The sequence below is a fragment of the Sinohyriopsis cumingii genome, chromosome 6 (genome assembly GCF_028554795.1).
Source record: "Sinohyriopsis cumingii isolate HCF-2022 chromosome 6, ASM2855479v2, whole genome shotgun sequence".
Taxonomy (NCBI): domain Eukaryota; kingdom Metazoa; phylum Mollusca; class Bivalvia; order Unionida; family Unionidae; genus Sinohyriopsis; species Sinohyriopsis cumingii.
In genome coordinates, this window is record NC_142966.1 from 39,363,527 (window position 1) to 39,651,884 (window position 288,358).

The 288,358-nt window shown below is 36.5% G+C and overlaps 2 protein-coding genes across 8 annotated transcripts; one reads left to right on the forward strand and one right to left on the reverse strand.

Annotated features, from left to right (window-relative positions):
• Positions 1 to 17,257: 17,257 nt before the first annotated feature.
• Positions 17,258 to 179,611, reverse strand: LOC149796752 (uncharacterized). 2 transcript variants are annotated; one of them, XM_089961401.1, is made up of 11 exons: positions 179,469 to 179,611; positions 114,940 to 115,189; positions 109,047 to 109,224; positions 107,717 to 107,867; positions 104,923 to 105,045; positions 77,610 to 77,687; positions 73,730 to 73,814; positions 45,550 to 45,686; positions 43,774 to 43,852; positions 33,045 to 34,756; positions 17,258 to 27,821 (listed from the first exon to the last, which is right to left on the reverse strand). In XM_089961401.1, exons 2-11 carry the CDS (start codon positions 115,052 to 115,054, stop codon positions 27,708 to 27,710), a joined length of 2,772 nt encoding a protein of 923 aa, XP_089817527.1. In that variant the 5' UTR covers positions 115,055 to 115,189; positions 179,469 to 179,611; the 3' UTR covers positions 17,258 to 27,707. The 2 variants fall into 2 exon arrangements, with proteins under 2 accessions (XP_089817527.1, XP_089817528.1); XM_089961402.1 differs by lacking the exon at positions 104,923 to 105,045.
• Positions 179,612 to 196,275: 16,664 nt separating this feature from the next.
• LOC149796753 (UPF0462 protein C4orf33 homolog) lies at positions 196,276 to 252,343 on the forward strand. 6 transcript variants are annotated; one of them, XM_089961404.1, is made up of 7 exons: positions 196,276 to 196,340; positions 199,941 to 199,984; positions 210,858 to 211,045; positions 218,910 to 218,967; positions 223,293 to 223,344; positions 227,266 to 227,456; positions 227,744 to 228,183. In XM_089961404.1, the coding sequence occupies exons 2-7, from the start codon at positions 199,962 to 199,964 to the stop codon at positions 227,835 to 227,837; spliced, it is 606 nt and encodes a 201-aa protein (XP_089817530.1). In that variant the 5' UTR covers positions 196,276 to 196,340; positions 199,941 to 199,961; the 3' UTR covers positions 227,838 to 228,183. The 6 variants fall into 6 exon arrangements, with proteins under 6 accessions (XP_089817530.1, XP_089817533.1, XP_089817534.1 ...); XM_089961403.1 differs by lacking the exon at positions 196,276 to 196,340 and adding an exon at positions 196,381 to 196,481; XM_089961405.1 differs by lacking the exon at positions 196,276 to 196,340 and adding an exon at positions 196,542 to 196,618.
• Positions 252,344 to 288,358: the final 36,015 nt, after the last annotated feature.

Sequence of the window (288,358 nt, forward strand, 5' to 3'; positions counted from 1 at the left end):
ATTAATTACAATTAGTTACACTTAGCAATTGCAACAATAGCGAGACTTGTATGGACTTCAATTCTTTGAAGTTGAAGTGTTAGATGCCACACCTATCAGCCCTCTAATGACTCAACAGCCGTCAGAACATTGAGCTAACCAATCCATGCAATTCGTTTATATACAGGTGTATGAATAAGGAAGAGATACATACGAGTATATAAGTTCATACATAAAATCGGTATTTCTCTGGAATCACAGATAAAAAGAATTCTTTTCATCCAGTAAGGGAGGCCCAGAACTACAAGTCCTTATTACTAGGTTCTCTAATCACCACGGTATGACCTATAATATAAAATGTCGTCTGGGATTGGTCTTACAATTCAGATTAGGAAAAGTACATTCGCAGTATCAGAATAAAAAGTGGAATAAACTAATGAGAAATTGTATGAATTTAGCCTGTGTGATTTCGAGATAATGACTTTCGTTCACTTGCTTTAGTGCGAGCAAATCACCTGCCCGGGGTGGGGTGAGGACTTTATCAAGAATTCTTTATCCGTGGATTTAACCAAGATCATGGTTCTTACAGTGTTAATTCTCTTTATATCGTCACAATACAAATAGGTCCTGTCAGGAAGCTGGCCATTTTTACGGAAGCAAGCTCAGCTGTAGGGGTGTGTGAAAGGTAATAATATATTTTTTCCTGTGTGATCAAATTATTTAACTCTTTAACCCCTGGACATTTTTGTCACTTTTGCCTGAAATGAGAGTATGAGCTACTTCTCAATACATCCAAATACATCTGCTTCCAAGAGATTTTCGTTTAGCCTAGTGCATAGTTGTGTTTGAAACGTCGTTTTTCATAGGCTAATTCGCTCTTGCATGTGCATATCCTCAATGTATGCTACTTCTTGCAGAGATCCACCTGTCTGTGTACAGTTCAGACCAGTCAGCCTTAGATCTCAGGCCAAAAAATTCTAAAATCCGGGCACAAAATATGGCAACAAGCGAATATTTTTGTACCCAAAAATCAAGTCTCCAAAAATACGTTTTCCCTCTTTATTTTGTAATTCGAGTAGAAAGTCTATATTGTTGGATATCATTGTGGAACTACATGTCTATTTTTCAGTAATACCACCCAATTTGGTGTATCTTAAATGACCTTGACGTTACAGAGCTCGGAAGTTAGGTACTACCTTCTGACGCATAAACGTGACGCCACGGGTTAATGAGTTAATACATTGAATGTTCATGAATTTATTCCAAGTTTCAAATTAGTCATTCATATATCACATAACGCCATGATATCAGATAGAATACGGTATGTTCCAAGTTAGATATATTATAGCTGAACAGAAGATCTCAATTTAATTATATGTTGTACGCATTAAATAATGAGAAAGTTGTGAACTTTTGTGATCCAGTGCGCTTATTCTTGCAGGAGAGAGTGTATGAGTTGGGTTATTATGATAATAATATCCTGCAGTCATAATTGTGAAAGAATATGAAAGAATATCATAAGAAATAACTGTGGTGAGTTGTCGCCTATACTTGAATGGTTGTACAATAATATACTTTTAAAAAATGACAAAATGACTGAAAGTATGAGGGAGGGAATGATTACACTAATTTATAAGGGAAAGGGAGACAAGGACGACATAAAAAATTGGAGGCCCATCTCCCTCCTTAATACCGATTATAAAATTCTAAGTAAAATTCTTGCTGAGAGAGTTAAAAAAGATATGGGGAAAACAATAAATCAAAATCAGACATGTGGACCTAAAGGGCGGGATATTCAAAATAATATTCTAAACATAATAACTATTATTGATTATATAAATATCTCAGGTCAGAGTGGTGCCATGGTACTTCTCGACCAGGAAAAAGCATTTGACAGATTAGAACAAAACTATTTACAAAAGGTTCTAGAGAAATTTGGTTTTGGAAAAAATTTCCGAAACTGTACCAAAATCCTGTATAATGGAATAACTTCAACAGTACAGGTAAATGGAACTAACACGGAAAAATTTGAAATAAAAAGATCGGCGAGGCAAGGATGCTCCCTGTCCATGTTATTATACGTGATAGCCATAGAAATGCTAAATTTACGGATAAGGCAAAACTCGGAAATAAAAGGAATCAAAATCCCGAACCTAATAGAAGAAATCAAAATGATACAACATCATGCAGACGATTGTACCAACTTTATAAGGGATGGTTATTCATTCAAACACTTAATGAATGAATTTGACAATTTTGGTAAAGCATCGGGATCCCGAATAAATCATGATAAGACTGAAATTCTAAAATTAGGAAACTGGAGGGGAAACTACTTTGGATTACCCCCAGAACAAATTAAGGGAAGAGTCAAAGCCCTAGGGGTATATTTTGGCTTAAGTGAAGAAAAAGAAAACTATAATCATCTAAAAAATAAAATAGCAGAAAATGTGAAAATCTGGGCACTTACGCCATTATGTCTTATGGAGCGGGCATAGGTAGCCAAAACATATATGTATGCAAATATAAATTATTTAATGAAATCCTTGGATTTTAAAATTGATATTTTAAAAATTATGGATAACTTAATTATTGATTATATCTGGGACTTTAAAACCCACTATATGCGAAAAGAAACAATCTATAAAGCAAGGGAAGGGGGGGGGGGTGTAGCCATTACAAATCCCATAATACTTAAATACACAAATATTACAAACAGGTTTAAGGTTCTAAAATCTGTCCCAGATATGGCATGGGAAGGCCTTTATATATATTGGTTTGGCCTACTGTTAAGGCCGAGAAAAGATATATACACAAATAACAAATTAAGCAGATTACTTGAAACGCGAAGGAAATTTAGGGAAATTAGGGAAATCTTAATTAAAAATAGGGATAAAAACGAACTATGGGATATAGGGAAAAACAAGACATACGTGTGGATCAGGGAAAATGTAACCAGGAAAATTAAAAATCAAGTAGAAATAGAGAACATACATGTGAATTGGAAACAAGCATGGGGAAATTGGATGAAGCTAAGATCTCTAAAAATACAGAGCCTCTGCTTCAAATACATGCATAATGCATGGTTGACAGGAGAGGTTGCCGTGCGGCGGCATATGATCAGAGTATCGCCAAAATGCCCACTGTGTAAAATACATAATTTTAGTAAAATCCATACAATATTACAATGTGGCAAAAGACAGATAACAAGACAAAAAGTAATTGAAAAAATTAGGGAGAAAAATATATACAAAACACAGAACTTACTCTACTTGGACGGAAATTTTGATAAAAAGACTCTATACACAGTGACGGATTACATAGTAGACACTATGATGGCTTGTGGACAAGTTATAAAAATTGGAAAAGACTAGACGGAACTTTATCCCACAAAGTACTCTCCTACACTTTTTGTGGGGGGGGGGGGAGGGACAGGGCCTCTATGGAGGAAGTACTATCAATGAACCACAGGGCTATACCACAAGGCGCCACGCGAAGTGGGCAGGCCTGGGGAAGAGATAGGAAATAATCCATAGAGGAATACACAGGATCACTAGCCAAATATACTAAACTGCTTTCTCTTCTTTCTTTCCTTTTTTCCTTCTTTTTCCTTTAAAAAAAAAATAAATAAATAAAAAAATAAAAATATTTCGACTCTTTGGAAATAAATAATTTAAAAGATAAACTGCCCGAGATGGGAGAAATACATTAAAATAAAATAAGAATGGACCCCACCTCGAGCACAGTTATCTCATTTAGAAATAAACGAGAGCGTTATTATATAGCATACACTCTAAACCATTAGGGTTTTAATTTCATAGCACAAAACGCTAACTCGTCAAAATTAAAAAATAAAGCTCCCAATAAAGGAGCAGATAGAACAACTGGGATTTTCAAATTTGATTAGAGCTGGAGTCCCAACATGAACACAAAATATAGCAAGCACAACAAATAGCACCAACATATATCATACATGGGACATAGGAGACCACTAGCAAGGTCACTAAAGAGAGTTAAGGGAAGGAACTCCGAAAAAAGTGACACAAATCATTTTCGGACGAACAACCCTTTAGATACACTAGGGCCTCTTTAGAAATACCCCAATAAAAATTTCTAAAAATAAAATTTTGATTTAAAATTCTTATGTTAAAAACAACAAATACAACACACCTTTGGGGGAAACAAAAACATATAAACAATTTTTTCTTTGGTTAAATGGGGGGTGGGGGTACCTGTCTGGTGCCCAAATAAAAAAAGAAAAAAAACAAAAAAAAGATATATTATAGCTGAACAGAAAATCTCAGTTTAATTATATGTTGTACGCATTAAATAATGAGAAAGTTGTGAACTTTTGTGATCCAGTGCGCTTATTCTTGCAGGAGAGAGTGCATGAGTTGGGTTATTATGATAATAATATCCTGCAGTCATAATTGTGAAAGAATATGAAAGAATATCATAAGAAATAACTGTGAGTTAGTGGGCACGCATACGTAAGATATATGAACTTTGCGAGATTTGTATCCAACACACTGCTGTAATGGTGATGCTGGTTATAATGCAGATACTGGTTAATTTAGGGTGAGGGTCCAAAGGTTCTGGATCAACGGATCTGCGGGATAGGGAAGTTGTTGAGGAATAATTCAGCAGGCTGAGGAGTGGACCACACGAGGTAATTCCTTAACCATTTGTCAGAAGCTCTGGATCGGAAAGCTTTGTGGTCATCACCTGGATGTCACATCATTTACATATTAATAGAATGTGTGTGTGTGTGTGTGGGTGTGTGTGTGTGGGTGTGTGTGTGTGTGTGTGTGTGTTGAACCTCAAAGTCAATGTCAGTGACAATCTAATTTACCATCATACTTGTTAATGAATAATATATCAATCAATATTTCCTCTTTTCAGAGATAGTGATACAAACATAGGAAAGTGGATACAAGCATAAGAAAGAAACGAAATTAGTTTAGATTATTTGTTGAAAATCCATGGTTTAATTGTATCTGTTGAAGAACGATATCATTTTGTTTCCCGTGGTTCAAATTTGTGCGTATTTGTATGGTAGGGCTTTCATTTGTACTAGTTCGGTTTACTAGAGATAGACGTAAGGGTGTGAGTTAGGATGTCAAAAATACGATCATCATTAATTTGTATTATTACAAAGCATTTCTTTCCCATGATTGTTTCTAGTGTTGTCGCGTGATCCAGTCACAACCCGTTTCATCCTGTTACAATCAGGAGCATAATCAGTTATAGTACCAGGAATCTCAAACTCAAACCACCCTGAGGGCCTCATGAGTGCATTTTTGATGGTTCAAGGGCCGCACCACTTTTGTTATATCTCTCATGACACCTTGTGACCCTAATCGTTTTGCCGGCCATGTGTTTGAGACCCGAGGTTTACAGAAAGACGCATGAGAAAAATATGTTTACAGATGGCATGATTTGGGAGGCTAAAACGTTTTCTAAGAAAGAGGAGTTTATGTGGATAAATCTCGGCCGTTATTCTTAAGAGATTCGCATATATCCGAGCTGGTTTGTTTAATCTCCTTCGCAATAAAACACTTAAGTTTGTTGAGTTCTTATATAAACGTATCTCTTTTGAAGCTGACTCCAAATTTTGCTGCCGCACAGCAGTGTTTGGTTCTCAATTTTCTGGTACATTGTTACTGAGTTTAGGTTGGGAGTGTCAACTCTAAGATCAGGAAGACCCCACGCACACGCACACGCACACACACACACGAGGGGGTTTGCTGTGCTTTGCTACAGTCGTTATAGGTGCCATTAATAGAACGACGTGACCTATCTTGTAATATATCCAAATGACTAACCGAAGCAGTCTCCTGAATGACTATATTACCAAATTTTTCTGATAACATATGGCTTGAAATTCTCCCCTTAACAAATACAACAATGCATGACTCTTCGGTTTATTTCGTAGCTCCATTTTCGTGAGTATTCGGCAATTATCGTATCTTAGATTATCAGCAGATTTTGTAAGACACGTAAGGTCATCTGGAAGTAAAGGATAGGGGCATTGTAAGCTATTAATATCCTACCCCAGGTCACTCTTGACATGAAGATATAATCACTTAGATCTCTAACACCAGGATTAATGTCGATAATCCCTCAGGATGTTGTGTCCCATCAATTTCATGCGGTGAATGTTTTGCAACGTCATATTTTGTATTTTAACTTGCTTATGCCTAACTTTTAGTATTTTTAAAATAATGTGCATTTTGAAGTAATTGTGAGTAATTTCTGTCGCTTAAATCTCCTTTTCTGAATACACACACACACACACACACACACATACATACATACATGGTCACCTTGACGTTTAATCATTTGTTACATAATTTGACACGGATGGTAATATATTTCAATCTTAAATTGAAGAGAGATAAAATAATGATAACGAACAAGGCAACTTCTGATTAGACCCATTTATTTTAATAATTTTTTTCTTCAAATTTTCTGAAATGAAGTTCAGATATTTAAATTTGGCCTGAAATATACAATTGCTATTGTTGATATGCATGAATTTGCAACATAATTTGATATTCGCCCACGTAATCTTGGATAAGCAGAACAACGAGCACCGATTACTTGCGTATTCTACTAGTATCGATAGACTTGTCAAATAAATCAAGGGTGGACATAGGATTCGTGCTGCTAATTATATGGAAGTATGGGAACCAGTCTAGAAATGGGTGAAGATTTAAGAATATGTATGGGGTCAGCTGGTCAGGATTGGTTGATAATGAAAGTAACATTTTAGTATCTTCTGAGAGATCATCCTAGTTGTAACTGAGAAAAATAGACAATGTTTTAGTGATAGAATTTCAGTCCTTTAACACACTCGACTTTGGAAAACTCATTACTGAAATTGAAACACAATTCTTTGTTGCGGAATTGAAAATGCGTGTTTGAAACATGGAAATCCAAAAATGCCGCTGGGCATATTGTTTTCTTCGCACACAAGCTTGCTTCAAGAATGTCTCTATACCGATCAATATAGGTTTGATCATGAGCATCCAGAAATTAAAAGCTAATTAAATTTTAATATTCATGTTATTTTCATAGGTTTGTTACTGGAGCTGAATTAGTACCGTGAAACATAGAAAAAATTGATGTTGCGGTATCATTACATTTAATCGATGGATGCCATATGAAAAATGAAAAAAGAAAAGTAAGTAATCTCTCTCTCTCTCTCTCTCTCTCTCTCTCTCTATATATATATATATATATATATATATATATATATATATATATATATATATATATGTGGGGGTGTAGTGGTTGTCTAGGGGTGGGGTTCTTCTTATAGACTTTAACGAATTATGAGAAGTTCCCCTGGTCCTTATTCAGAAGGTTAATTCTGGACACTATATTATTTATTGACTAAATATATTTATGGCTACGAGCCCCCAGTCAGCAATGCCGACAGTTAAATTAAAAGAAATACAAAGATGAAATTTAAACAATAACAATTTAATAAATGAATTTTAAAAGAATTTAAAGTAATCAATGTCTCTCTTTCACCCAATGATCCCTTTGATCATCATTTGAGTTCACAGTGTGAGGAGATTTTTCCCTTCTTGAGTGCTACTCATCTAAATCTCTTCGTTCCCTTGTCTTTCTCTCCTTTCGTGATCTCCACTTCCGCTTCCTCTTCTATAATCCTTGTTCCTTGCCGTTATCTTGACTTCCGGTTCCTCTTCTAGTATCCGGAACCCTTGACGGTATCCCTTGAGGTCACCCGAAATTCACTCGGTATCTCTCACCGTCACCCGAAATTCTCTGAACTTCTCTCGTCCCCCGAAATTCTCTGAAATTCTTTCGTCCCCCGAAAGCTTCCTGTTGAAAGGTATAATGCATTAGCATAGGGTTATAAAAATCTTCCCTCACACTACGTCACTGAACTGAACCATCAGTTTAAGGCGGGACATTTGGGTCGCGCATGCGCACACATCGAAATTCCCATACACTTCCGCCGCTTACAAAAATGGCGCAATAACACAATCACACAAAGGATTCAAATATCTACATACTGAGCCCTATCAGTATATACATACAAAATATTTCAAATATGATTGTACTAAAATATTACTACGATTAGTAATATGACTATCTATATATTTATATATATTTCCTACACAAGCGTACCAAATCCACAATATTCACATTCAAATGGTGATAAACGGCAATCCGTTACTCAATGGCAAAATCTATCATTACGTAAACAAATTTCTTGTCTACCAAAATATAACTACGCAAAGAATTACAATATTAATTCTTATAGCGGCTAGCGAGCAATACAATTCTTCACAAATACAAATCGTCCTTTCAAAAGGGCGTAAACGTAATAATCCACGAAATAATATGCACACATATTACTAGCGAAAGAAGAGAACATTTTCGCCTCACAAATAAGGTGTACATAGTAACATTATGAATAATGATGCAACGAATCAACATCGTAATCAGTCGTAAACAAAAGTACTAGCTAAAGTCATGAAAAAATTGCAAAATATTAAGGTCATAATTAACTATTCATACTTCAATACAAGTAAAATGTATACATACGACAAATTCTCTTCAATTAACAGCAGTCGTATCAAGCAGAATCAACGTAACCTCAAACTTACCTGATCGAAGCTATTTCATGAATTTCCTAAATTCCGCCAATTTTTACGAATGGCTAACGGAGTGTGTGTCACTGCGACTCTTAAACACCAACTGACGAATTTCAGGCTTGTACAAGTCTTATGCCAGTTTCTCGAATCAAGTCCCACCTACAACGCATCCCGATTGGATGGCGACGGACTCTGGTCATTTGATCGAACTGTCAATCATAAAAATGTCAGTCTGTGTGTCCCCATGTACTGTCCAGCCTACCATTGTCGGCTTCCGGCTCTTTGAAGTTGTCTACGTCACGTGTTCCCATGTACAAAGATTCCCGCCAGATTTCCACTCAAGAGCTCAAACAAAGACTGGGTTACGTAAGAGGATTAGCCAACTTAGGTACTTGGAAAAACAAAGCTTACCTGGCTCCACTTACAGACTTATAAATACATGTATAATACAAGGGGTTGGGGTAAAACATCACAATATATATATATATATATATATATATATATATATATATATATATATATACTCTCATTCTAATTTGGAAAACTTTCATAGCAGGCAATAGTACGATACAGTACAATACTGGGTTCTCAGTTCAAACCAGGTGAATAGTGACTGAGATTTCTAATTCATGATTTTCATCGAAAAATATATTTTCTGTCCTGGAAATATGGCAACTGTCGCTATTACTATTGCAATGATACGCTACAAGGAATATTCTTATGTATTTGCGTGTGGACTGAGTAACTAACCACTCTGACTGGTGTGTGAATTGGATTTTTAACGTAGCTTTTTTTTTTTAAAATCAGCTATATCGCTACGATGTCAGTAGTGTGGCAGTTTATAGTGATGTTTAACACTGTTAATACCATTTTTATAAGTCTTTAGCATGACTCGACCTGGCCGCTCTAACCACTACGCCACCGGATCGGTCTATTCTGATTGGCAAGTGCAAGAGTTAGTGTGTGTGTGTGTGTGTGTTTGATTATCACTGGACAACAAATTTTTACAAAAGTCATGTTACTGAAATAAAATTATTCAATTCTTATCAATTTTTATGTGCTGAACACGAATATGACAGTCAAATTGCAAAATTGGCTCTAGTTTTTTTGTAATCTGCAAGAAATTAATGTTTACATAACGAAATGCATTCCAATAGTAAAAGGTCAACTGTAATAGCCTACCTATAAAAAATCAAGTCATTGACTACATCTTAGATTTCTTCGCCTGTCTCTTGTACAGCTGTTCGGGAGCATCTCTGAGGAGTGTCCAGCAGTAGTCAGCCAGCAGTGTAGTGGACCATTTTCCCTGGTATCTTTGTTCCATTGTTGCGATATCTTGATGAAAACGTTCGCCGTGTTCATCACTAACAATACCACAGTTGCTAGGAAAGAAATCCAAATGGGAATGAAGGAAGTGAATCTTTAGAGACATATTGCAGCCAAGTTTCTTATACTTCATCAACATGTCTTCTACTAGTTCCTTATAGTTTTCTGCCCTAACATTTCCGAGGAAGTTTGTAGAAACTAGGCGAAAAGCATTCCATGCTTGTTTCGCGTCACCTTCCAGCAAGTTGTTGAACCGGTCATCTTTGAAAAGCTCTCGAATCTGAGGACCCACAAAAACTCCCTCTTTAATCTTTGCTTCGCTGAGTCGAGGGAATTTTTCATGCAGGTATCGGAATGCTGGCAAAGTCCGGTCAATGGCTTTCACGAAGTTCTTCATCAAACCTAGTTTGATGTGAAGGGGTGGTAGCAAGATTTTCTGAGCCTCAACCAGAGCTGGGTGTTGGATATTCTTCTCTCCAATGGCTACATTCTGCCTGTGAGTCCATTCCTTCCTCATGTAGTGCATTTCCCTTGCTCGGCTATCCCACTCGCATAAGAAACACATGTATTTTGTATATCCTTGCTGCAGTCCCATTAAAAGGGCAACTACCTTCAAATCACCACAGAGGTGCCAGCTGTACTTGTTATACTCAATGGAATTCAGTAGCTGCCTTAAGTTATCGTATGTCTCTTTCATGTGGACAGCATACGCTACTGGAATAGATGGAAGAATGTTTCCATTGTGCAAAAGCACAGCCTTGAGACTCAGTTTCGAAGAGTCCACAAATAGTCTCCATTCTTGTGGGTCATGAGTGATTTTTAAAGCATTCATGAGGCCCTCAATATCGGAACAGAATATCAGATTACTTTCCTTTCTGAAGAAAGGCTCCAATTGCTGGTGGCGCTTTCGATATGCAGTAATTGTGACATTTTCTTCTAGAAGATTCCATTGTTGGAGTCTTGATCCTAGCAATTCTGCCTTGTTCTTTGATAAGTCCAAATCACGAATCAGGTCATTTAGTTCTTCCTGTGTTATTCTGTGTGGGGTTGATGATGCACCACAGTGAAAATCTGGATCACTGCATGCTGATGGACCAGGAGAAGAACAGGTCGACTCACCTTTGTCTTCGTCAGATGAATCAAGAGAATATTCTGCTGGAGGTTCTGGAATAGGAAGTCCCTCACCATGTGGAACTGGTCTCAATGCAGACGGAATGTTTGGGTAGACTGTTCTCGACTTCTTTCGCTTCGTTATTCCGCCGGAAAGAGGAGGAACCAAGCAGAAGTAACAGTCATTTAGGTGGTTGCTTGGCTCTCTCCACACCATTGGGACTGCAAACGGCATTGATGACCTTTTGCAATTCAACCACTGTGAAAGCTGTGTTGTACATGTAGCACAGCATATATGCGGAGCCCAAGTCTTGGTCACCAACCTTGCATCCGAAGTAAAGATGATATGCCTTCTTCACTTGAGAATTGATACTTTTCTTCTGGTTGGCAAATGTCACTTCCCCACAAATATAGCAAAAATTGTCCGCGGTATTAACACACTTTCGAGGCATTACTGTTCTTTATTGTACGTAAATGGATAAAATAATAAGTTTTATGTAACAGTAGCTTGAACTGTCTCGCACAACGTCTAAAATATTTTAAATGCTGAACCTATCTGATTGGGCTTTATGTAGTACACTGCTTACGTCAGCTTCAGCAGCCGCCTGGCATTAGTATAATAGGCCTACACATGTATAGTACACTGCTGACGTCAACTTACTTCAGCAGCCGCATGGCATTAGTATTGCATTGCATCAGAAAATGATGCAATCAACTGTGGATGATGTGAGCATGATGGTATTATGCAATGTTACATCATTATTCCGGATGTTGCTGCAGTCCTACTGGAGAAATTTACACAGTGAAACATAGAAAATGAGGTATATGAATATCTTCAAAACGAGAGCCAATACAAATTTTTCACGGTTATATACGTGTTCGGCACACCAAAATACTACAGATTAGGGCCTTTTCAAGTCAGTAATGATTTCACTGTTGACCAGTGTTATGATTTAACAATTTTTTAGTCAGTTTGATACGATGTCTGCAGTGTGGCAGTTTATAGTGTTGTCTAGCACTGGGGCATCATGCCGCAGGCATGCAGCATGATGTCCCACCCGTCACATTATCCTGACACCAGGCCGACCAGTCCTAACACTAACATGTTAATGCTGAGCGTCAATAGTCTTTGGTATGACTCGGCCGGGATTCGAACCCACGACCTCCCGCTTCCAAGGCGGACGCTCTAACCACTAGGCCACCGGAGCGGTCGCAAGAGTTTCCATTTGCAATTAAATTGCAATGCTTGATTCAAGTGGAGCTGGTTGACAAAGTTTGAAGAATGCAAGTCTGACATAATATATTTCTGGTTGTTGCAGGCTTTGCTCCAGCTCTTGAGAGGGTTTGGATTTTTTGCCATGTATAGCATGTGTGTCTGGAAAAGTGTTTTCTGTTATAGTGCGTTCCACACAGCATTGTGAATTTTATTCAAGCTCATTAGAGTGTGTGGTCAGTGTCATTAAATGTCATTAAATGTAACTAAAAGTGCTTAATTTGTTTCACACGGAATATTTAAAAAGAATTAGGTACTTTTAGCTACATTTAGTGACGCTGATCTGAAACTTGACGCAGTTACAGATAGGATAAAATTCGCCATGCTGCGTGGAACGAACTATAGTTTCCAGCATAAAACCAAATATCTCGCCTTTTTTGAGTGTCTGTCTCTCTCAAACTGTTTGGTATGGTGTGTTGTCAAACAAATTGTTTGGTATGGTGTGTTGTCAAACAAACTGTTTGGTATGGTGTGTTGTCAAAGTTGGAAAGATCTTAAGTTGCTTTATGAGTGAAGTCCGTTGTTGTTGTTTGATTGAAAGCTTCGTCAGGCACAGCAGAACACAAGTCTTTTTCTTTTTCTTTTAAAAGTAGTTCCTAGCACGTAAACATCATAACTGAAACGAACTGAGACAACCACATTGAGAAAAGAAAAGTAAGGTTAGCAAAACAACTAGATTTCTGTCGCATGCAGGGCCATAGCTACCATATAGCAAGAGTATGCAAAGCGTAGGGGCCTACTAGTACGGGGGTGGGGGTGGCACGAGCCCACCCAAACAAATTAGTTTTGTTTACGCTATAGAAAGAAACAATGAACATGCAGTGTGCCACCCATTCAAATACCGTGATTTTGGACCAGCAAAATTGCTGTTAACATTGGAGGGGTCCATCGGTAAGCTTTGCATACGGGCTCATGCATAGGTACCCAAATATCCTAACAACGCTACTGGTCCGATTGGTGAGAATACTATATATTATCGCCATTTTAACTGGTGTGCTGCTTTTCTCGTCTAGATATGTGACTTTCTTAACTCGACACTCGCTACTAGAAAATTAAAAATAAAACCTCTCTCGTAACAAGGTCATGCACGTGCAAGCTGGTAGATCTAACACTGACGTCATAACATATATATGCACTTCAGACGCGTCACACATGTTCCAGTTTCACACTTACAGCTACGAGATGTTTTATATGGTACATTCCGGTTTACTGTTGGTCTGTTCTCTTCTTAACGTGATCATTTGTGCGTGTGTGCGAAGTAGTGTCTGGTATTATCGAGTTTTGTCCGTGGTCATCCCACCGTACATAGAAGATTTCCTTGCAATTTTGTTTAGAATCAATGTAATAATAATAATAATAATAATAATAATAATGAGGACTTTGTATAGCGCCTAATCTTTAGAAGCTCTAAACGCTTTACAACATTTGACAACACCTATAACATAAAAAACATATGATATGATTACAAAAACGAACACCATGAAATTAGAAAACATGAAAAACATGCTGAAAATATTTAAGGTAGGAAACAGTATTAGGGTTTTAAGTTTGTTCTTGCAGTCGAAATAAGTGGGTTTTAAGAGCACTCTTGAATGGAATCACTTTGTCTTTGTGTCTAAGTTCAGTGGGCAATTCATTCCACATTGCTGGGCCCTGGTATGCAAAAGAACGCTGCCCATATGACTTTGTTTTCATAGTGGGAATAATGAGAATACGATTGTCAGAAGGGGAGCGTAAGTATCTTGCTGGTGTGTACACATGGGTGAGGTCGGATAGGTATGTTGGACTGGAGTCCGTCAGTGAAACGTAGCGCAGAGAACAAATGTTGTGTTTAATTCTGGATCGAATGTATAGCCAGTGTAGGACTTATTCAACTCCAATAGTAAACATATGGAAACACTATCATATTCAAAATTCAATAACTTAAAATTTCTGGGTGCTGATGATGAGACATATAATTCCCCATGCACAACTAACCTTGGTGTAAGCTTATGTGTGGAGAACACCATATGAGCCGCGGCATTTTGCTTATCTACATGTGTATGAAACACATGTTATTGATTATGCACCAAATGAATCAGGTGCTACTTTCATTATTTAGTACTCCTAAGTCAAGCCTGCAAAAATACTAAAATTGCATCAATATAATTTTGTCTATATTTTTTAAAGTACAGATAGGATAAGCTCTTAAAAGATATTTTTACTAACATTTTACTTTTCATTATTAACCAATTATGGACCACCAAACCCGTATATACTCTATTATTTCTTCCCCCATTTATGTCGGGTAAAGATCACCGGGGAGGTTTTCATTTCCTTGTCGCATGAACAAATAGGTGCAGAACCAGACTAACTTTACAGCAGATTGTCATTTCAGAGATATGATGACTCCATTTAGTAACTTCACAGTGTACGTCTACACTTGCATCGTGGATCCTAATATGACAGCGAATACTTTCGTACAAACGTGGAGATATATTAAACTTCCTTTCAGACCAAATTTATAATGCCCTTCTGAGTTTATCAATTTTTAAGGTCAGAAAGCGTTATGATAAGACAACAACAATGTATCATTCCAAATTGACCCCCCCCCCCCGTCACAAAATCAAATATAAAATCCATTTCACAAGATTGCATTGTCAACACATTTTACATAACTGTTTTGATAACTGCGCCGTCAATGTACGTATCTAGCCAACAATAGTATTACTATGAAAAAACTGCATTTTATCTGCAAATATTTTAATATTTCATCGATCATGACAGAGGAACCTCACAGGAAATAAGAGAACAATTACAGATAAACGCCTGTATTCAAAGTCCATTTTAAGAATGAAAACTACATTTTGTATTATGATTGCCGTCGTCATGTGAAATGGTAGTCCGAGTTTCCTCCGACCCTTGCCGCTCCATTTTTGATATTCGGACATTTATTATGGGGTGTAGGGTCAGAGTCCATTCGCTATCGAAAAGTTGGAATTCACCGCCACCATTTGGTGTCGGCATGGAGTAGTCGCTTATTAACCGTCCCAGCAAACTTGAAGTTCAAGTTGAACGACCTTTAATTGAGATATACCTGCATTATATCGATAGGAATACGATTTATTTTCTCAGAAATTGTGGTCATAGCATTTGTTATGTCTTTAATCCGCTGACAGACGAGACGACAGCACATCGTAGCTGAAATTTGACCAGGATCTGATATTAATATTTTACATTTTAAATACTATTTGCGACATGACTGGTTATTTCATCTACAAACATTTTCTAGTTTCAAGTTATGTCACCAGTGAAACCATATCAAAGGGAGATAACTACTATACCTTATATTGTTTTACCTACATATTTTAGTTGCCTCCTTTCAAAATTTACCTGACAGGCATGTGCATCTACGTTTCATTACAATTTAATAAAACCGTGCAGTTTATTATTAGTAGTAGTAATACAAACTATATTTAGAAAAAGAGAATGGACATTATTCCATAAACATGGATTTTAATTTATTATAAACACAAAATGCATCTCAGCAGCAATGGATATAGCAGCTATTTGTACAGCCTTTTATTTGAAGTAAATTTAATCCTTCACCGAATGTTACCTTTGCCCAAATGTTTTAACTTTTTTTCTCCATATTCTCACTAAACTGTGTAACATGTCCATATAATTTTACCTTTTTAAAAAAAAAAAAAAAAATGTAACTTTCCAACTGTTCTCACAACACAGCTGTTTTGGCTGCATGTTTTTCACGAAGTCTTGCTTTTAAACTCCTCAAATAATTGTGTCTCTTTTCATTTATGTAAACGCACCCCAGTTCTCTACTGTAAAGTGTAATGAATAATCTTTCATTGCATGTCTAAGTTCTCCACTTTTACGTTTCTTTTATAATCATGAATTATAATCTGAGCTTTTCTTATCTATTAATTAAACATCTTGTTTGTATTTACCCTTTGCACATTTCCTTGGGCAATTTCATTGGTTGCCTTTGAACTGTTCTATCAAAGGAATATTCTGGTTGTGTACTATATTGTAGATAGTTTTCTGCTGTGCTTTCAACAGGCATTAATATATGTTTCTCAATGTTTATTTAATCCGTAAAGTCATATGTTGCTGTTGAAGTTCTAGATATCGGCGTACAAAATCCTCACCTTTTAATTTGTTAATAAAACTGATCCTCTGATCTTTCTCTTTTGTGCTAGATGTTGCAAGTTTTTTACCACCATTTTTGGCAATCTCCATTTCTTTCCAGGATGCCCTCTACGAGGTCATTTTTGAAACTGCTCAAATTATTTCTTGGTCTAAGAATTTGAAAAAAGCAATTGTTCACAGACAAGGAATTAGACAATTGATTCGGGACCCTAGCATAAGTTCACCTGGATTTGTGGACTAATGGGCTAAAAACAAAACAAACCATATAAAACAAATGACTAGTTACAACTTTTAGCTTTCTGAAGAACAAATTGCTCAAGATATTTTATCTTTCATGGTAACATTCTTTGTAATGCCAGGTAATTAATCCATGGCAATAGCAGAAAAAGCCAAGTACAATAAATTAAACCACTAAAACCCATTTAAATTGAAACACCACTGTGACCTTGAGACTGAATCTTTTTGACATTAAAACCTGCCACTCCACCAGCAGATGCAGTTGCTGTGTGTGAATTGTGATGATTCTCAACTGATGCAAACTAGGGACATACATATCTCAACATTAAACACCAGATGGCTGGACTGATGTATGGACATTATTAACTACTGTCTTTCTTTATGACACTGATCTCTGGCATGACAAAAGATTCAACAATCATGCTAACAAAGACCAATCTGTAAGCAACATTTTGAAAAAATACCATGAAATGCAGTTCACATCAGTTGGAAACAGAAATCAACACTATCCATCATGAACACCCAGTATACTAAAATGAAGAGATGAAAACAGACCTATATGTAATAATTTTGGTTTATTTCTTTCAAGTATACTATAATATGTACAACTGTATGCAATGAATACTGATGATGATAATAATAACTGTTACATATATCCATCAATGTACAATATACACAAATACATTTTCCAGGCTGCATAATGTAAATAATTGATACAAGTAACACGTACATCAACAGGATTAATCCCGAACTGATAATGTTTATAGTGACGGTTGGCAGTGTGCTGTGCTACAATGCTTTATGTCTGTCTGAGTTTCACAATTTAATATATATGTTATTAAACGAGAATGGAGTTTTTGATATTATGACATACTTTCAGTTTGCTGATACAACACCTATGACAATATTGATACAATCATTTTCAAATGAAAACAATCTAAGATTAATGCTGAGCAATAATCAATAGCATGTTGAGCATTTGGTTCAGTATACAAAATTATGTTTCAAATATGTAGTTACAAGCAAGACCGGATTTACTGCTAGAATTTCAAGACAGTGTATTCTAAAATGTAAAAATAATCTTTGACAAAAATTGTCACAACAGATTTTATGTTACACATGCATAGTGCAAACATGTTGATATGACAACAGACACAAAATATATTTATTTACTTGCCACAATCTGCAACTGTAAACAATACTGATTCTGATTCACCACTGCATAATGCACCATCAGATCAGAGCCTATGTTAAAAGTTACCTACAAAACAAACTGTAGACCTGGATGCGATAGTGCATAATGCCATAGCTGCACTGGCTTGGAGATCAGACAATTTAGTTGGAGACCAAGATTGGAACTATCAGCCAATCAGAAATGAGCTTTCAAAAGTAAAATCATTTCTGATTGGTTGAAACAAAATATCAAAGCTCAAACTCAGTTTCAAGAAAAAAATTCTATTTATAGGCCAAATGTACACTGCTAGCAGTTGCATATGCATTAAATAAATACAAATTCTTTAATTTGAACTATAAAATGTTTTTGTCAACCAGTTGTTTCTGATAGTGGCTGATGAACTTGCTAATCAGACCCCAAATGCAATGAATCTACACCAATATTTATTTTCCAAAACAAATTCAAACTCAATTACCTATTATATACTTTACACCAAGTTCCATTAATATTGCATTAAGGTGATCATTCAATATTTTTCTACACTAAGCATTGAGTAGGTCATATAGTAGCCAAACTTTTGCCCGAACCATAGTTAACGATTTGATGCAACTCTTTTGTTTACAGAAAACACAGAGAATAAAACACAGATAACTGGGAAATCAAAATCACATTACATGTATTTAAAATTTTAATAGAAATTTTCAATGTTTTGTTTGCAGGTAAGCGGCCTGCAAACATAGTAGATTGGACAGTATTTATTGATCAATTAAGACTCTCAGTTCAATTTCACTGAAAAGAAAATTAACTTAAAAAAAAAAAATGAAAACAGCTGCCACTTGAATGGACAGACATACAGGCTGTGCAATATAGTAGTGATTTTGTTCCCCAAACTACTGATTCCCCAAAATTAAGGATTCTTGGCTTATAACAAAAACAATTTGAAATGGCCCATAATAACAAGCTAAAATGCTGATGCTTTATAGACAAAATGGAAAAAGAGTGCATATATTTTGTGGCCAAAAATCTTCCCCACAAGAAGTTTTAACAGCTTCATTTATGTTGTCACTACAACACAAAGAACTGCGTGAATTAAATTAAGAATTTATGGCATGTTCTTTCAAACTTTTTGACATTAAGATGAACAAATAAATTGTTAAGTTTCAAATTAATGTTTTGGTTTTTATTTCAATAACGGTGTACAAAATACCCTCTGATTTCTGGTATTTAATAAGGGAAATTAAAAAGAATGTAGTAGACAAAGGAAATTTCAAAGTGCATGCATTGATGTTGCCTCATGTTTGCTAGTCTTCATAATAATTATTAACAAATATTATCAACATGATATGAATAAAAAGTAAAATAATTTGTAACTATAAATATCTTAAAGAAAATGAAAAAATCTAATAAATAAGCACAATTCATACAACCAATGAATGGGACACCTGCCTCTCATTACTTATTTCATGTTTTAATAGTATCTAGGGGGTAAGAACAAACCAAAATGCAACACATTATTTACTGGAATTACAATGCTAATCAAGATACAATTTCTGTTCTACATTGGCTTCATTTAGAAGACAGTACTGGTGTTAATGTGCCTCTCAAGTATTTGATGAAATTTGTCATTTATCTTAAACCTTGATCTTAAATTTCAGTCTGCATCACTCGTTAATAAAAACAAAATCATATAAACAGAAATAATAAAACTGTAAATGTTTACAAGCTTCTCTATCTGTAAATGTGGTTTTAATCTAAATCAAAGTAAAAACTAACACTCTTAAATACCTAATTTACCATGAGACCTAGACAAATTGAAAACTCCCCAACAAATGACGCAAATAAACTAACCATTTAACATTCAGAACCCCAAATAAGAACTCAACAGACTGGATATTTTACACTCAGATTATAAAGTAAGTGTATTCTAGCATATGACTAGGTATCTGCAAACACAGCAAAACATAAATTTATCATGCCAGACTGGAATCATCAAGACATTCATCACACTGCTATTGGTGCCAAGACCAATTCAGGGTGCATTCTATTTTATGGATCTACTCAAGTGAGTACTTTCAAAGTTATCAAATACTATCAAATGTGCCTGAAATATCCAAACTTGTCATGCTAGCCAAGTTCACACTGATCAAATCTGGACTAAATGTTTCAAATGTTTTGCATAATCTGAATGCAATCTGAAAGCTTCATTATATACTTTTTATCAAAATAATGGTGTACAAATACGAAGCTTATCCACAACTCGAAACAATGATGAAGAGTAAATGTAACAAACTGTCAAAAATTTCACACTCGAACAATGAAATTAATCTTTTTGTTCTAAGATAACAATGCATAAATGATCAAAATATTTTATCTAGGCATATACTATAACAGAATTCAAAAATTAACAATTACATTAAGGAATGTCAAGGAAAAGTATAATTTATTACCTCAATATGCCCCAAAGATGCTGTAATTAGCAATAATGTGAATAAATAAATTTTCATGGATATTTCAATGAATGGATTGGTGGTTAGTCTTCTTGTCTTCACAAGTGATTTTTGTTCAATGGGTGTTTTACCTAAGTTGTGGCAAAATGTAACAACCCAAAAATCCATGAAAACTGCTACCCTAAGAAAAACAGTAAAAACACCGTTTTATTTACTGACAATTATGATATTATCTCTGAGGAAAGCTAAATTTAAATACATTTTTGTGAACATGATGTGATACAGTGTTTAATTTATAAAAAAACAAAAACAAAACAACCTGAAATTTCAAAGATGAGAAAAATTCATGCTGGGGTGTTTTGTGACCAAGCTACGATTCAGATTAAACCACCATTCAGATCTGCTGCAACATGGGTTCAGCTGGATTATAATCAAGAATTTGAATCTTTTTATCACCATGGTTACCAACACCATCATAACCATGGTTACTAACATTATTGTCATTTCATTAAAACCAAGGTCACCAAAGTACAATTTAAAGGTGAAGTGATTTTCAGGTAACAATTCCATACACCCTCCTGAATTCTAATGAAGATTCAAAAAGAAGAAAAAAAAATCAACAACTTATGTTATAAAATGCTAGTTCTCAATACAAAAACAGACTCTACAATATATTCTTAATTAGCAAAGTGAATGTTAGAAATTGCACAAAAAAGTGCATAAATGAATGGGTAGGGGAGAGTCAAGATCAAAAGAAGAGATCAAATTAATGTCTCTGAGACTCAAAATCATCTAAACAGAACTCTGGTCAATTTGAAGCAATTAGTTTCATCACATATAATCTTACAACAATTAAAGGATCATGTCTAATCTTACAGTGATTATAGGATATGGTATGCTCAAACATCAGATCTAACATGAGATTTACCCCCCTCCCCACCCGATTTCATACTAGAATTCTTTCTCATATATTCCAGTAAGTGTGTGATCATAGAAAACCTTACATTATTATTATTGTTATAATCGAAAGTCTTTATAGAGTAAACATATTTATAAGATATCCTTTACAGCTATTCTTGGAGACATGTTTGCCATACATCCTTTAGAGCTGTTTTTGGAGACATGTTTCCTAGACAGCCGTTAAAGCTGTTCTTGAAGACATGTTGCTGTTTTTGGAGACATGTTTGCCAGATACTGTTCTTGGAGACATGTTTACCAGACAAAATATCATATTCTAATAATTTGGAGATCTGAATATTTGTTACAAGTAAGACATCTCAAGACTCAATAGAGATAACACAAATGTGATAAAAACTGTTCCCATTTAATGACATCGAGAAACTTCAAGTGTAAAAAAACCCAAACTTTTCCTGTCTATTTTACAGAACTCAAGAACCCAATTAATCAAGTTTTGAACTTAGAGCACCCATGATATAAGATGAGATACTCTGCACACATTCTGAGTGATCAGTCTTTCTGGATGACATAAAAATGCTAAAAATTGATTCTAAGTCTTCTCAATTGTTATTTCATTATAGTTAAACAACAATTCTTATATGAACTACATAATTCACCCATGAGTACTTTAGACACATAGCAATGATGACTAGATCTTATAAAAAGTCACTGAAATTAGTGACAAATGTGCACCCACTAATGGTAGTGTACAGACTGAAGATTAATCCACTCTACCAATTAGTATTACTTAGTGGACAGTCACTTTGCCCCCTACACAGCTGCACCACTTGATAAATTGTTCCAACTCTCTCAATATACACAAATCTCAAAAACTGTATGAAACTCAAATTCTGTAGATATCAACCATAATTTTTATTTACATAAATATAAATCTTTGACGTGCATATTGCTCATTATTTGACACATGAATTACTTTGACACATATTTCTCATTATTGGATGCATAAATTACTTTTGACATGTATTGCTAATTACTGGACACATAGATTATGTGAATGGAAAATTGTTTAAGTGCAAACTTTGGGTGGATGGCATAGTTTAACCTATTGCTATCCATGTCAGCAGCAAATATAACAAATTTAGAAAAAAGAACCACACAAAATTTAAAACAACCTTGTACATTTCAACCAGGAATCTGTATGGTTTATTGTAATTTAACTGGTTTAACCAATCAGTGACCTGATCAACTGTCTGCAAAGCCTCATTTTGAGCATAAGTTAACTGTTTAGATCTTTTCCAGACTTGTGCCTATGGGAGAGAACTCTTGGAGTCACAGGAGAGTCAAGCTGAACAAGACTAATCAATCATAATATCAACTTCTTAACATAAAAAACAAAAATACTTTACACAAAAAAAATGTTCACAAAAACTACAATCACAGCCTTTAAAAATAATGCAAAAGTTCATTTTTCTTTTAACATTACACTATTTTTCTACATGCAAGAGTACAAAGGGGTAGAGGGACAAGTATTGTCATACATATATATATATATATATATATATATATATATATATATATATATATACACACACACACACACACACACACTTACATAATCTGCAAGAGTGAGAAAGGGGTAGGGAACTATTGTTATATTGTATAACCCTATATACTCAGACTAAAGAGCAATATTTATTTTTACAGAATTTCTTTATACATAAATAATCATCTTTTGCAACATTATAAGAAATAGTGTAAATGTTCTAACAGGTATACAAAAGATCAAAGTAGAAACAGGCATTCAATGGAACCCAGTGTCTCACCTGCATCCATATACTTAATGCATTTCTCTGTATCTGACTTTCATAGACTTTAATACTGTTGATCATAATACTTCAACACTTTTGACCATAATGCCTGAGTGTGTGACACAGGCAAGGAATAATCTTCTCACTTATTGGTGTTTAAACTTCAGACCTGTTGCACAATTATTTCAAAATTTCAATTGAATACATCAACTTGGGTTCAAGATATATGACTTTAAAAACAAAAATTTAACACTCTTCACACTGATGAAACACTTTCTGCTTTGGGTGGTCAGACAGGCAAGAAAGCAACTCTTAGGACATCAGTGTATAAACTTCAAACTTATGGTAATAGTACACAAAAGTTAATGATTAACACAGTAACAAATGCAAAAGGTTTAAAAACCTTAACACAAAACTTTAACATTGTTAACAATGATGAACCAAAATTTCTGCTAAAGTAGGCAAGACAATCAAGACAGAAGTCTGAGAATATCAGTGTATAAACCTGAGATCCTTAGTAATGGTATCCTAAAGTTTCTGCTGAATGCAGAAAGTACTGTAGAAAATGTTTGACTTTCAACTTAATGTAAAACTGTCACACTGTTCACCATGATACAAGTTTTCTACTTCAGGTAAGACAATAACTCCTTGCATATCACAACATCAGTACAACAAGAACTAGTACAGATACTACCCCAACCTTAAGACCTATTAAAGAAACTATCCCAACCTTAAGACCTATTACAGAAACTATCCCAATCTTAAGACCTATTACAGACATTATCCCACCCTTAAGACCTATTAAAGAAATTATCCCAACCTTAAGACCTATTAAAGAAATTATCATAACCTTAAGACCTATTAAAGAAATTATCCCAACCTTAAGACCTATTAAACACATTATCCCAACCTTAAGACCTATTAAAGAAATTATCCCAACCTTAAGACCTATTACAGAAATTATCCCACCCTTAAGACCTATTACAGACATTATCATGACAAAAATTACAATGTTGCCAGTGAAAAAGTGACTACTGTGTATCACCATACTTTACGCTGCTGAAACAAAATTCTGACTTTCGTGCCAGGTGATTAAAAAAGCATTACTCTAGAAAAGCAAAACTCAGAACAAACGTGATACTTCTCACTCAGCTAGCAAATATACTAAACCCTTCAAATAACTACAATGCATAAATCTGTTCACAGAAACCTTTCCAAGGCATTGTTTTTGCATGATCATTACATTTCTTAACAAAGAGAAAATAAACAAAATATTTCTGTGCACTGTGAACAAAACCAAAATTGTGTGAAAATTGTGAAACAAATGTTATAATTTTGCTATTATAAATTATTTAACTGAGCTAAAAGGAAAGTACTTAAGTGACATGATATTTCAGAAGTTAAAATAATCAATTTTTCTTAAAGCAATTAACCATTACCTTAAAGCAATAAACCGTTACCTTAAAGCAATCAACCATTACCTTAAAGCAATAAACCAGTTTTTTAATGTAAATCAACAAACCTAGGATTTCTCTAGAAAACTCGCACATATTCACACACATAACAATAAATTCATCCATTTGTGTGACAGTGAAAAGAGACCCCCTTGCTGCATTTCTTTTACATACAAATGATAAGTGCTAACTTAGCTAAAAGTCTGCACTATTGACTTATTACTACTGAAAATGGTACACATAAGCACAATAAATAATGATCTGGGAAACTTGTTCCTGACTCTTCAGTGGCTTTTGCAAATAGCCAATATGGTTGTTGTTGTTGTTGTTCTGGGGTTTAACGCCATTTTCAGCACAAGATAGGCCATATATGGCAGCCAGTATAACTGGTGGAGGAAGAACCCTGGAAAACCCAGGAAAGAACCACCGACCCACGAGAAGCTACTGGCAGGCTCTCCCATGTACCCACGCTAGCCGAGCCTTGGACTCGAACATACGCAGACAGAGGTGAGATGGCAGTGATCCGGAACGGTGAGCACTTTAGACCACTCGGCCACTCGGGGCCCCTAGCCAATATGGGTTGAAAGGAATGTTAAAACATTTATGGCAAGTCCACAACCAATCACATTTATTTTAATTTTTTACAAGATGATTTGAAACAGAAATTGTGAGGCCTATTTTAAATAAAACCTTTGTGGCCTTGATATTTGACCGACTGGTTTTGCCTGCAATAAATGTAACATCTGTAACCATGAATTTTGAGCTTAAGTTATCAAATCAAGAGTGATCTTTCATTTTTCACTGACACTTGAACCCCACAATCCAGTGACACTACACCCACTCTCACAAAGATTTTTTTGTTGACAAAGATAAAAAGCTTTCTAGTTTAGGCCAGACTCCCAACATATGACACACTGAATCCTGTACAAAATTAGGACATATGATGACATGAATCCAGTACAAAATTAGTGCATATATACGACACTTTGAATCCTGTACACAATTAGCACATACATATGACAAATTGAATCCTGTACAAAATTAGCACATGCATACGACAAATTGAATTCTGTACAAAATTAGCGCATATGACAAACTGAATCCTGTACAAAATTAGTGCACACATTTGACAAATTGAATCCTGTACAAAATTAGCGCATACATGAAACTTTCAATCTTGTACAAAATTAGCGCACATGTATGATACTGAATCCTGTACAAAATTAGCGCATACATACAACAAATTTGAATCCTGTACACAATTAGCGCATACATGACATTTTCAATTCTGTACAAAATCAGTGCATACACAAAACACTTTTAATCCTATACAAAATAAGTGCAAACAATAGTTTTAAATATCACTATCATGTCTCACACTGCAATTAAATAAATAAGTCTAATGCCCCATACATCACAACTGTCATAAATACAAGTGATATTTGCATGCGGGTCGAGCTAACCAATGGCTACAAGAACAGGATAAATGTCAGCACATTGCATGGACATGGTAATCTATAAAAATCTGAAGGCATTCAACATTAAATCCTAAAGGAAACAAAATGCTCAAGTGAACAAATTTTCAGTTTCAGCTGGTAAGCATTCTTTGACCATATTTGTAGAAAATCAACTAGCTTCATGTGACCACATTTGAGATGGACCTGTTCTTAACAGATATCAAAATGACAATAAAAGTTCATTTACCTGATTTGAGGCAGAATGCTTTAAACAGTTATTCACTTGCTAACATACTGTGTAACTGTCATTTAAAAGATCCTTGCATCCATTGAGCAGAAAGCGATATTATGGTACATGTAAATATACATGTATGCTGTTTATAAATAGCTGAGCCCAACAGTTTAAACTCTACTTTCACTTCAAAGTTCACCTACAGAATCTTCTTTTCCACATAACAAGAAAATAAATTTGTTCCTGATAGATACAAAGAAAGCACTACCAGAAGAACTTAAGTCCTGTCTTAGTACGCCATATGGATAAGGTGGTAAGACTTGACAATTATAGAACTTATTTACAACTTCAACAAAGTCATACCAAGACTTTATTATCAAATAGGAACTGTATTCACTGCCTATCATTTTGTAAACTGTTTTCTTTCCTCACAAAATAACTCAAGAGGAAGCACAACATGTAAAGGAAACAAAATTAAATGCGACTTGGACTAAACATTAAAGTATGACAAAACCTAAAACATTCCTATATACTTATGTCACTCATTCTTCTTTAAAAAATTATGTGAAATTTTAACATCACTGTTGAAATTTTTGCCTGTTTAGGTTAAAACTTTTGTACAGAAAAATGAAATTACTCTGCATGTTTCCAAAGAATGCTTCCTAAAATAGTATAACATATTAGCTAAGTAACTGATAACCTTTTCTAGTGTGTCATATACAATTTTGTAGTGAAGTAATTAACAGTATGACACATATCCTTTCACAATTTGGAGCCTTAAAATACAGACTCCAGTTCAAATTCAAAAAGTCTGTATATTCTGTAACTTTAAAAAAAAGTTTAAGTCACAGAAACTGCTGTCCCACAAGCAACATTAAAAATTCTGCCTCTAACTATAAATTTCAGTATTTAAGTGAAATTAGGTCTTTTGCTCAGAAGTTTCAAGATTACAGGGCGATGTTGGGTGAAATTGCATTGATATGCAGCTGAGTTCAATTTATTGCCATATACTGAAACACTCTAAGATGGGCAAGAAGTAAACTTTCCCTCAAAACTTTGTGGTCATGCTTCTTTTCATTATATCTAAGGCATTGTTACATTATACAGTATGAAGCCATATGTAAGTCCAACTCTAAAAATCCAACAGACAACGATATTATTATTGGAAGGGGGAAAATAAATATCCTAAGACTTGTAGATTTAATCAAATCAGCTGAGCCATCGACCTATTCCTGTAAAACCAAATAATTCCCAAATCTTGGAATTACATGTTCCCATGGACACTGAAAACAAAGAAATCTATCCACACATTTTTAATGTTTAAATTTGGCCAACATTTTGGGTGGACCTGGACTAGAAAATCCTTAATGCCATAACAAATGTACAATAACAAACTTATAAAATGTGATTTATTATAGAAGTCTATGGGATTTTTAAAATCTGGAAACTTATCTTTAAAAAAGAACTACATAATCTCTTCAAGAATACATGGTACTATCCGGCTGTTTCCTGTAAATTAGCTGACTTTCTGAAAGCTTTTCACCATATCAAGAACTTTGGATTTTCTGTTGCTGCTACTCAGGTCAAACTTTTCCTGTTGTGTTTTCTCACGTATCTGGACTGCTGTTTTCTGCAACAGAAAATGATCCAGTGATGTTACAAACTTTCAATATTACCACATTTGAAATCATATTACCATGGGTTGGACAAGGAGTGATTCAGTCAAAATAATCAAACTCGTCCATAAACTTCACTTACAAACTTCAGAAATGTGATATGTACTTTGTCCTGCCGTGAAATGACACCTACCACAACCCCCTGATATTCTGCATGAGATGGTGATAATGCAGAGTTAAAATCCATTGATATTCTGTCAGAAACAGTGATCTTGCATAGTTACAAGTACCAAGTTTTATTGGTGTAAGATACAAAAGCATACCTTAATATAAATAAACTCTGTGCTAAATTAGAAGCTACCAGTACCCTTAAATACAGTCCAGTCATCTTGTGGTGACCTGAAATATAGTACAGTCATCTTGTGGTGACCTGAAATACAGTCCAGTCATCTTGTGGTGACCTGAAATACAGTCCAGTCATCTTGTGGTGACCTGAAATACATTCCAGTCATCTTGTGGTGACTTGAAATATAGTACAGTCTTCCTTTGGTGCCCTGAAATACAGGAATCATCCTCTGGTGCCCTGAAATACAAGTCATTGTGCAAGTTTAATGAAACAAAAACCAGTGTCAATTTGTTCTCAGAACATGCAGATTGGGCAGTGCAAATATTGAGGATTATAAATGGAAACAGTCACATGGTGTGTTTCAGTACATAAATTTAAGAAGTTGTTCTTGTGGGCTTTAACGCCATTTTTCAGCACATGATAGGCTATACATGGCAGCTAGTATTAATGGTGGAGGAAGAACCCGGGTAAACCCGGAAAGAACCACCGACCCACGAGAAGCTACTGGCAAGCTTTCTCACATACCAACATTGGCCGAATCCAAGACTCAAACCCACGCAGACAGAGGTGAGATGGCAGTGATCTGTAACGGAGAGTGCTTTAGACCACTTGGCCACTTGGGGCCCCAATTTAAGAAGTATGCTGCCAGATCCTGCTTGAAAAGATATATGGAAAGACTCATCTTCTAAAAAGTTGAGTTGTTCACACCTTTTTAGGTAGGCATGTAGGTAGGTTAACATAATGTCATCAAAAAGCTGGCTATTCAGTGCTTCTATAAATGGAACAAGTTTGGTCACATTTTATGTGGCAACTTAGGACTGAATCAGAGCAAATCATTATAGCCAATTTGAGCCAGTCCAATAGAAAGATTTGAACCTGATCCATTCAGTTGCATGCTGGGCATGCCAAATACTAAAAGCCCCTGTCACTCATTAAAGGGAACAAGAGTACAATGAATAGTATCTTATATGCCTGCCCCATTTTAATTGTCCCCTAATGATGATACATCTATTCCATGTTTAGGTGTCCTCTAACAATGATACACTTGCCCCATATTTAATTGTCATCTAATAATTGTATGCCTGCCCTGTGTTTAATTGTCCTCTAATGACTGTAAACCTGTCTGTGTTTAACTGTCCTCTAATGACTGTACACCTGCTGTGTTTCATTGTCCTCTAATGATTGTACACCTGCCTGTGTTTAATTGTCTGCTAATGATTATATGCCTACTCTATGTTTAATAGCTCACTAATGATTGTACACCTGCCTGTGTTTAATTGTCCGCTGATGATTATATGCTTACTCTATGTTTAATTGTTCACTAATGATTATATGCCTTCCCTATACTTAATTGTCCTCTAATGATTATACATGTGCCCTGTGTTTAATTGTCCTCTAATGATTATACATGTGCCCAGTGTTTAACTGTCCTCCAATGATTATAAAGCTGCTCTGTGTTTTATTGTTCTCTACTGATTATATACCTGAGCGTGTTTAATTATCCTCTAATAATTATAGCCTGCTGGTGTTTAATTGTCCTGTAATGATTATACACATGCCTGTATTTAATTGTCCTCAAATGATTATACACTTCCCTATGTTTAATTGTTCACTAATAACTAAACACCTGCCCTTTGTTTAAGATTTTCAAGATGGCGACTGTGGCATCTATATTGAAAATCAGATTAACACAATTTGTATTCAAGACCAACCTATAACAAGTCTTATGATGAAAAACATCATGCTGATATGAATTTATTTTCAGGAGGAGTAAATAACATTTTCAAGATGGCTGGTGTGGTGGCCATATTGGATATCAGATTGGCACAATTTTAATTAACACCAATTAAGATCATAAAAAGGCTTTTAGTGAAAATCCTATACCAATGCGCCGATCCATTCAGGAAAAGTACTGATTACATGATTTTCAAGATGACTGCTGTGATGATCATAATGGATGTCTGGACTTCACCATTTTCACTAAGGAACAACTAGACCATAGGATGAATGTGTATGCAAAGTGTCATGGCAATCTTTCAAGTAGTTTAGGAGGAGTAGCGATAACAATGGATGGATGACTGTTCTATGATGGACAACAGGCTATCCATAATGCTCCCCTTATCAATGCCCTGTAGAGCTAAAAATAGGAAACAAAGCCAAGACCACAGATGAGACTCGCAAAGTTACATTTACTGTATAATGCTGATCATATTTACAGAGCATCAACATGAATTTCAGAAAAAAAGAATGAAAAAGATTACAAACCATAAAAGGAACATTATATATATAACCTCATGTTTAACAGCCTTTCGTATAGCACTTGCATTGTCCAACTTGTTTCAAGGGCCATGACCTTTGTCAATGTTAAGTGGTCTTGAACTAAAAATATGGTGCAGAAACCATTATTACCTTACTGGACTTACCATCACCATTTGTCTCGGACCTTTAGATCCTAAAATCAATCAACCAAATGTGAGCAGGAAACTAACTCAGTCACCAAAATTTTATTCTGCAAATTCCATTTTTATTTCAGCCACAGAGACATTGACCTTTGACCTAATAACCCCAATGTCAATAGGCTTCTTTCAAAATTTAAGTGTAAGCCCTCCTCAAAGTATGGTCAGGGTACATGGTCCAGAAATAAAGTTATCAGTAAAAACTATGTTTCTTTTTTCAAGGTAGTTCCATTTAAAGCCCCAATGGTGTGATAAGTTGCAGAAAATCATATATGCCAAATCACCTTAACAATGCTGAATCTTGAAAGATATTAGTCCTAAACATCATTGGATGCCCTTAAAACATATAATATCGATGATTTATCATATTATGAGCTACGTAATTTTTCCACTGAACTGAGAAATGCAGCTATTTTCCACAAGCGTATGAATTTTTCCAATTTCAGCTAAAAGAGAGAAAACAAGATTTTATAACATCACCTAGGAAACAAGAAGCCAACACCACGCTATGTCGGATACAGTATGTGATCCTTCTGTGATATTATTCCATAATACTTTGTTCCAAATATAAATGAACATGAAAGGAAGGAAACTGGTCAAGCATATTGTTAACATCACCTAGGAAACAAGAAGCCAACATCACGCTGTGTCAGATACAGTATGTAATCCTTATGTGATATTATTCCAGAATACTTTGTTCCAAATATAAATGAACACGAAAGGAAGGAAAATAGTCAAGCATATTGTTTATGAGATGTGTACAAACTTATTTAATTTCAAACTCTTCAGATCCATTTAAAAAGCAGGCCTAAATCTCTTCCTTCCTTCCACCTGAATCAATTTGTCCAACATGTGCAATTGTTGTTGTTATTAGATTATTCACTAGTGGAATTTGTCAAACATAATTACGAGTGACCTAGGTGATGGAATTGACAGGTGGCATCTCATAATTCTAAACTGAATATCCGAATCTTGCTTAAACCTAACATCTTAATTATTTCAAAAAGCAGTTAATGTCAGATAGTTTATTAACAAATCATTTCCTTCCTCGAAACTTTATGTAGATTAAATGAATCATACAATTTATGAAAAATGGTGGCACTGCGGCTTTAAACAGAGGATAACCAGCAAATGCATTTTGAAAGATATGTATGCCGTAGTATTCTGACTGCACCAAGAGTTCACATGAAAACCACAGAAAAAGTAAACTGCATTTATGGTTGACTGCTCAACATCCAAGGTGTCTCCCTAGGGTCCCAGGTATATTTTAATAGAACAGCCCTCAGTCACTGTGATCTTGACATTCAACCTTTTGACACCATAATCAATAGACTTCTGTATCCAAGATGTATATCATCAAAACACTTTTGTAAAGGTATACAGTTGAAAGCTCAACATTTTTGTGGCGATGCCACTTTTCTCCTTTCAAAATGACCTTTTTACTTTCTGTACCCAAAATTAGTAGGCTTCCTCTTTATACCAAGCACAAGCCATCCACAGAGTTAGGTATCTGAAGATTCTGAAGAACTCAAATTAGGTAAAAGAAGATGGTGTAGAACTTAAGTTTGGTAACTGAAGATGGTGCAGAACTCAAGTTTGGTAACTGAAGATGGTGTCGAACTCTAGTTATTGTGCAGAAATTAATTTGGTAACACAAGTACAGATAAAAAATAGAAGGACAAAATCGTAGCATAATAACCTTAGGCAGGTGTACACAAAGTCAAGAAAATTTGCAAGGATCTTGTTTAAATGAGGTCATTTTTTAAAAAAAAGGTAAATACCTGTAGGTAATTTGCAATTTATTTCAAAAGGTAAATACCTGTAGGTAATGTTGCAATTTATTTCAAAAGGTAAATACCTGAAGGTCATGTTGAAATTATTTCAAACGATAAATACCTGTAGGAAATGTTGCAATTTATTTCAAAAGGTAAATGCCTGTAGGTAATGTTGCAATTTATTTCAAAAGATAAATACCTGTAGGTAATGTTGCAATTTATTTCAAAAGGTAAATACCTGAATGTCATGTTGAAATTATTTCAAAAGATAAATACCTGTAGGTAATGTTGCAATTTATTTCAAAAGGTAAATGCCTGTAGGTAATGTTGCAATTTATTTCAAAAGATAAACACCTGAAGGTAATGTTGCAATTTCAAAAGGTAAATACCTGTAGGCAATGTTGCAATGTTTTAAACACTCTCCTCTCACTGTGTATTGAGGGTTTATTCATAACCTTTTTTAAATTTCAACACTTAAACAGGTATTCATCTACTGAAAATAAGCATACTTTTCAAATTGTTAACTCTTAATTTAGCTATGAAGTCCAAAGAATGTACTTTGTAAGTTATAAGCCACTCTCATGCAACAGGAGCTTTTAATAAGCGCTTTCTCATGCAATGACTTATATGACATATTTTTGTTATAAATATTTTCATTACCTCATCTTCTTTCTTTTCCACCTTTGGTGGTGCCTTTTCAATGATTTCTATTTTGACTTTGGAAGCATTTTCTGTACCATTATCCCTCTTCTTTACTGACAAATCTCTCTTCCACTGAGGAACACTTGATCCAACACTTGATCCAAGGTTTACTGATCTCTCAAGACTCTTGCTCTTTCCATTAACCACTTTTGGTGGAACTTTCATTACAACTGGCTCAAAAGTGTTGGTGTCTTTTTTGGAATCAGATGTTACATTTGTGCTTCTTGTTTCTACTGTCACTGGTTTATTAGTAAAGCACTGAGTATCCTTTTTGGGTAAAGTTCCTAAAGGACCCAGTGAAGTATCCTTTTTGGGTAAAGTTCCTAAAGGACCCACTGAAGTATCCTTTCTGGGGCCAGAAACCAAAGTTTGTGTATCAGATGACTCATTCTTCTGAGCTGGAAACTGACATTCTTTAACATCCTTTTTCAGAGGTGCTGTGGAAACAATACTTACAGGTTTAGGTGTAATAGGCGTAGGTTTAGCATCCTTTGGTTCAACATTATCAGGTTTGTTGTCATTATCGGCCTGTTTCTTTTTGGCTAAAGCAACCCATGACGGTTCTGTAGTTGAGTCAACAGAGCTACCGCTTATTCCAACCCAGGATAATCGCTTGACATCCACAGGTTTCAATCCAGCATTGCCAACAACAACATTATCATAGTCATGTCTAACTGATTTCTGCTGCTTTGATGCAGAAAGAGTACTTTCTACTTTTGCATGTACAGATGTATTTTCTGTCTTTGCAGTATCCAATAATTCCTTAGGAACAGTTTGTTCTGGAAGTGTCTTACTCCGTGTCTGACGACGTGCCTTGTATTCTTCTCTTGGAGATGCTAATTTTTCTGGTGAACTAGATGGTACATTTAACGATGATGAACCATCAGATTTTGATGGGCTTTTTTCTCCAATTTTAAACCCTAATTCCTCTCTACTAGGCTTTATCTCAATTTCTGCTGGCTGTCGCTTGAGTGAATCATTTACTTCTGGCACCTGCTTCACTGATTTAGAAATATCTACACTCTCTGACTTTGGCTGAAAATCACTTCTACCCTCAGAAAGCTTAGCACCTGGTTTTAAAGGCTCTTTCTTTAAAATAAAAGTTACAGGGCTTGTTGGAGATAATGGGGACAGATGTTCAACTGGGCCAACTGATGTCTTTTTATCTTCTTTTTTCTCCTCCTTTTTCTCGACAGTTTCTGCAATTTTTTTCTCCTCGACAATTTGAACCACTTTTCTCTCCTCCAATTGGTCCTTAGGGCTAAGTGATGCAGATGGCATGGAATCATGAGATGGGGATTTTACATTCTCCACCTCTGGCTGTCCACCATTTTCCCATTTCAATGAGACCCTTTTAACTCGCTCAAATTTTTTTGAGAGTTCAACATCTTCAGATGTTGAATCTTTACGATTTTCACTACTGTCCAGTTTTATTGGTGCTGGCCTTGATCTCAACTTGACATCCTGTAATGCTGACATAGATATAGGACTGGTCGAAAGTGGGGTCCTTTGTTTAGTGGTTTCAGAATCCTGCCTAGCAGCTGCCCTTGGAATTTCAATTTGGGCTGAACTTTGAGAGTGGACACCAGAGGTGCCTGGGACATTAGGATCAACTTGGATTAATGTCACTAACTTGTCATTATCCTGATTATTTTTGGATTCACTCTTGTCTGAAAAAAAGTAAAAAAATAAATATTAGAAAAATGTTAAAGGTGCAACAATACAAATCCTGAGCATGTACATTTTAAAAGACACAGATTTTCTTATAATGGGCATTTTTAAACACTAATTATTTTACTACAAATTAAGCATTTGATTATTCTGTATGGTCATGGAACTCACTATCAAGCACCTGTATATAACACAATCCATGATAGACAGGTATAGTCATGGGTCTCACTACAAAGCATTACCATATAACACAGTCTGTGATATAACACAAGTAAAGTCACAAATCTCACTATAAATGAACTTCCATATAACATAGTCCCTAATAATAACACAGGTACAGTCATGGATCTCAATATAGAGTTCTTCATTATAACATGGTCCCTGATATAACACAGCCATGGTCATAGATCACACTATGAAGCACCTCCATATAACCCAGTCCCTGATATAACACAGTCATGATCATGGATCACACAATGAAGCACCCCTTGAGTGAAGACACTAAGTATGGGGAATAGCACATTATATGCTTGCCCATACTTAATAGTCCTCTGTGAAGACACTAGGTATGGGGAATAGCACATTATATGCTTGCCCATACTTAATAGTCCTCTGCGAAGACATTAGGTATGGGGAATAGCACATTATATTCTTGCCCATACTTAATAGTCCTCCGTAAAGACACTAGGTATGGGGAATAGCAATTATATGCTTGTCCATACTTAATAGTCCTCCGTGAAGACACTAGGTATGGGGAATAGCACATTATATGCTTGCCATGGTACTTAATAGTCCTCCGTAAAGACACTAGGTATGGGGAATAGCACATTATATACTTGCCCATACTTAATAGTCTTCCGTGAAGACACTAGGTATGGGGAATAGCACATTATATGCTTGCCCATACTTAATAGTCCTCTGTGAAGACACTAGGTATGGGGAATAGCACATTATATGCTTGCCATGATACTTAACAGTCCTCCATAAAGACACTAGGTATGGGGAATATCACATTATATGCTTGCGCATACTCAATAGTCCTCTGTGAAGACACTAGGTATGGGGAATAGCACATTATATGTTTGCCCATACTTAATAGTCCTCTGTGAAGACACTAGGTACAGGGAATAGCACATTATATACTTGCCCATACTCAATAGTCCTCTGTGAAGACACTAGGTATGGGGAATAGCATGTTATATGTTTGCCCATACTCAATAGTCCTCTGTGAAGACACTAGGTATGGGGAATAGCACATTATATGCTTGCCCATACTCAATAGTCCTCTGTGAAGACACCAGGTATGGGGAATAGCATATTATATGTTTGCCCATACTCAACAGTCCTCTGTGAAGACACTAGGTATGGGGAATAGCACATTATATGCTTGCCCATACTTAATAGTCCTCTATGAAGACACTAGGTATCATGAATAGCACATTATATGTTTTCCCATACTTAACAGTCCTCTGTGAAGACACTAGTTATGGGGAATAGCTGAATGTGAAGAGTAATTACTAACTGGTCAGAGTTACTGAACTCAGTTCAAGGTTTTTGCAGTTTTAAATGAAATGTAACTTATCATTCAAAAATAATTTTCTCATCAGATGACTGTGACACTTACATTTTACACCCCTTGAGTCTATAGGTTTCTTTATTACCCAAAGTGAACATGAACAAAGATTGGTCAATGAACAAACTCTAGGCCAAATGATGGTCTGCAAAATGGATTTTTCTTTGAGCCACAATTACCAAAGGAAAATTTTGATCTTTTAATCCCTAAGATCAACAGAACTTTTCCATACTTTAAGTGCAAGCGCACCACAAACTAGTCAATGCATGTGGTCTTCAACTAAAGATATTAAGAAAAAAACATTTTTCTTTGCACCAGTGACCTTGACATTTGACCCTTTTAGCCCTATATCAATAGGCTTCTTCCTAACCCATGTGCAAGCCATCCGTTATGTTTGACTCAAATCTGTGATGTAGAACTAATACATTTTTGCAGAAACCTAGTTCTTCTTTCATAGTTACATTGACCTTTAAACAACTGACCCCAACACTAGCAGCCTACTTCCATACCCCAAATGTAAGCTATTTACAACGTCTGGTAACAGTGGATGGTGCAGAAGTCGTGTTCTTGTACAGGAACAAAATTAAGGAATAGATGGATGTATGAACATTGTAAGATGATACATTCAGTCTGGTATAATGATATCAAATGAATCCACTCCAAAGCATTTCATTGGTTGATACTTTTACAGTGACATTCAAACTGCAATACTGTACCATAATAGGACTTGAACATATAAAACCTGAAGTACAGCTATAGTCCAGCACCCTAAATTTGTATAGTATTCATGCCAGTATCATCTGACTAAACAAGCTTAATGTATATTCTCTGTTGTTATCATGCCCACAGGTGGCACATGAAGCATCTATGTGTTTGCTCAAAATTTAGTGGTCTGCTGCTTGGCTGCCTCCTGTTGTCCACGTCAGACTGATCTGTCCAACCTACTTTTCCAATGAGTGTATCCATATCTCTTTTGGGCATCCTCTTCCCCGCTTCTCCAGTGGTGTACATTTCAGTGCCATTTAGAGCAGACTGCCACCAGTTTATCATTCCGTATCATGTTTGGCCAAAAAATTCTTATTCTCTGAAGGTTCTTGGTGTGGAATGAGTCCAGTTTCTTGCTAATGGCTTAGGTTCTCTTCCAGCATTTGGATCCATATAGCAGAATACTTAGTAAATTTGATATGAAGATTATTAGATTGGAGAGATATTCTGATTTCTGTATTATCAATCTTGATATATCCTCTGCTTCACTTTCATCAGTTGCAACTTTGCTACTAAGGTATGTGAACTCATCTCTTCTGCTTCTGGCTTGTTGATGGTGGTGGTTTGCTTACTGTGTTGTTTTCCTTGAAAGCTTAGGTTTTCCTGTTTTCATACCCACTCTGTCTGTTACTGCTGCCAGCCTGTCTGTCCTTAGTTCAATGTAGTGTCTGTTATTGCTGCCAGCATGTCTGTCCTTAGTTCAATGTACTGTGTCTGCTATTGCTGCCAGCCTGTCTGTCGTAAGTTCATTGTACTGTGTCTGTTATTGCTGCCAGCCTGTCCATCCTAAGTTCAATGTCCTTGTGATGACCAGATAAGAGGATTCAATCATCTGCAATATCCAGATGGTCCAAGAAGGTGGTTAATGACAAATGAATTCCTAGATTCATGTCAATTTTATCAATCAGTCCACTGCAAGATTGAACAGAAGGATACATTCTTGTTTCACTTGGTTCTAATGTAGAGAGATGCTGCCACGATTCAATCTAAAGAGGGGAGTTCCCCCTTGTTCACCAACATGAGCATGTGATTATAAAAAAGGAGGGAGAAAAGCAAATGGCCATAGTTCAATATTTAATAATACTTCAATACCCATCATTCAGTCTTCTTGCTGCACTCTGTTAGAGTTATACTGAAATCAGAATTTTTAAAAAAGATGTTGCCTCTAGTTGGAAAAGCATTAATATATATTGATGGTTTGTGTTTTAAGTCTGTTCCTTATTTGGGTATGAATAGTGTACTGTATTGAGTCTTAGAGGGTTAGTGGAATATGTCATAATTAAATAAGATCAATGGGATAGATATAAATTGTGAAATATTCAAAACCATTTTCATTTTTATGATGATAAACAAATACCAATATCGCTCAATAATAAAACTGAATGTTATGTTTGTCTTTTCTTATCTCTTAACAGAAAATGTATAAAAAGTCATAAATATATTTTAAGCTTTAACCTTTTATAAGCATTTTTTATTTAAAAGACCCTAGACAGAAATCAAATTTCAAAGGAATTAACCACTCTAAGTATAAATATGTCATCATAGGATTAAGATTTGAGTTATGCCCCTTTATGAACATAAACTAAGCAAATTATCTCCCAAATGTCAGCTTTACCTATTTTACTAAAGTCTGATATATATATATATATATATATATATATATATATATATATATATATATATATATATATATATATATATTCTATCCAAAGATAATGGCATAGTTAATATGAGTATACTCTACTGAATGTTGTCCTGGAAGAACATTAAAACCCTGGTTTACGGACGAAGCTACAAATACACCACTCCCTCAATAACTCATGCCCTGATAATTCGCTAACCTGCTTATAACACAGGGTCAGGCATGGATCCCATTTTTTTAAAACCAGAAAATACGCCCAAAATGATCTCTATTTGTTGAACATGAACAAAATCACAATCAAAATGGGTAACTGAAGTGCTGATATATCGCTCATTTTATCATCAAAAGCAGCAGATAAAACCTGGAAATTTTAATAACAATTATGAAATTATCAACTTTTAATAAGGAGTCATATAATTTGTTATATTTTCTTTCCAAAGGACATTCTTAGTACACCGTAAATAATGATATTCAATGAAATATTCTGATCAATGAAAATGTCACTCACGTCAAGCAGTAGCATTACTTAAATACATAAATACCAATGGAATAAATAGTTTCTTATCGTGAAATTTGTGTTTTAGTGTAATCACCATAAATGCAAAGTTTTCTCTTGTATCAAAATGTAGGTGTCAATCTACCATAACATCTATGTCCACAAGTGTTTCTCTGAAAACGTATTAAGTGCTGCTGTGTCTTGATCTCTGACTTGTGGAAGCATTTGTTGTGTTGTTGCAGTGAATTAAAAGCTGACCTTCTTTGTGTTATCATGTTAACTGCATCTTCTGTATTAAATACTAAAGTAGGGGGAGTAAAAGAAAAGTTAAAAGGAATGCAGTGGCACTGGTCGTACGTCAGGTGAACTCATTTCTACTGATCAGTTGAACTCTGTAATAAATATTATTGTGCAAGTAATATAATTAAACTACCCTAAATTGACCTACTCAATCATAAATGTGATCAAAGATAGCAAGGCAACCAAGCGAAATGAATACTTCCTAAAATAATGATCTTTGTTTCACAGATGGAGACCATTGTGGAGAAATGAATTTCAGAGAATTCCTAAATTGACACTTTATCCTCATAGATGATAAGAAGTTTCACAGTTACTTGCAATGAAATCATGGCATCAATATTTACTAACTAAATACAAATACTGATTTCTGACGCAGACAATTATCTCATGAAATAAATCTCATTACATTTGGAAAAAGGAATCTTGTTCAGTAGTGTATCAACTGTTAGTCTGGTTCCCTCATCTGAAGACTCTCTGCTTCAGACTCCACTATTACAAACCACCCAGGGAACCAGACTAAGCAACAAGAACAAAAAGTAGTGATGTAATACACAAATGTTTTTGTGCACAAGTGATGGTTGCTGAAACCAGCTGGAATAACATTAACAATCTTTCAGATGTTGGGCATCTTGAAAATAAATTAAACTTATACAGAATAATGACCAATTTCATTAGAAAAAGTGCTTTACTGACAGTTATTCTCGAAGTGAGTATAAAGCAAGGATTCAGTCATTAAACAGCCCAGTTCCCACTCAACCCATGGTTTTCTTTTTAGGTCCCTATGTAACTCACGTCCTTGCTTACAGTGTGGTCCATGTTTTGGGATCCTGTTGTGCACAAATTATCGAGGGAGAGGTGTAGTTAGGAAGATAAATGCTTCCAAATAAATGTAACCAGGAATAACAACTGGATAAAATAATGTGAAAAGATGTTAAATTTCGTTAATGTAAATAAAATAAAACAAAGCATAAAGGTAACACATAAACCTATATTCCAACTTTACCAAAATCTGATCAGGAAATAAAACTCCAGACTGCAAACATGCTCAGTCAATCAGATGCAAGAAAACCTCATGATCATGTCTGGATCTCACTATGGTGGTGATCTAAGAGCTTGATGATGTAAGCCCACATGCCAAGTTTGATCAAAATAAAATCAGAACTACAAATAGTAGCAAAGTCAGCCAATCAGATGCATGATCACTTCTTTAACATATATCTCGCTCATTATTAACCTGTCTGACATCTTGCAATATGTCCAAAGTTTTTATCAAAACTGAATCAGAAATACAGACTCTAGAATGGTAACAAGCTCAGGCAGGTCAATGTAAAACAACGGGACAGCGTACAAGGAATGACCAATGTGACCGCACACAACTAATGACCACTGGGACAGCATACAACTAATGACCAATGGAACAGCATAAAACTAATGACCAATGGGACAGCACACACCTAATGACCAATGGGACAGCATACAACTAATGACCAATGGGACAGCATAAACCTAATGACCAATGGGACAGCAAAAAACTAATGACCCATGGGACAGCATACAACCAGATCATAGGCATTCAGAACATCGAGATCAGTCCTACTACTTTGAACAAATTCCAATAGCTGCCAACACATAAGCTATTTATGAAACAATGATCAATCAAAAAGTCATTTGCAACTTCTTGGCAAGTACTACAGTCATTTCAGTTGCAGAAGTGTTCTGGCAGTTCTATACGAGATTTTGGTTTATTTTCTGCAAGGAAATTTCCAGCAAAGTGTTTGATTTTCTTCTGTAGATTACTGTACTGACATACATCAGAGATATATTTTTTCTTGCCTGAAGGAGGCAATCAGTGTGTAAAGTCAGAGATGAAAGGCACCAGTACCACATGTTGGTGTGTTGACAAAAGATAAGCATTTGCTAGTCTTGATTCTTTAAGGGTTCAGTCCAGTGATTAGTAGAGTGGACTGAGATTACTTAATGTTTGTTACTGAAAACAATATAAAATTCCATTTTAATTTTGTGCATGATCATATTTCAATAATATTTTATGCTTGTCCAACTGTGCTTTCAGTTTGGCAAAAATTGTTGCCCAATATTAATTTTTGGGCTCCTTGGCACTGAATTTTATTACCAGTCATTACTATGCATGAATCTTGTTCACATTTGTACTAATATCTGAGATATTATCTGTATAAATCGATATTCCAAGTTTGTCAATACTGGATCAAAACCATCACCTCCAGAGTGGGCAAATGCGGATGGATGATGAATGATGGTCACATAACCATAGCACTAAGCATGATGGCCAGGTGAAATAAAAATTGAGAAGTGCCTTTTATCAGAAATACAAACTGTTCTTAGTAACTGAGATTAAACACCATGCCACAGGCTTGGGAGGGATAAATCCCTCCAAGCCCCCAATACTTTATGCAAAAATTTCAACATTTATAGGCCAGGGTCACGCTACCAAGCAAAGTGGGCGAATAAATCTCCTAAAAGATGTAAACTATGCCTTCTCTGTTAGGAAAGCAAAAACAACTTTGTCCTGCGATTGTTTTTGGAGGTACGTTGAGTGATCATAAGTTTTGAGATGCTCCTTGCATTTGCCAGTAGAGTTCCAGTGTTGTGTTGTAGTTCAAGGTGAAATTTAGGTATCAAGCCATCAAATAGCTGGCATTGATATTGTTTACACTGAAAGACTCTGGCACATTCACAGGCATGTGTTTTGAAAGCTGATTGACCATTAATTATTTCCCAAGCAACTATCACTGCCAATTTCTTCAAGTTGTCATTTTATGATAAAACATACAAATTTGTGTCTTGAAACTTAAACAATAGTATGTAAATAGAAATTTATGTTTTAAGAGTAAATAGAAATTTATGCTTTAAGAGTAAACAGAAATTTATGTCTTAAGAGTAAATAGAAATTTATGTTTTAAGAATAGAATCAGTGATCAGAATAATATAACTACCACATATAAATTATTTTCTTGATAAAATCAGTTTGAAGCTTAAATGAACCTGTCATGGGAAAATAATGCGGACAACACTGTACCAGTTTATCAGATTGTCTGTTTTGCAAACTATTGGGCAGATATATTCAGGAAATGCAATACACAATTCACAGAAATCAAAATCTAAATATTGTTTTTAAACATCTAGTTTTAAAATTAAATTATGTAGGTCAGCTATGTATAGGACAATGCTATGTTGTGGCATTTGAGTATCACAAGGTCAAAGTTATTTTCTAACATCACTCATTTTTTTGAAAATATTAAGAAAAAAACAGCAGCAAAGCAAATACTATTTAACCAATGCCTAAAATTGCTACAAGACAAATATTAAAACCTTACATTTGCAATCCTATCAATGGACTGTTGTAACAAAGCTATATTACATTAAGACAAATCTTTCTAAAAATAGCATCAATTCTTGAATAGGCACCCAAGCAACCACTCTTGAATAGGTAACCACATGTTGGCTGTGTCAATTCAGTTGGCAAGAAGGGTTTAGTTCATTCATAAACTGACTTTAATGCTTAGTATGTTGTCTTTGAATAGTTACAGAAATGTTTTACTGGCAGACGCTCTAACTACTAGGTCACTCAAGCGGTACCATTATATAGTGAACTTTCACAATGTAAAAATAACATTCGGGTAGTTGATTTAACATTTTTACTTACTTGCAATTACAATACCGTGATCTAGTTACACAGTTAAAAGTCATTACAATCTATAGCTAATGCTTTTCTCATTTAATGTCATATGGCTACAAAACACTGCATGACTATGGTAATTTTTATAAACAAATAAAATGTGTTTATAACATACGTACAACTCAAATTCTTTTACTTGAAAATAAAATATTACATGTACTTCAAAGATATGTTAAATGCAAATAAAGCATATTGGTAAATAGAGGGCATAATTCAAAATAGAGAATGAAAACACACTCACACACATATACTGTGTTCTTGCTTTGTGCCCACTTCTCCCTGACTGTCCAAAAGGAGAAATCACTTCTCAATAAAATCCAAGTCTAGCTTTACCCCTGAGGGGCACATCTAAGCAACTTGCTTGACATGTGTACTAAGTTTCATTGAATTCCTTGAATGGTATGAGAACTATGCTCTGGAAAGGAAAATGTTTATGGACAGACCGAAAGATTATCATGGACTGAGAGATGGGCATAATAACAGATATATCCAACACTACTGGGTGACTGAAAATACACTATGTACCTGTTCGTGTTTCATCTGTGTAGGATTTGGTTGGAGATTCTTCATTTAGACTTGGAAGTGGAGTTTGTTTCTCACCTTTCTGAAAAGCATAAAAACATCAAATTTTGAAGTCTACTGTGTGCCATATACATATGATTATCATGGATTATCAATGGCTAAGTATGCTGGACTAGTGACTAATAGGTACAGGTTCAAATCCTGCCCAGACATGCTGGGTTGGAAGTCATTTTGTGTCTCGGGGCAAGGTACATAACTTCAGTAGCCATGAATGAACATTCTCGTGTTGATCGTTGTTAAACACAAAGCTGATCTTCAATGGTACCAACTATTGTGGACTTTGCACTTGCTTATATATATATATATATATATATATATATATATATATATATATATATATATATATATATATATATATATATATTAAACTCTTCTTGTTTTTTGTTTGATAATTGAATTTTTTAAATCTTTCTAGTCATAAAAACAAATAAATGAAGTCAGTTTGCAAAAGAAAGTTATACATATTAGTGAAAGCAAAAAGTTATATACCAGATGCTTATAGTCAAATGCAAATTAGTGACAAACAGTAAAAATCAGATTCCAAACAATGAAACTTTATGTGAAGTTAATTAATATTTCATGTGAAATATGATTTAATATTTGAAACATTTATAACTGGAAATTGTTCTGAAATCACAAATGAGGAACCCAGGTGCCTCAAAACTGATGTAAACCATAAAACATAACAGGAAGGATGAATGGAGAGATTGAAAATAGTAAATACTACATGCCACACCCAAATCTAATGTGGAGCATAAAATTAAACAGCTGACAAACACAAAAAAACGAGTCCCAAAAGAATTTTGGTAAGAATTCAAGACCATTTTTTTTCTTTTTAACTGCTGAGCATTGAAACAATCTCAGACATTTTTTAAATCATCACAAGATTTTAAAATTAGCTGTTATGAATCTATGACTGGATCCAAACTAAACGAATAAAAAGTCTTTTGGTTTAAAACTCCATCTCCATGTCACCATCCTGCTAGAAAAAGAAGCAAAAACATGATTTTCAAATTGGTCACTATAGCAGTCATGTTGGCGGTCAGATCGGCATCATTTTAAGTTTGAAAAAAACACAAGATATTGTAAGAAGTCTTCTGGTGAAAACCCTGTCATATGACTTTCCAATGAGGAGTAGCAATAAAACAAATTTCAAGACAACAGTCATTGTGACCAAATTGAATGTCAGATCAGAGGAGTGGCAATAACATTTTCAAGATGGACACTGTGGCAGCCATATGGAAGCATCACTATTTTCATTAAAGCCCACTAAGGGGCCCCGAGTGGCCGAGTGGTCTAAAGCGTTCTCCGTTACAGATCACTGCCATCTGTCTGCGTGGGTTCGAGTCTATGATTCGGCCAATGTGGGTATGTGAGAAAGCTTGCCAGTAGCTTCTCGTGGGTCAGTGGTTCTTCCCGGGGTTTTCCAGGGTTCTTCCTCCACCATTAATACTGGCCGCCATACATAGCCTATCATGTGCTGAAAAATGGTGTTAAACCCCACAACAACAACAACAACAAAGCCCACTAAACCATGCAAAGAATGTTTGTGTAAAGAAGTTTTATGTCAATCCTTCAAGTAGTTTAGGAAGAGTTCAATAACAAATTTGTGCTAATGGACAGATAGACAAGAGACAATGGATGACCGATAACGTACAACAGGCCATCCCAAAAGGCTCTTTACATACACTGACAGTGTTTAAACCAGCAACAACTCACATCACCCTTTCTGTGCATTGATCTTTTTGACGACACACGACGATCTTTTGGTCTGACTGCTATTCGGTGTTTTGCTGCATTGCTGCTCAAAGATTCTGTAGCTTTAACTGGCACCAGGTCAAGGTCCATCTCACCTCCTAAAACAAAAAAAATTATTCATTTATATTTTATGTTGATACAAGTTCTGACAATATGAAGATGAAAGACAAAGCTTCTATGGCTCACTGGCATATCCCCACACATTTTATTACATGCCCTCACATCCAGACCATGACCCAAATTTGTTACATATATTATTAATGCTTCTATAATTGCACAAAGTTTGGTAAAATATATTTTTTTTAATGTCATGGTAATTGCAGTTTCCTAACTCCTACCTATCTGATCTCCTTTCTGAGCAGAGACCCAAATATCATATCCTTCCTAAAGATGGTCACCACCTGGTCAAACTATGCACAAAGTTTGATGAATCTGGACTCCGCAGTTAATAGGTTTGGTTATGGACAGATGGATGGGCAGAAGGACATATGTAAATATCACAATATCCCCTCATTAAAGCATGTGGACAAATAAGTTCTGTTAGTAGCTCTGATGCTGGCATAGTGTGGAAACTTGATAAAACTACCACAGAGATCTTTCTATTTTCTACTTCTGTATGAGGAAATTCCTGATCACATCTTATTCTTGGGTGAAAACAGAAAACCTCAGAAAAACGCATGAATCTTCCTCCCAACTGAATATATATCAGTTAAATATTTTTGTAAAGTGAAGATATAGGTTTTTAGGCATTCAGTTTCAGTAGGATCATCATAAAATTGGATGTATTCTGACGAGAAAAGTGTCACATGACCTTCAAAGTGATGCCTATTCTGTGAGAACCTAATTAAGCACCGGCTTTGTTTTGATGTCTGTCTTACATAATTTTTAGTTGCATCGTTACAATCTATTAAAAATTGACATGTGTCATATTCTCATGTTAATTAGTCTTACATATCAAATCAAGTAATGGGAATAAAACAAAAAAAGTTAAAAGGCATGCAAATCCTATCGGTATAGGAACCAGCAGTCTCAGTCATGTGACCTCATTTCAACTATGAATCAAATGCTGTGAACACTGTAAGTATATGTACATAACTACAGTATTTAACATTAATTAGTGGTTTATTGTACTCATTCACAATGGTGATCAACAATAGCAAAGGAACCAAACAAAAGTATTACTGGTACTAGGTGCATGCTGTAACATATACATGTAATGCACAAGGTTTTTGGTGGTACACATGTGATGTGTGTGTTGAAATTACTTGGGAGTAATGACCATAAGTAATAGAAATGAGTGAAAACCATCAAGTTTTGTAAAATTCAATAAATAATTTAGTTCCCAAGAATAAAAGTGAAAATATAAAAATAATTTATGGTATTGCAAATTAAATCCCATATAATTCTAGAATTATGAACTCGAGTCCTAATGAATAACATTCTGAATAATCTTTAGAGGTATTCCAAATAATTTCACAATGCTGAAGGTGATTGAAATGCCTATTGTAGCTGGTAGTCTCTAATGTCCTAAAGTACCAATGGGCTGAATTGTATTGATGTACCAACAGTCTTTCATTGAAACACAGCAATATAAGCCAAAGTTTCTTTTGTTTGAATTTATTATAATTCCCAGTTTATGTTTCTTTCCAAGAATATAATTGAGAACTTTGTATTTCCAGAGAATAATAAATCATTTCGCCTAAATCAAAATCTGAATATAAAAATAAAAATGATTTCTGCCCAGATGTTATACCACAGGAATGAATAATTTCTAGATAAACAAGATTACATAAAAATTAAGACACAAAAGAGCCAGGATGAAGGACAAAAGTTCATTTCCAGAACCATCGGCCACTAAAATTATAATAAAGAATATGGTAACCACAATGTCCTTGACTCAGACCAAGACAAATATGTTTATTGTATTGATAATGATCCTAATATTAAACCCACACTCACAGAGAAAATATTAGCTATGTATTAGTTTACAGAATAACATAAGAATCAATAATTTTGGGCAGGTAAGCAATGAACTTTATTTTGGACAAGGTCAGCTACATGATAAAATTTTACATAACCCACATCATATAATGAATACAAAATACTAACACACTGGACCCCTACTAACCCTTTATAATACCAACCCAGAGCTGTATCAATATATTGGACCCCTACTAACCCCTTATAATTACAATCTAAAGCTGTATCAACAAAATTCCCTCTTATCACAAGCCAGTTTCAGGGTTTAAATGATTAACTGGCCTGTACTGCTGTCGCAAAATGAAAGACAAATTCGCCGACTATCAACACAGGGGATGCCAAAACATCAAGCTTTCCACTGTGTGCAAAGTTATGATGTTTGTTCAGCTAAAACACAAAACTAAAATTGATTGATGTTGATCTTAGTTGATCTATATGAGAATTTCAGCCTTTACTATTACCACTCTTCGTGAACATGTAAATTAAGATGGTTATGTGCCTTGTACAATTAAATGTTCGTACCTTTTTAAAAATATTACCTCAATTTGTCGGATCGCTTATATCATTGAAAATTAGTAACTTGTGAGCATGTGATTCAACGTAAAGGAAACAGCTATTAAGGATTGGCTGAAATGTTATCTAGAAGAGCGCAATTTGGTCAAAACAATGAATAAAGCAAAATCTGCATCTAATGTGTTTGGGAATAAGTAAGGAATTAAGTGACGTTATGCACGCTTTGCATTGTGTAAGTACTGTACATTATAGTTCAGCATGGTCTCCCTGGTAAACTCAACCGGCCCGCGAATTGTGAAGTTTGTATTACCTTTATTTAACTTTGTGTTGGTGAAATCAGAAAATATGCACATGCAAAATAATAACAAGAGCAACCATAGTATTTTATAAGAGTTTAATAATTGTCGGGTCACTAAAAGTTACTTTGTTTGGTCTATGTCTTAGGACACGGAAAAAATTATTGTTTCATGTCCCAAGATTAACAACCATTACAGCAGTCAACAAAAAGACCTAAAAACTGTCAAGTTTAAACACTGGCCCACAGATAAGCCACCCCACCCATTCTTCCAGGCATTTATTTTTTTCTAATTATTCGGCTTATATGCAAGTATATACGGTAACTCCTAATAACAATAACAAAGAGCTGTATCAACACATTGGACCCCTACTAACCCTTTATAACCACCCATAGCTCTATCAACATACTGGACCCCTACTAATCCCTAATAATAACAACCCAGAGCTATATGAACAAATTGGACCCCTACTAACCCCTTATAATAACACTTCAGAACTGGACCCCTATTAATCCGTTTTAACAACAACCCATATCTGTATCAACATATTTGGCCCCTACTATTCCTAATAATAATAACCCAGAACTGTATCAACATACTGGACCCTTACTAACCACTTATAATAACAACCCAGAACTGTATCAACATACTGGACCCTTACTAACCACTTATAATAATAACCCAGAACTGTATCAACATACTGGACCCTTACTAACCACTTATAATAACAACCCAGAACTGTATCAACATACTGGACCCTTACTAACCACTTATAATAATAACCCAGAACTGTATCAACATACTGGACCCTTACTAACCACTTATAATAATAACCCAGAACTGTATCAACATACTGGACCCTTACTAACCACTTATAATAACAACCCAGAACTGTATCAACATACTGGACCCTTACTAACCACTTATAATAACAACCCAGAACTGTATCAACATACTGGACCCTTACTAATCACTTATAATAATAACCCAGAACTGTATCAACATACTGGACCCTTACTAACCACTTATAATAACAACCCAGAACTGTATCAACATACTGGACCCTTACTAACCACTTATAATAATAACCCAGAACTGTATCAACATACTGGACCCTTACTAACCACTTATAATAATAACCCAGAACTGTATCAACATACTGGACCCTTACTAACCACTTATAATAATAACCCAGAACTGTATCAACATACTGGACCCTTACTAACCACTTATAATAATAACCCAGAACTGTATCAACATACTGGACCCTTACTAACCACTTATAATAATAACCCAGAACTGTATTGACAAAATGGAATAGACTCCTACTAACCTCTTATAATAATAACCCAGAGCTGTATCAACACAGATGACCCCTATTATCCCCTTAATATAACAACCCAGGACCGCTACTTAAACCACAACCTTGAGCTGTATCAACACACTGGACCACTACTAACCGCTTAAAATAATAACCCAGAGCTATATCAATGCACTGGGCCACAATGAACCCATTATATTGTAATAACAACCAAGAGCTGTATCAACACATTGGGCCCGTACTAACCCCTTATAATAACAATCCACACTGTATCAACACATTAGACCGCTACTAACCCCTTATAATAATAACAATGCAGCACTGTATCAACACACTGGACCACTACTAACTCCTTATAATAATAACAACGCAGCACTGTATCAACACACTGGACCACTACTAACTCCTTAAAATAATAACCAAGAGCTACACCAATGCACTGGGCCACAATGAACCCATTATATTGTAATAACAACCAAGAGCTGTATCAACACATTGGGCCCGTACTAACCTCTTATAATAATAACCCAGAGCTGTATCAACACAGATGACCCCTATTATCCCCTTAATATAACAACCCAGGACCGCTACTTAAACCACAACCTTGAGCTGTATCAACACACTGGACCACTACTAACTCCTTAAAATAATAACCAAGAGCTACACCAATGCACTGGGCCACAATGAACTCATTATATTGTAATAACAACCAAGAGCTGTATTAACACATTGGACTCCTACTAATCTCTTACAATAACAACCAAGCACTGTATCAGCATATTGGGCCCTTACTAACCCCTTATAATAACAACCCAGCACTGTATCAACACAATGGATCACTACTAACCCCTTATAATAATAACAATGCAGCACTGTATCAACACACTGGACCATTACTAACCCTTCATAATAACAACCTGACACTGTATCAGCACAATGGACCCCTACTAATCCCATGTAATAACAACCCAGCACTGTATCAACACAATGGACCCCTACTAACCCCTTATACTAATAATACTGAACTGTATCAACACATTGGAACCTAACAAACCCCTTATAATAACAACCAGACACCATATCAACACACTGGACCCCAAACAAACCCCTTATAATAACAACCCAACACAGTATCAACACACTGGACCCCTATAAACCCCATATAATAATAATCCAGAACTGCATCAAAATGATAAATATAAAATTTAGATTTCAGTAACCATAATTCTCTTCACTGATATGAAATAAAATCAACATCTGCATTAAAACAATGGCAGTAAATCAGGCAATCCTTACAAAGATCAAGCCATAAAATAAGAAGCAAGTGAATGAATGAAACCTGACATCAACAACACTGACCGAGTTTAAAAGCCTATTATTCTGCAAGTACATTTAATATCATGGGAGTTCTGACATAATTAGCCTGGTATAATGATTCAGGAAGTGCATGTAACTGAATGTTGAAATCTGCCATAATTAGCCTGGTATAATTTTTCAGGAAGTTTATGTAACAGAATGTTGAAACTTGACATAATTAGCCTGGTATAATTTTTCAGGAAGTGTATGAAACATAATGCTGATGCATGTATGTACACAGTAGTAGTTTATGGCATCTCTGCATAAAAGCAACTATGTAGTGCCAACAAAAGGTTAAGTTAAAAAAAATGTACAACAGAGCTGCACATAAAACCTTCCATAATAAATGTATAATTAAGTACAACAAGGTAAATTATTAAATATAAAAATGTTAAAATTCTGTAAAGTGTATATAAAAAAAGGTAACGGTAACGGTAACACTTGTAAAATCCTTGAAAAGTCCAAGGTTTTTTTGGTGGTTCATCATCATACACTTTCCTCAAGCAGTTCATGTCAAAATAGTTCTGTCACACCATTTCTTCAAACAGTTCATGTCAAAATATTTCTGTCACACCATTTCTTCAAACAGTTCATGTCAAAATATTTCTGTCACACCATTTCTTCAAAGAGTTCATTTCAAAATATTTATGTCACACCATTTCCTCAAACAGTTCATGTCAAAATACTTCTGTCCCACAGGGTGGAAACTGCCACACTCAACAAGACTGCTCCACTGTCAGTGGAAGCTGGCAGGACACACTCCAGTTGAGGTTCAACCTTCAGGAGGTATACAAAAGTCAGGTACGGTTGTATGCATGTCCAATACGCCACTCACCCCATCAATTTGTTGTATTTAACACATTAACCCCTAGTGACGACTTGATGGGGCAGAGGTAGCAGCCTACTGCCGAGCTCTGTAGCATTATGGTCGTGCATGATACACTAAAGACTAAAGTGGGTGGTATTATAGAAAGGTTGTTGTTGTTGTTGTTGTGGGGTTTAACGCCATTTTTCAGCACACGATAGGCTATACATGGCGGCCAGTATTAATGATGGAGGAAGAACCCGGGAAAACCCCGGAAAGAACCACCGACCCACGAGAAGCTACTGGCAAGCTTTCTCACATACCCACATTGGCTGAATCTTAGACTCGAACCGCCGCAGACAGAGGTGAGATGGCAGTGATCCGTAACGAAGAGCGCTTTAGACCACTCGGCCACTCGGGGCCCCGATATAGAAAGGTAGACAGACGTAGCTCTACAATGATACCGAATAATCTGGAATATCTAGTTGTACTACAAAATTCAGATAAAAAAACCTAATTTTTTGGACCTGACTTTTTTCTACTCAAAATACGCCCGTGGTGGGAATCCGATTTTGTGTCCATATTTTAGACTTTTTGGTCTCAAACTGCTATGAACTGCAAACAGACAGATGAGCCTTTGCAAAAAGTATGATAAGATGGGCATTTGGAATAAAGAGTGGTCTCGATACAAAAACAATGGCTCCGTTTAGCAAAAAAAAAAAAAACAAGAAAAAAAAACCTCCAACTTTTACCTATCTGCTCATGCACGAGTCAAATAGCCAATGAAAACACTAGGAAGTATGTTATTGAAAGATCACCAGGGATTTGGTGTTTTCAGATCTATTCAGAAATAGCTTTCAAAATGTGTTTCCTACTCGATTATCAGGTGAAAATGACAAAAACCTCCAGGGGTTAATGTGTTAAGGGATGCCATTCTCCAATAGTGAAATAAGGTTTTTAAGTTTGTGGTATAGCTGATTTAAACAAAATTTGAAGTCTGTAATTTTCCATTCAGAAATGAGTGCATGGCCACTTTATCTCTCATTAAATTACTATTTATGTGGATTTGGCAGCCGACACTATGGAATACTTGTCACTGATTTTGAGAATACCTGTTTCGATAATATCTGGGTCATAAACAAGTTGTCCGATTTAGGATTGTGCAAGGGTTTGAATGTGAAACGGGAATCAAGAAACATGGTGCTGAAAGCTGACATAATTTGCCTTGTGTGATCATGCCTAGTAATGTTCGCATTTATAGGCTATCCCCCTGATTTATTATTTTTAACTCACTAATGGCTTATAATAAGTGTTTTTATTAAAAATGCCTGCCATACAAAAAAGCATGCCATGTCATCCATCTGTCAAACTTGACATACTGGTACCTTTGAGTTAGCCGAGTGGTCTAAAGTGCTCTCCGTTACGGATCATTGCCATCTCACCTCTGTCTGTGGGGGTTCGAGTCTAGGATTCGGCTAACGTGGGTATGTGAGAAAGCTCACCAGTAGCTTCTCGTGGGTCGGTGGTTCTCCCCGGGGTTTTCCCGGGTTCCTCCTCCACCATTAATACTGGCTGCCATGCATAGCCTATCATGTGCTGAAATATGGCATTAAACCCAACAACAACAACAACAACAACAACAACCTTTGAGTTACACTGACAATGTAACTGGAGAACAGTCAGTACAAATGGGGCAAGAAATCTGTTACCCTCATTTGTGCATAAGACCCCCCCCCCCAATATTTTATTTGAACACCAGTTTAGACACCAAGGTTTGGGTATTTTTTAACTCAATCTGGTCCCCAGTTATGACACCAAAGGGAATTTTGACTCAATTTTGCATCCTGAGGGGGTAAAATGGAAATGTCGCTTCACATGATATTCCTTTACCTAAACAATGCCTCCCTCATGAAGCAAAGGTTTAGTTTGCAGTAGATATGCTTCAGTGACCAATGACGGTAGGAAAAAACAATTGTTTTGATAGGAAATACATGAGAGCAGAAAGCAGGTGACTGTAGTCACAATATTTGCAGATGATGTGTGTGTGTGAGTGATTTGGATTTTTAATGTAGCTTTAACAATTTTTCAGTCTTATCGCTACGATGTCTGCAGTGCGGCAGTTTACAGAAATGTCTAGCACTGGGGCATCATGCCACAGACATGTAGCATGATGTCCCACAAAGTCATATTATTCCGAGACCTGAGGCCGACCAGTCCTAACACTAACCCCTTAATGCTTTGCGCCATGCGAGGCAGCTGTTAGTACCATTTCTGTCAGTCTTTGGTATTACTCAGCTGGGGATCTTACCCACGACCTCCCGCATCTGAGGCAGATGCTCTAACCACTAGGCCACCGGAGCCATTGGGGATGGGTGTGTGTGATTTGGATTTTTAACATAGTTTTAACAATTTTTCAGTCATATCGCTACGATGTCTGAAGTGTGACAGTTTATAGTGATGTCTAACACTGGGACATCATGCCACAGACATGTAGCATGATGTCCCACCCAGTCACATTATCCTGACACCAGTCCTAACACTAACCTCTTAATGCTGAGTGCGAAGCGAGGCAGCTTTTAGCACCATTTTTGTAAGTCTTTGGTATGACTCGACCAGGGATCGAACCCACAACCTCCTGCATCTGAGGTGGATGCTCTAACCACTAGGCCACTGGAGCGGTCGTGAGGGGGGGGGCTGGGGAATTAATGATTTAGAAAAAGGGACTGCTATGTCAGTATGTATTATGGATGTATCTGGTCATTTTAAAATACTTCCTATGATCTAATTATTATATTTCTCTTGGTCATTTTAAAATACTTCCTATGATCTAATTATTATATTTCTCTAAGTATACCTTTCTGATTTAAAAAAAAATGTTATTTTAGTTTAAAGAGCAAGGTGACAGGTCACAGGCTGAAACATACAATCTAAAATATTCTATTGAAGTATTACAATTCTTTTCAGGGATGTGAGGACTGAAACATAACATTACAACTGCAATTGGTTTTGACAGGAAATAGGTATAACACACTAACATTTCAGCACAGGTTAAAATTACAGTGGGTGTCTGACATTAAATCATTGTGTATAAAGATTTTTGGTGGATTTGGATAAAACAACACAGAAACTATTAAACATGGGGCAAAGAAATCCTTAACACCAACTAGTGAAATAACAGTATTGAAAACTTTCATTGTTCCAAAGCTGAATTTGTTTATCTCATTACCAAATCCATCACCAAATGTTATTAGGGAATAAAGGTATTTATCACCTATATATGTGTGTCAATCATAAGTGAACACACTAAACAGAGTGGAGTAAAAAGAAAAAATGTACTATATAAACTGCATAAATGAAACTTAAAAATTATTTCTCCAATTTTCATGAACTTGTCACAAAGAACTTAATATGCATTTTTGGTGGGGGGAGTAAAACTTACCTGTCACTATTATTAGAATTACCTTTTTTAAAAATGATTGATGGAAGAAGATATGTGTCCTGAGAGGGGAGAAAGAGTTCTATTAAGTTCAAATGCAAGTTCAAAGTTCAAATGTAAACCCTCCTTCACAATAGCAAAGATCCTCTGATTTTCCATGATGTTCAACCAGGCCTCCAAAAAGAGGGCCAATCAAGCACCTATTTGTATTAAAAGTAAGAAGTATGTGATTCAGGAGAGGTGAGGTGTTCCTTGGGATGACCTGTCTTTCCCCCTTTTGCCACTTTGGAGATGGGGTGGTGGTAAAAGTAGACCACTTTTCCCTGACCTGCTTCTCCACTAATTTCATCATGTTTGTGGAGTGGGCTTATAGGAGTATTGGCTACTTTGTTGTTGTGGTTGTGTACTTGGCTACTTTGTTGTTGTGGTTGCGTACTATGTTTTAGTAGCTTAATCAGGATGTGTGCAGACACTGGCTAGTTTGGATGGGTCAGCTACTGATGCGAAGGACCTATGTTGCTGATCTCTAGTGGACATGAATAAGGTCTCAGAATCCACGTGTGCGGCCCTCAAAAGCAAAAATGTTTTAGAGTCCAATCCTGTATCTATACATAGATGAAAAAGCTCTACTGACAAGGCCATCGGTGTAGACAATGCGTGTCTTGAAGTCTTCACCACAACTTCTAACAGTTGTTGCAAGGCAATGAGTGATAACAATTCTCCCTTGTGTAAAAAAACAGGTCAGCAGGTGAAGCTATAGTCGTTAATGACTTGGCCTTTGACTCTAAAAACCTCCAAGAATTTAAATGAGATGCAAGCAAAAGAACTTGCTGAAATGTGCACTGGGAAGCATCGGCATCCAAGTGAGGGGATGTCAGTGGCCAGGCAGGTGAATCAACCTCATAGTTAGAGGATGATATTAAGAGTCTCAATGTAGCAAAGGGGATAGACAATCCTTTCTTCTGTCTCACCATTTCTTGACCTTTGCTCAGCCATTTTGCAACTTTTCTAAACACTGGAGAGTGAGGAAGTAGCATTAAGTCTGATCTGGTTATAGCTCCTGACAGTTTCTCTAAACAACAGAGAATCTCAGTGTCACTTGAACACTTTGGTTTTTGGGCACATGTCAGGAGAAAGAAGGTGGTAGACTTTATTAAATAGCCATGTCGAATGACCAAAATCTAATCCTTCTCAAAGAGGCAAGATGATTGTGGTGAGGGATTTGGAAAACTTAGAAGGATAGGGTATACCCTCTCTTCTGGAATTTCAGTAAATTTTTGAGAATCTACAAGAACTGACATAGCATCATCCTTCTGTTCCAAAACTCAGTTTGAAAAAATAGAATTTTAGCCTGACTGATCCCTCTGTGGGGAGGGCCAGAAAGGAAGGACATATCAATTATGTGTCAGCATGGGGAGTAACAGAAATGTCCTTAAAGGGTGTTGTGACAGGAGTAAGAATGCTTCTCATCTCTCTTTGGTCTCTAAGTCAGACAGGGGATTAACCCTCACCTCCCTACACAATTGTTGCTGCAGACCTTGTCATTTGTACACGAAGGCAGCCACATAGACAACATCCATGGTAGAGGTAGTTCTCTCCCTTGTTGAGTAAAGATTCACATACCAATAGGCTTGAAAGGGAACATGGGAAAGGAAGGGACATCAGTCCAATTTCCTAGCCCAGTCCATGTGGTCTGACAACGAGGTAATGTAGCAAAAGGGAGGTATTCAAGCCCATCTGTAATGCTAGACTTGGATTCAGCATGTCTTGCAGACCTACACCCAGCATCTGGTCTGTCTGTAACTGGTACTAAGTGGCTGGTCCATGACCTGTCACTTATAGACAATGTTCTGAAACAAGAAACGTCATTTAACAAAATAATAGAGAAAAGAAGATATAAAAACAAGAGTTGCATAAACTTCGTTGTATCTCTTACTGCTGTATTGGAAACAAGAATGTTGGAATTTATTGGGTTTAGTCCATTTACAATTTATAAACACAAGAACATCATTGTGTTGGAGTGATGTTATAAAAACATTATTAAACACTTAAAGGGACCTAGAATCTATTGGAGAGATGTTATAAAAACAATATTAGAACACTTAAAGGGGCTTAGAATCTATTGGGAATAATGTTTAAAAACAATATTAGAACACTTAAATCGGTCTAGAATCTATTGGAGTAATATAAAAACAATATTAGAACACTTAAAGGGGCCTAGTATCTATTGGAGTAATGTTATAAAAACAATATTAGAACACTTAAAGGGGCATAGAATCTATTGGAGTGATGTTATAAAAACAATATTAGAACACTTAAAGGGGGCCTAGAATCTATTTTAGGAATGTTATAAAAACAATATTAGAACACTTAAAGGGGCATAGAATCTATTGGAGTAATGTTATAAAAACAACATCAGAACACTTATCTGTTAATAAACATTTCTACATTCTTTTTCTTTTGTGAGACTCCATGTCTAGACCATGCATTATAAATAATAATCAAAAAATATCTGGACCCCCGTATTGTAAAACTGTTGTTATTGGATAATTTTCATGAACCCAAATTACTGAGTACTATTACTACCAGAATGCCCTTTATGTTGGGAGAAAGGGTGGGTGGCTCATCATGTGAACAATGCATGAATGAAAATTATCAGTGTTAATCTGATCAATTTGACAGATGTAAATATAGAGGTTTTTCATGTTCACTATAAAGAACTAGTAATGACAAGCCCTGGTTATTAGCATGAAACCAATGCACTTGTAGACATTTGCTATTCCGAGAGTTTCTTTGTTCCATGTATTGACTCAATGGTCGTCTGGAAAAGAATAGGATGCTCTATAGGGCACAGATTAGACTGGGTCTATACACTTTTTTAAGAAATCTCTTGAACAGTGCATCTAGGATGGACGAGGTCATTCCATGAAAAAAGGTAAAGCTTAATAATAATCGTTACATGTAAACTATTACTATATTAAAATGCTGGTATTAAGGACACGTACAGGCAAAGGAATAGATAGAACATTCTCTGATTACTGAGGGTCAATTCCTATACTCATTTATATTTGCAATGCACAGTCAATCTGCTGACTGTGATGGTAACCTATCACAATATACAATCTGCTGATGGTAATCTTATCACAATATACTATGTACAGTCAATCTGCTGACAGTAGCCTATCACAATATACAATGCACAGTCAATCTGCTGACAGTAGCCTATCACAATATACAATGCACAGTCAATCTGCTGACAGTAGCCTATCACAATATACAATGCACAGTCAATCTGCTGACAGTAGCCTATCACAATATACAATGCACAGTCAATCTGCTGACAGTAGCCTATCACAATATACAATGCACAGTCAATCTGCTGACAGTAGCCTATCACAATATACAATGCACAGTCAATCTGCTGACAGTAGCCTATCACAATATACAATGTACAGTCAATCTGTTGACGATAACCTATCACAATACAAGTCCTTAATATGGAGGTTTACTACAGAATAAAACACATTCATTCCTACTTCCAACTGTACTTGTCGGATGCATCTATGTCTAACAGGATGTACACAACAGAGCAAAACTTGTTTGGTTATGAGATAAATGTAAAATGTAGATCACATTGACCTTTTTCTGTCATAAAGTTGCTAACAGAGATTCATGCAGTCATCTAGTCTGATGACTATAGCATGAATAAACTTAAAACAAAAACATTATGCAATCAGTTTATTATGAAGTATGTGTCACACTGACCTACTTCATAATGAGGGTGTAGTACTCATCAAGATGCATCCCCACAAAAAGTTTCATGACTTCAGCAATAACAGAATGAAACAATGAAACAATATCATAAACACCTGAGCTAAATATAAAAACACGACAAAGATTGTACAACTGTGTACATTTGTGTACAAAACTGTCCACCTCAGGTACATCCCCAGGGAGTTTGTATTTCAAACTGTTTCATAGGACCTAGAAAGAAACAACAGTTGAATGCTATGCGGCTGAACATAGGTACATGTTTCAATTTGTTGACACTGATGCCTGAGGTTGTACACAACCTCCCCTCTTCTCAGGGCCAGACATTTGTTGGACCCACTTACCCCCATCACTGAAACATGTGCTGATAAGAAAGTAAGAAACTGACTAAATAAAAAGATTTTTATATCAAGATAAAAAAGTTGTTTCTTTCATTTAGGCTCCCTTGTCAAATTTGTGTGCTCCTTTTCTTCTCCAAATATGCACCCCTGAAAATGGCCCCCTATGCAAGTGCACTGCTCCTAGCTTGCACCAGCCTTGCCTCTACTGCAAAAAGGTGAGCAAGAAAAGGAAACTTTGAAACAAACATGACACTTTTGAATATAAAGACAGCCATCAACAGTTCCAAAAAATATTTACCTAGTACATGCAAGAAATCCTGAAACAACTGACTCCTTTCAGTATTATTCCAACTCATGATGGTAAGATGTGAATTCTTAATCACAAATAAAGTTTATAATGCACAATATTGTTATGCCCATATCGGACCATCACATGACAAGAGATGTGAATCCATGTACCTCATAAATAGGTGAATGTCCATGCGGACAAAGGAAACATTAAAGTAAACAGAATACAAAGGGATCAAGACACAACAAGAACAAGATCAGAAGAACTGCCTGATAACAGTGAAATGATAACCTGGTGTAATGATAAAGCTAACCTAGGTAATTTACCATATATGTACCTATATGAGAAGTCAAAATGTTCCATTGTGAGTCATTTTAACTTTACCATGTATGTTTCTCTGTGACCATCTAGGAACTGTGGCATATATGCCTCCAAAGAGAACACATCAGAGTATATTACAGTTGCAAAAATCAGATTATTCTTTGTCAGCCTCTGACCTTATATGCATACAGTAACTGATTATTAATAGTAGATATATTTAAACAAGAAATTCTATACAAGTGGTTTTGCATATGAAGTGATTGTAGTTGATTTTTCTGGGGCTTTCTGTTATCCTTTAAACATCCTAAATTTGATACATATGAGGCTGAAAGCTGACAAAAAATAATGGAACCCATCCAAGCATACTGTAGATGTCTTTGATGGGGAGCATTACTGGAGTAAGCCTGAGACTGTGCATGTACAAATCCTCTCAATGATAATATTTTCCACCCAATGCATTTCTTATTAGACAACAAAAAAACCCCAAAGTTTTAAAATGCAACACGATTGGACAATGGCTCTTTTATAGCCCATGTCACACAATCTTATTGAAAGAGCTCATCTGAAGTAAGTGTTAGCATCAAAATGCATTTAAAGTATGCAAAAATATAACGACTATAAATAATTAATTTACACGTTTACTTGCTCAGCCTTAATAATGGCTCCATCCATCACAAGGGGTAACGGATTACTGCCGTCTCACCTCTGTCTGCGTGGGTTCGAGTCTCGGATTCGGCCAATGTGGGTATGTGAGAAAGCTTGCCAGTAGCTTCTTGAGGGTTGGTGGTTCTTTCTGGGGATTTCCCGGGTTCTTCCTCCACCAATAATACTGGCCGCCATGTATAGCCTATTGTGTGCTGAAAAATGGCGTTAAACCCTACAACAACAACAACCATCCAAAGTATGCTTGGATGGGGTCCATCACTGTGACCACCTAGTGACTGTGATGAGCAGTACCCTAAATGATGATGACACCCATCAGGTTTCATGACTGTAGTACAAGCAACATATGCCAGAAAGAAAGAGCCAAATACAAAACACACTGCTGACATCTACAATGAAAACACCAACTGTATCGGGTGTATTCTTTGCATGTAAAATGAAAATAGAGTCCCAAAAATCTACAATAAGAACAAGAACCACCCTGCATGATTTTAGGTAAAACGATTATACGTCTACAAAGATAAAACCTATATGGGGTCTGTCAACTGTAAATATCTACGTGATGTGCACATGCTTACAATACCTTATCCGTGCCCTGCTTATGTGTGTACAGGCATGAAACAGGGGCTTATTTTCATATACATTATTATACTTATTTAGTATGTAGTACATTGAAAATTAATTCTGGGATGTAATAGAACTGAACTCTTGTTGCATAATGTTTTCACCCTAGGTCCTCTGCTGACAAAACCGTAAACTCACCCATGTTCTAAAACACTGGCTAATCAGATCTATGCAGACCCATTTCAGTAAAACAAGCAACATAGACCTGATCTGTGGTGCATTATGGTACCAAGTAATCAACAGAACAAGCAACAAAGACCTTGATATGTGGTGGATTATGGTAAGAAGTAATTAGTAGAACAATCACAGACCCTGATTTGGGGTGGATTATGGTAAGAAGTAATCAGTAGAACATAGACCCTGATCTGTGTGTATTATGGTAACGAGTAATTAGTAGAACAAACACAGACCCTGATCTATGTGGATTTTGGTAAGGAGTAACCAGTAGAACATAGACCCTGATCTGTGTGGATTATGGTAAGGAGTAATTAGTAGAACACAGACCCTGATCTGTGTGGATTTTGGTAAGGAGTAATCAGTAGAACATAGACCCTGATCTGTGTGGATTATGGTAAGGAGTAATCGGTAGAACATAGACCCTGATCTGTGTGGATTATGGTAAGGAGTAATCAGTAGAACATAGACCCTGATCTGTGTGGATTATGGTAAGGAGTAATCAGTAGAACATAGACCCTGATCTGTGTGGATTATGGTAAGGAGTAATCAATAGAACATAGACCCTGATATGTGTGGATTATGGTAAGGAGTAATTAGTAGAACTTAGACCCTGATCTGTGTGGATTTGGGTAAGGAGTAATCAGTAGAACATAGACCCTGATCTGTGTGGATTATGGTAAGGAGTAATCAGAAGAACACAGAACCTGATCTGTGTGGATAATGTAAGGAGTAATCAGTAGAACATAGACCCTGATCTGTGGATTATGGTAAGGGGTAATCAGTAGAACAATCACAGACTCTGATCTGTGTGGATTATGGTAAGTAGTACTAAGTAGAACAAACACAGACCCTGATCTGTGGTGGATTATGGTAAAGGATTAGTTATCCAAATAATACAAGAAAAACTTTGCATAAGCCATAGATATTTCCTTATTATACTAAAACTAGTTTTATTGCTTTATTTTCTTTTGTTTTGTGTCAACAAATGCATTATTTAAAGTTTAAATCTGAGGAATGGTGTGCAATTTGTATATGTAAAAATATCATGTCTGTTTTAAACCATAGAACAATGACTGGTCAACATACATACTGGTATATCTTCTTATGATGACCATACTATGTATTAATTTCACATCCACTGAAAACTGCAAGAGTATTCTGTTATATATTGTATCCTGCTGAAAATCAAAAAGAGCAATAACTAATGCAACAAGAAGCCCAAGTGGGTTTGATATCACTCACCAGTTTACATAACTTAACAGTTGTCCATTTCATTGAGTAGTCTTATTTAGCATTGAAGGAACACATCCAATGTAAACTTTTGCCTAAACTTTATATCATTTTACCATAGCCTTCCTTTACAATCAAAACCATATTATGTGTGGTCTCTTGCTCATAATCAAAGTCATCCAAGATCCTGTCACAATAAACTCACTTACCGTCCAAGTATTATCGAAATTGTACAAGAAATATACCAGTTTAGTTGTTGTTGTTCATGGGTTTAACGCCATTTTTCAGCACAAGGCTATACATGGCAGCCAGTATAACTGGTGGAGGAAGAACCCTGGAATACCCAGGGAAGAACCACCTACCCACGAGAAGCTACTGGCAGGCTTTCCCACGTACCCACGCTAGCTGAGCCTTGGACTCGAACCCACAAAGACAGAGGTGAGATGGCAGTGATCTGGAATGGTGAGCGCTTTAGACCACTCGACCACTCAGGGCCCCATACCAGTTTAGTAAAATTTATTGAGGTAGTATAGGCATTATAGGCAAAGGCATTTTGCAATGGCTTTCATTTTTTTAGAATCTGATTCTACATACTGCTGAATGGCAATTATTCACTTTATTTGGTTTCTCATTCATTCCTATACCTATTTACACACCTTTAGAAGTATATATATATTGCGCAAAATCAATGTTAAAGTACACTGTCGTTTTTGTACAAGATCAATATCAAAGCGTGATCCAGTACAATTTGGACTGAATGTCACATGCTGTGATGTCACAATGAAAGCTATGCATGCTGATAAACAAATTCATACTACCCTATATTGATACAATCAGACTTGACATGTTCTTTTGCAGACCCTGTTTTGTACTTGGCCACCACTGTAAAAGTCCACAGAGATTAATAATTTTTGTCTGGAAGTTACTTGATGACAGTTAATTTTCTGAGCATTCCATAATCTGGACTCAATAGACTTAGGTTAAACAAAATTATAATTAAATTTTAAAGCAACAATTTATATTTAAGATATGCAAATTTGCATACTAACTTTTACTACAGTCAGATTCAAGATGGCCTCAGTAGTATGTGCAGATCTCACTCATGACCAAACTCGTCAGACATTATGAGTGGTAATGAGCTCAGTCAATCACATGCAAGGTTACCTTATTAATTAGCATGAATCTTGCTCTTATCAATCCCATCCATGAATTTCATGATATATGCCCACATATGTGTACAGGTAAACGATCTGATGTGTCTGATTATCATCTGATAACCGTCTTATTTTGAACAGGGACCGAGTGCCTTTTAATTCTCATTATGATTTACATTTATGCCTAAGTATGTGTACATGTCAAGAACTAGATGTGTTTGAATATCATTGAATAAGAGTTCAGTTTTTAACAGGTCCCAAATGAGTTAGTTTTAATCTTTCCTTTAGTTCCCATCAGGTGCAAAATTTATGCAAATTGTACATTTACTTCTGTAGAGCAGATCAAAGTGGAAAAAAGGACAATGTTCATTTGCAAATAAAAGTACGTTAAATAGACAAAAGACTTCACACACCAAATATTATAATGATGTTGGGAAGTCTAGTTACAGCTTTCATGGTGTGTGTGTGTATGTGTGTGTGTGTGTGTATATATATATATATATATATATATATATATATATATATATAAGCAAGATATTGTCATAGGCTCCATTCAGCTAAGGGCAATAACTCTAACAAATACTGTGCCCGAACAATGATTTGTTGACATGTGCATCAACAGGTAATGACCATAATACTTTCCAAGTTGTGCTCACAAGATTATGTGCTGGCCAATTATCCAGATGTGAAAATTGCTACACAACCCCACTTACCCACATCTTTTATTACACATTCCCCCAACACACAAACACACACCAATGAGCTTGACTCAGTGGTCATATCCAAAACACACACACAATGACCCTGACTCAGTGGTCATATCCAAAAACCCATGACATAATGCGCATCCCCATGCTATAACTGCACACTTTGAAATCTGGTAAAGAATATTAAAATAAATGCAATTTTTTTCAGGTTAGTCACTGACCTCCTCACTGGGATACTAGGGGACAAAACCCAAAGACTATAATTCAATGCTCTAACAGATGCCTATCTCACAAGCAGCCAATATGCAAAGCTTGGTGAATTTCTAACGGCTGGTTTAGGGGATAAAGCTGCATACATACAGATGGACAGACAGATAACTGGATGGTATCGCAATGTTCCCTGCTAATACATGAGAATAATATGAGTGAAAAGATCATAATAACAAATACTGTCCATGTGTGTGTATAAATACAAACACACACATGCATTTTTAAAAAGAATAAATGCTGCAACTTTCAGCAAGTTTATTATAATTTTTGTATCTTATTTGTACATTTACAATGTGAAGGTACTGTGAAAACAGGCTCTCATGCATTCAGATCTAGCCCATTATGACTTGTATATGGTTTATCTGGAGAAATCACTGGGTTCCTGGAGCTGAAAGCTAATCTGGGATATAAACAGAAAAGTGCTATCATAAAATGTCTGTTAAGATGAACCAGAACCAAAATCTCAATGCCCTATTACACCTCAAGCACATGAGAGAACCATTAAGGCTAGATTTTGGGTCAGTTTTATGGTGACTAAAACAATAAAAACCTATGAAGAGTCAAGTTCTATCAAGGGAAGAATATAAAAGTGGCTTTCAATTAAGTTCTCTGATAGACACCATTCACACTGGTGGCAGGTTAATGTTTTGAGATTATAAATTACAAATAAAGTTTACTATACTTTCATTCTTTGCATACATTCCCCCATCCTGTCATTTCCATATTATCCTTATCTTTCCAAATGTTACAAAAGTAATTACTAAGATGTCTCAAAATAAATGTAAATTTATAACGATTCATCGAAAGTATGAAGAAAACTCATGAATGGGTTAAGGAAACATAAGCAAATGAAAAACTTTGTTGAAAATCTTAACACAAATTTTTCTCCAACACTGACTCCTAGGTCATAGGTGCCATTGTTGCATTAATTCTATTTAGCTTCATAATGATTTTTACCATGTGTTAAGATAACCTGTCAAGGAATTTAGGAAATAAAAGTAAACGAAAATCATTATCGAAACCTTAGCGAAAAGTGACTGACATGATTCACTTATAACTACCAGAGAGGTGACATAATGTCAAATCATACTTAGCATCATTTACTAAATAAATTACACAAATATACAGTGCAAACACAATTAAGCTAAGTTTGGAAAATTTTAGAAATTATTCTTCTTTTATCATGAATAAAGATATGGAAAACCAAAACTTTAGAATTTTTAATCAGTGTCCAATCTTTGTGCTCAGACAGTTTCATAGCCATGGGGTCAGGTCCCTTCCCAGGACCCATGTAGTTCAACTTCTGGGACTCCAGTCTTGACAGAAAAGTTATTCCTTGGAAAGCCCCTACTTCATTCCAAATTCCGATGTATTTCTAACTGAAAAAAGTAGGCTTACAATCACAAAACTGTTTTTATTAACATGGGAATTAAATTATAATTACCTAATCAAGAGAAATGGTCACATTTACAATCACAAACTATATTTAAAATCCAGGGTAAACCTATACCAAAAGAAGATGAAAACTACAAGTCTCTGTTTACTACTTATTGATCTCACAGCTGGCAACCAGTTAGAGGAAATCACTAATACAAAAAAAGACTGACAGTATGCCAAAATTGACACCAAAGCACACGATACCATCTAATCAATAAACATTCCCCACAGGTGAGTATCCTGATTCTGTCACCAAATTTCAGACCAATCCTACTGAGAAAAATCTAAACAACTCTTAATCAGGATTAAATTGGTATTGACTTGATGTCCAAATTCCTGACATTTTGCATTTTTCAGTTTCATGTGAACTTCCATAAAATTAAGCAAGACAAAAAATAATGTAAGCAAATTTAGTATACATGATGCAAAAGTGCAATTAAGACTGTCCCATTTATAACCCATTATAACAGACTCTGTCCCATTTATAACCCCTTACAGCAGAGACTGTCCCATGTATAACCCTTATAAAACTGTCCTACTTATAACACCTTACAAGAGAGATGGTCACATCTACAACTCCTTATAAATGAGACTGTCCCATTTGTAACCCCTTCTAAATTAAGAAGCCTAAGAATGTTTAGTAGCCTAGGAGTGATTAGTAGCCTAGGAGTGATTAGTGAATTACCTCCACAAATTAATCCAGTTTCTGTAAATTTCTCAAATTTTGCTTTTAATTCAGGTTTGACATCATCTTGCTTAAAGTACATTTTTGAAAATATTAAACTTGTTTCTGTAGCAGAAATGCATAATGAGGCTTGTTACTTACAAGTTCTAAAGCCCAACAATGATATTTAGTTGTCCAAGCCAGCTTAGTAGAGGGATTGCTAACCTCAGCCTAATTTACACTTACACACACATAGACACAGATATATATATATATATATATATATATATATATATCTATATATCTATGGGGGGAATGTGTTGAGGAATTTCTTAAATGTGAGCAAATCTCAGACTTCCCCATATAGTTAAAACAAGACATATCCCAAATCCCAAATACTCACCCAAGTCAAAGGGGCAAGGAAAGTAGGTCAGGGTGACCTATGTGTTCTAATATGATTAGTCTTAACAGTGAATGCCCTATTTATGTTTCATGCCATATGAGTGAGTGTCAAGAAATGAAGTTTAATGCAAGCATTTTAAAATCACTGTAGCATAAAAAGTATGTCACTGTTACCAGTTTTCTGCCCAAGATGAATATAGCCATCAAGTTTTATCAATGTACATAAGTCTATTAGAGTACAACTATTAGAGGAACGAGTTACATGCCAAATGTTAATCACAACCATGAAAAGGAGGTCACTGTGGCAAATGGTACCTCTCAAGATGAATGCACTCCATGAAGCTTCACAACTGTAAGTGCAACAGTGAAATGGAGATAAATGCAAAAACCTGATGTTTATACCAAAAATGCTGCCAGTGAGGACTACCAGCACAGCGTCTTACCAAGAATTTGCAGGCAAGACAAAATCTTCAATACTGGGAAGAAAATGTGAGATGTTCAGTGAAATGCAGACCAATTTATTTAATTAGATAATACTTATTAAATCTGGCATCTTAAACCAGAAAGCATCTCTTCATTATTATTCATCATTTTCATGATACCTCAGTTTCCATTGATAAGAAAGAGTCTCAAAGGTTTAAACATTATATGGCCTATACTGGGCAATAATAACGGATAAGTAGAAAAACAAGCATACAAATAAAATTTACTATTAATAGTTTTGCTAAGAGATTTTCTGTTACATGCTAGTGATATCAGACTGTTCAGAGACTGTCATTACCAAAAGGGCCAAAAAACAATCTTTCTGAGTAGGAGTCAACAGTTTAGCATCATTCTTTTAAAGCTGTAAAGAACACCGAGTTGGATTTCATTACTAAATAAAAGTAAAGACATAAAAGGTGTTTGAAGAATCAATATGTTTAAGGATAGAGGTGGGGAAATGTATATTTCTTGTTGTAATAATTCCCAAGGTGAACATTTTGAAAAGCCTATCAGTTAATGGATGTCAAAGGCATGTAGGATGGTGGTGGCAAATATGAGCAAATTTAGCAATGATGTGATTCCACCAAAACTCGAAATGTTATTGATCTAGACTGAAGTTACTGAATGTCCATTGATCATATATGAAATCTATGTACTATTCTGATGTAACTAGGAAATTGGACAAACATGAGGGTTTTTCTTTATACACATTTAATTCCTTATGAAACCTTCTAGGATTACATCGTGACTCCTTGATTGCATGACTGGCTGACTGGCTACTTGTGTTAAGGCCACCCTCAGCTTATCAATAGTTCTAGCCAACCTCAGAGAATGCATTCTCAAAACACCTTTCTACACTAATGCTGAACTTATGGACTTTGTGTTAACTGTAGACAGTTACCTAACTCTAGCACACAAACCAAAATGCACAATACCTAAATGTAGACATTTACCTAACTCGAGCACACAAACCGAAATGCACAATACCTAAATGTAGACATTTACCTAACTCGAGCACACAAACCGAAATGCTCAATACCTAAATGTAGACATTTACCTAACTCTAGCACACAAACCGAAATGCACAATACCTAACCTCTATAGCCAAATTAGAGCCAAATTATATCCACTCTCCTTAGTATGATTTTGATGTGTACTGGAATTTTCAAAAATGATATGTTAAGTGGGAAATTACTTGTCAAATATTTCTTTGAGAGTTGATTAATTCTAAATTATTCTGTAACTAATTAACTCTATTTTAAGCACTTTACATCTACTTAAAGAGCTACAAACTTTGCAACAAATGGTCACAAATCTAAATGTTTTGGCTGTAAAGGGACATTCATAACTGATTTATTTTAAGTCTAGAGATACACATTTCCCACCAATAACACGGTCATTTGTTTCAAATGCTTCCAAGTCTGAACTGCTGGATGTAACAAATCCCACTGACAATACCACAATTAGGAGGGACTGCTGTACAAACTTTAACAGTAATTACATGCACTGCTGTAACATAACTAAGAAATTAAATTTATCAAGAGAATTATATAAAAATGTATATTCTCATCTAAGACAGATAATAACTATGACCTGAAATAATATATTTGATAAGTGTTGCTAATGTCCCAAACAAAATAAGCAGAAATAAGAAAATTCACAAAAAGCATGAAGTTATATCACAATGATTTGTTATTGTTAAGAAACATGTTCTTTGCTTTTAATGCAAAGTCACATTATGTTCTTCATACTAGTACTTCATCAGTGTGACTGTCTGAAATCCCTGAATATTAACCATTTCTGTGAAACTTCTTTTCTTATTTCTTGTTATTTTCTTCTTAATTCATCTGTTGTAAAATCAGACATCGAAAGTAAAAAAAAGTTTAACTGACAACCAATCTTAAAGAGCACACTGACAATAAGGCCCAGTACCCAATGAATGTTAGTTTGTGGCAAGTCCTGATAATAGCAAGTGGTTTTCACCACAAATCATGACCTTTTCTGACCATGACTCTTTGCAACATTGCTGTTATTCACAGCCAGCAGTTAGCTAATTTCAGATGTGGACAAATCGAACATGAATTGAGTCATTCATCTGGCTACCTTCACAAATTCCTACAACCTCTTGCTGTACATTGGGCAGTGCATGACAATTAGGTCAAACTGGACACTATAAAATATGTTCAAATTTGCCATGTAATTATTTTGATAAATATGATAGTCTACATGTGGTCAAATAGTGATCAGTATATCAGAATTATATAAGTCTAAGACATAAAATTTTGGATTATGGATATATTGTTGGACTTTATGCCATAAATTGTCATAAACTGTAACAAAAGTCCCTCAAAGGGACTGACACTATACTGACTGAAAAGAATTTTCTGGAATTCAAGATAAGACCATTTTTTCCTTTTATCTGCTGGGTGTAATGATATTCTTCATCAATATAAAAAATTTCAAATTGCTGTGTAGTGAACATATTGGTACTATTTTTATTTAAGACCACAAAGACATCATAGAAATCGTCATATGGAAATCCCATGTTTGAATGGCTTTCCATTTTACAAAAGTAAGGATAACAAGAGGGCAGTCATGGTGGCCATACTGGATGTCAGATCAGCACCATTTCCAATAGTACAAACTAGACATCATAACAAGTCTTTTGCTGAAAGCACAGTATTCATACTAGCTATGAGAGTCACACCATTTCCAATTAGAAACAAATAGATACAAGAAGTCTTCTAAGTAGTTCACAATGCTGATATGACCAGCCATCTAGCAATAACAAGTTTTCCAAGTGGCCATTGTGGCTGCCAAATTGGATGTCAGATTGGAACCATTTTCATTTATGTCAACCAGGCATCTTGGCAAGTTTTTCAGTAAAACCATATGCCAATATGCTCAGTCATTCTGTAAAACCTATGCCAATTAGGTCATTCATTCAGTAAAACCATATGCCAATATAATCATTCATTCAGCAAAACCCTATGCAAATATAATCATTCATTCAGTAAAACCCCTATGCCAATATGATTATTTGTTCAGTAAAACCCCATACCCAATTAGGTCATTCATTCAGTAAAACCATATGTCAATATGATCATTCATTCAGTAAAACGCCTATGCCAACATGATTATTCATTCAGTAAAACCCCTATGCCAATATGATCATTCATTCAGTAAAACCCCATAGCCAATTATGTAATTCATTCAGTAAAACCATATGCCAATATGATCATTCATTCAGTAAAACCCTATGCAAATATAATCATTCATTCAGTAAAACCCCTATGCCAATATGATTATCTGTTCAATAAAACCCTATGCCAATTAGGTCATTCATTCAGTAAAACCCTATGCAAATATAATCATTCATTCAGTAAAACCCCTATGCCAATATGATTATTCGTTCAATAAAACCCTATGCCAATTATGTCATTCATTCAATAAAACCCTATGCCAATATGATCATTCATTCAGTAAAAACCCTATGCCAACATGATCATTCATTCAGTAAAACCCTATGCCAATATGATCATTCATTCAGTAAAACCCCATAGCCAATTAGGTCATTCAATCAGTAAAACCATATGCCAATATGATTATTCATTCAATAAAACCATATGCCAATATGATCATTCATTCAGTAAAACCCCTATGCCAATATGATCATTCGTTTAGGAAAAACTGATAAGATTTTCAAGACGGCCATATTGGCTGTGTGAGTCTTTTTGGTACAAGCTCTTTGTTCATATGACCATCCATTCAAGAGTAGTGATAACAAGATTCTCAAGATGGCATGCAGCCTTCCTACAAATCCGATCAGCTCCATTTTCATTTATGTTTACCTAGACAAAAGTCTTTAAGTGAAACCTCCATCTGATTTGACGCTCTATTCAGGAACAGTGACACAGACAAAAGTTACAATTAATTTAAATTGTTAGTATTTCATACAGAGATACAAGTATAACTGTAACATTTACTAAAAGGTATACATGTATACATGGCTTACAATGACCAAAATAATGTTGTGCACTGCCTATGTTGATGAAATTGCATAGTCCTGGTCCTGTGGTCTATTGTTACTACCAAATTTGTCATCATTATGGTGACATTGAGATAGAACAGATAAACATGTATGTCAACAGTAGCCCAAAGTCCCAAACTGAACAAAATCCTAATCATTTATGTCAACAAGTTATCAGTTCTGACCCATTATTTGTTCTCCAGTTCATTGATTTTGCCACTGCAATATCAAACTGGCATTTGTTTGGTTGTTCAAAGTTGGCCTTTAGCAGTTACTTCAATAACACATGCACCATTCATCAAAACAAGCCCGCTACAATCTTTAATAAAAACAAAGCACCTTTAATCAGAGAAGTCAGCAACAAACTTGAACAAAAGCAAAGGAATTTGATAGAGTAGTGCATTTTCCACAAATGACTGCCACATGTTTATTGTGCCATAAAGTTTCCTTTTTGCAAAAAAAAAGTTTATGCTACTACCAATGGCGGCATAAAATGCAAATTAAATTTCCAATCTTTTGAAACTACAGATATCTGGCTGTCAAGTTATTTGAAGGTGAGACATCTTGGAAGGATGCTTGTAAATATTTATATTTTGTTCATATGTTTTATTTCTCTATGAATAACATCATCTCCTTGGTAGACTCAACAAAATGACAGCTGTCTCAGGCAGACTAAAACCTAGGCCAATTTAAGTATATATACATGTAGCATGTAAAAAAACAACTATACAGCCATGTGCTAATGGTGACAATGAATATCACAGTGAATTGTTTACTGATTTGTTTGTTGACAATGTGATACAGATCAAACAAGGACTACCATTTTTTATACATGTCTTATTTGTAATTTCGAACAGGATATGACTGAAACATGAATTTTCTAACACGTGACCTATACTTGAATTCATTTTCATATATGCACAGTATTTAACACATTATGGATTATGCTACACACAAAAAAGTTATCAGACTAGCTTTGTCTTCATTTAATTGAAATTTAAATTATTTTCTATCAATGTAAAACCTACTCACTGACAACAGGTAACCTTCAAAAATTAACTAATCAAGATATCCGTTAGCAAACTTGTTTCTTATGGTAAATACTGTTGTTTAAACAAATATTTATCAGCATTATTATTAAACTAACCTGATGCATAATGTGCACAACAAAAGATTCTACCAGCTTCTAGTTTTTTTCCCAGCTATGCCCCACTCAATGTGAAAATATCATATTTATACCCTAAGAATTAACATAAAGACCATAATAATCCTAATATTTGCAAATATACATGGAACTATAAGTTTCTGCATTAATGACAGCTACATGCACGTTCATTTACATGCTTACCAATTTTGTAAATGTTTACCAGAAGTATAGTAAACCAAGCTGTTTATAAGTTTAAATGTTGCAGTCTTAGATACAAGAAATATTCAATATTACACATCAGCCAGGGACAGGAAAATCAGTGATGTCATATATCTCTAACATGGTGCATTGTCGTCAGATCTGGCATTAAATTCAGATCGGAGGAAAAAATTACACTATTCCTATCAGTGAGATTTGAGATCCCCTCCCCATTCTGCCACTATCAATCCACTTCCAAGTGACTGCATTCTACAACGCTAATACAGAGTATTTTTACATCTCAACTGGTATGTGTGTCAGGTACATATAGCAACAGTGATAAGAAAGAGATAATGTCACAATGCAACTTTAGGCTCACCATCATCAATATGGGAAATCCCACCCTTTTGGTCATAATTTTTTGGCAGGAGCTCTGCAAAGACTCATATCTGCCTGCAAAATCAAACTCTTGGGTGGAATTTCCCCATCCTACAACATTACAATTGATTCACTTTATTAAACCCACCTGACTGACTTCCACACGAGTCCAGCCTTTTTTCTGTGCTCACTTTTGCAACAGAGGACTTCCAGTTGGTGGCAAAAACATCCTCCTGCAGATAGAAAGACAAAACATATCACTGATAATCTTGACTGCAACTGTTCAAATGAAACAAGGGTACTTATAACACGGGTATAGTCATGGATATTAGAGCATTTAAAGATAGTGTCGTCTTTTATAAAACAACTGTATGGTCATGGACTAAAGAACATTTCAGGATAGCACAGTCCATTCTGTAATGGGGCCCCGAGTGGCCGAGTGGTCTAAAGCGTTCTCCGTTATGGATCACTGCCATCTCACCTCTGTCTGCGTGGGTTCGAGTCTCAGATTCAGCCAATGTGGGTATGTGAGAAAGCTTGCCAGTAGCTTCTCGTGGGTCGGTGGTTCTTTCTGGGGTTTTCCCGGGTTCTTCCTCCACCATTAATACTGGCCACCATGTATAGCCTATCTTGTGCTGAAAAATTGCGTTAATCCCTACAACAACAACAACATTCTGTAACACAGGTGTGGTCACAGACAACAGATTTTATGCAACATACTTGTCAAGTGACACACGTCAGTATACTGCAACCATGCTTATAAAAAGACACACCTCAATAAAAGGCAACCATGCTTACAAAGTGACACACATCAGTAGAAGGCAACCATGCTTATAAAGTGACACACCTCAGTAGAAGGCAACCATGCTTATAAAGTGACACACCTCAGTATAAGTCAAGCATGCTTGTCAAGTGACACCCTCAGTATAAGGCAACCATGCTTGTCAAGTGACACACCTCGATATAAGGCAACCATGCTTGGCAAGTGACACACCTCAGTATAGGACAACAATGCTTGTCAAGTGACACACCTCAGTATAATGCAACCATGCTTGGCAAGTGAGACACCTCGATAGAAGGCAACCATGCTTGGCAAGTGACATTTCAATATAAGGCAACAATGCTTATAAAGTGGCACAAATTTTATGGCTCTCTTAATCAGCGTTATAAATGGAACCATTCTATTTCAATGGGTAAAAATGACTCCATCACAAAACACTCCAATCTGAACCATGGCTATTTAAAATTTGGATCAAACCTGAACAAGATTCCAGTCTCTTCTTGCTCTGGCTTACTTTCTATTTAAAGATATTTACTTTTCTTTACAGTATCAAAATAGCAACATTTTATATCTGCATCATAGAAGGAGTATAATCAAACTCCAGAGGAAATATTCTTGTTGTTAATTAGCTAGCACCTAGTCTGATTTACAGTTAGTTTTTGGAGGGTAAACTAAATCTGATTAAGTAATACTTACCTGCTACTATTGCAAACAGGTATTGTATTATCGCTATTAAAATAAATTGTTCTGAACTCAGAGAAACCCCTTTGACAAGGACTGAATAATCAAATAATCACAAAGTTGTTATACAAGTAACACTATATTTTTCAGTCAATGTCAAAGTGGGGAATACCAATACATGGACTATATAATAATTCCGGCTTAAATTTATACTTCACTATAAAAGACATCTTCACTAGCCAAGGTTCTGATGTGTAAACCCTTTCTACATCTTGGCAGATTGAGCAGATATTTTAGTGCCTTGTCCTAGCAACATCTATTGGATTTCATGAGTAGCCTCCCTTAGTATGTAATGCCAACTAACTAATAGCAAGTAACAGTGGTGCATCATACAAGGGCTGAAAGGGTGGAGGCAACTGACTTCAAAAGAATACTAAGTTTAACACTGAAAGTATGACTTTGTACCAAGGAGAAGCCATTACAAGTCTATTTGAGTGAAAGGTATTTGTACAAACAAGAGCCAGCACTGGAAAATTGCTTACGTACGAGTCCATTCAAGTTATATGCTCCCCCTTGTCTTGATCATGTAGGAACAGTGTTTAAAATTTGAATAACTTAATTTTGATTGGATGCAGTAGCTTGCTGCTGCATTCAATGAATTTCACCAACCCAAAGCATGGAAATATCTGATCAATCCACCATAGTTTATATAGGGTTAACATACTGGAACCTTGGCTAGCGAAGATGAATATAGGATAATTTTCTAAATTCAAGTTCAGTATATACTGGTTCTGCTACACTAAAAATACAAAAGTTTAATTTTTTGATATACCAAGGAAGGTAAATTAACAAGAGTCCCCTGAAGGGACACGATGCTCTACTGGCTGAAAAGAATTTCCAGGAATTCAAGATTAGATTATTTTTAAATGCTAAGTGTTTAAACCATCCCTGACATTCTATAGTGATAACATTTTCAAAAATTAGCAGGCATACTGGATGCGGGATCAGTACTATTTTCACTCAGGACTATGTGGATATCATTAAAGAACTTTTTGTGACAAACCCCATGTTGATACGACCAGTCATTTATGAGAATCTGTGACAAGATTTCCAATATGTTCACTGTGGCAGCCATATCTGATGTCAGGTCAGCACCATTTTCATTCAGGACCAACTATACATTATAATTACCTAATGCTGATATGACTTTCTATTAAGGAGAAGGTTTTCAAGATGACTGCCATGGTGACCATACTGAATAAAAAACCCAATTTTCATATTATTTTCCATCTGGTGGGGTAGCGATATGATTTTCTAGATGGCCACTGTCGTGCCATATTGGACATGACATCAGTGCAATTTTGGTTTAAGATTAACTGGACACCATAAGAAGCCTTCTGGTGAAAACCTTAAACTGGTATAATTTTCCATTTAGATGGAGTAGCATAAAAAGATTGTCAGGATGGCTTTCGTTGTGCCCATACTGGAAGTTAGGTTGAAACCATTTTCATTTAGGACCAACTACACAATGTAAGAAGTCCTAAGCTGATAATACCATCCTCTCTGGTGAAGTAGTTATAAGATTTCCAGGATGACTCCTGTGGTCACCATATTTTATGTCAGAGCATTTAGGTCCAACAAGACATCAGAGAAGTCTTCCAGTGAAAACCCACCATGAAAATGACTTTCTGTTCAGAAGAATTTATAACAAGGTTTTCAAGATGTCTTCCAAGGTTGCCATAATTGATGTCAGATTGGCACCATTTGCATTCAGAACAAAGAAGTCATTCTAAAAACTTCCACATTGAAATGACCATCAACTTTTCAACGAGTTGCAGAAACAAGATTTTCAAGATGGCAACTATTGGAATTCCAAATGGAACCATTTTAATTTAGAACCAACCATTGATCAAAAGACGTTTTCTGGTAAAAAACCACAGTTGATATAACTTTCATTCAGGTGTGGTAGCAAAAACTAGATTTCCAAGAGGTCTACCTATGTAGCCATATTGGAATCAGATCAGCAGCATAAGAAATTTCTTAGTGAATCCCATGATGATACAACCATTCATTCAGGAAGAGTTACAATAAAATTTCCAAGCCTGCACTATTTTTATTTAGGAGCAACTAGATTTGGGATGAAAGTATGTGTAAAAATTGGCAGCATTTCCAAGTTGCTTAGGAGGAGTAGTGATAACAGACTTGTGCTAATGGATGGATGTATGACGAAAAACAGGCTATCTCATAGGCTCTCTTGGTCTATGACCAGCAGAGTAAAAAAAAAAAACTGAATGTATAACAACAGTCTATCTTATGACCAGCAGAGTAAAAAAAAAAAAAACAAAAAAAAAAAAAAAGAATATTGTATAACAACAGTCTATCACATTATGTCATCAAGGCTGACATCTGTATACAGTAAGTACATAAGAATGTGTAACAACAGTGTACCACATTATGTCATCAAGATTGGCACCTGTGTGAATGTATAACAACAGTGTGTAACATGTCATCAAGGTTGACACCTGTGGTGTACAGTACGTGATAGATTAGTGTAACTTTTGAGTACCTCTTCATTTTCAGAGCCATCCACACTTATTAAGCTTTTCTCACTCTCTTGGCTGGTCGACTTGGCCTCTGAATTAGGCTGAAAAGCAAAAGGAAAGAAATGTGAATAATGAAAGAGAAACATCAACTAATACATGGAAAGTTTCAGATTTTGCTGGGATACTTCAGATGTAAATTTTCACTTCCAGCAAAATTTTTCTCTAATAAAAATGAGTGCTTATTGTCTTCAAGTCAACATCATTTGATGTGTGTGTGTGTGTGCATGTGTGTGTGTGTGCGTGCGTGCGTGTGTGTATTACCTATCTAAGCAATTCTAATCTAAACTATTCTAATATTCCAAAAACTTCATAACCCATTACTGGGGCTCCTGTAGTAATCTAGGCAGCTGTATTCATGGAAAAAGGTTTGGTTCAGGTATGTGTCTGAAGAAAGATTGTTATTCCTGTTTAACAGAAACAGAATGGCAAACATTTAATACAAGAAAATAAAGTATGAACTAAATTATGGTAAAGCTTAATAAATGCAGTTAAATGCATAGTTAAATTTACAGATATCTGGCAATTTAATTCTGTCAGCAGGTATCAAGTTCCAGTGGATGATGTTGTTATGGAGGAAACAGTATTTATATTATCTGTACAAGTCTGGATCTTTCTATAGGCAATATGATGGTATTTATAGTATTTGTACAAGTCTGGATCTTTCTATAGGCAATATAATGGTATTTACAGGATCTGTACAAGTCTGGATCTTTCTCTATGAAATATAATGGTATTTACAGTATCTGTACAAGTCTAGATCTTTCTATAGGCAATATGATGGTATTTATAGTATTTGTACAAGTCTGGATCTTTCTCTATGAAATATAATGGTATTTACAGTATCTGTATAAGTCTGGATCTTTTTATAGGCAATATAATGGTATTTACAGTATCTGTACAAGTCTGGATCTTTCTATAGGCCATATGATGGTATTTATAGTATTTGTACAAGTCTGGATCTTTCTCTATGAAATATAATGGTATTTACAGTATCTGTATAAGTCTGGATCTTTCTATAGGCAATATGATAGTATTTATAGTATTTGTACAAGTCTGGATCTTTCTCTATGAAATATAATGGTATTTACAGTATCTGTACAAGTCTGGATCTTTCTATAGGCAATATGATGGTATTTATAGTATTTGTACAAGTCTGGATCTTTCTACAGGCAATATAATGGTATTTACAGTATCTGTACAAGTCTGGATCTTTCTATAGGCAATATGACGGTATTTATAGTATCTGTACAAGTCTGGATCTTTCTACAGGCAATATGATGGTATTTATAGTATCTGTACAAGTCTGGATCTTTATATAGGCAATATAATGGTATTTACAGTATCTGTACAAGTCTGGATCTTTCTATAGGCAATATGATGGTATTTATAGTATTTGTACAAGTCTGGATCTTTCTACAGGCAATATTATGATATTTATATTATCTGTACAAGTCTGGATCTTTCTACAGGCAATATAGTGGTATTTACAATATTTGTACAAGTTTGGACCTTTTTATAGGCAATATTATAGCATTTACAGTACCTGTATAAACCTGGATATTTCTATAGGCAATATTATGGTAATTACAAGCTTGTCTCTTTAATGGAATTAGATGATTTTCTTTTGGGATATCAACAAAGTTCTTTTGTCATTTAATAAATGAGGTTCAGTCTTATTTCTTTTTTTTCGATGGTCAAATCATCCCAAAATTAGTGACTAACATATCTGTAACACTGGATGTAAGTATTCTTGTTTCACCCATCTGGCAGCATATTTTTGGCAGATTCAAGTTGATAGACAAGCTTTCTACTTGAGATACTAAATTATAGAACATGGGTGGGAAAAGTAGGACCAGTGATCTGGTTGTATTCACTAATTTACATTACAAGGGTATGGCTTTATAAATCACTTATCTTGCCTGTGCCCTGCAACAAGTTGCCCATGCCTGATGTAGAGGCATATTCCAGTTGTAGGCAACTGCAAGTCGGTTTCATGATGACATTAATTTAAGGTTAAGTACCACTATGATGTGCTTTCTGGTAAAATGTGACACTTGCGTCTTCCAGGCATTGTTAATTGTGATGTGGATACCAAGGTATTTGTGTCTTCCAGGCATTGCTAATTGTGATGTGGATACCCAAGTATTTGTCTTCCAGGCATTGTTAATTGTGATGTGGATACTCAGGTATTTGTGTCTTCAAGGCATTGTTAATTGTTATGGGGATATCTAGGTATTTGTGTCTTCCAGGCATTGTTAATTGTGATGTGGATACCCAGGTATTTGTGTCTTCCAGGCATGGTTAATTGTGATATGGATACCTAGGTATTTCTGTCTTCTGGGCATGGTTAATTCTGATGTGGATACCTAGGTATTTGGCAGAGAAATGAGCACCATGCATGAAGGAATTACTGTGTTGAGATAGGTTTGCAAGATCTGGAAAAGTGTAAAACTCAAAATTTCAATCAGTTCAATCAAATTCAATCATTTCAAAATTCGGATGATTAAATCTCGTTTCCATTTACCCAATTCTGACTGGTCATTTTGAAGAGTTTGTGATTTTGTGATTTTTTGAAGTGAATGTAAAATAAATGGCCATTTCATATGACAATAACTTCACACACAAATGACAAGTTCAGGCAAGCCACTGATATGGCTTTTAAATAATATGTGTCATATATAAATATAGATACACACTGTCAAACTTCTCAAAACCAAACACCTTTGGGACCCAATTTTTTTATCCTAGGTTTCTAGAAGTTTCCAGTTTACTGAGGCTTTTGCAGATGTGACAAAAATCTCCTTCTGAGCACTTATGTGATGAAAGAGAGAGACATAGACAGAGACACAGAGAGACGGAGGGTGCAGGTATGAAAGCTTCAGTGTCTTTGTGTGAAAATGTGCACAAATTTAAAAAAACTTATTTATTTTACTTTTAAAACATGCATTTAATGAAGAATTAGTTGAACAATATACATTCCAACTGAAAATTATACTCTTTCACATGGATAAATACAGTTGCTCCACATAGAAACACAGTCCTCATCACAAGAAACAGCTCAGGAATGAAATACAGTACTTTTTAACTTAACTGTAAGTCCACTGGAACTATGAAATTACTCCAAAATGTTTAAATGCTCCTTATAATTCCTGATGTTCACATTTCAAGAGCCTGGCATGGAGAAAGTATGGATTATTGTCTGTTGTTTCTTATGTCGTTCTATAACTAATGTAGCAGCTTGTGTTAATGACTCCATTTCTTGTGCCACAGGCAAATAACGGTCATCCTTTGAGATCATGAAAGTTTTTAATTTCTTTATAAACTCTGACATTTTGGAGCATGTCATGGCAACTGAGGGGCAAAGTTCTCTGTCAAACTGGAGCCTAACTGGTGAAAATCAAACCCCACCCAAGTTCTTTTGTCAAAGAATGCCTCATATCAAACTTGATTCCAATCTTTGAAGTTGTTGTGCAGAAATTAAACGGAAGTACAAAGTACCAGCTCAAACATCAGCCATAACTCTGTAACAATAGGCCAAAGTTGGCCTCCGATCATACACCTGGCTGATAGCCAAATGCAAAAGCAGTTGACTGAAAAAGTATGGATGCTTTTGTCAAAATTTCTTCAAATGCTTTTGACTGCACAATGTTATGAAAACTGTTGTTTCAAGGTTTCTCTATTTTGTATCTTCATCCATATTTGATGGCACGTCAAAGTTTGTCAAATTCTGTTCAGCAGTTTCTTGAAGTAAAGTTGCATAAATGTAATTCAACATTTAGTAACAGCAGTCATATTTGATTGCAGAACATCATTTGTACAAATCTGAAAAGTGTTGGACTTGGACAAGTTTTATTTAAATTCAGAATTGCATTACGTAATAAGAAACTTAGCTCACTGGAGCCAATTTACCGCCTTTAAACAATAATAAAACAATTTAATTCAACAATCAGGCATAGAGTACTTAGAAAGTTGTTATTTGTTTGTTTGACTTAATTAGATTATGCTCTCTCTGCAATTACATGCAGTGTTAAAATACACATCCACGATGCTCCCCTTCCCCAATTTATAACATCTCAATGGAGAGAAATCAATTTACACGAATATAACATATTATATGCTTACATACAGTGTTAAAATATTCTGATTAAAATAACGGCTGGCCAATACATCCTTACAATGCCATTTACATACATGACAAGTGTTAATGCATTATATTTTCTTTGCCAATACATCCTTACAATGCCACTGACATACATGACAAGTGTTAATGCATTATACTTTCTTTGCCAATACATCCTTACAATGTCATTTACATACATGACAAGTGCTAATGCATTATATTTTCTTTCAAAATGTTCTTCATGCTCGAATGCTTTCTCTGAAATTTTGTCAAGTTGCCGAGTGGTTACTGAGATGTCATTGAAATGAATTTATATTTTTAGTAACAAAGCCATATCTGATGATGAATCAGCATCATCTGTAAAAGTTTTAAAAACTTTTCTGTCAGGGTGCTTTCTTGAACCTTTGGTCATATTCTGTTGAGCAGGTTTTCAGTTGTCATTTAAGTGTTTTTCTATTTTTAGTTATGTAGTCACATCTGCATCATGTAATACTGAAAAACATGTTTTTAGTTTGCAATACAAGAAAGCACTTCTTGTGTATTCATGTGACCTTCTTGTGTATTCATGTGCCCTTCTTGTGTATTCATGTGCCCTTCTTGTATACTGTATATACTCGCTTATCCAATGTGTGTGTGTGATTTGGATTTTTCACGTAGCTTTAACAATTCTTCAGCCATATCGCTACAATGTCTGCAGTGTGGCAGTTGATAGTGATGTCTAGCACCGGACATCATGCTGCAGACATGTAGCATGATGTCCCACCCAGTCACTTAATCCTGACACCAGTCCGACCAGTCCTAGCACTAACCTATTAATGCTGTGCACCAAGCGAGGCAGCTATTAGTACCATTTTTGTAAGTCTTTGGTATGACTCAGCCAGGGATCGAACCCATGACCTCCCACATCTGAGGCGGACACTCTAACCACTAGGCCACCAAAGCAGTCCGCTTATACAAGGACTCCAACTGTAAACTGCAAAGACCCAGATCTGCCATTGCATAATGTGATGAAGATCTGGGTCTGTTCAGTTTGTAAAGAGTAATCAGTAGAACAAACAACAAAGACACTGATCTGCTGGTGTATTATGCTACTGCAGATCTGGATCGTGGTTTGTATTTTTACTCGACCTTATAAGCTAGTATAATACGGTACTCTTACATTTGCAACCAATAGTTAAATATAATTCTGTTATTTATTTCTGAGATTCATTATTATTTCTTGACTATTTATAATTATACAAATTAAACTTTATATTTTACAGAATTCAATGAAATTCCTAGCTTAAATATCAATTCCACAATATGCATATGTGGCTATCATTAAGTTTCATGATTCATTAAGTCATAAGCTTGAAAACCGATTAAAAATGATGCATTAATGTCCTTTGCTATGGTCATTAATGCATAGTGTGTAATTAATTTTCAAGGTTCACAACTTCATGAATCCAGCAAAATATGAACCAAATTCTTCAAAGATCAATACTAAATGAAAAGAAAGAAAGAAAAAAATGGCAGAATCACACAAGATACAAGTAAATGGACAGTCATACTAATGAATAAAAAATTAACAGAACAACAAAACGAATAGGAAAATTTACATATTGAACTGTAATTTTAACTTTTACGATGCATGCAATTTTAGCCACAAAAATAACATGTACACCTATTATTCATACAGGCCTATTTTTATATGTGTACTTATTATTTTGACTTTACATTAATAGAATCAGTACTGATTTTTATCTACCAGCAAGCTCAGACTATAGATACTGGTCTATAATTTCTTGAGTTTGGTACACGTTGTATCAGGTTAATAACAGAACTCCTACAAAAGGACTTTATGCATGAACAAAGAATATCTACCAAAACTATTTGCTTACAAGTCAAGTCAAACTGTCAACTGAACAGACTCAGCCCTGTCAGCACATAATGCTGTTGTTGTTCTAGGGTTTAACGCCATTTTTCAGCACAAGATAGGCTATACATGGCGGCCAGTATAACTGGTGGAGGAAGAACCCTGGAAAACCCAGGGAAGAACCACTGACCCACGAGAAGCTACTGGCAGGCTTTCCCACATACCCATGCTAGCCGAGCCTTGGACTCGAACCCACACAGACAGAGGTCAGATGGCAGTGATCCGGAACGGTGAGCGCTTTAGACCCCTCGGCCACTCGGGGCCCCAGCACATAATGTACTGATAGGTCTGGGTCAATACAGTCTGTAGGAAACAAACAGGAAAACAAGCAATATAGATCATATAATGTGCCAGCAGATTGGGGTCTATGTTGTTTGCAGCTGGAGTCGAATCAAAAGTATGTATGGCACATTACAACAGCTACTTGTTCATTTAATAAATGAGAAAAATACATCAGAATATTTTCCAAAACATGAGGAACATTTCAAAAAGTTTCATTTAATAAATGAGAAAAATGCATCAGAATATTTTCCAAAAACATGAGGAATATTTCAAAAAGTTTCATCAACAGTACAGGCCTTCCAATCCTATTTTACAAAATTATTGGGGTTGTATAAAGCATTTTATTTAATAAATATCTGGAAAAATGCAGGGAAAATCATAGAAAAATATAGGGATTATATTGAAAATGTATCAATTAAATGCATTTATTTTTAGCCAAGTTCTGCATACACTTGGCTGATGATCGCTTACCTTGTCTTGGGTGCAGTGTCCCCTCAACATTTGACTCAAGAAAATAATACCAGCATTTGTGAAAGAAGATAAAATCTATGGTGATGCCACAGTCAGTAGCATTCTTCATTTGTTCAAGTAAAAAGGTCAATCATTTTTCACTTATAGCTGATGCAGAAAAATGTTGCAGTCTGTTTTGAAAAAGCTGCTGGATACAACTGGACACATGTACAATATGTGCTGTCATAGGGAAAAGGCTCATTCCTGAACACGATAAACAATGGCAAAAATCAATAATCTGCACTTGCCATTTAATATATATATATCAATGTGAATAAAATATTTCCCATAACAAACACCATTCCATGCACTTATTCTGATGACAATGAATCAATTATTCACATCCAATGTGCCTTCCATTATCAATTTAATCTCAATATAAAAAATGTTTTAAAAAAATTCTTGCAGGCAAAATCCACTTTAAAAAAGGGAAGAAAAATTTGCATCTCTTTGCATTAAGATTAATTTCTGTCACAACTGACTTGAATTTAAAATCCACTCTATAACTGTTGATGGTTAAGGCTATTCTACGAAATGATAATTGCATGTGAAGGATGAATCATAACATCCACTAGGTGGTTCATTTGAATCTGACTATCTGCAAGGCTGGGAATTAATACATGCCTGCAGTGGCTTGGTTTATTGATTACTGAGGCAGATCAAGCTTCTGCTAACCAGACTATGATCACCCTGATGCAGTTTTCCCCTTACACCAGCTGGTACAAAATAGGCAAGACAATGTACTACATCAAAATACTGTTTTACTAGTAGCATATAACCGTGTCACTGATTACAGTATACACCCAAATTTACCATCATATAATGATGTTCATTCAACTTCATATAACTGTTAGAGGACAGTACAGACCACGACCTGCTGGTGATACATGTATGTGTAGATGAAGGTATGGCTTTATGATGTTCACAGGGGGTGCAACCATTTACAGGTGAACACGGTATGGAAGTTCGACACCATGACCTGCAGGCACTATGTGTAACTGAAGGTCTGGCTCTATGCTGCTCACAGTGGGTGTAACCATATTTATATGAATATGGTATAGAAGATCTACACCATGACCTACTTACTACATGCACTGGTACTATGTGTAACTGAAGGTGAAACCATATACAAGTGAACATGGTACATGTACTGATTCTAATAAAACCATAATCACAGTCTATTATTATCAGAATTCTTCCTAACATGCTTAAATTAATTTCTAAAATGCTGATTACAGTAACAGGATTACATTCAGTCTGCAGACACAATGCTATATATATATAGGATATTGTGCTAATTGACACACCACATGACTGGGGGGGGGGGGGGGGAAACCACTACTTTAAAACTGTATTGGATGTGACAATTTATAGAAGGGAAGCAGTTGCTATACTTTTTTTTCTTCAAATTATATTTGTGGATATGTAAAGTTACTGTCTTTAATTTAGAAATATACTCTGTACATTTTCCTTAGCAGTAATTTTACTTAAATGTGAAGAACTTTTTGTTTAATATTGCAAGACTGATACTAATGGTGTTTTTCCAAAAAATACATCATGAACAGACTGAATTTTCACGATGGTCTAATGCAAAATCCCACAAAAGCCACATGCTGTTAGCCCTAAAACCAGAAACCCAAAAAAGAATCAATAAAACAGGCCAGGTGGGAGGGAGAAAAAGCAAGATATAGCTGTCTTATTTAGATTAAAAGTGATAAAGTGAAATATAAGAACAAAATGTTTATCAGTGATATGATCCACTATCAACTTGGTACATGAATGTAAGAGGTCTGGTAAACTATAAATCAGGTACTAAACCCAGCAGAGTAAAACCCTTCCAAACGTATTACCATTAAGTACTACATGAAAGGTAATGATAATTACAATTCTGTTAAGTGTATATAAAACTGAAGATAACTGTTAAAAAAAAAACTGTTAACAAACTATTTACAGGTGCATATTTATGAAATGAACCTCATATTATGCAGGATTCATGTATCATGAAGCCTGAAATCGATTACGCACTACATATATATATGAATAGCTGGTGCAGGGACTGACTGTCTGTTCATGTAGTGAATACTCTATTTTCAATCTTTCTTACTTCAAAAATTCTGTAAAATCCTATACAATTATATGCAGCTATAAAAATAATGGTAAATCTTAATAAATAAACAATCATTAATTACAAATGTTGTCAAAACACAAAAATAAATAACTATGATTTTACCAAACATTGCCAAAGCAGATGAATAGACAAGTATGATATTAATGAAACTGGGGTGATGCCATTCTTTTATCTGTACTTGCCCTTTACTCTTTAATACAAGCAGATTACTGTAGCCAAGTAAACATATACTTAATTAGATCACTTACATTAAAGCTTGCTACCACCGAATTACTACCATTAGATGCCTAGGTCAGCTGCCATGTGTGTCCTGCACCAAGTGCCTCAGCATTAAATAACCTGTGTTGCTTTGCCATAAAGCACCAAACCCAATTTCAAAGCATTATTACATGTACTATATAATTTTTTAGTGACATCAAATTTAGTGGTGTGGTACAAAGCATTATTACTTTATCATCTTTCAGGGACATCAAATTTAGTGCCGTGGTACAAAGCATTTTTACTTTATCATCTTTTAGTGACATCAAATTTTTGCCGTGGTACAAAGCATTATTACTTTATCATCTTTTAGGGACATCAAATTTAGTGCCGAGGTACAAAGCATTATTACTTTATCATCTTCTAGGGACATCAAATTTAGTGCCGTGGTACAACGCATTATTTCTTTATCATCTTTTAGGGACATCAAATTTAGTGCATGGTGCAAAGCAGTATTACTTCATAATTTTGTAGGGACATCAAATTTAGTGCCGTGGTACAAAGCATAATTTTTTTATCGTCTTTTAGGGACATCAAATTTAGTGCCGTGGTACAAAGCATTATTTCTTTAGCATCTTTTAGGGTCATCAAATTTAGTGTCATGGTACAAAGCATTATTTCTTTATCATCTTTTAGGGACATCAACTTTAGTGCCATGGTACAAAGCATTATTTCTTTAGCATCTTTTAGGGTCATCAAATTTAGTGCCATGGTATAAAACATTATTTCTTTATCATCTTTTCGGGACATCAAATTTAGTGCTGTGGTATAAATTATTTTAAACCATCAGATATACTTCATAGTTAATATCTTCACTATACATGTGACACCAAAATGTAAACAAGGTCACTCAGTACATGCAATCACAATGGAGAAGTAGTGATGGATGTATCACAATGAAGTAGAGATAGTTGTATCATAACAGATGTATTAGTGACAGATGGATAACAGTAGATTAAAAGTAATGGTTATATCACAATGGAGATAATGATGGATGTATCACAATGGAAATATCAGTGATGGATGTATCATAATCGGGATATTAGTGATGGATGTATCATAATGGAGATAATGATGGATGTATCACAACAGAAATATCGGTGATGGATGTATATGGAGATAATGATGGATGTATCACAATGGGAGTATTAGTGATGGATGTATCACAGTGGAGATAATGATGACTATCACAATGGAAATATCAGTGATGGATGTATCACACTGAGTTATTAGTGTTGCATTATCACAATGGAGATATTAGTGATGGATGCATCACAATAGATGTATTAGTGATGGATGCATCACAAAGGAGGTATCTGTGACTGATGCATCACAGTGGTGGTATTCTTGATGGATATATCACAATATAGTTATTAGTAATCTATGTATCACAATAAATGTATTAGTGGCAGATCCATCACAATGGAGGTAATAGTGATGCATGTATCACAACAGAGGTAATAGTGATGGACATATCACAACAGAGGTAATAGTGATGGACATATCACAACAGAGGTAATAGTGATGGACGTATCACAACAGAGGTAATAGTGATGGATGTATCACAACAGAGGTAATAGTGATGGATGTATCACAACAGAGGTAATAGTGATGGACATATCACAACAGAGGTAATAGTGATGGACATATCACAACAGAGGTAATAGTGATGGACATATCACAACAGAGGTAATAGTGATGGACGTATCACAACAGAGGTAATAGTGATGGACGTATCACAACAGAGGTAATAGTGATGGACATATCACAACAGAGGTAATAGTGATGGATGTATCACAACAGAGGTAATAGTGATGGACATATCACAACAGAGGTAATAGTGATGGACGTATCACAACAGAGGTAATAGTGATGGACGTATCACAACAGAGGTAATAGTGATGGACGTATCACAACAGAGGTAATAGTGATGGATGTATCACAACAGAGGTAATAGTGATGGACATATCACAACAGAGGTAATAGTGATGGACATATCACAACAGAGGTAATAGTGATGGACATATCACAACAGAGGTAATAGTGATGGATGTATCACAACAGAGGTAATAGTGATGGACATATCACAACAGAGGTAATAGTGATGGATGTATCACAACAGAGGTAATAGTGATGGACATATCACAACAGAGGTAATAGTGATGGACATATCACAACAGAGGTAATAGTGATGGACATATCACAACAGAGGTAATAGTGATGGACATATCACAACAGAGGTAATAGTGATGGACATATCACAACAGAGGTAATAGTGATGGACGTATCACAACAGAGGTAATAGTGATGGACATATCACAACAGAGGTAATAGTGATGGACATATCACAACAGAGGTAATAGTGATGGACATATCACAACAGAGGTAATAGTGATGGACGTATCACAACAGAGGTAATAGTGATGGACGTATCACAACAGAGGTAATAGTGATGGACGTATCACAACAGTGGTAATAGTGATGGACATATCACAACAGAGGTAATAGTGATGGACATATCACAACAGAGGTAATAGTGATGGACATATCACAACAGAGGTAATAGTGATGGACATATCACAACAGAGGTAATAGTGATGGATGTATCACAACAGAGGTAATAGTGATGGACATATCACAACAGAGGTAATAGTGATGGATGTATCACAACAGAGGTAATAGTGATGGACATATCACAACAGAGGTAATAGTGATGGACATATCACAACAGAGGTAATAGTGATGGACATATCACAACAGAGGTAATAGTGATGGACATATCACAACAGAGGTAATAGTGATGGACATATCACAACAGAGGTAATAGTGATGGATGTATCACAACAGAGGTAATAGTGATGGACATATCACAACAGAGGTAATAGTGATGGACATATCACAACAGAGGTAATAGTGATGGATGTATCACAACAGAGGTAATAGTGATGGATGTATCACAACAGAGGTAATAGTGATGGATGTATCACAATAGAGGTAATAGTGATGGACATATCACAACAGAGGTAATAGTGATGGACATATCACAACAGAGGTAATAGTGATGGATGTATCACAACAGAGGTAATAGTGATGGATGTATCACAACAGAGGTAATAGTGATGGACATATCACAACAGAGGTAATAGTGATGGACATATCACAACAGAGGTAATAGTGATGGACATATCACAACAGAGGTAATAGTGATGGATGTATCACAACAGAGGTAATAGTGATGGACATATCACAACAGAGGTAATAGTGATGGACATATCACAACAGAGGTAATAGTGATGGATGTATCACAACAGAGGTAATAGTGATGGATGTATCACAATGGTGGCAGTAGTAAAATCTGTAAACAGTTGGCATTTCCACCATTCAGGTATCATCAGTATGAAGCTGAAAGCCATATTTAATTGAAATTTAACAATCCTTGGTAAAGTAATATTTGAGACATCAAAGGATAATCAAAGGGGCATAGCTCCTGAAGCTATGGAATGCTGGAATTTTAACTTTTTAAGTCCTTATCAATATTAAGCTGCGTGCCAAATTTGGCTGCAATCCCAAAAAGTTTGTAAATTTAGGTTTTGGAAACTGAAGTCAGGAAGATGGGCAACCAGGTGGCATAATTCCTTCAAATGATCTCAGTGAACTCATTCATGTCAATTCAACATAGAACTAAATGTCAAACTGAATGAACCAGTCATGTCAATTCAACATAGAACTACACGTCAAACTGAATGAACCAGTCACATCAATTCAACATAGAACTACATGTCAAATTGAATGAACCAGTCATGTCAATTCAACATAGAACTACATGTCAAACTGAATGAACCAGTCATGTCAATTCAACATAGAACTACATGTCAAACTGAATGAACCAGTCATGTCAATTCAACATAGAACTACATGTCAAACTGAATGAACCAGTCATGTCAATTCAACATAGAACTACATGTCAAACTGAATGAACCAGTCATGTCAATTCAACATAGAACTACATGTCAAACTGAATGAACTAGTCATGTCACTTCAGCATAGAACTACATGTCAAACTGAATGAACCAGTCATGTCAATTCAATATAGAACTACATGTCAAACTGAATGAACCAGTCATGTCAATTCAACACAGAACTACACGTCAAACTGAAAGAACCAGTCACGTCAATTCAACATAGAACTACATGTCAAACTGAATGAACCAGTCATGTTAATTCAACATAAAACTACATGTCAAACTGAATGAACCAGTCATGTCAATTCAACATAGAACTACATGTCAAACTGAATGAACCAGTCATGTCAATTCAACATAGAACTACATGTCAAACTGAATGAACCAGTCATGTCAATTCAACATAGAACTACATGTCAAACTGAATGAACCAGTCATGTCAATTCAACATAGAACTACATGTCAAACTGAATGAACCAGTCATGTCAATTCAATATAGAACTACATGTCAAACTGAATGAACTCGTTCATGTCAATTCAACATAGAACTACATGTCAAACTGAATGAACCAGTCATGTCAATTCAACATAGAACTACATGTCAAACTGAATGAACCAGTCATGTCAATTCAACATAGAACTACATGTCAAACTGAATGAACTCATTCATGTCAATTCAACATAGAACTAGATGTCAAACTGAATGAACCAGTCGTGTTAATTCAACATAGAACTACGTCATATTGAATGAACCAGTCGTGTCAATTCAACATAGAACTACGTCAAATTGAATGAACCAGTCGCGTCAATTCAACACAGAACAACACGTCAAATTGAATGAACCAGTCATGTCAATTCAACATAGAACTACATGTCAAACTGAATGAACTCATTCATGTCAATTCAGCATAGAACTACATGTCAAACTGAATGAACCAGTCATGTCAATTCAACATAGAACTACATGTCAAACTGAATGAACCAGTCATATCAATTCAGCATAGAACTACATGTCAAACTGAATGAACCAGTCATGTTAATTCAACAGAGAACTACATGTCAAACTGAATGAACCAGTCATGTTAATTCAACATAGAACTACATGTCAAACTGAATGAACCAGTCATGTCAATTCAACATAGAACTACATGTCAAACTGAATGAACCAGTCATGTCAATTCAACATAGAACTACATGTCAAAATGAATGAACCAGTCATGTCAATTCAACATAGAACTACATGTCAAAATGAATGAACCAGTCATGTCAATTCAACATAGAACTACATGTCAAACTGAATGAACCAGTCATGTCAATTCAACATAGAACTACATGAACCAGTCATGTCAATTCAACATAGAACTACATGTCAAACTGAATGAACTAGTGGTGTCAATTCAACATAGAACTACATGTCAAATTGAATGAACCAGTCATGTCAATTCAACATTGAACTACATGTCAAACTGAATGAACCAGTGGTGTCAATTCAACATAGAACTACATGTCAAACTGAATGAACCAGTCATGTCAATTCAACATAGAACTAGATGTCAAATTGAATGAACCAGTCGTGTCAATTCAACATAGAACTACGTCAAATTGAATGAACCAGTCGGGTCAATTCAACATAAAACTACACGTCAAATTGAATGAACCAGTCATGGCAAATTAATGCTGCAGAAACCAAAGTCTGGTGGATGGAAAATCAAGGGATATTATCTGGGTAATTACCGTTGAGTGCTGGAAATCAAATTAATTCACAGTTTCATCAACATTAAATGACAAGCCAAATTTTGTTGATATCCAACCATTTCTGGTCATATGCTGTGGAAAACTAAAGTAATGAGGAAAGGAAATCAGGGGCATAACTTCTTTAAATGACAGTTGGCTGGAAATCAAATTCATTCATGGTCTCATCAATATAAAAGCTGAATGGCAAATATTGAACCCAACCCCAATATATTACATGTCCCCCCCCCCCAAATAATGGCTATATGGCTGACCTATGACTTATGGGTGTTAATGAGGATGTTTTATTTTCCTTATGGTGATACTTCATTTCATTGTTAAAGATTTTAAAAAATTTGCAGAAACCATTTTTCTTTCATTTTATGTTACCTTGACCTTTGACATATTGACCCCCAAATCAATAGATGCCCTTATGGTTTAAAATGTAAGCCATTCACAGTCTGATCAGAGTTTGTAGCATGGGACTCAGTTATCTGGGCAGAAACCTTTCAATGAGTTTAGATCAGGCAGAAGTACAGTAGTTATGAGGAAACTGTTGTGACTTCTTTCAGTCCATATGTTCTTGACATCTAGCCCCAAAATGAATAGCTGTCATCTTGTCTCAAATGCAAGCCAGTAAAAAAATTATGAAGGTGATAGAATTCAAGATATCATGCAGAACCATTTTTCTTCTTAGAGTGGCTATAACCTTGACAACCAACAGTAAGACCACAAAATCAGTGTGGTATTTCAAATGCAAGCTATTTGTTTTAACAAAGGTAGCTGGTATACAAGACAAGCAATATGTGAAAAGTTTTCCTTCTTTCAGTTATGTCCTTGACCTTTAATATTTGCACCTGTTACAACTCTATGGTCTTAAAGTAATAAAAGGTTGGTAAAATTAAACAAATAATTTATTTCCAAGAAACACAAAGTAAAAATTTAAGAAGAGCTTAGAGTATTGTGATTTAAATCCCAAATGGTCCTATCACAAGTCTGAATGCATACAGTGAAAATTTAACTCATGTGGAGTTCCAAATAAATTCAACTATTGAATGTGTTGATCCATAGTCTCGAAAGTGATAATGTACAAATGATCTGGAGTGTTGCGAAGTTTTAAGTCTTTTGATGAATCTCAATAACATAATACAAAATGTCTTTGTTTGAATTCAATATAATTCCAAATTAATGATTTAGTCCAAGAAGTATTAATAAGCACTTTGTAATTCCAGTGAAAAATTTAAATAAATAAATCCACCCATATTAAAAACTAAACGCAAGAATACGACTAATTTCACATTAGATGTGAAGGTAGGAACAAGCAATTTTTCAAGTAAACAACACTGATATGAAGCTAAGCCACAATAATCAAGCCAGGATGTAGGTCAGTTTCCTTTCTAAAACATTCAAAGTTGTCAACACGTTTAGTTATTTCCAAATGAAAAACTAATGTCCTAGACTCAGATTCAGATAAGCATGTTTACTTCCAGTAATAATGACTTGAAAATTTAATCTACAGTCACAGGGAATTATTAGCCATGTATTATCTTGTTTACAAAATAAATGTCATTAGTCAGGTAAAACATTAGCTTGATTTTGGACTAAGATCATTTACAAAATACAGATATACATAACATATAATCATTAGGACAAGCATCAAATGATAGAAATTAAATATGCACAATACACCAAAAAAACTGACAGGTTTATTCCTGTCCTAAATGCAAGCTACCTGCAAAGTTTGGCAGTAACAAAAGGTGGAGAACTAAAGTGTGGAATAGAAACAGGGAACAGATGTGGGGACTGCCAGACAATACACTGTATACACTGTATACCCTCTGCATGCTCTGGGATGTATAATAAGTCTGATGCACACTCATGAATGTAGTAATATGTGACCTGTGGACAGAGGAGACATAGTGGCTCAGTAAATGGACTCTGAAGCGCTGAAGATTTGAATCATGCCCTTACTTTACTACAACTGCCTGACACAAAATAACCAAACATCATAACATGAGATACTCTTCCTTACGGTGGGTTTATACAACTTATTCAGCTTGTATCATATCTCTCATTATGAACTTTGATGCTAAATTTCAAGCAATCATGACTTAACATTTACTACAAACACCCAAAGACAGACAGACGTGGATCTACACTAACTGTTTAACATAACCTTTTGAGTGCAGCTGTATATAACCTAAGCCCAGGATGTAGAGTACTTGCACCAGATAAGCATCTTTTGTTTATAGTTTCAACCCTTATTAATGCTGGTCAGGAGGATACAGTTACTGCTTCTCTAGGATAATTGACATGTAATTATCCTAACTCATAACAAATGTTCAGTTACAGCTTCTCTAGGATAAGTGACATGTAATTATCCTAACTCATAACAAATGTTCAGTTACAGCTTCTCTAGGATAAGTGACATGTAATTATCCTAACTCATAACAAATGTTCAGTTACAGCTTCTCTAGGATAAGTGACATGCAATTATCCTAACTCATAACAAATGTTCAGTTACAGCTTCTCTAGGATAAGTGACATGTAATTATCCTAACTCATAACAAATGTACAGTTAATGCTTCTCTAAGATAATTGACATGTAATTATCCTAACTAACAACAAATGTTTCTACTGACCCTACAAATTGGTCACCTTCGCAAGCTAAGGTTCCAATATGCTAACCCTATCTAAACTGTGTCAGATCGATCAGATATATCCAATCTTTGGGTCTGTGAATTTCATTGGATGCAGCAGCAAGCCACCGCATCCAATCAAAATCAAAGTTGTTCACATTTGAAAGTCGTTCCTACAGGGAATACCCAAGTGGAATGGATCCCTTCCACAATACACATTTCCCACAAATTTCCATTCCTAATATCCATCACTAAAAAACAAAATGAGGCTATTATTGCTGGTGAATGTTCTTTATATTGACTTGGAGGTGGAGACTGGCAATGGAAAGTGTGAATGATATTATCCCATATGAAAATGTACCTATACTGCTAATAAACAAATATGAGCATTCATAATAATAATAATAATAATAAACCTATTCTGCAATGTGTTTTTTTAAAAGTCGATACACATAGCCAAGCAAATAAAAAGTGTCTCTTACTAATTGGCTTTATGCTAACAATTTATTTCAGAACAAATTTTATTTTAATTTGCACTAAAACAATTTAAGCAAGTTTTTAAGTTTTAATAACATTTGCCAAATCATGTTTACATGCAGTTTAACTATTAAACTATGTTTGGGAGTACATAGTTTAAATAAACATAAATACAATCAGTGGAAAAAACCATCATTATCCTTGCAGATTCAGAAGGCAGCAGCCATCCATACCCTTGCTGCCAAATTTAAATTTCAAATAAAATTTTACTTAGTCCCATTAGACTAATACCAAAGTACATATTTAGTCTGTAGTTAAATGTGCTAGTCTCTGACTAACCGGTTATTGTTAGTTTCAAACCCTGAAAATGTCTACATAAACCCATTTTCAGAATTTTGGATCTAAGTCTAACAATTACCTAATCAAATTTAAATGAAAAAAAACATCATTTTATTGTTTTGGTATTTAAATTAAAATAACATTATTATATAGTTTGGTAATTTAATTTAAATAACATTATTCTATAGTTTTGCTATTTTAATTTTAATAAAGACATTTATCTATAGTTCAGGTATTTTAATTTCAAATAACATACTACGGTTTTGGAATTTTATTTTAAATAATATTATTGCAAATTTGAGTATTTTATTTTAAATAATATTCTATAGTTCTGGTATTTTAACTTAAAATAACATTATTCTTTTGGTTTGGTATTTTATTTTTCATGACGCAATTACTTTTCACATACACAAATTAATGTCTGTTCTTCAAACTTTAATCAAAATGACATGCCTTTTAGCAAAAAATGCAAAGCCCATTTCTTTTTCAAAATTTGTTCTTTTCATCACTGTTTTCATTTCCCCCTCCTTATATATTTTTTAAAATCTCCATTTCAAATCAGCATTTTTGGAGAGCCATAAAAGACTGAAATCTGCTAGGTATCCTTTTTTTTTAATTGAGATTAGGGCATATGTGTGAGAGACTAGCATGGGCGTTTGTCTGTTGACACTACTGTTGTCCAGCTTTAAGACTTCTATTAATTGTTTGACAGTTATACACTGTACATTCTCATGGCTACTACATATATATATATATATATATATATATATATATATATATATATATATATATATATATATATATATATATACATACACACACACACACACACACACACACACAGAGTAGAGCCAGTCTTGAAAAAAAAACATATTGTGCCCAAAAAGTAGGGTCTATGAAGGCAGGTGGTCTCTCATAACAGGTCACAATGCTATATAATCAATAAATTTGTCACACATAGCAATGGTCTTTCAAGACAGGGTGTGTGTGTGTGTGTGTGTGTGTGTGTGTGTGTGTGTGTATGTATGTATGTATGCAATAAACTGACAATGAACAGTGTGAAACTAGTATCTAGGTAGCCTGAGTGCTTTCAACTCTAATGAGTCTTTTTCAAAGGCAAATACAAAACATAGACAAGACAAACAAATAAAACAAAAATATGGTTATGTTTGCGAAACTTTACATAGCTGATTCTACAGGAATTCAACCTTTTAACTCTATTATGTGTCAACCAATTTCAGCTTGTTGCTAATACTGGAAAATATTTGTACATGTATTTACCTAGAAATTGATCAGCCATAATGACGTTACTTTATGTAAATCTGTTTAAGCGCAGATTATATCCCGGATATTTTATTGTTATAGTAGTCATAGGCTATTAAGCAAATTTAGAGACTAATTTAAAAGAAAATGTGTTGGCTGCAAAAAATAATTTTATTTGTGCATGGTTTTCTTTATCTAGTCTTCTTTGTTTAAACCGTTTGGTTTCAATGTTCTAAGGCAGTGTATCCAGTAAGATTCCTTTTCTTTCCTGGTTGCAATTGCTCACAACCCCAACTGGAGTCCCCAAACTATATCTGATACCAAATCAATGAAATTATTCATTCTGCCCCAGTATCAGAATCTAGTTTACACAAACAGAGAAAAAATAAATAATTATGGTTTTCAAGGACTCAATTTCTGAAGAAAACAACTTGTGCAAAATGCAGTGTAGTATTAAATACAATGTTTAATGAAAGCGTTAAAGAAACAATAATTCATGCCTGTCAACTTTACAAAAGCCATGAAGGGAGACTGAATAAAAAATTAGTGAAACTGTGACCTAAAATTGGTAGTATATGTGTGTGTGTGTGTGTGTGATTAGGATTTTTAACGTAGCTTTAACAATTTTTCAGTCATAACGCTATGATGTCTGCAGTGTGGCCGTTTATAGTGATGTCTAGCATTGGGGCATCAAGCCACAGACATGTAGCATGATGTCCCACCCAGTCACATCATCCTGACACCAGACTGACCAGTCCTAACACTAACCTCTTAATGCTGAGCACCTAGCGAGGCAGCTGTTAGTACCATTTTTGTTAAGTCTTTGGTATGACTTGGCCAGAGTTCGAACCCGTGACCTGCTTCTGAGGCAGATGCTCTAACTGCTAGGCCACTGGAGCGGTCCAAAAACTGGTAGTATTTTTAAGCATCATGTTTACTAAAAATATTGATGATCTTCTGGGTCCAGCATGCGTGAAGTTCTTAACAGACACACTGTTTCTCCCTGTGACATGCCTTATTTTCCCCCAGGACATTCCCACTTTTCATATTCTGGTTAGCTGTAGCAAAACTGCACAACAGCTAAAGGTTACTTTAAGTAAACAAGTAATAAAGTGTGACTAAGTAACAATTAATCTTCATCATTGAAATTATCTTGTGAAAAAGACTGTGCCTCCGACATGAAACCATGTTCTACAGTGTGTTATGTAAGCACCAGCAACTGACTGACAAATAAACATGTGTGTGTGTGTGTGTGTGTGTGTGAATTAAACTTAGTTCAAATCTGCAGCCCCAAGCTACCAAAACATGTGGCAGTTATTTTTCCTACATTTTATATCATTTCCACCTTATTTCCTTTTTGTCAACTTGTAAGGCATTTAATACTGTTTAATAAAAACATTTATTCTTAATTTGTTTTGGAGGTCACATAGGATGAGTGATACATTTTTTCATTATTTCTTTTAATTTAATGATGGTAACTAACATTTATATCAGATATTCAATGCCAGGTGTGTTTACTTGTGTAAGTTTCTTTTGAGGGAATGAAGATACAATTTGTGTGGAGAGAAAATTACACAGCATTCTTGTTGGTCCTTCTTGGGACTGGAACCAATTGCTAACAATTTTATTATTGTGGGTTATTTTTTGTTGTGGTCTACGTCTTGATTTTAATATTGTTTAGATGTGAAAAAAAGCTTTATGCAAATAACTTGTAAACTTAATATTCTATTTACTGAAGAAAAAAATTCTTTGTAGTGTGATAATTATTTTGTTACAACTTTATCCTCAGGTGATAAAATAGAACATGGCCTCTGTGGTTTGCAAACTCTATCTATTTATGTAGCATATTTTTTCTGCAAAAATCGGGAGATATGAGATAAGGATTTTTTTCTCCCCCTATGAGAGTTGAAAAGTATGAAAATTATGAAGGGGATGATACTGAGAATTATTCAAGGAAACAGTAACTGATGGGCATCAAAATGAACATCCTTACAAACACCAAATACAAGACAAAATATTATAGTATGGTTTTTCATCAATAAAATTAATATTTTTATACTCATGTTCATCTTCGACTGATACTGTATCAGCCATATCTACTGTATCAACTCACATATAAGCCCATTCAGTTATAAGCTGACCCCCACCCCTACACTGATTAGGTAAAACTGAAAAGTCTCTGACCCACGTATCAGCCGACCCACAAGTCCAGCCATATTAATAAATCATATTATGCTACTGAATCTGAATGGAATGTCATCTTCAGATGAGGTTTCAGTATGGAAGGTCTGGGTGATTCAGTTTAGGCATGTCACCACGTCTATGGCAATCTGTAGTCAACAAGAAAATTTAAAAATAATTATTCAAGTTTAGGCCTTGTCCCAATGATATGCTGCTCTACTTCCTGCAGGCTTTTATTTTTTCCTAAATAATTCAGCTTATATGCAAGTATATATGGTACTTTTCCTGGCTGACAATCTTGAGAATTGTGGGATCACCTTGATCCTCTGTAAATATATCCTTGCACAAATCCTGATGTTGAATTGGATTTATTAGTAGTAGTGGTGGTTAGAGATGTCAAAATTTTGTGAAATTTCTACAGATACCTGTCAGTCCTACTGGTCAGTTACCTGGGTACCCTATCAAAGGGAAATTGCATTAAATGTGAACCTGAACTGCTTTGTTGTAGGTTCACACATGCCAACCCCCAAGAGAGGTATAAGCATAATTATTACTAATATAAGTGGCAAAAAGCATAATCTAAGCAAAGGAAGATTAATTTATATATTACATGCCATAATTACAGAAAACTGTATGAAAAACATGCATTTAATTCTTATTCTTACCTGGATCTGCAGTTAAAATTTTTGTCACAAATAGGCTAAATTCATGTGATTTAGTAGTTAGTACAGTATAGTCAAGTCCACAAATGATGACTGTTGTATTGTCCTCAACTTGCCATGGATCGTCCCTTAGTGATGGTTCAGTGAAAAATGTTTTTTTAAGTTTAACAAAATCCCTCTTCTCTAACATTTTTTCAGTCATACAGTCACATCAACACATCCCAGGTTTTCTTTTTTAATTTTTTTTTTTATTGGTATCAATAATCTGGCACCATTTATCTTCAATTTAGACTGGTCTGCTACGTATGTAGTATCAAAATAGAATGAATCAAGGACAAGTGGTATCACATTCAAGAAGAGCATTACAGTCAGCGACCATTATTTTGTATACTTTTGTCTCTAGTTAACCCAGTATCTATTTTGCAGTCATAAGTTCAGTTGTAAAAAATTTTATGAAACAGTTTTGTAGGGAAAAAAAATTTCTTTTAATTATTCTTTCTTATTTTGATAATACAATAATTCGAAACCAAGATGTTTCAGAATTTTGCATTAAAACTTTTGCTATGTGGTTATCATAGATTCTTCATTAAAGTGGATTTACCTTGCGCAAGCAGCCAACTAATAATGTTTTGCCACATGAAATAATTACAGTACAAATGTACCCATTTTGTACCAGTTTTCAGGTTGTTGACATGCATGGTTGTTTAACTTGTGGGTTTAACTTGAGTGTGCTTTGCTGCATTTGTTGTGTAATAATAATAATAATAATAATAATAATAATTTTGTTGGAACTACTGGTGCTACTAAAGATGCCAACAGGTACCTGGGTATTCAGGTACCTGCACATTGATAACCTGGGTAATAAAATGAACCACTGGGTACCCGTTCAAAAAAAAATATTCCAAGTTCAGATCAAGACAGAGAATAACGATTACAGTTCAAAGCTTGAGTCGTGTGCACATTTGTTCATTATCACAGGGGATTGTATGGTTGCTTACAATTTATTTTTCATACATGTACTATATAATAATACAATTATACAATCCTTTCTCACGTGACCTACTGAAGAATCAATGCTGATATTTCAAGCTCGATTGTACTAACTTCGTGCCCGTCCATGGTCATGAGCCATTTTTCTTGAGACTTGTTTTAAAATCCTGATAACACAGACTGGGTCAATACCTTTTGTCAACAGTGACAGTAAGTTCTGATTAAGAAATATTCACCAAAACAAAATTTAAATACATATTACAATTCAAGTAAAAGAAAGCACAAAAGAAAGTCCAGTTTAACTAATGCCATTTTTGCCTCAAGTTTGTGGCCCAGGAGCAAGCTGTTCAAGTCATGGCTGCTGTTCACATGTTTGTTTACTGGACTCTTTTTATTAGTGGGAAACCCTAGACAGATATTTTTTATCATGGCAAAGGCAACACAAATACATGCGCTTCTTATACCATGTTAGGAAAAATGAAATGCACAATGATAAAGAATGAAATTTTTCAATGAAATATTTAAATATAAGGGAAAAAATATGTTATTTAATAACACTGAGAAAAAAAACTAATAAAAATTTACGTGTGTAAATGTGGCAATTTTGGCATGAATTTTAGATGAAACAGTTGCAAGAAAACAGACACAACACAATGGTCCCTCAATATAATGCTGTTCTAAAAAGTCATAAAGTGTACATTACAATGGAGCCTCACTAACGCTATTCTAGGAAGTCATAGTGTACAACATAATGGTCCCTTACTATAATGCTATTCTAGGAAGTCATAAAGTGTACAATACAATTGTCCCACACTATAATGCTGTTCTAGGGAGTCAAAAAGTGTACAAGACAATGGTGCTGCACTAATGCTGTTCTAGGAAGTCAAAAAGTGTACAATATAATGATCCCTCACTATCATGCTGTTTTAGGGAGTCAAAAAGTGTACAGCATAATGGCCCCTTACTATAATGATTTTTAGGGCATCATAAAGTGTATGACATAATGGTCCCTCACAATAATGCTGTTCTAGGGAGTCAAAATGTGTACAACATAATGGTCCCTCTCTATAATGCTGTTCTAGGAAGTCATAAAGTGTACATTACAATGGAGCCTCACTATAATGCTGTTCTAGGGAGTCAAAAAGTGCACAATAAAATGGTGCCTCACTACTGTTCTTCTAGGGAGTAATAAAGTGTACAACATAATGGTCCCTCACTATAATGCTGTTTTAGGGCATCATAAAGTGTACAACATAATGGTCCTTCACTATAATGCTGTTTTAGGACATCATAAAGTGTACAACATAATGGTCCCTCATTATAATGCTGTTCATGGAAGTCAAAGTGTACAACATAATGGTTGCTCACAATAATGCTTTTATAGGGCATGATAAAGTGTACAACATAATGGTCCCTCACTCTAATGCTCTTTTAGGGCATCATAAAGTGTATGAGATAATGGTCCCTCACTCTAACACTGTTCATGGAAGTCATAAAGTGTACAACATAATGGTCCCTCACAATAATGCTTTTTAAGGGCATCATAAAGTGTACAACATAATGGTCCCTCAGTATAATGCTTTTTTAAGGCATCATAAAGTGTATGACAATGGTCCCTATCTATAATGCTGTTCTAGGGACTCTTAAAACATACAACATGATGGTTCCTTGCTCTAATGCTGTTCCAGGGAGTTATAAAGTGTACAGTTATAGGCAAAGTCACCTTTTAATGGGATATATTATATGGAAAAATAAATTCAACATGTGTAATAAGATCCATGATGATACCAGCATTTCATCTGGGACTGTTATACTGCAGTGCTATGTGTGAGATCCATGACTATAGCTGTATTATATCAGGGACAGGGTTATATGGTAATACTTTATACTGAGATCCATGACTATATCTGTTATATCAGGGACAGGGTTATATGGTGTTGCTTTATACTGAGATTCATGACTATAGCTGTGTTATATCAGGGACAGGGTTATATGGTGATGCTTTATAGTGGGATCCATGACATATAATATCTGTTATATCAGGGACAGGTTTATAAGGTGATACTTTATACTGAGATTAATGACTAAAGCTGTATTATATCAGGGATAGGGTTATATGGTGATACTTTATACTGAGATTCATGACATATAATATCTGTTATATCAGGGACAGGTTTATCAGGTGATACTTTATACTGAGATTAATGACTAAAGCTGTATTATATCAGGGACAGGTTTATAAGGTGATACTTTATACTGAGATTAATGACTATAGCTGTGTTATATCGGGGACAGGGTTATATGGTGATACTTTATACTGAGATCCATGACATATAATATCTGTTATATCAGGGACAGGGTTATATGGTGATGCTTTTGTACTAAGATCCATGACTATACTTGTGTTATATCAGGGACAGGGTTATATGGTGATGCTTTATAGTGGGATCCACGACATAATATCTGTTATATCAGGGACAGGGTTATATGGTGATACTTTATACTGAGATCCATGACTATAGCTGTGTTATATCAGGGACAGGGTTATATGGTGATACTTTATACTCGGATCCATGACATACAATATCTGTTATATCAGGGACAAGGTTATATGGTGATGCTTTGTACTGAGATCCATGACTATACCTGTGTTATATCAGGGCCTGTGTTATATGGTGATGCTTTAAGGTGAGATCCATGACTACAGCCATGTTTTATCAGGGACAGGATTATACTGTGATGCTTTATAGTGAGATCCATGACTACAGCCATGTTTTATCAGGGCCTGGGTTATACTGTGATGCTTTATAGTGATATCCATGACTATATCTGTGTTATATCAGGGACAGGGTTATATGGTGATGCTTTATAGTGATATCCATGAATATATCTGTGTTATATCAGGGACAGGGTTATATGGTGATGCTTTATAGTGATATCCATGACTATATCTGTGTTATATCAGGGCCTGGGTTATATGGTGATGCTTTATAGTGATATCCATGACTGTATCTGTGGTATATCAGGGACAGGGTTATATGGTGATGCTTTATAGTGATATCCAGGACTATATATGTGTTATATCAGGGCCTGGGTTATATGGTGATGCTTTATAGTGAGATCCTTGACTATAGCTATATTTGTTCAGAGACTGTGCTATACGAATGTCTTTATATAGTAAGATCCATGACTTAATCTTGCAATATAAGGGACCATGTTATACTGAGGTGCTTCAATGTGTGATCCATGATCAAGGACTCTTTTATAAGGAGGTGCCTGATAGTGTGATCTATGATCATGGTTGTTATATCAGGGACTTTGTTATAAGGAGGTGCCTCATAGTGTGATCTATGATCATGGCTGTTATATCATGGACCATGTTAAATGGAGGTTTATTATAATGGATGATTGATATATGTATACTATGTTCACAGTTAGGTACATGTTATATATGAACTAATTAGTGCAGTCTCGACCAAAATTAGCTATGTCATTCTCAATCTTTCACTCTGATTCCTGGTTCTGTTTATGTTGCAGTCAGTTGATCAGTCACTGATGATCATAGAAATTACCTTTTCAATTTGGTTAAGCAGAAAAACTAATTAGTCAAGCATTATTTTATAGTTAAAGCTGCAGTAATACAAGCCAATTATCCAGAACTGATATTAGCCATGGAAATGAAGCAATCTGGGATTTGGAAGAAAAAACAGAAAGAAATATGGAAAGATTTCTGTACTTCTATGCACTGGTACCACAAATAGTTCCAATTAAGGGAGACAACTCTGCAGAAACAAGATATCACATATACAAGTTATCTACCTTAAGTCCTTCACCAAGAACAATATCAGCTGTGGTGAGAATGGGTTCAGGGCTTACTGATAAACCATCGTCATCATCAGAGTTGTACACATTCCTTCCCTTTAGTTTCGTAAATAGTTCTTTCTGCAATAGTAATAGCACACAAACACTAGTAGTTAGTCACAACAAGCTGTTAGATGCTATATAATCATGCAGGCAGCTATCAACAAATAATAACTACCAACTTTAAAAAAAAGTCATGTTAATAATATTCACCAAAGTAAACTTCTGATTTTTTTTACCAGTTTGTTTTCTTAGCAGACAAAATTCAAATGTATGTGAGGTCATCATTCTTTTAGTTTTTTGTTTTCACTTGAGTGGTCGCTAATTTTAATCAGTTTCTAACCTTTCTGCAGCTGCCAGTCAAACCAAGGAAAAAGAACAAGCCAGAAGACAATGGCAAAGCAGAAATAACTATGCTGACATCTTATACAGTTAGTTTCATCTGCTAAATTATCACACTGGCAATGAATTCCTTAGTAAACGTAATTGCTAGGACCTTTGCTTAATGCAGATAATGATTAATTGTTAATCCCTTCATACATTTCTAAAAATTCTGGAAAGGCTGAAATGTAGATAAGTAACAACAACTTGTGTACAAACTCAATGTACATTCAAGTATTTACATAAGTAGTGTGAATTTCACTTTGGTCACTGATGTAACAAATAAAGGTTCTAAGCTACAGGTAAGGTTAATCAGATGGGACGTAAATGACCAAGATTACTGTTTCTTAAAAAGTACTCCTGTCTGCAAAAGTTGTTATGCAAATTCACACAACTCAATCCGAAGCAACTGAAGCTTATAATTGTTTTTCTCTCCATTACTGCTATAATGTTGGATCTCATTCTAACTGAAAACATTTTGAAAAGTAAATAATGTCTGCTTATGCTCACAACTGCTTTACATAAGCATGTGATGCCCTAGATGTTATAGGAACAAAGTGAAATAAACCTATAAATGGAATAGTCCAACACATTTCTAAGCCATACCTATAAATGGAATAGTCCAACACATTTTTTATGCCATACTTATAAATGGAATAGTCCAACACATTTCTATGCCACAGAAATGTTGCAAAATGAATAACATACCTCTGTAGAGGATCTATGTTGAGTAGAATCTTAAGATAATTCACTATACCCATCACATATGTATCCATTCAAAACCCAGCCTGAATTTTCCTCCAGGTGAACAGCATAACACATGTATATATTCAGAGCCATAAGGTTTTGTTCAGGTGAACGTAACACATATATACAGAAAAAGTCTGAAGCTGTTCTTCAAATAAACACAATAATATATGTATACATCAAAGCCTGAAAGTGTTCTTCCAGTGAACACATCAGAACACATGAATACATTGTAAGCCCGATAGTTTTCTTCAGGTGAACATCAGAACACATGAATACATTATACGCCAGATACTTTTTCTTCAGGTGAAACATCATAACACATGTACATGTAAAAAGCCTGGTATTTTCCTTCAGGTGAACATAACCAATGCATACAATCCAAACCTAAGTTTTCTTCTGGTGAACATTACCACATGTATACAATCAAAGCCTAAAATGTTACAAAGGTGAACACCATAATGCATGTATGTTTAAGGCTGAATTTCATAACTGTTGATGACTGCTTAAAGAACTTGTATCAGGAAAGTATTGTTTCATAAAGATTCTTCACCTATTTTATTGATATGTGCATCAATATGGCCAAAGTATTGATGTGCATCAATATGGTCAAAGTATTGACGTGCATCAATATGGCAAAAGTATTGATATGTGCATCGATATGGCCAAAGTATTGACGTGCATCAATATGGCAAAAGTATTGATATGTGCATCGATATGGCCAAAGTATTGACATGCATCAATATGGCAAAAGTATTGATATGTGCATCGATATGGCCAAAGTATTGATGCACTGATATAGCACTGGATCATTTCACCCCTAGAACCATCCATCTCCAAGACTTGCACCTTTGTCTTTATACCAAATACTGTTGCAAAATTGAGCAAGGGTACAGTTCAAAGTGAAGCTGGGGCCAAAACATGGTCAAATTCTATCAAACAATGTTGAATATCACATGAACTGAGGTCTTCTTAGCACAGAACTTCATGGCACATTTGGTTTCCATACAGACCTTCAATGGTGATTCAGCAGAAACTAAATTCATGATGGTCAGATAGAGGCAACGAGATGGAATGTGGCACTATTTGTGCAACACTAATTTGCCTCTAACAGGGAATGTATGCAGGACATAAAAAGGGCCTGTATTATAGTAGATATCACTGTCATGAGTCAGAACTATTCTTTTTGCAGTTTGTCTTAACCATCCCATCCTCACAGTTGGTAAAAAATTGGGCAAGGTCAAAAGGTCAAACTGGCAATAAAACTAAGTTACTTTTTTGGATATTACACTGATAAAAAATGACTTCATAGAAAAAAATGTACTTCTTGATATGTACATGCAACACTTTATGTGTGACACTGACTGCTTCACTCTAAATATATTTCATATGTATACACAACACTTCATGAGACACTATGACTGCTTCACCGTAGATGTACTTCATACGTGCATGCGACACTTCATGAGACACTATGACTGCCTCACTGTAAATATACTTGACAAAATGAAGAAAACAAATGCCTTACATTGATATGATACAGGCCAATGTCTGTGAATTTCAGAGCTACCAGAAATCATGACCATAAGGACCCAGTGAAACTAAAAATGATATATGTTATTACCTTGAAATTTTTGTTCATCTCCTCCATGGATACAGTTTTCTCTCGGAGTGGGGCCACATTTTTTATTGTAGACTGTTCTGGCTTGAATATACTATCTTCTGATATGCTTCGACTGCCAGATGAGAGAATGGGTGGTCCACGACCCTTAAACCTGTGAATGTCAAAATGACAGCAGTGACAGATCAATTCATGCGTAAACTTTTTCAAGATTCTTTTCGTATTTCTGCAACCAATAATGTAAATATTACATTTTTCAACCATGTTGTTTCAGCACAAATTCTTTCATAGTAGTATGGAACTAGCAAAAAATGTTTTACATACTCAATGTACTATTATTTTCTAAGATATGCCCAGGGGTCCACCTTATAATCATGAGCTTTCATGAGAAGATTATTTAAGAGTCACAATTACCAGTTTTTAACACTGGCATAATTTTAAGAGGTCACAGAGAACAGTCTTAATACTGGTATGATTGAAAAGCCATCTGTCAAGAAAAACCAGATTTTTTTTAGACACAGCTTGATAGTGTGATATAATATGACAATGTCTAGTAAGAGACCATTTGTCTCGATCACTTGTTGTTGGTAGATGGTGTGGGAATTCTCCCAATACAGATTTTACTGTACGAACAACATTTTTGAAAGCTAAGGTAGCCTGGACATTATGAAATATGGATAATAAAGCAAAAAATCGTATGGAGTCACCGCTGTGTAAGACACAGCATGGTGGAAAATACACACAAACATTAATGTAACAGTTGCAGGAATATATTTCAAACTTATCTACTTTTCATAGAAGGTTGTTGGATTTGTCAAGATGCAGCTACATGCAAAGTTGCATGACCCTGTAAAGTCAATATTACAGGAGAAACCTATTTAAATTACTCAATGTTTACACACTGAAGAACACTTAAGGATAATACTACATTATCCATGACAGGGCACGGCAAGTTCCTTTGGACCAGTCAACAGTGTGGGAAAGATGGAGTATAAAATTAGTAGTCACTGTAGCATGAAAACTAGTCCTTGTTTGGATTAAATGATGTAATCTCCCTAAATATGCATGCTCCAGGGCACCCCAGTCAACAGTGGGGGAAAGACAGAATAATCTTAGTAGTCACTGTAGAATGAAAACCAGTTCCTTCTTTGGATTAAATGATGTAATCTCCCTAAATATTCATGCTCCAGGGCACCCCAGTAAACACTTAAAAACAAGCCAAACACAAAAACTGAACATGACTAGTGCCAACAAAAAATGCCTGGGGTATCATAAAGACTCCAGCACTTTAATACAAGCAAAATGAATGTGATCAAAGAATGGTAGGCTTTACCCGCCATCATCATCATCTTCAGAATTTACTGCACCATGAAAAAGGGCACTGGCAGAATTGGCTTTAAATGACACTACATCGATATCACCATCCCTGGATTTTGGGCGTTTCTTTGAGAAAAATTTCCTGAACCGCTCCAAAGGTTTTAACTTCTTCTTCTTTCCATCGGCTTTTGCATCTGAAGTGAAAAAGGCAAGCAATCAAATACAACATACAAAAACCTAAGCAATATCTTGAAATGTAGTGTGTGTGGGGGGGTGGGGGGGTGGGGGTAAACTAATTATAATTATGCAATACTTACCCACCACTATTGTACAACTTACCATTCTTGAAGAAGCACCTCATCTATCTGATATGAATACATCCTCCCACTGAGTGGAGAATTGTCAATAAGATATGGTCCACTTGTGCACCTATGTCTACCTTGTCCATTTGTCCACCTATGCTCAGAACAGTCATCTTTTTCATACATGACAATTATATCAGGACATGAGAGTGGGGTGGGAGGAGGACATTCAGCAATAGTGATGGTTAAGTAAACTGTGGTTCTCCCTGACATTAGAGATTTTGTTAATAAACATTATTTGGCCGATACACCTGTGCAATGTTAGAAATATGGTCTTAAATTCTGGATTGTTGATTTGGAGCGGCAAACCCAGGTTGTAAAGAAGCACCCCAACTGGAATCTGGTATATCAGTGAACAGATAGGATTGGGGGTCAGGTGCATGCCAGGGAACCCATCAGAGACCTGTCCTGATTCATCCACCAGTGCAGGCGGTGGTGATGAATTCGGTCCTAGTAGAATCTGAGTTGAAAATTAATCTCTGTGTGGTTCCACCTCGCAAGAAGGAGAAAGATTAAGGGACGCATATGGAACTGTCCTAACGGATCCAAATATACAGTGGCATCAAGGTTCTCATCAGGAATAAGCAAAGGCAAGCGAACAATAATGTCTTGCAAACAGAATCTATAGAAGTGTCATGATTCATTCTATCCATTCCAGTGGGATCTTGACCAAGTTCTGATTCATGAAGTTCATCCCCACTTAAATGAAATCCTGAGATGGAGTGAGCCCTGACTTCCTGGGGTTAGGTAAAAGTCCACCCCATGAGGATGACAAGGTCATTCCTGAAAAGGCTAAGCTACTAATATGTTCTTCTTCCTCAGATTGTGGCAAACTTGGAGGTTTATGTTCTCCAAGGTGGCCCAGTGAAGGAGGTTCCAGACCTTCACACAATATGAATGGGCATGTTTGCCTAACTGACGTCAACGATATGTGTTGTCTGAGACCATGATACACTGACCCCTTACTCAATGTACCTATGCAACTTGAAAAGATACTTTCATTTCTAGGCTGTTGATGTTGAGGGAGAATTTGGCCAGACTCCAAAGACTCTGGCTCTAAATGAGTGCCACAACAAGAAATCTGACACATATGTGAACAGGTAGGTGTGGGAAACGGGTGCATGCATTGGGACCCCAGTCAGAAATCTGTTCCGATTCATCCACCAGCACAAATTATGAAAAACTGCCATACAAACTGTCCCAACATTCTGAAAAATGATATTATGCCAATATTTATTTAAAACATAAATGTGTACACTCACCTGGTTGCATGATGTGTGCACCAAGTAAGCCCTTGTGCATGTGCATGTGGTAAACAATCTATGACCGGTTTTACATGTATTTTTCTTTCTTCAGAAGAGATGATATTCACTTTTGAAACCTTCTGATTAAGGAGAAAATGCAGACACAAATGCAATAACATTTGAGAGCAAGAATACAGACATTTTTAATATATAATATTTTGAAGGAAACAACGACAACAAGGTTTCACCATGTCAATCTTATTTCGAATAGAGTATATCAGTCTCATGTTGGCAAGTTGTTGCTGTTATTCATTAACACTTTCAAGGACTTACCCATACCTTTGATATGTATTTTAGGAGGTGTACCCAAACCCCAAAAGGGTGCGATACACAATTTAACTCGGTCTTCCTTAATAAATTGCAATTCAAAAAGGGTGAAAAAGTTACTGGCACTGAATTTGTACATATGGTACAGAGAGTGTAACACTGAGTTACTGGCACTGAATTTGGAAATATGGTACAGAGAGTGTAACACCGAGTTACTGGCACTGAATTTGGAAATATGGTACAGAGAGTGTAACACTGAGTTACTGGCAATGAATTTGGAAATATGGTACAGAGAGTGTAACACTGCGATTATTTTCCTTTCTACATAACTGCAAAAGTGAGACTACTAATGCAGTAAGTGCTGGCTACGGATGATCCAGCAGAACATACATACAGCAAGGCATCCTTGAAACAGATGATTATTCTATGCAAACCTCAGGCTAGGTGCACGCGTGGATTGCGTCAAACTGACAATTCTCCACTCTGTGGGAGGATGTATTCATATCGAAAAGACATGGGTTTTTTTGGCATGAAAAACCACAGGCTGCACAATAGTGACAGGTAAGTAATAGCTGTTATTAAAATAAAAAATTTCCTGGAAAAAAAACAATAAATAATGACTGTCAGATATACACATGTCACACATGAACTCAGCTACTTACACCCCAGTACATGAATTCACCTTTGCACAAGGTAAACACTGAGAACTTACCTGTCTTTTCTAATATTAAATTACGATATTCAATTGTTTATACCTTTACAAGGAGTAACTGCAAACACTACAATAACAATATGATGCGAGTTAAGAGAACAATCATCAATATACCAAAGTGAGAAAAAAAACACACCCAATTTTGTATTTAGATAATTAAGAACAAGGAATATGTAATTCTAGCATGTTAGGGAAAAGCCTCTGCAAAGTTATTTCTTAAACACATTAACCCTTGGAGTTTGTTGTTGTTTTTACCTGAAATTCGAGTAGGAAACACATTTTGAAAGCTATTTCTGAATGCATCCAAAAACACCAAATCCCAGGTGATCTTTCAATAACATACTGCCTAGTTGTGTTAGAAACATCGTTTTTCATTGGCTATTTGGCTTGCGCATGAGCAGAAGGATAAAAGTTGGAGTTCTTTTTTGCTTTTTTGTTTGTTTTTTGCTAAACGGACCCATTATTTTTTTTATCGAGACCACTCTTTATTCCAACTGCCCATCTTATCCTATTTTTTTGCAAAGGCTCATCTGTCTGTTTGCAGTTCATGCCAGTCTGCCCAAGATCTGAGACCAAAAAGCATAAAATCCAGACACAAAATTGGATTCCAACCATGGGCCAATTTTGGGTAGAAAAAAATCAGGTCCAAAAAAATGAGGTTTTTCTCTCTGTATTTTGTAGTGCAACTGGAAATTCCAGATTATTTGGTATCATTGTAGAGCTACATCTGTCTACCTTTCTAAAATACCCCCCAATTTAGTGTATCATGCATGACCATGACGCTACAGAGCTCGGCAGTAGGCTACTACCTCCTGCCATGTTAACTCGTCGCCAGGTGTTAATGTGTTAACACAAAAGACTTGAAATGTAACCAGTGTAACTGATAATAAATGTAGTGTAACCTAACTCCTAAGTGGTGAGGTACAGCATTGTAACCTAATAGTGCCTTTAAAAGAACAAGTCTTGAAAGGAAGCAGGGGTTACCGGCATGAAATAGAATACAGAAAGGTTATATGCAACACAAAGATAAAACATTTGCTAAAGGAAGACCATGTTGTGCTGAAGTACTTGCAAACATTCAAATTTTTCTCTGACCACAGTTCTGACACACATCCATTAACATGGCATTGGGAAAAAGAAGACTTCTGCACATGGGTATGTGAGGTGCATATGTAGACCATCTGGACATGTGAGGTGCATATGTAAACCATGTGGGCTTGTGATGTGCATGTGTAGACCATGTGGGCATGTGAGGTGTATGTGTAGACTGCATGGGCATGTGAGGTGCATGTGTAGACTGTGTGTGCATGAGGTGCATGTGTAGACTGTGTGTGCATGAGGTGCATGTGTAGACTGTGTGCATGAAGTGCATGTGTAGACTGTGTGGTCACAAGGTGCATGTGTAGACTGTGCATGAGGTGCATGTGTAGACTGTGTGCATGACGTGCATGTGTAGACTGGGCATGAGGTGCATGTGTAGACTGCATGGGCATGTGAGGTGCATGTGTAGACTGTGTGCATGAGGTGCATGTGTAGACTGTTCATGAGGTGCATGTGTAGACTGTGTGCATGAAGTGCATGTGTAGACTGTGGTCACAAGGTGCATGTGTAGACTGTGCATGAGGTGCATGTGTAGACTGTGTGCATGAGGTGCATGTGTAGACTGTGTGCATGAGGTGCATGTGTAGACTGCATGGGCATGTAAGGTACATGTGCAGACTGTGTGCATGAGATGCATGCATAGACTGTGCATGAGGTGCATGTGTAGACTGTGCATGAGGTGCATGTGCAGACTGCATGGGCATGTGAGGTGCATGTGCAGACTGTGTGCATGAGGTGCATGTGTAGACTGTGTGCATGAGGTACATGTGTAGACTGTGCATGAGGTACATGTGTAGACTGTGTGCATGAGGTGCATGTGTAGACTGTGCATGCGGTGCATGTGTAGACTGTGCATGAGGTGCATGTGTAGACTGTGTGTGCATGAGTTGCATGTGTAGACTGTGTGCATGTGAGAGCATATGTAGACAGTGTCTTACTGACAGCTCTCCACTCTGTGGCAGAATGTATTCACATCAAATGGACAAGGTCTCTGGCACAAAAAAGTAAAACCTATTTAATATACTTTGTGCATAATGTAACAATATGGTTAGCAATCAATACTCACACCTCTCTTGAAGTATATGCAAATTAGAATGTGCCCATAAAACCTGAATGCCCCTCTACTGCAATAAATAACTTATTTGCCAAACTGGCAAAAATCAAAAGCTTTTATTTTTATTCTTTATCTGAATGGCACTTTTAACACATGCCAAGGAAATGGCAGAAAATGTGCCTTTCACAAGGACACAGAGGCAGTTGACCTGGCCTTGGTGGTACTCACCCCACAACCACTGCCTAACAAGTCAAATTGCTTTATTGATTGAGAAACTGCAGCAGCTCCCAAATGTCCAAATTCAATAACAGTAATCAACTGATCACAAAGTATGGGTTATCATCGTTAGTAGATACTTTCCAAAGTTGGTAACGATATTTATGTCAGAGTAACCAACTTCTGCTTGAAGACTGTTGTCATAACTGACAAAGACACATCCATACATAAAACTGAATGACCCTGCAACAACATATGAAAAAGAGTGTGATTTGGATTTTTAATGCAACTTTAAAAAATTTTCAGTCATATCGCAACCATGTCTGCAGTGTGACAGTTTATAGTGATGTCTAGCACTGGGACATCATGCTGCAGACATAAAGCATGATTTCACACCCAGTCAAATCATCCTGACACAAGGTCAACCAGTCCTAACACTAACCTCTTAATGCTGAGTGCCAACCGAGGCAGCTGTTAGTGCCAAGTTCAGGTTCACGAATCTCAATATTTGGTGAATGGTGACTGTGCACACCTTAAGCATGTATCTGCATTCAAGATGATGTTATCACGCAGCTAGAAGTGCATGAGCAATCAAATGGAAAAAATAACCAAACTGTAATGGACTGAGAATAGACTGAATGCAGATGGAAGGACAGACATGTGAACAGACAGACAGAAAGAACAAATGAAACATTATATTTCCTTACTGCATTTGTGTCAGGGCATAAAAACACCATAAATTCTACTGCAAACATTTACTGCCTCTATACAAAATGAAGTAAGGATTTGAAGGACATTAAACATATGCGAATGGGAACATGCACACCACATTTTACTGTGCAGGATTGCACAATTCCTTGTAGTCTTTGAGAAATTAAAGAAAAAAAAATTACCTTCTAATGTTCCTCTGGTGTCTTCCTCTATACCAGCATTCCCTGGAACAGACAGTGCTGTAGATGCCATCTTGTAGTTACATGTATAATCCAAATATGTCTGTCTGTCTGTCATTCATCAAATGCAATCCTTTCAGTTAGATAATGCCTCTGTAGGCTGAAACAAAGCAGTCTATACCATCACAACCCATTTATCATCAGACAGGGGTTGTCAAAGAATTCCCTTTCTCACTTCCAGTAAACTGATCACCTGCAATTAAAAGATACACAAGATTACAGGTGTATACTTCACAAATACATCATGTTCTTTGATCACTGACAAACACTGACCAATGGGTGGCTTAGAACAATTCACTGCCCTTAATATGCTAATAATATATTTCCAACTACGGTATGTTTCTACATCAGCATCAAAACAATTTTAAGTAGGGAAACTCTTTCAGAGGCACGGGCAATTAACCTCTCCAATTTGGGGAAAAGTTCAGTCTACTAATTAGCATAGCAATTATATACAGAATTATTTATCTTGTAGAAGTTGGGCTTGTTGAAAACTTACATTTTAGTACATGCAAGTTGTTAAAGTTCTTGAAAAACAGACAAAATAGTAATAAAGATTTGAAACTATATATGTTATTTAGCCCATACTGTGTTTCCATCACTAACCAATACCTGTAATAATGAATTAAGCAAACATGCACACCATTATAATCAGAGTGATTAAACTGTTGAGCAGGCCCTGGGATAATTTATTATGTAATAGGTGACTGACATATGCCATACCTTGCCTGAAGTTGTGGTTGTGGGGTTTAATGCCATTTTTGAGCACACGATAGGCTATACATGGTGGCCAGTATTAACGGTGGAGGGAGAACCCTGGAAAACCCCGAAAAGAACCACCGACCCACGAGAAGCTACTGGCAAGCTTTCTCACATACCCACATTGGCCGAATCCGAGACTCGAACCCATGCAGACAGAAGTGAGATGGGAGTGATCCATAATGGAGAGCATTTCAGACAACTCTGCCACTCTGGGCCCCCCTTGCCTGAAGTGAACTGTTCAATGATTTTTTTAATAAAAATTTTGGGGTGAGAGATGGTGCAAACCAATCACATGTAATTTTGTAAAAGACTAAGAGGGTAAGGGGGGAACAGAGATAATGAGGTAAGCATTAATGTGTAGTTTCATAATTTGTGACCAAGAAAAAAGGTGTGTTAGGCCAATATAAATTACCCGAGTTGCCTTGATTCCTAAGGACTTAGTCTAAACTTGAAATGAAGCAAATTTGTAAAGAAAAACATTGAATATCTGAATTGTCATAAAAAATGGTAATGCTTTTTATTACACACTACCTCATCAAAAATGATATCAGCTTAAACCAGTGGTCTCAAACACATGACCCGTGGTGTTATTTCCTATGCCCTGTAATGACACCCAGAATTTGTAAAATAATTAATCATGCAATTTGTAATTCAGAAAGAAAATAAGCTAACTGCATTCATATTATCAGCTGAAAAAAAGAAAACTAAAGTGGAAAGAAGGAACAAATAATCTTGCTTGATAGAAAATCTCATCCCACCCCCACCTCCAACTAAATGATCGGTCCTTTACTTATTTAGGCTGAAGGTTTTCATGGTCAGTGTCAATCCCCACCCCATAAAATTCCAAATTTGTTTTTTTATAAAAATAATTAAAAAATTTGATCATGTGGCTTATCGAACTGAAGCAAAGAATTTACTAGGTTATATTTTCTGTCTGTAACACATTCAAACAGAGAGTAACATGCTATTAGTCAATTCTTTATTTGAATACCTGTTTGTATGTGAAGTCATGAATGCTAGTCCTATTAACCGTACATTGAACCTGAAATCATCTGGGACACACATTGAACCAGGTAAAGTAACAATATGCAAAATTATCTTCATACAAATTAAACAGTTAATTTGGCTGACTTCCCAAAAAGTTTAAAATGCTTTAAAACTACTTTGTACTACTAGAAGGTAACATACTGATTAATAAAAAAAAGTGAATTTTGTAATGGTTTTGTTCTAGGTTAAAAGATTACCCTAATTTTTAATGAAATTACATTTATAATAAGTGTCTCATAATTAATGTTTTTAATTAATGCACAACAAAAATAAAAGATTTCATAAACACTGAGATAAGTGGTGTTTTACTTAATTTTTAAAAAAAATAGTTTAAAGGATCTAAATTTATGGCTGGAGACATCTTGTTCAGTTGGGTTACACAACAGACTTCGGAGTAAAGATTACAATGCATATTTTCTACAACCAGACTTGATCTAACTGACTCTGTACATGACTGTGTGAATCACAGAAAGATTACAGGAGTGCACAAATAAAACAGTCAAACCAACAGCAGACAACTGAAACTTTAAGGCAAAAACTTAAATCTAGCCATTGCAAACAAAGACCTATAAATCTACCTATTCTGAATGTAAGACCCATAAATCCACTTATTTCATATGTAAGGCCTATAAATCTATCTCTTCCAAATCTAAAGCCTTTAAGTCTACCTATTCCAAATGTAAGGCCTAAAAATATACCTGTTCTGAATGTACATTTAAGGTCTATAACTCAACATATTCAGAATGTAAGGGCCTATTTACATATTCTGCAAGTAAGGCCTATAAATCTTCCGTTTCCAAATTTAAGGCCTATAAATCTTTCTATTCTGAATATAAAGCATCTATGTATACCTATTCTAAATGTAAGGCCAATAAATCTACCTATTCCAAATTTAAGGCCTATAAATCTTTCTATTCCAAATATAAAGCCTGTTATGTATACCTATTCCAAATATAAGGCCTAAAAACTACCTTTTCTGAATGTAAGGCCTATAATCTACGTATTCTGAATGTTGGGCCTAAAAATCTATTTCCAATTTAAGGCCTATAAATCTATCTATTCTGAACATTAAGCCTACATGTACACCTATTCCACAAGTAAGGCTCAAAAACCTAACTATTCTGAAAGTAAGGCATTGTTGTTGTTCTAGAGTTTAACGCCATTTTTCAGCACAAGATAGGCTATACATGGCGGCCAGTATAACTGGTCGAGGATGAACCCTGGAAAACCCAGGGAAGAACCACCAACCACCGACCGACGAGAAGCTACTGGCAGGCTTTCCAATGTACCCATGCTAGCTGAGCCTTGGACTCGAACCCACGCAGACAGAGGTGAGATGGCAGTGATCCGGAACGGTGAGCACTTTAGACCACTCGGCCAAACGGGGCTCCCTGAGTAAGGCATACAAATCTACCTATTCTGAATGTAAGGTCTATAAATCTACCTATTCTGAATGTAAGGTCTATAAATCTACCTATTCTGAATGTAAGGCCTATAAATCTACCTGCTCTGAATGTAAGGCCTATAAATCTACCTGTTCTAAATGTGAGGCCTACACATATATGTTTTAAATGTAAGGCCTATAAATATACCTGTTCTAAATGTAAGGTCTAAAAATATATCTATTCCAAATTTAAGGCCTATGAATCTATCTATTCCGAACATAAAGCCTATATATATACCTATTCCAAATATAAAGCCTATAAATCTACCTATTCCAAATGTAAGGTCTATAAATCTACCTGTTCTAAATGTAAGCCCTAACCTAACAAAAACAAAATGAGTCCCATGAACTGCATATTATACACCCACCCCATGTTACTAGTCATCTTCATCAACACTACACGGACATGGATGCCTTGGAAGATTCTTGACCAACACGTCTTAAATTGAATTAAATGTAGCATATCAATGTAAGCAATCAAAAACTAAACTTACTGTACAGAAGCCATCATTTTCTTATCAGACTTTCCTTTGAGCAACAATTACCCTAACCTCTGACATTTGACCTCAAAATCAATAAGCAACTTCAATACCTAAAACACATCCCTCACAAACTTTGGTCAGCGTATGTGATCTATTAACTAAAGTCACTATGCAAACAAACAAAAAACATTTCTCTTTTTTCAGTCAGTGACCTTGATCTTTCCAGATCTGTGCATCAAAACTGTCATTTTTCTTCTTTCAGTCATAGCTAGCAGTAAATTGATTAATCAATGTATATGTTTTCCTTAGCAATACAAGCAGCAAAGAATCAACACCAAATGATACCTACCCAATACAAGTTATTTTAATATAAAGCAGCTGTTATTAGTCCTCTGCCTTTTTATTCTTAAAATTGAGAACTGACAGACAGCTAGCAGGCACATGCATTTATATACTTACAACATCCACTGGCCTTCTACAAATTAGCAAACACAATGTGATTAACTTGCATACTTTTAAATCTGCACTGATCCTTGCCATATCCACTGCCCCATGCCATTCTCACCACCCCATGCCATTTATTTAATTATAAAAGGGAAGTGGATTCTGTCAACAATTTCTTTTTTCACTGGCAGAACAGAGTTTCTGTTGACACAGCAGCTGTTCAGCATCTTCAGATGGCCAAGTGGTCCAAAGTGCTCACCTTTAATGATCACTGCCATTTCACCTGTCTGCATGGGTTCCAGTCTCAGGCTTGGCCAATGTGGCTGTGAGAAAGCTGCAAGCAGCTTCTAGTGGGCCAATGGTTCTTAATGGGGTTTTCCCCAGGTTCTTCCTCTACCACTTATGTTGGTGGCTACATACTGATATAGCCTTTCTTGCTCTGAGAAATGGTGTTAAACCCCAAATAACAAAACAGCAGCATCTTCGGCAGGTACAGTGTGAATGATTTGTTTATAAGTCATCTCCACTTTCCTACTCATACTTCTTGTAGACAAGATTTCCTTTACATGAGGAAGCTGCACTATTTCTTCCTCTTCTAAAAATAAATGACTTCCAAATCTAAGTGTAGAAACGAAATAGATAATAAGATCTTTAAAAACATCCATGCTGTGCAAACAAAAAGAACAGTAACCAGGATAAGACCTGCAACTAATCAAATGCAGCAGCCTGAAAATGAAATAGCCAAAACAAGCTTAATAAAAGTTATGGACACCTAACAGGTAGTCTGTTTGGAAGTACCTTTTATATCTTATCAAGGCTGAGAATGGCATTGGAATTGATAAGTCTATGACTGTCTGTAAATGGCATACTAGAAATACTGGTACAACCAACATGTCAAAAGCACCAACCTACTATTGAGAGACCTTCTAAAGAGGAAAAGACCATCAAGTTGATATGTGTATCAATAATGTACAATATCACAGGCTGTGCAATGTGAATCATATTGATATGCTGCAAAGTTGTATTGTTTCATCCCAAGTTATTGCAACCATACTGATTTTTTTTTCCAGGAGATTTTTAAAGAGAAAATTACAAATTTCAGGAGTCATTTTTAAAGTCTAATATATGTACTTTGATTAACAACACAATACTGCATCTGAAGTCATCTGTGCAAAAATCTCTTAGTTACTAAACTCAACCATGGCTAAAGATGCAATATGATCATCGTTGCTAAATGGTTCAATGCAAAGTAGCAATGGAAAAATAGTGTATTTTTTCTTACAAAACTTTTAGTTTAGCTTTTTAGTATCCAATTCCAGGATATTTTATGACAAAAAAGTAATTTTCAAGGCTTCCAGGATATTTTAGTCGACTTAAAATTCCAGCTGGATTCCGAAACCTTCTTAAAAATCATCACGCATATAATTAAAAAAAAACTATCAAAAACCTAACAGTGTCACTGGAATGGGGATGTTGATTGGGAGTGGGAATGCGTGCAAAGTAGGTCATTTTTGGAGAAGTAACAAAAAACAAGATTTTTAAAAAGACAGCACCTGTTGTTTTAGATGCTCCTATTGGTTATTCACCAAAAGCATTGTTTACAAAAGTAAAATGGCTACAATACATATATGAAAGAACTGATTTTCACAAGGCAGTTCTTGTACACAAATATCTACATGGTGATGCATGTAAGAACATACAGGATTTGCCATATTAAAACTGTCATTTGAGATCAGCAGCATCCACCAAAACCATGAACTAAGTAATTTAAAAAAATCTTATAATCCTGTTACAGTTCCGTTGAATAAGCTTCCAATGCATGTAAAATCTGCAGAATATATTACAGCATTTAAGAAGAAATATCATGAATAAAATGCACATGTTTCTAACAGATTATATTTAAATTTAGTATTTATAATACCACTGACATGAATGGGAGAATAAACTGTGTACATTAGAAGCATATACAAGAGGCATGTGGATCCAGATTTGATGGACAAAGACTCAAAAAGGGGGCGGGGGGAAATCCCACACTCAAGGTGCAACATTGAACCAGGGGCCCTGAGTGATCTAAGCTACTCAGTTTTATAGATCAATCACATTTCCTTCCTGTCTACATGGGTTTGAATCTATGGGTATTTGAATAAATTTGCCAGTAGCTTCCTGTGGGTCTGTGGTTCTTCCTCCACCAAATATATGGATACCACGTATAACCTATCTTATGCTGAAAAATGTTCTCAAAACACATAAAAACCAAACCAAAATGCAATGCTAGATCAGGTGTCAAAACTTCACCACTCAGCTAATGTGTCAGAGAGTTACCAATGTCTGACCAATCAACAAAATCCAGAACAGAAACAACTCCTTAATGGCTGCTAATTTCAACATCTGCTACCTTATATACAGTGCATATTAATGCAGTGTCAGCCTTTAACGCAAGATGGTTGCACGAGTGCACAATGCAAAGAAATATTTATTTTGTTATTTAAACTCTAGGTATCACGTAAAATCAATGGTGAGTAATACAGCAAATGTCAAGCTGGCATGTATACAAAGTACAGTAAATGACAAAGACCTGTTTGTCTTGTATATCCTTTTTGTTACCCTTTGATGTTCCTTACAAAGCTCATGTATGGCAAAATAGATCATGTTTCCTCTTGTTAGATTACTGCTGTTTATGATCTAGTCTCTATGTGATGGAGATACAAACAAAACAAAACAAAACAAAACTTGTACTATCAAAAGATCAACAAATATTTCACAAACTTGCACTCTACTATGTAAGTGAGCATGTATTGATCACTCATTTATTTAGCACCACATTATGCAAAGAAGTGCATATAATGTGTCTGAATAAATCAAAACCCAAGATCACTGCACTTTTCAAACACTACCTGTACAGGTATGTAATTTTTAAATGAAAATGAAGCCGAACCTATACCTGTAACCTCAGTATTTTATACATGTTTATATGGTTTATAGCTTAGCCTGGATAGTAAGCAACAATAACTTAAGTAAAATGAATCATCCAGGCACACCTCTTTCACACGGAATTTTTTTTTAACTATGAAATGTTATGTATATTTAATCTGCATTGTTTGCTAGTTTTTTTATTTTAAATATTTTTATTTAAATTTCTTTATATGCTATTGTAATTTTAAGATTATGATGGACTTGTCCAAAATCAAGTTGATTTTCTACTTTACCTTAATTATTGATTTATTTTATTCTCTAAACAGGATCATTAGACTTGTAACAGATGCTTTCTATATACCACCAATTAAAATGCTGGACTTTTTAAAAGAATGATTTATTTACCAGTTTGACTCATTATTTTACAAATTTTGTATTTTTTAATTCACCTTGAATTTACATTTTACCTTAAAAAGAATCTCTCTTTACCTTTTATCTTTAATCTTGATGGACTTTGTTTACCTTTTATTTCAAGGGTTTATCTTTCATGTGGTTTATTTTCATACATTTTTTGCAATTTGATATCTTTACATTTTATGAACTGAACTATGATTTAACACTTATTTCTAGTATTGCATGCATACATACATACATGCATGCATTCATACATATGAACGTGTGTGTGTGCATGCACACACACACACACACACACACACACACACACACACACGCACACATACATACACATTCTTTGTGCCAATATGTAATGATGCTCTACTGGGTGAAAAGAATTTCCAGAAATTAAAGATACCATTTCTTAAATTTGAACTGAGTGTTGAAACCAAGTCTGACATTTCTGGGCAATAACAAGATGGCCATGATAACAAGCATTTTACTGTGGATGCACTAGACACCACAACAAGTTTTTAGTGAATATCCCATTTCAACATGACCATCCATTCTGGATGTACATGTAGCAATAACAAGATGGCCATGGTGACAAGCATTTTACTGTGGATGGAATAGACATTACAAGAAGTTTTTAGTGAATATCCCATTTCAACATGACCATCCATTCTGGATGTACATGTAGCAATAACAAGATGGCCATGGTGACAAGCATTTTTACTGTGGATGGAATAGACATTACAAGAAGTTTTTAGTGAATATCCCATTTCAACATGACCATCCATTCTGGATGTACATGTAGCAATAACAACATGGCTACTATGACTGACATATTGGATGCACAACGTTTTCATTTAAAACCAACTACACATCGTAAAAGGTCTTCGTTTATAAGTTGTGGATCAGCATGAATAGTGATAATAAGGTTTTTAAGATGGCTGCTGTGGTGGCCATATTGGACATCAAATTGACACCATTTTCATTTATGTCAAACTAGAATCAAATGAAGTCTTTTAGTTCAAAATCTCGAGTTAATGTCACCATCCATTCAGAAGGAGTAGCAATAACAAGATTTTCAGGATAGCTATTTGAAAGACACTGGATACGTCAGTGACACAATTTTCATAAAGGACTAACTAGACTTAATAAAAAGTCTTTTGGTGAAAACCCCATGTCGATATGACTTTCTGTTCAAGAGGAGTAGCAATAACAAGATTGTCAAGATGGACACTCTGGTGGCCATATTTGAATTCTGCACTGCACCATTTTTATTTAAGACCAACTAATCAATAGGATGAATGTGTGCATAGTTTCATTTCAATCCTTCAAGTAGCTTAGGGGGATTAGCAATAACTGATTTGTCCTAACGGCCAATGTTGTGGCCATACTGTATGTCCAAGTTTCACCATTTTCATTTATGACCAACAAGACCATGGGAAGAATATGTGTATTCTTTCATGTCAATCTTCCAAGTAGTTTAGGAGAAGACGTGATAACATACTTGTGCTGATGGATGGATGGATGGATGGATGGATGGATGACAGACAACAGGTCAGCCCATAAGTTCTCTTGGTTTATGACCAGCTGAGCTTAAAAAACTCAAATAACCTTCTTGATCATTGCTCCATGGGTAAAATCCATAAATCAGCAATTACTAGGATAGTCTGTTCACTATTTTTGCAATATATTGCTGGTATAAATTCCACAAAACATATCCAAACACTGTATTAATATTTATCAGAAATAAAGAAATCTAGATCCATGGAAATTTAGTTTTGCATTTTCAAAGCAGTTTTCCTTCAGCAAATGAAATAATTGTCATCTTCAGCAAAGCAAGAAGCAAATTTACTTGTAAAACTGCCTTTAAAAAAATTCTCCTGAGATATGGCATGCATTTACATTTAATTATCCATACCTATACATAAAAAAAAAAATATGTGGGTTGAGAAAGATGTGAAAGTGTGTAACATGAGATCAGGGGGAAAAAAAGAGGTATGTTTATGCAAAATTGGAAAGAAAGCTACAGTAACACAATAAATCAGATAATATTCTTTTATGAGATCCAGTATATTGTAGTAAGGGGGACTCCAAGTGTGTTTATATGAAGGAAAAAAAACTGGTTTCCCTTGATCTCTACACCAACATAATTTTCACTGCCCAACAAATAATACACATATATTTCATGTCCTGGGCAAGCTTATTGTCTAACTAATATGAATTTGACTGCAAATGCCAGAAATGTAAATTGAACTCATACAACTGTAATGGCTCGCCATCACAAAACCTTGTGCTATTTACTGTAAGTTCCAACCAATGCACACACCCAGCCACCAACCCCATTCTAACCACTCTGACCCACCCTTCCACTGACCCATGGCACTGGTCATAGAATGATCAAATTTTTGATGAATCTTACATCTATGGCTGTATACATGAAGCTTGGACAGAAAATAATGTAAAATGACATTTTTGTACATTTTATTTTTGACCATCTACCATGGACACTAGGTGGTAACCCCAGTAATTCTACTCATCAATCAAATGTTCATAAAAGGGCCAATATAATTATAACTACAAAGTTTCATGAATTTTTACCAATAGTTTCAAAAGATGTAATTGGCAGATGGATAAATGGAAATGTGGCAGGTATCACAATATTTTCGGAGCTTTTAAAACTAAATGCATAGAGATAATAAAACCACACCAGTAAGAATCACAATGCAATCTCCAACATGATTAATATCATAATAATCAATGCATGATGCTAAAGCAAGGTTTAGCAACAGGTAAATGTGCAATGTGTTAACAGCTGGTACACAGGTTTTCAAATGTATCATGATAAATTTAAATAATCTGTTAACTGAAAAGTTCTGGAAAGATAACTCGATACTATTTACAAGCATTATAATAAATGGGTGAAAATAGCTGAATCCAGTCATAATATTTGTCATAGTTTGTTCACAAACTGGAAATAAAATAAGGCAGAAAATACAAATGCCTGCAAAGAAACAGAAATATACTGTCTTGTAAAAATTCCAGTTTTTTGGAAGAAAAGAAGAGATAATGCATCCTAAGCCAGTGTTTGAATAAAACATGTTGCCACGTATGTCATGCCACCTCAACTGTCCCTACTGCTAACCCATCCATCTGCTATATATATATATATATATATATATATATATATATATATATAAGAACATGCCAATCACATGTCAGCAATAATCAGTGTAAAGATCTAATTAACTACACATGACTTAGACACTTAGTTACACAAATGAATGCATTTGGTTGAATTATACAGTAGCTCTGACCAACACTATCTAAAGCTGCAAACAAAAAAAGCCCAAATTTTTTACACTAACAGGTTAAGCTCAATATCATAAACACTATCAAATTTTAAAATTTCATCAACAAATTTTTAATAGGCTACTGTGCAACAAATATATTTAAAATAAATCAGAATTCCCAATTTTACTATCTCCTTCTGAATATTTCTCATTCTTTTAAAAATGATGGGTACAGTGTAGGACCCATTCCCAATCAACCTAGAACAAGAATCCCTCAAAGGGGCTGATGCTCTACTGTGCGAAAAGAATTTCCAAGAATTCAAGATAAGACTATTCTTCATTTTTAACTCCTTCAGGCTCAACTGAATTAATAGCTGTTACACTGTTTCCCAAAAATAAACTGTAACAAGCATTTTATGTATTTTACATATTGTTGGTTCTAACAAGATATCAAAGTGATGTTGTTGTTGTTGTTCTAGGGTTTAACGCCATGTTTTACCACAAGATAGGCTATACATGGTGGCCAGTATAACTGGTGGAGGAAGAACCCTGGAAAACCCAGGGAAGAACCACCAACCCACGAGAAGCTACTGGCCACATACCCATGCTAGCTGAGCCTTGGACTCGAACCCACGCAGACAGAGGTGAGATGGCAGTGATCTGGAACGGTAAGCGCTTTAAACCACTCGGCCACTTGGGGCCCCTCAAAGTGATGTACAAATGTTTGCTTTTTTAAAAACCTAAGCTTCACAATAATGTTCGCTAGAAGGGTCAAACAGTTTTATCAAATTTAACAGCTGCAAAAGCATATGCATACATGATCGGAAAATAATGAAGAAAATGATACAGTGCTAGAGGCATTAACAGTTTTGTTAACCTTTTGCTAAATTGTTCATTTTCTCATTAAATCCTGTTCTTACTTAATAATATTAGTACAAAGCAAAGACAATTTATTCTACATAACTCTTGCTGATCTTTTGATCTGAGGGTAAAGATCAATCACAGTTTTAGCTGAACCCTAAGAAGCAAAGACAATCATTCTGCAACACCTGTGCACCTTTGACCTTTGGGTCAAGGTCACAAGATTTACATCATTGCTTTGAGTGTGGGTTTAACATGCAGGCCCTTTCCTTCTTGTTCTAGTGCTAATGTCTTCCCTGCTATACAGCTGTAAGAAATCATCCTGCAAATTCTGTCAGAGGTGACAGCTTCAAGCCAATATGAAAGACTGTATGGCCAGTATAGTCATGCTGGGTATTCAACAACAGTGTGTGAAATAAATGTTTGTCTTTTTGTGCACTCTTGTATAGATTGACTTTTATGTCAAAAAAATTTAAAGAGAGAACCAAAGGTATAGATGTACAAGTTCAACCAAATGAACATCATCACATCCAAGAATAAAAACAAAAATCTAAAGAGAAACCCAAGGTCTGGACGGAGAAAGTTCAACCCAATAAACACTGCATCAAAGAAGAATAAAAACACAATCAGATACAGAAATGCTAAATATTTTTTACATAGATCTGAACACATGACATCTACTTTAGGACAACAGCATGTTGTTCTAAATTACAATAAAACCAATGTATTCCAATTTGTTGCAATTTAAACAGGCAGTACTAAAAAAGACCCTAAAGATAAGAATGGCTGACTTCCATTTATCCATACAATTAACTCTGAAATGGTTACAAGCCAGCTTTTCAAGGCATTAGAGTAAGCAGTTGTTTGAACAGAAAGCAGTTATTCAGGAAGAAACAAAACACCTCAGGCATTACTGATAAGATATTTGCTATACGGATTCAAAAGGTCACACTTTAAGCCCTAAAGATGTCTGCTTCTCCCACTTATTCTTGACTTTATTGGAATGAAAATTTCAAAATCATTTGTCCAGATCTGTAAGTACTGCAGTCAAGGAAAAGAGATTGTTCTTTACTTTTCTAGTCTGGCGGTACATGGAAGTGACCACTCCACTGGTTATATCCTTGACGTTATTGGAATGAAAATTTCAAAATCATTTGTCCAGATCTGTAAGCAGTCAAGGAAAAGAGATTGTTCTTTACTTTTCAAGTTTGGCGGTACATGGAAGTGACCACTCCACTGGTTATGTTCAGCCATGCCTAGACATAGAAAACTGTGATCAGCTTCTCAACTGATATTTTATGCAAAGTTTAAGTGATAAATCATCTACATTCGAGAGATCAATTGTTAGCTTTGAACTCCAGAAAGAAAACTGTGCAATGATGAGGTCATACAGAAGGTTGTAACAGATATATATATATATATATATATATATATATATATATATATATATATTGAAACTTATAAAGAGTAGCTCAAAGTAACAGGCAAAAAAACATCTGTCCTTGTTAAAGGTGCCTTGTCAACAAAAACTATATTGCAAACGTGTGTTATGCTTCAGGTTGATTTGAATAACCTGAGTTCTACAATTACAAAACCTGGCATTAATATAAGTGCTGATTCCTGAACTTCTGGGACAAAATCAGTGCTGTTTATAACAATTATACATCACAAATTATTCCATCTCACCCCCAACAAACTCAAACATGCTCCTTACTGAAAGACAACCGAAGTACCTATCACCCATTACTTACAATTCTGATGATACTTATGACAGTACCCTATGGTCCATTATTTACAATTCTGATGATACTTATGACAGTACCCTATGGTCCATTATTTACAATTCTGATGATACTTATGACAGTACCCTATGGTCCATTACTTACAATTCTGATGATACTTATGACAGTACCCTATGGTCCATTATTTACAATTCTGATGCTACGTATGACAGTACCCTATGGTCCATTATTTACAATTCTGATGCTACGTATGACAGTACCCTATGGTCCATTATTTACAATTCTGATGATACTTATGATAGTACTCTATGGTCCATTATTTACAATTCTGATGCTACGTATGACAGTACTCTATGGTCCATTATTTACAATTCTGATGATACTTATGATAGTACTCTATGGTCCATTATTTACAATTCTGATGATACTTATGATAGTACTCTATGGTCCATTATTTACAATTCTGATGCTACGTATGACAGTACCCTATGGTCCATTATTTACAATTCTGATGATACTTATGATAGTACTCTATGGTCCATTATTTACAATTCTGATGATACTTATGACAGTACCCTATGGTCCATTATTTACAATTCTGATGCTACGTATGACAGTACCCTATGGTCCATTATTTACAATTCTGATGATACTTATGATAGTACTCTATGGTCCATTATTTACAATTCTGATGCTACGTATGACAGTACCCTATGGTCCATTATTTACAATTCTGATGATACTTATGACAGTACCCTATGGTCCATTATTTACAATTCTGATGATACTTATGACAGTACCCTATGGTCCATTATTTACAATTCTGATGATACTTATGATAGTACTCTATGGTCCATTATTTACAATTCTGATGATACTTATGACAGTACCCTATGGTCCATTATTTACAATTCTGATGCTACGTATGACAGTACCCTATGGTCCATTATTTACAATTCTGATGATACTTATGATAGTACTCTATGGTCCATTATTTACAATTCTGATGCTACGTATGACAGTACCCTATGGTCCATTATTTACAATTCTGATGATACTTATGACAGTACCCTATGGTCCATTATTTACAATTCTGATGATACTTATGACAGTACCCTATGGTCCATTATTTACAATTCTGATGATACTTATGACAGTACCCTATGGTCCATTACTTACAATTCTGATGATACTTATGACAGTACTCTATGGTCCATTACTTACAATTCTGATGATACTTATGACAGTACCCTATGGTCCATTATTTACAATTCTGATGATACTTATGACAGTACTCTATGGTCCATTACTTACAATTCTGATGATACTTATGACAGTACTCTATGGTCCATTACTTACAATTCTGATGATACTTATGACAGTACCCTATGGTCCATTATTTACAATTCTGATGATACTTATGACAGTACTCTATGGTCCATTATTTACAATTCTGATGATACTTATGACAGTACCCTATGGTCCATTATTTACAATTCTGATGATACTTATGACAGTACTCTATGGTCCATTATTTACAATTCTGATGATACTTATGACAGTACCCTATGGTCCATTACTTACAATTCTGATGATACTTATGACAGTATTCTATGGTCCATTACTTACAATTCTGATGATACTTATGACAGTACCCTATGGTCCATTACTTACAATTCTGATGATACTTATGACAGTACTCTATGGTCCATTACTTACAATTCTGATGATACTTATGATAGTACCCTATGGTCCATTATTTACAATTCTGATGATACTTATGACAGTACCCTATGGTCCATTACTTACAATTCTGATGATACTTATGACAGTACTCTATGGTCCATTACTTACAATTCTGATGATACTTATGACAGTACCCTATGGTCCATTATTTACAATTCTGATGATACTTATGACAGTACCCTATGGTCCATTACTTACAATTCTGATGATACTTATGACAGTACCCTATGGTCCATTACTTACAATTCTGATGATACTTATGACAGTACTCTATGGTTCATTACTTACAATTCTGATGATACTTATGACAGTACCCTATACTCCATTACTTACAATTCTGATGATACTTATGACAGTACTCTATGGTCCATTATTTACAATTCTGATGATACTTATGACAGTACCCTATGGTCCATTACTTACAATTCTGATGATACTTATGACAGTACTCTATGGTCCATTACTTACAATTCTGATGATACTTATGACAGTACTCTATGGTCCATTACTTACAATTCTGATGATACTTATGACAGTACCCTATGGTCCATTACTTACAATTCTGATGATACTTATGACAGTACTCTATGGTCCATTATTTACAATTCTGATGATACTTATGACAGTACCCTATGGTCCATTACTTACAATTCTGATGATACTTATGACAGTACTCTATGGTCCATTACTTACAATTCTGATGATACTTATGACAGTACCCTATGGTCCATTACTTACAATTCTGATGATACTTATGACAGTACCCTATGGTCCATTATTTACAATTCTGATGATACTTATGACAGTACCCTATGGTCCATTATTTACAATGAGATACTTTTGTAAGTGGAGTGTTAAAGGGTTTTCTGTAACTTAAAGTGGAGTGTGGAGTGTTACAGTGATTTTCTGTAAGTGGAGTGTTACAAGAACTTTCTCTAAGTGGAGTGTTACAAGGATTTTCTGTAAGTGGTGTGTTGCAAGGATTTTCCCAAATGAAGTGGTACAAGGTTTATCCTTATGTGGAGTGCTATAAGGACTTTGCTTAAGTAGAGTGGTAGAAGCCTTTCCCTTCAGTGAAGTGTTACAAGAATTTTCCTTATATGGAGTGTTACAAAGCTTTTCCCTAAGTGGAGTGTTACAAGAATTTTCTTATATAGAGTGTTATAAGGCTTTTTCCTAAGTGGAATGTTACAAGAATTTTCTTATATGGAGTGTTATAAGGCTTTTTCCTAAGTGGAATGTTACAAGAATTTTCCTTATATAGAGTGTTATAAGGCTTTTTCCTAAGTGGAATGTTACAAGAATTTTCCTTATACAGAGTGTTATAAGGCTTTTTCCTAAGTGGAATGTTACAAGAATTTTCCTTAACTTGAGTGTTACAAGGATTTTCCCTGAGTGGAGTGTTGGAACAATGTTCCCTAAGTTGAGTGTTGCAAGGATTTTCCACATGTAGAATGTTAAATGGATTTTCCATGAGTTTTGTGCTACAAGGATTTTCCAAAGTGAAGTGTCACAAGGATTTCCATATGTGGGTGTGTGCATGATCTGGATTAGCTTTAACAATTTTTCAGTCATATCGCTACGATGTCTGCAGTGTGGCAGTTTATAGTGATGACCAGCACTGGGGCAACATGCCACATACAGGGCTATACCACAAGCTTACTTGACCTTAAGGCTAAGTGAACTATGCAAAGTTTGTAAAAGGCACTTTCTTTGTTGGGACGGGATACAATCTGATGGTCATGTATCTATGTTTCCATTAGTGGTAGCACAAATATCCATTTGCAATTCAATTTCCCAGATGGTCAGTACATTTTTTAAAGTAAACCATTAACATTAAATAACAAATTTGCTTTCTTGACCACTGTAAAAAAAAAAAAATGTGATTACAAATTTGGACTATTTAGGTACATGTAATTATGATTACTGATGGATTTTGTTATTGTTGTGGGGTTTAACGTCATTTTTCAGCACATGATAGGCTATGCATGGCGGCCAGTATTAATGGTGGCGGAAGAAACCGGGAAAACCCCAGGAAGAATCACCAACCCACGAGAAGCTACTGGCAAGCTTTCTCACATACCCACATTGATCAAATCCTAGACTCGAACCCACGCAGACAGAGGTGAGATGGCAGTGATCCGTAATGGAGAGCGCTTTAGACCACTTGGCCACTCGGGGCTCCCAGATTACTGATGGAGACTTGTTTAATATGAATGTAGAATTCTCTGTACTATACTTGCACAACATTATCTGCATGCATACAGTTAGCTTCATTTAAAGCAGGTGTGACTTTACCCATTTATGAAAAATCTACAAATCGAACACAACCAATTTAAGAAAAGACAAAAAAAATAGTTATTATTATAATGACTATTATTCAGTCTCACACTCATGCTGGGCCATCAACACCAAGATTCTTTCACTTAGCCTATTTCCTATCAACAATGGTGGGTGAGAAGGAAATTCTTTCTATGGAAAGCATATAAATTATTTCTATGGAAACCATATTGAACCTTTAGACGTTGCTTTTATTGTACATCAACACAAGTAGGTTATGTCGTGCTGAGGCAATTGGAGTATAGTGTCTTGCCCATCTTGGGCTGATCCAAAGGTAGGATTTAAACCTACACTCCTTCAGTTGTGAGTGAAACACCATAAGTACTAGAGCTAAAGCGTGACCCCACTATAACACGCTCCGTTATAACACGAATTCGGATATAACATGATCGTGTTGTGGCTCCTGAAATTTTATATGTGTTAAATAAAAATTCTTTCTTAAAAGTAAAAAAAAATGTAAAAAGTTTATTATCATTTTGGGGAAGAGATCGCATACGAATAATATAAGACGTTTGTGGAGTGGCTCCTGAAATTTTATAATTATTTTTCTCGCACACGAAAAAAGTTTTTTTCTTCTTATAAGTATGAAAAATAACATAAAAGTTTATTCTGGGATCACGTAGGGCCTCGCCAATGTCACAAACTGTGATTTTTTTCCCCCTTATTGGCAGCAAAATATACCATCTGCCGATTTTTATTTATTGGTGACATTGTTGGCTGTTGGTTTGGAGTGGAGAAATTCATAGGCCCCATGAAATGAAGCTGCAAACTTGATATAAAATGCATTGAAATGTATCTAATATTACATAAACAAATTCTTTGTCCATATTGACAAACCATCTTAACAGTGCATTGTTATATCATAATCCGCTATGTTGACAATGAGCATGAGTACTATATGCTGTGAGACATCAGCTTTTTTGTTGTTGACATTTCTGGTAGTGGAGATCAACCAGATGAGGCATTTTGTCATAATCTATCTTTTGTCGCATTTTTGGCTGCTCGCTAGTAATTAATATATTTACATAGACTGACATTTGTATGTGTATGGTAAGTAAATTTCCTCTTCTTTTCACTCAGAACACTCACATTTTCTGTAATAATCCCTGTCATCAGACTAGAACACCTGCATCTCTATCGTCCATTGACCCTTTGTTAAATTTCTGATGCATGCATGGTAGGCAGCACTACAAATGTCAAAAATGAAAACAAACAAACAAAATAAAAACAACATCTTACTTGTTGGTCTATTCAATAGGCAGGAAGGAACAGTAACTACAATTGACCAAATGACAACCAATTCCTTTTTCAAAAAGGTACCCAGATAAAATAGTTGGCTGAAATTTCAAAGAAAACAGATTACCTTTGAAGCACCAATTGTTATGAAAATGTACTAAGCAATGGAACAATGATCAGTCTCAATCAGTCAATACATTTATTTGATGTTGCTGCCACATTAAGAAATGTCCAATTTGGTTCTCCAAAGTTGTCCTTTAGTGGTGACTTCAATAAAGCATGCATCCTTCATCAAAGAAAGCCAACTACAATCGTCAATAAAAACAAAGAACCTTTATTCAAAGGAAGTCAGTACCAAACTTAAATAAAAGCAATGGAATCTGATGGATTTTTTTTCATTTTTCAATGTGACTGGAACACGTTTACTGTGCCGTGAAAGTTTCTTGTTGCAGGGAATAAGTTTATGCTTATGAACACTATCAACGGCGGCTTAAAATGCAAACTAACTTTTACCGACTTAGGACATACTGAAAAGTAAATGTGCTTCATCATCCGTTACGTGATTGTGCTATATTTTTCCACTGAATTCAGACCTATATCACCTGTGATAAAATTATTGAAAATTTTAAATCTGTGTGCATATTTTTGATGGAATTACTTGTATTGTGCATTCAATGTATGTGATGAGATTCGCAGGTGAGTACACAGTGTTCATACTCTATTCATGCTATACATTAGACATGTATATATAAACAGTATGTGTACACGTACATGTACCAATCCACGGTTCTCTAAATAAAGTAAAATAATATATATGCCTTCTCTGTTTTCACTACAGGTGTATTTCTCATTTAATATGCATCAATTTAAGATGGTAACTGTGCCGATGAAGCACATATTTTACTGTCCGCAATTATTACCTACCCACCCACCCCCCACATTTTTGGGGGTACATGCATAATCTTCTTCAGCTAACTGATCTGGTTGCTTATAACACAGTTGGGTTCTATGGCTCCCAGCTACCATGTTATTGCAGGGTCATACTGTATATTGGTTTATCACTGTATATTTTTCCAGTGGTACATTATCATGATACTTTTTCACTGTACCAGTACATCAGTAGTTTCCATCATTAAGGAATGTATGGCAATTCAAAAGGAATCTTGTTATGGCTTTAGTGATAATAACAACATGTTTTCATTATTCATGACAAAATAGTTTTATCTCTCACAATTTCATTGCGAATATTACAAATATAATTATATTTATGATCCTTTAATCACATGTTTGACAAGTGTCATGTGTGCTAACGTGGTGGCCAAATGGAATATTGTTAAACACATTCGGGCCAAATCTAACTTTCTGAGGGAGAAAAAAATCGGATTATAAAAAACAAAAACAAAAAACAAAATCATATCTCATGCTTAAGTTATTTACTCATGTATGTGAATGTGTTAAGTATATGTATTACTGTGTAAGACTGCTAATCATCCTACGATTTTCAGAAGCACAGTTGTTTTCTGTTTAAACTTTACATGATTTCCAAAGTCCACTAAATATTTTCTTGTTTGTTGAGTAAGTGTTTTATGCTAAATGGTCCTGTCTGATGAATATATTGGTGTTGATATTCCACTCAAAATTTCCTGCCCGTTATATCAATAGTGTAGCTAGAAAAATGTATCAACATTACTTATCAGCAGGATCTCTAATGTCAGCATGATTCATTTCACAGTATCAGCTATAGAGAAAGCTTTAAAGCATCCCACTTTATTTACAGCTTTTAAATTGCAACTTGTACAACAATTAACATATACCAAGCAAATTAATCTACTATAATGTACTGGCCATTTAATTTGGGGGGAGGGAGTGTAATTTTCTTTTGAGCTGAAATATTTTTCTTTTATCAAGATAATTAATATTATTTCCTCATAATATCACTGATATATCATGGTGTTATTTTGCTATAAATCAGAGCAAGACATTTTTCCCCAGCCACTGACTGGCCCTTGACCCAATAAACTGAATTATTGGTCCCTAATATAATTGCGGTATACTGTGGTATGTATCGTGATACATTCAGAAATACTGGGGTACAACATTCTTTGAGGTACCCAGCTCTAATAAGAACTGAGCTACAATGGCTTCAGCGCTGATTACCATCGTCTATGACATGCAGTAAGGTGCAATGGACCTATTCTACACCACTCAGCAAGAGGTCAACAATAATGCCTCAACAACTTCGACTTTTATGCAGAATTGCATGATTTGCTATTCACAGTACTGACTGTACAGCAGGTGTCAACCTTGCTCAGTACCTGGCACTCATAAATTGGTACATGATTCGATGATACCCTTTGAGTGAACTTTGTAGCAGCTGGTTTGTAAATCAGTTGATTACTCCTCTGACCAGGTCAGATAGACTGGTACAGAAGGTGCTTTGTCAAATAGGTGCTGGAAGGTGTAATACATGCTTCACACAATCATTTTAAAAGGCTAGCTTAACTCTTAAGCTGGAGAGTGGAAAAAACTGAAAATTTGTCTCCCTATGTTAACACTCTGATAAGACTGCAAATCTGAACAATATAAATCTTTTAAAGATATATTTGTGGAAACAAGGATGAAATCCACATACAAAACATAGTGCATCCATGTGCATGATAACATTTCCAAATATTTCCATTGTCAAGTGCAAACAGCCACAGCTGAAAGATCAACACTAACATCTAAACGGTTGCACTTGGGTTCAAATTCATATTAAGGCAACATGTTATTTTTTCAGCTGCAGGCCTCAGTGAAAAAACACAAACCAACACCAATATGATAAAGTTTAATAAAAACAAACCTAATTATAGTGAAGTTTTAAGATGCCAAAATTTCACCCAAGAATGCCTTATTGAAAAACAAAGATCAATGATCAACAAGAATCCCATATGTACCATAATGAACCAGAATGTAATCAACAATTACATCTATGTTGCCGATGTGAAGATTTTAGTAGTCTCCAGCGTTCGTAGTAAATATTAATCATCATGCAGAAAATAAATGCTGACAAAATTCACCTTTACCAACTTAAAGTGCTGGCCCATGTGGCAGAGAATTAATAATAATAATAATGATAATAATAAAGCTTTATTTATAGAGGGTGACTCATTAGTCAAGGACTATTCTCCCTAGAGGCCCTCTTAAGGAGAGTATAACAATGCACATTATATGAAGATGGCAATAATTACTGTTTATTTTAACATGTTTAGTATTAAAATACTAAATTCCATTATCTATTAGAAACACATACATGCTCATGATATCTTTTCTTAAATACTCTAATATTTTCAGCAGATTTTACATGTAGTGGAAGCTTATTCCACAGAACTGTACCAGAGTACTGAAAACTCTTTTTAAATTGCTCTGTTCTTGGTTTTGGTATTAGAAGGTTTCCATGTGATACTGATCTCAACTGGTATTGTGTTGAAAAAGGCCTGAATAAGTCTTGAAGATACTCTGGTGCAGTTCCAAGTAGACATTTATATAAAAGAACTGCCTTGTGAAAATCTATCCTGTCATATATTGTGAACCATTTGAGTTCTGTAAATAATGCTTTTGAGGGATGATCAACAGATGCATCTAAAATTACATGTGCTGCTCGTTTCTGAAGTTTATAAATCCTGTCAAGCTCAGATTTAGCATAGTTTCCCCATACATTAGAACAATAATCCATTGTTGGAAGAATATATGACTTGTAGTATAGATTGCAAGTTTCCATAGGTAAATATTTCTTGATTCTGCTGAGAAGGGCAATTTTGGATGACAGTGTTTTACAAAGCTTATCAATATGGTCATTCCATAATAAATTATTATCTACAGACACACCTACAAGCCTTTCATGTTTGACATTTTCTAATGGATGATTATTTATTGCAAGAGACAGTTTTGGGTTCCCTGACTTGTGTAGCTTTTGTGATGTCCCCAAAATCATACATTTTGTTTTACCTTCATTAATTACATCCTATTTTGTTGTGCCCAGTTTTGGACTCTGATAAGGTCTGAGTTTAATTTCATTTGGATAACTTCAGTATCAGATCTAGATGTATACAAGGTTGCATCATCTGCAAACAAATCTGTGTTTGTGGATTCATTATTTAATGGTAGATCATTGATATAGATAAGGAAGAGGAGAGGGCCCAAAACTGAGCCTTGAGGGACTCCTGAACGAATAGTGCGAGTTTGAGAGCTAATATTGCCAATGTTTACTTTCAAGACAAACTGGTAAAACAATTTTTTTTAACAAAATTCTTTTCGATTTCAAATAGAGGTACTGTTACAAGTTAATACAAACCAAAGAATTTTTCTATATAAAAGTTAACCAAAATCGGTGAAGCATAAAACGTGGGTCACAGTAACCTACTTTGTGATGTGGTTGTAGTACTCATCAAGATTCATGCAGTATATGCCACTAAAATGTGAAATGTAGGTCACACTGACCTTTCGTTTAATATATGTCATACCAACAGATATGCTTAGCATCATCTGCCTTGAGGATTCTAGAGTGAACAAAGGCTTGAGAAATAAACCTAACACACAAAAATGAAGTTGTCAGTAAAGTATGAAAAAAAAAAAATGACAGCCAAGCAAGCGATGTTAGCACAGTGATGACCAAGAAAGTACTGTATTCTCTCAGTGAGTGAAGAGATGTGCATGTACACATATGAGCTGTACAGCACATGGCATTATATTGGCTGCATATCAATGAACACAGCAGTACACATTTTATGTTCTTTCTTCATTATAAATGGCATTAAAATAAAACAAGTTGGCATAGAGCAAAAGTGTCACCTGAACAATGGATTTATGAGATCAGCATAAACTGAGCTAAACACAAAGTAAACTAAGAAGGTACAATGTACATGAATGTACAAAATTAACCCCCTTGACCCCCTTCTCACCATTAAGCAACAGGTGCTAGGCTTATGGCTACAACGATAATGCCCTGTTTACAAGACATAATTTCTCTGCTTTTTGGAGACAAACTTAATTCTACTGGATAAAGAAGCCCATGTTTCTTTTGTGACCAAAGTTAAACCTTTTATCTCTCAAACTGACAACTGTGATGGATGTATTAATAGAATGTGGAAATTCATTGTTAATATTCTAACAAAGACTTCATCATGCTTCAACAATTGTTAAATATGACATGGTGGACCCAAATTCTGTGTCTGACCTTCCTAGTAATGCTTACTTTAATGATATAGATCTAGAAGTTAAAGGAGAAGGTCTACACATTGGGCATATAAATAATATACATGGTATGAATAACAACAAATTAGGCCAAGGGAATTTATTATCATCCTCCTCTAATGTCAATAATGTACATATCCTCAGTCGAACAGAAACAAAGTTAAATGGCAATCATGCAAATGACTTGTTGTTTATTGATGGTTATCACACACTTAAACCAGACCTGATAGAGATTCCGCGTGGAGGTGGAGGAGTTCTCATGTACGTAAGAAATGGTTTATTAGTTGATAGGTGAAATGATTTAGAATAAAATGAAACTGAAGTAATATATACCATGGTAAATCAATCAAATATGAAGCCATTCCTAGCGGGCTTTGTCTACAAATCCTGTTCTGCAAAGTCGGATGAAATGAGCATTTTGAATGACTGATGACCAAAGTACTGGTATACATTTTAGGTGACTTCAACAGGGATCTTATGAATAATCAGATTAACAGAAATGGGTAAATCTCACAAAAACCCAATTTGTGGACCAAAACAAGAAACTGACCACTCAAAAACTCAGACCATGCTACCAAAATATATATTCCTAGAATAGGTCTTACTAGTCACTTCCTTAGTCTCCCACCAAAAAACCCAACTTAAAAACAATAATATCCAAAACCTCAAAAAACCATAACATACATGCCATTTACCTATTGTGATGAAGACAAATTTCTGAAGATCTCAGTATTGTTCAACTGAGTACAGTCTCTACATTTGATGACATGGATGAGGCTCTTGACCCAACCTTTAATCCAAGTGGTAGATAAACATTTACCTATTAAACCACATACAGATGCCATAGAAACCCATGATCATTTCAGATCTGTTGGTCAACAATCACCTTACTTTTGAACATGAAGTAATAAAGTAACCAAAATGATCAACTGAGCAAAGAAGAATTAGGATCAGATGGCATTAGGAAATAACTGCAATAAGAATTCTATGTAAAAAAAATTTAAATAAGTCATTCGAACTCCAACAACTTAGCCTGAGGGAGGCCAGATTTTTATGAGGATGCTAAAACCACAAATACATGTACATTCAATGAATTTTTATGAGGATGCTAAAACCACAAATACATGTACATTCAATGAATTTTTATGAGGATGCTAAAACCACAAATACATGTACATTCAATGAATTTTTATGAGGATGCTAAAACCACAAATACATGTACATTCAATGAATTTTTATGAGGATGCTAAAACAGCAAAAACATGTACCTTCAATGAACTTTTTGTCACTATAGCTTCCAGAATTATAAACTCTAGAATCCATTGTGAACTGTAATCATGATGAATTACAAAATTTCTGTTCTGAAAAAAAAAATCCTTCTGACAAAACTTTTACCTCAGCAATACCTAATGCAAAATTTTTAAATAAAACTTTCTAACTACTGCAACAATTAAGTAAACAGGCCTAGATAATATTGGACCATATCAGATGGAATAGCTTACATCTAAACATTATTCCACTTTCAGTGTTTATCTCGACACTGAAATTAGCAAAAGATACCCACATTTAGAGGTCTGGCAGCAAAGATGTCAGTAACTATAGACCCACATCTACCTTACTGTTTTCAATTACTTAAAAACATGTTAATGACAATCTTTTCATGCACTTATCAAACAATAACTTAATTCACCAGAACCACAAAGGGCTCACAAAAAACAGCTACAAGATGGATTACTCCCTTAGATCTAATAAAATCAGTCAGATCCATACTGGTTCATATTAGAACAGCTCTTGACCTTTCTGATCACCATATTTTTATCAATAAATTGAACATTTATGAATACGACAAAACAATGATTGCTTGGTTTCCATCATATCTAACAACACGAAAATTGTGTGTCATAATAAATGGCAGTTATTCTAAATAAGAACCGATTTTATGTGGAGTACCACAGGGATCAATCCTAAGCTCACTCCTCTTTCACATTTTCATAAATGATCCGCCACAGAAAACAGGCAACTGTATTTCATCTACAGACTTACATGCACATGACACCACTCAAATCAAATTTCAAAAAGCTAAAATCAGACCTAGAGGTTATCCTTCACACAGTCTTGCTTAGAATAGATTCCTGGTGTCAGGAAGATGGCATGAATGTAAACACAGACAATACTAAAATATTAATGATTACCACCCTACAAAAGAAAGCAGAATTGGAAAATGACCCTTTGGTTCTTAAGCTGAATGAATCCTCGGAGTAATGGTTGACAACAAAAGGAATAAATATATTCAAGTCATATGTAATAAAGTCAATTCATGTCTGGTTATTTACTAAGATAATGCCATATCTATCAACTAACTACAAGTTAATACATTGCAAAAGCTATATTCAGCTAAACCACTGTACATGTAATGTTATCTGGGGAAACACTTCTGACAAGAATATTTACAAATTATCCTGCTTGCAAAAAAGAACTTGCAGTCTAGTCCTAGATAATGCTGAAAACATCCCAACTGCAATGAATGATATTAACAAATATTTCTGGGAGAAAGGCTAGCCTTATACACATAGTTTAAAACAATATGGCCCCTTTATATCTCAATGAACTACTCCTTGCCTGAAAAGAAGGCAGCACTCTCAATTTATGATCAATTTTAGCTAACCACCTTTCCAATCCAAAACCAAACAAAGAAGACTTTAAGAAAAGTTTTCAATATTTGAGGTCACTAATTTGGAATAGAATCCCAAAAGTTGTAATTAGTTACAGTCTAAATCAGTGAATGAAAAGTGGAACCTGTTTAATTTGACAAATGCATTACAACTAAAGTATAAAGTCACAAACATTTCTCTTTGTTTTCTCACTATTTTGTGTACTGTATAAACACAATGTACCTTGTGTTGGAGTATTTTCTTATAAAATTTTCTGTTTATCATGTCCATGAAGCTTATTACCAATGCTTTTGAAGAAGAAGAAAAAAATCTTTTTTTGTGTGTGCAACCATGACCATGTGCCCTGTATGTAAATATGCAGGATTAGTACCATGCAATTAATTGTGTCATCCCCTTTAAATAAAGTTCTTCTTCTTATTATTATTAAGCTCATTCCTAACTGTTGACTAGGATCAGGAAGAAAGAATGGTTGAGATGGAATTAGGTCACATATGTCTACACTTTCAAATGTGTGGACACTGATAGTGACAGAAGTATGATAGCTCTCTACTTAATATTTATTAGAAACAAGGAATTCTTATCTCAGGCTGCCTGCCACAAGCAACAAAAGAACATGATGGATTTTTGTCCAAGGCTTGCAACAGTGTCACTACCATGTTGACTTCTTTTACACTAAACTGTGTGTTACAACCAATCAAAACCAAAATCAATCACCAAAATGTATTGATAACTTAAAGAATGTTATTCCCAGATGGCCAAGAGTAATCAATACTGTGTTTAGTCCATGATCTGGGTGGGTGTGGTGATTACTGAGACAGTTGTTTTACATAGTTATGACATTTGTCATATTTATCTTACATAATAATGAGTTCCAAAGAGCACACCTGTCATATTCTTTTTTATAGTTACAAACTACAACGAACTCACCTGTCTTATTCCAGAATTATTAGTTACAAGAAGACGCTTGTTATATTAGTTTTACATAGTTACAAGAAGACACTTGTCATATTAGTTTTACACAGCTACAACAAGACACTTGTTACATGTTTAGGCTCGAATAAATTGTAACACAAGAAAGAGTGAAAACAACAAGCTTTGAAAAATATACAATAATTTTCCTGTAAAAATGAAAAAAATATGAATTTATGGTTTTAAGAATCAAATCCAAAATTAATCAAAGAATAAAATTTTTAGTAGCCCTAATAAACTAAATGTTTAGTTTTCAAGTTTGAATCCCAACAAAGAATCCAAGATGGAAGACGATGACATATGTTACAATCTGTAGTGCTGAAGTCTACAGTTCCTTGTAGAAACAAGAATTATCACTCTGGTTTTTGATAGCTGAATAAACTTTTATAAAAACTGTCCTTGTTCCACAATATTACATGAGCACACGTATTTTCCAGAAAAATAACAGAATTACCCGGTAATCCTTTTGAAACCATATAATTTGAAATAACTCCAAAACCAAGTAATTTGAAATAACTCCAAACAGCACAACATAAAATTAACAGTTTAAAGCCCAGTGTCTGAGAATAATTCTCTAAAACATAGGTTATAACATTTTCTAAACGTAAACAAGGGGTCATGTGATCATCTTCTCGAAGCTTATAGAAACCATGTACCTGCTAAAGGTCACATACACCTAGTGTGACCCTGACAAAAACCAATCATTTTACTCTAAGAAATAAAATAAAATATTGTTTACATCTTAAATACGAAGTCCCATCATTTTAAAATAAAATAGAACTTGTTTATGTGCTTGCTAAAATTTTGAAACAAGGTCAGGATTTAGATCAACACCTGGTGTTTATAAACTAACAGTCAAGGTCAAACTATTTTCTGAAAAAAGTATCATCTCTAGTGAATAAATTTACATTACAATATCAGGTAATAAAAAGTAACAAAAAATTTAAAACTAACGAACAATTAAATTGAAATATAGAAATCAGATATAATTAAATCAAATATACATAACACACTTGTCATATTAGTTTTACACAGTTGCAACAAGACACTTGTCATATTAGTTTTACACAGTTACAATAAGACATTTGTCATTAGTTTTGCAGTTACAACAAGACACTTGCCATATCAGTTTTACAGAGTTACAAGACACTTGTCATATTAGTTTTACAGTTACAACAAGACACTTGTCATACTAGTTTTACAGTTAGAACAAGGCACTTGTCATATTAGTTTTATAGTTACAAGACACTTGTCATATTAGTTACACACAGTTACAACAAGATACTTGTCATATTACTTTTACAGTGACAACAAGACACTTGTCATATTATTAGTTCTACACAGTTACAACAAGACACTTGTCATATCAGTTTTACTAAATTACAAGACACTTGTCCTATTAGTTTTACACAGTTACAATAAGACACTTGTCATATTAGTTATACATCAGTTACAACAAGACACTTGTCATATTAGTTATACACGAGTTACAAGAAGACACTTGTCATATTGGTTATACACGAGTTACAACAAGACACTTGTCTCATTAGTTATAAATGAGCTACAACAAGACACTTGTCTTATTAGTTATAAACGAGTTACAACAAGACACTTTTATTAGTTATACATGAGTTATAAGGAAGACAATCTTTATATTAGTTTAAATTTGGTTTTGGGTGGGAAGTTTAATGCCTACCTTTGACCTACATTGTATTATTTTGAATGGTGTTCACATTAACCCCTGGAGGTTTTTGTCATTTTTGCCTGAAATTTGAGTAGGAAACACATTTTGAAAGATATTTCTGAATGCATCCAAAAACACCAAATCCCAGGTGAACTTTCAATAACATACTGCCTAGTTGTGTTAGAAACATCGTTTTTCACTGGCTATTTGGCTCGTGCATGAGCAGAAGGGTAAAAGTTGGAGTTCTTTTTACCTTTTTTTTGCTAAAAGGACCCATTGTTTTTGTATCGAGACCACTCTTTATTCCAAATGCCCATCTTATCCTATTATTTTTCAAAGGTTCATCTGTCTGTCTGCAGTTCATACCAGTTTGCCTTAGATCTGAGATCAAAAAGTCTAAAATCCAAAAACAAAATCGGATCCCAACCACTGGTCAATTTTGGATAGAAAAAAATCGATTAAAAAAATTGAGGTTTTTCCCTCCATATTTTTTAGTTCAACTAGAAATTCCAGATTATTTGGTATCATTGTAGATCTACATCTATCTACATTTCTATAATACCACCCACTTTAGTGTATCATGTATGACCATGACACTACAAAGCTCGGCAGTAGGCTACTACCTCCTGCCACGTTAACTTGTCGCTAGGGGTTAATGTCTTAACATTCAGGTTTATGACATCAAACTCTCAAATGATTCCCAGATTGCTCATAGAAGTTTCTAACACAACAGAACCATAAAATAACAGGCTGAAGTGGCCTTGATTTCACTCACCTTACTTACGTATGAGCTTACCACATTACTAAGAAGGCTTATGAAGTATAGCAATAATGAAACCCTGTGTAAACTATCTCCCAAACTTGATTACATACACACTTAATCCAACGAGCACATAGTTTATTGTGCATTCAATACAGATGTTCAAAACATTTCTGCATCACAAACCTAGACTGGACTACTCTGGTGCCTTCTCAATACCTTTAGATGCCATGAATTTAACTTTAATAAGACCTAATTCATTCTGAATTTCCTTCACACTGTAAAGCTACAAATATTTAAAATGCTTACAGAGATAGTCTGTCATAATTACCAAACTGACAGCTTCATGAATTGCTCGAGTTGGGGGATACAGCTCATTTGATGTGGTTTATGTCATGGTCTAACTGGTCTATGACCAAAAACCTTCATCAGCAATGTTCTCCAACCAATTTAAACATATTCCCAGTATTAAAATGCCTTGATACAAAACCTAACAATGAACCAGACATCAGTTTAATATTAGCTGATACCAGTGGACCACCATCCATAACAATGCTTGTTGAGGCATATTATAATCAGTCAGACTGTCAAAATGACTCACTTCTGGTCATAATAAAATGTTCAGTTCATACTCAAGCCAAATTGATCTCGGAATAATTGTCAAAGTTTACACATTTTTTTAATTTTATATATGACATGATGTGTTGAATATTATGTAAGCTCAAAGGGCATGCTACCTTATTTACATAGTTATATCAACTGGCAATATCAGCTAATGTTGGCATTCTGACACGCCTGTCATCTTTTCCACAAAAAAACGAAGGGAGACAGAATAAAAAAATAAGGAAATTGGGACCTAAAATCGAGAAATTTTTCATGGCATTTTTAAAAGCCTCTTTTTCAGTGATTACTGACTGATCTTCTGGGTCCAAAATGCATGAAATTCTAAAAGGACCACCCCACACACACACACATTTCTCCCTATGATGCAACTTATTTTCCCCCAAGACATACTCTATTTTCATATTCTGGTAAGCTGTGGCCAAACTGCACAATAGCTAAAGGTTAGGCTTAAGTAAACAGGCAAGAAGACCAGTGCGACTAATTAACCGTTAATTCTTATCATTGCAATTATCTTGTGAACAGGACTGGCCCTCCATAACAATTTTTTTAAACAAATGTTCTATAGTGTTTGTTATGTAAGCACCAGCAACTGAGTGCCAAATAAGGGATGCCCTATTTTGTTGCAACAGTGCCTAAATATTCAGTCCGAAGCTACTTTACATGTGGCAAATATCCCCCCCACCCCCCGTATCAAATCTTATTTCCTTAATGTCAACTTGTATGGCATTTAACATTTTTACTATAAAACCTTTTTGTTCTTACTTATTGGAGGGGGGCACATATGCTGCATGGTATTATTTTCATTCATTCTTTTAATTTAATTATGGTAATTAACGTTTGCATATATGGTAAAGTAATGCCAGGTGTTTACTTGTGTAAGTTTTTTCTTGGGTGGGGATGGAGTTACAGCACTCACACTGATCATTCTTGGGACTGAAATTTTAATTGCAACAATTGTTGTGGTTCATATTTTGTTCTGGTTTATTTTCTGAATTTAGTATTGTTTTAGGGGGAATTTTTTTTCTTCATAAATGTACGTGAATGTTGAAACGTAACATTGTATTTAGTGAAGCAGCAAATTCTTTGATGTGTGATAATGATTTTGTCACAAATATTCACATGGTGACAAGATAGAACATGGCTTCTGTGGACTGTATACGATATATCTATTTATGTAGGATACTTTTAGGAGAAATGAAAATTGACAGACAATGTAATAATTGGGAATTCTCTGCAAAAATCTTGAGATATTATGAAATTTAGAGCTAGGCATGGAATGACCCCCCCCCCCCCAAATTTTTTTTTCTTCCTCCCAGCGTATGAGTTGACAGGTATGATTCTGATTCAAGGCTTAAGAATGCAACTGAAATCTTAAAAGAGAAACATTACCCCATTCTTTTTTTTCTGTTATTTGTTAACCCAGAATTCCCCAAACCAGCAGTTGGATCAAATATCTAAAACTGTTGTGATACATACTAGTAATACATGTAAAAACAAATAATTTGTCCCTCAAAAAACAGTTACCTCAGTATAACAGCATCTGACCTTACACTGGCTGAAATCTATTTTTTCCATTTAATCAACGTCTGTACAAGACATCCTTCTTTTAACTTTATTCAATTTATGTCACTCCATTAACAATCAATTGGGGTCGCTATAGAAAAATAAGTTTGCAAAAAATCTGTCAATGCTGTAAAGCGACTATTTAAAATATTTTCTTTATATGCACACTATTAACATCCTGTCCACATAGTTTAAATTGTCAGCCTACAGGCAGTAATCATGACAATTAAGGTGATACTTCACAGTAGAAACTGACTTCAGAATTGTAACAGTGACCTTTCCACTTCAACTGCTTCCATCATGAGAGTACTAAACATTGAACCCTGTCATTGCATTATATAGGATATGGGTATATTGGAATGTTCTATTACAATACACTTCAAGCCACACAACATCTGCTTAATGTGTCTCTTCTTTTTACATGTATGGTGTCAAGAAGTCATTAAGAATATATGATAGAATATGGCAAAGAACCAAAGTAAACAGAATATATGAAATCAAAACCATGGTATGTAATATACCGTATATACCTGCTTATAACTGGAGTCCAAATGTAACCATCATTGTCTCTGATTTGCTGTCATATAACATGCCAACAGATCAGAGTCTATGTTGTTTGTTCTACTGATTACACACAACAAACTGCAGAGATCAAGATCTGCAGGTGCATAATGCAATGGCAGATCTGGGTACATGTAGTTTGCAGTTGGACTCAACTCATAAACAGGTAAACAGGGTATTTTATTTTATTCTTTTGAATTAAAAATAATAGAAAGCACCTTATTATGATAGATGACCACACCCAAATTTTAAATCTGCTGTAATAATTAACATCCCAAACCAGTCTTATTCAGTATACAAATTTACCTGCATACCTAAAATACCTATAAAATTTCCTATAAAAGAGATGGGATAAGTTCAAAAGATATGATACATACCTTCAGGGAAGAATCAAACTGTTTTATTGATGAAAATGGAATCCCAATTCATTTCACTGCGGGGTCTTTACTATCAAATCTAATGGGATCAGATACAGATTGTAACTTCAGGGTATACAGTACAGAGCAGAACTTAACACAAAACACTATGTTGACAATGCCAAAGTTGTTACAAGCTGCTGCATAAAAGTATACCCATGTACAACTAACCATGCCTAGCTAGGTTGACAAAAACCCTGTACACCCTCACTTTAAGGCACTCAATATAAGACACTCTTTGTATGATACAGTGATTGTGATCATGTGTCCTATTTTATTATAAAACAGCAATATGTATAAAATACTTCAATATTGGGTGACATCACATACAAGGTATAATTAACTTCAATATAGGGCAACATCACATACAAGGTGGTCTACTTTTCTGGTTCCCTTAAACATCATTGTATTGAGTGAATGCTGCATCTGGTTTCAAAATTGTGGTCTTGAAATCCTGCACATTTCCTCTTCAAAAAAACTCTCCTTTTTACAAGATATAAAAGCATGACCTGACAAATTATATTCACAAGATCTGCCAAAGCACTTTGTTAATAGTAACAAGTAAGTCTCAGGTTATCACTCTCACAAAAATGCTGGCCTTGAACCAGCCACAAATCAGTGGTAATCTGATAAACCTACAGCTCTTAAATTTCAAACCATGCAATGATAGGTACCATTGTGTGCATAATCACACTTTTTCCAAAACACATGTACAAGATAAGTCTTGCATTTCAAACGACACACTTTCCTGTCATAAAAAAAAGTTTCTTGGTCAGCAACACAATCTATTCTATCCCCCAAAACCCCAGCAGATAAATAGATTTCAACTTTAGTTACAGAACTTTGCACTGCCAATACTCCTATGTAGGTTTCACACTGAGCCTCTACAAAAATGATCTTAGAAATAACAGAAACAATAGGCAGTTTGGCTGGATATGTAGACAGTATATGTAATTTTGAGCACGGCTTATTGATAATGAGAAGGCTAATATCATACATCATATTTTAAGACAAAAAATAAATGAAAATCATACTATATGGTCCTCATAAGCAGAGATGTGGAATTGTACGACTGAATTGGAATGGGTAGTATTGATATCATTGGCAGCCAGAGACATGCTCATTTGCAAATAACACTGCAGTCATAACCCATAACAACAATCAATTATTACTATTGGCAGTCAAGGTGGCTTAGTGGTTAATGTGCAGGACTTGTGACTAAATGGGTGCAGGTTTGAATCCTACCATCGGACCAGCCTAGATCAGCTACAATATGTCCTTGGGCAAGGCACTTTACTCCATTTGCCTCAGCACTAAATAACCTACTTGTGTTGCTGTGCTGTAAAGCACCAAAAACCAAACCTATCATTATTATTATTATTATTTTTGTTATTATTATTATCATTATTATTCCTATGTCTCTGTTCTTCAGAGGATTTCCAATTACATTTGTTTCATGAAAGAAATATAGGTCACTGTAACCATGTTTTTACTTGCTTTCAATATGTCACTGTTAGGGAAATGTAACATGAAAATTCTTGCCTCTTTTGCATTCAAATTATTAACACATTAACCCCGGAGGTTTTGTCATTTTGGCCTGAAAATCGAGTAGGAAACACATTTTGAAAACTTTTCTGAACAGATCCAAAAACAACAAATCCCCAGTGATCTTTCAATAACATACTGCCTACTTGTATTAGAAACATTGTTTTTCATTGGCTATTTGACTCGCGCATAAGCAGAAGGGTAAAAGTTGGAATTTATTTTTTTTTATTTTTTTTTTGGCTAAACAGAGCCATTATTTTTTTTATCGAGACCACTCTTTATTCTAGATGCCCATCTTATCCTACTTTTTGTAAAGGTTCATCTGTCTGTTTGCAGTTCATACCGGTTGCCTTAGATCTAAGATTAAAAAGTATAAAATCCAGACACAAAATCGGATCCCGACTATGGGCGAATTTTGGGTAGAAAAAAGTTGGGTCCAAAAAATGAGTTTTTTTAATCTATATTTTGTAGTGCAACTAGATATTCCAGATTATCTGGTATCATTGTAGAGCTACATCTGTCTACCTTTCTATAATACCACCCACTTTAGTGCATCATGTATGACCATGACATTACAGAGCTCGGCAGTAGGCTACTACCTCCTGCCCTGTTAAGTCGTCGCTAGGGGTTAATGTGTTAACTGACAAAAGGTTGAGAGAAGAAAGAAGGAAGAATGGAAAAGCAAATGGCTAATAACACGTATCTCCATTCAGTGCAAATATGATGGAAGAATCAAGATCATGCACATTCAAATAAATCCTAGTTTTAGAGAAAAAAAATTAAATTAATTGGGTAGTTTACTCTCAGGTTTGGAACAAATTACATTTCTGTTAACTTGAATGGGGTATTTTATGAACACTGTATCAAACAATTTAGCCACTAAGACCAATTCAGGGTGAACTTCAATAAATGGCTCTTAGTGAGACTTCTTACACTATCATGGTCATCTTTTCTGCAATAAGAATCTCACGATATTGCCTATAGGGCATATAAAACAGACCCAAGAAAATAAAGATAAAAGATCTCAATGGCTGATTTTATACTAACTTAATCAAGTGCATCCCAAGCATAATCAATAGTGGGCACTCAGTACTAAAGAAGCATAATATGATCAATTTCATTGCCAAACAGAAATCACTGGTCTTGACTGTATTAAGCCTAATCATGATCATATATGCCTCATGATCATTGATAGAAAATGTAAAGAAGAGAACATGACATCTTCAGCAAAGACACAGCTGCGCGATTTCCAAGGTAACATACATGGAGGAACAAGAGGCCCATCCGGGCCTGACAGTACTCTCCTGATCTAAACAACATAACAGTTGACCATTCCAATCAACAGCCCAAATTATGTGGTACTGGAAGGACACATCTGATGTATACTACCTTCAAAACATTCTATCATGTTGATTTATAGTATTATAAGTTGACAAAATTCTTTCTCAAGATTAAGACATAATTAATATGCAGCCTCTTGCAAAAGACTGAGGTCATGCAAATCATCTTGATAATAAAACCAACAGATGAAAAATATGGCCTGAAGAGTGGTAACAAGGTCAGCCAATCAGCTGCAAGATCACATAATTAATAAGTGTGGATCCTGCTGACTTTCAAAACTTGCCAACATTTTTATGATAGAATTCCATACTCTAATGGTAATCAAATTCTGAGTGGTAATATGCTTAGCCAATCACATCCAATATCCCATTATTAAATATGCATGGGTGTAACTCCTTACTGACAGTTCAAGACATTGATGATAAAAGCACGTATTCCAAGTTTTATTAAATTCAGATCTCCAATACAAGCAGCATATACATGGATCTCGCTCCATATTGACAATTCAAGACATGGAAGATAAAAGCACGTATTCCAAGTTTTATCAAATTCGGATCTCCAAAACAAGTAACATGCATGGATCTCGCTCTATGTTGACAGTTCAAGACATTGATGATAAAAGCACGTATTCCAAGTTTTATTAAATTCGGATCACCAATACAAGCAGCATATGAATGGATCTCGCTCCATACTGACAGTTCAAGACATTTATGATAAAAACTTACAGGCCCCTCCATTAGATTTAAAGTTGGAGGGTGAGTTGCCAAAGAAGGCATGGGGTCTGGGGGACCTCCCCCAATGGGGATAGCTTTTTTCAAAGTAGCGAGTATAAACTAAAAGTAACCAGGTAAATTACCTGGCTGCCTGCTGATAAGGAAAGCCCTAAACACATATTCCAAGTTTTATCAAATTTGGATTGCAAATATCAGTAAAATATGCATGGATGCTGCTTATCTAGATCAATGATAAATGATTACGGGGATTTTAGTAGTGTTAACCTCCCCAGTCCTCTGTACATGTACTGTGAGTCCCTCCTACCAGAACCTTATATTTCTGCTCCAATGCTCTCATTTTTACAACTGTCTCAACAGTTCACAATGTACAGTACAGTACATGTATCTGACTTGCAGATTTTGTGAAAATAATGCCCTGGAATTACTTTTATAAAATTCAAAGGAGAGTTTAAGCTTTAACATTTTTTTATATGTTATCAAAGAACAATATCAGTATATTCCTGTAAATATTTAATGCAAGAAGACTAGGTATATTTTCATCATGCTACATGTATCATATCTGATATAATACTTGTACAAGACTTCATAAGCATGCAGTCTATTTTGGTTAAAAACTTTTACCAAAAAAATTTTCCTTTTTATGTACATGTTTCTTGATCCCCAGATACCTCATTGTTGGAAATGGTTGCTTAAAAAAATCAACTAGAACATCACAATTTTCCTGGAATTTTCACAATCCAGGTCTGACTTTTCCCAACATGGACACAGGAAGCTAACTTTTCTAATATGTATAGACATGTAATGGGACATTGTTTGTATTACCAATGGAGTGCACTTATGGTATGAAGTTAAAGAAAATGAAATTTCCGCAAATTATTTCTAAGCCACACAGTGCAAGAATTACCATCGAATATGGTATATCACTGCAAGAAGTGATCAAAACCTTTGTACCTGGGCTTATTTAGACAGCTGGCAGTCAATTTATATATGGCTTATTGTAATCAAAATGTAAAAGTCCATCAAAGTACAATACACTTCAGGTTATACTCTGCACTGTATTTACCATACTTGTAGCTAGCTGCTTTCCAGAGTGATAGCAAACATTGTCATGGAGATCTCTTAGTGTCGTTATCAATTTATGGCAAGACCTTGGTAAAGTATTTGTAATATAAGATTCAATGACTATAATTACTCATGTATAGTCCCAATCTGCTGTCCATCTTAATACATTGTAATGACTATAATTACATGTGTATATTCCCAATTTATTGTCCATCTTAATACACTGTAATGACTATAATTACATGTGTATATTTCCAATTTGCTGTCCATCTTAATACATTGTAATGACTATAATTACATGTGTATAGTCCCAATCTGCTGTCCATCTTAATACACTGTAATAACTATAATTACATGTGTATATTCCCAATTTGCTGTCCATCTTAATACATTGTAATGACTATAATTACTCATGTATAGTCCCAATCTGCTGTCCATCTTAATACACTGTAATAACTATAATTACATGTGTATATTCCCAATTTGCTGTCCACCTTAATACACTGTAATAACTATAATTACAAGTGTATATTCCCAATTTGCTGTCCATCTTAATACATTGTAATGACTATAATTACATGTGTATATTCCCAATTTGTTGTCCATCTTAATACATTGTAATGACTATAATTACATGTGTATATTCCCAATTTATTGTCCATCTAAATACATTGTAATGACTATAATTACATGTGTATATTCCCAATCTGCTGTCCATCTTAATACATTGTAATGACTATAATTACATGTGTATATTCCGAATTTACTGTCCATCTTAATAAATTATAATGACTATAATTACATGTGTACAGTCCCAATCTGCTGTCCATCTTAATACATTGTAATGACTGTAATTACATGTGTATATTCCAAATTTACTGTCCATCTTAATAAATCATAATGACTATAATGACATGTGTATAGTCCCAATCTGCTGTCCATCTTAATACATTGTAATGACTATAATTACATGTGTATATTCCCAATTTGCTGTCCATCTTAATGCACTGTAATGACTATAATTACATGTGTATATTCCCAATTTGCAGCAATACAATGACAATAATTATATATGTATATTACCAATTTGCAGTGATCCATCTTAATACAGTACAGTACAATGACTATACAGATGTATATTCCCAATTTGCAGCTATGTACCGTAATAACTTTTAAGGTATCAATAAAGGTTTTGTACTCGTATAATTATATGTTTTTTATCTTATAAGTGTTGTCTAATGTTGTAAAGCACTTAGAGCTTCTAAAGATTAGGTGCTATACAAAGTCCTCATTATTATTATTATTATTATTTTTTATTATTATATAATACAGTAAAGCTGATTATCAGTGTCCCCTGGTCATAAATCGTTACTCGATTCCAGATCATGCTTTAAATAACCTCTTTTACCAATCAAACAGCTGCATCTATCTCAAGTATGATTTCCCAGCCTGAAGGAAATATCAGTTTATTAATGGAACTCACAAGTAAGGTTTTATGACCGAGGGGTCAGGACTCAGCCAGAGATAGAAAACTTGTGTGGAATACTGGTTTTCAATCACATGTCAATCGTGAGACATAAAGTATCACTATTTCACACAGAAAGGGTAACAAACTTCCCCATTAGATGCTGTTTGTAAGTAAAACTTGGGACTGATAGTACTGTATGTCAGTACCCTGATATGCTGGAATTCCTATCATGCCCATGTGGACTGGTGGCTTTATTGTGAACCATATTTACTTAGATGCTGTTGTAGTGTTTCTAAAAGCCACATATCTTTGACATCAGTTCCTGTTTTAAAAATGTCATCATCATCATCAGTCTCTTGACCTAGTGTGGTCATTGAGGCGCTGTGCTGCTGAACATCTGACCAGTTCCCTCCACTTGTCTTGATCATGTGCCAATGCCTGTGTCTCTGCAAAACTTTTCCTGGTCCATTCTGTGATGTTGTCAGTCCGATCTTTTCTCTGTCTACCTCTCCTTCTGCCACCCTGGATGCTGCCCTGCAGGACTGCTGGTGGATAGACTGTTGGCTCTAGTGACATGGCCATGCCATTTCAGCTTTCTCTTTTTGAAGGTGGTGAGGAGGTCTTCATACTGGCCTACTTCGTGCCTGATGGTGTTACGCACTTCTTCATTTGTGATGTGGTCCATGTAAGAGATGCCAAGGATGGTTCTGTAGCATCTCATTTCAAGTGCCTGGATTCTTCGTTGTAATTCTGCTGTCAGGGTCCAGGCCTCTCATGAATACAAAATGATTGAGATGACTAGTGCTCGCAAAAGTCTGATTTTAGTTTTCAGACAGATATTCTTGTCTCTCCAGATGGGTCTTAGCTTTGACATAGCTGCCGTTGTTTGTGCTGCTCTTGACAAAACTTCTGCTCTTGATCCCTCTTCGGTGATTATGGAACCAAGATATTTGAACTGGCTCAATGTTTCCAGTTCCTGTCCTCTGACTTTAAACTTGGCTGAGATTTGTTTGCCACTATTTGTCATTAGCTTTGTCCTCTCAGCGCTTAACTCCATGTCAAATCTGGTAGATGTTTCATCCAGGTTCTTCACTAAGGTGGCAAGCTCGTCTTCACTGCCTGCCAGCCCATCAATGTCGTCTGCAAAGCGGAGGTTGGTGATGTTACGCCCTCCAATGCTGACTGTCCCACAGTGGTTTTCCAGGGCTTCGCTCATGATGCGTTCTAAGTAGATGTTGAAAAGCGTGGGTGACAGGAGACGGCCTTGACGTACTCCGACTGTTGTCTGGAACCAGTCCCCCATAGAACATTGGGCAATTACTGCATTGGTAGCCTTGGCGTACAGCTGCTTGATGGTACTGGTCAACATTTGGCCCATGTTGTACTTCTTCAATGTGGCCCACAATGCCTCATGCCACACTCTGTCAAAGGCCTTTTTGAAATCTATGAACACATGATATATGTCTTGTTGATGTTGTACTTTTCACATACTTTCCTTCTAAAGTGCAACAACTTTAACCTTATCAGTGCAAACAGAAAGCACATCATCCTAAGACAATGAATTCTGTGGAACACTTGTGAGAATGACAAAACCAAAAAATTAATGCAAGAGACACCTGAACTGCCTAACACTACATGCTTTGCACATCTTTTGACTGTGGTAATTTGCCAAGTTGCAGTCCACTTTTGAAAACTCAGTTTTTACTGTACAGCTCAAAATAACGTGATAATTACATTATATCATGTATATGTCACTTTATACCTAGGTTTATCATAACACTATGAACTCAAGAGACATTGTATGTCCTAATGGTGCAAACATTTTGTAGATAATTTTGCAGTATATTCTGACCTGGTCAGCATGGCACTTAACCATTAAGACAGAAATATGGGCTAGGCTGCCATAAATTGGTAGGAGGAATGATTCGATGTTAATAAGAACCCACGAGGATAACAGAGATGTTAACACAGGGGCATGTAGAGGAAATGAAAAAGTAGAGACAATTTAGAGGAAATACGTCAAAAAGGATATTTTCCAGAATAGTTATCAATAAAGGTGAACTAGAGAGGGACTCAGAGGAAATTAATAAGTAATTTTTGTTGTTATATAAATCGTACATGGGACATGGGTCTGGAAGTATTTAAGACCTGGAACCAGAGGCTGGATTGAATGAGCAAGTCTCAAAAAGGCACAAAGGTTGTTGTTGTTGTTGTTGTTGTTGTAGGGTTTAACACCATTTTTAAGCACATTATAGATAGGCTATACATGGCGGCCAGTATTAATGGTGGAGAAAGAAACCGGGAAATCCCTGGAAAGAACCACCGACCATCGAGAAGCAACTGGCAAGTTTTCTTACATTATGGACCCTCATTGGCAGAATCCGAGACTTGAACCCACGCAGACAGAGGTGAGATGGCAGTGATCTGTAACAGTGAGCGCTTTAGTTAACTTGGGGCCCTTAGACACAAAGGTATTGTCTCAATCACAAACAATCTATTCATTGACATAAGTTTGTAGATATTTGTTGAATTTTTTTCATTTTAAATTCATGCATCAATTTTCCATGAGCTCAGAAGCAAAGGATCTGCCTGCATTCATCTCGGATGTTACATGACTCATGTATTTTATGAACTGTTTGAATTGATGAATTTTTTTAAATACCTCATTCAGAAGTAATAGAACTAATGTATCGTAGGAATTTCATGCATTACTCTAATACAAATTTTGAGAGTTTATCTGTCTTGATTGATATGTAGCATGTAAGTTAAGAATTGATTTTACATTGCAATTTCAATGAATTGCTAGTTAGCAAGTAATATTGTTAAGACAAGCTGCAAAGTCTGCTAATTCATTGTATAATTAAGCTGTGAATTTTTTTAACCAAGGAAAATCTGCATGTGTCGACCAACAAAGTCCAGTTAGTGATTTACAGACACAGGGATGCAGTACCACATGTACTTACAGAGTCTCGTTATGTCATAGTTCCAGTTAGGAATGTGACTATCTGCTAAAGGGTCATTAAATTTATGTTAATGGGACTGTGTATCAGTATCATATTGCAAACTGATCATAGCTTTGTTCTACTGAATTATGACAAGATGATATCTGACATAACAAGAGTGGGAATATTGTTTGACACCAGAAAAGAATAACCTGGCAAATATTTAGGTTGCATTTTATTTGTTGGAAGAAAAAAAGAAAAAAAGCTCCATGCCTGTGCACCAAGTACAGTAGTGGGAAAAGATGGCAAACAGTTAATTTATGGTTGAGGACTCAAAGAAAATGGAGAGAGAGAGAGAGAGAAGGAAACGAAATACGGCAACAATCTGGGAAGGACTGGAAGCAGCAAAGTTATACTGATATGGTGGCAACATGAGGTCAATCAGTCACTCGATTCTATGATGAAATTTGTTTTTATCGGTGTGACATAATGTTTAATCCCATTTCGCATACACTTAGTAATTCTATTTCTAAGAGAAAGTTTATCATTTCATTTGGTATATGTCATTATTTAAATTTTTATAATTGACATACTGGGGTTTGTGTTCTATTCTATATCTTTGATCAGATTTCTGTTACTCCATCCATTAATTTCATACTTTATTTTATATGTATTGTTTTCTCAATCTGGACAATAACAAAGTGTTCAATCATCTCCTAGTTAATGATAACCAAAGCACCATAGCAAGTGGGGAATCACACATCATACCAGCTAACATGATGTGGTTGGGACTACAAACAAGTAAAGGGAATATATAAAACCATTCAAATCTTACAACCTGTCATAAACTGGCAACATGGGCTTTCTTAAAATTTTTGTCCCCTTTTGACTATCACTAATACATTTTTCCTCCCTAATATTTTCATTGAACAGACTATTTACTGCAAAATGTACACATTTTTCAGAAGTTACTTAACTTGACGCATGAGGCTACTAACATACATTTTGTCTTTGTTTCCTTGATAGGCATTGTATTTTGTTCTGACTGCAGCTAAATATTTCTTGCACTGTATCACAGTCAAGCAGACCTTCCTCAGCAATTACAGCATAACTTGACACACTAGCAAACTCTGCATATCAGGGTCTATCGAGAAAAAATTTTTAGGTGGGTAATTCACACCTCCATTTGGTTTTTTTTTACAAAAACTGTCTGAACATTTATGGGATTTCACAAAACAAAAAAAAAAAAAAAACAAAAACAATGATAGGACTTACAAATACAATTAGCACTTTTCATGCATTCATAAATTTTGATGTGATTTTTTTTACAAATATATGTGAATCATGTATCGTTGAATAGATTATGTTGTATCAGTGTGCCCTGTCCATAGAGGATGGTCATTTATGAAATAAGAAAGAACATCAAGCCTAATACAGGAACACCATAGTAATACAGAATATAATAGTAATACAGGAACACCACTGTAATATAGAATACAATAGTAATACAGGAACTCCATAATAGAACATACATTTCCTAAATAGATTTTTTTTTTAAACTTTATAATGCATTCAAAATGCACAAGAACACTTAATTTAAGCATTAAACTGTGTATTATACAATATACAATATATTGTACAGTCCATACTGTACGACATTCAATCAATATAAACTAGACTAACAGTTCAAATTCCAGATGTTCTGTTCTCATCTGAAATGATAATACTTAATCAATATGAGAACACTCACTCATATAGTGTCATAAAATCAAGTGCACCCAAATTAGTTGTTATCACTAAGCTGTTTTATGCAATAAATACTGCATGATTACATAACAAAACTCAGTTGGGTAGCAAAACTTTGCATTTTCTGAACTTCATAAAGTACTCCATCAAATTTGTTAAAACTCCATTAGTTTAAAACCAGGGAGTGAAGTACGCCATTTATTAAATTCTCATCTACATTAAGGTTAGAGAATAAATGTATGACAAAATTTATGCATAAAATATTAATTATACCTGTAATAGACGAATACATTATTTGCACACTAAATCAAAATAATGGTATAATCTAAAATAATGAACTTATTGATGATACATTTTTCTATGATAAATGATTTCTTTCAGTTAATGAAACATAGGTAAATTGCTCACATTAGTCACTAGTACAAGTATTTCAATGTCATCACAATGAACAGTTTTACATAATTTTAAAAACAACAACATTCAGACCACTCTGTTGGCCTAAGTGGCTAAGTGGTTAGAGTGTCCGCCTCGGATGCAGGCAGTCATGGGTGTATGCCCACCCCTCCAAATTGTACCAAAAGCTTATAAATGCCCCATCATTAGACATCACTATAAGCTGTCACACTGCAGACATCATTGAGATATGACTGAAAAAGCTACATTAAAAATCCAAATCATACACACACACAAGTACAGTAATGTTGGAATTCTCCCCACAAGACATATGTTCAACAGATTTTATGCTAACTTGTTCAAGGTCTGTGTCAGGGATCTGTTGAAAAATGACTTGTGGTATAGTACATACCGTCCTCTTCAGTAAGGCAGCTTTGTTTGCCAAAAAGTCTAAACACCTGCATGTTTACAAATATCACAACAATGTCATGTAATCAAAACAACTAGAAACTTAACCTTTCACCTTTATCTACCCCTTAAGCTTACTGAAACCGAGGACAGCTATAAAGTGTATGCTGAATCAATTTGTGATTGTTTCATTTTAACACCTAATCTGACAGAATTCAGTTTGTTGTTGTTGTTGTAGGGTTTAACGCCATTTTTCAGCACACGATAGGCTATACATGACTGCCAGTATTACTGGTGGAGGAAGAACCCAGGAGATCCCCGGAAAGAACCACCGACCCTCGAGAAGCTACTGGCAAGCTTTCTCACATACCCACATTGGCCGAATCCGAGACTCAAACCTACGTAGACAGAGGTGAGATGGCAGTGATCCATAACGGAAAGCGCTTTAGACCACTTGGGCCCCAATTCAGTTTGTAAGGCAAACTACTTTATATATATATATATATATATATATATATATATATATATATATATATGCAGTGTTAAGTTAACTTTCTTCAGTACTAGCAGCATTTATGTGTACTGTAGCTAGCATCCATTTTGACCAAAGATATGACACTGTTAGTAAAAAAACAGCTATAAATAAACTGTTGTCATATTGTTTCCTACTGCATGTGATTAAACAAAAATGGATAATACAACCAGACATAAACCTGGGATGTTTTTGCGCAGCAGGATCCACAATGATAAGCAACCTGACATACACTTGGAATGATTTTGTAGGATCCACAATGATAAGCCACCTGACATACACCTGGAATGCTTTTGCAGGATCCACAATGATAAGCAACCTGACATACACCTGGAATGCTTTTGTAGGATCCACAATGATAAGCCACCTGACAGACACTTGGAATGCTTTTGCAGGATCCACAATGATAAGCCACCTGACATACACTTGGAATGTTACTGCAGATTTGACCAAAAAAAATACTTCAAGGTGGCTTACATTTTTTAATGGTATTTCTCTGTAATAAAATGTTATGATGTTCAAAGGTAATAATGCAGTCTAATGAAATTTGATAAATTGGTACTATCATTAAATCGATGTGTGCAATGTGGCATGAGAGATTCTCATCAATTTCTGCTTTTGACTAGTGATGCCATATTTGATGTGAAAAGAATTAACAGAAAAATCCCACTTGGAGACTCCACAATCTTCTTTGGCAGAGATGTCTAAATATATCATTAAGTTGGAATAGGAAGTTCCTGCATCACTTACAGCCACAAGCAAGTTTATTGACACAGTTACTAATTTTGTAAATGTTTACAGGCAGTAAAATAAACTAAGCCATTTACACATGTAAACACTGCAGCCTTAATCTTCATGCAAAATGCTAAATTATCTTGTTGACCTATTCTTATGGCTAGTCTTTGTCATCTATACCTAATCCCCAGCCAGGCCAGTCAACTGTTTCTGAGAGTTCGGGGGGGGAGGCACTTAGCTCCGGTTTCCTCAGCATGATAATGTCAAATGTGCCATTAAAACCAGAAAACACAAAATGGTCAAAAGTGCTCATCACCAATAAAATTAGCCATCATGTACATCTAGCTTATCATGTGCTGAAATGTAGTTGGTTTTGTGTGTGTGTGTGTGTGTGTGGGTTTTGTGTGTGTGTGTGTGTGTGTAAAACTAATTTTAATTATGCAATACCTACCTACTGCTATTTTAAAATCACCAGCCATTTGCTGTGAATACATGTGGATAATTGTCAATATGATCCAATTGACTCACACGCTTGGCTTGGGACATGCATAAAACCATTGTCTTTTTCAGAAATGACAATCGAAAACCATCAGAAACTACTTTTTAACAGCAGCAATACATTGTCTCTTAATTGTAGTGACATTCCACAATGAGATACCAGTAGTGGCAGACGAAATGTCTACTAAGCCATCAAAAGGAAGTAAAATAAATTTTCTACATTTCCTTTTGGTGCCTTAAGATAGAATCAGAGGAACCTCAGAGGGCATAAGAGTCTATCTCGATCTTCCCCAGCACAGATTCGAATGTGACTAAGGATCGCTACAGGTAACCGAGGTAAAAAAGGTAACTGATTATCGCCTAAAAATTCTGGTTCACAAAGGAAAGAAATAGAATCATAATTTCCATTAAACCAGAGACAGCATTTCTATATACAAGGTATGAATCACACTGCATCTTCTCACTGATGTTAAAGCAAGTAACGCCACTGTTTTGAGTGTGAGGTCCTGAAAGGTTCATGAGGGGTTTTGCTCAAAATGACTATAAAACGTAAGAAAGATTCCACCTACGCATAAGAGATCTTAAGACATGCCTCTGCAGCTCAAAATACTTAATAAGATCAGCAAGGTGTGAATCAAACTAATTACTGCACCCTGAGAGAATTTAAGTGTGTTGGATATGGCAGCTCTATATCCCTTGACAGTAGATATTAAACGTCTTTTGTTTTCAAACAAGAACAAAAGGAAATCACTGGGCACTGAATACTCATCCCTCATCATTGACTGCATAGATTAGTTTTCTTGGGCACTGAATACTCATCCCCCATCATTGCCTGCATAGATTAGTTTTCTTGGGCACTGAATACTCATCCCCCATCATTGCCTGCATAGATTAGTTTTCTTGGGCACTGAATACTCATCCCCCATCATTGCCTGCATAGATTAGTTTTCTTGGGCACTGAATACTCATCCCCCATCATTGCCTGCATAGATTAGTTTTCTTGGGCACTGAATACTCATCCCCCATCATTGCCTGCATAGATTAGTTTTCTTGGGCACTGAATACTCATCCCCCATCATTGCCTGCATGGGTTAGTTTTGCTGGGTACTGAATATTCCTCATTGCCTGCATGGGTTAGTTTTGCTGGGTACTGAATATTCATCCCTCATTGCCTGAATGGGTTAGTTTTGTTGGGTACTGAATACTCATCCCTCACTGCCTGCATAGATTAGTTTTGTTGGGCACTGAATACTCGTCCCTCATTGCCTGCATGGGTTAGTTTTGTTGGGCACTGAATACTCGTCCCTCACTGACTGCATGGGTTAGTTTTCTTGGGCAATGAATACTTGTCATTCATTTCCCACTAGGGTTTCTGAAAAACAGTCATTTTTGAAAAACAGCTGTTTAGTTTTCAATTTTCAAAAAACAGCTTTTAACTGCTGTTTTTACTGTTTTTTTCTATATTTTCACTAATTTTACAGTCATTAGCTTATTTTTGTGATGAACACCGTTTTATTATATATCTTTCATGATAAGTTCTGAATCAATACATTATTACTTCTTATAATAATATTTCAAGAATACAAGTGCATTAAGCGACTTGTATGAAAGATGCGATCTTAATTTTGTACAGAAATTCGTACAGACCGAAAAAACTCTTTCAACATCCGTTGATGTCGGTTTAATGGATAGAATTGCATTGTACAATTTCTGGAGATTTTCAGTGCACTGGCCAGAGTTCCTGAAGAGCGTGAATTCGGACTTGAGCCATTTGAAACTGTCTTGCCCTCCGACTGCAATTGATGATCCATCTTTCTGAAGCAACAAATTCAATTCATCTTGAAGAGACAAGTTCACACTTTCAGCATCATTTGACGACTGTTCGACAACATCTTCTACATCGTTGACTTCAAATAGACAAGACGCTAGATTTCCTGCAAAATTTAGTGCAGTTTTTGACGGGGCGACAGATGGATCTTTGAGACTGCGCAGGAGGTTCATGACATCATTGTTCAATCGCTCTTCAACGCGACACTTCAAATTTTCCATGAGCTTGGTACTAATGTCATTATTCAGGTTAGAGAGCTTGTTGAACATGAATTCTAAAATTGTGTCAGCACTCATCAACATCGCGTCTTCTCCACTTAGATTCTCAACAGCAAGTTTCACAGGTTCCATTGCCTTCAGAAGAGTTTTGAGAGCGTCAAAATCCAATGTCTCAATGTCCGTTAGAAAGGAGTAAAACAGAAAAAAACAGCTGTTTGCTGTTTTTTGATTTTGGACGAAAAACAGCTGTTTTACTGTTACTGTTAAACAGTTACCAGAAACCCTATTGCCCACATAGGTTACTTTTGTTGGGCACAACCACATGATGGATTACAGTAACCTGTATTGTTATTCTGATCACTTGGGGTTCAATCTTTCATTCATTCATAATGAGATTTTCATATACATGACAAAAATGCCAAAAGAACAGAAATCACATGGAAATAAAATGGGCAAAGGTTAGTATTAATGATTGTATAGTAAAATACTAAGGGAATAAACAACTGTATCTAAGCAACAAAGAGAGAATGATGAATATAAAATAGATATCATGAAACACAATGATAAACCAAATACATTACTTTCTAAAGATGTCTATGAACAAGGCTTATATACCTATATATCCATATTACACATGTATTACATGTACATATTTACACATGTATTACATGTACATATTTACACATGTATTACATGTACATATTTACACATGTATTACATGTACATATTTACACATGTATTACATGTACATATTTACACATGTATTACATGTACATATTTACACATGTATTACATGAACATATTTACATGTATGTACATATTTATATTCATATGTAATATAGATATTTCCATGACAGGATCATGCCTGAGGTATCTAATGTAGGGACACCTTACCACAAGCACATGACCTATACCACAAAATGTTGTCTGTGATGAAATATGGGGATAAATGTTACCTTAAAGGTAAAGAAAAATATATTTTCAATATCAGAACAATGAAGTTGAAGGAACTAACGATACATTTGTGAAGCTGAGTTTCATTCAAGGATGTATAAGGCATAAGCCTAATTATTTCAGCAGCAGGAACTCATCATTTCTTCTGAGAATCTAGGCCGACAGACAAGAGAGGGTGGCAGTATCCTCGTCTATGCTATCAACTGCACAAGACAACATAGTCTAGAAACAGAAGCTGAATGCATCAGGATCCAAATCAACATGCCACACAATATCACAGCCTACCTTATTGTTTTCATTGTAGATAACCAAATTTTTATTTTAAAAAAACATTGGATTGACATGTTCACAGTAGCAAGAGCATGTAACTGGAAAAATATGGAAATCATTATTGCTGGAGATATGAACATATTTTCTGAATTCACAACCTCAAAAATGGAAACATCTTTACGAGCTGTACTATTTTGAACAGATAACCTACCGGAGAAAACACATCATTACTGATTCTGAAACCCTTATTGATCACATTTATACAAATAGGCCTGAAGATTTAAATACAGGTTCCAATATATATATAACATTGGGGCCCCGAGTGGTCGAGTGGTCTAAAGCGCTCTCCATTACGGACCACTGCCATCTCACCTCTGTCTGCGCTGGTTCAAGTCTCAGATTCAGTCAATGTGGGTATCTGAGAAAGCTTGCCAGTAGCTTCTCGTGGGTCAGTGGTTCTTTCTGGTGTTTTCCTGGGTTCTTCCTCCACCATTAATACTGGCCGCCATGTATAGCCTATCGTGTGCTGAAAAATGGCGTTAAACCCCACAACAACAACAACAACAACATATATCATTAGCAACCATTATTATACTGCATGACACTTGCCATAAACCACAGTGGTCCATGAAACATAAACAATGAAAATTACAGAGACGTCAAAAGATTTAATGAAGAATTCCTAAATGACTTGTGATATGAACTGTATCATTTGACAGTTTAGAAAATATTAACAGCTCCAACATTGCTGTGGAAGAATTGTATAATCTCTTCAACAAAAATCTTGAATATTAACACACCACTAAAAACACAGCAACTAAATACAAGCAATTGAGGAAAATAAAAAAAGACTAGTAATGTGTAAATGTACCTAAATGAACTAAATTCCAACAAGTTACCTGTTCCTCCCAATAACATCAAACATAATGTTCATCCAGCAAGTGCTATGCATGATATTGTAAATTTAGTCAAAAAGTATTTTAGTAGGGTCTCTGATGAATTTCAAAGTAACATCAAACAATGGTCATCCAGCAAGTGCTATTCATGATATTGTAAATTCAGTCTAAATGTGAACCTAAATGAAAAAATTGAAACTAATAGTTTTCATAATTTTAACTGTCAAAGCTTCAGCGTTCATCAGTCAGTAATCGCAGAGATTCAACTGCTCCCCTAGAACAAATTAGCATCTTTAATAGTTTTGTATATGGTAAAGACTGATAGTCCGAATTTTCCTACCCCATTTTAGACACTTTGACATTTATGTTGGTAGGAAAGCATATTACAGAACTCATGAAACCAGACACTCTCTTATGAACCCCAATGCAAACAGACACAAATGACCACATTAATGCCAGGTGGAACTTAGGTCACAAACCATGTCATTACATGCGAACACATCCTTTTGTAAGGGCCTCATAAGAACACACATGATACATTTGAAAGCATCTTTCCATTCACAAAGACAGAATGTATATTGTACTTTCTGAGAAGTTAAAGCATCCTCCTTTCGACTTAATGCTCGATGTAAGGTTGTTTACCCAAACCTGCCCCAGTAGAAAGCAGCTACTATATGATGACACCAATAATGTTTGGGGCAAACATTTTAACAGGCCAAGAGCTCTGCCAGGCCTCACACCCCAAAATAAATGACAGAAAGGTGTTAGGAATGAAGAGTGTAAACCAGACTTGTGAACATGTCAAACTACCATAATAATCAAAATCTCCATGATAATTCTATGCTTTAATCATCGGATCCACCATAAATGTTGCGAAGTCAAACTTGTACAATGATTTAAATAAAATCAAAGATTGGTGTCATAAAAAATTGATACGCATACAAATGGTGGAAAAAAAGTGCTCAAAATAGCTACATAATGACATGCTGTTGTTGTTGTAGGGTTTAACTCCATTTTTCAGCACATGATAGGCTATACATGGCAGCCAGTATTAATGGTGGAGGAAGAACCCGGGAAAACCCCAGAAAGAACCACCGACCCATGAGAAGCTACTGGCAAACTTTCTCACATACCCCATTAGCCACATCCGAGACTCGAACCCATGCAGACAGAGGTGAGATGGCAATAAGCCTTAACGGAAAGTGCTTTAGACCACTCGGCCACTCGGGGCCCCACAATGACATGCACAAATATGCCAAACACATTTGGTTTTAACCATAAGGCCTAAAAGCTATGTCTGTTTCCAGTTTGGTCAACTGTTCTTGTTTTTTCTTTGCCGGCCTTAAGCACTTTTTCTCCATTGGGGGTAAAAAAATAAATTTAAATTTTAAAAAAAATAAATTGATCATGCAAGCATCTAAACTGACCTGGTTTAGCCCAATACTTTAAGTGCTTTATATAACAACAGAATGGTCAAGTTGACAAAGTATATAAAACTCTAAACTACAAAATTACATTACTTTCTAAGGTAAAGAAATCTTCCGTGAAAACAAGGATTCTCTATTATAATGCTTATATTTTGACACTTTTTGACTACTGTGTCAATTTTTGTGGAGACTGTTCCAAACACAATATGGACAGACTTTCAAAACTACAAAAATGAGTAGGTCATAAAATATGTTTATATTGTAATAATAGTGGCTGCATTGTTGGCAAATCCAAACAAAGACACGTGGCAAGCGTTCAAATAATAAAAACCCAAGCCAAGTCTTATAGCCTATTCCTTGAAAAGAAATCTATTTCCTGTAAAAGAGCTGCAATGTTACATGTACTGGAGTGAACAAATCAGTAGTCTACACATGTGGAACTACTAAAGTGCAAGACTTGGAAGCCAACAGGACTACCAACCGCACCCAACAAACTTGGCAGGGTATTAGGCAACCAACCCACCCACTCACCAGCAGTTGGTACCCTACTTCAGATGAAAACAAAAGCTGAAAGATAAAAAATACTGACAAAACCTATTCATTCATAAATTTACTTTTTCTAACCCAATCAGTTAGAAGTCTGTCCTGTCTCTAACTCAACCAGGAGTCATCTAGTTAATTATTTAACACATTAACCCCTAGCGACGACTCTACGTGGCAGGAGGTAGTAGCCTACTGCCAAGCTCTGTAGCGTCACGGTCAGGAATGATACACTAAAGTGGGTGGTATTATAGAAAGGTAGACAGATGTAGCTCTACAATGATACCAAATAATCTGGAATATCTAGTTGCACTACAAAATACAGATAGAAAAACCCGACTTTTTTAACGCAAAATTTGCCAGTGGTCGGAATCCCATTTTGTGTCCAGATTTTAGACTTTTTGGTCTCAGATGTAAGGCAAACCGGTATGAACTGCAAACAGACAGATGACCCTTTGCAAAAAGTAGGATAAGATGGGCATTTGGAATAAAGAGTGGTCTCCATACAAAAATAATGGCTCCGTTTAGCAAAAAAAAAACAGAAGTCCAATTTTTACCCTTCTGCTCATGCGCAAGTCAAATAGCCAACGAAAATTGATGTTTCTAACACAACTAGGCAGTATGTTATTGAAAGATGACCGGGGATTTGTTGTTTTCTAGTCTATTCAGAAATAACTTTCAAAATGTGTTTCCTACTCAATTTTCAGGCAAAAATGGCAAAAAGCTCCAGGGGTTAATGTGTTAACCTTTTTCATCATGTAACAGCAAGAAACTATTGTATCTATTCACTATGCTATTTGTGTCTGCTGCCTCAAGCAGCTTTGCATTTTACCACACCTAATGGTAGCCCTATCTGGAATGCATAATCAGCACATGTTTCTTAGCTGCCAATCAATTTGTTTTGCATGGATACTGTTTGCATATAGGAAAAGACACTCTGGTCCCATCTCCAGTTGACATGTTTCTTGGATTAAGTGGCACCTAATTTTCACCTGTCACTCACAATAACTAGTTTATGATTATGTCCATCATACCATTTATACTCCCTTACAAGATGAGTCGGACTGCAAACAACAAAGACTGGTCTGCCATCACATAATGTGCCAGCAAATCAGGTTCTATTTGTTCTTCTACTTATAACAAAACTGCATAACATTATGTGATGGCAGATCTGGGTCAATGCAGTTTGAAGATGGACTTCCAAGCAAATACATACATGAACCAGTGAGCAGGCAGATAATAAAATCAGTCAAGACCCAACTCCTATGACAAGATTTTCCCTGCAGTCTGAAAGTACATTCATGTAACTAGTGGGGATCGGGATTTTATTTATTTATTGCAAAAGATAAGTATGCAAGCTATCTAGCTATATAGAAAACAACACATTAAGGAAAAATAAAAAGGACACAAAAATCTTGTCCTATTTGGGTATTTTGTGGTGCACAGCATATAGTAACTGACCTAAAGGTATTTATGCAACATAAAATCTGATCCCAAACTGATTTCAGAGTCAGGAACTCTTCCAATGGGGTCAAAGAGCAACCCTGAATGAGTGGTTCAAGTAGGTAAGGGCAACAACTCCAGCAAAATGCATCCATTCATATATGAATGAAAATCCAAAGGAACTTTCACGATGAAATATGGGAAAATTCAGTGTCATAACATAAACATTCACACATATTCACCAGACAGGAATGATTACTATCAAATTTCAGAGAAATCTGTCAAAAATTGTACGGTTAATTGCATATGCAAGAAAAATATCACATCTTCATTTAAAACCAAAAAGGAATGCAACTACATGTATAAAAATAACCTGAGTGATAACATGCACATCTTCACCAGAGGGTGCCAATAATTATTCCATGCCGTAATTTTTCAATTATGTTTTCCTAGTTATTTAAACACCCCCAGTCCCAAGCCATATGACGGTCCAGGTGCACGTGAGAACTCGTCATTAATCGGAAGACTTCTTAAAATCTCAAATGAATTATACCACCAGGTTCTTTATTCGGCAATGTTATTCATGCTATGTTGTGTGTGGCAGTATACAGCATAAGTAAATACAAAACCTTAAAATAACACAGATGTAAACTGTAATCTATACCCAAGTCAGACTCAATGTAAGTGTGAATGATGGATGGATGAACAGATGAATAATATTCAAATACTGTAAATAGGAAATGGCAAAACTACTCCATCAGCTTTTAAAAAATATCAAAATAATCTGAACAGTATTGGAATTGTACCCCCTGAAATGGATAGACGCAAATGGCAAAACTACTCTATCAGTTTAAAAAGATAGAGATAACCTGAACAGTACTAGAGTTGTACCCCCTGAAATTAATAGATGGATCAGACTTCCTTTAATTCCTGCATCTGCCAGACATGATCACCAATTCAAGGTTTTGACCAGCAATTAAAGAGGCAGACAAATCATGTAGATGGTATTTCCATGAGGTACCAAAACATATACTATGGTAGCCCACAACATAATTTGGCAGCCCATGTTTAAATGGATAAATATTTGATTATTGGCTGAAGAGTAATGGTACCCAAAGAATGCGAAGTCAGTCCTTAACAAAACAAATGTCTGACAACATTTGTCCAAACGTGATTAGCCATATTCATTTTGTTAAAGAAATGTAAAAGCATGTTAACCAACTCTGGCATTCTTCAGCTATCCTCACTCTTCGAACAACTGAAATGGCTCATAAAAGACTGAAAGCCTCAACCACTTAAGTGTGCTTGGATATACTTCAGTACCAAAAAAGGCACAATATTTAGTCTAGTACATCTAAAGCATCTGATTTAATCTATCCAAAAGTATCAATATTGGCTGCCAATTATGAAATATTCTTGAAAATTTGGCCTCTATTCCTAGAGCCAACTGAATTGTAACACACATAATGGTACACTGTACCACTGATTCAAACAGTTAACAATATCAGGTTCAATATTTTATGCAGTAAACAATATCAGGTTCAACATCATACACTGCTGTAAACAATTTCAGGGTTGACATCAATGTTACACTGCTGCAGCCATTATCAAGGTTGAAGTCATACACTGCAGTAAACAATGTCTGGGGCTGATGTCATACACTGCTGTTAACATCAGGGCTGATCTCATAACTACAATAAACAATGTTGATGTAATACATTGAAGAAAAATAGCACTGAGTTGCTTTTGCTGGGTTTAACGCCATTTTTCAGCACACGATAGGCTATGCATGGCAGCCAATATTAATGGTGGAGGAAGAACCCTGGAAAACCCCTGGAAGAACCAGACCCATGAGAAGCTACTGGCAGCACATAGTTGTGTTGTAGCTTATACCATGAAAAATGCAACCTATAGTATCACAGACTTTATATCATTACAGTTAAGTAGTCCAAAAGTACAATCTGTTAGTCTCAGGTGTGTGGACTACCTGTTTGACCGCCCCTGACATACTCTGAGCAACTGGACAATGGTCAAATGATATCACTGTATCAAACCACCTTTGATTTGTTTATTCATTCAGCTGTCAAATAAATACCTTATCAGAGGTGGGGGATGTCAGATCACCACTCCTTAAGGTGTTTTGGATATTATTATCTAGGAGACAATCGACAACAGTGTTATTGCCCGGTTCAAGTAAACAATAAATAAAATATCAAATTAATGGATGGATTTTGTTTGTTTGTTGTTATTGGGTTTAACACCATATTTCAGCACAAGATAGGCTATATATGGCGGCAGTATAAATGGTGGAGGAAGAACCCGGGAAAACCTGGGAAAGAACCAAAGACCCATAAGAAGCTACTGGCAAGCTTTCTCACATACCCACATTGGCTGCGCCTAAGACTCGAACCCATGCAAATGGAGGTGAGATGGCAGTGATACATAACGGCGAGTGCTTCAGACCACTCGGTGCCCCTTAATTGATGGAATAACAGAAATCGAAGCAAAGATATTGACTATAACAACATAGGCCCCTGTATGTAAAATATAAAAATATAATTACATAAACAAAATGAAACTGAACATGACATTTGAATGATGTAATTGTTCTTAGAAAGAGAATTAAAAATTTATGTGAAATTCAATTAGCTGTTCTTTTACAGTGATAAATTTAATTTCTTCATATAATCAAGTGACTGATCAAACTAAAATTGCCAGCAGGTCTGCATCATCTCTTTTCCAAATCACTGCTGGTGATAGATCGAAGCTATCGTATTTAGGTTACCATGTCAATTTTACAGACTATTTCTTTCTTCAAAGATGAATAAAAGTTTTAGTGACAAAACTTAATTCAAAGGTAATTAGGTCAAGACAACACACTGTTTATTCTTCTGGCAACCAATAGACATGTTACCAACTAAGCTTGTTATTGCTTAACCACCTGAAGGCACTACTCCTCATAGCTGGTTAAATAGGGGTAGAGAAGGGCAACTCAATCCCCAAGCTAACAATATTGAGATAAATTTCTAAGCTTGGCTCTTCAGAAAACATATGTTTGTTTCTCTACAGTTTGATTTTTTTAACTGGCAGGTTTATATATGCCTAGGTGACATAGTAAGTATGTTTTATGTCAGTACTACTCAACATGTAAAAGAATAAGCATAAAACTAATAACATTTTTAAACTGTATATCAACTTTGTACCTCAGAGATTTGGCTCATTTTGGGCTCATTTGCAATGAGTTTCTTACAACCACATGCAAAGGAGTCACTTCAATGACAGCCAAACACAAAGCAGTCATTTCAGTGAAACAGAACTCGTCACTCGACAATGACTTCCCTGGCAAAGAAATACAGTATATACAGATTATTCATATATCAGAGGTCTTGCTAGGATTTTAAAACTAGGAGTCCAGGACTTCCATTTTGGTAAAAATAGGAGTCCCACCATCAAAAGTTGCAGCCCCTTCTTTCCTACAGAATCAACACAGATGTGGGTGCATCTGTTGTTAGATGGAGAGGTTTTAGTAATGTAATCACTCACTATAATATAGCTTCATTACAACAGTCCATTGACAGGATCGCACATTTATGGTTTATTTATTTGTATACATACTTGTAGTAATTTTAGGCAAATAAATAGAATCTGAGTTGTTGTTTTTTCTCGTATTTTCGTAAATACGTGTCAAGTCAGAAAATAGCTTAGACCTTAAAGCGCATCTCACGAATTCCAAATTAGCTTTGTCCCATACATTTCTGACCTACATAATTTGCATTTTAAGTTAAATCTTTAATAAAATAATACCTAGGTTTTGGTTTCAATGATTTGTATATTTTTTCTGAATATATTTGTCCGATGATTTAAGAAAACAGACAATATAATAAACTGGTACATCCCAGACTTAGCGAAGTTTGCTATTATTTCCCATTAGGCCTACTGGTTCCCTTACAGTTTCAAACAAATTTTATTACGAAATAGTGTATAAGAGGCAGTTAATATATATCCAGATCACCGATTCTGATCTTAAAACACAAGTTTGTATGTTTTATCATCAAAGGATAGCATGCAGGAAATTGATAGTTGCTACCTTACTCGGAAAAGGGTTAATGGTCAATCAGCTATCAAAACATAATGCTTGTGAATGGGCAAGAGTTTGTTTGTCAGCATAATTGATATAAAAACTAGGCCAAGCTAATGATGCCTTGATGAAAACATTTCACTACAACACTAGAACTAACCCGGCTAAGGTGAGGGGCATTTTAAAAAAAATGGCATGGTCAGTCAATGTACCTCTTAAATAATCACAGGGTGAAGTCGTTTTTGCTTTCCTAACAGAAGAAGGCGAAGTTTACATTTTTAGGCGACTTGTCACCCACTTATGAATGGCATTTTGTCAAAGTCTCAACATGTCTTGATTCTGAGGTCACATGCACTGCTTATTCTGTTACATTCAGAAATGAACACAATAACGAAAGCTAAAGTTGTTTATTTCATGTACTTTTATAAATGACCACATGTACACCTCTGGGTCTTTCTGCCTCTGAATCCAATCACTGTAAATATCAGTACATTTTCTCATACGGCCGCCAGTCAAAGCCTTTGAAGTTGCCGCCCAGCTATTGCATTATGTTCTTTTTTATGTACTCTTATAAAATGGCAACATATATGTACATCAAGCGGTCTTTCAGTCACTGAATTATGTCATTGTAAATATCAGAACAGCTAGCTGATCAACACATTTTCCCCACAAAGCAAGTGGCTGAAGCAGGACTGGCAAGTCTTAGAATTTTGCTGCACACCTATTACATGCGTATGGAGGACTCCAGACTCAGTGATTTTCTGTGTACCAGATCAAAAATTGGATTCCAAATATGCGTAATTAAGCGTTTCTGAGATCTCTGTATATACAGATTATTCACACATATGTACATTTTAAATGCAATTAATGTGTTTGAGCCTAACACATTTCATGCTAATGTTACAACATGCCACAACTTTCTTATTATCATGTGATTGCACATTATAGTCAACATGGAGTGAACAGTGATCAAGTCATCAGTTCCAACAAAATAATCAGTGAAGGATTCTCAAGTATATTGTGTAAAACAATTATAGAGGATTATTATCAGTTATTTATATTTGCATCTAATTTGTATTGTGATTGACTCCATCCATAACTGAAGGTAGGAATTTGGGTCTATTTGACTAATGTCATTTTTTTTAAAAACATGTTTACTTGGATCTGAGTTCAGGACATTGGTTTCCCCCCTGGAAATTCCTGGTTTACCCAAAGATCTGACCGTGTTTACAACTTGGAATGTTCTGGAAATTAACTTTTGATCTTCATCCTGGTACTATTATTGTGACCTAGGTTTTCAAATTAAGGATGCTTACATCAGAATTAATCATTCCTATCATTGTGTTCAGACATAATTTAAAGGATTTATTAAATTATTAGCTGAAATTAAAAGGTGCTCATTGACTTTAGGTCAAAATCACTATTTTGAAATTGCATATTCATTCAAGGACATTCAAGATTATATCATTGTGATAAATCAAGACTGATGGCACATTAGCACATTCAAGGCTACTGGCATATCAGTACATTCAAGAATGAATTCATTCACAAAAGCACCAGGAATTCATATTGAATACTCTTGAGCTTGACATGAAAATTTTATGACTATATGAAATTGAATTCAAGTTCCTTTCAAAAAAATTTATTCTAGGGAAATAAATTTGTATTTGCTGCCACAACTTTAACCAATTTTTGAAGGGGAAGTCTAAATGTTTCAAAACAAACTCCATGTCCCAGACTGGGTATCAAATCTTTGAAGGCAAGATTTACACACAGGATGGCAAAAGCATTCAAAATACAGAACCTGAAGAAGCATGAAAGCAATAGGCACATCTAAATGACTATTCGAATATGTATACCAAATTTCACAAACATGAAAATACACATGTATACACATGGTATGTTTGATCTGAGATAGATCTCATTTAATATGGTGCATTTTGTTGGCTCACAGTGGTTTTATATATGTTATGTGGTTTCAATCCTGATAGATTAAGGCATAAAAAACGGAAATCAATTAATCAAACATTCAATTAGTACTACAACTCATTTTGTACTGAATGAATACACTCTTTGCACATAAATACTGGACATTTGAGCAAGAAGGTGATAGAAGGGGGACATGATACCCGTAATGATGACAATCCTTAAACAATGATTTTTTTTACTCACCTATGGAAATGTCATGTCATACTAACTGCATTTTTTATTCACTTCTGTTACAATTAAATGGCATCAAACCCACAAGTTTTAAAATAAATTGTAGTAGTAGCAGGGATTAACACCATTTTTCAGCACAAGATAGGCTATACATGGCGGCCAGTATAATTGGTGGAGGAAGAACCCTGGAAAATCCCGGGAAGAACCACTGACCCACAAGAAGCTACTGGCAGGCTTTCTCACACTTTCAAATAAATGCATTTAATGTCATACACTGTCTGTACATACATCATTTTTATTTGGTTGAATTTCCTGAGCCAAATGCTCATCAGAATAAATAGTTCTTGTCGATTTTTAGCTATCAGTGTAATCCATACCCTGTCTAAATGTGTAAACTTGGATCATATACGAGTCCAATCTATGGTCCTAAACATTGAAGACCAAACTGTTTAGTCTTAACAGATACGATTGATGTATTAAGTTTCACATCAAACTACTGGCTCTTTCGGGGTTAGAAATTAGCAGCAGTCCACCAGCCCGAATTTAGTGAATTTCTATATGGACTAGTAGTTTTCATAATTTCAAACGTCTGAAAACTAGTTAAATTTCAGAGTCTGTGGTTCAGTGTTTGTAAGAAGGAATATAAAAAAATTCAGCTGAAGTAAATTTCTCAATCTACTAGTCCTTCTGGCTACAATGAAATTTCTTATATTCTAGGCTTGAATCTTTGTTGTGGCCTCAAATATTAATATCTTTATCTAGTTTAAAAAAAACACTGGGTCAGCCAGTTTGAACAAAAACCTGTTACTAAATTGTTTCCTCTCCATGTACCACTATGAACCATAGATGCACAAGTTAATTTTATTCCTTTGAGAAAAGACAGTATTACTGAAGAACATGATATTATACAAGTCAATTTGCTGTCAATCTGAAGATGACCATGATGACCAAAAAGCAAACAAAGAAAGACATTAATGGTTTATTATCTATGTTGAGCAGGCACTTTAAAATATCAGAACAGGTAAATGTCTTAATTAGCTTGATGGACTGCTACCTATGAATTAAAGAAACATTGGTCAGAACATCTCTCATGGGTCAGCTGAAAAATATTTGGGAAGGTCAGGAAACTGGAAACAAGTTATTTTTCATGTTGTCCTTTACATTTTCTACATCTTTCTTAGCTAAACTTTTATAAAACTACTGTATCTATCTCTTCAAAGGTTTTATAATCTATTCATACTATTCAATTAGATTTGTTTATAATTTACTTGATATGATAAACAAATTACTGTTTGGCATCAAACTGCACCACAAATTCTTTTAAATTCTGTTTGGAATTAATTTGTACCTGTAAGTCATTTATGTTGGTCATCGGGAATTGAAAAGGATTCAGTTAGATATGGGCCCACAAGGCAAGTGACTAGAAACGTGTACTTGTCCTGCAGGAATTCTATTCATTCTACACTACATAATACTGAATCTGCTTGGAAAAGTGACTTTTCTCTCCTTAGCTAACAGTTGTAAAATTGGGTGGACAAATGGTCATGCGGTATTGAATACAAAAACTCATATCCTATATTAGTTGGACTGACGTAGAAACTATAGCATCCAATATTCATGTTGGTTTCTACAAACTGTACAAAAATCAACATAATGCATGCAAATTACACTACCTTTCTTTCATCATCAATCTGTCATAAAGTTGGAAAATTCCCATTCTTTTAAAATGATGTTTTTAGAATGGGGAAATCCCTGGCCATTTACAACGTTTTGCCAAATTCACTTGGGCAGACTGTTGACTGGTGGGTGCATGAACTCTGGTCTTATCTGCAAATAACTGATAAACTGGAAACTATGTCAGGGTCCCTAGGGCAAAATGATGATTCTACTAAAGACTGGAAGAAAATGGAGTCAGTATTACCTACCTCAAAAACTGGGTTAGTCTTTGAAGAGCACTGGATTCTGACAGTTTATCCAGATGTCCCAGAGAAATAACAATGTCCAAGGAATTATTGTGGCACAAATGAAGTTGGAGATTATGCATTAAAAAAATACATGAATTCTATCAAAGGAATGAGTCAGCTCAGCTCAGGTGGTACTTACAATTAATTTGTAAGCAACGATACAAGCCCCATGAGGTGGTAGAGTTAGAGATGTCCCAAAATAAAGTCTTGATCTGGCAACATTTTTTCCCTTTTAGCATTCTGAACCACCTAAAAATTTTATGTCTGATGTTGCTTTTACAGCCTAATCATAACAAAGTAACTGTTAATCAGTGAAAATGCAGTATATCCAGAAATGAGACAGATTTTGCAATGGTAAAAGCTATGAACATAATAAATATAGATATAAAATCATATATGAACCTTGCATCCATGAGGGTTTAGCAGAGAAATATGTTCACTCAATAAAATGAGTTGGCAAAATCTGTCTTATTTTCTAGAAACCTACCTGTATGAAAATCACACTATTGCCAGCAAAACGAAAACCAATAGCCGAACATTCCATTTGACAACTGACAAAATTTTAATTTGTCTTGATAGCGGTTCAAATCTGCAGTCTCATGCTACATGTATTTAAGTGCCAGATTAGTTCATCTTATCTATAAAGCGCACATTATATGCTACCTTTTTTTATTAGGATCAAGGCATTTTAACATGGTTAGCTCATTTTTTTAAAAATATTATATTTTTGGCACATGTGCTGTTTGGTACACAATTTTTATCCTTCTTTACTTCATAGTGATGTCTAGCACTAGGGCATAATGCCAGACATGTAGCATGATGTCTCACCCAGTCACATTATCCTGACACAAGGCTGACCAGTCCAAACACTAACCTCTTAATGCTGAGTACCAAGCGAGGCAGCTGTTAGTATGATAGGTATGTCTTTGGTAAGACTCTGCCAGGGATCGAACCTATAACTTCTTGCATCTGAGGCAGATGCTCTAACCACTAGGCCACTGGAGCGGTCAGTATTGAAAGACTTTTGTGATATCTAAGCATGCATTATCTCCCAATTCTAATATGCCAAAATATAAAGAAAAGAAATATAACTGGTTGGAATTAGTTCAAAGGGACATTCTGCCATTTATATAAAACCGATTTGAAGACCTTCCCTAACTGACCCAAACAGCACCCATCTTGAGCAGTTCTTGCAGTTAGTCCACAACTTGAATCTGCCAAAAGGCAGGGATCAGTTGACTCTACGGGAAACATGGGTTCCATGGCTAATACATGATCTCCTAAGCACTGAGAACAACAATGAAAAGGACTGCCTCAAATATAATCCACACAATGATCTAAGAAAGACAATAAATTCTTATGCTATAAGAACAGTAAGAAAGACAACAAGTTAATGTAAAAGGACTGATGTTATGGTATGTCCAGGTTATATTATAACACAGAATAACACATTTACTGGACATTTGTTAAATTGTTGTAATTTGTATCCAACTGCATGCTAAAAACTCAACTTCATTTCAATCCTCCTGTCAAAACATTTTGCAAATCCACAGATCTGTCCTAAACTGACCTCTTGTTCCCTCTACTGTATGCAAAATTTCCTGGGACACTTAACCAACACCTGTCTTGTACATCAAAAAAAAAAACGTATATCATAAGGTCACGTGTGTGTGTGTTTTAAAATACACGTATTACATATAACTGGAGACAGGATTTTAATCCAATTATCATACACGAGTGAACACAAAGCAATATTATATCTACCCGTGGTGTGTGGTTCGAAGTTCAAGCGTCAAGAAATAAACAACCCGCCAGCTGTCAGACACATCAGTCTTCATACGTAATCAATATAGAAAAAGAAACGGGGAAAACAACAAACCACATCATCTGGCATAAACAAAAAAGTCAAAATAGTTTAACACACAACTGAGACAAAAGTACTCCCATTACTGAACAACTGTTACAACTTCAATTTTGTATTGAACATTTCACGAAATTCTAACAGAAACAATTTAGACAACAACTTGAACAAAAAACGTTGGTATATATTACAGATTTCGCGTTTATGGGATACGTATGTTATTATGTTTAACTTACGTTCCTCCCTGTCGATATTGTAGCGAATTAAATCCACACAGGTATAAGGACACGGGTAAACTGTTTCCTAGCTCCTGAACATCACTCCTTGAACAACGAATATGGCGGTAATGTACACGATGATCACGTGGTTCAGTTCAAGACGGTACTTTGCGAGAGGGAGTGAACTGTGGATAAATAATGTCAAATTTAATTTATTTACAAAGTGATAAATCAGCAGTCTTAAATGATTACAAACCCACAATACTGGAGAACTTAGATAATGGATATGCAATATATGTAGCATTAGCAGTTAATTTTATTGGCCTATAATTGTAGCTATCAGGAGTGTGGACAGCCGATGGAATTGGGGGGTGGGGGAGATGCATTTAATTGTTAAAAAATAAATAATAATAATAATCCGGCCCTCAAATAGCTTGCAAAGAATAGTCATGCTGTGCTTTATAGGAAAAGAACCTGTTATACTCATTATATTATTAGAATTCTTTAATAATATTTTTTAAAAATTTAAACTTAAAAACATCATGGCCCTAAGGAAATTCTCGTGCCCCCCCCCCTTCTCTCTCTCTCTCTCTCTCTCTCTCTCTCTCTATATATATATATATATATATATATACACACACACACACAACACCCCACATTATACCATCAACACGCCCTGTTAGTGACCTGATGTTGGTTGTCAGTCATATCGTACTGATGTTATAAATAGCTATCGATTTAGTAGACCAACAAGTAGGTCTCCGCTTTTTTTTTTTTCTGCTCCAGTGACTTAGGTCATAATAACACTTACATGGACGTGACAAAAAGTATTGCTAAAATAATGAAACTGTGCCGGAATTCAGCAAAGACAAAGAAAAGGTGGCGCTCACCAGCTTGTATTTTGCATAAGGGTTAGAATTTTAAAGAAAAAGAATTTCCCCAGGTGTCCATGCTGGCTATACTGGCTATTTAAAATAGAAATTGCATTTCTCATGTATTATTCAAAGAACCTTTAATTCCCTTTATTTTGGTATATGATTGATGAGTATAATATGGGTCATAGAGTATACAGCTTGGCCTTACTTCAAATGTGCATCTTGCAAAAAATGCTAGCTCCGCTTGGTCATATTTACTTCCTGGATTTCAGAGGTAAATTGTTTTTTAAAAAATTGTCGATAACTTTGTTTACATTTCATATATTTGGTAATTCGTTCATTGCACTTTCAGAAGCTGCTTTTGTATAGTCTGGCAAAATTCATTTTCCTTATTTTAATAACTGCTAAAGATAGTGTATTTTAAACTAATTCAGGCTGATTTTTTTTAGCACAAGGACGCAGTCATTTTGGTTAGCTGTGTTCTTAGATCATGTACAATCTCTTCAAGTACAATATCCAATGAAATTTCAGCCACAGTACATGAAAGTAACATAGAGGTATGCCAACATTCTCTCCATTGTGCATGTTGCAAATGTAAACAACTTCACCTTGCACCCACCTCTTTCTCAGAAGTTCATAATATCTGTAGAGCCCCACCACCACCACCACCACCTCCAGCGTGGAATATTAAATTAAAATGGCCAGGACCAATGTATTACCAAAGTTCTACAACTGTACCGGATGCTAGCGGAGACAGTAAATTAAAACTGGATTTATTTTTATTTTTGGTGTAGACTAACAGCAGTAATAAAATTCCGAAACTGTAACCTAATTTCGCGAAGACTGAAAAGTTTCTCGCAATAGTTATTAACATTTTGGTGTATTCTATTATAAAAACAAGTAGTAAACTTACGAAACTTTATATGACCAGCGAGACTGAAAACAATGCATTAAACGGCAAAGAGAAATTGTTGCAAACTGAAAGGAGAACTAAAGTTCCGAAAACTCAACTGGATTTTCGTGAAGACTGAAAGATATCGTGACAAAATTAAAACGAAGCATAAGGCCTAGTGGAGACTGAAAAAAGCCAGACAAAATTTTTAAATGCGGAATTTTGACGAACTTTTCCAACAAATGTTTTAAAAATTTGCCAAAAAGTCAGTTTTAAAGTGAACATTTACAAATTTAATTTTTACAGATAAAATAATAACAAATAATGCTGAATTCAGCTCGACATCACTTTCACCAAAAAAATGTCGCTTGGTCTACTTAAAATGTAAATATAGAATCATATTTTAAATGAATGCACAATGCAACAGCTTTTCAAGTTGGTCTGGAACGAATGGATTTTGTCGTTTTTTTTTTTTTTTTTTTTTTGTTGTTGTTGTTGTTGTTGTTGTTGTTTTGGGGGTTGATTTTTTGGTATATTTGTGGGGTTTTTTTTCTCGATTCTACTCAGTTCCGCTGAGTATAGACAATGATTTAATAGCTGTGTCAATCCCCCCCCCCCCTTTTTTTTTTTTACATGCCTGTGATTTAAGCAGGGAGAGACGAGTCTTCATTAGGCTGGATGTGTGTTTCTATTCCTTCATTTAATGTGGGGAAAATATGAACTCTTTCAATTGTAATTATAAGAAAGATGTTATGGAATATCACATTCATTTTATTTTAAGTGTAATAAGAAGAATGTTAATGCACTTGAAATCTACAGTACAATTTCGAAATGAGTCACCAACCTTTAGAACTCACGACAGCTCGTGTAATTCTGATTTGCAGAACTAAGAAAGTACATTTTGATGCTGCAAACATGTAAGTATAGTTTTTCCATTCCTATTATCAGCTAAAGAAGACATGTCACTTGCATGCTTTTTATAGGAATATTATGTCACATGCATGCTCTTTGTAATATATTATGACCTGTATGGCGTCTACCGCTAGGCTAAATCCGAAACACAGTATCCACAAAGTTAACGCGGAAAAATGCAAAGCTGCTTGTGTGTGACAATCATTTCAGCCAGCGGAAATAAGAATTATTCGTCATCTTGGCTGATTGGCTCTGATGCCCTTACTTTTGTACGCAAACCTTCTGTTGCATTGTTTCCCACAAATTTAGTTCTTTCACTTATAAAATGGCGCGTATCTGATAGATATGCGATAGCTCTTTCCTTCATTCGTTTGCTTGTTTTAAAGTTTCTTTGTGACTCAGTAAACTCGTCAACATTGTTCACTTTCTCTTCTCTACTTAAATATATGAAACAGCTGTCTTAGTTCGTCCACAAGCAAATCTAATAAACTAAAACCTAAAGTCTGCTACATGAGTGTACATGGTTTCTTTACAAAGTAGCTCCTAATACACGATAATATTTGTAGGCACACGTGTCGTACACGTGCGTGCAATATCAACATGTTCAGTGTGGTAGATTACTGCACGATTCTAACAATGTTAAGTTAACGGAGAAAAAAGATTGTATAATAATATAAGAAAAATATAAAAACAAAGATACATTATCTTTCACATACTCTTGTGAAATCAGAATTATAATGAATTTTCATAACACATAAAAATCCGATTTGTTATATGTCTTTCTCTTTTCAATTGTTCAAAATTATATAGGTTTTTCTTCCTATGCTGTTTCTCTTCTTGTCTCAACCTTTTAAATTTCTTTACTAGAATTGGTTCGTCTTATGTATCTCTTTCTGAATGTTCCTTATCAAAAACTCCATGATACAACGTCTTAACTACACCACAACATTCAATTTCGACCACACATCGTTTGAACTAGTCCAAACCACACTCACACTGGAGCAAAGGTCAGTCCATTTTTTCTGCCTATACTGCCCTCCTCCTAGTAGAAAAAAACAAGTTGGCTGACTCTGTCTTTTTGGAGCAGTTTCCGAATCTCCTGGAGTATGGAAATTCAATAAGTGGCAACCTGATTATTCTTGGAGATTTCAACTTTCACTTTGACTGTCCCGGAAACTCAATTACATCAAAACTCATAGATTCCATTAATGTTTTCAACCTCAAACAGTCAGTTAACCACCCACCCATAAACATGGTCACATTTTAGACTGGATTCTTCATAGACCTGATGATAATATTCTACGGTCCTCCCTGGTATCCCATGACCTTGCATCAGATCACCTCTGCATTATATGCCATCTTGACGTATCAGTCCCTAACCCTCCACCTTTATCTGCTACTAAGAGAAACCTCCGTATGATAAATAGAACCAAATTAATGCACGACATCCAAGCATACCTAACAACTTGCTTACCTCCTACCGCAGAACAACTCGATAACTGTCTGCGTTCATTACTTGACAAACATGCCCCAGCTACCAAGTGCAGAGTATCAATTCAAAAGTGTTCTCTATGGTATAGCAGTGTTAGGGACCAGCTTCGCACTGCTAAAAGAGACCGCCGTAAAGCTGAGAGGCTCTGGCTTTCCACCAGACTCACTATTCATAAACAAATCTATAAAGTCGCTAAGAAGAATGTCACAAATATAGTCCATGCAGCGAAATCAGCCCACTACACTACTAAGATCATGGAAAGCTCCAGCTGCAAAGAGCTCTTCGAGATTACTAACAAGCTAATGTCAAAGAACAAATGAACACCACTTCCAACTACCTTATCTCCAGTCGACCTTCCGGACATGTTTGCAAATTTCTTCCATGACAAAGTACAAACCATTAGAGATAAGCTTGACACCACAATTTCAACTGACTCGTCGTCACCATACAGTTGGGATACAGCATTTAAGCGGCAACCATTAGCAGCATTTGAACTTGTCTCTATGGATTTCGCACGTACAATCGTGATGAAAAGTGCACCAAAGTCATGCAAACTTGATCCAATTCCAACATCACTGCTGCTTGAGTGCTTAGATCTAGTATTGCCTTCACTAACTGATGTTATTAATACCTCTCTCTCATCTGGGGAATTCCCATCATTTTTCAAAACTGCCATTGTAAAGCCTCTGCTGAAGAAACCAACACTAGACCATAACGATTTAAAGAACTACCGCCCAGTTTCTAATCTCCCATTCATATCAAAAATCTTAGAAAAGGTTGTTCTATCCCAGCTTGTATCTCATCTAGATTTTTTTTTTTTAGCAATGTAGAATCTGCATATCGCCCTTAGCACAGTACTGAAACTACTCTTCTAAAAGTAGTTTATGACATTCTCACTGCGTTGGATAGCGGAAAGATTACAGTCCTCACCCTCCTTGATTTGTCTGCAGCATTTGACACAATAGACCATGATATATTACTTTACCGTCTCCAGCATGTATTTGGCATTTATGATACAGCCTTACTGTGGTTCAAGTCCTACTTGGTCAACAGGACACAAATTGTATCTGCAAATGGAATACACTCCAGCCCAGTTGATCTATGTTGTGATGTTCCACAGGGGTCTATTCTTCGACCTGTTCTCTTCATTCTGTACACTCAGTCGCTCTCAAGTGTCGTAGATCATCATCCAGTGTCTCACCAATTGTACGCTGATGACACCCAAATATACAAATCTAGCCACCCAACTGAAGTTGAAGCTACCATCCAAGGTGTAGAGAGGTGCATTTCTGATGTGAAATCATGAATGACATGTAACAAGCTGCAGATGTATGATGGTAAAACTGAGACCATTCTGATCACAACACAAAGACTTTCTCATTCACATCCTTTACCTCAAACAATAAATATCAGCAACGCCAACATTAAATTCACACAATCAGTACGAAACCTAGGTGTTACTCTTGACAGTACTCTCACATTGCACCAACATGTCATGAACATATGCAAGGCTGCATATCTTGAGCTGAGACGCATCAGCTCAATTCGCAAATATCTTTCAGTTGATGTCACTAACACACGTGTGTGTTCATTAGTACTTTCAAGACTGGACTATTGTAACTGAATTCTGTCTGGTTCATCTCAATATCTACTCCAGAAACTTCAAAAAGTTCAAAACACAGCTGCTCGGATCACACTTAGAGTACCACGATCAGAGCACACCTCCCCCCTGCTCTGTACCCTACACTGGCTATCCATTCGATCCAGAATCAAACACAAAATTTGTTCTCTGTGCTACGTTTCGCTGTCAGACTCTAGTCCAACATACCTATCCGACCTCACCCATGTGTAGACACCAGCAAGATAATTACGCTCCTCTTCTGCCAATCGTATACTCATTATTCGCACAATGAAAACAAAGTCATATGGACAGCGTTCTTTTGCATACCAAGGCCCAGCAACGTGGAATGAATTGCCCACTGGACTTAGACACAAAGACACAGTGATCACATTCAAAAGGGCTCTCAAAACTCACTTATTTCGACTGCAAGAACAAACTTAAAGACCTAATAATGTTTCCTACCTGAAATATTCTCAACATGTTTTTTTATTTTTTTTAATGTTTTTCTAATTTCATGTTCTTTGTTTTTGCAATAATATTATGTTTCTTATCTTATAGGTGTTGTCTAATGTTGTAAAGATTAGGCGCTATACAAAGTCCTCATTATTATTAATTATTATTATTATTATTATTATTATTCCTTCTCCTTCCTTTTTCTTCTTGGGTCACTCTGAAAACCAATGTCCTTTTCCTGAGATTAAGAACAGGTAGGCCTATCTTTCGTTTTGTCTCTCTTTTTTTATCTCACAGGTTCATTTGTTTGACGATGTGGACATTCTTGAGTCCAATGTCATTTTTCATGACAGTTATTGCTTGACTTTTATCTCGAGATGAGCATTCAGAAGTCTTGTGACTTTAAATCTCAGACCAGATGGCAGCTCTGTTGCGACTTTTCAATCTTTGACAGATTGAAATGCAAATGAGCGTATTGTCTAAGATAGAGGATGTTCTGTATATAGGGAAAAAATGTAACTTAGTCAAAGTAAATTTCAATTTCAATCGTTTGCTGTAGAAGATATGATTCACAAACATCGAGCGCCATCTACATCTAATGAATAATGAAGTCAAAATAACAGCACCCCCCCCCCCGAACACACACACACACAAAAAGCCATGCAGTAGCTACTGAACATTTTGTTTTCCACATTCTAGCGCCCCAGTGACTTTAAGGAATATTTAGAATCAATGATTACGCTGTTAAATCTAAACATCTGAAGTCTCAATGGTTATTATGTTTATGCATGTATTGTTCATATATTTATCACAGATATTCTGTTTGTAAACGAAAGCATATAGCATCCAAAATTCAAAGGACTATTCTCGTATTATGGAATCGATTCTTTAATCAAAGCTTGGAATAAATTTAGTCTTGAAGAATGTAAATGATATTCTTCAGTGGAATGGGATGAAATGGCAAATCTTATAATGTCTTCGCAGTTGATTAATATCTGTATGATTGGAATTTGTCAAAGCAATGTCTATAGTATTCCGACACCAACGATTAAAAAGTCCATGTCGTTTAGGATGCAACAGTTTTTGCGTTTGATTTGAATCTGTCCAAAATTGTTGTGAATGATTTCTCGCAGCTCAGAAGGTAGATTCTGAATATATTCCCCATAACATTCCTTTTTACAGGACTGCCAACTCACCATTGGGATAGTTTGGAACTAATGATTGTTATTATAGGACTCAGATACCGATGGCTAGTAGGACTCAGATACCGATGGCTAGTAGGACTCAGATACCGATGGTTAGTGTCGTACATGATACAATTCTTCTTTGTTTAAATGTAAATGTTTAAACCTCACGAACGTCAAACGGTTTTGTTATCGGTATAAACATGTTAGCCACAAGCAGCTTTGATAGAAATCATTTATCCCACTGAAGTCAATAATGTAGTAGAAGATCAACCCATTTTCCTATTCAAAATATTCAACAAATAAATTCAAGAATACTGAGACAAGAATGATCATCTCATTTGCGAATCCAAACCTCCATCACCAGAGAATCCCCAAATGAATATCTATTCTCTGAGAATTCCTGTAGGATTTTATTTTAATGCTCAACATCTCGTCCAAACCATTTTAGTCATTTTAAATTATCAAGCTGGGTAATGCGCTGGAGACAACTCGCCAGTGAGCACAGGTCTAGAGTTGCGGCCCTTCTTAAATACACTTTAACGAGAATACAATGCTGAATAGCAGCTTTTCTCCCAGTTTGTTCCCTTCTCTGGGTAGAAACACGAAATTCATTTAATTTTCACAACAGCAATCATTTGCATATGTATTTTAGATTTCCTGCTGAATTTAGGGAAATAATGAATTTGATGTTTGTGTACTCGGATATGTCGTAGGAAACAGATCCTCCCTTTCTGAGAGTCATTCCTTTCAAAGTGAATTCTGCCGTATCAGCTTACGATGATGAAGGAAACACGTATCAGATTCACTGAGAACTTCTACATCCTCGTTATATTCCTGTTAGTAAATCTTATACTAGTGTCTGTATTACTATCAAAGCAGACCTAAGAGAAAATGTCTATTCTCCAAAAGAAAGGTCACCGTAAAACTACAGCTTCGAAAATGATTCTTTAGCCCATTGTACAAATCGCATCCCGTGTACCAAGAAGTGGCTCTATATCGATGACATGGTTTAGGAGACATCTTAAAATCTGCTTTTTGTACGGTAGCACCCATCTTGAAACTGATACTCACTAGATGATTTCAAAGATGCAGCTTTGACTCAAGGAAATTTTTTTCCCCAAAACGTAACCATAAACTAGCAAAGTCCTTAAGAAGTCTTGTTGAAAGCGGGACAAATATGTTCATTCAAACAGGAAAAGATTTTCTAGGACGCCTATACCCCCCCCCCCCTTTAAATTCGCGTCAACGTTATGGCGAAGGCATTATTTTCTCCTCTAATTGTCATAGCAGAAGAAACCGTCAAAAACGCTCCAGACCCCATGAAGATGCAGCCACCAAGGAAAAGAAAAATAAAGATAGGAAAAACAATTGATAGGAGATTGGAAGAACTAACTGAGGATTGGAATAACTAACTAACTGAAGAAAGGAAAATGATGCACTGAGTTTCTTGCGAATGTCAGAACTCGATCTGTTTGCCATGCCACCGACGATTATGAAGCGAGAAGAATTGAATGAGTAGAATTTCATCATTTGCTATCTTTGACTTACTCAGTACTCAGTGAATTTATAATTAGAGGACAAGCAGAGCATTGCATCGATATGTTGTTGTTGTTGTTGTTGTTGTGGGGTTTAACGCCATTTTTCAGCACGATAGGCTATACATGGCGGCCAGTGTTAATGGTGGAGGAAGAACCCGGAAAACCCCAGAAAGAACCACCGACCCACGAGAAGCTACTGGCAAGCTTTCTCACATGCCCACATTGGCTGAATCTTAGACTCGAACCGCCGCAGATTGCATCGATATAAATAACAGTTAATCTTATATGCAAATCAAAGTCCTTAACGTGGAGAGTAGCAGTCTATGTGCCTTTGCTAGAGTGGCAACCTTGCTCCATTTAATGGATAATGCTAAAGAGTATTAAAAAAAGCAAACGAACATCGAAGGATCCAGACTCTACGCGCGCAATATGGAAGTCTTGCTTAGAGTGGTAGGTATCCTCTTCGACGAGTGGAAATCAATGCCTTCAGCAAAGCACGTGGACTCCGATTCAATATCAAAAACCATGTTTTCCAAGGACAGGTACCAAAGGTTTGCTAATTGTCATCGTGATCAATGCGGCCCATTCGGTAGCCGTATACTTTTCCAATGACAACATTATGGAATATTTGGATGCTTATGGATTATCTCCTCCGCAAGACGATAGCATTATCCTGACGAGAAAGAACGCCGTATCAACTCGGTTCAATGATTTGGGATTACAAGTTCAGATTACATTTTGTGTGGACAATATTGTATGTAATTGATTCAAAAACGCAGATTTGGATGCCATCAGACTGGTTATGTGAACATTTGTGTTATCTCAGAAACATGGATCTATGGCAAAATGGCTGTCTTGCACCATTGAAGTCCAGGCTGTCATCAAAACTTCATCATCCTTGTAATTACGTTTATGTTTAATGTTATTTATTTTTGTCGACAAAGAGAAATGGATGTGCACAAGCCCTCGATCTTTATTGTTGATGTTTCAGTTCGCTGGGCTCATTATAAAACGTTGACTTAAGAAATAATAGTGTTGGTGCATTTTATAGTAACTGCAAATTATTTTTGCTCATATTCTTTCGCAATCTTTTTGTTGTTCTTTGATTTCTTCGTAAGAGGGATATTTTCCTGCATGTCCGTGCCACCGTTAAATTTCGGTGGTTAGTAAGTCTGCAAAACAAGGCATTGTTACAATTTAAATTTTGTTTTATAATTTGCAAAATGGTTTTAGGAATTTTTCAACTTTTCCAGATATTTTTCAGTCTTCGGTCAATTCAGCATTATTTGTTTATTCTTTTATTTGCAAAAACTAAATTTGTAACTTTTTAACTTTTAAAATTAAATTGTTTAAAAATTATTTTTACAATTTTTACATTGTGAATTTTTTAAAATTCTTAATCTCCACTAAATTCCCTATTTCAAAATTTGTGTAACCTTCTTCAGGCTCCGCCTAAGTACGAATGAACTTCGGAATTTTAGTAATACTTGTAGTCTATGTATATTTGTTTGTACATACTGTCCAGGGGGGCCCCGAGTGGCCGAGTTGTCTAAAGCACTATCCGTTACGGATCACTGCCATCTCACCGCTGTCTGCGTGGGTTCGAGTCTCGGATTCGGCCAATGTGGGTATGTGAGAAAGCTTGCCAGTAGCTTCTCGAGAGTCGGTGGTTCTTTCCGGGGATTTTCCGGGTTCTTCCTCCACCATTAATACTGGCCGCCATGTATAGCCTATCGTGTCCTGAAAAATGGCGTTAAACCCTACAACAACAACAACAACATACTGTCCAGATCTTTTTTAATGTCCGACAAATCCGGTACAGTTTTTGAATTTTAGTTATACGTTCAATAAAGACTTTTTTTTATTAAATTTTTCTGAACGAGTCAGGTACACTTTCAGAATTTTAGTAAAATTGTTTCAGTAACGGCCCAAAAAATTTAAACTTTTCCTTACATAATTTTATAGTCTCCACTAAATTCAGGTATTGGTTAAGAATTTTAATACCATTTTTAGCCAAGGCCATTTTAATGTAATATTTCAGGTTTTTAATAGTCTTCGCTAAACCCAGGACAGCTTCATGTTTTTAGCATCACGTTTAGTCATCCATTTTTAGTTTTAGTGTATTTGGCTCTTTTGAGAGCCATTATAATATCAACAGGACATATGCAAATTTACCGACACCTCCAACATGAGGTAATGCTTTGTATATAAATCTCAGACATAAGCACCACCTACACTATGTTGATGTTATGATGCGGATTGTACAATAGTAGACGACTTTACTTTGGTCGCTACGCACAACTAGTTGAATAGTATATATGGAGAGTGGTCACTACACATAGATTTGTACATAGTATTATTTATATATACCTCATACAATGTAAGCGGTATAAGAAAATGTGCATTTACTGTACTGATATTAGAAACTGTTATAATGATAGGAGCCAACTCATAAAAGCACTAAAATGATCGTGACAAAAAGTAATGCTTAAGTTTTATCTGTGATAGCCAACAGCACCTTTGTCCGTCCATGTGCTCTTGTACTTACCTGTTGAGTAAGTATATCTACGACGATAATGGTTTTATCTTTGGTGATATTTAAGACATTAGTGGAATGAATCTTATTTACCAAAGGCACTTCCCGATGAGTTCCGTAGTTCGCTTGAATGGCTTCAAGTACTTTTGCAGTGAAACAATTCAACTTGAAGTAAAATTAAACTGATTATTTATAATTCCATCAGACGTGTTTTCAGTCACCGCTAATTCCTTATTATTGTCGAAAAGTTTGTAATAGTTTTTGTATAAGCAATGACTTTTACATTTTTCTTGATTCTTCTTCAATGTCCGCTAATTCAGTGCTGGTTTCAGAATTTTAATATGTCACAGTCATTCTAATTTAATGTTCCATTTTATTTTCATCTAATCTCCGCTTAATTCTATGATAGTTTTGTAATTATATAATAGTGTGTAAAAAGCTATACAAACAGTATTTGTAACAAGTACCTTACTGAAAACTAAGTATTTTTGGTACTAAATATTACCGCCGATAGTTATGTAATGGGATTTGGTTACGGCAAATGACCGCAGATGGATAGATACTACGGTTTCAGTACTACATATGATCGCAGATAGATATATGATCAGTGGCGTACTAAGGGTAAATGGCGCCTTTGGGAGGTCATTATTTACACGCCCCTTGAAATACTTACGGCAAAAATCAATGACAAATCATGTAGAATATTTTGGACGAGGTTATCCTAAAAGTGTCATGCAGTATAAACCGGATTGCATGTCGCGCGTTTTGATTTCGCAATGAAAACAGCGCGCGTTGAAAAGAAATACGCATTGATAGATCTGACGTTCTCTTTTCGAAGTTCAACACCTGGCTACTACTGCAAAAGTCAATAGTGATCACTAATTTTCGCCTGTAAGTAATTTTTTTCTTTGGATGGCATTTAAGGTGCCAAAAACATTAATGACAGAATAGGCTTTGGCTAAATGTGTGTATGCGACCTGTAAGACTTTCGCTATAGGTAATAGAGCTGTTGGGCACCAATACGAGATAATGTTCTTGTGACATTTTCATTCACCAATCAAAGCACAGGTTTTATATTTTTGAAATAGACTATGTATATCTCGTTCATGCAGACGAAGAGCACCATTATGACCACTCCGCCATATTGTTTTTTTTTTTTGTTGTTTTGTTTTTTGATCTTTAAAACAAGTTTGGAATTCCTTTAAAAAAAATTCTTTAAGATTTAATTCTTTTAGGTAATCTTTTTAAATAGAAAAGTTTTATTCTTTTAAAAAATAGAATGATGTCAAAAATGTTGTTTTATCGCTGTAAAATATTGTGATTTAAATGATTTCCTTCAGAGATAATTTTACATCGACCACTCTTAGCATGCTATTGTACGTTGCCATGATTTTCCTTATCCATTTCGATGTTCGATGTATAACGTATTGGTTGACATTATGAGTCACAAAATAAAGCGTTTTTCATGCATCCAATAAGAGCAGTGATTACATAGATACATGACGGACATACTGAGTCTGCTTAGTTGTCTGGAATCAGAATATCTATTGTCGATCCAAAGTCTAACCAGCAACCCCCCCCCATGACGCCATACGTAAATCGCTCTTCCATAGCGTTCAGTAAGGGTTGACTCGACTTATTCTTATTTTTGAAGCATAAACTCGATAGAGAACTTTACTTTGGTTAAGTTGTGCAAATAATTCCATAAAGATACCATAATGCCCCATTCGGAACGTTCTCTGTCTTTTCCTTCGTACACTGTAGAAAAAGAAGAAAAACCTTCGCATGTAAATAATGTCTATTCTGAATTGACCCCCCCCCAAGCCTGTGGTTGTGATGACTTTATGTACTTCACAACAGCAAAGACGTAAGCAATTGTTTCAAACCGAATGATTTCATAATGGTAGTTTTTTCATTACAAATCTGCATGAATAACATTGAACGTTAAAGTGCAGATATTTCATTGATCATTTAAAAGTATTCGAGTGTTATTTTCAACAACAATTTTGTAAGAAACTGTTCGTCAGCCAAAAACATACCAATTTGGGGAGGTACTGTAACCTCCAGGTCTCTTTCTGAGAGTCGAAATTATTCGACTCGCATCGGATAGAGACGAGAAAATTCCGAATGGATAATGCCCGTGACTTGGTTTTAATTTTGCCAAGCGTATTTTAAAACGTGAATAAATTCTCTCTCATTTTTCACTACCCCCTCCCATTCTTTGTACACTGTATCACCACACTGAAGTATCTCTGAGATGGAATTTTGTAGAATATTCATTAACCCAGTACCGTTCCATCAATTTTACGAGCGACGAGATAGGCAGATTTTGTTTTTTACTTATATACACTAAAATATACTCAAATCTATCCAGAAACAGATGTAAATTAAGTGTATTTATAAACGCAGAAAAGTTTAAATTGATAATTGATGAACATAAACACTTTAATTATCCATTTTCTATGTTATTGATGATTCGTTTCGCCTCCACTCTATCAGTAACTACGAACACATGACATATCTAATTAGCATTTCAAAAGGGACTACACACGCTATATTTCCAAAATAGTAATATGAAAGAATACATTGGAAAACACTTAAATGGTACGTTTTTGCTTTGGAAACATAAAAAAGAAATAAAGAATATAATGGAGAGTTTATTAGATTATAATAATAAATAAAATTGATGAAACCTTGAATTTAGTTGGAACACAGTTACATCTTATGCATAAGCTATCTGAGTTTTCTTCTTTCTTTCAATCAAATTATCTTATAACATTATAAATACAATAAAAAATAAAGGAACCAAAATAATTTAAAAGAAATGGACTTAAGTATACGTTCTTAGTTCCGACTAAAAATTTTAGAAAACAAACTGAGATCTCAATATTCGGACACCTGTTCAATATACACTTAATAACATGTTTATATAGATAATTGGAAGAAGAATTAGTTGTCGGGATGAATACATGAACTTTCACAAAATTTTATCTTGTAATGATAAGAAAAGTATAATTAGTAAAGCCTTAATTTCTGTTTATTACGCGTTTTACTGAATGGTGCATATTTTATACGTTCGATAATTCTGATTTGCAAATTCTTAATTTATTTGCTTTACGCCTATCTTGTTAATACGTTTTACAAATTCATTGGTTATCTGTTCATTTTGTTTTGGACAGCAATAAATCAGTTACGTATTTTGTAAGTAGCAAACATGGTTTATATTAAAAACGTTTACTTTCTTTTTAATATTGTTCTCGAAATACGTTCACCAACTTCAATTACAACCCCTCGTCCCAAAAGAGACAGACTTTAAAGTTGTCCATGTGGAGAATGCAAGGACACGATAACTAATATTATTAAGTGTGAGAACTGACAGAAATGGTTTCACTACAGCTGTGAATATCTATACAGAGCGATCCTCAAGTTGCTTGGTGAGATATATGCCTCTTATTATTGTCGGACTTGTATACAGCCAGAGATGGGACCATCGACATGTTCAGACTTTCAACAAACTTTAATAAATATTGTGTCAGTACAGTCAATGTGTGTCAGTACAGTCATTGTGTGTCGGTACAGTCATTGAGTGTCAGTACAGTCATTGTGTGTCAGCACAGTCATTGTGTGTCGGTACAGTCACTGAGTGTCAGTACAGTCATTGAGTGTCAGTACAGTCATTGTGTGTCGGTAAAGTCATTGAGATAGAAAAAAAAAAAAAAACTCATGAACACAAATAGACATTGTTTAGGAATTTCCTAAAAGAAAAAAGAAAAAAAAAAAAAAAGAAAAATGCGAATCAGCCAATAGTTTTGGCAGACGGGAAATCTGGTTCAAATCATATCTCCACTGTCCTAAAGCAGCGGAGATCTGATTTTAGTCAGATTGGGCAGACGGGAAATGTTAACTTCCAAATAAAGCAAAGAGAATCGCAAATCAACATTTAATTCTGTTTTTATTTTTCTTGAGAGAATAATTCTTTCACGAGAATATATCAGCTATACATACTCTAGTAATATAATTTTCAGCCGTAATTAAAGTTCCACATATGCTTGATACATTTTAAATAGTTGCTGATGAACATACATATACATAATAATAAAACTCAGATTTCAATATGTAATGAAATGGATGTTGATAAATATATAGAATATATTAATTCTTAACATGCAGAAAAATGTATTTAAAAAATACTAAACAGTGAAATGAGTTAGGACATATTAACCCATCGTCACGTAAACAGTAAAGCAATGTCAGTAACCGTTTATTATTAATAATATATTAAAAATTGCATCTTTATTTTTTAAAACACACACACACACACACACACACACACACACACACACACATATATATATATATATATATATATATATATATATATATATATATATATATATATATATATATGGAATCAGGTCACAATTAGTACTTCTGGTTCAGTACCCACGAATGTAGTCAGGTCTGTTTTTAGAACTTTTTTCCTCTCTCATTTTGGTGGTGATAGAAGAGTTATATTTATGCATTTTTTGTAGGGATTTAAAGGTAATTGTTTATTCTTGATAACATGAGCTCAGGGTGTGGTGTTCCGTGTGTATTTCGGCGAAAGCGCACAGTGAGTAATAAGGCTTTGGTGATGATCCGGAAGTGAAATCTGTGTTCTGTTTACATGATGCTCTGTTGACAGTCCAGCCTCTCAAAAAAAATGCAGGTCAACCCTTGACAAGAATTTCACCGTGAAGTCATCTTTGAAGGTATTTTAGATTAACATATGACTTGTACTGATTGTCACACAGTGGAAAGGTCAGTACTGAGAAACAAATGTAGACAACATATAGTAAAATTAATTGTGTTCCATGTCCATATTATATTCAACAAGGTGTATTTGAGTGTATTTTAGTCAAAAGACGTGTATCCGCGATTGGATAATACCACTGTGCTCGATCTAGATCATTATTAAACTTGGTCGGAACCTGTGCAATTTTGTCTTAATTCCGTTAATATGTACTTACAGTTTCCTCTCTGTCCACATTCATGAATGCTAGTTACTATAGCTCTATTCTTAAAACGTAACATGACGGTTTACTGAATTTTTTTGATAAAACTGTCTGTTACAAAAACTTTTAGCTGAAATATAACTCCGGAAGCATATTTCTGGCGTACAATAAGACCATAAACAAAATATTGCAAGACTCGTACATTTTTTGTTTTTTCATGGTCGAAAAATTGAAATGTATGGAACTTTCATATTTAAATTTTTTGTCCGATATAATTATTTTGAGCTATCGATTTGTGAATCTTCGCGCTGCATTTTGATATGACTTTTTCCGTGGATATGTAGAACATTTTAATCGAACGTCGCTTTTGAGGGCGTGTTGCGACCAAAGGTAAGAAAACACCGCGTATTTGTTGTTGCCTTGGCATTCTTCTGAGGACTATTATAATGTTATAAGCAAATATCATTATGCTCTCTTCAAAGCTATAAACAGTACTTTTGATCATAGATGCACAATGCAACATGTTTTTCGGTAAGGCATAAACACACGGTGTTAGAGAAGAAAATGACTGTCATATATATTTCCGCATACAAAGAGAGAGAGAGAGAGAGAGAGAGAGATTCTTCAGACGGTATGGCGTGACGTTAGGACTGGTGACCGGTACCAAGGTTTGGGTGATATTTTATTTGGCATAATGATTTTAAGTTGATGTCTTTTATTCTGACCCTGGCCCGAAAAGGGGGTGAGGTTGGGGATGCGTTCGGTTGTTTGTTTACTCCGTAGTATTTTGGGTAGGGATGTACTACTTAGAGCCGCAAACAGATAACCAATTATGCACCAATAACTAAAGTCACGTACCAGTTCATGTTCAAGTCAGGGTGATGTATCTTACCTAATGTCACGGTATAAGAGTAAAATGTTACGTAAACATTGCCATACGAGAACATATGTACTAAGTCACCAATTTTGACCCAAGAATCTAGATGTACTTTGTAAATTTACTTCGCTCACTTTCAATAATAAAAAACCCACATAAAAACCACAAACGCAAACAAGCCAATATTCTTAATTAGCACTAATGGATCGGGGTGGGGTAGGGGAATATCATTATACTCTATTTAAAGCTATAAATAATACTTTTGATGATAGACGCACAGTGCAACGTGTTCGTCTGTAAAGCATATAAAAACGGTGTTAGATAAGAAAATGACTGTTGTATCTATGTCCGCATTGTGAACATTTTCAAGGGTCTTTTCTTTACTTCGAGTGTGCTGTACATACACAGTTAACATTGAAATGTTAAAAGCACATGGACTTACACACACACACACACACACACACGAGAGAGAGAGAGAGAGAGAGAGAGAGAGAGGGGAGTCTTTTGACGGTATTGTATGAAGTTAGGACTGGTGACCGGTACCAAGTTTGGGTGATATTTATTTGGGACGGTGATTTTAAGTAGATGTCTTTTCTTCTGGCCCTTGCCCGAAAAGGGGTGAGACTGGGGTTGCGTTCGGTTGTTTGTTTGTTATTCCATAGTATTTTGGATACGGATGTACTATTTAGAGTCGCAAACAGATAAACCAATTATGTACCAATAACTAAATTCACGTACCAGTTCATGTTCAAGTCAGGGTGATGTACCTTACCTAATGTCACTGTATAGAGCAAAATGTTACGTTAACATTGCCATACGAGAACATATGTACTAAGTCACCAGCCTTAACCCCAGGAAATAAATGTATTTTGTAAATTTACTTCGCCCACTTTCAATTAAAAAACAAACACCCCCAACCCTCAAACAACAACTGAAATACACATAAGCAAACAAACCAATATTCTTAATTAGCAGGGTCGGACCAGGGTGGGGTGGTCAGGGGTCCAGCGTCTAAAAAGAAAGTACATGCACACACAAAAGCACAATAATTTGTCACTTGGAATTTGATCATCATTTATTCTTGCGCAGGTTTTTTTTTTTTTTTTAAATATTATGCGCACTTTGGGTAAATAGACACATATACATTTGCTTTGGTGCCCTTTCTTGGAAAATCAGGATCTTTGGAAATTTTGTAACCCATCCCCAACAATTGACCTGATCCGGCCCTGGTTAGGTATATATTCCTGTGCTGAGAAATGGATATAAGGAATCAGTCATAAGCCTAGAGTTTGCTTTAAAAAAATAAAAACACGTATTAATGCATCGCTAGATTAAGAAAGTTTACCCAGTCAAACTGGACGTCCCTAGATACTAGTATACAACTATCACCCCTTGACCTCTATCAGTGGTTCTTGTTAGCATGTTTTCCAGCTGACCCGTGTCCTTTATGTGTTTACGATACGAAGGGGCTCTCGACATTTTCGCTCATAAAAGCTGTCTAAAATGGCAGCCATCTTGAAAATCTTTTTACCGCTGCTCCTGCTGATGGAAATTCATATCGATATAGGGTTTCTTGCATAAGACTTCTTACGATGGCTAACAGGTCAAATACACGTAATGGTGGCCATCTTGAGAATCGAATTATCGCTTTTTCTCCTAGATGGATGGTCATATTGATATGGCTTTCCACAATAAAACTTCTTGTAATGTCATGTTGGTCGCAAATTCGACATACAACATGGTCACCATGATGACCGTCTTGGAAAATCTTGTAATCGCTCATCCACCTGAATGGATGACTTCTTATGCTATCTAATGGGTCTTAAATGGCTGCCACGATGGCTTATGGAAACTTTTGTGATAGCTACACTGACATGCGCTTTTAACTAAAAGAGTTTCTAATAATATCTAATTGATCCTACACGAAAACGGTGTCGATCTGACATCCAATATCGCGGCCAAAGCGGACATTATTTAAACCCCTTGTTATTGTATATACATATCAGAAACGGATTCAGTGCTCACCAGTCATAAAGAAGAAACGTTCAGTGATTCTTTTCGGACCGTGGAGCGTCTGTCCCTTCAAGGGATTCGCGTTGTATGTTTATTTTGTTTTATTTATTTTCGAAGTATCAAATTAGAATAATGGCCACCAGTTTGAAGCATAATACCAGTGTGAAGGATAATACTAGTCTCAAGCGTAATACCAGTATGAAGCATAATACCAGTCTCAAGCATAATACCAGTCTGAAAGATAATACCAGTCTCAAGCGTAATACCAGTATGAAGCATAATACCCAGTCTGAAGCATAATACCTATGTCTGAAGCATAATACCAGTCTCAAGCATAATTCCAGTCTCAAGCATAATACCAGTCTCAAGCATAATACCAGTCAGCATAATACCAGTCTCAAGCTTAATACCAGTTCGTCCACAGTAATAAACAAAGCCTTTCTCATCATTATGCGCATTAGCCGTTGGTCCGATTTCGTCTTTTCTTTTATTATCAAAGCAGGCGGAACTTCTTAAAAATTCATTTAGCTCCCATTTCCTGAGTACCGTTCGATGCCAAGCAACCAACTCTTCTCGAACTGTTGACGAGACGATATTAGCAGTAAGTTTATATATAGTAAAACTGTAAGACTTCTTTCAGGCTTACCGGGTGGCATGCTGAGATGTATTCTAGAAACGCAGGGTTTTAATCGATTCGTTACAAACATCGGTCAAGCTAAGCTTTATTTAAAAATAAACTTTAAATTAAACATTAAATTAAACATATTTAGGACTTACTGTTAGTAACCTTTGTGTGCAGGTGGTTATTGTAAAGAGATTTTCTCAATAACAAGTGGCATGCTGAGATGTATTCTAGAAACGCAGGGTTTTAATCGATTCGTTACAAACATCGGTCAAGCTAAGCTTTATTTAAAAATAAACTTTAAATTAAACATTAAATTAAACATATTTAGGACTTACTGTTAGTAACCTTTGTGTGCAGGTGGTTATTGTAAAGAGATTTTCTCAATAACAAGTATTAGCTTTGAGAGCTGCTAACATACTACCTTAGGTTAATTTACATCTTTCAGTTTCTTGTCACATAAAAAGTTTTCTTTCAGTTTCAGCTTTTAAAGGATAAAATGTGGAATGAAGAGGACGGGAGGTAAATACGCCATACTACTTTTTGTCGCGGCAAGAACGCTGCCTTTATATATTTTACGAAGGTCAATGACGTAAATCCCGTAAGTTCATTCAAATGGCCCATGCACTTGGCATGCGGCTGGCTTGGGATGTTGTAAAGGCCCGATCTCCTCTGTTCGTCGTACGAGGCGACTAAAGGAGACAGGTGTAGCGGTGACTTGGTAGTAGACAGTAGTAGACACTAAATCTGGCCCAGGGGCACATACTAATTGTAAAATAGTTGTTGTTGTTGTTATAGGGCTTAGTGCCATTTTTCAGCACAAGATAGGCTGTACATGGCGGCCAATATAAATGGTGGAGGAAGAACCCAGGAAAACCCCGGAAAGAACCACTGACCAACGAGAAGCTACAGGCAAGCTTTCTCACGTACCCACATTGGCCGAACCTGAGACTCGAACCCACGCAGAGAGAGGTGAGATGACGGTTAGCGCTTTAGACCACTCGGCCACTCGAGGCGCCCGATTAAGAGGTACGTGAACACTGCAAGGCCACCTCGATGTTACAGAACAAAAACTACAACACCGTGTAGGGAGCTTGTTTATTAAACTATTTAAATATCATTGATTAGTACACATGCCGGTGGTATGTGTTGTGTATGTATCGACTGATTTTCCTGTTTGTATTTTTACAATTGGTAAAAGTTTCCAGAATCACCCGCAACTTTTGTTTACCATGCGGAAAGGCTGACCAAGGGCAAGGCTGTCTCTCGTCTCATGCCGTGAGATTTTCCAGTTTGTCGTGCTTCATTACAGTCTGAATTTTCTCGAATTACCAAGAACTCTTGTTTGGCATGCGAAAAAGAGGAACAAATTTGATTTCCTTTACATACCACTGGTGCGTGTTTTATACTTACCATAACGAATAAATATGTTGTCTATTTTTGTTGTTGAAATCTTTGATTAAATTGTTGTACCTTTTGACGATCACCCAAAATAATATTCAAAATGTCTACCAATGAAAGCTAGTCTGATTTGTATAGTTGCTTCCTTTTTCACGTCTTCAGTGTTGTGACAATCATCAATTAGAAACTAAGTATTTATACTTTGATACATATCAGCCAGTAACTCTTGCCCAGTTTATCATTTGAATCTATCAATATAACATTTGCATCATTTAACAACCGCTTTCTATCCTGAGACTTTTCCCACAGGAAAATTAGACAAACGATAGAAGAAGTTGTTGTATTCAGTCTCTTGTCAGATTTAGTACAAACCATGTGACGAGGTTCTATTAAATACATGTATACACGCATAAAAGAGACTTGATTTGACCTGATTGTTTTCAGTGTTAACAATCGGGCACAAAATAAATATACACTTTGTGATCATCATCCGTTTCGTTTCTATTGATATGAAAGTAGATTCCTTAACGTACGTTGACTAATTTGAGATCACTACTGTGTATTCTGTTGTAATATACACAGCTCAAATCTAGCTTGATACAAAGAAAGTCCGTGTACAATTTAGTAACACTTGTGTTACTAATTTCAGAGTCTTGTCGATATCGTAAACTGTTGATACGTTTGAAAACGTTGGTAGTTACCTTGCTTGATAGACATGCAACAAACTGCACAGCTTCTGTACCAGTATTTTCTATTAACAGCTTTAGATCTCAGCTTTCTATATTTTTAATTCCTGATGTGTGGTTGAATCTGATTTTGTCTCAAATAGATAACCACAAATCTTTGAATGTCCTGAAAATGTTTTTTGTCTTTTAATTTCGAAAAATCATTACTTCCGTATGAAGTTGTAATGTCGTTCACAAGCATTCTACCCAGATCGTGTACTACTGCATTATTAACATCTCCTAAGATGAGGTGAATAGAGTACAGGGCACAACCACGATATTTGGGCTGTTCTTTGGTATATAAACTTGCAAAGTTTGTTCTCGTTTAATGCTGCCAGGATTATGCAATGCACTGATGGGTTGGATTGTGGTATTTACATCCGTGCTGTATTGCCTCCTTCTTGTTATGATTTGTTTAGACAACTTTATTGTATATTGTGCTGAAAAAGAAGCATTTGATAGAAAACCGACTAAGCCTTTCACAAAAAGTACAATTGTAGGCTGTAAACATTCTAACACCCATCAGAGGTGCAGTGAAAATGTGTTTGTACTTTACTTGACTATTGGATGGTTGGTAGAAATTATTAAGTTGTTACATTTGTGTTTTTTTCCTTAAGTTTCTTCCTTGCATTATGATCATTTGAAGTACTTCTGTCATCATCATTTGAGTAGTTGCATGTAGGAAAAACACCAAATACCGATTCATCAGACCTTTTTCTTTCAATCTTTCATGTAAGTGTCCAGGTGTTCTCTTATGTTTTAATTGAACTCTTCCGTTTTCCTCTGGTATTTTGTAGTAATGTTCGTGTCTAGTTGTAACATGATCAGATCGGTTGCGATTAAGTAACTTGAACGGATGGATATAATATGTTCGTGTCTAGTTGTAACATGATCAGATCGGTTACGATTAAGTAACTTGAACAGATGGATATAATATGTTCGTGTCTAACTGTAACATGATCAGATCGGTTACGATTAAGTAACTTGAACAGATGGATATAATATGTTCGTGTCTAATTGTAACATGATCAGATCGGTTACGATTAAGTAATTTGAACAGATGGATATAATATGTTCGTGTCTAATTGTAACATGATCAGATCGGTTACGATTAAGTAACTTGAACAGATAGATATAATATGTTCGTGTCTAATTGTAACATGATCAGTTCGGTTACGATTAAGTAACCTGAATATATGGATATTATATGTTTATTCCTTATATCAGATTTAGGTTCTGTATGTAAGTTCACATACATTGTATTGTAATTGTATTGTAGTAAATTTAGAGTATGTGCACTTGGTTGTAGTGCCCCGTTTTAAGCAGTTCTTAGATTTGTGTGATTACTTGTTTGATTATTGGAATTCGGCGCCATGGAAATATTCCTGGCCCGAACTAATGAGCTAATGAATAGGAGCAGACGTCACGGAGTGAAGTGTTAGTGTGTTTCCATGATGTCCCGGTTCACTAGTAGTGAATTCCGACCAAAACCGAATGAATGTCCCTGTCGTAAAATAGTACATATTAAAATCTAGTGGTATACATTGGTAGCGTGACTGCAAGGACAGTACTTACGGTATTAAACCGGTAAATTACACAAGGGCATAAATAAAAAGGGACTTGACAGACACCGTTTATGTCGCCATGTGGGCGAATATGGTGCAGTTACATCGGCGAAATGTGCCTGGAAAGCATCATTGACTGGCCTAAGGTGGCGGAGTTAAAATAGTTCCCATTGTTAGGGAGTACTCATATATGTTCTAAGGCGTGAACGGTTGGTGGTACGGAAACATAATGAAGCCAAAACACGCAGATGTACGGTTGATAGATAGTTGGCAGTTTGGTTTATCTGTGGTCTTGCATTAATTAGAGGAAAATTTAGGTATAGAATGGACACGTCGGGCTTTCTGATTTACAACTGAGGTTGTATGGAAGTCTTTGGAAAGTCGGGGAAACTTATGACTTCTAGCGAGAATCGCGCCAGGGTTTGACAATCGCTCGGTCAAGTAAATACCCGTGTGCGTGTAACAGTATATAAACCCGACGTTTTTTTTTTTTTTTATTTGGATGACATTTTGGAGAATCATCTGTTGTGTACACCATTTATTTGCAAGACGTGACGGCACATAGTTAAATCCATTAGTTTGCAAGACGTGACGGCACATAGTTAAATCCATTAGTCTGCAAGACGTGACGGCACATAGTTAAATCCATTAGTTTGATTCGATTTTTGAGGTGATGCTGGAACCTAAAAAGTTTCAGCAACCTTCATGTCTTTTAATATTGATAACATGTTTCAAAAGATTAATTTATCAGTTTGCAAAGAGTGATTGTTTTCCTCAGAGTATTTATTTCAATACCGTTATGATATTCATGACTCGGTATGATGCGAAAATTATTAAGTAATATACACCCCGGCATTAGTTTAGTTTTTTTCTCCAAACGTCCTTTTTTGTTTCTATCGCTTCCTTGTCTCTTTTAGTAGGCACTCGTAGTAATTTTAATTTTTGAGATATTCCTAACATTCAACATCAACACTGTCTCTATTTGACTTTATTCAGGTATATAACGAGTTTGTGATAACCATCAGGTGTTAAAATATTCGTCTTGTTCGTGTAGTAATGCAGCTTATTTGGTTTCAGCTAAAATATTGTATTGTCCCAAAAAATATTATCTGCATCAAAATAGATAGTTTTCCGTTTTTTGTTATGAAGTGGATTTGAAAAGTAAAGTTCTTTTACAGGGAATGGGTATGTGATAATACATCTCTCTTACCTTCTGCCGTTGTTATGGACAACCAGGTTTGTCTCTTAAAGTTGTTAATTTAATGTATGCAAATTGTGTGGTAAAAGGTTCAGGTATTGTGTAGTTTTTCGTGGACTGGTTAAAAGAAACTGGAATGATTAGATTAAAAACTTCATCAATATCCATTGCTAATGGTGGGCCAGTTGTTAAATTCAATAGCTTTTCCAAAAGCACGATTTTTCCAACAGAGCAAAGCATACTGTTGCATAGCAAAGCGTGTTAATAACGGAGCTATTTGCTAGTTTGTTTTTATTTCGTTGTTTTGCTTCACATCTCGTTATTTCTCTTGAGAGAAAAGTTAACTCTTTATACTCGATTATACATTTGTGATTAAAATGTGAAAAATGTTGCCAGATACAAGTCCGTGGGCTATCAATTTGTCGATTGTGAATTGACTTTTATTTAGATACAGTGATTAACTTTGCAATTTATTCCAGTCTCCATTTTTGTGGTGAACGTTTTGACATCTATAACAGGTTCTGTTTGCAACTGTGAGAGCAGATTAAAGTGTTGCATATTACACAGAGTTCATGCGTTTCCTTTTCTTACATATTTATTGTGCTAAGAAAGTGTCACCTTCAGCGATTTCTTCCGAAGAAACAACACAATAAAGGTTGTGTCGAAGGCACATGGCATCTAGTTATTTGTACCCTGAAAACGTTAGCCCACGTAAACTCACGATGGAAGTCTACATTGCCAACCAATTTCTGATATTGGATTTACTTCATATAGTCCTGCCCTATATGCTGACTGGTTCTTTCACACGGATGTGCTTTGATTTATTATTTGTTGTTACTTCCAACCTATTTTGCACCAGTATGCTGTTGTCCGTGTTTTGTTGTTTTCGTTTCTTTCACCCAATGTGATTTTAGAATCTTGTGACTTTTTTTAAGACTTTTTGTTTTCAATTCATGTGCAAGTTTTTTTTTTATTGTTGACTTTTAAGTTAATCTCGACGTGGTTCCTTATCTTTTTTATATTTCCTTTTTCAGTTTCTTTGCTTACAATGTGTTTTTATTTTTGTGTTCTCTACTTTCAATTTATTTGACAAGGAATGTTGGTATGTTTACTCAGCACGATGTTAGTGTTTTATGGCAAACTGCAAGATGACTTACGATGTTACTTATCAGACAGAAAAATACATTTAAATGTAATTGATTTGATAAAAGAGATGAACTGGAAAATATGTTTAAAGTGAGGAGAAAGATTTAACTGACAGAGGTTAACAGAATCCATGCTATAATGTGTACAGTAGAGCACATATAAAGAAATGGAGTTTAGAAACCAGAATAAAACCAAGAGTTTTGAAAAATGGAGACTTGAAAACAACGATCACTATAATGATTATATTAGACAGAGGTACTACAATGGTGAGAACTGTAGGATGTCACAAATGGTTTAAAGAAGAATTTTTAAAGCACTGAGACAAAAGAAAAGATGCATTGTTGAAAATAATTTGACCTTAATGGCGTCACTTTGTAAAACCCGATTGTATCAAGGAAGGTCATGTAGACAGAGGTTGCATTATTCTATGTACGTCTTATCATTTATATGAACATAATCACGAGAGACAATTTGTCCACTCTAATATACATTATAGCAGGCGACAACAGGTTAAGACATTATATAATGCCTTGCGGTACATATTAAATGGTCAATAGAAGCGGGTTGCAAGATAGTTTAATTCATCGTTGTTGAGATATTGAACGATTATATCTAATCTAGTTCCGCATGCATGGCAAACAGATACTCCTGCATCAAGTGTGATTAAAGGAGCAATTCATAGATAACAAAGCAAGCAGTGCAGATTTTCAACCATCTTTTGCAAATGTTATTTATATATCGATAAAAACTGAGCTGTGTCATAACCTTTGCTATTTATTCGTCAAGTATTCCTTTTAACATTTTCTTCCATTGCTTTCTGTTTGTTGAAATCCAAATGTCTGGATATTAGCTAACCAGTACATAGCGGAGATGGAGTCAACTCATGCATGAATGATAAAATCCAGAGAAGTATCTAATTCTAAGTGTCTAATTCTGTACGATATAGTGTAGTCATCATTCATTTCAATTTGTAATCTATTCAAGTTGTTGATCCTAAGAAATCTCTTAACCATGATGTCACACTATACATTACATCATCAGACAGTGGTTTGGAAATTTTAGCAGTCGTTGCATTTTTGAAGATTGCATTTGTTTTCATAAATTCTTGTCCATTTTTAATTTATATCTTCAATTCCTGTTTCTACATTTCTATTGTTTGGGGCTGGTGAATATATTTTGTTGCCCATGAACCCCAAATCTTTTCCTATTTAAATCACCGACAAGTGACTAAATGTGGTGAAGATTTTTAACTGAAACAAATTGAAAACTCTGCGTATGAAGATGAAGATGTGGTAGATGCATAAGTCCCAACAAATGTTGATGATACTGTAATCTTGCTAATAGTTTTGAAGGACAGTATGTTGATGTTAAGATGTTAAACAAGGATGTTAAATTGAAGGAAATATCTATTAGATATCAATTACCTCACACAAACACAACTTCTTTGTGGAGAGATTTACAAAACAAAATCTTCTACAAAGCTTCAGAAATTTGGTCGCAGGAATCAAAACTAGAGATGATCAGGAGGTGAACCCTAGGGAAGTAACTGCAGTGAGGGCAGACACTGCATTAAACCGAATAGTAACCGCGAGGTAAACAGTTGCCCATCATAGGCTTAAAACAACATACAGTTGGGAAATTACACAACAGATATAGGTGATATGTTCAGTGTTATGGTGAAATGTTCAGAATATATCGACCTCCCCCATAGATGCAACACTGCATATTCAATTCTGACAATATTATTTGCTTATTTACCTGATTTCTAATATTTGCTTGGTAAGGTTAGGACGGTACGCATTGGCAAATATTGATTTTATTTCTGACTCATTCTCTAGTTTATTAATTGGGAGTGATAAAGCATAAGTTGTCAGGTGACTGAATACATTGTCCGTACTTTTGATATGTTTTCCTTTGGTCACTTCAGATGGAGTCAAGTCTGTTGATGAGCGTCATTATACACCTCAAAATACCTTTGATTAAATGTCAGCCCATGTTTTGGTTCTATTTCTAATAAAATATGTCCACATTGCCGTCTTTAGGGTTCTGTTAAACCTTTCCACTACATATGCTGTTTTTTTGTCTGAGTAAGTTGAAAAGTACTCAGTCTTTTCCTTTGCAGCAGATAGACACTTTCCTGTTGTAGAACTCAGCAGACTGTATCTTTTCAGGCTGTCTTTCTTTAAAGATTCATCTGAAAGGATGTTTATGTATTCTTCTGCCTTCGCTTCATTTTTTCAGAGTAAGCTTATTTTAGGAGTTCATGTATCTTTCTCAAGTTATATTTATGCCCAGCCTTGTATATTTTCACGTTGCGGCATGTCGATAATGTTTGCATACCACCAATCATCCACGTTACTTACATAGACCTTTCTGTATGGAAACCCTTTTCCAGATTGCTTACATAGTGTGTTGGCAGATCCCTCAGTTAAGTATTATTTCAATTCTGCATAGTTTCTTTTCTTTGTGCCTCATGTAGTTTCTTCCCACAGTTTATTGATATTAGTGAGCAACTGTATTTTCAGGATAATAATAAACGTGTCTTAATTACTGTTCTTATTCTTGTTAATCAAAGTCCACTGTACTGTAAATTTAGGTGAATACAGAATTGTATATTTATCAACTCCAGCTACGTACTTGACCCCCCATCCCCTCCCCAGGCATTAATGCCTTGACCATCTTGCCATCAGGAATCATATCACATTTAATAGTTCCCATTCAGTACCCATAAAAACTATAAATTTGCGTGCGCTATTATTTATACGAACAACTGCCTAAGTACCTAACACAATAAATGTGGAACATAGCACATTACTTTGTTTCTTTAGTGTGTACACCTTTATTTACCTGGACAGGCATTATTGCAATTTGCTGCAAAAATCAATGTGAGCTATTTTGCTTCACTACTCATGGGAAAAATGTTATCAGTTGTTCATATCCAAACTACCATTTGTTTTAAATACCATTTGTTAGTCAACTTTGCTATCTAAAACTTGTCAGTTTGTAATAGTGAAACTTGTCTGAAAATGTAATTTTTCAATAAAATTAATTTTCAAAATTTTAATATTTATTTAAATTTCCATTAAAATTTAATATATCAGTGTTTTTAAAATTTTCAGAGAGGCCTCATCTTGTATCGCAATCAGGTTTTTACCGCATTGAAAAATTCCTACAATTAAGGAAGCTATAGCAAATTTAGTGTTGGTTTCTCAAGATCACTTGGACCAAAACTTGCATCCTTTGGAACACTAGCACTACACACTTTCTGACAACTGTCACATGTTTTGTTTGCAAGGAAATTAAAAAAAGACTCCATGTATAAAAATGAAATAGGTGTGGCATGCAAATGTAAAAGTTTGACTGAAATTGGCCATAAAAAATTGGCCTGGTAGGAATCAGATCACAATTAATAGTTCGGGTTCAGTACCCACGGATGTAGTCCCAGTCTACTTTAAGTGCGTTTTCTCCTGTCTCCTTTTGGTAGTGATACAAGAGTTCGATTAGGCATTCTTATTATGGATTTAAATGTAATTGTTTATTCTTTAGAATATGATATTATGGTGTGGTTGTCTGTGTGTGTGTTTAGGCGACAGTGTACAGTGAATAATAAGGTCTTGGTGATAATCCGGAAGTGAAATCTGTGTTCCATTGCACGTTGGTTTGTTTACAGCCCAGCCTCTCAAAGAAATGCCGGTGAACATGATACAAGATTTCACCGTGAAGTCATCTTTGAAGGTATTTTAGATTAACATATGATTTGTATTGATTGTCACATAGTGGAAAGTTCAGTACTGAGAAACAAATGTAGAGAATATATAATAAAGTTAATTGTGTTCTGTGTCCATCAGAATTATTGCCGGTTATCTCAGTGCTATGGTCGCTGAGTACAATCTGTCGACATGCATCTTTCCGAAACATTGCGGGATATGTTTGTGATGCTTCAGATCGACAAATCAACACGTGTATTCTATTTAATGTTATTTTGTAGCATTGATGGCTTCGACCGTAATTTTATCCAACAAATACGTTATCTCAGGATAATGAGATTGTAGCTTTTATGCTAAAGTAATGTTCTTTTTGTTTTGCCTTTCATAAGACTGTTGGGTTTATCTCGATATAACTTTATGTTATTATTTTTTTAAATCCTTTTTTGCATGGACTACATCTTTAGACCATGTTTGCACGTTGCGATCATGCTTTGCATATTGCGGATGTTAGAAGAAATTGTATATATTGTGAAAAATTACAAAAGATGAAAATCTGTCTTGAGAACACAGTACTAATTGTATGGAAAAATGGGAGCCAGTCTTGTAATATATATAAAATATATATGGGTTTAGCTGGCCAGGATTGGTTGATAATGAAAGTTAGATTTTAGTAAAAGTAATTTTTAGAGAGCTTAACCTAATTGTAACTGAAAAAAAAATAGAGATTGATTGATTGGTTGTATGTTAACGGCGCATCAGCACCGTTAGGCTATTTAGCGCCTAACAAAATGTTATATGTATAATCTTTTAAAAATTATAAAAAGTCTCATATTGACCAGCGATAAAAATAGAGACATTGTTTTATTCGTGGAATTTCAGTCCTTTAATAGTCTTGAGTTTGGAACACCCATTACTGAAATTAACACCTGACGCTATGTTGCGGAATTGAAAGAACATGTTTCAAACACATGTAGGTCGTGAAAATTCCGCGGCTAATATCCTTTTCTCTGCAAAGAAGCTGTCATCCTGGATGCATCTATGCTGATAAATATAGGTATGAAACTTAAAGTTATTGAATTTTTAATATCATGGTGTTTGCATAGATTTACTATGGGAACTGAATTGAGTCTTATAAATATTAAACACAATATATCAGGAGAGACAACCTTGTTGAATTTTCTACAACGTGTGCAAGAGTTGTCGGTGACTCTAGACACTTTCACCAGTTGTGAAACGAGAGAAACTGGAAAGTTGGTCCATGACTATAAACATACCGCTGGTATGTGTGCTTATCAAAGCTGTTTAGTAGTTCAGTGTGTGAACTAATTCATTTCACAATATGGTACTGTTTTTTTCACGCGGTAGTGTGAACGTGGCACAGCAACATTTAGATATCGCACTTGAGATGGTAGATTTTTTTCGTGGAGTAGCATTGAAGTAGCCCAACAATTTTCACATACCTCTACATTGATGGTAAATCAGATATTTAACTTATTTATTTTAATTTAAAAATAAATGTATCTCTATAATCTTGTTGTAAGAATATTACGTTAAGTTTTAATACTTATACATCTAGTGAGTATCCTAGGATTGGGGTTGGATATATATGACAGAATTTCGCAAATGTTTTTTTCTTCTTCATTTCATTGACAGCAAACTGTTGTACACTATAACGAGGACCTGGGACAATCAGGACACTGGGCACGCACCAATCCAACTCATCCTGCAGCGTGCAGACGAACATGATGTTCAGCTCTCCATTAGTGCCCCTTTTTTTAATGACCCGCCAAATCCAGGCGGCACCCCTGGAAAACCTTTCCCGCAGCTCTGGGATTATGAAGGTTAGTGGTATTTTTGGCTCTAACAAAGTGAAACCATGGATGGCAGGACCGTTCCAAATCAGTCAAACTTTAGAAAATCGATACTGAGTGGGGGTAACAGGGATCAGTTGAAGAGATCAATATTGATTAAATGAGATCAGATGGATTTGGAGAAGTAGGACTGAATAAGATCAGAAGAATTAGTCGAGATCGGCTAGGACTTCAGTGTCCCCATTTTGATCGTAAATAACTGATTTCTCAAGATTTATCGCACTCGATATAACGTTCACCTGCTCGCTTGTTTATTTAATTACCACCCAAATCTGAGTAATCCTTTTCAGTATTGAAAAACTCTAGCTCTATCTTGATGAGCCAACCAGGATATGCTCTTGGGCAAGAATCTTGACTCCTATTGCCTCGAAACTGAATAACCGATTTGTTTTGCTCTGCCATAAAACACCAAACCAAACCAAATTTATGCATTTACAACCGTCCAATAGGCTGGTGACTTGATGTCATAGACCGATTAGTGATTGACAGAATGGTGCGTTTTTTTTGTTCTTTTTTTTTAATTCAAGGTGATGTCTGTATTGATGTTCCGCAAATAACAACGATTTGACATTTGGCATCCATTTAAGAAGTATGTAGGCATTACAAGTACTTGAAATTTCGAAACTGCGGTTGTAAATTATCGTTTCACAGACATTTTAATTTTGAAAATTGCTTTGCTGTATGAAATATATATTTTTGAATGAAGCAATGGACACTGAAGAATACTAATTATAACTTAGCTAGAGTCCATTTTGAGCGGTTTTATTCAGGTATAATTTCCTGACGGTTAGAATATTTTGCATTCTATTAGCGTAGTGAATTCCTTGTCGAATTCAATACAATTTTAGTTTGTTTGTGTTTCTTGTATTAAACGCAAAGAAAATTATACATGTTGGTGATTTTGATAGCAGATTTCATGGCATTTTGCTGACATTGATTAAACTGGACATATTTAGCTTCAAGTGGAAAACCATGACCATAGAACTAGACCATCATTCAGAGACAGCGTCAAGAAGTAGATAAATATGACAAATGTACCCGCTGAAAGATTAATTTATTAATAGATTCTTGATGTGTTTCAGTTATAAACTTGAAAAGGTTATGCAATTTATATTTTACTTTGTAAAATAAACTTCGGACCTTGGCCTCGCAGGAAATACAGAATCAAAGCATCTACTCTACCGCGACCGAGATTTAGTCAAATCTACCTAGAGATATGTATGGGCTGGTAGCATACGTAGAAGGTAAAGAACTCATACGTCATTAAGACGGGTTATTTCTGGGAAAGACTTTCTACGACATACCTCATTAAGGAGCGCTCAAAGCAAACGTAGGTTGCAATCGGCGATTGTTACAGCCCAAGTGGGTCAGTGTCATTATGCTTCAGTATGTGTGTGTGTGTGTGTGTGCGTATGTGTATGTATATATGTATGTATGTCTGTATGGATGCATGTGTGTTTATATGTCTCTGTCTCTGTCTGTATGTATGTATGTATATATGTATGTATGTCGTGTCTGTCTGTATGGATGCATGTGTATTTATATGTCTCTGTCTGTCTGTCTATATGTTTGTATGTATTTATGTATGTATGTATCTAGGTTTTACAGCGATTCAGCACAAAGGCAGCGAAAACGCTGCCAACGTAACAAATTTATACAACGTAAAAATCGGTTGCACAGAATGTTTGGGAAAATAAACTTTCCAAAAAATATAAACATAAAGGGAAGAAAAACTAAAACAATTATGAAGATGCTCACATTCTGTGAAATGTATATAAAAGATAAAGGTAACGAATGTAAAATCCTTAAAACAGTGAAAATTTGTTATATCAACTGCATTTCCTCAAAAGTCAAAGAGTTTATTGGGTGGTACATAAGCATACAGTTTCTTCATGCAGTTCATGCCGTAACAGTTGGAGAGGGGGGCGATCAGGGTACATGAGGGTCTGTCAGGGGACAATGGGAATTACCATTACAGCCGTCATGATGACATGGGAATGGCTGGGGACATGGGGATTTAACATTAGTCAATAGGTGGAGCATTTTATGCCTTTCTGGGGATAATTGAGAAGGTAATGTTAAATGTGTGCATAGTCTTAACATGATGGTTCTCTCTGGGGATAAGGGAAAATGACATTTTAACAATGTCCATAGGCATAACATGATGGTTCTCTTTGGGGATAAGGGAAAATGACATTTTAACAATGTCCATAGTCTTAACATGATGGTTCTCTCTGGGGATAAGGGAAAATGACATTTTAACAATGTCCCTAGGCATAACGTGATGGGATGGTAAGGGACAAGCGGAAATGTAACGCTGGAACTACATTTACTGATCAATACCCACACGTACTGACCAGCATTCGCACGTTCTGATTAATACCTAAACCTTCTGAATAGCACCTACAATTACTGACCAAAATGGTTCTTGACAGACCAGTTCTCACTTCTACTGACCAACATTCTCAGCTGTTGATCAACACATTATATTTCTCACCACAACGCATTATAAAAATAGATGTAAAGTAAAAGGAAAAGTAGCACCTAAAGTATACGAAATGACATTTCACACTTGCAGTTACATACAAACAATCCTAAAGTGAAGTGTAAGGAGATGAACGAGTATTCACACCTCCACATAAACATACACCTCTATACACTATCACATCCAACAAGAAATAACGATGGGGGATGTGTTTTAAGCTTTAGTTGTGAAAGACAAAGGACTAAAATAAGAAAATATAATTAAAAAAAGAGTTTTGGCAATGAATGAATATTATCCCTGTTTCATGGACAGTTGGTTATTCTGGATTGTAGATGTTGTCGATATCCAAGATCATTTTCCGCACTCCTCACACCTGTCCCAATCTCTTCTCACTTGGGATGGGGGGCTCGGGTTCCTCATGTTGCTGCTGTTGATCTTCTCGTCACAGTTTAACATGGATCCCCACTTTTAGTTGCATACTCTTTTCCTCCTCCCACGCCTTGTTTGCTGTTTCTGTTTCATCACCCCATCATTGATATTACCAAATGTTTAGCCATTTTGAAATTAATGCCCCCCCCCCCCTTAATAACTCTCCTGTTCGGATGCAGCTGCAGTTCTTTCATTTGGTCCAGGACGTGATGTATACACTGCAAGCAGTCGAACGTCTCACTTAGACTTCGGCTCGTATTCTGGCTCGTGTATCTTGAAATGGCAAGACTAGAGAGAGCACCTCTCTATTTACATTTGGCAAGAACGTACAGAAAAGTATCCCTCATATTTTGTACACGGACCTGAAAGAAAACATTACTTTTTTGCTAATTCAGTGCAAATATCGAGTGAGATCCTTTGATATTGAGTAACTCCTGGGAGACAAGAACGATCGAACGACGACTAATCAGTTGTCTTTGATATTATCTAGTGACGTTCACTTTACCTAGTGGCAGTTCTCTGAATGTGTTCAACAACACATTAGGTTGTTTCATGACAAAGGTACTTCAAGCCATGCGATTGGATCACGAAGTTCATCGGGCATTTTCTTCGGCAGCAATCTTTCATCCGGCACGGTTTTGAATATTGTTGCAGATTAAAGCACTTTAGTCGTAGAAATACTCAGCCAACAAATACGAGATCACTCGAATGAAAATGTTCCTGGCTTTTACGAAACAAACAAAGTGTTGATGTGACTGGTAGAGTTGTGACTGGAGTTGGCGTGGCTGTTGTTGCTCTCGGTATATTGCCAATTAGTCAATAAAACTGCTGAGTAAAATAGTCCACATTTCTTTATCTGCTTGTTCGAAACTGAAGTTTTCTATCACTTCTCCAATAACACAACGTACCAGAAAGATATAACACAAAATACAATTTGAGGTTTAGAAACATGTTCTCCACAATACACCTACCGTTTCTGTAGTTGTTGTTGTTTTAGGGTTAACGCCATTTTTCAGCACACGATAGGCTATACATGGCTGCCAGTATTAATGGTGGAAGAAGAACCCGGGAAAACCCCGGAAAGAATTTGTTAAATTATCTTTGTCAAAAGTGTTTATTTTTCAGAATTCAAAGCAATCACATACGCTTAAGAGTTACTTCTTTTTTATTTCTTACATTCCAAAAAATCAATCAATCATGGCCAGATCGTTTTGAGGTGTGACATCTGATACTACGAAGGTACGATTGTTTGTAACCTTTCGCCTGACGTCGCAATGTGTTGTGTTTTAAAGTTGTTTTGGAGAGGCTTGGTTGAGAAATTTAGAGACTTGGTCCATTTGCCGTGGCAGGGGATGTCAATTACTTTGTATCAAGACGATTCTTAAAGCACGCACCAACTCCGAACTTTGTTTTCATATCAAAAGAACCACACAAGCTGATTCGGAAAACACATTAATGAGAAAAGAGAAATATTTGTAACTCCGACTGTACGAAATGAAAGAATCTGCAAAATTAGTTTGCCACTGATGATCGATACTTGCTGCTTTGGTTTGACTTTGACGAGAAATCTATTGAATGGGTTTGGGTAACGTGCACGTTGATTGTTTTTATATCCATAGTCGTATATCTTGTGGATATCTACTTTTGAGTTTGGTTTTGGCTACACGATACAATGTTTGACTTCCTCCAGAACTTGCCGAATTTTTGTAAATGCTGGCTAAAAGAGTGTCTGCATTCTTGCTGTTCAGTACGTTATCAATGTTCGTTGCTCATAGTTCGTGGCGTGTTCGACGAGCGATAGGAATAATAATGGAAGTTTCCAAAAATGTTATGATTTTTCTCGCTTTTTTCTTGACCTCTTTCTTTTCAAGTTCTGTTAAAGAGTGTGCCCACGTCACATTTTATTACTAAAGCTTTCATTTCTTCTTGCCTCGGAATAGGTAAATGTGTCACCAGGGTTTCTTACTGTGGGGAAAAGGAAAGGTAAATGTGTCAACAGGATTTCCACACCTCGGGGAAACGGTGCTTGAGCCGGTGGGGTTTGAAACTCTTCCAACTCGTCTTTTTTTCTTCTATTCCCTACGCCATGTCTATCATCGTCTTTGGAGCTGCAGCTTTTCTTTCGTCAGTTCTCATGTCATTCACGAAGCCTCTCAGAGTAGGTTAGCTGTATCACCTAAGGCTTTCTGTTGAAACTGCTGAAGACATTGCAATAGTTGTCCATACCACTATGAGTTTTTATTTTCTGCGAGATCAATTCGATCTACGATTACAGCTTTTATTGTAAGTGTGACATCTCTTTGAGATTAGGATTAGTGGGTATACGAGGTATTCGTTTCTAGTACCAATAGTAGAGTTCCATCGGCCGTTTATAAAAAAGTTAATTTTTGTACTTCCATAAGATCCAGGAGCACCGTTGTGATGTCTTTCCAGAACGATCTTTTTATTTTCACCTCAACTCGTCTCCTAAAAAAAGATGCAGTTATTCATCCTAAGAAGGGATCAGCGACTTCTGTCGACGAACATGAAAATAAATCCTCCTCGTTGAACAAACACTTTATTCCTTTAGCTGACTGGAATTGTCATTTTGTTATTTGACGAAAAACATGAACATGTCATCCTAATCGCAATTTCTGTGTATTGGTGAAAGGAAACGTTTCATTCAAGACATTCAAATACTATTCATAAACCATACCGATCATTTTAGGTACGTTGTGCATCGAGACTTTTGCTTTGGTAGATACAGACAAGACATCATAGATAGATAAACGAGCAGGGATAACCCGTTTTACTTTTCTTTGGAGACATCTTTGGACATCGTAGTTATGACTGTGAACTTTTCGAGGGAGACAATTTATACAGTGGAACTGAAATGTTTATTGTTCAACACTTCTTTCATACTGGAATTTGTCTCCACCGGTTGTCGTAAAGTCGTACCAACTTGAATTTCGCACCACTTGCCTATGAGGTATTGTCAATGGACAAAATCATGCCAGTTCTTGCTGGACAAAACCAGCACACTTTGTAAATTCATATTGTCTTGCACAGTTTTCTTGTTAAATGCCACATTTTTGACCGCAGCAGCAGCAGCCAGAGCAGATGTAGACGACGATACAAACAACGGATAAGTAAAATCCCTTTACTTTAAAGACGAATTCCCATTTCATTATCAAACGGGGAAACACCTGTCTTAAGATATGTTTAGCTGGCATCGTCATTAACGTAGGAGATGTTGGTACGACTGCAACATATGTTAGTGTGGTGCTTCTGTGAATACGTTCGTATTCTGGCGGCAGTACCTCTCTTTATTCAGGGTAAACCAATCTGTTTTGTTGTTGTTTGCTTTTGTTTTCATTTTGGGAGAGAAGAGTTTATTAAGAGTGTGTACTCTCTGCTACTCTCTTTTATGTCTTTCATGTCATTGTGTGTGTGTGTATGTGTGTGTGCTTTTTGTTTTAGCTGCAGTATTAGGATCTCATCGCACAAGCGAAAAAATAATCACACTTTACAGAGATGCAAAATCAAGATAATTTGTTTCTTTGTTTGAGTATTGTTTCTTGAATCTTCGAGTTGTGTCAAAAGCTACCTTATGTATTTCAACGCACACACACACGCACGTACGTTTGATGAGGAGTGTGAATAATTCCTTATCATAACTGACGTGCTGTCAAATCAAGCCATTATTGCACTTCTTTGAGACTGGTCTCTAATGCACATGTCCATTTTTGTGGAGGCTAATACAATTACAATGCGCGAATCAATTTGGCAGGAGAATGAAGTGAAAAGTAAGTCATATTTAATAATGTCGAAGAGGAAATAAGTGATTTTTATCGTTTTAAAACAGACGCAAAAGAGTACAATGACTTGTACATGATTTGACACTAATCCTTAAACAGATCGGTACGAAATCTCAGGGGCCCCGAGTGGTCTAAAGCGCTCACCGTTACCTATTACTGCCATCTCACCTCTGTCTGCGTGGGTTCGAGTCTCGGGTTCGGCCAATGTGGGTATGTGAGAAATCTTGCCAGTAGCTTCTCGTGGGTCGGTGGTTCTTTCCGGGGTTTTCCCGGGATCTTGTGCTGAAAAATGGCGTTAAACACAACAACATACTATACTATACTAGTATGGCGGAGTGCAACGCGGGGAGCATACTAAGCAGGGAACCAGACTATGAGATAACAAGCGTGAAAATCATACGTTTTTCGGATCGGTAAACAACAAAGATCTCACAAAGTGGCCAGGTAATTAAGGCGTCACCGTATTCATATTTGGTACCATAGAATCGGGTTACTTGTTCCAAAAAATACAAGTAATGCATAAAAAGGAATATTTTTATTTTGTACTTTTGTGATCAAGTATTTTTGAAATATCTTTAGCTATCATATTATACCTGTGTGTTGACTACTTGTGTACATCTTGAAGTAAATCTTTCGAGTAATTGAATACTGACTGCAGTTAGATAGGCTGAAAATTCATCGGTCAGTAAATGAAACATTCTATTCAATATGTATGTATGCATGCATGCATGCATGCATGTATGTATGTATGTATGTATGTATGTATGTATGTATGTATGTATGTATGTCTTCAAGGAAATGAATATATCAATCAGTGATCTTGGTCCTTTACAATAAGGACACCTGGAATGTTGTTGCAATATTTGACTCTCCACCCATACATTAGCATCATAGAGCGGTCGAAAAGAGCATCTGGAGTGAACGAGAGTGGATGTTGGTAGCGATGTGTATGTTCCAGCAGCTGTTTTGTGAGGAGGTTAGCAACATCGATAGTTAATATTTCTATTTGTCATCTCTCAGTCTAGTTCTATTTATCCATTTATGTACATGCATTTTGCCATTAGCTAAAGTTTGCATATTTCAGAAATATTTTCTTTCGATATTTGTTTCTCCATTGTTTCAGTCGTGGAAGCGTTTTTCCTAGCAGATGACGGTAAATACTTGGAACTGGAGTTTTGCCCGTAAGTTTTGTGTGTGTGTGTGTGTGTGTGTGTGTGTGTGATATGGATTTTTAACGTGGCTTTAACAATTTTTCAGTCATATCGCTACAATGTCTGCAGTGTGGCAGTTTATAGTGATGTCTAGCACTGGGGTATTCTGCCGCAGACATGTAACATCATGTCCCACCAGTCATATTATCCTGACACCAGGCCGACCAGTACTAACACTAGTCTCTTTATGCTGAATGCCTAGCGAGGCAGCTGTTCGTACTATTTTTTAATGTATTTGGTATGACTCTGCCGGGGTTCAAAACCGCGACCTCTCGCATCCGAGGCGGGCGCTCTAACCACTAGGCCACCGGAGCGGTCTAAGTTTTGAGCAAAAACGATTGATAAAATGAACATATCATCAGCAAACAGTATGTTTCTTCCTGAAATATATTTCGAAATATTTTGAATTCTTCTTTTACATATGAATTTATGTATTTTGATTTATGTATATGATCAATTCATCCATCAGTAGGTCAGCGAGTCTTGGTATGAAATGATTATTTGAAGTATTTGTTGTAGCAACATCTTGAATAAAGCTGTGATAACTCTGGATGATGATGCCAAATAATTTATATTTACTACGTTTCTTGCCTCCAATATTTAAACTGTATAAAATAATGAAGGTAATAGTTTTAGGTAGGTCGTACAGTTAGTTTGATTAGCAAGGATTCCGACGTAATAGTTTTCGCATGGATGTACAGTTGGTTTGTATGATGGCTTTCTCCTGACTTTTCCTTGTTATTTTCATTTGTACGGTTGCTTTTGGTTCGGTTTGGTGACCATGTAAATGACATAGAGGGTGCCAAGAAGCATCTGAAAATTGCAAATCAAGTGTCCCTTAAAGGTACATTTCCTGCTTTGTTCATATGTTTAAACTCATCATCCTCTACATTGAATGTCTTTTTCAAATCTTTATGTATTTGTTCGACATCCTCATTTCTTTGTAACTAGCTTTTTCTCAATCGGTTCTAAAAAAATACATCTTTTTAAACTTCATTCTGTCTTCTGTAGCTTGTGGAATAAACTAACTTTTAGAAATCTTTTTTTTTCTTTAATTCGTTTGTTAACGCATCGTATGGCTTTTCTATTGTTATTTTTCGGTCTAATTGTCCAGGTTTGCCTCCAAAATGTTTTATATTCCTTTGATACCCTCTTTGTATCTTCATCTGCTTGTGAAGTTGATGCCTGTTTTCTTGCCACTGTGAGTGTTTTGCATTCATATGTCTCGTTTAGGTATTTGTTTTACGTGTCGTGTCAAACTTACTTTGTGAGGACAGAAGGGCACTTTGTAGACATAAAACATATCACATGAATTTAGGTGGTGACAAAAATGTAACTGATTGTCACTAAGTGCTACAAAATGTCGCTAACAATAAGTAAGGTCGCACTGTAACACTACAATATGGTTGTTTGCACGTTTAATGTTTTAAATCTATGTGTGTGTGTGTGTGTGTGTGTGTAGCAACAATAATTGTATCAGCATTTATGACACAGAACTCCTAATTGTTCTAATTGTTTTTCTTATTATTTGAAGATCAACATCTGGTTTATGATAACTGTTATGTGTTTAGGCTCGAATAAACAATAACACAGAGTGAAAACAACAAGCATTTTAAAATTTAAAAAATAATTTATTTCCCTGGAAAAATTCTGTAAAAATGAAAAAAAGGAGAAAAACTTACGGTTTCAAGAATCAAATCCAAAAATAATCTAAGAATAATCCAAGAATTAAATTGCAAAAGTCCTAGTAATAAATGTTCTAATAATTTCAAGTTCGAATCCTGATGGAAAATTCAAGATGGATGACGATGACATATGCTGTAGTCAGTACTGTGCTTATCTACAGTTCCTTGTAGAAATACAAATAATAGCACTCCGGTGTTGGAAATCCAAATTAAATTTGTGAGCAATGTCTTTCCAAAATTTCTGTGTGAGCATTCCTCAAAATATTTCCAGAGAAAAAAGAATTAAATCCTATTGAAATCCAACTGATCTGAAGAAAATTATATCTCAAAATCTGGCTACAACAAAATAACTTGACATCAATGTAAAAAGCCCAAAATTGAGAAATCTCTCTCTACGCATGTCTATTAAAACTAACAGATGTGCAGTAATAGAAAACTGGAATTGCGAAACACAGGGCCACGTGGCCGTGTTTACATATAAAAACATTACGGACACGGAATATGGCCTTGATTAGACCAATCATTTTACTCCGAGAATAATAAAAAAATGTTTACATCTTTAATCATGTAGTCCCATCATGACCTTGACCACAGCCAATAATTTTAAAATAAAATAGAACTTGTTTACGAATGTTGCTACAAATTCTGAAACAAGGTCAGGAATTAGATCAACACCTGGTGGTTACAAAAAGAATGATTCAGGTCAACCAATTTTCTGGAAAAATATAATCTCTAGTGAATAAATTTACATTATAATAGCATATAATAGAATAAAAAATTTAAAACTGACAAACAATTAAATTAAAATAAATATGAATTAAATCAGATATATGTAACATAACACATAACTTAAGTTGGTGCATCCAGAGTTATAGCAGTTTTATTCAGGATGTTGCTACTAAAAGTTGTCTATTCCAGGATAGGTCTATTTTCTATGTCTATCGCAGAGCTGTTTCATCAGTTGTTGCCTTTGTCTGTGTCAGTCCTTAACTAGGACTTCTAAGCAAACGTGTGCAAAGTTTTGTGCCTTGCATGAAGTTTATTGTAATTCGTGTTACATTCTACTAAGTTAAGAATTCAGTTCTATTATATTTTTATTGCGCAGGGCTTTGCGATAATGCCAGCTGAAACAATTGCAGTTTTGTACAAATTTGTACTCTTAATGTATATTGATTTGTGCCAACTATCAAACAAGACCATTTAAGTGCGTGCGAATTAGTTATTATTATCCTTAAATAAACATATTGTCAGGTATCAAGTCTGGCTACAGTTTTTTAATTGTGAAAGTAATACCCCTACCCTCAATAAGCCTGACTGGTGTTGTATTGTTTTTCGCTTTCTAAAATGCTACCCCCAATATAGTATCATTTATTTAACGAGAAATATATTCAACTATTTTACATGAATGTTCACTCTAAACAAGTGTCTGTTAGAATCACGTGTGCTTGTTTGATTGACCCACGAACAAAATGGAAAATATAAAGGTAATTTTAGTTGGTACCTTAAATTTTACAATATCCGATAATCACTTTTCGCTAAATTTTCCTCAACTCTAATTTGCCAAGCAAATATCTAAACAAAAATGTATCCTCTCTTCTGTACAGACTTAGAATGGCATTCAGTTCTGTTTTAGTCGAAACTGCAGATTTCTGCAATGGCGATGTGACGCCTATATAATGTTCTATCTCGTCATTATGTATTCAGCACTCCTTTTCCTTTATCTCTTTGTGTATTTACTTTTGACCGTTTAGTATATCGAGCTTTTTAATTGATCTCAATAATAATAATAAAGCGACACATCTATGCAATTGTATGCTTTATCAGTACAAGGCAAAATTACAATAGAAATGAGAGTCATCAAGACAAATAAATGTTAACATGTTATGTTTTGCCGTGCTTTCAAGTTTGAAGGTGAAATCCTGCCCTAAATAATGTGGTCTCTTTTATTTTCCTACCGAACGCATACAAGGCTCCATTATCTGTTTTAAGAATTTTTCAGACGATAGGCTGACTGACTGTATTTTTGTTACAATGTGGGAACCAGTATAGATAATAATGTACATATTGGCAAGTAGTGGGAAACCTGGGAGCAGACAAACGCTATATGTTTTGCTTAAGTTATGCGTGCAGAGCACGATCATTAGCTTTAATTAATTGGGTTTGGGTGATCTTTATTACGGAAATTGTAGCAGTTTATCATATCTATTTATTGTATAAAATTCAGATGGCATGGTAGTTGGGCTACTCAAGTGAATCTCTATTTTTGTATAAACTAACACCTTCGAGTCTTACTACGCTAGTTAATATCACAGTTTGATTTATTCTTATGGTATCTCAATAAGAACGGGGTAGTATGTTGCCCTAGTGCGCCAAAAATATGATTTCTTTATGTCAGTGGGTTGGTGTGAAAATATTATACTGCAGTAACTATACAAGAGAGAGAGAGAGAGAGAGAGAGAGAGAGAGAGAGAGAGAGAGAGAGCATAACTGATTCAGATACATTGGTAGTTAGAATGGACGTAGTACTTTGAAAATGTATAATTGTTTAGTTTATAAAACTGTAAGGACTGTAATTGACCGAAGCCAAAACTGTGTTCTGTATATTTTCAGTCACGGGCAACATCTTGTACTACTTTTGAACGGAACGAGGAAGATGTGGAAGGTAATTTCTACATTTTCATGCACTCTCAATCCATTTTGCTTGACGAAGGTCATATACGAAAGCTGTGAATAAGCACCATGGTTCCATAACAGGAAATCGTCGGACCACAAAATGATGGCGAGGTTAAGAATTTTAGGATCCTTCACTTAACGCATGAAAAACTACTAGCCACGATGAGCCCAATCATTTCCACTTTAACACTTTGGTACACAAATGAGCAAATCAAATTACAAGCTGAAATCTGGTCAGTCTTCACATACCTTAGCCCTAAGCGTTAAGCAAAGGCTCTTTCAGATCTTATGACACTTGTTTAGGCTGGAATAAACAGTAACACAACAAAGAGCGAAAACAACAAGCTTTGAAAAAATACAATAATTTATTTCCCTGGAAAAATTCTGCAAATATGAAGAGAAAAAAAATGAATTTACGGTTTTAAAAATCAAATCCAAAAATAATCCGGGAATAATCCAAGAATAAAAGTTTAGTAGTCCGAATAACAAAATGTTCTACTGATTTCAAGTTCGAATCCCGACGAAGAATCCACGATGGAAGACGATGACGTATGGTGAAATCTGTTGTGCAGTTCCTTGTAGAAACAATAATTATCACTCCGGTTTTGGAAATCAAAATAAATTTCTTATAAGAACTGTCTTGGAATAAAAATTTCACATGAGCACATGTATTTTCCAGCAAAATAACAGAATTAATCCCATTGGATCCAAATAATTTGAAATAACTCCAAACAGCACAACATACAACTAACAGTTTAACAGCCCAGCGTCTACTAAGAATAATTCTCTAAAACATAGATTAAAACGTCTTCTAAACGTAAACAAGGGGTCACGTGATGATGTTCTCGAAGTTCATAGAAAATAACTACTTGTTAAAGGTCACGTACACCCAGTGTGACCGTGACGAAACCAATCATTTTACTCTAAGAAATTAAAAAAAATTGTTTACATCTTAAACACGAGGTCCCATCATGACCTCGACAATAACCAATCATTTTATATAAAGATAGAACTTGTTTACATGGTTGCAACAAATTTTGAAACAAGGTCAGGATTTAGATTAACACCTGGTGTTTATAAACTATTTTCTGCAAAAAAGTATCACCTCTAGAGAATAAATTTACATGACGATAGCATGTGATAAAAAATGTAAAACTGAAAAACAGTTAAATTTAAATAAATATATATTATATCAGATATAATTAAATCAAATATACATAACACATATTACTACTAACTTCGCCATTATTTCGTGGTCTGAGTAGTCTTGGCCACTAAACCATGCCCTCATATTGACGTTAATGACATTGCTATGAATTCTGCACTTATTATCAAAAAGTTCTTTGAGTCTGTATAGCTGATTACTTAATGATTCATAAATTTACCTACCATGTTGTTGGATAAAGGAATTTAGAATTTTCTTCGTGTTAAAGTTGTCGGTCATAAATCAGGTCCTTGTTGTTTTTCATTCGTCCAGTACGACGATGACCATGATATCGCTAACTGGTTTAGTTTCTCTGAGTACGCAAGTGGTATATCATGCCAATTTGTGTTCTATTCTGTCTGTACACACAGTACAAGAGATGCCGCTTGGGTTACTTGATCAATAGATGACGTGCTGCAGTTATGATATGTACGTTGCCCATGCTTCTGCATTGCCTCTGCACTTCTCCGAAGTTCAAAGTGTTTAATTCCAGTATGGATGAGATTACTCCAGGTGGAGCGATTTTCGTGCAAGATCTTCGCAGGACTGAGAGTCAACGTTTAAATGTTTCAGGATAGCTTATGAGAATCTCTGAAGTGTCCTCGATCTCATCTGGGTTGGTCATGCTGGGTGCATATCTTGCTGATGATAGTTGCATGTCTTATTCCAGCGAGAGTCTCATTTGCATTAATCTATCATTCAACCTCTTTGTGAGATTTCTGAAATTGCAGACAAGTTGTGATTTGATGGCAAACCCAACACTAACTTCACGTTGCTCTACTTTACTTCTTCCGCTCTAGATGTATGTGTAACTGGCTTCTACTTTGGAGGTTTGTCATTCTTCGTCTAATCTAGTTTAAATCAGGGATGTTATCTGGATGTTGAAATTTTGCAGTTCTCTACCAACTGTATACCGATCACTGCAATCTCACCTCTGTTGGCGTGGGTACGAGTCTCAGGCTTGGCCAAAGTGGGTATGTGAGAACGCTTGCAAGTAGCTTCATGTGGGTCAGTGGCTTTCGCTGCGGTTTTCTCAGGTTCTTCCTACATCATTTACACTTGCCGTCATGTATAGCCTATCATGTGCTGAACAATGGCCTTAAACTCACAACAATATCCCAGGCACCGATGGTGAGCTGTGTCACCTTTGCCTTCTTGTTAGAGTTTCGACCGCTAAGTTGGTATGCCCATCAGCCGCATTATGCTGTCCAGAGTTAAGGTGAAGCAGGCAATGTTTAGGATGCCTTCTAGCCCGTTCCTTATGCTATGGAGGTGAGTAGAATGATCCTACAAAGGGCTGTTCAGTAGCCTAGGGCATGCCAAGCTTCTCTGATTTGGTCCAGTGAAAGCAATTCCTTTGCCCTAAGCCGCATGTATGCAGGTCTGCAGCTACAGCTCCCAGTGTTTCCAGACCTGCTGATATATCGCTCGCCAGACTCCACAGGTCTTGAACATAGATCATGGTGGAAGGGAAAGGTGACATAACGCACGCGTGAGTTGAATTCAAGTGAGGGCAACGTTGCGCAGGGACAGCCCCACTCTCTCGTCCAGACTTGTCTTAATACAGTGGAACGAAAATGCCCATGCGTTCGGAGACGAACCCTGATGCATTGGATGACCGTCGGGTCCCACTGGATGTGAGCTGATGCTTCGCTGTACACACTGTTGTCTCATGCCATCTGCCTTCACAGCCGGGAGGATTAACATATCTTCTCGGCCACGTAATCCGCCAGAAAAGACTTTACAGAGGGAGCCAGTTGCAGTTATCCACTCCGAGTCACCAGTCACAGGTAATATTGTGTACTGTTTCTTTCGGTAGCAGGCGTAACCCGATGTGACCTCAGCCAGGTACTTAAAATAATGATGAATTATATGTTTACAATTTGCTCACCACAATCAGGTTCTATTTTCGCGAAACCTCTAAACTTGAGTAAAATCTTACCTCAGGTTTTGGGTGTTAATTGTTTGTAAACTTTGATGGAATAATTGTATTTAACTTACTTGTTGAAGCGAGTTGATTATTTTCAGGTTTAAAATTGGGATACCGACCTTAAATTTGACATTCTCAAAATTTTACATAGGGATTTTAAGTTTTTTTTTTTTTTACGTACTCAGAGTTTATGAAAGTTGTTACTCACCACACAGGTCTGCAGATTTTCCTGGGAATTACGGAATTCTTGTTTTTGTGGATTTGTGAGAAAAATGCTCTTTTTTGGCCGATTCCATACCTTGGACCTAGTTTTATACCAGAATAATTGTTCACTGTTCATGTGGGTAAAACAATTCAATTTTCGTTTCGTCCGTTAAAAGTATTCATACTTTCATCACTGAGCAAACTATGATACCAATATGAATTTTGACGTGTGACCAGTCAGTGTTATATGTAGAATGATGCTAATATAAGAATGCCTGTCTTAGTACTTAATAGATTGGAGTAGAATGTACTTTCTTTGTTCTGAAACTGTTAATCCTGAGCCACCACTAGACTGTGTATTACAAAATTTGGAATTAAATATGATTGATGGCAGTTGATTGATGCTCGAACAGTGATGTTCCTCAAAAATCGTTAACTTACTGTATAACTTACTAAAAACGAGTAGATGTTTCGTATTTCGTTTCCATCATATGTTTTATCAGTCTGTTTTAGGACAAATTGTAACTGAAATTTTCATCATCCTTCCATGGAAACATATAATCTATTTTTAGGACAAATTACCATTGAAATTTTCATCTTCCATCCATGGAAACGTGTGGTCTGGTGAAGCCTATATACCTGTAGAATATTTCCCGCCGAAGGTGTCTAAATTTAATGCTTACGCCATCCACGGATCATTGACTAGCAGACAGTACGGAGCACTGTACCCTGTAACCACAGGACAACATGAAGAACCTGACTTGTAATTAATTTTCTTCCTGTTATTGTTTCCTTGTCCTCTTTACCTCCCGCCTGCTTCTTCTCCTCCTTTCTCTTAGCACGCATAAAGAACATTATGCTTGGTACACATCACAGACTTGTACATTTTCGTAGCTGAACTGTTTCTACTACATACTCTTTTTTTCCCAGACAAAACATATTTCTTGGGAAATAAAATAATGTTAAACAATGTTATATTCTGTTAACTCAAGAGGAATGTTCTATAATAAGACCTAAATAATTCATTATTTATTTATTTATTTATTTCAGTCATAGACTGGAATATTTTCAGAAGATTGATTTCCAAAGTATTGTCAACGAAAATTGGTCAGCAGATTACACATCCAGTTCCTGGGAGATATAGAAGAACTGAAAGAGGCACGCATAAACGTCTTTTGGCACTGAATGCTGCTTATTTCGGCGAAGATTTTTTTAAAAAAAAAACAAACAAACTTTTAATCTTTAAACCAGATGATAGACAGACAGATAGACTGAAAGTCAGAAAGATAAGAGACCCCGAATGATTTACAAAGAGACACAAATACATTTGTTGTGATATTCATTTCATGAATTTGCTGCGTACGACGAGTATACATGTAAATCCTGGACGGGGGGGGGGGCTACTGACAGGCTGACGAACGTACAGTGGAACAGGGTATACTTTTGATTTCAGTGTACAAAGATGTCCATTAAAGACAAAAGAAAAAATCTTTAAAGTGTTATTTTTAGTATTTTCACACGTTTATACGTTATGTACAGTCTGCTGCTTAAATTTCAGTGAATTATGCCAAGTATTTCTAACGTGCGATAAAAATGCGATTAAAAAAGACGTTATAAATCACAGACTTCAGAAAGCACACAAGCAACGAAATTCATAAAATATCATGGTGAATAAAACACTAATATCAAAATTTGTTGAAATGTACTCCTTTTTCTACAGTATTGTACTCCTTTTTCCACAGTATTGCGCTCCTTTATCTACAGTATTGTACTTCTTTTTCTACAGTATTGCGCTTCTTTTTCTACAGTATTGTACTTCTTTTTCTACAGTATTGCGCTCCTTTTTCTACAGTATTGTGCTCTTTTTTTTTGACAGCAGGACCGGCGTTTGGCGGTGGCAAGTGGAGCGACCGCCCCAGGCCCCGCTCTTGAGGTGGCCCCGCGCTTCAGGCCTAAGGTCGTCCTTATGAGTTTGTCAAGCTATGTTCTCCGGTAAATTGGAACTGCCGATACAGGCCGCACGTAATGCACGCAAGTCGCGAAAGTTGATCTAGCCTAGACATAATCAGTGTTTGCGTGCATACCAATCGAGATACCGATGCTCTGGCCCCGCGCGTTCGCGGTCGGCCCTAGGCCCCGCGTACTCCTAACGCGGCCTCTGCTTCACAGTCTTGTCACTCTGAGGTATCTGGGTAGATAATCGAGGATTACGAAGCAAAATAGAATGAGCCCGACCGTATTCGGCTGTCTACTACAATTTGTAGCAAGATATATTTATATAATATCAAATGGAGTTCTTTGATCTCAAGATGAGTAATTTGTCAGCAAGTATTATTGTGGATAAAACCGACCGTCTCTCTCCACCCTCACCCCCCACAAAAAAAAATAAAAAAACGAGAGAGACAAAGAACCTGTATGTATCTAAAACTGAGTTTTCTTTACTGTTAATAGTATGTCTTGGAAATGCTTGAAATGCAGAAACTGCGTCGCTACAATATTTGTTACAAGACTTGACTTTGACTTATAGAAATGGAACTAACCAACTAATATATTTTTTTTAAAGTGGGGTTATTTTGCAATTGGAAGTTGTCCGGCATAAAATATGAAACATGATGAAATTTACCTTGAAAAATATACCTAAAATACATTCATTGCAAATATATATCGCAATTCAGTCATCATCAGCTTACTTATTTTACATGTACATATAAATCCATTTGCAAGCATATAAATCCAGGCTGAAGAAAACATGGCCCGGTACCCCTAGAGAACTACAAATTCTAAACATGGCCCGGTACCCCAAGAGAACTACAAATTCTAATACTGGGCAAACGTTTTCCCGAGGTTAAAGTTTCAAATGTATAATCCAATTTCGTTTTCTTTCAGCGCCAATCATTTGACATTTTATCAGTGAATTAACCCTCTTTGTACATAGAGCAGCGTGCCCAAGTTATCTCAGTATAATAATACTGGGGTTCAGTACTGTGGGATTGCTTTCGTAATGCGACACTAATCCACGAATGTCTGTTGTCGTTATATGATTAAGCAATCATAGTTCGTTCTACTTGGTCCTCAAGAAAAACCCCGAAACAAACAAGACTGACGAATGTTTGTGTTTTGACAACATATGGTAGCGGTTTATATTTGGCTTAATACATTAAATGTCTATGATCTAGTTTCCCTGATTTGTTGTGTAAATTTACACTCGCCGTAGGGTTTGCTTCTTGTTAGCTAACTTCAGCTAAAGGTATATGGCAAGTTTAAATAATAATTATTATAATAATAATCATAATTGGCGTGTATGGTAATGACTAAATGAAAATCCCACATGGAAACTTGATTGGCGTGTAGGGTAATGACTAAATGAAAATCCCACATGAAAAGTTGACAGGTAACTGCCAGTATAAAGACATGCTCAATGGTGTCGGATTAACGATGACGTGATTTGTGATAATGCAAAGTCAGATAAATCTAAACTATGGACAAGTTTCTGACTCAGGAGTGACTAACTGTTAGAAAGCTCCAGGCAAGAAGACACCGTCAGAAAATAAGAAAAACAAGGACATTGTTCGATGATCTTTTATTTCTTGACCGATTTAGATATTGTGTGTAAACTTGTGTGACGCTTGCCATTGGTAGGACTGATGAGAGTTACATGTATAGCGTACATGGGCGCCCGCACATATGAGCAAGGGTAGGGGCACTTGGTATCACCTCTCGATTTAACCTCTAAATATGTTTCGGCTTACATGCACAAAACGTAGACCTACATGTTTGCCCCCCCCCCCCCGAAAATTATTCTGCGTGCGACCTTGATAATGCGTGCAATTTATATAGAGAAGAAAAGCTGGTAAAAAATGGTGATTGAGGTAATCCTGAGGGCAACTGCAGTCATTTAACGGGCAACCAGAAAACCAGCTTTTCAAAGCTGTTTGCCCTGGGACACCTATTGAATTAAAAGTTTTTCTAACCATAAAATTAACTCGGGATTAGTTAAAAGCTCTCACTCTCTCTCTCTCTCTCTCTCTCACACACACACACACACACAGATATATATATATATATATATATATATATATATATATATATATATATATATATATATATATATATTGAGATAAAGAAAAATGTAGTTATAACAAAAACAAAAGCTGGACAGACACAGTGACAGGTGGAATCAAGAAGGGAAGTCACAAATTACATGCTTATGAACAATCAACATGACAGTGCAAGAGACGAACAGACCGAAAAAGCACAAACTCGTACATATAGATCTGTACCACTGCGTGTATGGAATGAGCAGACAGACATATGCACACGAACATAGCGTTTTACTAAGAATAAGCAGACATACAATGCACATGGACATAACAGTTTATTAAGAATAAGCAGACAGACATATACACGTCAACACAGCGTTTTTGCTAAGAATAAGCAGACATACATGCACATGGACATAGCGTTTTACTAAGAATAAGCAGACAGACATATGCACATGGACATAGCAGTTTACTAAGAAGAAGCAGACAGACATATACACGTCAACACAGCGTTTTACTAAGAATAAGCAGACACATGCACATGGACATAGCGTTTTACTAAGAAGAAGCAGACAGACACGCACATCGAAATAGCGTTTTACTAAGAATAAGCAGACAGACATATGCACATGGACATAGCGTTTTACTAAGAATAAGCAGACACATGCACATGGACATAGCGTTTTACTAAGAAGAAGCAGACAGACACGCACATCGAAATAGCGTTTTACTAAGAATAAGCAGACAGACATATGCACATCGACATAGCGTTTTACTAAGAATAAGCAGACAGACATGCACATGGACATAGCGTTTTACTAAGAATAAGCAGACAGACACGCACATCGAAATAGCGTTTTACTAAGAATAAGCAGACATATGCACATCGACATAGCGTTTTACTAAGAATAAGCAGACAGACATGCACATGGACATAGCGTTTTACTAAGAATAAGCAGACAGACATGCACATGGACATAGCGTTTTACTAAGAAGAAGCAGACAGACACGCACATCGAAATAGCGTTTTACTAAGAATAAGCAGACAGACATATGCACATGGACATAGCGTTTTACTAAGAATAAGCAGAGAGACATGCACATGGACATAGCGTTTTACTAAGAAGAAGCAGACAGACACGCACATCGAAATAGCGTTTTACTAAGAATAAGCAGATAGACATATGCACATCGACATAGCGTTTTACTAAGAATAAGCAGACAGACATGCACATGGACATAGCGTTTTATTAAGAATAAGCAGACAGACATATACACATCGAAATAGCGTTTTACTAAGAATAAGCAGACAGACATATGCACATGGACATAGCGTTTTACTAAGAATAAGCAGACAGACATGCACATGGACATGGCGTTTTACTAAGAAGAAGCAGACAGACACGCACATCGAAATAGCGTTTTACTAAGAATAAGCAGACAGACATATGCACATGGACATAGCGTTTTACTAAGAATAAGCAGACAGACATGCACATGGACATAGCGTTTTACTAAGAAGAAGCAGACAGACACGCACATCGAAATAGCGTTTTACTAAGAATAAGCAGACAGACATATGCACATCGACATAGCGTTTTACTAAGAATAAGCAGACAGACATGCACATGGACATAGCGTTTTACTAAGAATAAGCAGACAGACATGCACATGGACATAGCGTTTTATTAAGAATAAGCAGACAGACATATACACGTCAACATAGCGTTTTACTAAGAATAAGCAGACATACATGCACATCGACATAGCGTTTTACTAAGAAGAAGCAGACATACATGCACATGGACAAAGCGTTTTACTAAGAATAAGCAGACAGATATGCACATCGACGAAGCGGTATACTAACAGTAAGCAGACAGACATATGCACATTGAGCGGTATACTAAGAATAAGCAGACCGAGAGCCTATTTAGTGTACACAAAACTGAGCGACATACAAAAATTTGACTCACACTGGATCGCTTTATCTTGCGCAGTCTCGTCCATACTGGAGATACGGACTTTGCACAGAGGAGAATTGCAGATGCACTAGCAGCGTAGATTTCATAACTGCATCACGCCCAGTCTTGATCAAGCTTACCTTATCGACATCTCCAGTAAAGTGTGCCACAGACAGTTCAGCGCACCAGCTGGCTTGGTCAGGCACTCACGTACACACAAAGACCAGAGCAGTAAGTGATATTATGGTCATCTTCGAACTCGAAGGACGAACGTCTCAAAATTGCGAATAGACTCGGGTCACAATTATTTTTCCTGTATAGACCCTACATTTCTTTGTCTATACTGAACTTTGGAATGTTCCCAAATCATAATTAATGACACGTAATCTAAAACATCTTCGAAGATAATCTCACAGACAAGATCTTCTCATAGGGTAACAAGCAGTTTTTGAGAGGATGTACGGTAAAGAAAACAACGTGCAGTGGGGTCACACCAGCAATAATGCCTCATTACTCTCTGTGCACTGTCGCCAAAATACACACAGACAACCACACCATAAAACTAGTATGCTAAAGAATAAGCAATTTCCTTTAGTTCCACACCAATAATGCCTAAATCTAACTCGTGTATTATCACCAAAATGAAAGAAAAAGAAATGCTCTAATAATGGACAGGGGACTACTTTCGTGTGTACTGAACCTAAAAGTAATAATTGTGACGTAGTCCAAATGCTGTCTGGGTTGTGCAAGTGGTCTATGGGAAGTAACTCGATAAACAAACTCTTCAGTAATGAAAACTACTATATATTTAACAGTTTTACAGAGAAAGGTGACCGTATGTTGAGAAGTGCAGTACCTTGTGAACGGCGCCAGATGTGTCTATCTACGTGTGCTTGCTTAGTAAGTTCAGGATTATGTCGTTGCAGTAAGTTCAGCAAGTGTGTTGGTCAATACCGTTTTGTGTTTTGGATGATACAGTGAAGTTAAATATTGGTCACATAATGAAAAAGTCTTCTTAGTTGGTTAAACGATTTACAGTTCAAACTAGTCCGAGTTTCCTCTAACCCTTGCCACCCCTTTTTTTTTAATATTTGGACATTTATGTTGGGGTGTAGGGTCAGAGTAAATTCCCTATCAAAAAGTTGGTGTCGGCATAGGGTAGCCGGTTACTAGCCGGTCTAGCAAACTAAGACGACCGTTAATCGAGATAAACCTGCATGAAATTGATACGAATATGATTTATTTTCTCAAAAATAGCGAATATATCATTCGTTATATCTTTAATCCGCTGACAGACAAGATGTAACTGCAGCGTTGATGAAATTTGACCTGGAACTCGCTAGTTTCCTTCCGAGTCACATGACTACACAAATCTCGCAACCTACATGTCAATGACATCAGAGGTCCAATAATCACGTGATATCAACACTATACCATTTCGAAAGTTGTTGTACATAGAATTCGAAAATATTAAAAGTCACGTAATACTTGTACATAAATACATGTATAATGTATATTTCATTCACAACATATTTATTCTGAGAACATCGACTAGAAACCTGTCGGTATCGCAGCAAGGTGGAGAAAATCAGATTGATCAAGTTCTAAGCACGTGTCGGCAATATATTTTGTTGGTATCACGTGACTACCGCACTATCCTGAGCAGCAGGGAGGGCGAACAGACCTAGGGGTTCCGACAAAAAATAATCCCTCCACAGAAATCTAATCCGGAGAAAGGTTCTATTTACCGAATAAAGGCTTCCTGAAAGAGTTACATCTTTATTGACCCTCAATCTGAAAATAAAACCTTAGTTCGAAGATCTAGCTGCAGAATAATATTGTTCATGATTTTTTATTTATCTCTGATTACATTTTGACGACCGACTAGAGGTAGACGCCCTCCCTGCTGCTGTCGTGTTTAAATGGATTTTGAGATTTCAATTTCAAGATACAAAATGAAAATAAAATAACATGGATGTTGGAGAATCACTTAGTTCAAGAATAGCACGAGAGCGACTAAAAGCAATAGAAGAGTATCTACCAGTGCAAAAAGAAGTCAAGAAGAAAATACAGGCTGTTAAAAGAGCAAAGGAGTGATTCGCTGAGACAACGCAGGAACTATTTAAACCAGTGACCAAAGCAACCGAGAAGGCTTTCTTAGGCGATATAAAAGATTCTGAGGCAGCGAAAGAGGCAGTGAAAGAAGGAATTCTACCTATGTTGAAAAGAATTGAAAAACAAACCATTGCTAAGATCCGTACCGTTGACAGATTCATCGGTGAAATACTAACAGAAATAAAAGCAATGGCAGATGTCAACGCTCTTGCTAGATTCGCCTTTGACTCATTTAATCAACGAAGAAATATTTTAAAACCTGAATATATCAACAGTGTCACTGGTCGCGAAAAATGGTATAAATGGATCTACTATGTGTATCGTAACACTAATAAAATTGATCCTGGGTATTATGATTATATTAATACGATAAAAGGATTTGGAAAAGCACCTCGATCTGCACAGCAACCTCAACCTGTGGCACAACCTCAACCTGTGCAACCGCCTCAACCTAAGGAGGAACCTGAATTTATGCCGCATACTATATTTAAAAAGACTACTCTTCAAGATATCAAAGATGAGAAAAAATTCATCGAGATAGCTAAAAAACACCATGAGATCGATAAATATGTAAAAAAGAAATATATGGGGAAAAAACCTGCATTGGCAGAGTGGATTGTGATGTTGTATTTTGCTTCCAAAAAATCAAAAGTATATCCTAATGATCCAGATTATAAAAAATTTCATAATAAAATAGAAGCTCAGGCTGCGGAGGAAGAATCATTTAAAACAACTGAGGTAAAAGAAGAAGAAGAAATTGTTATCCCAGAGGACGAATCGAGGATGAGCGGCGAAATTGCTTCTAGATATTTTATTCATGATGTTTAAGCTGATATTAAAGAAGATGAAAATGAATTAGTGCGTTTAGCTGTGAATGAATATGAAAATAGAAATAATTATTTGAGAAAAGAATATCATGACAAACGTCTATCTCTTGATGATTGGATTGCTTTGTTGTATTTTGCTAGAAAAAATGAAGCTGTTAATCTCGAAGATAAAGGATATGATGATTTTAGGGATGAAATTTATATCATGAAAAAAAATATTGAAAAAAAAGAAGAAGAAAAGGAAAAAAAACCAGTTGTTTTTTTTTTGCATCACTTTGGGGTGGTCCAAAAAAAGGTAGCGGATATACTATCTGTCCCGATAGCGTCGTTAATGATGTATCTCGGCTGGAGGTTCTTTTTGGAGGGAAACGAGCTGGAAATAACTCACACGAAATAATAAACGAAGCAACAGATATCTGTCGAAGATTGTTTCAAGGAAAAATCATCGACGTATCTATTTATCGCGATCTTATTGATGAACTCGTAGACGATTATCACAGTGATTAAATAATTAGATTATAAATAAAGATGATCGTGCATAAAAGTCATCAGAGAGCGATACAGGCTCGCATCATGAACTCAAGGTTACCTGTATACAAATTCAAATACGGATCGGGGATAGGCGATTCGATTATCAAATTTTTCACTCGAATAGCTCCTAAGGTTGGTCCGTTAGCTAAACAGCTATCGTCGAAAGCCATAGGTGTTGTTCGCGACAAAGTCATAGGCACCATTGGCGATGCTACCAGCAAAGCATATGACGCTATTAAAGATAGAATACTGCGACTGGTGAGTGTGAAACCAAAAGCCGCGGATAAATTGCCTGTTACGGCTGAGATGCCTAGCGGCATCAGCAAGATCATAAATAACGCAGCTAATCAAAAACTAGCGACGCTAGCGTTAGAACAGGTACAACCACAACAAGAGACTGGTACCTCTGCATTCGGAGGGCGTCTTCGTTTTAGACGATAAAAATATTTTATTAATAAGTATGTTCTCGCGTGCATCTAATGAAGCTTTTAAATTGGATGAACCAGCAGAGAGAGACGACTCAGTGCGAGACTACCAGTATTACTCGTACGACGCAATAACACCAAACAGCAGTAGCAGAATCGAATTACAAGTACAAGATACAACAAGATATTTTCTACCGTGTGAGGCATTTATCGAGGTGGTTAGTAAAATCGTGGAAAACGATAACACCAATTATGATGCAGCTGTCAATGTTGGATTAGTCAACAACGGTATTATGGCGCTATTTAAGAGTGCAGCGTATATGATCGATGGCAGAGAAATCGAATCAATAAACGACAACGTTGATGTGGCAACCACAATAATAGGCCTAGCGAGATACTCAGATGATTTCACTAGATCGGCTGGTCCTACCATGATGTTCACCAAAGATAATTCAGATAATGCTGATATTAATCCATTTAGACTCGTGCAATTGATTGCTAATTCTGCTGCCGATGCGGTGGCTGGGGTAACAATAGATAAACCAACCGCGGTCTTCCCAGTGGCTTATGATTCTAATGCAAAATATAATCTCGGATTTGCCACTCGTACAGCTATGTTATCAGGTGATAGTAAAAGATTTTCATGCGCTATCCCGCTGTCGCATATATTTGGTTTTTGCAGAGATTTTAGAAAAGTCATATTTGGAGCCAAACACACTGTTGTCCTCTATCGAAAAGGTGACAGCAACGACGCTCTCTGGAGGACTGGAGCTGCAGATAACAATGGTAAAATTGTATTAGAAAAACTAACTTTGTGGATGCCTTCGATGACACCATCGATAGAAGAGGAAAGAAATTTGTTATCGTTTATGAATCAAGGCGGTAAATCAGTGATGTCGTGGCTGACGACGTACACAGATAGCATCCAGAATAACATCAAGGGCAATTTTACCTGGCATATAGCATCACAGCAGGGTGTATCTGCACCAAGACATATCTTTGTGGCTCTTCAACGAGCTAACCGAGTAGGTGATCAAACTCAAACTCATATGATTTTCGATCATTTTAATGTTAGTGATGTATCACTGAGGATAAACGGACATCAAGAACCAATTGAAGAGATTCAGCTAAATTACGCAGAGGGTTTAGTAGCACGTGGTTATCATCGTTTGTGGAGCTATATGGGTCGAGATCAAAATATTGATACCGGATTGCAAATATCTCAGTTAGATTTTAAAAAATACTATCCGATCTATTACTTTTCACTGGAACACATTGATTTGATAAAACAATCTGTCGTTGATATTCATTTTAAGGCCAGAGTCGGTCCACTTGATATAGCTCAACCTAATGCAGTTACTCAATACAGAGCCATTGCTGTCATACTCAGCGATAGAACCATGATTCTCGAGGGTATCGAAGGCAGAATGAGGATCACTGATGCTCCTGTACAGAAAATGTGATTTAAATCAATTATAGATTTATAAATGTCGTATGAACATGTTAGTGTGACTCTGACTTCGGGTCAGATAAAAAACTCCAATCAGAATTAGCAAAAAAATGTGGGACAAAATTGACGCTGAAACATAATCAGATTCAAGGTGGTCCAACTAAACTGTCCATAACAAAAATGCAACAAAAACATTTCAATAAAGCTAAGTCATCTAATACCGGAACACAAATCGCGCTATCTCCGGCTGCTATAAAGGATATGATTAAGGTAGGTGGTATTTTCCCTCTATTAGCTGCGATACCAGCATTAATAGCTGCGGCTGCACCAGCTGTAGCAAAGGCTGCCGCGTTAGGTGCGGTCGGATATGCAGGTCATAAACTAGCACAAAAAGTCACCGGTGGACGATATGGTAAAAAAAAGGACGAGGACTCCGATTACCAGGGACACCTCCATGGTACTACGGGAAAGGAGTTCCTCTACCAGGAACCCCCGCGGTGTGGTACAGAAGATAACACCGATGTCAAATTACGATTTAATTAATGCGGCTAAAAAACAAAAAATAAAATTTTTCAGAGGTGTATTTATGCGAGATCAATTACCAGCTCATCCGAATAAATATGAGACAAGGATTATAAATCTTGACAGCAACGCCGGACCAGGTACTCACTGGGTAGCGTACGCTATTAATCCGCGCGAGATTATCTATGCTGACTCATACGGGTTAGCCCCACCTATAGAGGTTTTAAAATATGTAGCTCAACTGAATACTCCAACGTGGTACTCTACGCTGCCAATACAAACACTAACTGATCCTCCGATATGTGGTGATGAAGCAATCAATATCCTATCAGCGATATCCAGGTCAGAAAAACCCTATCATAAAACAGTACACGAGTATACATCAGATAAATTAGATAAAAAACAAAGAGCATAATGGTGGACATCTACGGTAGATCTCTGTTAACAAGAACAATAAGAAAAATACTAGAGAGAGAAAAATTTGATACCGGTGATTTATCAAGATACGCTACGAAGGACGATGTTAACAATATTTTATCGTTAGCAGAAGCAGATCCTGGTGAGGTTGCTGTCTTTTAGGATGAATACGGAAAACTAAAGACGAGCAACGTAAAAATGAGTGATATAATCAAACGAAACGAATACGACACTCACTTGGTTGATTTTAACGCTGTTAAAGAAGACACCAGGAAAAATGCTAACGCCGCCGAGAGAAATCGCGGAAACATCGAGATCATATCCGGTCAGATGCTCCGAATGGCTAGCTCAGATGATGTTGATAAAATCAATAAAAAAACTCGCTGTCGTTAATACCTCGGTTGATGGTAAAATCGATCTTAGCAAAATTCCATCAGCGATGAAAGATTTATTCATCAATCTAACGCCTGCTATTGCATCAGGAGTATTCATCTGGGAACACACAAAAAATACTTTTTTCAAATACAAAGCACCTGTTACCGGCGCATACAGAATAAATATTTTTTCCTCAGAGAGATTCAGAATCAACTGTGATAAATACAGATGGCGTCATGGTACAGAAAGATTTCTCAGCGTGCTAAATATTTTGTTAAATAAAGATGTTGAGGAAGTATTTAGATTCGAACCCGCTGTTGCTGATAAAGAAAAATATGTACCACCGACAACGCCAATACCTATATGGTGGTGTATAGAGTTTATCGCTGAGACACCTCCTTCATTTAGTTTTTGATCGATAAATATAATGGAATACAGGTACAGTCAAGCTCGTGCGTGGCAGATGTCGTTGAAAAACATCATCGACGTCTATCAGGTAAAAATAAAAAAAATACCAACGCAGATTAGTTATCATCGATGTTGCTGTTTATTCTGTTTCAGAGGTCATAGCTGGTGCTGGTATAATTCTATCTGCGTTAACTATGACCGCTCCTGTTGTTATCACGGTAATTGTTTCTACAACGACTACCCTAGCTGGTGTATTTGGTATCATAACAAAAAAGATATCTTCGTGTACTAACACAAAATTAACCACATATAAAGATAAACTAAATACAGCATCGGCGGCGTACTCCAAATTATCTTTGTTGTTATCAGAAAGTCTTAACGACGGCGTTATTTCCGACGTAGAATTCGCGCTGATATCCAAGATTTATAATCAAGCGATTAAAGTTATCAATATAAATAATGACCGAGCTACTTCAACAGATTGCAACGAACACGACTGTGACAAGAACAACAATGATTTCAGCTAGTTCAACTAAACCTGAATTCAGTATTATTTTTCCTACTCCTATTTTTATCGACGAGATAGCACTGGCTCAGTTACACGTCTATTACAGCTGGCCAAATATCAGATCAAAAACATTCAATGGACTACATTCGAATAATTCTTTTGTTTTTGCTTATAAAAACAGACCCGATGGTACTCCTGATTGGAATGTGGTTGGATTACCAGCGATTAGTTATCAGATCGATCAGATCAACGATGAGCTCATACACAGAATAAAAAATATAACAGGATCCGATCCCGGAATAAAGATAACTGTGCACGAACCAACATCAAAATCGATTATTGAGATAAGCTCGAATTATCAGTTGGATATCTACGCTAGTTCAATAAGAACCATACTAGGTTGGCCTGAGATCAAACCACCAGAACAACCAATACCGCCAGAACCTTGTAAGGAATATTTCATCACGAGTGATAAATTGAGTCGCGGAGTAAATCTCAGTTTCATGGGAAAATTAAGAGATTTAGAGGAAACAAAAAGATTCGAATCCTCTGAAAGAAATCGCGACCATGGATATATTTTCCGAGGAAAGGATGATATGATGTGGACTTTTCGAGCTTCGCGGACTAACTATTATCGAGATGTCGATGAATTTTCTCTTGAATTTGATGACGTCGTCAAATGGATCAAAGAAATCATCGAGGAACATGAGAGACAATTACAAACGCTGCGGAGATTTTTTGATGAGTGTATCTTTGATTCAGCGGCTTCATGTGAAAAAATTCGCGATCAAATACAGAGGTTGAATTATTTGCAAAGTAGTATATTTAGAATCAATAAACTACTGAATCTCGTAGTATTTTACGATTCTACTTCTTCCATGAAGGAAAGATTTATTGACGCATATTCACTAAGAGAAGAAGATGGTTCAGAAAAATTATACGATTTTCCTGCATATATATTAATGTAGCCGAAATGCAAAAATCTCTCACTAATACCATCGAAAAAAAGTTTTCCGAGTTCCATGATGCATGGAGAAAAAAACTACCACCACCATCTATTCTTAAACGCGATAACGCCGAGGATGGTACCGGTAGGCATCTCTCACCTGAGATAGTCAATATAACCACCACCATCGCGGTAAATCTTAATTGTGATATCATCGAGAACAGCTACATCGCTGATGCGTCTGTTTCTGATCAGGCGAAGCAGGGATTTGTTTTGTATTCATTTTCACCAAAGGATCCACCAGGATTTCTGCTGATACAAGAACCAATCAATCCTGTTTATCTCAGATGCCATAATAGATTGTTTCAGCATGTAAATTTTTCCCTGACTGATCAATCCGGACATCTGCTCGATATACGCGGAGAAACACTGAGTATAAATCTATTAATAAAATCATAAAAATAAAAAATATTTATAAATCTGTAGATTTTAGTGGATTTTTTGTTTTTTTTAGTGATTTTTTGTAAAATTCAGTGAAATTTGACTGTTTTGATTGATTTTTTTGACTATTTTGACTATTTTGCTTATTAGATGAGTTACCCAACCTGGTCGTTTCTCTAATTGATTTCAATTAGAAGAAATACAAGAGTCAATAAAAACCAGTAAAAATCGACCAAAATCGACAAAAAACTGTCAACATTAACTCAAAATTAACTCAAAATTAACTCAGAAAACAATCAAAATAGTCAAAAATCAATGGTTTTTATTGACTCTTGTATCATCTCTTATTGAAATCAATTAAAGAAACAGATACCCTACTTAACCTATCTAATGAGTGAAATCGACCAAAATGGTCAAAAATCAACCAAAATGGTCATTTTTTCGTCCAAAATAGCCAAAAATCACTGAAAATAACAGAAAAAATATTTACAGAAAAAATAAAATATTTACAGAAAACAAAATAAAATATTTATTGTTTTTCACCACCTATCAATCTTCGCAATTGTCGTGCGCGTGTATCTATTGTCTTTTTGGACTCGTATTCATCAGATAACGATGATCGAATCTTTTCAACGACACGTGCTAACGGAGCAAAATCACCTATACCAGCTTCATCAATGTTAATGAGCGATTTATACATCGCAGATTGTATTTTTTTTATGAGTCTGTATTCGGACGACAGTGTGTACCTGTTCTCTTGTTTGTGTTGCATTATAGTATCAAAATCAGCAGCGATCTTATCAGAATCTAAATCATCTGATAATTGTCTTTCTTTTGTTTTTAATGCTTCAATAGATTTTATTATCTCTTTGATATTTTCTTGATTCATATTCATAAATAAATTTTATTTATCTAATATGAGGGGAAAGTAAGAGAATTTGATCCAGCTACCGGATTTATATGAGAAGGTTGATTTACATTTCCCCTCTGCAACAAACCGTACTGAATTAGGAAAAATACCGAAATATTTTGCAGCAGAGTACATAGATTGGAAATATAAATCTTCGTTGGTTTCTGTATCAACCGATTTAACAGCTCTTGGAATCTTTCTTCCGTAACCAGCATCGCCCTTTGCAGCGTTTTCACTTTGTGTTATTGCTTGCAGATTTTCTATAGAATTATTCAATTTATCTCCGTCGATGTGATCTATCACCATACCGTGCTTAATTGGTCCATGAAAACATTCATAAATAAATCTGTGACTAAGATAGTGACGATCTCCTGCGTTAAAATGAAGATATCCAGAATTAATAACACCACCACCAACCTTATTTTTTGTTTTGCAATTTCTGATGGTACCATCAGCTGATGCTTCGTAGCTATCGTAGATCGGATGTTTCATGAATATGGCATTCATTATATATATTCCATTTGTCTAAATCAAAGTTTGTCTGAGAACCTACTCAAATAATCCTCCTCACATTTGATAGCAATATTGCTATCAGGAGATTTTTTGTCGTAGTGTCTTTTTAATTCTCTGTATCTTTTTCCACCACATTCTGCACATATTCTAGTCTTTTCCCGAATTCCAATATCACATCTGATGCATCTCGTAGGACCAGTTCCATCTCGCTTTATATAAGCTAAATGTATTTCGCAGTATTCTTTTCTGCATGATCTGCCGCAACAAGTAAACGAACCAACCATAAGCCATTTACAATTGTTCATATTTATTTAAAGATATACTTGTTTAAAATATAACAAAATGGTTTTTGATCTCGACGAAGCAGAATATATCATTCCTGAAGTAGATCAGGCTAAGAAAGAATTTTACGATGATGGAGCAGCTCATGTATTGTCGACGTGGAAAGCAGCTGATATTGATAATACGATGAACGATACACGAGCTAAAAAGATAATTAGCTCACTCAGTAACGATAAATATATATTCAGAATAAAATTTATTGTGAATAACGAGAACGACGTTTGGATTACACGCGATAAACGCGATCCAGTGATCAATGGAAAAAAATCTGTCACGGTGAGTAATAATTCTAAACCAGGATTACTAACAGGAATAGATAAACCGTATTATATACGAGCATATCCGGTAGCAGCTGTTGTTTATGGCATTTACAGATTAAATAAACCTGTTGCTGAGAATCTTGCTAAGATGAAAATGTCGGTGAAGATCAATTGTGTAGCTGAGCGAGTCATAGAACACTTCACGAACATAAAACGAGGGGACGGATTAACAGATCTAAGAAAAGAAAAAATAAATGACTGGGCGGAATCAGTTGCTGATGGTGCATCAGTAAGTGACGTTGCTGTATTATCAGCGAAACTCAAATTCCCTATAACAGTGAAAACGATATCGGGTGAAATATTATATTCTTCTGCGTATAAATCCAAAGGAGCTCCTATTGAGATAATTGATCACAATTCTCATGCTTGGAGTAGCGCAGTAACTGTTTTTCCTCGAGATCGCGTTATCAAATTCTATTCTGCGGATGCGGGAAATATGTTCGATTTTATTTATGAAGTAAGTAAATCAGATCCAGTATCTGTTGGGTTGTTCTCCAGCGATGATCGATACGATCAGTTCGTCAGACCCAACGGAGATACATATCGAAGTAAATCTTTACATAATTCTATGACGGAGATAGCAGAAAAATATTCAGTAAATAAAGAATTACTTGTTAATTGTTTCACGATTCCATCTGTTGTTGCTCATGCAGCAAGAGAGAAAAATTCATGGAAGCCAACCAGAAAAGATTTTCTTAAAGATATTCAGCAGAGTTGCGTCGAATATGGTCATGGTGGATTATGGAACACAAAATACAATTTTATTGATATGATTTCGTTTGACATGATAGCATGTTATCCAGGTAGTTTTTTGGGGATGGGAGAATGCAAAAATACTTCACTCAGTTTGGTCATCCTTGTGATGAAATGACCAGGATATCAATTAACGGTCCGTTGCCAGATTTCCCCCTAACAGGATTCGCAAAGGTTACATCATTCAAGTTTTCTTCAGGGTTACATAAAATATGCTACGTTTGGTTTGGTAAACACTTTTCAGAACAACGTTGGGTTCCGATAGTGTTATTGAGATATATGTTAGATTCTGCTATGTTAACGTCGTTGACGGTCAGCGAAGCAATTATTTCGTATCAGAAACAATTTGATGCTTGGTTACCAACTGAACACGATGACGCAAAAGATTTAGGTAGAAAAATAATCGGCAAATTCACCCAGGGTGGTGCTTATGATCATCAGGGACGTAATTGTAGATTGATCATGGATGAAGCTGAATTAGATTTTATAATAGCTGATACCGCTGAGAGAGGCATATTTTGCAGCAGAGAGGATGTTTATGTCGCAGATGGAACAAAACTCTGTACCGTGGTCAATTATCTTGAGGGAGAATCACCTCAGTTTGTTCATCTAAGATCATCAATGTTAGCGTATGCGAGTATAAATCTTTTATCGATGATAAACAGATTTCCTGATACCGCGGTTAGAGTAGCTACAGATTCGTTTTCTATTGATAAAAAATATCTACCGGAGTTAGAAAAACTAACCGGAGATGGATCATGGGGAACATGGCGAGTAAAGGATGAATATATTCTACATCACTGTGAAGATGCTGACGTAGCTGATGAAGAAAAATACTACTCAGATAGCGTATCAGAAACATCGGCAGCACCATCTGTTTATGATCCCGCTGCAAGATATAAAATGGTCTACATAAATGGACCGGGTGGATCAGTAAAACAACTAGAATGATAGAATTACTTAAGAACTCTGATGTGGTTGTTCTGACACCAACACACAGATTAGCAAGAGAGATGAAACAACGAGAAGTCAATTCGTGTACGTATCACAGTTTTTTCAAATATAATGGTGGTACATGGAGTCCGTCTAGGATGGGAGAAAAATACATAAATAAAACTATTATTTGGGATGAGATTTGTACAGTACTCGCTGGTACACTAAAAATGTTTCTAGAGTGGCTATTAACAAAAAATACTGCCATAATAATGTGCGGCGATCATGGTCAACCAAATCCTATTGATGGTGAATCTCCTCACGAGTGGTTGAAGGGGTTTGTTGACTACTATGAGGAGGTCGACACCGATTACACTGGTCAACAGTGAAATCATTACTGACTTGAAAAGGCCCTAATCTGTAGTATTTTGGTGTGCCGAACACGAATATAACCGTGAAAAATTTGTATTGGCTCTCGTTTTGAAGATATTCATATACCTCATTTTCTATGTTTCACTGTGTAAATTTCTCCAGTAGGACTGCAGCAACATCCGGAATAATGATGTAACATTGCATAATACCATCATGCTCACATCATCCACAGTTGATTGCATCATTTTCTGATGCAATGCAATACTAATGCCATGCGGCTGCTGAAGTAAGTTGACGTCAGCAGTGTACTATACATGTGTAGGCCTATTATACTAATGCCAGGCGGCTGCTGAAGCTGACGTAAGCAGTGTACTATATAAAGCCCAATCAGATAGGTTCAGCATTTAAAATATTTTAGACGTTGTGCGAGACAGTTCAAGCTACTGTTACATAAAACTTATTATTTTATCCATTTACGTACAATAAAGAACAGTAATGCCTCGAAAGTGTGTTAATACCGCGGACAATTTTTGCTATATTTGTGGGGAAGTGACATTTGCCAACCAGAAGAAAAGTATCAATTCTCAAGTGAAGAAGGCATATCATCTTTACTTCGGATGCAAGGTTGGTGACCAAGACAAGCCTTGGGCTCCGCATATATGCTGTGCTACATGTACAACACAGCTTTCACAGTGGTTGAATTGCAAAAGGTCATCAATGCCGTTTGCAGTCCCAATGGTGTGGAGAGAGCCAAGCAACCACCTAAATGACTGTTACTTCTGCTTGGTTCCTCCTCTTTCCGGCTGAATAACGAAGCGAAAGAAGTCGAGAATAGTCTACCCAAACATTCCGTCTGCATTGAGACCAGTTCCACATGGTGAGGGACTTCCTATTCCAGAACCTCCAGCAGAATATTCTCTTGATTCATCTGACGAAGACAAAGGTGAGTCGACCTGTTCTTCTCCTGGTCCATCAGCATGCAGTGATCCAGATTTTCACTGTGGTGCATCATCAACCCCACACAGAATAACACAGGAAGAACTAAATGACCTGATTCGTGATTTGGACTTGTCAAAGAACAAGGCAGAATTGCTAGGATCAAGACTCCAACAATGGAATCTTCTAGAAGAAGATGTCACAATTACTGCATATCGAAAGCGCCACCAGCAATTGGAGCCTTTCTTCAGAAAGGAAAGTAATCTGATATTCTGTTCCGATATTGAGGGCCTCATGAATGCTTTAAAAATCACTCATGACCCACAAGAATGGAGACTATTTGTGGACTCTTCGAAACTGAGTCTCAAGGCTGTGCTTTTGCACAATGGAAACATTCTTCCATCTATTCCAGTAGCTTATGCTGTCCACATGAAAGAGACATACGATAACTTAAGGCAGCTACTGAATTCCATTGAGTATAACAAGTACAGCTGGCACCTCTGTGGTGATTTGAAGGTAGTTGCATTTTTAATGGGACTGCAGCAAGGATATACAAAATACATGTGTTTCTTATGCGAGTGGGATAGCCGAGCAAGGGAAATGCACTACATGAGGAAGGAATGGACTCACAGGCAGAATGTAGCCATTGGAGAGAAGAATATCCAACACCCAGCTCTGGTTGAGGCTCAGAAAATCTTGCTACCACCCCTTCACATCAAACTAGGTTTGATGAAGAACTTCGTGAAAGCCATTGACCGGACTTTGCCAGCATTCCGATACCTGCATGAAAAATTCCCTCGACTCAGCGAAGCAAAGATTAAAGAGGGACTTTTTGTGGGTCCTCAGATTCGAGAGCTTTTCAAAGATGACCGGTTCAACAACTTGCTGGAAGGTGACGCGAAACAAGCATGGAATGCTTTTCGCCTAGTTTCTACAAACTTCCTCGGAAATGTTAGGGCAGAAAACTATAAGGAACTAGTAGAAGACATGTTGATGAAGTATAAGAAACTTGGCTGCAATATGTCTCTAAAGATTCACTTCCTTCATTCCCATTTGGATTTCTTTCCTAGCAACTGTGGTATTGTTAGTGATGAACACGGCGAACGTTTTCATCAAGATATCGCAACAATGGAACAAAGATACCAGGGAAAATGGTCCACTACAATGCTGGCTGACTACTGCAGGACACTCCTCAGAGATGCTCCCGAACAGCTGTACAAGAGACAGGCGAAGAAATCTAAGATGTAGTCAATGACTTGATTTTTTATAGGTAGGCTATTACAGTTGACCTTTTACTATTGGAATGCATTTCGTTATGTAAACATTAATTTCTTGCAGATTACAAAAAAACTAGAGCCAATTTTGCAATTTGACTGTCATATTCGTGTTCAGCACATAAAAATTGATAAGAATTGACTAATTTTATTTCAGTAACATGACTTTTGTAAAAATTTGTTGTCCAGTGTTACAGATCACTTGATGGCAGATTGAGTGAATTTAAAAAACTAATTCGATTAAAATCAAATAAAATTCAATATGATGTAATGAGAGAAGTAATTCCGGAAACATCAATGAAAGATTTCTTATCAATGTGGACGCCAAATGATCTGATAGTAGCTAGCAGAAAATTAATCAGAGATGTTCTTCAACAAAAACTATTCAAGATACATCAAGAAAAATTCCCTCTGATGCCTGTACCGTTATGTTATAGACCAATCGATACCAGATTACAAAATATTGACGTCGATATATCAGGACGGGGTAAGCAGAATCTTGTATTGAATGATATTGTTGTTGTTGATATTGATTTCGTTAATGACATGTTAAGTGCGGAGAAATCACCGTGGACACTGGGATATGCTATGACTATTCATTCTTCACAGGGATTAACTATCTCTGATTGTCGAGTTTGGATTGTAGATGACAACATAGGATGGTCAAATCTAGTGTATTTAGCTGTATCTAGAGTGAGAAAAATATCTCAATTGGGTAGAATCACCTTAGATAGATTAGTTATCAGCGACGAAACGAACGAATACGTGATTTAAAAAAAAATTGTTCAGTTATAAACAATCTGATAAGAAAAATAATCACGAATTTGATTTGGATGTAGATTTCATTTTATCACTGAAAGAAAAACAGGGTAACCACTGTTCTGGTTGTAATTGTGTTATGACTTGGACGTATCAAAAGAATGATTCCAGACAATTCACCGTAGATAGAATAAATAATAATCTGGGACATAACAGAAAAAATGTTACTCTAGCCTGTTTAGAGTGTAACAGACGCGGAATTGATTATTTAAGCGACTGAGGTGGTAACTGAGTATCAGCCGGAATTACTTGTAATTCTTCTCGTGTAAAACCGCGTTGAGGAGCGAAAACATCGAGCATGTAGATAGCTGGTCTACCTGATGATCTCGTTACAGATACTTTTTTGTGTGTCGTTACGCTCCAGATATGATCTGTTGCTCTTTTTCTGCCTCCCCTAGCCTCACCGTGTTTATATAGATACCTAACGATAACATCACCGAGGACCGGTCGAATTGAAAAATCCTTTCTACGGATCGGTATAAAATTTTTTTGTATAGCTATTGCTGGTTTCATATTTATAGCTGTTGTTATCTCGTTATTTATCGCTGAGATAACACTCGGTAGCCTAATGACCCAGTCGCTAGATCTTTTATCCCGAATGAATTCTCTTGCATATTGATAACCAAATAATTTTTCGGCTAGTGTTTTGTTGAATCGCTCAGCAATAGCCTGATCGTTGTGAATATTTACTTTACCGAGTCGTATTGCTACATTCTTTTTGTTCATCAAATAAGTATCAGCGCCAAGGAATTCTCTCCCAGGATCAACCTGAAGTAATCTCGGCCACGTTAATGGACCTCGTTGATATATTTTCTCAAAAGCGTTAGCTACTTCAGTTGCTGTTTTAGTTATTAGCGGCTCAGCTTCTTTGTATCTACTAGCAATATCTACCACGGTTAGTACATATTTGTAGGTCTTATCGTTAACGGTATCATGCGGCAGAAACATTATATCAGCCTGATGAACCTCATTTGGAACGCTGACATCAAAGTGGGCGTATTCTATCAGTTTGGGTGGTGGTAGATAAATCTGCCAGATAGCCTGTTTAGATAACCACGCAGCAGCTACTGATGGTTTTACTTTAGCAGCTTTTGCTAGTTTTTTGATTGCTGATTTACCTTTCCAAAATCCAACAGGAGAATGATAAATCTGTTCCATATAATACTAATTGCCACCTAGAACTAATTTGCCTTTCATAGCGGCATTAATCACCCAGCTGGTTATCTTTCTCTGAGAGTCTTATTTTTTATCGAATTTATCGCATGAAGTAATTTGATGTCAGCTAGATGCCGTTGTTGTAGATCTTTGCTTCGATATTCAATATCGTGAATATAACACGCCCGATCAATTGCATTTACAGGATCCTCACCAGGATTTGGTTGATCTTGATCATTCAATCTGATATCGAGTCTGGTACCTGGTCCGCAGTAATTGTATCCTGGTAGGTGTTTTTCTCCGGGGTATTTGGACCAAAAGAATCCCGGTAACGACGATAATTTTGCTGCGACATCACCTCCGTATTTTCTTCTTTTTTTTTTAATGGTTTTTACTTTAGCTGGTTTTTGATCAGATGAAGAGAATCTAAATTTCTTTGTGCCACATATTTCACACTTACCAGTGACGGCCGATCTATTATTTTTTGTAACGACAGTCGCTACATCTACGGTTGGAGTTCGTGTTCTACACCGCACACAAAATAAATCCATGATATATTTATATCATGAATGTAATTGATTTTTCGGCTACAAAGAAATCTGTTCCAGTGAAACATCATGCTGCGTTACCTAATTCAATGAATGATTATCATAGGACCATCAGGGTCAGGTAAAACACAATTATTGTTGAATCTGATTATGAGATGGCTAAAATGGGACAAATTATATTTAGTTGCACCATCTGTAGACGATCAACGATGTTATCAGGTATTGAAAGAGTTTAATGAAAATGCGGCGTTGTTGAATAACGGTGAGAATATAACTGATTTTATCACTGATGTAGAAGAAGCTCCTTCGGTTGATGTTCTAGATGGTTCGATAAATAATTTGGTAGTCTACGACGATGTCATGTTAGATAAACAATCGAATCCTGCCAGAATATTCTCTCGTAGACGTCATAAAAATACTGATGTTGTTTATGTAACTCAGAGATATACACAGATACCTAAAGTAATTAGAGATAATTGTAACATGTTGGCGATCTTTAACGGTGTAGATACACATACGTTAAGAAATATTCATCAAACGTGGTGTAGCGGCGACATGGACATAAACAAATTCAAAAATTTCTTTGGCCGAGCTCAATCTACGCCGTATGGATTTGTGACGGTAAATTTATGTGATCCACGAACCAGATATCGAGTCGGCCTAGATAGAATATTTTAATGAATCTGAAAATCTTAAAATTCATTTAAACACGACAGCAGCAGGGAGGGCGTCTACCTCTAGTCGGTCGTCAAAATGTAATCAGAGATAAATAAAAAATCATGAACAATATTATTCTGCAGCTAGATCTTCGAACTAAGGTTTTATTTTCAGATTGAGGGTCAATAAAGATGTAACTCTTTCAGGAAGCCTTTATTCGGTAAATAGAACCTTTCTCCGGATTAGATTTCTGTGGAGGGAATATTTTTTGTCGGAACCCCTAGGTCTGTTCGCCCTCCCTGCTGCTAACCTGTGCTCTCCGCTTGTTGAATATGTTGTTTTTTTTTCTCCTCCAAATTGCTGCAACATTTAAAGATTCTGTTAGTTGCTTTTAGAATAAATATTTGTAGAAATTTATGTTCTTTCATTTTTCTGTAAATAGTACGTGACTTTCATTTATATGTTCGATTTGTTTTCCTGCAACAACATTAGACATGAACTATTGTTGATATCACGTGACTATTTGAACTCTGATGTCACTGACATGTAGGTTCGAGATTTGTGTAGCTTTGTGATTCGGAATGCAAATGGTGAGCTCCATGTCAAATTTCATCAACGCCATTGTTCAGGCAGGTCTGTCAGCGGATTAAAGATATAACAAATGCTCTACTCGCAATGTCTGAGAAAATAAATCATATTCGTATCGATTTCATGCAGGCATATCTCGGCGAAAGTTTGCGAGGCCGGCTAGTAAGCGGCTACCCCATGCCGACACCAAATGGTTTCGGCGAATTCCAACTTTTCGACCCTACACCCCAACATAAACGTCCAAATATCAAAAGTGGGGTGGCAAGGGTAAGAGGAAACTCGGACTAAGACCAAACGTATCTTCACCAAAACGTACCGAAGAAATAACGAACCAATGAACGCCGGAACGTACCAAAGTCTAAATGTACTCATAGGTCAGAACGTTACCGTACCAAACTTTAACCGATTTCTGCGATTTATTACAAATAAATTTATTTTTTGCAGTTCACTCACCAAGGTGATACATCAAGGTACATCGGCACATTCGAGACTATTGGCACATTAGCACACCCAAGATCGGAATTCATTCGGAACACTCTATACTTCTGAACTTATGATAGAACTTTGAGGATTATTTGGTATTTAATTCACAATACTGAAAGTTCTTTTAAATTTTCACTTTGTATTCTAGGAAATAAATTATTTGTTGAATTTTACTAAACTTGTTGGTTTTGTTTTTTCTGTTTCTAAAAGACCATAAAGTCATAACATAGACATACAGTAAATAATGATAACTTGGGTTATTAGAGGCTGACACGATAATCCATGCAGCTGATCAGCTTGAATCTTTCAGTCATAATTTTCTTCTGCGTCTCTTTCTGTGAAATGCTGTATTTAATGAGTAATATAAAATCTTTAATTGCCATTAAATTCAAATTTTCCTACAAATTTAGCTTTACATTAATCAGATCAGCGCATAGCAACAAAATCAACTGGAAAAATATGATTACATACTTTTAATAATCTTTGATCATAAGTAGCGATTACATGATTACCTTTTTGCGGGGATGCTAATTATCATTAATAAACACTGGCCGAAAATTGTCAAGTAATATGCGATCTTGCCCTTTAAAATAAACTCTTTACATTAATCTGCTTTAGCGCAATAGCGCTTACCGACATGTGAACTGAAAATATATGCCGACAAACCTGCAAATTCCAACAAAATCTAAATTTTGCGGCGCTTTCTCTGTTCTCAGTCTTTTCGGGATTAAAAAAATATTGTCATGAGCAGTTATTTGTAAGATGCGTACACATGATGCTGTCAGCATCATAACTTGTACATTGCTTTCATCTTTGCGGGAAAGCTGATTATCATAACAAAGCGCGCTCGGAAATGTCCTTGCTAGCCGGAGGGGAAATAAAATCTCAAAGGATAGCATGCTTGTTATATATCGACGGATATTTTCTGCATCAGTGCCCTTAAGTACGTAAACGTTTTAAATTTTACTACCCTATATACTCGCCTATAAGTAGGGTCGTGTTATATGAGCGACATAGTAATAATTTGATAAATCTGAAAGTATTGCTGGAAATTCTGTTTTAGTATATACAACCCCCCCCCCCGTAAATTAAAATATTGATGCGTTGTCATGCCACTATTCAGATCCAGAAATACATATAGGGTACGCACTATTTTTATCTATTTGTTATGGTATTCCTTACGAAATACTTGTACCTACCTTTTCTTGGATTTCAATATTTTGAAAATATTCCATGAGTAGTGAATAGGGGCACTTTACGTACAATGGAAATTAGCATTACAGAGACCCCTGGGTCAGATTACGTACAATGGAAATTTAACATGGCAAAAAATCGTGGGTCAGATTACGTACAATGGGAATTAACATGGGAATAAATCGTGGGTCACTTTACGTACAAGGGGAATTTAACATGTGAATAAATCGTGGGTCTGTCTAACGACAAGGGGAAATTAACATGGGCGAATAGAGTTTGGGCTTGTTTAGGGACAAGGGGAATTGAATATGGGATTTTTTTTTTTAAAAAAAAAAATTAAAAAAAGGGGTAGGCAATTGAAAAGTCATTCTGTTTTCGAGAAGTATGGGTGGCCCTGAAAAGGGCCTTTGGTTTTTCTTCTTCTGCTTCTAATTCCTTCTTTTTCTCAACCAACTTCTTATTTTCTCACCTACACTCTTTCTCTTCTTTTTTTCTCCTCCTCTTCTTTCTTCTCTTCCTCCTCCTCTTCTTTCTTTCTCTTCTCATTTTCTTCTTCTTTTTCAATTTTTTCATTCCATTTTCTTATTCATATCCTTTCCTCTTCATCCTCCTTCTCCTCCTTTATTTCCTTCATCACACCACTTATCATGTCCTTTGCTTTTCTTAAATTGTTAATCTCCATTTTTACTCTATGCGGACTGTAAGAATAGTGGTCTTCATTGAGTCGTACTAGCATTTGTTCTATCATGCCCAAATTGTCAAGGACGTCTTGCAATGTTTGAAATTTATCTAGGTGGTTCGAAGCCATCTTCTCTGTAGAATGGTTTGAATGACGAATGTTGTGGGTTCTTATACTTAAAACGCGTACATGAAGGAAAACATCCCCCTAAAACATAAAATTCATCTTACCTAGATCATGACCAAACAACGCGCGGACGTGAAGGAAAACATCCCCACTTTTCTCATTTCATATAATATAACCCAAACTATACTCTCCACATACGCTAATAAACAATAAAGAAACCCATAATCTACTATTCACACAAACTTACTTGAGCAGTTACAAATACAATCACTAACACACAAACACATACACTCGCATTATTAAAAAAGAGTTAGTGTTTATATTCACACTACTCTACCTACACAGACTGGCAAATTGATGGTTATTTCTTTTCTTGAGTATTGGGTAGCCCTGAAAAGGGCTGTTTTTTTTTAACTTCATGGACACCTGGTTAATGGTGGCACCTTCCAGGCCTGGCGCCACATACACATCTTGTTCCCCAGTTATTTTTTACTTTTTTGGGAGAGAGAGCAGAGGCAGGATATGTGGCTTCAGAATCCCAATTTTCGGTTTCTGGGATTCTGAAATTTCTTCTTCTTCTCTCCTTTTCCTCCTCCTCTTCTTTGTATCTTCTCTCCTCCTCGTCTTTGTATCTTCTCTCCTCCTCTTTGTATCTTCTTTCCTCCTCTTCTTTGTATCTTCTCTCCTCCTCTTCTTTATTTCTTCTTTCCTCCTCCTCTCTCATCCTTCCTTCTTCCACAATGGCCTCCGCGGCCAGTTCGTTCAACAGGCGCCTGGCATATTCCAGATGCACATGAAGTTCCAACAGTTTCGCCAATCTAGTGTTCATTCTGGTGTTGATCAATCAACAAGGGTAGCTGGACTGCCGAACGAGTTTCAATTTATACTAAAACTGCGGACGTGAAGGAAAACATCCCCCTAAAAAAACATAATATTGATCTTACCTAGATCATGACCAAAAACAACAACGCGCGGACCTAAAAGAAACACTCACTCACTTTTTTATATTGCTCATCACTATTCTAAAAAATTTTCATTAATCACTTCAATAGACTATTCACATACGCAAAGCAATACAATCAAACCCCCAAATCTACTCTCCCCACACCTCAAACACCAAAAAAGACATCACTTTAATCTACTATCCACACCAACGTACTTGAGCACTTACAAACACAAACACATAAACACACAAACACATACCCTCACATTTTTTTAAAAAAAGAGTCAGTGTTTATATTCACACTACTCTACCTACACACATTGGCAAATTGATAGTTATTTCTTTTCTAGAGTATTGGGGTAGCCCTGAAAAGGGCTGTTTTTCTTTGTTTTTTTGTTTGCTATGGCAGTCTTTTTTTAGTTTCTAAGAATGCGATGTCCTCTGAGGATAGACTTTCTGGCGATAGGTCTGCTTCTTCGGAAAGAGAAGAAGAACTCTTTGGTGTCGATACGACAATCGACAAAGCGTCTGTCAGGTTCAGGTTGTTGCTGCTGCTGTTGTTGTTGTTGTTGTTACTGCTGTTGCTGCTGTCTCTGAAGTCTGTACTTCTCTGTCCATTCTTCTTTTTCCATGTTCACTTCTTCTCTGAAGAGCTCTTCTATCACGTCTTCAGTGATTTTTAACATTCTCACATTCTCTATTTCTTCTGGCTTCGGTATCAGACTGTGTCTGACCCTATGCAAATTCACGTAGGCTTCGTTGAGCTTAGCTAGTTTGGAGCACATCTTCGTAGGAGGATGAGTCGACAATGGATGGTTAGACTGGAAACAACCTCGGTTCTTAAAGTCAAAGCGCGGACGTGAAGGAAAACATCCCCCACACGGTTTTCGAGCCGCAACGTTCAGTGAGTGTCATGAGAGGGATAGTAAGAAATTAAAGAGCATCAATCAAACATTCTTATAGCTAAACAAAAGACAAAGGCATTTTTTTTTCAAAACACAACATTTTTTATTCAAAAATCACTTAACACTAAACAACAACATTTCTAACATTTTTAACAATAATCCAACATCATAACATCAAACATTTTTTTTCTTCAAAAAAAAAATGACAAACATTTTTCTCAATTCACACTCTACTTTAAACAGGGCTGACAACGTTGTGATTTCCACTGTTGGAAATCATTAGGCCATTGATGGACACTACGTTTCCTAGCTTGAGACAAAAGATAAGCATAATGGTCACAAAACCATCGATCTACTTTCACATCGTTTCTAGTAGAAGAACGAGGATCAAAATGAGTCACTAAATGTTCTAAGGAATAGCCCAGGCTGCGATGATGCAGAAAATACACACAATATTGTCCACACACCAAGGAATCTGTGCCTTGTAATTTCACATTATTGAATCGGGTGGTCTGAGCAAGCAGCAGAGAGACTGAGCCCACCAACTATTTCGTCCAACAGGACCATCTATCGAAAACTTTTCTGATAGAAGGTCTTATTTCACAAAATAAACCCTTCTATCCAGAAACTATGATGACTAAATCCTCTTTTCTGGATAGAAGGGTTATTTCGACAAAGATAACTCACTATGAAAAATGTTTCTTGACCGGGGTGACGTCGACGACGACGTTGGTGGCTCAGTCTCTCTGCTGCTATCATGTAAAATATTTTAGGATTTTTAGTTAAAAAATGTATCTAACCCAACTCGATACCGTGTCCGAGGATCATGTAAATTTATTGTTACAAATCCGTGTGGATTTGCCTGAGCACGACTGAAGAAATTTCTGAATCTATTTATGTCCATGTCTCCGCTGCACCAAGTCTGATGAATATTTCGTAACGTGTGTGCGTCAACTCCGTTGAACACTGCAAGAATGTTACAGTTATCTCTGATCACTTTCGGAATTTGTGTATACCGTTGAGTTACATAAATCACATCAACGTTTTTATGCCTGCCGCGTGAAAATATCCTGGCAGGATTTGATTGTTTGTCCAACATGATATCATCGTACACGACTAAATTATTAATCGATCCATCGATATCATCGATACTCGGTGCTTCATTGATATCGGTTATAAAATCAATAACATCTTCGTCGTTTATCGATTTTGCACTTTCGTTAAAATCTTTTAGCACTTGATAACACCGCTGATCGTCCACTGATGGTGCTATCAAATATAATTTATCCCACTTCATCCACTTCATTATCAAATTAAGTAACAACTGTGTCTTACCCGACCCAGATGGACATATAATAATCATTCGGATTGAATTTGGTAGCGCTGGGTTATGCTTGATTGGCTCTCGTCGCTTTGTCGCGGAAAAGTCAGTGATTTCCATTAGATATATCATAAAATAAATATGGATTTATATTGTGTGAAATGCCGAGCACGTACCCCAACTACGGATACAACAACAATTACAACAAAAAATAATCGACAAGCGCTTACAGGCAAGTGTGAACGATGTGGCACAAAAATATTTAGATTTATTATAAAAAAAAGGAGGTGATATCGCAGCCAAGTTAGGAAAATTACCAGGAGCTCCGTGGGCTAAATATCCAGGAGAAAAACATCTTCCAGGATATAATTACTGTGGTCCTGGAACCCGACTTGATATCAGACTTGATGACCAAGATCAACCAAAACCCGGTGAATATCCGATAAACGCTATTGATAGCGCGTGCCATGCTCATGATGTAGCTTACCGAAGCAAGGATTTGCAACAGCGCCATCTCGCGGACGTGAAATTAATTCACGCGTTAAATGCCATCCCTGATAAATCTTTCAAAGAAAAGTTAACATCCTGGTTGATAAAATCCGCAATGAAAGGTAAATTAGCGTTAGGTACTGGTATATAATGGAGTCGATTTATTATTCCCCAAGCGGATACTGGAGAGGTAACGCAGCAATTGATAAACTTGCCAGCGCGGCATCAGTAACACGCGCGGTTGCCAAAAATTGGTTATCCCGACAGGCAATATGGCAAATTTATCTACCGCGCCCTAAACAAATTCACTTCGCGCATTTCGATGTTAGTGTACCAAATGAGGTTCATCAGGCTGATATATTATTTCTGCCACATGATACTATCCGAAGACGTACATACAAGTACGCGTTAACCATAGTTGATGTTGCCAGTAGATACAAAGATGCGGAACCGTTAACAACTAAAACAGCATCTGAGGTTGCTTCTGCGTTTGAAAGAATTTATCAACGAGGACCTCTGCGATGGCCAAATTTATTACAAGTTGATCCTGGCAAAGAATTTCAAGGTGCAGTATCATCGTTGATGAAACAATATAACGTCACCATACGACGAGGACACACTGAAATTCACCGTGATCAGGCAATTGTTGAGCGATTCAATAGAACACTTGCTGAGCGGTTATTTGGATATCAATACGCGAAAAGAATTTATTCAAGATGCGAGATCGCGCGAATGGGTTGCAAGATTACCAAGCGTGATAACTGCGCTAAATAATGAAATAACTCGAACAACCAACATGAAACCTTCCATCGCGGTCACGAAAAAAAATATACCCGTACGACGTGATTCTTCAGCACAGCCGATACTGGGTAATGTTACTGTAAGATATTTATATGAACCAGGTGAACTTGAAGGTGGTAAACGAAGAGCGACTGATCCCATTTGGAGTGTTACCACACATAAGATATCCACCGTGACAAGATCCACTGGTAGACCAGCGATCTATAGATTAGATTCAACTGCTCCTCAACGCGGATTCACCCGTGAGCAACTTCAGGTAAATCCCGAGGACACACAATTGCCGCCAAAATCACTGAAGTGATTTCGATCACTTAACTAGCGCTGGCACCCCGACGTAGATTGCACTCAAGACAGGTCAACATGACATTATCACGTGTATGACCGCGATTGTTATCTTTTCTGTCTACGGTAAATTGTCTTGAATTTTTATTCGAATACTGCCATAGCATTATACAATTACAGCTCGCACAGTGATTATTCGGTTGTTGTTTCAACGCAACAACGAAGTCATCGTCAAGATCAAAATCGCGATTATTTTTTTTTGTCACTCTGTAACCGGCGAGTTTTTTTCTTATTATGTTGCTGTTGTTTTCATTATTATCAGTGTTTGAATGAAAATCCGAAGGATTTTTCAAGACAATTCTTCGCAGTTGAGATATTCTTCTGACTCTGGACACCGCTAAGTAAACTAAGTTTGACCATTCGATTCGATCATCAATGATCCAGACAGTTGTATCTGAAATAGTCAGTCCTTGAGAACAATGAATGGTCATAGCGTATCCTAGCGTCCACGGAGATTTATTCATCGCAAGTGCATCCTCGACAGCATCGATGTCAACTAACACAATATCATTCAATACTAAATTCTGTTTCTCTGTCTTTCCTGGAATATCAACATCTATATTTTGTAACCGTGTATCAGTTGGTCTATAACATAACGGCGTTGGCAGCATTGGAAACTTTTTTTTTGTAACTGAAATAGCTGTTGTTGAAGTGTGTCTCTGACTATCTTTCTACTTGCCACTATCAAATCGTCTGGTTTCCACACTCGTAAAAAGTCGCTCATCGAAGTTTCAGGAATCATCTCACGCATAATTTCACATTGAATTTTATTCGGTTGTAGCCTGATTAATGTTTTAAATTCTTTCAGCGTTGCATCAAGTGCTCGGTAATCATCAGACACTTCTTCGTGATAATCAACAAAATTCCTTAGCCAATCATGCGGAGATGCGCCGACAAATGGAGGTGGTTGACCGTGATCGCCGCACATAATCACTGCAGTATTTTTCGTTAACAGCCAATCAAGAAATGTTTTTAACGTTTCCAGCGGTACCGTACATATCTCATCCCAAATTATTATATCATTGATATATTTTGTTCCCATTCGATCTGGCGTCCACACACCGCCGCTGTATTTGAAAAAGCTGTGATAAGTACAAGAATTGACTCCTCGCTGTTTCATCTCTCTGGCAAGTCTGTGTGTAGGTGTTAGCACAATCATATCTGATTTTCGAAATAATTCAATCGCTCGAGTTGTTTTACCAGACCCGCCCGGCCCGTTCAAATAAACAGTTTTATATCTGGTGATTGGATCATCCACAGACGGTGCGGAAGATATTTCTGGCATTGTTGATTTATAATAATCATCCTCGATTGCAACAGCAGCGGATTCACAATACTCGTGCAGCATCTCGGCTTTTATTCTCCACGAACCCCATTCATCTCCGCAGCAGAATTTCATTATATCGGTCAGTGATTCTGAATATTTCTTGTCGATGTAAAATGAATCCGTGGAAACTCTGACTGCCATACCAGGAAATCGATTTACCATCGATAACAAATTTATGGAAACATAAGCCAGCATTGAAGATCTCAAATGTGTGTATTGAGGCGATTCTCCGTCGATATAACTTACAATTGTGCCCAACTTTTTCCCGTCGGACAAGAACACATCCTCCCTGTTACAAAATATGTCTCTGGCAACCGTGTCGGTGATTATAAAATCCAATTCAGCTTCATCGATAATCAACCGCGAGTGATGCATTTTATGATCAAATGCTGCACCCTGAGTAAATTTACCGATTATTCTTCGTCCAAGATCTTTCGCTGTGCTTTCACTGTTTTTGAGTTTGATCTTAAGAATTTTAGGAGCCTCACTGACGATGACATCCATCGGGGTATTTGGACACTCTCGTGCATACTCGCCGATAACTTCTTCGAGGGTAACACGCTCCGGTGTTGGTAACCAAACTGAGGTCTGCGGTCGATAACATATGATTGCTTCACTGACAGTCAACGATACCAATATGCCGCTGTCAAGCATGTATCGCAATAACACTATTGGTACCCAGCGCTTTTCGACGAAGTGTCTGCCAAACCAAACATAACAAATCGGATGAAGTCCCGTGGTGAATACAAACGAAGTCACACGAGCAAATCCTGTCAGGTCAGCGTCGGGTAAACTGCCGTTTGCGGCGACTCGTGTCATCGAGTTCGTGGGATGTCCAAACCGCGCAAAGTATTCGCGGCACTCGCCGTTCCCGAGAAAGCTTCCTGGGTAGCAGGCAATCATATCCACGGAAATCATATCCCGGTAGTCATACCGGGTATTCCACAACCCGCCATGACCATACTCGACACAACTTAACTGTATATCTGAAAGAAACTGACTTCGGGTTGGTCTCCACGAATTTCTTTCTCTGGCGGCGTGAGCGGCAACACTTGGAACTGTAAAACAATTAACCAGTAACTGCTCATCGCTAGCATTTCTCATATACGTTTTTGCGAGTTTTTTCATTTGTTGTTGCAACGATTCTGTTCTGTATAACTCTCCGTTGGGTCTCACAAATTGATCATACTCGGAATCTTCAGAGCTCCTAAATAACCACACCGACACAGGGTCGGTTTTACTCAGCGCGTAAATAACCTCGTATATGTTTCCAGAATAAAACTTGACAACACGGTCTCGTGGAAATATTGTAACCGCATCAGTCCACGCGTGCGAATTATGATCAATAATTTCAATCGGTGATCCTGACTTTTTATAATGCTTCGAATTATATAATATCTCTCCGGTTAGTGTTTTTACTGTCATTGAGCATTTTAATTTACTTGATAGCGCAGCAACATCATTTATTGTTGGCCCGGTATTCTTAACCAATTCACCCCATGATGTTATTTTTTCACGTCGCAGGTCTGTTAAACCGTTTCCTCGTTTTGCGTTTTTAAAGTGTTCCATTACTCGCTCGGCTACACAATTCAGCGTTGAAAATCGCATCGGAGCGAGTTTATCAATTTTTGTTTTTTTTACAGGATATATTCCATAAATGACTGCGGTTACAGGATACGATCGAGCGTAATATGATATATCAATCCCGGTCAGCATTCCTGGTTTGGAATTGCTGCTTAACAGAATTGTCTTTCCGTTAGCAAGAACAGGGTCGAGTTTGTCACGGATAATCCACGTATCGTCTTCAGCGTTGACGATAAATTTTATTCTGAAAAAGTATTTCTTTTCACGTTGATGAAAATCAATATAATCAATAATTGTTTTTGCTCGGGCATCAGTCATTGTAGCATCGATGATGTCCTCATCACTGACATCGTCAACGTCACGGATAATTTTAAATGTCGACCATGCATGAGATGCGCCGTCGTCGCGAAATTCTTTCTTACCCTCGTTGATAATATTAAACAGATCAGTTAGATGCCGTCGTCGTGGATCAGCGTTTAGCCTGTCAAGATCGAATCTCCCGGCGCCAACTGCGGATAATTTCGAAAACTCCACCATGTTATATTTAAGACAAATATTTAAATAAGAAAATATTGTATATACAATGAACAACTGCAAATGGTTAAAAGTTGGATCCGTAACAGTCTGTGGTAAGCCCTGCAGGAAGGAATTCTGCGGTGAACATATACAGAGCATCAAACGAGGAAGCACAGGACCTATTCGTTGCCAGCGATGTGGCATTGGTGTCAGAGGTAAAACACAATTATGTGCGGGGGTAAACGATACCGGGAACTCAAGCGATATTACAATAAAAAAAAAATAACGGAGACGCGCTAAAATCCGAAAGTGATTATATAACTAGGTTTTCAGACAAATTATAAATTAGACAAATACATAAAGTATATATGAATCAAGAATTTGTCTCACATCCAACCATCAAGAATTATGAAGCATCACGACAGGGAATAGTCAGACACTGTAGACGGAAAAAGCCAGTTGGTGTTGTTAATAATGCTGGTTACCTCCATTTTAGGGTTGCTGGCGGTAAAAACTATTATATTCACAGGTTTGTGTTTGAGGTATTTAACGGAGAGATCAAAAAAGGTCTTGTAATTGATCACAAAGATGATAATAAACTTAATAACTCTCTTCAGAATTTGCAAGCCATTACTCCAAGTGAGAATTCTGCACGAGGTGACGCTGGTAAATTTGCAAAAATTCCCAGAGCTGTCAGATCTCTCAATAAAAATACTAATAAAGAAAATATATTTCGCTCAATGAACTCAGCTGCGAAGTATTTTGGTATTCACTCCCATTCGGTTCATCGTGTTGCAGAGAATATTATCAAATCAACTTTTTCAAATATGTTTGATAGCTGGATTATATTTTCTTATGTAGATAACTCTGCAGTGACTGCGTGAAAGTCAATGATACAATTATTCCCCCGTTGTCACCTTGACTTTGTCAACAGCGCGCTATAACACTTTACAGGTAACAGCAGACGATTTTCTGCACAAGGAAGTAAATAACTTCCCTTTATTTCCCCTTGACAGCGTCAAGGTGACAGCACAAGAATGATTTTATCCCTTTGATTTTATCAAAGCAAACGCGTATTTATCTTTTTTCACAGACAATATCGCTATTTTATTACACTTGTTCGGGTTTATGGTTCATCTGTAGTTTCCACATGATCATATTTAAGAAAATACGTTTTAAACAAATCACGCTGAGCTATTTCTGAACTTTCAAGTATCAGTCAGTTTATATACAATATCGTCCTGATATCATATTGGGGTTTCGAAACCCAACGAAGTTGCACAACTTTCTCCGTTATCGCCCCGTTTCGGGGTAACCTTTTACCCCAAAACAGGGTTGATTTCGGGGGTGGGTGTGCAACTTGTTGGATGTAGAATTATAACCCCGCATCTGTCTGTGTTGTATATATGTTTGTACCGTCCTAGGATAAGTTATGTGTTTGTGCCGTCTTAGGATAAGTTAGAATTAAGTTATATGTTTGTACCGTCCTAGGATAAGCTATATATGCAATTGTAAATATTGTAAATAACAAATGCTGTAAATATGCTTCTACTGCTGTAAATATGCTTCTACTGTAAATATTGTAAATACTATGTGTTTGTGCCGTCCCTAGGATAAGTTAGAATTAAGTACTAGGATAAGTTATATGTTATGTGTTGTCCCCATATGAGCCTTGCTAGCATATCAAATGGTAAGCTAGGAGGTTCACAAATGGGGAATGTCTCGTCGTTCGCAAACACACCCTCTGGGCTTTCTAGACTGTTATTTGGCAGTTTAGTAGCTCATAGGAGTGTTTCCGCTCCCTCCTGAGTTTGGTAGCCTATCATATGATAAGCTAGAGACTCAAAGGAGATGTGATTTTTTTTATTTTAAATATTTAAATATTTAAAGATATAAAAATATATATAAATATGAATCAAGAAAATATCAATAATGTGATTGATGCTATTAAAAAATTAGAAAAACAAGGATTTAATATATTACTAAATGTTGAAACTATTCTGTCTGATTTTGAATCATTATACGAAGCTAAATGTGCAGGGCGTTATATTCTTCCTGCTCAATATCGATTCATAAAGATGATCCAAAATAATTTGTATAAATCACTGGCCAGCGTAGCGGAGACACAAATAAATGAATTTGTTCCACTGTCTCGTGCAATCGAAAAGATCAGGCTGGCACTGGCAGCCGAGTATGAAACAAAGAAGATAATTAATAATCGGGTCAGAAAATTAAAGCATTGTATGTCTGCTGATGAAGTCAAGGATGAAAGCAATGATAGCTTCGTCACGGATGACGAAGTCAGTCACCTTGACGAAGTCAAGGGGAAGTAAATACCTCACCTTGATTTCCTTGACGAAGTCAAGTACTTGGAAGTGAAATCGAAAGTAAAAAAAAGTAATATTTTTTTTACTGTGTAAATTATGCAACTGTCCGATTTCGTTGGTTTTCATAGCAAAACCTCTATCAAATCGAGGAAAATGGACAATTTCTTTGATTTTTACTAGCAAATACCCCATGAAAATCAGCGAAATTGTCAGTGGTAAAAAAATATATATAAAGTAAAATATTTTTAAGGATTTTCACTGCAGTATCTTATCGAGATGATCCCGAGAAATGCAAGAGTGAACAATGTTGAGGATTTGGTCTGCGTCACAATTAATCATCGTGATATTGTTTTCGCGGAATTGCTTCAGCTGAAAATCTGTCAGTAAAAAGTCATCATTGCCGTACTTATCGATGATTATTTTAACATAACCCGGTAAATGATTTCCAGTAAATATTTTTCGGATGAATTCTTCAAGCGCGCGCTTGTCAACGATGGAACATTTCACGTGCTGATACATACTATTATTTTCGCGTTCATTTAATATAATTTATTACGACAGTGCTGTCGCTGATGGTGATGTCGTTAGCGTTTCCCACAGTGCTATCATCGGAATCACTTTGTGATTCACAATCACTTTGTGTTTCACTGTCACTGTCAGCGAAATCACTGTCAGAGACATCTTCATCACTGACAACAAAATCACTGTCAAAATCACTTAGTGATTCACAAACACCTTGTGTTTCCACGCTAGCGTCAGAACTGTCAGAGAGATTTTCATCATCATCATCATACTTCTGGTAATTCGAAGATTTTTTGGACATTATTATGATATGATATTATTAATTGAAAGTCTTAAAATCGTTTCTGAAATTCCCTGAATTTCCATTGAAAATCCTTTAGGATGGAAATCGTTTCACGATTTTACCAGCAAGTTTATACTAACAGTCTCGCCACGTAGGTCCAAAAGTCTACTCTGCTGGTCAGTGACTTTAAAATTTATCCTTGTCAGCGTAGGGTTATGACACCGCAGAAATACAGGATTGATTGGTTCTTGCAGAATCAAAAATCCAGGTGGTTCTTTAGGAGTAAATGAGTATAGTATAAACCCTTGCTGGGCTTGATTTGATATTGTTGTGTCTATGTTGTAGCTGCCATCAATTGCGTCATATACAAGATTGACCGCGACGACATCAGTGATATTTACGATTCCCGGAGAAATATGCCGGCCATCGCTCACTGTGGAATTATTGTGTGTTAAGATAGTTGGCGGTGGCAATATTCGCTTGTACTGGTCAAGAATATCCGGGAAGTATTCATCGACGATATCAGTGACGTGTTTTCGTAGCGTGGCCGGGAGAACGTATCCTGGTAATTTAAAATTCGGTAGTTCAGCTTCGGTCAGCGAGTACTTATTCAGAAATTTTTGTTTATCGCTGGGTTCACTGCCAATTACTGTTTGAATCATTCGCTGGTTATAATATTCCATATCTGCAGCAATCTGATTTAATATCTCAATTCGTTTAATAATTTCTTCACGTGAACCTGTTACATCGGAAAGATGTTCTTGGAATCGGTACCGTAGATGCGCTAGTTGTGCTCGGTGCAACACATTAACAATTTTAAAATATTCAGTAATTTCGCTTAGACGAATTCTAGCCCTCTATCCCCCCCAATCCCTATCTGTAAAAAACTCAAATCAATATCGCGGCCGTCTTCATGTGGAATCCAGCTAAACAACTTTGCTCCCTTTAGATCATCCAGTTGTTTTTTGTATGACGGTGTAATTCCATGATATGACTGCGCGTCAGTTACGTAATCAGACTTCGTTGGTGTTGGTGGTGTCGGTGGTGTCGGTGGTTGATTTTCAGGCCATCCTAATACTGTTCTGATTGAACTGTTATAAATGTCTACGTGGTAACCCGGTGTTGAGATTTCGATGATCGTGGACAGCGTTGGTTCGTGTGCTGATATATTGATTTTTGATTCTTTTCCGGTGACACGTTTTATTTGACGCTGTATTTCTTTGTTGATTTCTTCTATCTGATAACTCCCAGTGGGAAGTGTAATAGTATTCCAATCTGGTGTGCCATCAGCGCTATTCTGATATGAAAATACAAATGAATTATCTGGCAACTGTCCGTGAAATGATGTCGACCTGATATTGGGCCAACTGTGATATACTCGTAATTGTGCCAGCGCGATTTCTTTTACTGGAATTGCAGTTGGAAAATTAATATCGAATTCTGGTTGCGTCGAAGATATTGATATCATTGTGGTCCTTACCGGAGTTGTATTTGCGGCTATCTCTTGAAGTATCTCCGTCATTATTTATCTTCATCGTTTTCAAATTAAGATTCTTTGCACGTTCGTAATCGTTGTATATGCTGGACATCAACGTGAATTCAGAATCTGATATTGTTGTATCGTCAAGGCTGGATGATATCAACGAGGATAATTTCGAGTATGCGTTGCTGGCCGCGTCGTTTAGTCGCTCATATTCGTGTAATTTTGTTATCGCGCACGAGGATATTTTTTTTGCAATTATATTAGGAACTCCTGCGATCGTCGTTGATGCTGAAATTGTGATTGTAATCGCGATTGCAGTTGTCACTGGTGTCAGCGCTGATAATAGCACACCCGTGGATGCAACTACCGCGGATACCGAATACACTATTGTGTCTAGCGCGGTCACACGCCGTTTATATTTTTTTATTTTTGTTACGCATTTGTCAATGGCGCTTTTCAACGTTGACTGCCATTCGCGTACCTGATCATACCGGTATTGCTGAGCGTCTAATGTTGTCGTTGATGCTGATTTCATTTTTATTATTATTTACGTTGTGACTAAATCACAACGTAACCAATTGAGGTGTTTCTGCGACGAATTCCAAAAACCACCAGTAAGATGTTGCGGTTAATTTCTTGTCTGCGGCTTCAAGTATAAATATTTCTTCGGTTCCGCTGTTTAGTATTACAGTTACAACCCCGGAAAACCTGTCGGTGGAATGTCTCCAGGGATATGTTGTGAAGATTTCAAATTTAGTGGCGGAAAACACAGACAGTCTATACACGCCAGTGGCTGTTGCTGTATATTTGATAGTATTATTTTGTCGGGACCATGTTGCAAATCCCGATGATACCGTGAATACGATGTTGGTGATATGCCCGGGAGTAACTCCAGTGGGGACTTTAATCAGACTGGTTTTGTTAACGATCTCAGGAATCCCCGCTACGATGTTTTGCTGTGTTTGTTTGATCGTGTCAATGTCGGTCTTGATTTCAGAAAGTTTCATGCCGATGACTGGAGGAACCCCAAATAACTTATCAATGAACTCATCAGCTTTTGCGAAGTTTCTTCGAAGTCTTGTAAACGCGTTCACGTGAACATCATACTCTGCCCGCAACGTGGCTAGTTTACCGTCAATGGTGTCTACATATTTTTTGTTGGTGGCATCTTCGGGGCCTTCCGGATCTTTTAACACAGTATTTTGTTACCGTTCATGCTGAGTTCACCTGTCATTGTATCACCGGTCTTTGCTACACGTCTTTCTGCAGCCTTCTGTGCATCATCTCGAAGCGCCGCGATTGATATCAACGAATCTCTGATTCTGCCTCTGTCAGTGAATACAACGATGTTGTCCGTGGTAGCTCCAATAACCCTGCGAATTATGTCATTCCACTTAATGTTACTGGTTTTTAGTTTGCCGTGCCTGTCCTGAAAAATAACAACCTCATCTGGATCTATCCCGGTCAGATTTAAAAGATCATCAATTTCATCTTTGGTCGCATACGCTGATAAATCAGTATCTTTTTTTTCTTCCTTTGTTCTGCGTGATCTTCCGTAAATATCAACCATTATTAGTTATGGGGTTGTTTAAATTTGGAAATCACATCTGTGGTGTATTCATGCACGACTTTGTGAGGAGGACTCGCTGATTTAGAGATCGCATCAAGAACATTTAATACTTCACGACCGCATATCGGAGGATCAATCAGTGTTTGTGTTGGTAACTTTGACTGCCAAACTGGAATGTTGGAAAATCTTTGGACGTACCTGAAAAACTCAACTGGCGGTGCTAGCCCGTACGAGTCAAAATAGATACTTCCACGTGGATCGATCGCGTAAGCAACCCAGTGAGTTCCAGGACATTCCTTGTTGTCGAGATTAATAATACCGGTTTCTGTGCTATTCGGTCGTGCTGGTAATTCATCTCGCATAAATACACCTCTGAAATTCTTTATACGTAATTGTTTAACAGCATCAAGCAAATCAAAATTGGACATCGGTGTGAAAACGCTAGCGTTTTTCAAAACACTTAGAACTTTTTTGGGTACCATGACGCCGGAGTTCCTGGAAGTCTTAGACCGGATCCCTTTTTTTGTATCCTTTCCCGGTGGCTTTATTTAGTGCCATTCCAGCTGCGGTTCCAACAGCTCCTAACGCGGCTGCCTTTGCTGCTGCGGCTGCTGCTGGTGCTAGTGCTGCGGAAATTATTGGAAGAAATGGAAGTATTGCGCCGGTTTTTTTGACCATATCTTTGACCGCGGCCGGAGACAGATCAAGTCGAACTCCAGTCGTTGCTTGTTTCGCTTTATTGAAATGTTTTTGTTGGGTTTTAGTCAATGATAGTTTGTTTGGACCGCCCGCTAGCTGATCGTGTTTTAGTGTTATTGATGTCCCACATGTGCTCGCGTTTTTCGATTGTAATTTCTTCACCTGACCAGGAGTCAGTGTGACATTAACATGACTGTATGACATTTTATTTAATACGATAATGATCTAATTGTTTACAAGTTTTCCACGGGATCATCGATGACTCTCATTCGGCCGCCAGTACCTTCAAGCAACATTGCTTTATCGGAAAGTATGACCGCGACGGCTCTGTAATTAGCTATAGCTCCTGCTGCTGTTAGGTCTCTATATACAGTAGCCCTGAGGTGAATATCAACGACAGACTGTTTGGTTAGATCAAGATGCTCCAGCGAGAAGTAATAGATTGGATAATGAGATATAAAATCCAACTGTGATATTTGCAAACCAGTATCGATATTTAGATCACGCGCTAGATACTTTGTCAATCGTTGATATGCACGTGCAACATGGTTGTTATCAAAATTGAATTGTATACTTTCAGCTGGTTCTTGATGCCCGTTTATTTTCAGAGAAATGTCAGTGACACCAAGTTTATCAAATATCATATGCGAACGTGTTTGTGAGTTTAATCGTGTAACATCCTGAAGAGCAATGAAAATATGTCGCGGCGCTGAAACCCCCTGCTGTGACGCTATCTGCCATGTGAATGTACCATTAACGTTACTTTGATAACTATCTGTGGTTGTTGTAAGCCACGATAGCAGCGTTTTACCACCTTGATCCATGAAAGAAAGCAGTCGCTGTTCTTCGGCAAGTGCAGGGGACAATACCTGCATCCACAGTGATAGTTTTGTTATTTCTACGTTACCAGCATCACCAGCACCAGCACCAGCGTCTCGCCGTAGCGCATCGCTGTCGTCGCCTTTTCTAACAAGCACGAATGTATGTTTTGCTCCGAAAATTACCTTTCTGACACCCCGGCAAAATCCAAAGATATGAGACAGCGGAATCGCACATGAAAAATTTCTGCTATTACCTTTTAGCATTTGTTTGCGTGTAGCGAAACCTAGGTTATAATCATTGTTGTGGCTGTGTGGCATCAAAAATGCAGCACCTGGTCTTGCTATAGCTCCAGCTGGCTGTGGATCAACTGCAGTATCACGCGGCACTTGTACATAACGAAATTGATCTGGATTAGGATGATCAGTATTATCCTTGGCAAACTTCATTGATGGACCAGTTGATCTTGTATAATCATCAGAATATCTCGCTAAACCAACTATTGTTGTAGCAACATCGACATCATTCTGAATCGATTCGATATTTTTTCCATCAATCATATAAATAGCGCTACTAAACAAGGCCATAATTCCATTGTTGACAAAACCGACTTTAAAGTTGGGTCCGTATTCTGTGCCGTCGGTTTTTATAATTTTCCCTTCTACCTCAATAAATGCTTCAGAGGGTAGGAAATATCTACTTGTATCCTGAACCTGAAGCTCAATTCGTCCTCGTCTGTTTGGTTCTCGTGCGTCATACGAATAATACTGATAATCACGCACTGATTTATTTTTAGAGACTAGCTTGTCTATGTCGAATGCTGGATCGGATTCCCATTTGAACATTTTATTGTAAAAGTTATCGTCTAAAACGAAGACCACTTCCCGCGACCAAACTCGTATTTATTTGTTCAGGAATTTCGTTGACTAGCGCGGCTAGCTTTTGATTTGCAGCTTAGTTTATTACTTTACTGACATCCGCTGGCATGTCTGCGGTGGCTGGTAATTTTACCGGTGGAGGTTTTCTACGTGTCAGTCGTGCTAGTCTGCCCTTGATCGCCGTGAATGCTTTACCTGCAGCGCTACCAGCAGCGCCAATAGCTTTATCTTTAATAACATCAATGGCTTTCATGCCTAATTGTTTTGCGATCGGTATTGCTTTAGGTGCCATTCCCGCAAATAAACCCGTAACAACATCGCCGAATCCGTTTCCATAAGTCATCCTGTATACGGGTAGTCGTGAATTTATCACTCTGACCATGACTGGTCTACGTTGAGAATTGTGTACTATCATTTTATTCAATTGTTATTTCTCTAATCGTCGATGAGCTCATCAATAAGTTCTCGATAGATGTAGGGGTCCATGATACCGCCGCGAAATAGTCGCTGACAGATATCAGCCACTTCATTAATTATTTCCGGTGAGTTATTTCCAGCTCGTTTTCCTCCGATGAGAACTTCTAGCCGTGATACATCATTGAGAACATTATCAGGACAAACAGCTAGACCATCTCCGGTTTTTGGTTGTTCTACAATTCTTGGGGATAAAACATCTTGCGATAAACTTTCAGGAGATGTTGTTAAACCAATTATCGACGACGTGGACTTTGTTCAGATGCAACCTCATATTCACTTAACGGGACCAGGTCAGTATCTATTATCCTCCGCCGTTGTTGTTGTAAAGGTGTAGAGGGTTTCTGCTGGGAGGATTCTAGTTGTTTTACCTGTTCGTTATAAACTCTTTTTACTTCTTCAAGGAGACCTCTGTATTCTAAATCATCATCTCTGGCTTGTTTTTTGTTTTTATATATACGATATATCCATTTAATAAAATTATCATCATTCACGTTTTCAAAACCGGGTTTTAAGACACTAGATTTATTAAACATACCAATTAATATTTTTCTGGGCAATTCTTCTCTTGGGGTATTTTTAATATCTTTGACAAACCCTTCTCTAAATTTTGACAATCAGTCCAGTATTTTCTTTTATTGGTTTGGACGCGAGTTCAGCACGAATTTGCCCAATACCTTCAAGTATTTCTTCGCCGACGGATGGAGGTTGAGCTGCAACTATACCAGCTGGAAGCCCTCGTAAAATCCTTTTTGTTTGTTTAGCTCTTTTTGCAATCTTTTCAGTCCGCTCAGCAGTTTGTTTTAGCACTGGAAGAATACCCTTTCTTCGTTCCTCCTCCTCTTTGATATCATCCTTAGGTTCTCCTAGTAAAGCTCTTTCTGTGACCACCGCAGCCTTTTCAGTAGCTGTTGTAACGGGTTTAAATAATTCTTCTACACCTGTTGCAAATTCAACTTGTGCTTGCTGCCGTGCTTGTAATTTTTCTCTGACAATATCACGAACAGGAAGAAATTTTTTTATTGCTTCTAGTCGCTCTCGAGCAAGTCTAGCGGAATGTGATTCTCCAATGTTGGCCATTATTGTTAACTTAAATTTTTAATTCACAACAGAAATCCTAAAATATTTTACATCGTTAGCAGCAGAGAGACTGAGCCACCAACGTCGTCGTCGACGTCACCCCGGTCAAGAAACATTTTTCATAGTGAGTTATCTTTGTCGAAACAACCCTTCTATCCAGAAAAGAGGATTTAGTCATCATAGTTTCTGGATAGAAGGGTTTATTTTGTGAAATAAGACCTTCTATCAGAAAAGTTTTCGATAGATGGTCCTGTTGGACGAAATAGTTGGTGGGCTCAGTCTCTGCTGCTGCTGAGCATTTCTTCTCATAAAGTCAATGATATCGTCTTCCAAAGGGGGTAATCCGTACGAATAGAAATATTCCACACATCCTTCTTGAGTAAAGTAGACGGCTACCCAGTGGGTTCCTGGGAGATGACTGTCGTCCGTGTTGATCACGTAAGCTAGATGGTCTTTAGGTTTGCGATGAGGGAGTTCATCTTTAGCACAGACGACAGGATTCCAAGAAGCCGTATACGAACTGTGGTTCAAAAGGTAATAAAGTTCCCAGGTATCCATGTTTTTTTTCTTCTTCACAGGTAATAATAAGTCGTCAATTCGATCCTGACTTTTTGCTTGAAAATGTCTGACAAATAACCGTTTCTTCGTTTCGACTCATCACTCTGATTCAGGAGAGCTTCGATACGATGGATCTCTTGAGTGGTTAATGGTGGACAAGAATGTTCACGCAAGTCTTTATACCACTGGTGCCACACGTCTTCGTCTGAGATGAGACTCCAAGCTTCGTCCAGATATTCGTCCAATTTTTCTTCTTGACTCAACATCAGGCATTTATCGTGTTGAATTTGACTGGGATGATCGTTTTGACATCCATAGCAATTTTTCTTCATCAATTCCGTCATTTTTTCGACCAAGTGTTTGGCAAAACAGGAGACTAAATGGGCTTCTTGTTCTGGCCATCTTGACTTCATCATAACTTCATCGTCTTTGTCTTGGGATTCTCCTTCCACGGTCTCCTCATATTCCATGTCCAAAGTTTCTCCACTAGGTAAAGAGGGATAACAGTCTTCCATGGTTTCTAGTAATCTAGGATGACTTCTCTCAAACTGTTGATTTCTATGGTATTATCGAATTCTGCATACAGGATGACGTTCACTGTCTCGTCCAGTGGCTTTGCAAACTGAAGTTCCACACGAATCTGGCCGGATTTTATAGGGTGGAAATGTCCCTCGTCGCTGCCTTGGTCTGGAGTGAAATCGAAACCCCACAAAGCATAACCTCCTGCGTAATCCTCGTACGTAATGCCGTGACTGGTGTTGGTTCCTAACTGTCCAGTGGCTTCGTACAAGGACAAGTACGACCTCAAATAATTCCCGTCACCAAATTTAGGTTCGAAAGGTCGGGTACACAAGGTCTTGCCATCGCGACTGACTTCGATCTTGGACACGTCAAAGTGTTGAAAGTAGAAAGGATTTTTAGCGATAGCTCCGTTGAAGGCTGTATTCTCGACCATACCAACGATTAAACGTTTGGGTAACTGTCCTTGGAACAGATGATCTTCGATCATGGATCGCTGTCCCCTAGGAATGGTGAAGGTTTTCACTTCCACACGTCGTATCGGATACTTGGCGGTCGTTCTGCTCAACGTCTGACTGATGTCGTTTCCCACTTTAGGTAACACTTCCACACGGCGTACGTAGAGTCTGGCTTCTTGGATTTTGGTTTTGTAATTATCGTCACTATCAGCTATTAAATGCAAAGCGGTACTGCTCCGATTCAGTCTCAGGCGGACATCCACCCCGTTCAGCAAATACTTTTCTTGGAACCACATGTCCAAATGCAAACGATCCATCAGTTCTAAACTCTTTCCATCTTTGATTCTGTCTCTTCGTTCTACAAATCCCGCATTGTGGTCTTTGGCTGGATCAGTTTTGAATGTTTCAAATTCGCCTGCATCGTCAGCTTCCCATACCACACAGGCATTGAGATGAGTGTTCTTGGCATCTATTCCGTACGTCAAGAGATTTTCCAGGTAGGCACGATAAGGGTAAGTATCCATGCTGCTACTGACCAGTTTGTTATTCAAGTACAAGTCCACTCCACTGAACAAGGAATGCATGAAATTGTTGACGGGAGCCACTGCTTCATCGTCTATAGCACCTCCAGTCTTATCTAGAATTTTGACTTTCAGGTACAAGTAACTGCTATTCAGATCGATGTAATCTTCGGGCTGTCCTTTGATTTCAAACTCGATGGGAGCGGAATCGGTCAGTGAGGAGACGGGATGAAATTCCACCCACTGGGATTCTTGCATCGTCATCATCGTGGGGGGCATGGCAAACAGATCCAGTTCCGTCTTGGAACAAGCGCAAGATTCTCGGTGCATCATTTTTTTGTCTCTTTTCTCAGTAATCGAAAACGTCTAAGTCTCGAACGGTTCTTCTTTTCTTGGTCTTTCTCGCTTGAAGTCTGGTGAAAGGGTGTTTTCTTCGTCGTCTCTTTCTGCCTTGTCCTTGCTGAATGCCTGACTCGGTAGCGTGCAGGGCATTTATAGGTGTGTCTCGGCGGCCCAAAATGTCTTTGCCCGTTTGCAGCAAGACATTTTTGCCTGCCCTCATGAAGGCTTCTTTAGGGTTTTGTTTGTCGATGATGACATTTTGGAGAAATTCTTTGCCTTGCGTCAGTGCTGCATCTTTCAAGGCGTGCAATCCGCGTGTCACCATCGGTTTCAACACCGGGGCCACCGAACGAAAGGCCGATTTTAACATATCTCCTAAACCGTGTCCTCGCTGTCGAGCAACCCCTCGGTACACTGGATACATGACTTACGAGTCGTGAGAGAACCGTTTTCGAAAATGGAGTTTCACCGTGACTTTTCCTTTGGTGAATGGAATATTTTGTCCTAGATCTCCTTTTATAGCAATGTTGACCGTGTCCAAATAAGACTTGCTGACAGGCAAATAGTGAGGATGTACAAATTCGCGGTGAACGTGATAAGTGTTTCCACCTTCCTGGTCACTGGTCGTGGTACTATCCACTTTGAAAGGAATGACACGCAGTAACGGCACAGAGGTGTGTCCCACCACGTTGTAGTCCACCACATCGGAATACACAAAGATCAAATTCAGTCCTTGGTTCAGTTCTACAGGGAATCGAAAAAACTTGTAAAATTCCGTATTGCTGTTAATCTTCGGTTTAAAATTTGGAGCCATTTTTGTGTCTCCACCTAAAATATCAAACAAGTCACGATTAAAACTAATGGACAACGTTTGGGTATCCTGAAATTTCATCAGTAAGCGAAGAGCCACTTTATGGTACTCCAGGGTGACACTTTTTTTGATTCTGTTCAGGGCTTTGCCAAAGGCTAACTCGATCCTGGAAGCAATGGTGTCCACCAAATGTTGGCCACTAAAATAAAACCCTGCCGGAATTTTCAAGGTGTAGACATTGAAGGGTGAATTGTTGGATGGTCTTGTGTCCCCTGAAAACCCGATGTCATTGATGGCTTCTTGTAATTGTTGGTTCAGGATTTCGACCTCAAAATTGTTTTGCTTTTCGGTGATGTTTTGGATTTGTGTAGGGTGAATCATTTCTACTAAAGCCACTTCCCAATGGGCTTCGTGATCTAACTGGATGGCCTGAGGTAATTTAGCCGTGTAACAGCACAACGTGTTGTGGGGAAACACCTCCATGGAACTGTCACTGGGTAAGGTTAAGTAAAATTGGTTTTGGTGACTCATAATTCCAGAGTTCTGTGGCTCTCCGAGGGGTTACTGGACGTCAGAGGCGTATCTCCGTCTAAAATGGGGTTCTGATTGTGGTTGGAGTGGTGAATGACACTGGCACTGGACCCAAGGTTCCCGTGGTTCCCGTTCGAGGAGAATTTCAGGGAGGGATTGGGAAGCAGGTAACCGATGCAACTGCTCAATAAAATGGTCCACAATTGTTTGTCTCCTTGTTGCAAACTCAAATTGGCGATGGCTGCCCCGATGACACAATACATCACGAAGATTTGGCAGAAAAAGACGATTTGCGTTTTAGGCACACGTTCTCCACACCACACCCACAAGGGTTGTTTTTGTAAATCTTGCACAGAAGAACTAGGTGAAGAAGGAGTGGTCGACGTAGCTGCGTCTGTGTGAAAGGGCATGATGGTCACTTCTTTTTATAGTCGATCACTTGCGAAGCGTCGATCCAAGAATCAAAACTGGGTGAATATCCTTTCCAACGTACTTTCACTTCTTTGACACGTCGTTCCCCCACTTTACGGGTTCTGCGTTCGAGAATGCTTTCGATGTCGTACACGTCTTCTTTTTTGGTGACACGTTGTAACTCGGGCAAATAAAACGTTCCTTTGAGCACTTCTCCGTTCATGTCTTCCAATTTATAGACGGCAGGATGACGGCCATGCACTCGTCCAGTGACGCGAAACAATTCGGTCGTCCAGTTAGGTAAGTAACCTTTGTCGAAAGTGCGTTTGGTTTTGCCAATGCGCACCCAATCTCCTACGGCCAAGTCTCCACTTTTCTTGGGGACAGCCCTCGTCGGGGACGTACCAAACAGGCGCTCAAACACCAACACTTCGTTCTCGGGAGTCACCTCTTGCGGGGCACGTCCGATGCTTCGATGGTAAGATTGGTTGTACGCTTGCACCAGGTGCGGTAAGATGTCGATGTACTTCAGAGTGTGGTGATGCGTAAAATATTTCCACATGCGTTCTTTCAAAGTGCGTTGAAAACGTTCCACGATGCTGGCTTTGGTTTCGGGATTCTCGGTGGTAAAAAAATGAATGTCACGTTTCTTTAATTCTTTTTGGAAAGCTTGGTTCAGAAATTCGGTGCCTTTGTCCGTTTGCCATCGAAGAGGGTGACGACCGCTTTGTTTCAACACCCGTTGCAGGGCTCGCACTAACTCGCTGCTGGATTTGGAAGTCAAGGGCACGACCCAGGCAAATTTGGAAAAGACGTCGATGACACAAAACAAATATTTGTAGCCGCGATTGTAGCTGGCCAAATGAGAGACATCGGCTAAATCGGCTTGCCATTGATGATCGATGCCTTCCACTCGGGTGCGACTTCTGGCAAACTTGCGTCGAATGGGTTTGTGTAAAGTGTAGGTAGCTTGTTCTTGTAACCATCGTTGCACTTGAGGTAAACGGAGACTTTTCAGTCGCGTTTTGGCAGCACGATACAATTTTTGAACTCCTGCGTAACCTGCAGGATGGGAGGAATCGTAGTAAATGCTGGCTAAGACTTTTTCCATTTTTTTTTGTGTTGGTTGGTGTGTTAATAAGATACCCACTCTTGGAAGATGCTACTCTTTTTCTCTTGAGGTACTTTCTTGGATTGCAATGCTTTGCGTGTGCGACCGGCAATAGGTGTTGAAGAGGAGGATGTCTGAGCGGGGAATATCGGTTCTTGTTTCACTTCTGTCTTCACTTCTGTCTTCACTTTCTTTTTCTCTTGTGATGAAGAAGGGGTGGCCATCATCTTTTTAATCCATCCAATTCTGGAGGTAGGTGGTGTTGTTAACTTGCGTACTTTTTCTGGTGGAGTTTGAAATCCTTCTTCTTCTTCTCCTTTTTCTGTCTTGGTCACTGGTACTGGTACTGGTACTGGTGATGGTGCCGGACTTTTCATCAAGGTCTTAAAATCTTTCAGAGTGGGTAGAGCTGTTTCGTCTAAAGCTTTCTGGTGAAAGAGTTGCAGTCGTTGCAAGAGTTGACCGTACTTTTGCGATTTTTCTGTTTCGGACAAATCTTGGCGATCCATCAAGGACTGCAATTCGTGTTGTAACTGGGACATCTCGCTCAAATTGGGATTGGGAGGTAAATGCGGGGTGCGTTGTTCTTGCCAAGGATGGTACTCCATCCATTGTTTGTAAGGCACTAAAGCCAGTTTTCGTCCTTCCATGGGGTTGTCAGGGGTCGATTTTGAGATATTGGGACTTCCGAGGGCCTTTTTATCTTGCTCCCACCAGTCCTCCCAACATGGTTCCCAAGACTCCTTCCAACAATGGGCCTAACAAGAGGGGTAAAATGCCTCCAGGTTGGACCAACATCTTCTTTTGACGAATGGGGATTTTCTTTTGAACCATTTGGCGAAGAACGCGACGATGTTTGCCTAAGCATTGTTGTTAGTGTTTGGACAAAGGGATCGTGCCTTTCAAGACGTTCAAACAACATTCGCACACGGTATCGATGACCTCTTTGGAGGCTGATTGAATGAGTTTTTTTTCGTAGAGGTGGAGAAGCTTTGGACAGGACAGATAACATGTCCCCATGTTTGACTAAACGAGGAGGTAGTCCTTTTCTTTTCTTTCCTTGGGGTTGTTTAGAAGAGGGATGTTTTCTGGAGGGTGACATCTTCAGGAGCACCAAAACATTGATACCCCAACTTGGTCACACACCTTTTTTATACTGGAACGCGTCGCCACTGATTGTTTTTACGTCGTATCAGTTTGAGGACAGGCATGACACGTCGTGCAGGGGTACGTAACGGACTAAATCGAGCCAGTTCTTGCTTGGACAAATCCAGTAAACTTTGTAACATGCCCGATCTTTCTTCGACTTTGATTTTGGGAGAAGGTACTTTGTGAGCAGCAGCCACTGCCACTAAATTGGAGGGTCCTGCCACTGGGGAAGTTCTTTTGGGGGTCATCAACGGAGAAGTTCTTGGTGTGATCAACGTCTCCAAGTGCTCTTCAGTTCTTGGTGTCATCAACGGAGAAGTGGATGAACGTGAGGATGCAGGGGACGCAGTCACTGGTTTGCGAGTGTAAGGTTGCGTCCTGGCCGAAGTGCCTCTCTTGCGACTAGTTTTCTTCTGTGGGCTTTTCTTTTTCTGGGGACTTTTTCTGTTTCTTTTTCTGGGGGCTTCTTTTCTTTTTCCGGGGTGGTGTCTGGTCAGAGGAGGGTCCTGCCACTGGAGAAGTTATTCTTCTTGGGGACCTGGTCTTTTTCTTCTTGGGGCTTCGTTGGACTTTTTCTTGGGGAGAAGTTTGGGGGCATTAGGATCCCATCTTAAGAGAGAGCGAATGATGACCCCTCCTAGAGTACCGCTCCCTCCAGGTTTCAAAATGATTTGTTTTTTGGTTTGAGTGTCGATGCGGGGATCGGCCAGTTGGACCAAAGCGACTTTGTTGCGATCGAAAAAGCGTTTGGTTTGATGAGGAATCTGAATGATTCCTTGGAGTATTTGACGTGCCGTCACTGTGAACCATAACCATCGTAAGACTTCTTTGAGACTATCTTCTAAGACACGAGCTCGTATTTGTGGATTTTTTTCTCGACTGATGCCATACAAGGCACGAATCAATTTGACGGGAAGATGCGACTGAAGGGACGTCATGTTCACACTGTGTGAGACAGACGTAAAGGGTCTGAGGTTTTTATAGATTTTTTTATGTGGAGTGAAATTAAGTCGAGGACGGAGACGTGTACAGGACAGGCCCTATGTCTTGGCACCAGTGGTGAAACAAGTGGGTACGAAATCGCAAATCATCGGGGGTCGTAGGTTTCAAATCGACGAGTAAATAGGCGTGTGGCGTTTCGGTGGCATAGTCGTACGCCTGAGTCAGCCAAGGCGTTCCTAACTGTTTGGCTAAGACTTGCACTTGCGATTTATCTCGAGGGCTTTTAAACAAGACCACGTAATGCGCATTGAGACTGATGGTTCGATGGGCTTTACTTTGTTGAAACAAATTTTGGGTGATGTAAACGACACTGGCATTACGGTGATGCCCTTTGCGCGTGAACCACAGTTTAATTTCTTCTTCGTCTTCTCCTAACATGTCGTCGAAAATGACCAAATGGGTTTGACGGGAGTCAGAGACGATGCTGTCGTCTTCTTTAGGAATGCCTTCCACAAACACGATGGAATCGCCTTGACTTTCTCGCAAGAGGCTGTACGCCGATTGCCACTTCTTTGTAACACCACACGATCCGTTGAGGTGGCCGATCGATCAAATGATGTTTATGTTCGATCAAACGTTTGACGAATTCGGTTTTGCCAGAACCGCTAGGTCCGGCAATGAGCATGTTAAAGGGATGGCGAAGATACAAAGCCTCCCAACTGGCACGATCTAAGTGTTCGTCGATGACTTTGACAGTAGAGGAAGAGGGAGCAGAGACAGCAGAGGTAGCCATTGTGTGAGAAATGTCACTTGTGACACGAAAACAAACAAGACAAGAGTTTATATACTTTTTCAGAACACGTTTATTGAATGTTTTTTTCAAACATGAATACGAAAGACAAAAATACATAAAAGCCAAAGGCTTAAGTACAAGAATAAAAGGCACATGATAACCATTAACGTGGAATAAACACAAGTGTCTGTACAACAACATGTTTTGGGTAATGTTCTAACCAGTTCTATAGTAGGGGGTAAGGTCACACAAGTGTCCTCCCGAAAGGGTCTTTCAGGCCAGTCCACGACAGTCCCGTCCTGGGTGACGGGTTCTTCTGGCACCGTCACTAACACGGGTAGAAAAGTAACTTTTTTCCTTGAACAACTCTCGTGCATACTGGGCCTTTTCTTGGGTCCAAGCCTCAAAATCCCATTCTTTCCAGGCACGGACATCTGTCCAATGGGGATGTAAGTCACAAGCTACACACACACATCGTCATACACGTCTTGGGTAGCTAAAAGTTGACGAATCTTTTTTTTCCCGTAGAGGTCGAGAAGTATCCAGTTGAAAACGCAAGGCTTTGAGCAAAAGGAGTTTTTTGTGACCATTTAAGGCCATGGGGGTATGGTAAGTACTGATCGTAAAGAGTCCACAAAGAATCGGCTGGTAAACGAAATCCCAGAAAACAAGTCACTAAGACACACACCACTTGTCGACCCAAATTGAATGGATACAGTTCTTGTAATAATCGATGGTAATGATCCACGGTTTGAATATGGTCATTGAGTTCCTTCCACGGAATCTGTTCAATCACTTGTGACATAAGCCGTGGCATGGATTCCTGTTTTTGTACTCTCTTTGTTTCGGAAGCAATACACGTACATTCTACCCAGACATCCTCGTTCTCCAGAAGGAAATCTAGAATTCTGTAACCTACAGTTCAAACTTCGATTAGAAGTTTTCTCTTCCACTAAGTAGATTCCACGTAGCATATGTTGGTAATCCTTTAACTCGTCTTCCTTAATGCGTTGCTCTAGGTGAATCTCGAAGTAACCAAAATGATGAACATTTCGTTCATTCACTAACTCACTAACAAGGTCTGACCACTGAAACAATTTCTGACGAATCAGTTCTCTTATGCCATTCAGGTACCAGTGGTTAAAGATCTGGTGACGTAACGGATGCAATTGTTCTTTACGTTTGACTTGTATTTTCACCAGCTCTCGGTAAATCCTTTCTCTCAACTCCTCAGGCAAACCCAAAATGTTCTCTTGTAAAGTATCCATAAGTATATACACTGTTTTTGGAATCCTTGGGTGGTAGCCAATAGCCTCGTTTACCTTTGTGCCTGATGTAATATCCACTCATAATCAGTCTTCTTATACTTTGGAACAGAGCATAATTTAAAAACGTTCAATAACTTTGAGTTTGCGTTTCACTTGTATTTTGATCAGTTCTCGGTAAATGCGTTCTCTCAACTCCACAGGCAAAGCACGAATGTTCTCTAGCAAAGTATCCATGAATAGGTCATACTAAATCCTCTTTGGTCTGGCACAAGGAATGTACTCTTTGCACAAACATGGTTTTACTTCAGTGTCGAATTGAAATCGTTTAGTCACTAATCTACACATTACAATTCGTTCAGAAGTTTCCTCTTTCACTAAGTTGACATTGTGCTCAAGATGTTGGTAATTCGTTAACTCTTCCTCTGGAATTCGATGCAGTACGTTTACAATGATGTAGTAGATAGAATCGCCCATAACAAACCAATCCTTTTTAAAACCAGGGGATCGTTGATCAATGTCTGTCCAATGGAACACTTTCAATTGAATCAGTCCTTGTATAGCCTTCAGGTACCAGTGGTTCAAACACCGGTGACGTAACGGATGCAATTGTTCTTTACGTTTCACTTGTATTTTGACCAGCTCTCGGTAAATGCGTTCTCTCAACTCCACAGGCAAAGCACGAATGTTCTCGTGTAAAGTATCCATGAACAGATTATGTTAAGTTACTTCAATGTCTCGGTCCCACTAAGGGTAAGTAATGACAATTCGGTGACCATCGAGCATGTTCTACGTAGGCCGAATCTTGCGGTTCCCAGTGGTGAAGTGACACACCGCAACTGAAGCACTTGACTTTATCTCCTTCGCCCAAGTAGAAAAATCCGGCTCTGGCTAATTCTTCGGGGGTCGGTCCTCCCAGATACTTAGGCCATTTTCCTTTGAACGATTGAAGACGATTTTCAAAGTCGCAGTATTCCGACAAACGCACAGGGAACGAATATTCGTCTTTCACAGGTTCGTTTCGATGAGGGTTGAGTGACATGGGCAGGAGTTTGCTCAGGGCTGGATGACATCCGTAGGGGGGTAGACGTGAAGGTGAACATTCCCCTTTAAAACGAAACCCAGTAAAATGTCATTGAGGACGAGCGGCATCACTTTCGCATCCCTCAGGTTTGACACGCAGAGCATCACTTTCCATGATAGGGGTCGTAAGAACAAAGTTCCCATGATGCTTTACGGCATCGCTAAGGTCACAACGTACAGCATCGTACCCATCGCAAGGCTCACAATCGCATTCCACTTCCGAAGCCTCACACTTGAATTGTGCCTTTCTAAACAACTTGTTTTGTGTTTCTCTGAAAGTATTCATCTTGTTCGCTTGGTCTTGGTAGTCACAATGAACTATTGGTCTCGCCTAGGGTTCCTTTTTATATACAGACCAATACCAACGTGTCCATACGGTAAGGTGAAATGATTGGGAAGTCGAACTCGCTTCTGGTACACGATTTGATAGACTTTTTCCAAGGGCCGACTGACGATGTGGTGAGTGGGTAAACGTACAATCTTGATGGGTTGATAGGTGGTCACTTTAAAGTTTCCATCCTCTTCCGATTGCAAGGCTTCTTTCAATACCCCAAAGTTGACCACACGACTGGAACGATAATTCAGAGTCAGTCCTTTCACTTTGCACGTCGTGTGCACTTCTCCTTGTTTGTCCCGGTATTCGTACCCGTAATTTTTGGGGCCGCCACTGACGAAACTTAGAATCTTGTCGTCGGGATGCTCGTCTGTCCAGGCTCCTAAACGGTCTCCTTCGATGTTAGGGTACTGTTGACTCGGTTGATGGATGTAAATGCAACTGTCCGTGTCAAAGTACAGGACGCGTTCTCGTAACAGTTCTAAAGCTTCGTACAATTTTAATCGAGCATGAGCTGTCACGTAAGCCGCAATGATGACATTTCCAAAAGGGTCGTCTTGTACAAAGTCCAGATCTTCTTCGTAATTGACCAAGATCAAATCCTCTCGAACGACGTCCACGTGTTTCATGTATTTGGTTTTGTCGTGAATCATCTGGAAGTAGCGGGAAGGTTCTGTTAAATATTCCGTCTTGGGTAAACACGGTCGTTGTGCCATTTTACCCCACAAGCAATTTAACATCACTTTGGCAAACGATCGCCTGCCTTCGTTTTTCTCGATGTGGTCTAAAGAGATGCCTTCTTGTTCATAGTATTTCTCTTTGAATTTGATTTGGTCTTTGGGAGTGTGACACCAGGACGGATAGCCGCTGGCTTCTTGCTTCAGTTTCAAAAAGGCATTCACGTAGTCGGCGAATATGCCTTTCTGACTGGGGTCACCCTTGTGGTATTGTTCTGTCTTGGGAAAGTGGCAAATTTCGTACACTTCTAACAGTTGGTATCCCATGTCCAGAGCTTTGAACAATTCTACGCTGACCCAGGTTCCCATCAAGGCCCGTTCTTCCTGGGTGTGCTGGCAAGGTTGGTCTTGGTTGCACGTTTCGGCACAAGTACGGCACAAGGGAAACATCAGTTTGCCTTGACAATGGCGAGGTAAGACGGGATGGTACAAGTCCGTGGGAGGCAAAACTTTGCACTTGATCAAGCCTTCGTATTGTCGAATGTTTTTCAGGTCGATGTGTTCCGTTAACAATTGCGGGTGCCCTACAGGAAAGCGACAATATTTGCACACGTAGGGATACAGCGAACACACGTCCAAGTATTTGATTTCTTCTCCTTTCTCTTCGTCGGCTTGGTACAGCAAACAGGTGGCATTGGTCCTTCCTCCGTACAAACTATCCCTCGGGTTCAGGGGGTCCATGAACTGGTAACTTTCCACGAGGCGTTTAATCTGGGGATCGGTTTTCATACGGTGATCGTATTCGTGTTCCCACATTTCCACCACTTGGTATCCTTCCTTTTCTAACTTCAAGCGTCGCTGACAAGTGTCCTGGTACAAGTCTTCCATGGTCCGTTGTAAAAACTGATTTTTAGTGCTACGATCAGGGTAACAGACGGGACATCCGTGAAATAAGCAACCGTTAAACTCGTACACGATCTTGGGGTTTTCTAAGTCCCAGCCATCGACCGAATACGTTCCGATGGTCTTTTCACCCCCTCCGTTGCGGGCATGCTGAATCCACTTGTCTTCCTTGCCGCACAAGTAATGTAACCAACGTAGGGCATTGACCGAGTATTGACGTTTGACAAAGTGGGTCGTTTGAGGGCTGATGACAGCCACGGTGTCTTCAGGCATGAATCGTTGTCGATACACTAAGGAACACGCTTTGGCAATGGTGCAAGCTTCTTTCAAAGGATCGACCCCTCCGTGTTCCATGAACAGTTCTCGAAATTTTCCACAGCAACGTCGTAAAATGTCCACGTCGGAACGACAATACTTTAACATTTCTTCCTGAAAGTCGAAGGGGTCCGAGGCATGAGCCTGGTACCAAGCGTAGAAGCTTCTCGTTGTTCGGTACGCATGTTGTCGGGGTCGTAATAGTGAGCCTCAGGCAAATGGGGTAGAACGGCATGTTGATTGGCTTCCGTATTGAAAAAGTGAGGAAAATAACCTTTAGCCATTTCTGTCATTCCAAACGTTTTAGGCATTCGACTCAAAGGCATGGCCAAATAGCTCATCGAATCTTTAAACTGTACTTGTCCCACTTGCATGAAAATGATTTTGGCTCCGTTCAAAGTCACTTTAGGACGCTCAGTGCCTTGTTCCGTATAGTACCTCAAAAGAAACTGTCCATCGTATCCGGAGAAATTGTGAGCCATCACCGTGGCATGACGATGACAATCTCCGTAAAGTTCGATGTCCTCTTGGCTCCACGTCTTGTCGATGGGGTCTAAGACCCATTGGGCAAAATCGGCTAACGTGTTCGGTCCCCGAAAGATTTTTTCACGCCCTCCAGGAATCTTGCTGCAGTGAGGGCAATGACTGAAGATAGGTTCTTGAATGCACTTCTCGCACGCTCGATGAGCCACGCAGAAATTAGGAATGTGAATGCCGGTCTCTTGCATGCATTCGAAATCGAAAAAGATGAAATTGCCTCTCTTCTTGTGACCGTCCTCTTTCTCTGGTGGGGTTGGTATTTTTGCACGTAGCATTGGTGTTGCAAGTCCACGATGTGGTGACAAATGTGACATTTTTTCTTTCCTCGACATACGTGTGCCTTGGCATTATTGGTAAGTATGCCTTGTCCACACGTAGGGCACAATCTCAGGAGTTGACAAGCACATTTCTGCTGTGAACCTTGTGCCTTCAAATGTTGTTGGTAACAGGTAGGGTTGACAAACGTGCGCAAACAAGTTGAACAAGGCACTGGTTCTTCGCTCAGACAGGGTGGAGAGGCCAAACATCCTGGGCATTTCAATCCACAATGCTTGTGTTGCTCTCGATTGTTATAACCATGGTCACATTTCTCACAGTAATAACCGTATCCCAGGAATGCAGTGATGCTGGTAATGGTATCGAAATGGTCATCGTGATAATAAACATGAATGTATTTTCCGTCCTTAAAATCTTGGCCTCGAAACAACAGAGGTCCGCGCATTTCTTGAGGGTGCACTTTCAAGGTGTATCATGGAGCTAGGACATCTTGCAATTTTTGCATCTCAGGAATGCCACAGGGTGTGTCTTTGGACAGGCCAGCTTGTTGCAACAGGAGTTCTGCTTCGTTTCGTTGTTTGGCTCGATAGGAACGTTGAATAGTGTTCCAGGTTCTTTTCCATTCTACTGTGTCGTTCTTGTTGGCATAGGTTCGTCCCACCACGATGGCACGGGCTAACACATCTGGTCATGAGGGTTGTTAATTCGGACGAGACTCTTTTTGGTGTTGCGAAGGTCGTCCACCAATAACATCTTTTTGCGTCCAGTCCCTTGAGGAGGAGAGACGTGTTTCATGTCCAATGTGGCTTTTCCATCGGTGATGTCAAACTGGTCATTAGATTGTTGTACGTGTTGAATCTTGTCCATGACTTTGGAAGCGGTCAATTCTGCAGGGGTGCTAAACTCGATCCAAACAGGGGATTTCAAACCGTCGTGTTGTATGGAAAGTCTCAAGCGATCGTCTTCTTTGGGTTGACATTGTCGCTTGAGTGCAGTGAGCAAAGAATCCAACACCCCAGTGATAAACACTTCTGCTTTCCCTAACGGTACTTCAGCCTTGAAATCTTTAAACTTCACTGTGTATTTGTACTTCACTGTGTCCAGACCGTCAAAAAAGAACAAAAACAGGGGCTTAAAAAGACAAAAGTCAAGATACCTGTTATTATTGTAAAGAAAAAGGACATTGGTCTCCAGATTTCCCAAAAAAGAAACAAGAGGAGTCAGAAGAAAAAAGGAATTCTTTAGAAGAAGAGAGGGATTCTTCGGAAGAAGAGATGGATTTTTCAGAGGAAGAGAGCAGACAGGTGAAGAAAAAGAAACAGGAGAAGAAAAGAAGAAGGGAAGAAAGCGAGGAGGAAGAAGAGGAAAAGAGTGTGACGGTGAAGAAATTGAGAAAACAGAGAGACTAAATAAGGAGACAGAAGAAGTCAATGAACTTTTAATTAAAGTGTTGTGTTGTGAATTGTGGATTGGATTGTAACAATGGATAAAAGAATAAATTAATGATATCAGGTAAGTGTCTTTGAGTTATGATTTTAAAATAAGAACGTAGACTCACGCACTCATACACAGACACGTACTATAGGGGTAAAATGGGCTGTTTATTATTTTTTTTTGAGTTATTGGCAATTGAAATTATATTTCTTTTAGAGAAATGTGGGTGGCCCTGAAAGGGGCCTTTTTATTTTGGTGTAGGGTTGAGTTTAAGCAATCAACTTTAACTGCCTTAAGCCTTTGCCACGGCCAAGGCCTACTTCTGGACTGCGTAATGTTGATGATGATGATGATTTGGTTGAAATCACTAAGGGTGGTACGGTAGGCTTAGTCACAGGGTTAACGTGTTTAGCTCGGGAAGGTCGTATTCTCTTCGGTCGTAATAAAGAAGTCTGATACATTTGTTTCAGACTTCTTAACTCCGCTAAAATGTCCAACAGTACCGTGACCGTTTGATTTTCACCCTCTTGTTTCTTTGCTGCTACTTCTTCTTGCTGTTGTTGCTGTTGTTTTTTTCTTACCTCTTCTTCTTGCTGATGCTGTAAGAGAAAAGCTTGTTCCGTTTCCTTTTGTCGTTGTATAAATTTCTCCAATTCTTCTTTCTGTCTCTGTCTAAAATTCTCCACTTGCGGTAATGAAGAAGGTAACGAAGGTTCCGGAACAAATTCTTGCGAGGAGAGAAAATCCACAAAATCCCAATT

What these genes read in the sequence shown, in the direction of transcription:
- LOC149796752 (XM_089961401.1), bottom strand. Translation starts at nt 115,054, where the DNA reads ATGACAGACAGACAGACATATTTGGATTATACATGTAACTACAAGATG. An exon ending in AGATGAACAAAAATTTCAAG is followed by an intron (nt 105,046 to 107,716) that starts GTAATAACATAT and finishes TTACTATTGCAG; the next exon opens with AAAGAACTATTTACGAAACT. An exon ending in ATGGCTCTGAAAATGAAGAG is followed by an intron (nt 73,815 to 77,609) that starts GTACTCAAAAGT and finishes TTCTATCTGCAG; the next exon opens with GAGGATGTTTTTGCCACCAA.
- LOC149796753 (XM_089961403.1), top strand. Translation starts at nt 196,458, where the DNA reads ATGCACAATGCAACATGTTTTTCG. An exon ending in TGGAATGAAGAGGACGGGAG is followed by an intron (nt 199,985 to 210,857) that starts GTAAATACGCCA and finishes TTTCATTGACAG; the next exon opens with CAAACTGTTGTACACTATAA. An exon ending in TTGGAACTGGAGTTTTGCCC is followed by an intron (nt 218,968 to 223,292) that starts GTAAGTTTTGTG and finishes GTATATTTTCAG; the next exon opens with TCACGGGCAACATCTTGTAC.